This window comes from Parasteatoda tepidariorum, chromosome 12 (assembly GCF_982258835.1).
Source record: "Parasteatoda tepidariorum strain Cologne lab strain chromosome 12, Ptep-v5.0, whole genome shotgun sequence".
NCBI classification, from domain to species: domain Eukaryota; kingdom Metazoa; phylum Arthropoda; class Arachnida; order Araneae; family Theridiidae; genus Parasteatoda; species Parasteatoda tepidariorum.
This window is the reverse complement of record NC_141766.1, coordinates 55,397,149-55,637,051: the sequence shown is the minus strand read 5'-3', so window position 1 is coordinate 55,637,051 and position 239,903 is coordinate 55,397,149. Positions and strand designations below refer to the sequence as shown.

General features: G+C 28.1%; 7 protein-coding genes and 1 long non-coding RNA gene across 10 annotated transcripts in view; 3 read left to right on the top strand and 5 right to left on the bottom strand.

Moving 5' to 3' along the window:
- Nucleotides 1-6,921: 6,921 nt before the first annotated feature.
- Nucleotides 6,922-23,549, bottom strand: LOC107443369 (uncharacterized). Its single transcript, XM_016057217.4, has 7 exons — nt 23,338-23,549; nt 21,278-21,319; nt 19,021-19,208; nt 16,614-16,794; nt 11,575-11,602; nt 10,468-10,608; nt 6,922-8,257 (listed from the first exon to the last, which is right to left on the bottom strand). The coding sequence occupies exons 1-7, from the start codon at nt 23,383-23,385 to the stop codon at nt 8,187-8,189; spliced, it is 699 nt and encodes a 232-aa protein (XP_015912703.1). The 5' UTR covers nt 23,386-23,549; the 3' UTR covers nt 6,922-8,186.
- Nucleotides 23,550-41,976: 18,427 nt separating this feature from the next.
- On the top strand, nt 41,977-58,105 carry LOC107443365 (uncharacterized). The gene is made up of 3 exons (XM_016057214.4): nt 41,977-42,083; nt 48,057-50,295; nt 53,942-58,105. The coding sequence occupies exons 1-2, from the start codon at nt 42,060-42,062 to the stop codon at nt 50,292-50,294; spliced, it is 2,262 nt and encodes a 753-aa protein (XP_015912700.3). The 5' UTR covers nt 41,977-42,059; the 3' UTR covers nt 50,295; nt 53,942-58,105.
- A 27,225-nt stretch (nt 58,106-85,330) lies between these two features.
- On the top strand, nt 85,331-124,858 carry LOC139427192 (uncharacterized). The gene is made up of 3 exons (XR_011638328.2): nt 85,331-85,611; nt 113,465-113,582; nt 124,640-124,858. It is a non-coding gene; the product is annotated as an uncharacterized LOC139427192 (long non-coding RNA).
- On the bottom strand, nt 89,225-97,933 carry LOC107455412 (uncharacterized). Its single transcript, XM_043042179.3, has 2 exons — nt 97,828-97,933; nt 89,225-90,780 (listed from the first exon to the last, which is right to left on the bottom strand). Exons 1-2 carry the CDS (start codon nt 97,837-97,839, stop codon nt 89,344-89,346), a joined length of 1,449 nt encoding a protein of 482 aa, XP_042898113.1. The 5' UTR covers nt 97,840-97,933; the 3' UTR covers nt 89,225-89,343.
- Nucleotides 102,613-110,195, bottom strand: LOC107455411 (uncharacterized). Its single transcript, XM_016072966.4, has 3 exons — nt 110,119-110,195; nt 104,886-106,276; nt 102,613-102,932 (listed from the first exon to the last, which is right to left on the bottom strand). The coding sequence occupies exons 1-2, from the start codon at nt 110,128-110,130 to the stop codon at nt 104,933-104,935; spliced, it is 1,356 nt and encodes a 451-aa protein (XP_015928452.1). The 5' UTR covers nt 110,131-110,195; the 3' UTR covers nt 102,613-102,932; nt 104,886-104,932.
- Nucleotides 124,859-132,484: 7,626 nt separating the features above from the next.
- LOC122269384 (uncharacterized) lies at nt 132,485-136,919 on the bottom strand. The gene is made up of 3 exons (XM_043042191.3): nt 136,551-136,919; nt 134,191-134,742; nt 132,485-132,729 (listed from the first exon to the last, which is right to left on the bottom strand). The coding sequence occupies exons 1-2, from the start codon at nt 136,560-136,562 to the stop codon at nt 134,197-134,199; spliced, it is 558 nt and encodes a 185-aa protein (XP_042898125.1). The 5' UTR covers nt 136,563-136,919; the 3' UTR covers nt 132,485-132,729; nt 134,191-134,196.
- A 6,949-nt stretch (nt 136,920-143,868) lies between these two features.
- On the bottom strand, nt 143,869-219,877 carry LOC107455416 (uncharacterized). 2 transcript variants are annotated; one of them, XM_043042178.3, is made up of 49 exons: nt 219,522-219,877; nt 211,650-211,835; nt 207,593-207,633; nt 196,096-196,176; nt 195,796-195,840; nt 192,827-192,901; nt 188,262-188,348; nt 186,850-186,894; nt 186,412-186,465; nt 185,247-185,300; nt 184,322-184,375; nt 182,430-182,483; nt 180,497-180,550; nt 180,334-180,378; nt 179,643-179,696; nt 179,110-179,154; nt 177,890-177,943; nt 175,634-175,732; nt 174,242-174,286; nt 174,064-174,162; nt 172,944-173,051; nt 170,845-170,898; nt 170,598-170,705; nt 170,473-170,517; nt 169,264-169,317; nt 168,754-168,798; nt 167,978-168,031; nt 166,983-167,144; nt 166,591-166,788; nt 165,899-165,952; nt 165,644-165,805; nt 165,389-165,496; nt 165,238-165,291; nt 165,098-165,151; nt 164,574-164,627; nt 163,136-163,189; nt 161,793-161,846; nt 161,605-161,712; nt 156,670-156,777; nt 155,771-155,878; nt 154,195-154,302; nt 152,213-152,428; nt 152,018-152,071; nt 149,174-149,389; nt 148,170-148,362; nt 147,990-148,093; nt 146,255-146,326; nt 145,891-146,112; nt 143,869-144,320 (listed from the first exon to the last, which is right to left on the bottom strand). In XM_043042178.3, exons 1-49 carry the CDS (start codon nt 219,619-219,621, stop codon nt 144,174-144,176), a joined length of 4,449 nt encoding a protein of 1,482 aa, XP_042898112.2. In that variant the 5' UTR covers nt 219,622-219,877; the 3' UTR covers nt 143,869-144,173. The 2 variants fall into 2 exon arrangements, with proteins under 2 accessions (XP_042898112.2, XP_071044093.2); XM_071187992.2 differs by lacking the exons at nt 207,593-207,633; nt 211,650-211,835; nt 219,522-219,877 and adding an exon at nt 205,105-205,184.
- A 7,865-nt stretch (nt 219,878-227,742) lies between these two features.
- The window catches only part of LOC139427251 (uncharacterized), a 148,162-nt gene continuing 136,001 nt past the window's right edge, over nt 227,743-239,903 (top strand). For both annotated transcript variants that reach the window (XR_015430772.1, XR_011638390.2), the window contains exon 1: nt 227,743-228,291. The gene's annotated coding sequence lies outside the window, so the exon portion shown is untranslated. The remainder of the gene's footprint in view (nt 228,292-239,903) is intronic.

Below are 239,903 nucleotides of genomic sequence, written 5' to 3'. Positions count from 1 at the left end.
TTTTTTGCAAAATGTTGTCCTGATTTTTATTTTGAAACACTACAAAGCCTGTACAATTTCCTTTTTAATTGAATATAACAATGTAAATTGTAATGTGTGTCCTTCAAAAAACTAGATTTTCTTATTCTACTTCATTTTCATATTTTATTAACAATCTCGCCCAACTTGTAGCATGAGAATTTCTACAATAGAAATAGACTCCATAAGGATCCTTGATGTTCAGCATCTTTTGTGAATCTTGATTCACTCTTTCAAGGTATCCTTAGACATTAAATAAAAACACCTTGTTAAAATTTGCATATTTGTAAATTTTTACCATGACTCTATGAGTTATCTTTAACTTTAAAGTGAGACTCTTTGAACCACTAGTTTATACACAAAGGGAAACCATATTATCTATTTTATGTTATGCTACAAATGTGAGCCCTATGGAAAAGATCAAAGTATCTTAGAAAGCTGTGCATCAATTTTGAGAAGTCTATTAAATTTAATATAAAAAAGTTATTTCAATGGGATACTTTAGAAATTCTGTTTAAAGATAATACAATTAAAAAGGTATTTTTTTCATTAAAAAGAGCGAATATAATGTAATTTTAGTGAGCTATGCCAAATTTGACTCAACATTTTGCTAGAAATTCATGCTTTTGTTGAGTATCTTCAGAAACAAATTGGGCTTGAACTAATGCTATCTTTATAACATGCAATTTTTAAAATGCGGAGAAATTGTCAAAAAGTTTTTTTTTTAAATAACAAGATAAATCTTATTTTAGTTATAATGAGATTTAAATGAATTTCAAAATTTAAAATTTCAGTGAAGAAAAAATCTGAACTGAATAATGATTTATTACCAAAGATAGACTTTTATTCAACCAAATAATCAATTAGTAAAATATAAAATATTTGTTTAACAGAATACATATAAAAATACATATTTTAATCACAGTTGTAAATATACAAGATAACAAAGTTTTTAAAGATAAAAATTTAAAAAAGCTGAATATTCTAGAGTCCTATAATGTTTATATAATAAATACAATAAATCAAAAACAAACTTTGGGAAAGCACATGTAACCTAAGGAAAATTTGCAAGAGAAATAATTTAACACAAATGGGTAAATAAATAGAAACTGCACAATAAAATAATTTTTAAAACCAGTATATCATTCTAAACACTGAAAAAAATCAAGCACATTAAAATAAAAAATAAATACTGATAAAACTAATTTTATAAAGGAAATGAAATTAATTTTAAGGAAATATCTATTTGAATGTATTAAATTTAAAAAGCCTGCTACAAATGATGTTAAATATTTTTTTAAAAAGTTATGGCCTTAAACTTAATTTAGAAAAAGTTAATTTTCAAAAAAATTACTTTTGACATTTTTTTTCTTCAAATTTTTTAAATTTGGGTTACAAAGACCATGATTAAGTGGTCATTTCCATTGGAGTGATTAATTTGGAAAGAAAAAAATATTAATCGTAAAAACATTTCTAATATGTATGGAGATACATTTTGTCACCAAAATAAAGACTTCATGTAAAATAACAGATACATTGAGGCATTTTTAATTTGATTTTAACTTTTATAATTTAAAAAAAAAATGTAAAATCTTTTAAACCTGGAAATTTCTGGACTCTCTGAAATTAAATTCTTGCAAAGTGCAAGACTGATAAATCAAAATGTAATGAAAGACATTCTGCAATACCTTTACAAATAATGGTTGTTGCAATTGAAGTTACAAAAAATAAATAGCAATGGAAGTCAATATGTTGAAAGATTAAAATATTAAATTTATATCTATTTTTAAAATATCAAAACAATTCAATGTGTAAATGAATCTTAGGTAAAAACCCTTTGTTCCATAAAAATATTTATCAAGTGTAATATAATCAATAGATTATAATACCAATAAAGTATAACAATAAAAAACCATCATAGATAACAGCTAACCAAATTTCTTTGAAATATTTTAGATTTTAATACCAATTCAACAAATGTTGAAAAATATACAAATTCTTAGATTTTTAAGTAATTGTGTACAAATATACAATCAACAGAAGATAGTTTGCCAACATTCTTGTAAAAAACTAATTTTCAAAATGTTAGCAATTCGTGTTTAGAGAAAAATACACTTTGAAACTCTTTTTAAAAATATTGTAAATTGTTTTATGTTACTTGAAAAAATGTTTCTGATAATTTTTGAATTTTTTTTCATGTTCACAAAATTTTTGAATTTTTTTAAAAATCTCATGAGCAAAACTATACTATAGTAGTAGCGTCAATAATTTATTTTATTTTTGTTGTGAATTCATAAAGGTATCAATCCACAGCACATTAATTGCAGTTAAAAAATAAGTTTCCAAACTTCAGGCATCATACAAAAGTTCTATAAGTAGGTTGTAATAATTGAAATGAAATTCAGCAAACTTATTTATAATATAACTTTACATTAATACTCAAAATTTAATTCTTTTTCCTCAATACACAAGGAAAAAGTTGACCGGTGATTTAACCAAGCAGTTTTTTTTAAAGATATTTGTTAGCAACGGAGATTTCACAATCATTTTCATGAAATTTTAAAAATATTTGGAGTAATAGTAAGGTAATTGTTTCAAAATTGAAATTCAATGGAACACTTGCACTACTAAACTCTGTAGCTAACTTTAAAATATGACATACACTCATATAATGCTTCTTAATTTTTGTTTTTAAATATTGGCAGTTAGCTTTAGTGTTAGATATTAAAATATTTTATAAGCTGAGCAAAATAAACAGCTGAAAAAATCTGTTCAAAGAATAAAGGAAAATTATGTAGTATAGGATTCATTAACAATCTTTTTATGTTTTTATTTTTATGCAGCATAAACAAACAAAAAAAAATGCACACAAATTATAACATTAAATGATTTGTCCCTATTTCAGAATTAAGGTCAGCTAACTGAAATTAACTTAACTGATAAAGTAAAACAAGTTTACATATAAAATATAAGGTTAAACAAGTTAAGCATTAATCAAAAGTATCCTATTATTTTGCTATCTAAGAATAAGACTTAACTTATTTATTATCACATGAGACTTTCATAATGGTCCACAAGCATTATTAAATGCTGTTAGATAAACTTATAGGCAGAAAAACATCTAGAAAGATCGCTTAGACATGCCTTATTTGTTGCAAAGCAAACCTAATAATTCCCCAACAAATAATGAGTGAATTATCTTGTGAAAGAATAAATGTTAACTTTACATTTAATTGTTATTCTATTGGTTATTATGGCCCATTTTTGATTAAATATAAGGGGCAAAGTATAGGTTAAACAAGTTATATCTTTATATTTTTAAAACCCATATAGTTTTTATGAAAATTGAACAAAACTTAAAAAAAATTCTATCTTTTCACATATGTTGGGTTTTGTATTCAAAAATTATTTGTTTCAATAGCAATATTTTTAGAAAAAAAGTCAACAAAAACTCAAGGTAGAAATGGAAAAGTAATTTAAGTATGATGCACTTATGATTCATTAATTATGTAAACGAAATATTAATGGTGAAACAAATTCATTTTAAGAGAAAAACTTGTACATTTCTTTAATACAGAATGGTGTATAGTATTTGAACATAAAAAACGAATAATATTAAGATAAAATAATAAACAACTTATGCACTTTAAAATAAATGAAGCATATCTTTCAGATATAACTCATTAAAATTATTAAAGTAAATTAAACTTCCAAATATTAAATCAAAAAATGAATTTCAAAAATTTGTTCCAATTATTTTTAAATACAATGATTGTAGTTATATGACCAAAAATATTTTCTAAAATCTCTTAATGGTGATTATGAGACTAGAAATAAAAAAATCACCGGAAAATGAACTCTTTTTGTTACATTAATATAATCATATGTTATGATAATTTACTTCAAAATAAAATTCAAAAAGTTCTGAAACCTCGGAGGCTCAAAAATAGAAATCATTGAAATTTCCGGCTTTTTGAAAACTTAATCACTCCTGTATAATACTTATTAACCACCACATATAAAATTACATAATTTGGAAATAGAACACTCAAAATACTGAGATATATCAGAAAACAATTTTGTTACATGCATTTGTTTAGGTGGTGTAGACACATTTTAATTAACCACTGGGCTATTTATGAATATTGTCACCTTGAATGGCATATACATACAATTTGTAAATAATACTGTTCAGGTTAAACTGAACATATATACAAAAAACTTTTAAACTAACCACTCTGTGACAAAGAAAAATACTCTACATTGAAATATCTACATTTTAACAATACAAGGCAGGATAAAAGGATAGGTCTACAAAAAAGTATAAAAGTTTGTTAAAAAGGAAAAAAAAAATATGCACTAAATTTTTAAATTTATAAAAATTAATTGTGAATGTTTTTAGTAAATGATTGTATGGAAAATTATGCTCAATTTTTTCCAGAGTGCCTATCGTTCAACAATTACAATATATAAATACGTCAGTATTTCTAAATAAAAAAATTGGACAATTAATAGCTCAAAATGTCAATCACCATTGAATAAAAATGAACAAAACCATATCGTAAATACTATGATAATGTTATTTATTAAAAATTATTTATTTTAAGCTATAGTTGAGATTCCAAGTAAAAGCATAATATAGGAAATAAATTTAACACATTCTTTTTTCAAAATCACGTTTAAAATAATAGTACAATTAATTTTATAAAAAAAATTGGCTACAATTCTTCTTTAATCAAGTACCTTGCTATGTGGTAAAAGACTTTCGATACTCGTTGTTCATGATTTTGCAGATGCCTTAGAAAAAGCATCTGGAAAGAAAAAGCTGCAATTTACCTACAGACGTTTACAAAATAATCAATCTTTATAATAATCAACCATCTAATCAATAGATAAGTCTTTCAGCCAGCTTTTATGCAGCAAGTCATGTATGGCACCAATCAAGATTATAACCATACTTAGATTTGAACTATTAGTGCATTTACTCCTTTCAAAACAAAATTCGTGAAACAATTTATTCAGGCTAAGAAACTCAAATTTGATCACACAAGCTCTGGTTAGATTCAACCATTGCGTTAACTTGGATAAATACTTCACCTCATCTTTTAAAAACCTTTGTGAGTAATTGAGTCTCACAAATTCAACAACTTTCTACAAACTACAACTGGAGATATGTGTATTCAGAATTTAACCCTGCAGATATCATTTCCAGAAATGTTAAAACTCTGGGATCTAATGGACAGGTCTTAATTTTCTAAATGGGGGCAGTAAAAAAAGGTTTAACTAGATTAGGAGGTAGAAAAAAAAAACTTAAGCATTAATCAAAAACATCCTATTATTTTGCTATCTAAGAATAAGATAACTAAACTTATTTATTATCACATAAAAGAATTTCATAATGGTTCACAAGCATTATTAAATGATGTTAGACAAGTTTACAGGCAGAACAATATCTAGAAAGATTATTTACAAATGCATTATTTGTTGCAAAGCAAATTCAATTATTTTCCAACAAATAATGGATGAATTATCAAGTGAAAGAATAAATGTTAACTTCACATTTCATTGTTATTTTAATTGATTATTTAGGCCCATTTTTTATTAAATATAAGGGGCCAGGTAAAGGTAACTATCAAAAATATATGATTGCATATTTGTTTGTTCAGAAATAAAGGCAATTAACCAAGAGATTGTTAACGGCTAAATCGCAAATGCATATATTGCTTGTTTAAAAAGGATTTTCGCCCGGCGAGGTAAACACAAATTTGTTATTAACCATAATGTAAAAAAATATGTAAATTCAAATTCTGAAACTAAACATACAGTTTCGAAACTATAAAAATTTATACTCCTGAGAGCACCAAATTTTAATGGTCTATTAGAAGGAGTAAAACCCTTAAAACTTCACTTCAAGTAAAAGATAGAAAAAGAAAATTCGATACTAACATATGAAGAATTTTTTACCATTATTATTCAAGTAGAGGAAATTTGGAATATTTGCCCTCATAGACCATTAACTTCCAATAATGAGGACTTATATGTGTTAACACTCAGTCACTTTCACACAGGCCGACCAATTGATGCAATTGTTGAACCTAACTTAACAGAATTACATAATAATAAGTTTAATTTGTGACAAAAACTACTCAAATGATTCAGAATATAAGGATAAATTGGACTAATAATTATTTGAGAACATTGATTCATAGAACCAAATGAATGTTTGTGAATGAAAATTTAAAAATTGTTGACATGGTTGTAATCAAAGAAGAAGTAGTACTTTATTTATGTCCCACTAGAGCTGCTAAATGGGCTATTGGCGATGGTCTGGGAAAAATTTCTGAGGATGATCAGAAGCCATCATGCCATCACATTTTCTGCAGAGGGGATGGCTCCCCTGCTTTTGTAACCCAGCGACCGATGCGCAAAGTTAAGCACTTTACGGTAGAAGAGTTTAATAAGGACCGATACCATGCACTAACGGTCCCTATGCAGGCTTTTAAAGTGCTAATTCACTCACTGACTGCATTTAGTCATGCTTGACTTTAGTGTTCTACAGGGAACTGTGTCTTCACTTCATGATCGGTTCACTGTAATCAAGGAAAAAAATCTTTCTACCTGCAAGTGATTGTTAGGCAGAATTACTGCTGTGTTTCATGGAACAGATAACTATGAATAAGTTTTGTCAGTAAAACAAAAAATGGTGTGTTCTAAAGAACAATTTCAAAAATTGCTGTCTAACCAATTGAGAATTAATCAATGTTGAATGAATTAATGTTTGAAAAATTTAAACTATTATTTGTTCATTGGATGCAATTTTATTACAAATTTGGAAGATTTTTAAAGATATTTTCATTGCATAATTTTAATTGTACGAAAACTACTTAGAATTTTAAAAATTGCTTTTTTCTGTCTCTATTTGATTAACATTAATTGAAATTAATATTTCAAACCCGGCGGTTATGTTTGGTAAGAATTTATTTTATGGTGATATTATTTAGCGCTAAGCACCTTTTCATTTAATGCAACTCTTTTAATTATTATTCTGATTGAATCATAATTAGCATATGGTCCCACTCTCTTGTCAGTGTGTGAGTGCATTAAGCCTCTAAAATTATTTTTGCTACGGAAATAACTTTTTGTTAAAATTGTTAATGTAGTCCACAACTCTTCTTCTAAAAATTACTGATGTATAACAGGGCTCATACAACTTTTTCATATCAAATTTGCAAAAAAGGGATCAATATTAAAGTACTTTAATAAAATAAAATCATCACCTCCTGTTTTTAAAATCAAATTTTTGTGGATGATTTGCTTGATTAATGAAAAGAATAGATTTTCCTTATTTCATTGTACCTTACATATTTTGTTTAATGATAAAGAAAATATAAAAAGTGTTTTTTGAGAGGTGAATGTTATTTGTAAATGGATATATTTTTGGTTTGAAAAGCCACCAATTTGTATTAAAATTTTAAAAATTGGTACTTATACACCAAAAACATTCTCACAGACATTAAAGTTCTAGCAAAAAAACTTAGTTTATAAAAGTACTAATAAAATACTTAAATCTAACAAAAGTAGTATTAGTAAAAATTTACCATAAAGAAAAAATAATAATGTTCGCATATTAGATTTTATGCTTCTGTTATGAAGCTACATCACTAATATAATCGAAATAGATTATTTTAATGGTTTTCAATCATTAAAATGTAGTCTTAGTGTCTGAGCATATGGCATGAAAATTCTTGCCATTTAACTTAGCTGCCGTACTGAAAAAACAAATTGGTTCTTCCTATATTAAAATGGTGTATATAAAGAAAACTTTCATACAAACTTGTCCAGTTGCTTATTTTTCAGAAGGTTCAAGTTATTAAACATTGATCTAAATGTGTTAGCAAAATATACCATTTTATCATTTAAGATATACAAATGCAACTGGCATTTCATATGTTTATGTAACGTTTTATAAATAATTAAATCCAAACAAAATTTGCTCAAATGAGTAAATAATACTCATCAATAAATTTGTGGTGTAAAACAGTAATGTAAACAGAGAGACTAGAACAATTTCATATTTTTTCTATCACCTAGAAATAGTCCTTCACATTGTATATATAACCATCTTAACAATATTTGAGAGGGGAATATCATACTAAAGTTAATTCCTGTTAGTTTTCAATTGCAGGAGTAATTGCTGATCTAGCTTTGTTTAGTTTAAAGCATCTGCAACAACGAAAACCTAGAAAAAAAATATTCTTGTATGTTTGTATAAAACACAAAATCTATAAAATAAATCATGTATAGAAAGAAATTCTTGAAACAAATCACATTATAAATGGCTGCAAAAGAGAATATTAATATTTAAATCAAAAACCTGAAGTATGAAAATAAATTTAATTATCTATCTTATAAATAACCAATGAGCTCAACCAAGCGGAGAATTTTTTATATAAATTTATGAAGCGATAGATAATTTGTAGCAACCCAAGGCAAGCTGAAATGTGATTTTGCATACACCAAACAAGATAGCATTCCCATAAAAACTTAGACCTTCTTTAAGACTAAATTTGTGATTGCTAATAAACATTAATTTTGTTATTGGCTTAGATTAAAAATGATATACATGCCTACCACTTTTGCATGTTTCAAAAAAGCCTTTTCCCAGTAGAAGTGAAATAACTAAAGAAGTTATATAGTAGGCAAATATTTAATCCACCTTTTGCCATCACTTAAAATAGATTAAGATAAAAAGCTGGCCCACTTTATGTATGTTTAAACAATTGAAATGTATTGGTAGCTAAAAATATATTAAATTGATATTGAAAACAAGAATCAAGCAGGAAATCAAAATTTTTGCTATTACACTGAATACAAAAATAAAATCTTCTGGAAAATTCAGATGAGTTGGCAGGTATGAATATAATTCTGTTAGATTCTGATCTAACAAAATTATATTCATTGAGATGAGAAATTTATCCATCAAAATAAGTTGTGCAGTATCACTTTGTGTAATATTTTTCTCTTAATGGAATTTTAATCTTAAAAGATTCGAAAATGAGAGGCATTAAAATAACAGTATGTGCTCCACAATTTATTTTTGAGTGTATGAAAATATGTATTCTTCAAAGATCATTTGGCCGTCATTTCACAGCAACAATGAGGAATAAATAAAACTGCCCAATGCTGATGTAAACAGAAAAGTTAGTAATTATGTCTTTCAAACTTTTCTATTCTCAACTTATTTTAGAGTGCTCTATTTTAAGATTTAGTTTTCTCTATTGCCAGCTAATATTTTCTTTAGTTATACAGATTGATTTAACAGCTATTTTTCACAACGATAGATCTTGTTTATTTTAACAGTCAAAATGTATATTTATAATTTTGTATCAAATTATTTTTTTCCATAGTATTGTTAGAAGTATATTTTTAAATATTTGTTTATGGTAGTTTCTAGACGTAAATATTTAAAAATCTTTAAAAATGTGTGCTTTTTCATCCAGAAAACTTTTAATTTGTTTGACCATATTGTAAGACATTGACATTCCATTTCAAAATGCTTTCAGGCCAATTCTTAGCATAGGCTTAGATATTTATAATCGTAATACCTGAATGAAAAACTTATTTTTAAATTTAAATAAATTTAATTTTATTTGTTAAGCCTAAGATGGTAGATCCTAGATGATTCACAATGTGTATGCACCTTTTTTGTCTCCTAGCCATCCACGATTAGATTTAGGTAGTCGTCCATCAGACATCTGGTGGATTTCCATTGGAATTTCCATGCATTATAAATGACTGTCTAATGGACATCCTTATGGCAACCACATGGATCATGGTGGATGTTAAAATTGATGGCTATTAGACATCCAGTGGATGATTTTACGCTATATGAGACGGTTCATCCTTCAGTACGACTTATCTTTGCAGACTAATAACTCTTGGAGGGAACTATTTGTCAAAAGTTAGTAATCCTCAAAATGCAACAGCTGCCAATCCAATTGTCATTTTTTGTGAAAAAATGCATATAAACAGTTATTTCCATTCATCTTTAATTAGTAGTTGAAACATAAAAACTGATATCATAAACTTAAAGTGATTTACAAACTTCTAGAGAAGGTTCTATCTGTATAAGTGGTAGTTTATTAAATGAGCCTCTTAAAATCAAAATTATACTCGTAATAATAAAGCTTTATACAGGTTTTATTTTAACATTAAAGCAACAATTTATGATAAAATTTCCCTGTTTAACCTAATATCTTGTTAAATCAAGGTACATAATAAACAAATTCTACTCTACTCATTACGGCAATGCTACTAGCAAAATTCATTTAAGTAATGTAAAGCCTAGTTGTGAAACAAGATGAAAGAACTTAATATGCAATACAGTATAATGAATAGAATGATATCTTAGACAAAGACCTATCTATATTTATTATAACAATAACTTACTTGTACATTCATAATCTTCTTCCAATGCTAATCCATTGTGGCAATTACAGAATTGGCAAATAAGAGCAGTATCTTTTTCTTCATTAAGAACATACTTAACCACAGTATCAAGAGAAGATTCTCGTCTTTTATAATAATTTTCTGAAATGAAATTTTTTATTTGATATATATTTTTTTAATCTAAAATGATTTACTATAGAGATTTTACAAATTATTTTAAAAAAGGTTTATATAACTGATTAATCAAAAACAAATAGTTTTAATATAGTGGTTTGAGCTCAATAAGAAATTTTATTAGTATTATGGAAGTAAAATATTATCAAGATCTTCAGTATGAAAAAAAATTATGTTGTAGTGAATAACTTAAATATAACAAACATAAATATTAAATATTTGTATACTTCAAAATAAAAAATATAATTAAAATAATGAGTAAAAAAAGCACAAATAATGTCATATATTTATTTTCGCATTATGATGAAGCACTTTCTTTATTGTTGAAACACAAATTTTGATTTAACAAATTTTTTTACTTTTGATAAAACACTTACAGACATTAGGCTCGTCTTTTTGATATTACGGAATATACTTTGTATTTATCTCATATAGTTTCTTTTTAATTTTAGTTTTTTTCTAAGAAAATGGTATTTATGTTTACAAATTTATGTTGCAAACTTGAAACACAGCAAAGGTGTCAAACATCAGTATTATTAAAGCTTACAAATGTTGAAGAGTCCAATGTTGCACACATGGTGGCAAAAATTATTTTATTTTTTATTACATTTATCGTTGTCATATTTGCATTTAATTTTGTTATAATCAATAAGAATTAACTATTATAGTTTATAATTAAAATGTATCATTATAACTATGTGGAAAGTTATCTTGAAAGACTTTCAGACTATTAAGGGTTAATACCTATTAAAAAACAACAAATTTTGAAAGATAATAGGAATTCTTTATCTATATATACTAAGGCTTTAAATAGTTCAGCTATGACACTCAGCATTATTATTTTTCAAAATTATTTTTTAAGTTAGAATAATATTGCAAGAAAAAACATTCAAATTATACATAATATTTAATTTAGATACAATATATATTTACCTATATGAGTGTTTTGAATTTCAAATTTCTGCAACAAAAAGAAAGTTTTAATTTTTTTTTATATTAAGACATTATAAAATTAAGCAGTCATATAAAATTATAGAAAACAAATACATCAAATTTATTTACATTCTTTCATTTTTTAAATGTTAATTGTCAATAATACAGTGCAACCCATTTCTAGTACAGTTGGCAAACTATTACTTTATGGTTTTGCACGCATTTATTACAAAATGAACAGTTGTCACTTCCCATATTTTTATTGATTATTATTTAAATTTAAGTAGTAGTAAGATCTTTTGCTTTTATTCTCAAGAAAGTCATATGTTATTTTAAAGAGTCATCTGTTAAATTAACATCATTAACAAAAGTATAAGAATTTATTATCAAAAATATGCAGTAATTATTCATCTTATGATGTTTTTTCAAACAAGCAAATTTCGGAAAATATTTATCCTTTTAAAACTATTTTCCTTTCACAAAAGAGTGTAAAAACTAGTCTGCGATCTTGGAAAGCATGAAGGTTAAAAGAAAATTTCTTACCTGCAAGATCCCCAAATAAAAAACTAGTAATTTAAAAATTGTAAAAGCAAACTGATTTTTCTTGGTATCTTTAATTAAAAAATAATATAATGAAGTAAAAAATGCTAGTAAAAATTGAACTAGCAAAAAAATAAGAACATAGATCAACTAAAATGAATTTGCAAATTTCCATAAAAGAAATTTTCGCTCATGCATGCTTAAATTAGCCATTTTCTGAAACTATATTTGTTATATTGGAACTTATTTATTTATATCTGAAAAAAAAAAATCACATTTGTAACTCTTTTGCAACCTTCTCTCAGTTTTCTCTAGATCTAATAACTTTCTATAAATTTTTTTTCAATTTCAGATTTTTTCCCATAGAGTCTCCTCTTTAAAAGATAGGAATTGTAATAAATAGGAATTTATTGGAGTTTTTTTTTGTATCAATACTTTTTAAAGAAGGGTTATTTTTCAATAGATGGCACCACTATGATAAAATTTAAATGCAATCAAAATTATGATATTTCATGAGAAATTTTTATTTATTCTTTTAAAATTGTATTTTTGGGGTAGATTGTGGATATAAATTGTATTAATATTTAAGGAGCTTTAGATTATCACTTTTATGGCGTATTAGTGGGTTTGTAGCTGGTTTTTCTTGTGGATCTTTTTTTTTGTTCTGACGTCCACTGGATGCGGGATGACTTTTGAGCGAGTAAACAGGTCAGTATGAATTATTCCGCCTTGCTGAGAAAAGTATAAGAGGCGTGAAGAGTGCCTGAAAAAGTAGTAAGACGGGAGTGCCTGAAAAAGTAGTACGACGGGAGTGCGGATCGTGCCCGATGGAATGTTGAGTTGAAACATCACCGCTGACAGGTCTATCATGGCTGTTAGAAGTATGTTCTGAGCCGGTATCATCGAGAATGAGTTTAGATTTAGCTGGAATCTCGGAATGAGTTGATCTAGGCGGAAATGCTGAAAGGTTGATATTTGGAAAGAGTCCCTGGATACCGCGACTAAGTAAGCCACATTGATCGGATGAGCTGTTGCCTGGAAAAAAGTTGATCTGAAGCCTCAGAATAAAACGGGATATGATAGACGGAGTGTCGCTAGATTCAAGACGGGTGACAAGAAGTGAGCGTTCCTCGGCAGAAAATCAAGTGTTTCTAAAGAGCTGAATGGTGGTCGGAAGGTCGAGGTTCTCCTAGTCCACAAGTCTAGCTGCAGGCCCGGTGGGCGTTCCAGAAGGTGATCTGCAAGTTCCTTTGTATTTATAAACTCTAATTTCTTGCCTTTTTAGTAACTTTTTAGAAGAGCATTTTATTCCGTATTTTAAATTATTTCTATCCAGTGTTAAGATACCTATTTTAAGATAAGCCTTGGATATTTAATTTTAATTATCTGCTGTAGGAATACAAGGACTTAGAGTTTAAATGTTTTTGTAAATTTAGAATGAGCTAGTATTTTTATTTCGTAAATGTCTCTTTTAGTGTGAATTAATTTAATGTTATGCATATGAAATTTAAAGGTGCTTTTTATCGAAAAGTTTTATCTTGAGAATAACCATTTGGAAATTTAAAAGTGTATAAATTGAAATTTTGAGTGCACATGAAGGCATCTGGAAATGATCGGGATTGTGTTTGTTGTTAATTTATAGTTATAATAAAATTTACTTTTTATTGTTAAAAGTTTCATGTACTTCATTAGTCAAGTGTCTATTTTTGAACCTGGGTAACCGTTACCAAAATTCAGTTAATAAATCACAGCCTTGCCAAAGTATGAAGGGTAACGGTACAGAGTCTCCTCTTTAAAAGATAGGAAGAATACACTTTTCTTTTTATTGCTTAAGGGGGAACAACTCAGTAAAATTTTCATAAAATAAAACAAAAATTATTACATTTTTTGATAGTTTATCTTTTCAAGATTATCGTCCCAAAATATTGAACTGATTTTCATAAAAATGAAAAAGATACAGTATACTATGTTGAGCGTAATGCATGGTACATTGAAATGATTTGTTTATATTATAAATTTAAATGATTTAAAAATTAATGGTACTTTCAATATAAATAATTGTAATTGCAACTTATTTAGTTGTAATAATTTTTAATAAAGTAGGAAGCAAGATTGAATGGGCTTTGAGAAAAGAGCTCAATATTTGCAGTGTAATGAGGTGTTTTTGTGAAGAGCTACACAATCTGTAAATTTATAGTTTTCTTAAATCAGCACTTTGTCTACAGCATATAGATTTGATTTATACAATGCATAAAAATTTATAAAGAAATAAGGAAAGAATTTGAAGAAAATATCCAAGTTACAATAAAGCCAACTATTTTTATTTATTAAACCTCTTTTGAAACTGATTATTTCAAGGGTTATTGATAGTTTTGAAATAATTAGAAATAAATATAGAGTCAGCAGCCAAATAATATTCACAAAATAAAGATTACCACAGGATTTAGATTGCTAACTCTAAAAAGTACGAGGCATCACATGAGGTTAGATTGACAAGAAAATGGGCTTAACTAGCATTTATGGAGTATTGATGCATTATAGTTAGTAGCAAAATTTCATATACAGTAGGAAACCGATTATCCGGAACGATCGGGACCATCGCTATTCCGGATAACTGATTTTTCCGGTTTTCTGAATCGCTACAAAAAGTCGTTTTTTTAATTGTTAAACCCAACTAAAAAAAAAAATATTTGGAAATAATCTTGAAAAAACGAAGTAATACGCTAATGATTATTTCCAAAATGATGCTAGGGTAAACATCTTTCAAAAAAGAAAGAAAAATCCTAAAATCTTATGAGGAAAAAAAAAATTTTTTTTTCAAAAAAATCGCGGGAAAATTTATTAAATTTCGTTCCGGTTTTTTGGTTTTCCGGTTTTCTGATTTCCGGATAACGGGTTCTGTACTGTATTTATATGGGTTATTTATCATAAGAATTTAAACACAATTTTCTTAAAACTATGTTTCTCTTACTTGCTATATCTCAAACTAATACAATTTTTAACCAATTTATTTCAAATTTTGGACACAATGCTCACAATAAATATAGTTTTCATTGTAGGTAAGCATTTTTTAATTGGGTTGATTGGCTTTGCACTTTTTCTAGAGCATTTCCAGAGCATCCATGAAAAACTAACTTATTTTATGTCATTTTTTAATAATTTTTTCACAACATCACCATTTTGTAAAAAAAAAAATATTTTAAAAACCTTTAGCGTAATAAAAACTACAATTATGAAGTCTAAAAAAATCAAAACGGAATAAAATTTGGATGATTTCTTTTTTCAACTTATGAGTACAGTAAGTTAAGGATAATTTAAAAAATAAGTTATTGTATTATAAATTACCATATTGTATATTATTGTATTATGTCATTGTATTATAAAAGCACTAATTTTTTATCTGTAACAAGATAAAGTAAAGATTAAAATGAATTTAATAAGATAATGTATTAAGTTAAGTTTATCACAATCATTGGAAAACTTATTAAAAAGTCCTTTTTTAGTGTTAAATTTTTACTTTTTCTAATGTGTTGTTCCCCCTCAAAATATTAATTTGTGAACATTAAAAAACAGTTTTGTTTTATTTTTTACAAGTTTCTACAAATATATTTTAAGAGAACTCCTTACAGAAAACTTCGCATACACTTCAAAATTAATTTTAAAAACTATTGAAAGCCATAAACAAGGTTCCCACTCAAATTTAGAACAAAAAATTTCCCAACTTTTCCAGGAAAATATCACCAAAATTCCACACTACATTTTTGTAGTACAAAGCAATATTTTATCAGGAATACATTTTGTTTAATTAATAAGCAATAAAACAAATTTTTTGATAGAAAGTATTCAAAATATAAAGTTTTTTTTTTAAGGAAACAAAATTTCATTTATGAAGTTTTAACCAATAGGTTTTGTAATACAAAAATATTTGTAGCAATATTTGTGTAAAAAAAAGCAAAAAAAAAAAAAAAAAAAAAAAAAAAAAAAATTTACAATCTCAATGTAGCACAGTTTATTAAAAGAGTCACATTCATTTAGTCAGATGGTATGTACCTTGTTGTGATTAAGAAGCAAAATTAATTTATACGAAAGCTGAATTATTAAAAACACAATATAAAAAATATTGTACACAAATTAATGTTAGAATTTTAATGAACCTAAAAACATTTAACTATGTTGCAGCAGAGTTTTTACAAGAAATAATAAAAATAGGTGTTAGACTTATTTACTTATTATGGCCACAGAATTGGTAATTTGTTAATAATCACTGAATTGGTTAAAAATTTTGAAATTGGTTATGTTCCAGGTTCTGACTAAAAATTGCCCTGTTCCCAAATAATTCTCAAGACTTTTTTATAAAATCAAATTCCCTGAAAACTTCAGGCTTTCCAGAATCTAGGGGAACCTTGTATTAACTTTCAAATGACCTAAACCTGTTTTAAATTTAAAAAACAAAATTCTGTCAAGCTAAATAAGAAGTTGAATAAACACTTTATACTTACATTTTTATCTTTTGATATACTATATTCTTCAATGATGGCTTTTGCATCACTAAATTTAATCTTTTCCTTAACTTCCTTCAAAAGCTTCTTTTTACGAGACTGTAACTCGAGAAGTTTTTGAACAATTCTTTTAATTTCATGTTCATAATACCATTTTAGAGAGAGCTTTAAGCTGCAAACTCTATAAAAAAGCATAAAGATCATAACTCTCACAAAAAAATGTTAATTTATTATTGCATAACACTTATAAATTAATGTAAGAATGTAACACAAAATGTTTAGATTAAAAATGATATCAAAAGCACATTCAAATAAATATAAGCAAAATTCTCATTTACATATGAAATATTAAAAGAAAGTTAAAACCAAAGCAAATTGCAGTAAAAATCAAGCCGTATTTAACATTTGTTCTTTAAAATTAAAACAATAAAATCAATATTTTACAAAATTGAGAAATTGTTATTTTTCTCATTTCTTGCCAATCTCACGCCTGTACACGATAGTCACTAGAATAGTATCCCCTGCTGGTGTGAATGTGTTTTATAAAAACCTTTGCTTTAATTACATGAATGAATGATACATACTACTTTACACATATTTTAGAAATGAAACAATTCCTTAAGCAATGTTAAAAAAAAAACACGAAAATTCATGTGAATAATGGATTGCAAAAATACCAAGGTAAGATATTAAAATCAATCTTCATTCTTTTAATTGATTGATTAAAGGTATTTCATAACCATTGATCTTAATATTTATTTATTTAATCCTCATCAGCTCAAAATCTGAATTATTAACATGGAAGACAAGAATAAAAACATCAAAAACTGTTTGACTATTGAAAGGAAATTGAGAAGAAGCACTTACTAAAAATACCTTCCAGTTTTATCTGGGAAATCAAATAAGCACATTAACAATAACTTACGATCTTTAATATGAGTACATTTTTTAATTTATCAAATTTCATCATCAAATCACAATCAACATCATCAAATTTGGTGATTGACAGAAGTATGATTGAATATTTAAAAAAAAATGTACAATACTTAACTATTTTGGTAAATAAATAAAGATTCTTCTTACTGCATTTGACACACTTTTTGACATAGGTTACTGATTTGCATGTGACTCATTAATTAAACAGCATTAAAGCAACTTCTTAGCATTTACATGCTATAATTTCTTTTTGAAACAAAAATTTTGAAAATCCCAATTTCCAACTTTCAGCCATGTCAAATTCTCATGACCACTGATACAACTACCAAAAATAATGTTTTATTTACCTGAGAAGAAATTTTCAATAAATAAAGTCACATGAATATTCACCAATTTAGCTATGAACATGTATGTGGTATTTTATCAACCATTAAGTTTGAGGTCACTCTATACACCTCATTTCTCTTTAATTTAATAAATGTATTACACTATTAATTATGCCATATTAGGACAAAACTTATGGAACATATAATAACTACAGGGTATCTCCTACATTTTAGATTTTCAAATTCATGATTTTCCATGATTAATTCCAAGAATTTTTCATGACTTAATGAAGCTACTTCGATAAAAAACAACAATAAATTTAAAGGAAGCAACATTAATTCATATGACAGGTATTACCAAAACTGTTATACTCTGCATCTTCATATTTATAGATTTTAAATTTAAAAAACAGAGTAAAGAAAGAGTTGAATCAATAAAATAAGTGAAAAAATAAAAAAGTAAAATTTTTTTTTCTTCTTTTTTCGGCAGAATTATATTCTAAAGATACATTTCTTGCTCATTGGAAAGGAATTATATACTCCTGATATTTCTGTTCTCATTTCGGAATAAAAAAAATTTGCCAATGACTGGCTTGCTCCAGCTAGAATTTTAAATTGATAAAATAAAAAAAATAAATAATAACAAAAATTATGAAATCACAGAAGTTTAAAAGATAATTCGCTTTAGAAATGATGTTTTTTCTCTGATGTTTTTTGTTTTTCTGAAAGAACAGCATAATTTTTAAAGAACAAGAAAAAAAACATTTTATATTTAATAAAATATGACTGTGAGTGGGGATTTTATTACCAATTCAGATATTTGAAATACAATTAAATTGTGGGGGAGGTAAATTCCACTTTAAAAATTAGATTTTTCGTCAACCAAAATCCATGACTTTCCATGATTTCATTTTTAAAAACAATAAAAATCATGACATTTCATGACAAATTTTGTTCAATACTGAAATTCATGACTTTCAGGTGCACAGATACCCTGTAACTATAAAATTTGTATGATTTCTAATGACTAAGAATTACCTTCAAGGAGCACATCTAAAATAGAAATGAGCTTCAAAAACTTTTTAATCAAATTGCAAATAGCAATAAAGAAAAAAAATTTAAAACAATTTTCTCTAGATACTTACAAAAGATATATCACTAATAATGGTCCACAAAATAAAATATACTCAAGAAATGTAGATGGCATTGTCGAGAAGAAAAATATTAGGGACATCAATACAAATAGCAATCTAGAATAAGATAGAATAACTTGTTTTATCAAGTTATACTGGTACTCAAGGGCCCTTTTTTGTTGCTCATTTGCAAAGATTTCCTGTAATAAAAAATAACATAGAATAAGGGAATATAATTTTAAGGTTAAATTTGGATCTAAAGTAAAGAAATATAAAATGTACTGCAAGTATTATAAAAACAATAATTTTTTAAAATACTATCTATTTATAAGCAACATGTAGAAAAACTCAGTAATAGGTACTCAATGATCTTTGCACCAACTGAATTTAAGGTGTACCATACTGATCATCTTCAATATATATTTTAGAAAATAGAATTTTAAAAAAGTATGTGCATTCAAAGGTTACAAATCAATATTTAAGCAAGGAAAAAAAAAAGAGAAAACAAAAAGAATTTTATAAAAATCTGATCAATTACATCTAGTCTAGCACTTAAATATCAGTTTTAAGTGCTAAATGAAATTTGAAGATTTTTCTAACAATTCTTTATCACACTCTTTCAGTTTTGAGTGGCAATAAAATAAGTTGTAATGTTTCTAATAGCTCTATCCTTACTAATGAATTTTTAGGTTATGATGAAATTTTTGTTTTTTCCTCATGTCAACACTAGGTAATTTGTAACCTTCAATTAATGTGAGTACATATATATATATATATATATATATATATCACAAAAAAGGATAAAAAGAAAAGAGAATGAAGAAAAATAATAATAAGTTTTATTAACTATGCATAAGCTGTAAGTATATAGAACTCATAAAATAAGTTAAAAATATGGAGAAAGCAAGTAAAAAATGTAATAAAGATTAATGTAAAGAAAAGAAGAAAAAATTATTAAAATAAAATATTAAAATATTTAAAAAACATTTTATTAAAAAAAAGTTGAAAAATGAAATAATGCAAAGATATAATCTTGTCATCAGCTTACAGGATTATATCCGCAAAAATAGTGCTTTCCAATATTGTATTATTATACCCAAAGCAAAATTCATAAATACAATAGTGTGAGGAGAACCTTAAAAATTGAAATGAAAATAGAACATATTAAATAAAAAATACACGAAATAAAACAATTCAAGCAATAACAGAAAATAAAATGCAAGAAAATACAGAATAAAATACAAAATATAATCTATAAAGCGAGTAGCCAAATAAAATGAAATAGTATTTAAATGTCTTAAGAAACATTAGAATTCCAAGTAATTAGTTTATTTATATAAAAATCATTTATTTTATCGCATAAATCAACAATGCAGTTATCTTTTTAAATACCTAAATCCAAAAAAAAAAAAAATTTAAATTAATATTATCATCATGATTATGAAGCAAGATTAATTACTCGGGTTATTATAATAAATATTGTTTAACAAAATTGTATAATCTTGAAAATTAAAGATAATCATCCATAAATCTAAAAACAAATTTCATAATTAGAGTATAATTTTTTCATAGCAATGTAAAAATAAGTTAGCTAAGAGAGATGAAAAATTAGATCCTTGTGATATTCTATGAATTTGAAAAAAAAAATATTTTCCATTGTAAAGATAATTATTGAAAAGACAAATATTATTTAGAATTTCTCAATAATCAAAATCGTACTTAAGGTTATATTTATAATTATAGTAATAACTCATAATATTTAATTTTAAAATGATTTTTGTTCTTCTCCTTTTATTAATCTTTATTATAATTTATTTCCCTGTTTTCTCCATATTTTTAACTTATATATTCCTGTTTTCTCCATATCTTAAGTTATATATATTTATACACACTATAATTTTGATTCGACAAGGATTCTAAAAATATACATTAAAGAATAAAAGATAATGATTATGGAGAGCCCCGGATATAGAATAAAAATTTCCCTCCATATACTTTTCATTAATTCAGAACAGAAAAATTTCATTTCCTAAATTTTTGCATTAACTAGAAAAAATTTTGTTTGGCGTCAGCTTATCTGGGAAGTAAGGGCGGCTTGTGCGTAATGCTGATCACATAGCTACAATCATGCTGTTGGTCATGAAATTGGGGAGCGTTAATCTCCATTAACGGACCATCAATGCAATAATGCATGTAAAAAATTACATGAAATTTAAATAAAAAAGCTAATAATATTTGAGAATTTAGTAATAATAATTTGTGATCTTACCTTATTGATTTCATCCAGTTCTTTCTTATAGACATCAGGACTCTAAAATTAAAGTTGTAGCAGTTTGAATAAGTTAACCAAAACTAATATCAATCAATTAAATAAAACAGAACACCTAAACAACTTTTGATCTAATGATCAGATTATCACATAAACCAGGGATGGGCAAACTTTTTTGATCGCGGGCCAAAAATTGAGAGAGAAAATTGTTTGGTGGGCCAAGTAAAAACTTCAAAATTTAAAAAAAAAAAAAAAAAAAAAAATGATGTACAAGTTTTAATTTAAATATTTAACGAGATGAATGAAATTGCGATTTCATTTTTAAAAGTTCCTTATATTGAGGATCGATGTGAGATATGCTTATTTTAAGGAACGAGGCTAAATGCTTGTCTGTTAATCTACTTCTGAAATAATTTGTCCTGAAATAATTGTTTCATAATTGAAAACTCTTGTTAACATAAGATTAAGCAAACATAGCACTGATTTTTTAGGCATGAAATATTAAATTTTGGAAACTAGCTTTTGGTAATAATTTGCAAAATTCAAACTTTGACTATTTAGAAACAACTGCTTCAGATGATTGTTAGAATGTCCGCTCGTTGGAGCTTAAAATGCGCAGTCTGCCACATGTGAAGTACAATTCACCTATATTAGATTCCATAAGTCTGCTCCTCGAGAAAGACAAACGCTAGTTGGAGCCCAATCTACGGCTATTCTATAAAGAACTTCCGCTTTCAACATTTTACCAATTGAAGCTGTCTGTGCTAACTATTTCCACCAATTTATGTTTTGTAGAACAAAAATAGAGAAAGTAAAAAGGTCATCAGTACTTAGTTAAAAAAGAAAGAACAGAAATAGCTTTAAACAAAGTCGACAAGAAAATGGATGTATATTGTCAATATTTGCCACGGATCGGCAAGTTAAAATTCTATCCGCGGGCCGGATAAAACCTTCCGGCGGGCCACATTTGGCCCGCGGGCCGTAGTTTCCCCATCCCTGACATAAACTATAAATATAATTTTCATGGTTCCAACATCCAACTTTAAATATGTTATGCAACTAGTACAGATGATATTCACGTAACGAAAACTTTCTTTAAAAGTTAAAATCTTTTTATAAAGATTGAAAGACCAAGCACGATAGAGCTTTCGCAATTGTCCCCATGTAAAATCATGAGTGATATAAACTGTCATAATTTAATGTATATTTTAAGTATTGACGATTGAAATACGCTATAGGTGGTGCGTAACAAAACTCTTTATCTACGACAACACTTTGAATGTTTTAACATTAGAGGGTGAATAGTTATAGGAGTAAGAAGTATGCTTTATGTCATGATGTCTAAACTGATTAAAAGTTATCAAGTTTATAATCAGAGTTCGAAAAGTATTATGAAAGGTAATAACATTTGAGTACATGATCATATTTCTGAACAGAGAAGGAGAGGGAAGATTCCAGACATAGAACCGGAGTTCTCCCTAAATGGCATATTCAAGTATTGTAATCACAAATAAACTTTACAAAATTATTTATTTTCAGAAAAGAATAATTATTACACATTTTTTTCTACAAATCCCAATTATTTTTCATAATGTATCATTACATATCCAGAAAAGAATTATATATTGAAAGCAAATAAAGATCATCATACACAGATAAACTATTAAAATTAAAAAAAAATTCAAACTTTGAAGTTATATATAAATGTATATAAAAAAAAGAGCACGTAAATTTAAACATTCAAAAATTGTGATGGAAATAATAAATGTAATAATAATCACTTAAAAGTTTACAGCGACGAAAAAAACAAAACAAAAACATTTTGTTTTATAGTGTTTACAAATAAAATCCATAATTTTACAAGAATAAAAGATACATCAATAAATATCAGAAAGCGTCATTAAAATTTTTTATTTCCTCACGGAAATTTTTATTTTATTACATGGATAGTCAAAAAATTAATATATTTATCTATTTCAATGGGAAATACGTTATATGTATTATAAGTAATATTTGGAATTTGCTTATAATACATATAACGTATTTTGAATATAAATTACCTTTGAGAAACTAAATATTGAGCGGAGTTTATGGATTACAGAGCCCATATGCTTTTGAAAAGATTCATATTAAATGTTGATATAATTATGAATGTTTTAAAGTAGGAAATTTTACTTTCCTCATCAAAAAGAGGAAACAGTAACAAATAAATTAGTTTATTAGTTTTGTTTTTGTTTTGACAGGTACAGGACCTGTTGCCAAAAGAAGAAGTATAAAAAAAGTTTAGTTGCATGATAAGTTTTCATGATTATATTATAACATATAGAGAGCGCTGCAATAAGAAACGTGCTGACTGAGAGAACATTTACAATGCATGCAAAAAAAATCGCTGATGCAAATTCTACGATAGGCGTTGTGTGAACAGGCTTAATATTCTAAAAAGTTTTATTATTGTGATTTGTGTTTAAATTTACGAATAATTTTACTGTTCACAAGAATTTTCTGAAATTTATAAATTCTAATAGAAAGTGAGATTGAAACAAAATTAAGTAAATTAATATCCCGACATTAAAAAAAGTGTAAGGTTTGCCTTGCTTAGCGTGTTATCTCTTATTCAAGTAATCAATTGGTTATATTTGTTTATAATAACACCGTTTGTTAATTTTGGGATCGTATCATAGCGTGCTTGCGGAATCTTCCTAACTTTAAAGTTCCACTAGATTCTAATCCTTTAAACAAGCTGAAAACTGGTGTACTAACTCTCCGAACTTTATGTTGAAACACAAAATAGAGCGAAGGACACCAAATCTAGCTTTCATACAAAATTTTTAAACTGTGTAAATCTAAAAGGGGAAAACTTTGGGTTGCGGTTCTGTTAAATATGTTCGAAACTTTACATTTCTTTCACAACGCCTTTGCTTGGTTTGCAAGTAATTATATTTAAGGAATTACTATTTATATGGATTCTAACTTTGATGTTTTCACAAATTAGATTGTCTCGTAAAGTAACTTTGTTGAATCTTATGTGCACTTATCTTTCTGTAATTATAAATATTTGTTCTACTGAGTACCAAAAATGGTGGCAGAAACTTTACGCGAATTAGTTCATAGAACACTCTTGGTGTTTCACAATGGTTGGAACTGTCCTTGGTTCTTCAAAACTTGTTTTAAAAAATTAAATCAATTTCAAAAAAGGTTACTGATAGAAACTAGCTAAATTGCCAAAAAAAAAAAAAAAAAAAAAAATTTAAAAGTGCATATGATAATACGAGGAAGAGAGCTTTTGAATCTAATGCTTCGGAATCTTGTATTCAAGAGTCTAGGTCTATCCCTCTCGGAGCAAAGGGCCACTACTGACTCTGCTCTCTTTTTCCGCAAATCAACATTTCAAGTCTTCAAAGCAGCTGATTTCGCATGTAGTTGGTTTTGGGCAGCGACTATTATTGCGCCCCGCAATATAAAATATTTAGTAGTTCTATTGGTGATATAAAAACCTACCACTAAATGAAATTTTATTGAAATTTTAAGTTCTGATGGTTAATGGTAAATTCTTAATTTACACGAGAATACTGCGTGCAAATGAAAAAACAACATTCTGTAGATTTCGTGAAAATTGTCTTGACAACTGTTTTCTAATGCTGTGAATGCTAAAATAGTATTTCAAAAACTGATAAAACAAAATTTTAATCTTGAAGAGAATCTTATGCAATATAAGTTGGTTACCATACCGAAATGCCAAATGTATAAATCTAAATTTTGAATTTTTTATAGCTTACGTTGATTTTTCTTTTTCACGGCAGAAGTCTTATACGCACTACAGTTATTTAATTCGACATGCATACACGCCAAATACTTTAACTTTTACAAAATCTTTATGACTTTTACGCATTGTTCTTACAAATGTGGAATCAGATATCAGTCTTAAATGAAAATATTTCTCTACAAGAGCCTATAGCCTTGTTTTGAAACTTTATTCTCAATAAACAAGGCAATCAATATCTTAAAATACCACCCGCAATATTGTTTTTAATTGAAAAGTTAAAGTACGAAGTTTAGAGTTCAAATACTAATCATAATCCTTATTTTATTGAATTTCGGTTTTTCTATCGTACAACTTTTACATTTTTATAGACGCTATGGTGTGTTAAAAAATCAATATTTTAATGTGCTGTCAACTTTCAAAAACCTTTAAAAGAAACATGATTCCTTATTTGGTTGAGAGTCTTAAAACTTAAATGGATTTTTCTTGTACTTATGGCAAAACTTCCCCATGCTGGTTTTGCATCCCAAACACCAGTTATTTAGCAATCATTTTTAAGTATTAACAAGAGAACTTCAATTAATAAAAATTAAAAGAGCAAAGGCCTTAAATGTATCCGCTGATTTAGTTCCTGATTCTGTTTGGGATAGAACTTAAATCAATTTTTAGCTCGGTTACTATTGCAACAATGCATATTTTTTTAAATTCCTGTTAAATTTTCGGGTAGATTATTTAGTACTCTATGGCTTAATGATAATCCCAAATGACTCACTTTTGTCATTATTTTAACAGCATGTTTTGAAAGTTTTAAGTAACTTACTAAAAAGTAAATAACGTAAATTTCTGTTTAATAATTGTAAAACTGATATTTAAGTATAGTTATAAATATTTATAAAATATTTCGAAGTATGTTAATATAAAATTACTTCATAATAAAGGAACATAACTTTAACAAAGTGTTTAAGCGAACACAATTTCAAAACATTAAGAAAGGATTATGCATATATTGTTACAGAATAAACAAGGAATTTACTGATAATAAATAATTTTTGTAATGACAACTAAAGAAATCTGAATCCTAAGAAACCACAGAAAGTGATTTTCTGGCAAATAGGAATAAGCAGACAATGAGACTTTTTTAAACTATTATGCTATGAAGAGCAACTTATGTGGATTAAAAAAATGGTTAGGTTTCTCTAATTTTAAGGTCTGTTTAATTTATCGTTTAAAAGTTTTGAAAGCTGAAAAATTTCCATGAAACTTTTTAAAAGATTTTCTGTGGTGTTTAAGGAAAACTTTAAATCTTATTCAATGGTAAAGTTTATAAAATTCCTCTCCAATGCTAGGCAATTGAACGAGTTTGATCCCCCTCCTGGTTGCTAAACAACGAAATCTTCAAACGAAAATTCCCTTGCTAGTTTTTTTTCGTGCAATGCAAAATGAATCTTAAATGTAAAAACTGCTTGATAAAACATTCTGTGAACAGCTTAATTTTTCTCTCTATTCCAACGAAAAAAGTTTAATTTAGTGCGCTGGTGGTGGGAAATCCGTATAATGCTTACCATAACATTTCAGACTGAAAATTTCTTTTTTTAAATATCACCATGAATGCATTTATTCACTAATGTAAGTGGTTTGTGGCATAGTAATTATAGTTAATATTTAATAACAGCCTGGTTATTGCTAAACGGAGGACTGAATTTCACAGTATGGAAGGTACTAGCAGCAACATTTTCTTGATTAACAAACGTAACCAGAAATAAATTCTGGCTTCAAGGACATTGCAGAAAGGTGTGTGTTAGCTATATTTCTGTGAAATATTTGTTTAGTAAAGTTCTTTAGGCGCAAACTCTATTTCTGAATTATTGGTCAAGATTACTATTGTCAATTATTGTGAGTCTTTTTTATAGAAGAGCTTTTAAAAGAAATACCTATCCTTTAACTCAGGAAAATGATTAGCCCGATGAACTCTGATAATAATTATTATGAATATTTGATGAACTCTGGCTTAGTTTAGTAATTATACTTTCTTTGAAAAATTAAGATCTGTTAGAGTAATTTAAGTATATACGCCCCATAAAACTCATATCTATTGGAAACGCGATATAGTGACATTGCTTTACAACACAGGTAAACGTGTGTGAAATGAAAAATTACAAAACCACTCGATAGGGCCGGGATAGCCTGGTTGGTAGGGCACTGGACCCATGTCCAAGAGATCGTGGGTTCGATCCCTGCCTGGCGAAGACTCTCCGTATAGTAAATGGTGACTGATGCACGTTGAATCTGTCAAGTCACAAAGCCCTCCGTGTTCCCATAACAAATCAATACCTCTGGGGGTACTGATAAAGGAGTTTCCTTGTCTTCTGAATTGGTTCAAAATTACAAGGCTACGGAGTTGAACATTGGCAGTTGTAAACCCAAAAATTGAGTCAGCTGTTCAACAACTGTTATAAAAAAAAGAATAAAAAAGCACTTGACAAGCGTAGAGGTCGAATTGGTAGAGGTAGATGGCCGTTCTGCTCCCTCTTCGAGCTCTACACTCGTTTGTGCTATAAAAGTTAATAATAACAAATTTCTACCGTGCTTTTTGAGAAAAAAAAGTCTAAAGTTCGAGAAATTTAACAGTATTTGCATTTAATAGTTTTCTAAATGTTTAATTTTGCGAGGTAGTCTTTCTTATATAAACAAAAGAAAATTTTTTAAACTTAATAAACAAATCTCTTACACGAATCTTCATACGTCCAAATTTAATGTTTTAATGCATGGAAAATTTACCTTCAAAGGCAAATGCGTGTTATAAAGTACAATTTACCAGTATTTTAAAATTTCTTATTAACTTTAAACTGAAATTTAGTATTAAAAGTAACGAAATTGCAGAAATCTTTGCTTACCTAAAGCTAAAATGTTTATTTTAAACATCTTGTATCGACTAGATTAACAAGACTGAAACTAGATTAACAAGACTGAAACTGGATTTTGAAATTGAAGAATACTAACACAGTATGTACTTAATAACAAATGTATCGTATTTCTTTATATTGCAATAGAGCTTGAAATTCAATTTTTAATGTTGATGTCAACGTTATTACATTGATGTATTTGGATTGTAATGACCCTTGAATATTCAATAGTTTAAAGCTTTCTCGTGTACGCAATTCGCCACTAAAAATGAATACAGGCTTATCCTTCTAGTTTATTTAGTAGTAAACCATAGATCGCCGAGCAAGTTTAAAATCTTTTTTTTTTTTTAAATTGTCTAAGGTTCTAAATTTAAATGAGTTGTCGAAATATGAGAATTTAAAATTTTCAAAATTTATTGATCAGCTCTTTGTCTTAAATCTTAAAATGCCCCGCAGTGGACTGATCGCTAAGACACGGTTCCCAGCAGATCACCGAAGTCAAGCATCACTGATTACGGTCAGTGTGCGGGTGGGTGACCACTTGGATCAGTCTGCGTAGGGACCGAGGGTGTGCGGTATTGGTCCTCGTTAAACTGTGCTACCGTAAAGTGCTCGACTTCGCGCGCAGGTCGTCGGGCTACCGAAGCGGGGGTGCCATCCCCTCCGCAGAGGATCAAAATTGTGATGGCATGTCTTCGGATCATCCTCCGGGATGTTTCCCAGACCGTCGCCAATATCCCATTGTGCAGCTCTAGTGCGACGTAAATTAACAACAACAACAACAATCTTAATAAATTTTGTCCCCTGGATTTCTCTATTCTCCGATATATTTTAGTTATAAAGTTTAAATTGCGTATGGCAATGCAGTTTTATTTGTTCTGCAATAACTTTCTATATTTAAAAAACTGCATCTTTTTTAATAGTAATAGGAAAACGCTCTTAAAAATGAGGAAACCAATTTCTCAAAATTATTCCTTCTACTTTGACTTTCAAAAAATGAGGTTAGTTAAAAATTCAGAACTGGGAAATAAAATTGTAAACTTTTCAGCTAAAAACTTAACTGAACAAAATTTCAGATAACAGAAAAATAACTTTTATAAATATTTCAAGTTGCATCTATTAAATATGTTGCAATCGCATGTTTATGCTTAAAAATTTTATTACAATAATATTGGATAAAGTAGCTAAATAAACACTAACGTTTATTTAAATAATTACCCATAAATTAATCTCCATCTGAGTAGAAACAAAATAGTAAAGGTAATATTGGTTTAAATTTTTTTATTAAAGAAATTAAGTGGCGATGTTTTCAGTATTTTGTATTGAATGAACTATTACTTGAGACTTAAAAATGCTAAATTTGTAAAAGTTTGTCCTTTGTCTCGAGCAGAAATAAAACTTATGCTTATTTTAATTTTGTTCCTTTATATAAGAACAAAGTATTGTTGGGTTAGGTTATAAGAATCTCGATAACCAATGATCTTGTACACATAAGCACGAACTCGTATTTCCGTAAGAAACCTAAAATATACCTAAATTTAAAATAAAAAATTACAGAAATTTTCTTCAAATCCAAAACCGTTTTACTCTGCATGTTAGAGAACAAAAGTTTTACGGCACTTTAAATGATTTGGTTTACTAATACATCAGAGTGCAAAACGTTCTTTAAATTGTCAGCGTATGTTTAATCAGTTACCGTCCACTACGTTGTAATAATTTCTAATTTGCTTTTTTATTTTAAAGTTCGTGATACATTCTGTTCATATCGTGCTGTGGAACTTTGCACAAGAGGTTCAGGATCATCTATCAGCAAATTGAAAGTAATGTAATAGTCTATGTTCACTTACAAAATTTCTTGGTCATTTGTGTGTGTGCTTACCCATTTAGAAGGTTTTCAAACACATTCCGATCATAAAGTATTCCTTATACTTTGATTCTATTTTTGAGGGAATTTTTTGTTACAATGACCATTAGGATAGAAATTTAACATTTTTAAAAAAAATTCATTTAGTATATCATTTAGCCTCGTTCACTTTCTTATTTTTTTTACACATCACACTTTTTTATAGAAATTTTTTTAACTCCATACTCATTTCCTATGCTCAGAAGTATAAGAATATTTTAAAACATTTAGTGTTCTTTACAGGCTGGTATAACTTATAATGCTTATATTTTAGATGTTAAATTTGAAATTGATATCATAGCAATGTTAATCTACTTCTGGCGAGATTCTATGCTAGAAACTTAATTACCTCCTTTCAGCAAACAGTACTTACAGGTTGATCTAGATAAAACTGATTTTAAAAATTCCACAGTTATTTGTTTTATTCTCTTTCTTTGAAAATACATGATTAAATTTAAAAAAAAAGCTATTTAAATTCATTTTGCTCTGTTAAGCAAAACTGATAGAGCAAAACTTTTTTTAGTATAATATGTTTCACAACTTAATCAAACTAAACAAAATTAGTTTCTGTGATAAAATGTTTAATTTTGTACTATATATGTCTTTGTCTAAACTACAATGTGTTCTAAAGTAAAGTTTTGTACTATAATGTGTTCTAAAGCACAAATAATGCTTCATAAAAAGACCTGCCATATTTCTCGTTTTATGATTATGAAACTTTCCTCAGCGGGTACCCTCAAACTGAAAGAGAGAAACACAGAGATGCAAGAGAAAGTTATAAGCAAGTTACAAAAGAGGAAAAAAAATTGGTTGGGGTACAAGCTTGAACCGATTAAATAAAAAAAATAAAAGTGTAGCGTTGGTAGGGTGAAAGCCACCTGTATTGCAAGATGTAGAAATTATTTAAAAAAGAGCATTTCCAAATATTTGGAGGGAATGAAATTCTAGAAAAAAAATTTTGATAAATTCTAATTTTTAATTTCTTAACTTTTTTTATAATATTCTATTTTTTCCAAGCATTAGAAAATCAATTTTCTTTAAATTTCTGCATTTTGATATTTCAAGGACACTTGCTGTTCCACTATCACACCTGTTTCTTATGTCCTTTCTTTTGCTTTATTACCTTCTTCAAGTTTGAATATTTTTAGTTTATATGTTTTTATAATTAAAACACAGATTAGTCTATTAAGAAATGGGAACTAGTTAAGACTCATACTTTTTAAATCCTATAAATTATGCTATGATTTCTTTCCTTTTTCAGATATTCTCATTCACTTTCGGATTCTTTTCAATTATTAAAACTTTTCCACACATTTTCTTATCCTTTGATATTGTTTGATAATTAAAAAATTTTTTTTTCTCTAAATTTTATTATAAGATAAAAAGTGATATAAATTTCTGTGTTTTCATATTTCAGTGACTTTTTGCTGACTATCTCATATTTGGGTTGACTTTTGAACTCAGCAATAACTTTTCTGTAACTTTAAAATTTTGAACCTATTTGCTTGTCAATTTAATTACTTGCCAAAAGAGTTTTTTTTTCTGTTGCGGTAATTGATTTAATTAGTTGTGAATATATTTTAAACTTTATCTATTTGAGAAATTGTAAAAATCTCAATTAAATCCTTAGTTTCGTGTATCTATTATCTTGTGAAACTTTTTTGTGAATATAGAAGGTTATAGAGAAACATCTCTACTGATTAGCATTCCTATTTTCTACGTAGTAGTCTGAAAGCTGAACCTAAATTATAAAATTATTCCCGCAGTGGACTGATCGCTAAGACACGGTTCCCAGCAGATCACCGAAGTCAAGCATGACTGTCTGCGATCAGTGAGCGGGTGGGTGACCACTTGGATCAGTCTGCGTAGAGACCGAGGGTCTGCGGTATTGGTCCTCGTTAAACTGTTCTACCGTAAAGTGCTCGACTTCGCGTGTAGATCTTCGGGCTACCGAAGCGGGGTTGCCATCCCTTCTGCAGCGGATCAAAATTGTGATGGAATGTCTTCGGATCATCCTCAGGGATGTTTCTCAGACCGTCGCCAATAGCCCATTATTCAGCTCTAGTGCGACGTAAATAAACTACAACAGCAACAAATTATAAAATTAAGGTAATTTTATTGACGTCTACTTGTAAAATTGTTTTAATATTAGTCTATACGTCTTTATGCTTATTGAATTTTTAATTTATCTGTGGATTTTTTGTCGGAGCAGAATAAATAAATATTTCTAAATATGTGAATCTGTAACTATTTTTGGTAGGAGTAAAGAAATTTTTTTTAAACATAATTTAATTATTTTTTACAGATGCTGGATCCAGTATACAGCTAGTTTGTGAAACACCAGTTCCAGTATGAAATTAGATTTCGTATCATATTGGAGCCAGTATGCGATACTGTTTTATAAAATGCTGACTCTTGTATAATAAATAGATCTGTTATCATACTGGAGCCAATATGACTTGGCCTATTTTTCGGTATGATATCGGGTCCGGACAAATTTCATTCGGTTTATAAAAGTATCATACCGGAATGGATCTGATACCGGCTAATGAAACACCGGTTCCGGTATGATACCGGGTTCTGCATCATACTGGTGTTTCATAAGCTGGTATATTTTTTTTCATGCCGGCAATTTTTTTCCAATAGGGTGAGGTTTTAATGTTTTTAAATCCTCGTATAAATTTTCCATGACCTTGAAAAAATTGCTTTTATTGACGAAGTTCCAATTTAAAACTGATTTGTCACGTATGATTATAGCTCTTTAGAAATTGATTGATAACATCAATACAGCTTTTTATATTAAATTCCATTAAAGAATTTCTACATTTGCGGTTTTAGAATACACCATTACTTTTACTGGGAAATTAAATGTAAACAGTTTGTTGTTTTAATTTTATTAAGACGTATTGCACTACTATTATAAGAAATGTTGATTCAGTTGAATGTGTGCCATTTGAATTGATATTGCACTGAAGCATATTTGTAGCGAACATTGCACTAAAGCTCTCTCCTATTTGAACATCAAGTACCACCAAAGAATTTTTTTCTTCCATAGTAACTGCGCAGGAAAAAGAAATATTTGATTAAAAATAGTGCTTCAGTTTTCTCAGTTGTTAAATCATGAGTAAATAAAATAATGATAAAAAAACTAAAAAAGTTTTGTTTGTTTATAATAATCACATAAAACAAAGCTGATTTATAAATATTCCCGACTTCCAAATTCTCATTCATTTAATCAATTACCACAAGAGGTGGATGCATAACAATTACAATTTATGCCAGTTGCAATTTGGCTGTGGTATAATTGAGTATCAGTTACGAAATCCTATTATCAGATAGATATTAATCTTAATTTATATCTTTATAAATAGAGAAAGTGATAAATTATGAAATAAAACTTTCATCGATTTTATTATATTAAATATTAAAATAATTTTAATATTTAATAAAATAAAATTGTGTTCATTATCGTTACTTAAATGTTATATAAATCGACAAATTCATATAAAATATAACTATCACAAATTTATACATTAATTTTGACAGAAAAAAACTATCCCCTTGCTTTTGATTTAGTATTTCTAAGGTAATCGTATATAATGCAATGTAGCATGGATATTTTGATATCTATGAATCTTTATAAAATGCTTAAAACCATGTAAAAATGTGACATTGTAGATAATGTGATGTAACACGATAAAAACAAAGTAGAAATGGCTTAAATAGATTTTGTTGTATTAATGGGACGAGGTTTAAATGCATCTTTACACCCTTGTTTTAGTGAAAATAAGGACCAGGAAATGCACTTAATGGTTTTATAATCTCGAGTAGGGGGTGACATTGTTAACGTTTGGAGCAGTAGACCTGATTCACTCTTGTGTATCATTTAACTTTTCTCTCAATCCTCAGGATTTTCAAATTAAATCAAACTTCACTTTGATGCGGTCTACTTTTTCCCCTCTAAAAGCTTTTTTTTTCGCTTGCTTGATGAAAAACAAAAGATAAAATATGTTTATTTTCTAAAATGTTAAAATATATCTGAAGTAGCCCTACAAATTGTGTCAGCAACTTTATAGCATTATATATATATATATATATATATATATATATATATATATATATATATATATATATATATATATATATGTTACGGTGAAACACCGAAATCTGGAGAATGTCAACATTCACCGGTGAATGTCAGCATTCACGTAGTCGCTTGGTGTATGTCCGAAATATTTGCTAAATACCCTTATTTCTGACTCTCACCGGTCAATGTCAACAATCACATAGTCGCTTTGGTGAATGTCCGAAATATTTGTTATATCCACTTTTATATTAATTTATTCGTTAATATTATTATATTTATTTGACATATTTATATTTATTCTATATTTTAATACTTACTGACGATAGATTAGAAGAAACATCAGCGTTTGGAGTATCGAGCAAATATATACCGGGCAATGGCACTTGACCTTAAAAAAACATCAGTGTAGGGTATACCGGGCAAATGTATACCGGGCAGTGGCACTTAACCTTAAAAAAACTTCAGTGTAGGGTTAAAATATCGAGTAAATGTAATTATATCCACGAATAAATTCATATCAAATCGAATGTAATAAATATTTCGGACATTCACCAAAGCATATCTGTGATTGTCGACATACACCGGTGAGGGTCCGAATGTACAAGAATGTAATGAAATATTCAATCTTTCACCGACGTATTTGGTGTTTGTCGACATTCACCGGTGAAAGTCAACAGCCACCGATTTTGGTCTTTCGCCGTGACATATATATCTATATATATCTATATATATATATATATATATATATATATATATATATATATATATATATATATATATATATATATATATATATATATATATATATATATATATATATATATATATATATATATATATATATATATATATATATATATATATATATATATATATATATATATATATATATATATATATATATATATATATATATATGTTACGGTGAAACACCGAAATCTGGAGAATGTCAACATTCACCGGTGAATGTCAGCATTCACGTAGTCGCTTGGTGTATGTCCGAAATATTTGCTAAATACCCTTATTTCTGACTCTCACCGGTCAATGTCAACAATCACATAGTCGCTTTGGTGAATGTCCGAAATATTTGTTATATCCACTTTTATATTAATTTATTCGTTAATATTATTATATTTATTTGACATATTTATATTTATTCTATATTTTAATACTTACTGACGATAGATTAGAAGAAACATCAGCGTTTGGAGTATCGAGCAAATATATACCGGGCAATGGCACTTGACCTTAAAAAAACATCAGTGTAGGGTATACCGGGCAAATGTATACCGGGCAGTGGCACTTAACCTTAAAAAAACTTCAGTGTAGGGTTAAAATATCGAGTAAATGTAATTATATCCACGAATAAATTCATATCAAATCGAATGTAATAAATATTTCGGACATTCACCAAAGCATATCTGTGATTGTCGACATACACCGGTGAGGGTCCGAATGTACAAGAATGTAATGAAATATTCAATCTTTCACCGACGTATTTGGTGTTTGTCGACATTCACCGGTGAAAGTCAACAGCCACCGATTTTGGTCTTTCGCCGTGACATATATATCTATATATATCTATATATATATATATATATATATATATATATATATATATATATATATATATATATATATATATATATATATATATATATATATATATATATATATATATATATATATATATATATATATATATATATATATATATATATATATATATATATATATATATATATATATATATATATATATATATATATATACTTCTTCAACTTCTTCCAACTTCTTCTTCTTCAACTTCTATACAACTTCTTTCCAATGAACTTAATAGCAATATTACCTACAAAAAACTTAACACCAACAGTGATATTATTATTAATAAAATTAATGCTATCTATAAAAGACTTAAAATTAAACCAAATAATATTAACAATTTTCCTTTTCTTTTTGCCAATCCAAAATTCCATAAGACTCCAACCAAATTCAGGTTTATTGCAAGTGGCGTTAATAGTAACATGAAAAAAATCGGTATTTACTTTGAGAACATTCTTAAAAAAGTTTATAACAAAATTAATAAACTTGCTAAAAATAATAACTATTTAAATTGGAATATTAAAAATAGCATTCAGGTTTTAAATACACTAAAAACTTTAAAAAATGTAGATTCAATTCACTGTTTTGATTTCGAAAACCTCTATACTTCCCTTCCAACTAATAAAATTCATGATGACCTTCTTCAAATTCATAGCATGTTTAATCTCAGTGATATTATTAATGAAGATAACTGGAACTTTCTAGTACATATTAACCTTAACAACAATTATATTCTTTTCAATGACCACCTTTTTCAACAAATTAATGGTATTCCCATGGGAAATAATTTTAGTACTAACATCTGCAATATTTTTCTTTTTCTACAAGAATATAGATTTGTAAAATCACATGTTAATCTTCCAATTGATTCTCTCTTTCTCAGATTCATTGATGATCTATTAGTTATTAATTTTAATGATTTCGATATTCTAGCAAAACATATTTATCCAAATGAATTAATTCTTAATAAAACAAATAATAGTAATTCTTCAGCAAATTTTTTAGATTTGACTCTTGATATTAATGCAGATAAAAATATTACATTTAAACTTTTTGACAAAAGAAATGAATTTAAATTTCCAGTTAAAAAATGCATAGATTTCAACTCTAACTTAGCCAATAAGGTTTTTTCTAATATTATTGCCAATCAAATTCATAGATTTTACAGGAATAATTCTAACTATAACGAGTTTTTATTAGATACTGATATATATAAAAACGATTTAATTAATAGCCATTTTCCTAGTTCATTTCTTAATTTCTATTTTAAAAAAATCTTAAAAAACTTGGTACATTAATTTTTAATTTTTATTTAATTTTTCTGTTTTAAGAATAAGCTCTGATTTTTTCAAGGTAGGAACTAACTATGATAAACTATTCCTAAAGCCACTGGACGGAATAGTTTGGATGTATGACCTTTTATACTGGATTAGTTAAATATTTTTTAGTTACTTTTTAATATTTGTAGCCTCTTAAAATTAATTTAATTTTAATTGTCCAGTATAATAAACAGTTTATTTATTTATTTATTTATTTATTTATTTAATTATTTTTTATTTTTGTATAAGTGGAATGGGCTCTGGTTCATAAAGAACCACCCCAAATGAATGCAGGTGATACGTGTATACTTTAAAATTATGTAAGGTTGTATGAATGAAGAATAAAACCTATAAACGGTTTTCTATTCCTGTATGCAGGCTCTGATTTTTAAATAAGTCACCCTATGAAAGATGGATATGTGTATTCTGTAAAATTATGAATGATGGATGAGTCTATAAACGGCTTTCTATCCTGACAGACTGACTTTTAAATTAATTTCCCTATTAATGATTTTTTTAATTTTTTTAAATTTTTTATTTTTATTTTTATATTTTTATTTATTTATTTTTTTTTATTTTTTTAAGACTGCTAATTTATTCAATCCGTTAAACATTTTTATTATTATTTCAATTTTATTACCTTTTTACTAATTGTTTCTCATAGATGGCAGCACTAATATTTTACCTAAACATTTTTTCTTCTTCTTCGATCAAATGTTTTTTTAATTTTATTATATTCGATTCAAGCTATAAGCAATATTTTACATCTTCGCGATTTTTGTTAACTGTTTTATTATTGTACTTTTAAACCTAAACCGCGTTTTAATTCACGCCGGTAAGTTTGATTTCCTATTACATTTTTCTTTTATTTCATGATTTTTTTCAAAATAAGGTTTTTTGCGATATCGACACATATAAAGAATAATTTTTATCTTAGGATAATTATTCTTTATTCAGAAATATCGCATTATTTATGGCAATTAGATGTGTCTTGACAACGACTATTTGCTTATACCATTCTTGTTTCTCTACCATTTAGTTTTTTATTTTTATTTTATTCATGTTTTTCATGTTAATTTGTGTATATATATATATATATATATATATATATATGGGTCATTCTCACAAAAACAGTCATTTTCATGTCCCCAGTATATTTTATGTTTGTTTTACAAGTTACTAAATTTTTTTTTCAGGGAAAGTGTTCTTCAGAATGCAGGCTAACAAAAGAATAAAAATAAAATTATCAATTTTTATTTTTTATTTATTTTAGGTAATTAAAATATACCAATATGTCATTCCCTCACTTGTCCCCACAGCTGATTTAAAAAAGGAAAAAAATTGTTTCTGAAATAAATTTTTTTTTTTACCAATTCGTGTTTTTTATTTTAGAATATTGAAATATAGAATTCAGAAAATCAATTTTAAATTTAATTTCTGATAAAAATATTAACGCAGCACTATTTTAAACTTTGTCCCATGAGTTTTGCATCATTCCCTCACAACAATGTTCTTATTACCTGCACTCTTCTTAGAATAAAAATATTTTAATAAAAACTTTAGCAGTTAACAACTGGCATCATATAAAAAAAATTGCAGTATGTTTCCATCTTCAACTTAAAGAAGCTTTGCTGTGGAATAAATTTGAATGAACCAAACCAGGTAAAATTTTTTGCATTTGTCATTCCCTCATGTCATTTTCAGAGTAAAATAAAATACAACTTCATCGAGAAAGTGGATTATTATATGTTGCTTTCTTGTATAAATATAATTGTATGTGATTGACTTCAGAAATTAATTAGGCCTAACTGTTATTTTTAAATTTCATTAAATTTGTCATTCCCTCACTAGTGTATAAAGTGAGGGAATGATGCTGAAGTGAGGGAATGATTCAAGATGAGTATATTATTAAATTTTTTTTGTTCAATCGTGCCAGCCAATTTTATTTCCCAAACCTGTAAAAACTATTAAATATATAAAACTAAATTATAATAAATATTAGATATACTTAGTATGTTATCATTTTCAAACTTTAGGTAGATGTAACTTAGATAAAAACATGTATTAAAATAAAATATCATTCCCTCACTATTAGTGTCATTCACTCACTTTTTAAGTGGTGAAATTAATTAATTTATTTATTAATTAATTAAAAAAATTAATTAATAAATTAATAAATTAATTTATTAAACTAATTAATTTATTTATTAAATTAATTAATTAATTATTATAAGTAAATTAATTATAAATTAATTATTAAAAAAATTAATTAGTTTAAATATTAAGTATAATTTATAGGATATATACTTTCTTTATAATACCATTACATATTTCGATTAATATAAAAAGTTTCAGAGCTTTTTATTCACTTTACTTTTTTGGGATTTTATGAACTGAAAAATCACAGTTTTCGTGAGAATGACTCATATATATATGTTACCGTGAATGATCGAAATCAAGAGAATGTCGAATTTCACCTGATGAATGTCAACAATGACACAGTCTCTTTGGTGAATGTCCGAAACATTTGTTATATCCGATTAGATATTAATTTATTCGTTGATATTATTATATTTATTCGATATTTTAACGCGTTGAGTGCCACGCTAATTTTGCATGTCTTGCCCGTCTAGCCAAAATGATTTTTGTGTGTTCTATATGGCATTAATTGCTTCAAACCATTTTAGCAACGATAATATTATAGAAAAAATTAAATGCATTAAAAATTTACTCGAATTACGTGTTTCTAATAATCTTGTCTTTTCTGGTCACCGGTGACCCCCGTGGCATTCAACGTGCTAATATCTGCTGAGGATAAATTAGGAGAAACATCAGTGTTCGGAGTGCCGGGCAAATATATACCCGGCAGTGGCACTGAACCTTAAAAAAACATTGTGTAGGGTATACCGGACAAATGCATACTGGGCAGTGGTGCTGAACCTTAAAAAAGCATCAGTGTATGGTATACCGGGCAAATGTATATCAGGCAGTGGCACTTAACTGTACCTAGTATATATTTCTGACATTTACCAAAGCAACTATGTGATTATCAACATTCACCGGTGGAAGTCAACAATCACCAATTTCGGTCATTCACAGAAACATATACAGTCGGACCTCTATTTAATGAAGTCGCTAAATCCCTATAAAAAGTTCACTATATGGAAAATTCGATAAATAAAAAATCAATATTTGAAATACTTAAACAACACAAAACAGGTTTCAAATTCATAAACACTAGGCATAATTAAAATAGCAATTGTAAATTATTGTCTACTAATTATTTTAGAAATCTTAACCATTAAGAGAAGTCTACATGGAAATTGAGAATAGAACAAAATATTATGCAGTGTTACACTATCAGCAACATACATTTTCAACTAATAATACATTTTCAATTACATACATTTTCAACTAATAATTTCCTGCATGAAATGCAAACAAAAGGGGAAAGAGATTTTATTGCTTTCTCTAAGAGTTAAGTGGTTGCGAAAATCATTTCAAGGTCATTTCCCCATGAAATGCGTTAACAAGTTTGAAATGTTCTGAAATATTTTGGGAGATAGGGAAAAAGTGGTTCTTAAAGAAAAGTTCGTTAGCACGTTGAATGCCATGGGGTCACCGGTGCCTGGCACTAAATTTGTTCGTAGCACCACGGAGGTCACCGGTGACCGGCGAAGCCAAGATTTTTAGAAGCACGTAATTCGAGTACATTTTTATAATTTTTATATTATTATCGCTACTAAAATGGTTTGAAAAAATTAATGCAATATAGTACAAACAAAAATAATTTTATTTATTTACACAGGGATGCCAACTTGCTCCGGATAGCGAATAAATATTTGCAAGTGGTAGTTTATTAATTGTGATTCTTGGTTTAATAAATTCAATTTAGTGGATTTTTATCCACCATTATTTCTAAACAATTCGTATGCTTTTATAATTTACCACTTTTTTCTTCTTCTTTCAGGTATGTCATCAATTTTTAGTGTAGAGAGCTAGCCGACACGTGTGGTAATAACCAGGACGGTCGTGTTTCTACTTTATCAGAGGTACACTTTTTTGTTAATGAATTTTTTTAATGATCTTGTCGTTTCTCATCTTGAGTTTTGCTAAGTCTTCTCATATTTTGTAAATTGTTTTCTTCTTGTAAATATTGTTTCCCTACTTGTAAAAATATATATTGTATTTTTCTATACATTCAATTATTTGTTTCTTATTACCATGGCTAAGTGCCATTCTTTCTCTACCTTAACATGTGCCATTTAATTGTTGCATTTCATGTAATCTGTCTATTGTTTTTGCTTAAGTTCTCATTGCAGGATGAATGGGAAAAGGGCCATTATTGGCCTCAGGAGCCCAGCTAGACTAAACAGAACAGAACAGAATCAGGTTTGTCATCCTAAACCTTTTAAAAAAACTAACAAAATCTGACAAACTTGCAAATTTAGTTTGTAGTTAATTACCTTTTGGTTAGACGGGCAAACCATGTAAAATTAGCGTGGCATTCAACGTGTAAAACAGAAAAGTCACCTCGCTATTAGTTAGCTATTTTATAAAGAAATTTCCAAAATGTCGTAGGTTCCTTGGAAAAAATCGTAAAATTTAGAAATTCGCAAAATGGAAGTTCGTTAAATAGAAGTCCGACTATTTATACATGAGAGAGAGAGAAATAGATAGATAGATAATTAGATAGATAGAGAGAGAGAGAAGAGAATTGGACTTAATTTCCACAAATGGCTCTCAGTTGATTTAACATAAGTTGTATAGCTTCTTGTCAGACAGACAATAATTTTCCTTAACTCTTAAAAGGACTCCTCCCAAAAAAGAACCTCCGGCAGCCAAGCCTTTCTCTGAGGCTAGAGCACTTTTTATAAGTAATGTGTAACTGAAGAGAAAAAGAAAACACTTTTACTTTCTGGCTATTAATTTACGTTGGTTTGCGTATATTTTGATTTTTACTTAAGGGCAATTTTCTATTGCTCTTATTTTTTGTTCCACTTCTACCATTAGTCATATCGATCTCGTTTCTAATAAAAGATTTGTCCATCGATATCGGACACTGGTGATAATTTATAAATAAAAATAAAAAATTATGGTAATTAAGTTATTCCCCGACCCGCTTTCGGAAGTAGATTTTCTTTCTATAGCAGGAAGTCAATATAAAAGTGAAAGGAGTGGTAGGTCATTGAGAAGTTAAGCTTGGACATGGGACAGATGATGGCTTTAACGGTGAGTTTTCAATATAATGGATATTTTAATTTTTAAATTGATTTCTTTTTGATCAAAAACAAAAACTATTGTTTCTAATCAAAAAACAAAAACTATTGACCCTCATTGTTATTGTGTATTTTTTATTAAAAAGCCTTTTTTTTTAATGTATTTTTTGTTAGAAATCTTAATTATTTATTTTTCAAAAGAAAATTTTTTTATTCTTGGAAAAAAATATTTTATTTTTGAAAACAAGGTTAAATTTTTTTTTTTTTAAAATTCGAAAGCTAACTTTCAGACTAACTTTGATCAAGAACAAAATCTAACATTTATAGGCCTTGATATTGTCGATTTTTTTAAAGTAATTTTTTGATTCATATTCTACACAAATTTCAATTGTTTATTTTTGTTTTGTTTAAAAAAATACCTTTTTTCTTAGAAAATAAATTTTTATTTTTAAGAATAATGCTGGTGTTTCTTTTTTATTTAAGAAGTAACTTTCAAGAACAAAATGTAAATTTAATAGATCTTGTCAGTGTGCATTTCTTTAAAAAAAGCATTTTGATTATAAATTTCAATTGCTCATTTTTAAAAAAAAATTTAACTTTAAGTTTTAGAATTTTTTTTAAAAATTATATTTATATCTTTATTTAAGAATTAACTTACAAAAACAATGATCAAGAACAAAATCTAAAATTTATACTGCCGTGCAAGAAAAAAATCAACTCAAACAACAAAAATCAAATTTGAGATTTTTATATATTTGCCATTTTAGTATGATAAGCTACTTATTACAAATTATAATTTTTTTTTAGAAACAAATTTTGTTTCGTTAATTTTTTGAAAATCTATTTGAGTGTTCTGTTGCGCAGCCGCTGTGACTATGCACAAGATTAAAGTATCCAAAGTTATAATCTAACATACCTTTCATTTTAAATTTATAAATAATCAATAGAAAAAAGTATGTATATAAAACCATAATACTTATTGTCTAAATGAATTAAAATTTCGAAGATGAAACAGACAAAGAAAATGAATTGCAAAATATTTAGTTACAAAATCTTTGAAGATCTTCTTGTAATATTCTCATATTTACTTTCTTTCCATTTGTACCCATCACTTTTATTAATCACTTAACTCTCTAAATGAGAATAAATAAATTATCAACACCCCATTCTCCTTTATTCTCCTGATATCTTTTTTTTTTATCTCCTACAAAAACCCACATGTTAAAATTTAAAGCACAATTATTTTAGGTTAAGAGTAAAAATCAAATCAAAATTAAAATATCGATATTTTTTAACTAATCCTTAATTGAAAAGGGGAACTGAAAGATTCGCTCACATTAAACACTGGTGGTCAAAAATTATCCCAATCCTCTTAATTGGGGCGTTTCTCAAAGTTTGACCGAAAATATAAATATCGTCATCTCAAATAGATATTAATAAAACTGAGTAGTACGGGAAATGCACTTAATCTTAATCCCCTACTTTAAGTAAAGAAAAGGCAATTAAATAAACATTTGAATTGAAATAAATATTAAATTAAGTTAAAGTAAAATATAAATTAAGTTAAGGTACAATTAATGTTATCATATCAGTTTATAGCATTAGCAATAAAAAGAAAAAGTTATGAAGTGATTCAAAATTATAGTGAAAAATTTCGCTGTTTCTATCAATTGCACGGCAGTATAGACCTCGGCATTTAGTTTTTCTTTAAAAAATGTAATTCTTTGAGAGGTTTTTAATTCAAATTTTATTTACTTATTCAAAACACCAATTTTTATCACAGAAATTTTTTTTAATTTTAAAAACAATGTGAATTTTTTAATTATTTAAGAACTGACATTCAAAAACAATGATTGAGAACCAAATCTGAAATTTATAGGCCTCGATATTGTGTATTTCTTTAAAAAAATGTAGTTTTCTGTATGGTTTGCAATTGAATTTTTAATTAGTTATTTTTTCTTAAAAAATAACATCAATTTTTATTTTCAGGAAAAAAATTCATTCTTTATTCATGCATTAACTTTCAATAATAATGAACGAAAGCGAAAATGCGTGGATCTTGATATAGTATATTTAAAAAAAAATTTTTTTTTGAGAAATTCTTTATTTAAAATTTTTATTACTTCTTTGATTTTTCAAAAATGTTAAATTTTTATTTAAAAAATAACTATCAAGAACAAAATAAGGAATTTATATACATACTTTGTTTTTGTGCACTTTTTTTTCATAAAAAAAGTAATTTTGTGCATAGTTTTTAACCGAAATTTTTATCATTTATTTTTAAATTTATGTTTTACTTTTCGAAACCAAATTTTCATTTTAAAAGCAATGGTAGTTTTCTTTTAATTTAAAAAACTTACTTTCAAGAACCCTGTTAAAGAGCAAAATTTTAAAATCCTGTTAAAGAACACCTCGCTATTGTGTATTTCTGTAAATGCTATATTTATTATTTTTTTAAACATTTAATGGAAATTTTAGTTACTTATTTGCTTAAAAAAATTTTATTTTTAGAAAACAAATTTTTATTTGTGATTTTTAAACAAGATATTAAATTCTTCGCTTAACTTTCATTTAAATTTGACGCATATTGGGCCGAATTTGTACATTATAGATAAACAGGAGCAAAAGTGAAATGGGTTCATAATTTTATCTCATTCACAATTGCAATTTTTACTGTTTTTTTAGAGCAATTTATAATAAAATAGACTTATGGTTCAGCTTAGAATGTATATAAAAAATTGAAAATTTTTTTCAAAAAATCGCTGAAATTTTGCGATAAGCGCGATAAAAAATCACGCTTAATATTTATAAAAAATATAATGCAAACGATTTCTAGTTATAGTTCAGCTAATAAAATTTTTTTTAAAAATTGCTTGCAAAATGTAAAATTATGAAGGAATTTTAATTTATTGCTAAAAATAATGGAATTTTTATTTTAATTTTATAATTTAATCTTTTAAAGTTACTCTTTTAAATTGAAGCTAACTAATTTTTTTTCCTTTCGAATTCTTAAAAAAAGCTGAAAAAATGATTTAGTTTAATTTTATTTATATGAACAGAATTTTGGTAGAAAATTTAGGTACAGAATATTGTAAATTGTTAAACTGTTCTCTTTAATGTTTCGTTGTTCATTAAATATTAATTTGGGAGCATTTGTATTTTTTTCGCACTTTAGGGATGCACTGTGTGTATCCATATTAATTTATAATCCAAGAAATAGAAAGAGGATCTTACTTGACAGGATTTGGATTGACTGAATTATTTCATGTCATTTTACCATTGATCTATTCTCCTTAATATTTAATCAATTACACGTTATAAATTTTGTAGCTTCAGAAAAGCACTAATTGTTTTAAAATGTAAGTGAAAAATTAAAAATGCAAAAATCCCACATTTTGAATAATTTTTGTGCAAATCCTAGCATTTAGAAAAATTTGCATAAAATTCGAAACCAAGAAAGCAATGACTTTAAATGTTCAACCAAAGCTGGGCTTTTAATCGACGACTAAGGACCTTAAATCTATTACCATTAGTTCAATTATGAAATTTAAGTTTTGAAGACGCAAATATTTAGCTGAAGGAAGCTATTGCATGGTCATTATAAGACAAATTTAATTAGGATGTTTTAGGATGGTTAAATATAGAGAAATACCATCAACCATCACCATATTTGGTACGACAGCCCAGGGTAGGCCAAAGCAGTCTGCTGAAATTTCCATCAGGAGATCTTATTCTTTGACTTGGACTGCCACATTTAACAAATTTTGTAAAATTATCCAAGACGAACTCGTGGAATTCAATTAATCCAATGGATTCAGCTAAAAAAAAAAGCCATAATCTTGGGAAAAATAAACACGACAAAAAAATGTGTCAGAAATCCAGCTAATGAGGAAACTTTAAAAAAAAAAATATTTTGTTAAGCATATCACAAAATACTTATCATTTTGCTCTGTGAATGTCAGTCAGTTAAGGGGTCACAGTACCCAAAAAATGACAAAAATACCAATTTTTTTTTATTGCTTATAATAAAACTTCAAAGTATTTCATATGTACAAAAAAAAATTCATCTCCCTATCTACATTTTTAAAAAAGTTATGAATGATTTTAAATTGTTCTAATACAGAAACTTGCCCAGCAGTCTGACTTTAAAGTGCTTTTTCGCATAGATGATAATTTTGTGTCTTAATCTTAATTAAATCCCTAAGAATTTTTTTCTATTTAAGATAAAGCTTTGAAGTAAACTTTTTTATCTTGAGTATAATACATTTATTTAAACGGTGCATGGAATAAGCATTTTATGAGGTATTACAATTTTTACGGCTTGTTATATATACCTAACAGGAATTTTTACTCTTTTTTTTCTACTTTTTTACAAAATAATCTATAAAAAATATTCTAATTTATATATCAACAAATGAATGCACAAAATTGTTAAGATAAATATTGCAAGCACTATGAATAAAAAAATTTTTGAAAATATGTTAAAATAAAAAAGCCTTCGGGATTTAAAAATTTAAAATTTTTTCAACTTTTTTTAAAATTTACAAAAAATTAAGCAGTTTAATCATTTTTTGAAGATAAATTATTAATTATAACTTAGATGAGCATGTAAAGCATCCTCAAAATGAATGATTATACCTTTATTTTAAAAAATTGTTGCAAAGGTACTGTGACCCCTTAACTCGGGGAATCACTCACATACATTTATAATTATTATTTTATTAAATTTGTCAATTTAATTGAAAATAGATCTAAGCCAGAGGCCTTGTATGGAGTGCGTTAGAGCCTTGAATCTCACATGACTTTCAGGTTATACTCTTAGAGAAAAATTTGAATACAATTGAAATATTTTTTGTAAAAAAAAAGGAAAAAAGGATGATTTTTTTTAAGGTTTTCTGTTATAATACCAATTTTACAAGGAAGGTATCTAAAGTGCCACTCACGAGGGGAATTTTTAAAAAAAAAAAAAAAAAAAAGATTGTTTTTTTAGGTTTTAAAGTAATATATAAAATTTATTTTGTGTATTTAGAAACAATTATAAAATTATAAATTACAAAAAAAAATTATTTTGAAATATGTCGCCAAGTTTAATTCATTCTGCAGATGAAGAGCTATGAAAGGTCATTTTAAAACAGATATCCTTAACTGGAATTTTAATATTCGAGTTTCAATTAGAAAATTTACCGAAATGTGAGAGTAGCATAGGGTACCACACTTAACAACGGGATTTTTTTATCCTTTGAGTAAAAAAGTGCGTGGAGATGTGGGCAGACGAATATTTGATGAACGAAAAAACATTAACAACAATAATTTGATACTGTGAAATATTTCGTACCAAATTTTTCTTCCAAAATTTTGTTTTTTTGAATAAAATTGAAAGAAAACAATTTTTTTCAGCTTTTTTAAGAATATGAAAGGAAGAAAAAGTTAAGTTAGCATTAAATTGAATCAGAAAATTTTCCAAAATGGGGAAGTAACAAAGGCTTGAATTACTTGGTTATGAAATTTCTTAATCCTTAATGTTAAAAAACACGTTGACTTATGCACAGACGAACATTTGATGAACGACGAAACATTAGCTATCATAATTTCACCGTGAATAATTTAAAAATCGAGCAGGAGGATTTCTGTTATCAGTGCCCCAAAGGGAAATTTGAAAAATGGAATAAATTGCTGTTTCTTAAATAGCTCTGCTCCTTCTCTTAAACTCGTATTTTTTCTTAAACTCATTTTCTTAAACTCACATTTTTCTTTAAACTCGCATTTTAAACACTGTTTTTGCGTGATGGTTTATCAGGATAGCAATGTCCTGATTTATCAGGTTGTCGCTTTCTTGATAAACTAAATCTTTTTTGAATATTTTTTACTACTTTTGATTTTAAAACCGCTATCCTGATTTATTAGGATAAAGTTGCAACCTTTGTTATTTTGAAATCACTTTTCAATGTATGGAAATTTTTTTAACTAATCAGACAATCTTTTATAGGTTTTGCTTATGCTAATAAGCATTAAATATGCTGTAGTTGAAGGAACATTCGGACTATATTCACAACCCCTGAATGCTTATCATTCAAGCCAGTTAAAGTCACCTTTTTCATGGCTTGGATTAAGCACAATAAACAGTTTTCCGAGTTCTTATAGTAGCGTTTATGATACATTAAACTCTGAATACAGTCATGCATTGTATCCCTTTCCTTCAGATTACGTTGCCAGAATACCAGTAAAAGGTGGTCTTCATGTCGTACCAGCACCAAAAAATTTACACTTATTGAAAGGTATACATTCTTATGATCACCATTCACTTTATCAAAATATACATACGCCAAAAAGACTATCATTAACAAGCTTAATTGGAAATGATTATCAAGATAATTTTAAAGGTTCGTCATCACCATTATTACCACACAACTATAAAAATTCTATTTCTGGTTTAATAAATCTAGGTGGGCTTGATTTAGCTGACATTTCTCTAGGAAGAACTGCAAATGGATATAGCTCGGGGAAAAATTTACACAGTGCTTTCCATAGTGCTAAGGAAGTTTCTCATAATTTCAAGCCTTTTCTGGATTCCTATCATAAACATACGAGTTCAGCAATTCCTGAAAATCTAGCTCCTGCTTACCATGATGAAGGGTTTCGGAGTCAATTTAAATCAGAAACTGCTTTGAGGGGTCATAATTTACCTCATAATATTGATTATTCAAAATCTAAAGTTCAACAGGAAAGAGATCCAAGCATTTACTCTAACCAAAACATTGGAGTTCAACTTCACCAGAGTAATAAAGTACATAATTCACTAGAAACAGTGCATCCAGCGATTCATACAGGCAATATTCATCATATTCAAGAATTACAGCAGAAGAAAGTTGGTCATGCTGACGAATTACAACAGACGCACATCTCACAATTGCCTGAAACTGATAAAGCTGTAACTCATGAGCATCCCAAAACGTCTCATAATAATGGTTATTTAGCTCAAAAACCCATTCTAGATAACTCCCATCACTTCAAAAACGACAACTATGATAAAAAGGTGATAACCGTTTCAAGAGTTCAGGGAGAATACAAACGATTTCCAAACCCTCCAAATTACATTCATAGAAGGAAACCACAGAGTAAAACTCATTTTCATAAAGAAACGAACAATGCTTTCCAAACAAAAAAGTATGAGAACCCATTTCCTCAAAATAAAGAATATCAAAAACCATTGGAGCAAACCCATACTACTTTTCAGTCAAAAGAGCATGAGAGTTCATTTCATCAAAATAAAGAATATGAGAAACCAGTAGGGCAATATCATAATACTTTTCAAACTAAACAGTATGAGAACCCATTTCATCAAAATAAAGAATACGTGAAACCATTAGAACACCACAGTAACGCTTATCATGCTAAAAGGTTTGAGAATCCATTACATCAAAATAAAGAAAGTAAGAAACCATTAGAACAGCATCATCATGCTTTTCAGGCTAAAGTATATGAGAACCCATTTCATCAAAGTAAGGAATATGAGAAACCATTAGAGCAGCACCACGAAGAATATCCCATAAAAGAAGTTTCACAGTATCCCGAATTTCCAAAACAAACAAAGTCTTCTGATACAACAAAGGAAATTAATTATTCTGGAGGAAGATACCCAATTCGCACACCTCAGCAGCACCACGACCAAAATTCTTATACCTCAGAAAGACCCTTAGTGGATAGAAACCATGGTTTAAAAATCCCTTTTAATAGTAGAAAAGTCTACGAACATACAGAACAAGCTAAATTAAATGAAGAAGACACTTTATATGATTTGAAAAATAAAAAATCGGGTTATGAGAACTCAGCTAGCCACCAAGTTAGTCATGTTCCAAATTATGGAGTAGCTAGAAGACCAAATGGCGATCTCGGTTACAAATCAAAGTCAGTTCCACCTCGAGGAAGAAGTAAACAGTACAGAAATTATGAAGAACCTCGATCTAGTAGTTACGAAATAGAAATTTTACATTCAGAAAACAGCGATCAGACCAAACAGATATCGGATGATGGACGCCTCGAAGTTGCTGATTCTGTGGAAACTGTAGATACACAGGAACCGTTTGATGACGAACCAGAGGAATTTGATGATGACACTGATAATTTTGAGACTCAAGAAAGTCGAGAAAATATTTTCGAGGAAGCGAAGGATTCTGGAGAAAAGCCTGAAAGTGAAGTTGAGTTGGTTTCAGAAGAGGACCTTTAAGGTAAAGTAATTTTTTTTAATTATACTCTGAGAGACAGCATCACATGATGCCAATCATTTGAATACTTTTTATATTTCGTAATAAACTTTGATATTATATTAACTGTAAAATAAAATAAAATAAAACAATTGACGTTGGTTTGCCGGTATAATCAATCAATTTTTAATGAGAGTTAAAAGCAAAAGTTTAAAAACTTAGCTAACAGAGGGTGCATCATGCGCACATTAGTTCCAGCCAATCGAATTCGAAACTAATCTTAAAAAAAACTTCTTTAATCATTGTGACAAATAAATATTTTATGAAATGTTCTGTTCATGAGTGACATAATATCACTGAAAATTTATGTTTAAAGTTTGCACAAATTTAGGGATTATTTGACTCAAACATATATATGTGTTGCACATAATGCAAAAGAATAAACACTGGTTTCATTTTTTCCTTCATCGTTTTATTAGAATTCACTTTCTTTGATGATGTGATATTTCAGGTAAGATTCTTTTTTTCCTTTACATCGGTAGTTTTTTGGCTTATTTAAATACTCATATCATGAAGGTAAGTACGATACAATTATTGTAAGTGCTGTACAATTACATGTTTGGAATTTTAATTACAGGTTTGAGTTTTATTCTGTATTATGTTCTGACGTTGACTTCCAAGAATAATTCCGCTCTTTGAAAAATTCTGATTAATTTAGTTAGTGATATTTTAAGTGTCCTATCATTTTTGTTAAGTTTGAATATCTATTTTTTTTTTAATTCCTACATCTTGCGCACTCGGATTCCCTGCCAAGCCCCTCACACCTGTTTCTCGTCATTTTTTTTTAAAAAACTTTTTCTAGTCTGCTCCTGTATTCCTTATGGCTAAACCACTTTTCCTTATTGCTACGTGTTTGTCTCGTACTTTCTTCGGTCACTATGTGCTTTGACATTCACACATTATTTGGGAAACTATTGGGTATCAAATAAACCATAACATAATTTTTTTATTAAATAAAATAAATCGGTGGTGAGTTATTAATTTCGCAAACATCTCGAATTGCGTGTATAAGAAAATGGACATAACTCTAAATGAGCTTTTTTAATCTTAAAACCGAATTTTACTACTGAACAAGGACTTTTGTACATAATTTTCCTTACTTTTTTAAACTCTAAGCATTATCATTAAAGGTTAAAGTCTTAGACTTTAGGTTCGGGGTGGCTTGGTAACTGTTGTAACTTTTCAGTTATCTCTCCGAATTCAGATCACTAAACTATAAAGTAGTCCTAAAAAAATCTAAATTCGTATACAGCAATTAAATACTATTATTATAAAATTATAGGACTCGTGACAATCTTGTAAAAAGAACTTTTGAATTTTTAATATATTATCAAAAAATGAAAAAAATTAAAAAAAGTGTACCAAGTAATTTAGGCAAATCGACGTCACCACGTTATGAATTAATGATTATTTAGAATAGCCAGCTAACTCATCAGATTGCAACTAATCAGAAATTTATGGGGTTGTTTAGCTAAAAAATTCAAATATTTACGCCAGTGTCGTCTGACAAAAGCAAAAAAAGAAAAAATATTATGTACTTTCTTTGGAATAAATGCAACATAAATGAGCAAAAAGTTTTACTTCAAAGTTTCTTAAACAGAGTATTTGAAACCATTATAAAATTGAGACTTTTCTCTTAATTCATTGTGCACAATTTTCTATATTTTATTAAAAAAATTCTCTTAAATTTTGTGCAGTTGAAAGCACATGTATAGTGAAGAATATTGATTAAATAATATATTTTTGATATAATATGTTATAAATTAATATTAAGTGTCGTAATTTTTTGCTTCATATAATACAAGCTCCATCTGTTAAGTTTAAATTTGTAAAATATAAGGAATAGTAGAAATTAACTGCAGGTGTTTTTTTCTAGTTCACCGTTAGGGTTAGCGAGAATTTTTTTTTAACTAAATGGAAATGATTCGATAAAAAACCCATTAAAAATGTCGGTTTATGAAAAATTTATAAAAAACTAAAATCATTAAAATTCAAGTTAATTAAATAGCTAAAAAATAAAAATTTATAATAAAATTTAAAATTATGAAACTAAATATTTATAGAAAAGAGAAGTTAATTGTTTTAACTATAAGCTAACTTTACAGACAAAATGAACTAAAAAATTGTTTTTTTGAAAAGTTAATTAAAGCATTAAAATCTCTGAAATTGAAATTCATAAGCTGAAATTAGAAAATTTCAAATAAGTGAAATTAATATTAATAAAATAAAAATTATTAAAGTTAATAAAATAAAATAAGTACTTAAATTATCAAAATTAATTTTAATTATTAATAAAACTAATGGGAATGAAATGAAATCTCTTTCCTTCAAGACTTTATTTCGAAAACTTGTTTGTTTAAAAGACTTGTTTCAGACTGTTAAAAAATGTTAAGTACATTTTTTTTAAATGAATAGGCTTAAAAACGTTTTAAATAATTTAATTGAAATTGATGAGATCACAAAATGGAAATATTTTAAGAGCAGAAACTTTAATTTAGATGTTACATAAAGCATTCTACACCATCTGTGAATAAGTATTTGGTCATTCGCAATAGAAAAAGAAAGAAACATTTATTTAAATTCAATAGTTGGTGGAGCCTACATGACAGGCAATAACAGTATCAGATCTCCGGCATATTTTTCACACTAGTCCTTGTCAGACGGTTTATAGCATTTACTTACTCTCGTTTTTGAAAAGACACGGACTTTCTATCTTCTCTAAGATTTTTTCATCTACCTACAGTATATAGGTCAGCCAGTAGCCATGGAAAAGTAATAGACCAAATATAAATAAAAAGAGAACACATACCTTCCCTGTTTCAAACTCCAGGAAAGGTTGGGGGTTAGGGTGGATACAAACTTGTTTCAAGAAGATCCTATGCTGTCGTGCCCCTACCCTATGCTGTCGAAGATCTTATGCTGTCGATTTGATGACTGTTTACATGAAGTCTATGGAAGTTAACCTTTTGCTTCCATGTATATTCTTTGTTTTACCATAGTCACCGATAGTGTTCTAGACAGGTGGTGAGAAGAGTTCTTAGTTAGACAGAGAGTAAATTCCATGGACGGTTGTTGCACACTTTAATTCGGTGATCAAACTCGTTCTAGAGATTCCTTGAAAGGATTAAGGTTTAGGGTCGGGGCAGCGCAATTCATTCTGTTAATCCCATTGTTATCATACCAACCCAGAGAGAACCTCACTACATAATAGCTTGAGTTTGCTCATTTGGTGAAACAATGACGTAACTGATAATTCGAGTAATTATCAGTTACGTCATTGTTTCTCCAAATGAGCGAGTTGTCGTCCTGGGAGTAAACAGACGTCCAGCCCGTAGAACTACCACAACATAAGAAGCACATTGCTATCTAAAATAGTGCAGAAAGTGTCAGCATTGAATTTAGACCAATGGTTCCATTCAATACCAGAAGAAACAGCTCCAGACTGTAATTCCACCTCCTCTGATAGGCATGGGTGTCTAAATTCTTATTGGTAGATAATATTTATTATCTACCAATTATTAAAATAAACATTACAGCGTGATATTTCAATTAATTGAGCACATGACAATGCTTTTCAATTTCTAATTTAGTATTTTTTTTTATATTTCAGGAATTTTCAAGAGGAAATAAGAAAGAAAGTAATAATAAGAATTACTTAAGTTTTCTTCATGCAGTAACATAACTGAGCATCTCTCATTAGGTGTCTAGCATCTTAAGAATTGAGACTGCGATAATATTATGAACGTTATGAGTGATAACTTCAAGAAGATGAAAGCTGAAATTTTTAATACGAGGATTACCTTCTAATCTTCATATTATCTGTAATTTATTTTATGATTATTCAAAGATAATAAGATCATTCTAAGATCCTTCATGGATATGTTTATAGAATATTGATATCATTTTCTAAGGATATTCATAGAATTATCCTTCCCGGAAAGTAGAAATGGGCTTACGAACAAATGCTATTCCATGAAATTATAATTGTAATATATTATGTCTGTCTTTAAATTGAATTGATTTCAGGCATTTTGTTGGTTATTTGTAAAGTGCTCAATGTCTTAAGGTTTGGGTGAAGAATTCGAGGATTTAAAAATATTGTCGAATTCAACTAACTAATGATGGTTTTAGAATAATATTTCTAAGCAAAAAAAAAGTGTTCAATAAAAATTATACGCCAATCATTACAATTCCTTTTTCATATATTATAAAGTTTGAAATTGTTCTGATGAGCATGAACCTTTTATACTCTTTGTGAAAGGAAATAAGCATCTCAAGGTTACGTGACTTCCCCTCTCTCTTTACTTTTCCCCTCTCATTTACCATGGTTACAGCAAATCTTACTTTTTTTTCAAACTCAGTATATTCCAACTTTTTACTGAAATAAACTGTGGTGGGGAAAAAGCAAGACACGAAACCATGGTAACGGAAAGAAAGAAAGTGTAGAGAAGGGAAAAATCGCGTAACCTTGCGACACGTATTCTATTTGCGAAGAGTTTTTGTCTAATATAATGTTGCAGGGTAGCGCAAAAACTGAATTTGTCCCCTGGTGCTGAATACTTAGCTGCGCTTCTGATTACATTGCATCATTTTGAACGAAAGAAAGCATGTCTTAAAATAGAATGAATGTTAGTTTTAAGAAGGCTCAAAGTTATTGATTACTTTAATCATACAAATGATATTTTCATGGAAAACTTAAGTCATATGTTTAATATTTTATAATTTTTTTACAATAAAAATATCACCTAAGTTTGCATAAATTTAGCATTTATATTTTTAAAATTGCTTTTTTTCTATTTTGCTATAGTATGATTATAGGCTATGATTTTCTATTTTGCTATAGTATGCTATATAGTATGATTACAGCGTTTATAGAAGTGGTATTTTTCAATAGTATAATTTTTTGATTTCAATAGTATCTAACATTGGACTACATAATGGTGCGTCGTCCAATGTTTGTTAAATGCTGAGATATTTTCGAATTTTGAATTACAGTAAATATATCATTTCCAAAATATTTTACTAAACATTGTTTTCGAATATCAAGCTTAAATAAAAGTACTTTTATCAAACATTTTACCAGAAATCATTTTAGGGATTCATTTTAAAAACTTTCAAATTCTATTAATACTTTTTTTGAAATGTATTTCTAATTCCTCCACAAATAAATAAAAGAATAGTTTAATTATTAAATTTTTTCACCTGCTTCGTTATTTTCTAAGCGGCTAAACTTTCTTATAAAATTACACTAAATAATTCAATTTTTGAACAGTTTAAGACACAAAAAAAACCGAACTATTTTCAGTTCAAATTTTTTTAATAAATATATTTTAAAGGGACATACATTTAGAAATAGTTTAATTAATCAAAGTTTAATAGTTTGTCAACATTTAAAAACAGTTTTATTAATTTTATGATGTTTATATTATTACGATACAAATTTTGAATTATAGTTTATTGCTATTTTCCTAATCTTATTGTAACACTTAAGGTAACCTGCAACAAAATTTAGCTTAGGACAGTTTAAAACAGTTAGCCACGGGTTTTAACAGTGCGTCTTGAAATTTTGCCAGTCTTAGATATAAAAACGAAAAAGGGGCAAAAAATTGCTTGCCGAGATTTCCCGAAATTTTAGGTTTTTACTGAAATTACCATTTTTAACTTCTATTATACTAATGCTTTACAACTAGTTTATATGCTTACAAATGTACTCTGAGAAAAAATATGGTTAAAACCACCGGAATATGGTAAAATTTACAGTTTTTCTGGCTGTATAGGCACACCAAAAAGTTAGGTAATTTTTACCGAAGCGTTTTCGTGATTTTTATGAAATTAACAATAAAATATCGATTTATAATCTGCGATTAAATTTGGTAACTGTACTAAAATTTCGTAATTTTAACATGATACATTAGAACAGAAAAACAGTTTATTTGGTTAAATTCACTTTTACGTTTTTTATTTTTATTAAATTTTGGGTTTTATTAAATGTTAGGTTTGCGTTTAAAAACCGTAAATTTTGATAGATCCAGAATTATGGATTTTATTACCGGAATTAAGTTTTTCCCCCTGAAATGTCATTATATTAATTTTTTTAGTGTTAAATTCCGTTAAAGTTCAAATTTTATTAAACAAACCGTCATTATGTCTGTGCATGTTTGTAAAGACTGTATATGCTTTATTTTCTAAGCTTAAAATTTAAAAAAAAATAGTGGATTTTTGGACAACGTTTGTAGTATGACAGTTTTATTTGTGATTTATAAACCATTATAACTAAATACAGAGTTGAAAATAGGAAATAGTTTATTTTAATCAAATCCCGCCTTTTTTAAGGACTTAGGGAATAAATGAATTTTTTAAAATTACAGACCTCCATATCCACTTACCCCGATAAGCCTCAATGTTACCGTTTGAGGATAATGTTATTTTTTTCAGAAAGATAAAAAATATTAATTAAATTATTACCTTCTTAGAATTTATTTTTTTAAAAAGAAAATTAGACATTTGTGTCTATCATTGCGTAATATAAATATTTTTATGTCAATTTCATAACACTTGATTGTGATTTTTCCAAATTAAAGGTAATAATAATAGAAAAATAAAATTTAAAAATAAATAGATAAAATAAAATAAATAGATCAAAAATTAAAAAGTAAATAATAAAAAATAAAAATAAATAAATAAATGAATGAATGAAAGAATGAATGAATGAATGAATGAATGAATAAATAAAATAAAATAAATAAATAAATAAATAAATAAATAAATAAATAAATAAATAAATAAAAAAATAAATAAATAAATAAATAAATAAATAAATAAATAAATAAAAATAAATAAATAAATAAAAATACATATTAATTATAATAACAGAGGTGAATTAAAAGTGCTTAGGGCTTTTCTATGTTTTCTTTTTCAAAACTTTACTGTGCAGTAAGTTGCTTTTAATTTCATTGTAAATTCTCATCTTATTTTCATTATTTCATAAATCATCGATATCTCCAGTTTCTTCAAGCTTAATTTTTCTAAAATTTACCATAAGGGGGACGACTTAGCCCATTTGAGCTATGAATTTAATAACTTAAAAATAAGCTCACAAACAATAGAGGAGACACTGATAATGTCAATAGATTCATATATTTCATATAGTATTTTCGTTTTAATTTGTAAATATATTAATGTCACATTTTTTTTATAAAAAAAATTATGTGGAGTTTTTAATGACTACTTAAATCTATTCCATTTCGCTTTTTTATCGTTAGCCACATTTCCATGCTACTCTATAGAATGCAGAAAGAGGCGAAAGGAAAAGAAGCTATCGCGAATATAGAATATAACTAGTGGAAGTGAGACATATAATATTAGAATATGGTTTTATTACTGTGTATATTGTATTACAATGCTGATTGTATTAGTATGTAAATTGTATGATTGTATTTACATTATTTATGTCTAACATGTTTCGTTATGGGAAGTACAATGTGGTAAGTCATTTAGAAAGATTTTTACAATTTCGTAATAAAGCAGCTTAGCAACAATATTATTTTATAATAAATAAATGTAAATAAATGTAAATTGTAATACTAAATAAATGTAAATTGTATGCTCCGTATGTAATTGTATGCTAGTATGTAAATTGTATGCTCCTAAAGAAATTAGAAAAATTTAAATGTCTGTTAAATGATATTTTTAGAACTTTTTATGCATATTTTACGTCTACTATTTTCATACTAAAGTGTATTGTAGTTTTGGATTATTAAAGTTTATGATTGTCTTTGAATGTTATATCACTGTACTCTGTTCTTTTGAAATATTTAAAAACTTCCTGAAGAATGTATTTACATTTTTCTTCTTTAAAAGATCAATTGCTTTTTATTCGCTTTTTTCATTATTTTTTTTTACATTTTGAAAATAAGTTCTTTGAAAAAAGGTTAACTTAGTTTTTGCAGTTTTCTAAATGCTCATACTGAGAAAAATAATGTTATAAAGAGATTCTTTGGAAATAATTAATTTTGGCGGAGTTAAATGAGCAACAATGAGCAATCCCCAGAAAAAAAAAATAAATTAAGTCAGTAATTTATGCGATTAATTTTTGCTTATCATCGTTTTTGTCATAGATTGATGCATTTTTATACAAATTTCGTTTAGTTAGGTTTACTCCGGCGAAGATATATTTTTTCTCAAGGTTTTGGTCAGGAGCTAATTCAAGAAAAACTCAAGGAATAAAATTAGAAGAAAGAAACCCTGTGCATAGCTAAAAAAGTATTAGAAAAATCGTTACAATATTCCTTGAGAGTATGTACAATGCATACGTACTTGAGTGTATATATATATATATATATATATATATATATATATATATATATATATATATATATATATATATATATATATATATATATATATATATATATATATATATATATATATATATATATATATATATATATATACATATATATATATATATATATATATATATATATATATATATATATATATATATTTATATACATAAATAAAAAGTAAATAAACGGACCACCCTAACTAATTTTTGATCTAGTGGCCGGATTTTCATGTTTTAGAACTCAATCTTAATGGTTCGAAGAGCTAATCTCAAATAGGCTAATTAATTATTGCAGACGTTATTTTAAATTACGGAATTAGGCACAAAAAATACCCTTTTTTGCGACGGATTCGGATTTCTGACAGCCAAAATCTAGGGGGTAGCCGCTGGGAAATATGGTTCCCATAATTTGGTCAGGAGAGCGTTCCAAAGTTTTGCCCCCTTAATGCTAATTTTACCTTTTGTGTATTTCTCTGTATCGAGAACTTTTTGAGCAAATTGAAAAATTTTTGCACACAATTATAAAATTCACCCATTCAATGACAATTACATGCAAAATAGAATTTTTAGTTAAGATTTTTAATTTTTATTATTTTATTTAATATTGTCAAAAGAATTTTGAATTGTGAAAGGTATGCAACTTTTTACATCATTTTTGAGAATGTAATTTTAAATGGCAAAATAAAAAATTTAAGCAAAATCAGTGGAATAATCTCTGAAAAATTGAACTTTAAATATATGATTTTTTCAAAACTCGATTGCCCTTTGAAACTGCATTCCTTAAAATGATAAAAAAATTATATATTTTATAATTTTAATTTTTTTCGACTATTATTAATTAAAATAATAAATATTAATTAAAGCTTATATTTTGCAAGAAATTATCTTTGGACAAATGAATTTTATAATTGTATGTAAAAATTTTTCTATTTTTGTAAAATGATGGCGAGGTGTGGTGAAAAAAGCAAAAATTAAAATTTGTATTAGGGGGCCAACTTTGGAACTCTCTTCTGACCAAATTATAGGGACCATATTTCCCAGATTGCAGCTGCCCTTTTTATTTGGGGGGTCAGAAATCTGAATCCGTCAAAAAAAAAAGGGAAGTTTATTCAGAAAAAGTACGCTTTTGTGTTTGATTTCATAACTTAAAATATCGTCTGCACTAATTATTTAGCCTATTTGGAGTCACCCCTTTGAGTCCTTTAAATTGAGTCCAAGAACGTTAAGATCCGATCATTAGACAAAAAGTTATTCAAGTTACTCCATTTTTATTTTGCGCACTGTACATCAAAGTTGGACATTTTCTTAAATGCAATGAAGTTTTGAACGATAACTTTAATTTTAAATAGCTGAAATTTAAATTAACTGAATAGAAATGAAATATTCATCAAACAGATATGTAAATAACTTTTATTCAACATACATAAAAATAGAAACTAGAATTTCTTTAGAAAATAGTGAATCGAAATTATTACAATTCAATTGAAATTTTTATTTTCTTATAAAATACTTTCTTAATTTTTTCACAATTTCATACAACAAAATACGTTTAAAATTTTAAAATATCTGTTCCATATAATAACTATAATAAGCTTCTGCAGCAAAATGGAATTAAATTAGCTGCCGATGATCTAATAAATATGTGCATGTTTGAATGTGCATGTTTGAAGGAAAGTTCAGCAAGTCAGGTTTCTTCTTTGTGAAGATGAATCACGCCACATATAGTACTTTAAAGTACTTTGCTTTTAAAGTACTGGTATGACATTTTATGGAAACTGATTCTAAATTTTACTTGGAAAATTATTAAATAAAGTAAAGAACATAGAAGGAAAGCTCAATAAGTCATGTTTCTAGTTTGTGATGTTGAATCACGTGACAGGTATTATTGATTGCTTTTAAAATACTGGTGTGACTCTCTATGGGAACTGATTCTGAATTTTACTTCGAAAATTATAGAATAAAGTACATAGAACATATAGAATAAAGTATAATGCATAGAACATATAGAATAAAGTATAATGCATAGAACATATAGAATTAAGTATAATGCATAGAGCACATGAAATAAAGTATAATGCATAGAATATAAAGGACACCCATACGTTAACATACTCAAAGACGAAGTAATAATAATGTTATTAGAGGTAGCGATAAATTTTTGAATAGCAAGTAATGGAATACTCTCAAATCGACAAGAAGAAGGACCGCTGATACACAACAACACAACCATCTGACTGAAAACCTCAACCAAGCTGGTTGTTTATAAACAAGATGGCGTGTTAAAGTTACAGCTGGTAGATTATCAGCTTCTTTTCGTTACTAAAGGACAGTGTTAGTTTCTTTTGTTTTGCTAAGCATTAATTACATATACCATTAATTTACAAGACTTCATAAGTTACGAGATTATAACGTGATACGATAATCAATTACTTGATCGCATATCATATCGAATTCAAATTTAACGGGCTAGGCTTACAACAGTGGAACGAACTGTTATAACAAAAATACCACGTTTCAACAGCCTATAAGGATCGATATTCACGATGACGTCACTTGCAGGCATTAAATTGGCAGAGTACGAATTTTTGATGGGGCAGTCAATTGGCTTACAAGGAGAAGTGTTTCACACGTATCGAGTTGAATTCTTTTTAATGAAATTTCTTTTAAAAATTTTCTAAAATCATGTATAAAATTTATTTTGTCTATTTTGAAGATATTATGAAGTCGTAAATTATCAAAAATTATAATTTTTACCTTGAGTGCGTTTTCAAGTTAAATTCATTTCGTAGAAGAAGAGCATTATTTGCTATAAAAGGCTTCTTTATTTTAAGACTTTTTCTTCAATCAGAAACTTTGTTCAAAAGTGATTACGGTGTTGGTTTTTCTATTTTGCGTACTAAACATAAACAGGGTGTTCCTTAATAGTCACACTTAAAGTACATTTTTTGAATTCATACGAAAAATAAACTCATTATTTTACTCTATAAGGATTTCAAATTAATAGTTAGGGAGGAAAATGTTTTCAAACTATTCTTTCCGTAATCTTGTAACTCTGACCAACTATTATTGAAAAAGGTAAAAGCAAATGAATTAAAATCAGCAAATCTGTTTATTTGTTTAGTTAGATTGGAATGCGCTAGCTATTCAATAGGGACTGCCTTAAAACCTCGTTCTTTTTTCAAAAAAACTAGTTTTTTACGATTTTAATCCCAGTTATTATAGACCTCAATAATAGTTGACCTGAAATTTGAAATTTTTTTTTCTCTCTCATTCAGAAGTTAAGTTACGACCACTAATGTGTGTAGTATTTTTTCTTAACTTTTTTTAGTAGGATTTTAAAATATGTATTAAGGGTGATCCTTAAAGAACATTATTGCATCGTCCTTCAGTTTATTGATAATCAACTGTAAAATGTTGTATTACGGGCACATTCTTGATAACCTGAATATGTTTTACAACTTTTTCCTCCATGAAATTTTACATCATAAGTATCATTTCTACAACGAAAATTGCAACTTTTAAGTTTTTGATCAAAGATTTTTGCTGGTATTTTCGTGACTGATCTAGTTCTACATTTTTAAATTAAAATATATTCAGTTAAGGTTCCGTTTGTTAGGAAGCTTAGGGGAAATGAAAGAAAAAGCGAAAATTTCCTTAATCCACGAAATACGAAAATTGAATATATATTTCTTCTTGGGGACTACATGCAAGCTTTCTACGGTGTTACAACTTAATTCTGCCCGGGTATTTTTTAATTTTTTTACAACTAGGAAGTACTCTTTAGTGTTTAGAAGAAAATTTGTCAAATAATGCCCTGTACAGAGAAGTTTTTATCAAATACCGCTTTGGTGTAAAGCACCGGAGAAAGATTTTACAAAATTCGTTGATTTCCACTGTCTATACTAGATTCTTTACTGAAATCTGATTAGTCTTTGAAGAAATGTTTCTCTAAATACTGTCGAATATTAATTTAGATAAATATTTCTTAGTCTATAATCAAGTTAAGGTTTCGTTTTGAAAGTTATGTTCAAACTTATACTCTCATTCAATGAATTTGAAAAAAAAACTGTTGAAAGGTGCCAAGCTTTTACCTACCCACCTTCGCATTGCTTTAAAATAAACCTATGTCGAAACGTCTTCAATACTTTTATAAATTGCTTAAATTTTAATTCCGAAACCAGCGTATAAATTTAAGCCACAATGACACCAATATAAACTTCTATGTTTTTACCACCATTCAGCATGGTTATCACTATGTCCTCCTAGACTTATATGGCTTTCCCCATGTCCTCCAATTCCTCCATGGTCTCCAATTCCTCCATGTCCTCCAACTCCCCCGTGACCTCCAAAACTACCTCCACCACTTCCTCCTGAAGTAACAACTGTAAGATGTTGCACCACGGGCACATGCTTGACTACTGGAACATGTCTTACAACTTTGACATTTTTTACCACACGAACGTGTTTTACGACTGGCACATGTTTGACAATTGGCACTGTAATTACATCTCCCCCTCCACCACCACCTCCACTGTGTCCTCCTCCGAAACCTCCATGTATTCCTAATCCATCATGACCACCTCCTATTCCATGATGACCACCTCCTATTCCATGATGGCCACCTCCTATTCCATGATGGCCATCTCCTATTCCATGATGGTCACCTAAGATAACGTGTCCTCCTCCATGTCCATTTCCTGCCAGTTCACCAACTTCATGGGCAATAAGTACTTTCCCTCCTCCGCCATATCTAGCATGATTACTTCCTCCATATTTTGAGATAAGCCCTCCTCCGTGTCCTCCACTAAATTTTGTACTGAAGCCTCCAAAATGTCCCCCTCCAAATCCACCGTATTTAGAACTAAGGCTTCCTAAGTGTCCTCCTCCAAAACTTTCTCCATGACCACCATGTTCTCCTAATTCATCATCATGAAGAATTATGCGATGTCCGCCCCCATGTCCTCCATGAATTCCTCCATAAATGAGACAAATTTGCTGAAGAAAAATAAATCCAATAATCTGAAAGAGAAAAAGAAATTATCTAAATTATTTTCCCAACAATAGAACTTTTTCCAGCCTTAATATTTTGAGTTGTAAATAAAATAATAACAGATGTAGTTGTAGATAAAATGTTAGCAGTATCGAGTTGTAGATAAAATGTTAACAGTATCGAGTTGTAGATAAAATATTATATGCAAATTCTACAACTCCAGAAAAAAGCTAGATAATCAGATAAACTGAATTCTGTAGCATTAGGAGATATATTTTGCTATGAAATATGTGCTGAAGTGATGTTTAACACTAGAAAGACTGAAACTTAGTATATACCTATATTGCCCAAAAGCAGTCAAAATGACTGCACTGTGAAGGAATAACTAATGTTTAAAGAAATTTTTGATATTTTTTTAATAGTACTTACAGTTATACAACAAGTTATTAGTAAATATTAACAATAAAAAATTTACTTCACTTGGAAAAAATAAAAATTTATGCATTATTGTTTGTACATTTTTTGCACATGAAAATCAGTTAAAAAGCAGTCAAAATGACTTCCTTGGGCAATTTAGTATCAGCAAGTAAAATTCCAGAAAAATGATTTTGCTTTATTTAAATTTTTCCGTTAGTCTTCATAGGTGGAGAAAAAGTATGGAAAATGAAATGTAGAACAGTGTCTTATAAAATTTTGAAGTTTTATGAAATTGAATAAAAATCTAGAACTTCAATCAATTTTAAGGTTTTTTAAAATCAACTATGTAAATTTATGGTAAACCTGATTCATTATATAAAGTTGCAGGAGGTGAAAAGTTTATATATCTAAAAATAGTTTAATTTTGTTATATAACCGTCGTTGAACAGCCGACCCAATTTTGGGTTTAAGACTTCAAATGCTCAACTCCGTAGCCTTGCGATTTTGAACCCAATAAAGAAGACAAGGGAGCTCCTGGATCGAGTACAGGGAGAAATTTGCCTTCATGGAGGACATTTTTTTGAAACTAACCCACATTTGCGTTACATGTAGGGGAAAACCACAAAAACCTCCCATGGTTAGCCTGACGGCAAGAGGACTCTAACCCATGATCCATCTACCACCGAGGATATTTTACGTAAGCACGTGGCATTTCCCTCATGGTGTTGTTAAACGATAGAACACTGAAAGAATGGGTCTTAGTTCTTAGCCGTGGCATGGTGGTGTGAAGTGAGCAAATTATCTAAAGCAATAAATGTATGGAAAATAAAGTATTGACGCTTCCTACGTTACATGATCAGGACAATCCTATACTTCTCGTGTAAGAAAATGGCATTTTGTTACAGAAATATTTCATAAAAACATAAGAGAATTCTTAAATATTTAAAAGAAAATATTTTAAAGAATTTAATTCAACCTATTTTTGTTAAATTAATAGCACGGTTTCTCCCTCTACAATTTTGGATATGCATCAAAACATTAAATTGTTTCTTTTTTCTTCCAAAAATCTTATGCATAGCTGTAATATTTATCTATTGATGCCATATTTTTGGGGTATTATCAAGTTACTGTCATATATAAACTTTACACTCTTATTTTTGTTTATTAACATCTCTCACACTATTTTGTTGTTGTTGTAATTCAATTTACGTCGCACTAGAGCTTCACAATGGGCTATTGGCGACGGTCTGGGAAACATCCCTGAGGATGATCCGAAGACATGCCATCACAATTTTGATCCTCTGCAGAGGGGATGGCACCCCAGCTTCGGTAGCCCGACGACCTGCATGCGAAGCCGAGCACTTTACAGTAGAACAATTTAACGAGGATCAATACCGCACACCCTCGGTCCCTACGCAGACTGATCCAAATGGTCACCCACCCGCACACTGACTGCAGCCAGTGATGCTTGACTTCGGTGATCTGCTGGGAACCGTGTCTTAACGATCAGTCCACTGCGGGACCACACTATTTTAAAAAGATGCACATTTTTTGGTAATATGTTGTTGGCTCAATTAACGCCATGAAAGCCTGAAATTGGTTTTTGTGGTAAATAGAAATTTAAAAAAATTTTTTTTTTTTGAAAATATTTTGGAATAGTTTATATTAATTTTGTCTCTGGACAGAATTGCAAATTTATTCTTCAATTGTTACTTTGAAATATATTCAACCTTATCTGTTTCCAGGGCTTCAAGAGTAGATCTGTGTCATGATCCCACCTCTTAAAAACAGCCTGTGTACAAAAATATTTTTCTATGTTTACGATAAATTCAATATATGAATTGTTTCAATATTTAAGAAACCTTTAAAGAAGAAGAATTTGGATGAAAAAGTACACTCTCAAAGAGTACAAAATATTGGGCTTAAAGGCCTGCCATGGGCAGCTGTAGGTTTAAAATCTAATTATTTTTAATTTAAAAGCATTGATTATATTTTTCAATGCACTAATTATATTTTTAAATTCACTAAACTGTCTCTTAGAGCCGATCGCACTGAAGCACCAATTTCCTTAATACTCATATTAAGTAAGCAGATCTTCTTTCCTATTCTTTTTAAATTCACTAAAATATCACCCTTCGTTTTTATAGTTCTAAATTCACTAAAAGGTAACTCAGAACCATTAGGTTTTTGAAATGTGAATGATAAAATAAAAATGATTAGTTTAATAGTTCTAAAAAGGGATTCAACTTTCAGTTGTTTAAAAAGCATCGAGTTCCTTAAAACTCAATACACGCAGTAAGTAAGCAGATCTTCTTTCTTATCCTTTCTAAATTTACCAAACTGTCTCTTAGAATCTTCTTCCATTACACTTTTCAAATGAGAACGATAAAGTAAAGATGATCAATTTAATAATTGAAATAAGAAGACGAACTTTTAATTGTTTAAAAAGCATCGAGTTCCTTAATACTAGTATTAAGTAAGCAGATCTTCTTCCTTATCTTTTTTAAATTTACTAAAATGTCCCTCAGAGCCTTCTTCCATTGCGATTTTCAAATGAAAATGAAAATAATGAAGATGATCAATTTAATAACTGAGATACAAATAAGTTTTAGTTATTTAAAAAGCATCGAGTTCCTTAAAACGGGTATAAAATTAGAAGATCTTTTATCTTATCCTTCGTAAATTCATACAAATGTCTCTTAGAACTTTCTTTCATTGCGCTTTTCAACTGAGAAAGATAAAATGAAGAAGGTTAATTTAATAATTCTAATAAGAGGAGCAACTTTTTTTCTCCAACTTTTATGAAGAAAATCACTTAATTCTTTAATACTTGTATTAAGATAACATGTCGTTGTTATCTTTTTTAAATTCACTTATATGCTATCTGCCGTTCTTATTGTTCTAAATTTATTAAAATGTTACTAAAGTCACTTAGGACTTTTTTCCAGCTCATTTTTATTAACTGAGAATAAAGCAGAGAAGGGGATTATTTTATTAATTCATATAAGGTTACTAGCTTTTAGAGAGAAAGAATTTTTCAGTTATACTCATATGATGTAAGAATATCACCGTTGTTATCCTCATTGCAAATACGAATTGGAAACTTTTAAAATTAAACGAGACTGAAATCGATTGTTATTGTATCTAAGAAATCAAAAGTACAAGAATAAGCAAGAAAAACATAAGCAACTTTTTTTCCTGTATAAGGGAAATTTGTTTTCAAGAAGAAAAAAATAAACAAAAAAAAAGTTTTTTTTGAATTTTTAACTAAAAGAAAATTATTATATTTCGTCATTTAATTTTAAATAATTTTGAGGGCGTACAAATGTTATACTTCATGATTAAAAATTGGCTCAAGTGTTTGATTAACCAATTTTTCATTGACTTCCTTTATTGCGCTTTTCAAATGAGAATGATAAAATGAAGATGTTAATTTAATAATTCTAACAAGTGGATCAACTTTCCGAAACCAACTTTTTTTCCAACTTTTGAGCTGAAAAAGCATTTAATACTTTAAGTTTTTATTTAATTTCATTTTAACTGAAAATAATGAAAAGAAGATTATCAATTTATAAATTCAAATAAGGATATCAATTTTTAGAGTTGTTTGAAAAGCATCGATTTCAGTTTTAATCAAATCATGTAAGTATATCACCGTCGTTATCCTCATTGCAAGCAGGAATTGAAAATATTTAAAATTAAATGAGACAGAAGTTGGCTGTTATTGTATCTAAGAAATAAAAAATACAAGAATATGCATGAAAAATATCTCTTTTTTTATAAATAAGTCAAATTTGTACCTAAGAAGTAAAATTAAAAAAAAAAAACTCAAAGGAAATATTCGATTTTGTCATTTAATTTTACGCAGTTTCTGGAAGGTGCACAAAAATTTTATACTTTATGATTCAAAATGGACTTCAGCGTTCGACTAGCTCATTGAGTAAACTTTTATTTGAACCATATTTTTCAGATTCTGACTACTCATCATAGTCTGAGTGATTAAATCTGAATCGGTTTTTAAAGAAAATTATATTTACTCAGATTAAGCTTCCATATTTCCAAGTTTAAAAAAATGAAGGACATTTTTTTTCACTTTAAGAAACAATATTTTTTCATTAAAAATGCACCGCAATTTTAGATTTTACACTGCCAAGTTAAATTGACGTGAATTTTTGATAGAAATGAAATTCTTTCACTTGATGTAATTTACGATTCTAGTTTCGACACAGACAAGTTAAGAGTATGCTATACAGTGGGAAAAACTTTTCATGGCAATTTCTATTTCACCGTTATTGGCAATTTAAAATTTACAGAACAATGAGTTCAGGCAAACTTTGAGCAAGCTGTGAAGTTTCAAATTCAGAAAAAAATCTTTTCAAAGCATCAAAATTCAAACAAATTATTGCAGGATTACTTTCCCATTGCGTAATAACAATTAGTCAAGCCATATTTTGTTTGTATTTTGATGATCTGGAACATTTACATTTACATTGTTCTAGTGCATTTCTTCAGCTTCTGAAGATTCAAAGTTTAAAATAGGTTTACCCGATTTCAGTTTTCTCTAAACTTCAAATTTTAAAACGCACGTGGAGGTGAAACAGAATTTGCCAATGAAAAATTCTCCCTCAGTATAGCATCCTCTTTAGTTGACGTGGAGCATAGATTTTTAATGTAAGCGATGAAATACTTTCACTTAAAATATTCCGTATCCTAAGGTAAATTTTTGAAAATAAACAGACACCAAAACGAGTTTGACCGTACATTGCTCTATATTCACGATCGCGGTATCTTCTAAAATAATCTTTTTTTTTATCTAGAGCACGACAACTAGTGAAAGTTTATGGTGATACGTTCTTCCTACATTGCAGAATTGAGCGTCATTTTAGTTTCACTTCATTTCGCTTTCAAATATTCATTAATGGATTATGGTTAAGGGATGATTGTTATAAAGATTTTTAGGGTTCTCACGGTTTGGAACTCCTTTCAAAGTTTTAGAGTGTAATTTTCATCCAGATGTTTTAAGCTATCAATAAATATTTTATTTAATTTATATATGGGTACAAAAAATAACTCGGGAATAATTTTCTAATTCTCAAATGAAAGATAAATTTAAGCATTTTTTTGAAGTCTTGAGATGAGGAGTCTTAAGTTATGTCAATAGTGGTACTTTAATTGTTTCCGTCCAATCTCTCACAAATTCTACGTTTTTCTCATTTTTAAAAAAAATATATTTTGCGTATGGAATGTCTTTAGTCTTGTAAACGACCAACCACAATTTCTTATTCATTTGTTCAAGCAAGACAGATAAGGAATTTCATAATGTTAGTCTTCATTGCTTATCTACATAACTGAACAATGGAGATGAGCAATTTGAACAGAGAGAAGCTTTTAAATGCTTCAGATGGAATAGAATTTTGATGAACAGTCAGAATAATCGAACAATAAATTTTCCAGAAGTCAAGCAAAGAGTTTTCTAGAAGTGTATGCAAATTTTTTTTTTTAAATCTGAGGTATGCCCGCAATCTGGGTTATTCTATTTTTCCAGATATCTACACAAAATTCCGAGTTAAACCTAAGTTATGCTCGTAATCTCAATTATGCTTTTTTTGTTTCAGATTTCTATGCTAAATTCCTTTTTAAATCTGAGTTACGAATCTTTTCCAGATGTCTATGCAAAATACCTAGCTAGATCTGAATTATGCTGATAATTAGAGTTTTGCTTTTTTCCAGACGTCTATGAAAATTCTTCTCTCATAATCTGAGTTGTGAATTTTTCTTAAGCGTCTTTGCGAAATTCTTTGTTAAATCCGAGTTTTGCTCACGATAACAGAATTTCGTGCAAACTTTATAACATGAAACCAATTATTTATTTTACATCTCCCTCGTTTAACCTGGGTTTAACTTAGTTTGGGCTCAAAATAAACGATTTCTACACTTTTTAGAATTCAGAAATTGTTCTATTTTATTTCCTTGAAAACAGTACTTCTTCTCTTTGCATAACTCCTGTTAGATTTTGTTAGATGTTGTCAGTTTTTTATTCGCGAAAAGGTGTAAACAGAAAAATAAAAGGATTGATTTATCTCCGAGTAATAAGAGTAATGGTATGGTGGTGATATTGAATCTCTCTCTCTTTATATATATATATATATATATATATATATATATATATATATATATATATATATATATATATATATATATATATATATATATATATATATATATATATATATATATATATATATATATATATATATATATATATATATATGTATATGTATATGTATATATATATATATATATAATATATATATATATATATATATATTTTTTTTTTTTTAATTTTTTTTTTCTTTTTCTTTTTTTTCAGTGCCGACATGGGCATGGGGAATGACACATTTTGTCAATACAGGCATCTGAGGGACATATTTGTTAGCCACTCTTTCAGGGGCACCTAATATGTGGGCCGCCGTTGCTCCCACAGTAAGGAGAGATAATACAGAGAATGAAAGAACATCCATGTTTTGTCCGGGATTCGAACCCAGAACCTTAACCTTTCTGATACTAGGCCAGTTCCCTGAGCCCTACACAGATCGGTCGGCGATATTTATATACAGGGCCGCGCAAAGAGTTTCAAATTATTAGCTAGTAAATTAGCCATATATCGAAAGTAATCGCCAATTTTCGAAAGCCTTTGCCAAATGCAAATCTTAGCAATTTCTTAGGATTAATTTCTTTCCCATCGAAAACTATTTTACTGTAGTTTGTTTCAGTCTTATATTATTGGGACCAAATTCTAATTGGTTATGCGGCGCATCTACCAAAAATTACTGTAATCGAGTAAAAAAATATTGATTTGTTTAGAAAAATTAATTTTGACGTAATTTTGATTATCGAGTGAAATATATATTTTTATTTTCAGTGGGAAAAATCATTCACCCATACTTTCGTCAAAATATAATTTAATTCGCCAAGTTTAAGATTTTATCGCATTTTGCATTTTGGTGAATGCTTAGTGTGGGACCTGTGTATAGTTTTTTTTTAAATACTATCCATTTAAGCGCGATTCTCTTTTCATAAATTGATATGGTATGTTTCAGTATATGAAAACTGTATATATTAACATAATTAAATTCAGTAATTTACAAAAAATGCTATTTGCGAAAGCTTACTTTATTAACATATAGTCTCTGTAGTAGTAAAATGAATTACAACTTAACTTTACAACTTAACTTTCAGGAAAACGTTTTGGAATTAGCTTATTGATGAATTAATGAAAAAATATAGAGAGCAATATATTGAAAGCTTCATAGTGATATGGTTCTTTACAGTTTTTACTTTATCATTACTAATCATTTAAAATTATTTTGAAAATCACTAAAACATTACTAATTATATCACAATGTGTTAAATACTTAAATGTTAAACATCATTTAGGTGAATAACGACTTATACTTAAGAAGAAACGTTTCCGAATATCCTTACTGAAGAATTGTGTGAAAATATGAAAAGCGGAACAAGGGTTTTTTCTCTAACAATTCTTGCTTTTTTATCTATGAAAATGAGTGCTAAATTATTAAAAATTAATAAAACATTAAAAGTGTTTTAAAAAACTGAGATTTAAGATATCATTTAGATAATTTGAATTTTTTGGATTATGCTTACTAATGAAGGTTTCCGAATATGCTTATGTGAAAATTAAGAGGGCGATATTTTGAAAATTTTACATTGGTATTCCTGTTTGACAATTTTAAAGTTTTTAATTATGCTCTTGGATAAATAATGTAAAAATCAGGAAGATAATATTTTGAGATTTTTACGTTAGTTTTCCAATGAGATAACTCTTACTTTATTATCTGTAAAAATTAGTTTGAAATTATTTAATATCAGCAAGAGATAAATAATTACATTAAAATGTGTTTAAAAAATATCAGATGTACAAAATCACTCAGACGAATTACAGCTCAAACTTTTTGGATAATGTTTCGAATTTTATATTGGTATTCCCCCTTGTTATTACTTTACTATCAGTAAAAAATTGTTTGAAATTGTTTTAAAATTGCCAGAACATATCTAATTGCACTATAAGGTGTTTGAAAAACTGAAACTAAATACAATATCTTTTTGATGAATTACAACTAAAACTTTAATAAAAACGTTTTCTAATATGCTTATTGATGAAAAATATGAATTATGTGAAAAATAATGAAAGCAATATTTTGAAAACTTAATACAAGCTTACAACTTTTATTTCACTATCTGTAAAAACTAGTTTTAAATAATTTTAAAATTCCTTTGAGTATATTTAATCACACAAAAATAAGGTGTTGAAAATAAATTTAGTTTCATTTAGATAGATTAGAGTTTAAATTTTTATGATAATGCTTTCGAATATACTTGCTGATAATTTATGGGAAAAATAATGAAAGTGATATTTTGGAAACTTAACAGTTGAAAATGTACTCCATCTTGATATCTATTCTATATTACTGTTTAAAAAAGAGGCTTTAAAGTTTTGTAAAATCATTAAAACATAACTAAGTTAGTAATACTTAGAAATAATATAATATTTAAGTACGTACATGCACATGGTTTTGAAAATTGAAGTAATCCATTCAGTTTGAAGAGAATAAACAAGCACTCTGAAATAAACAGCACTAAACTTTAATTCAAACTGCCGTTAAAAGTTAACTTACCTTCAAGTTCATTGTGCAGTTAACTTTCCTTATTCCACTTAAACGAATTATCTTTTAAAAATTGAACTACTTTTGATATATTAGAGAAGCTACTGGAAGATTCAGGGATTAAGAACACATTTTATAGAGGCTTTAAGTATGATTCTCTCGAACATTAGCCGAACGAGAAATGATCCATATCGGACCCAACTTTTTCTTCCGCGAGTTCTCTGACTGACACTTAATAATCTTAGTTTCAATTTTGTCTACAAATCTTCTCGATTATAACATAAATAAGAATGAAGAAAACAAATTAAACGGAAAAATCCAACATGGTTCATCTTGTTGAAGAGTGGAAGCGTATATTGAATGGTCATCCTGGCGCTGGAAATTAATTTGAGATACGCTCAATTTAATTTCGTCTGTTAGAAAATGTTGTTAAAATTGTATAATTTGGGGAGATGATAGCTTCCGAGTAGTTAGTTTTTTTTTAATTGGAAGACGTCGGTGCCTAAACTGTTAATAATTACATGAAAATTCAACTTTTAACATGAAACGACTGTTTTACTTATTCTGTCAGAATTTTTGAAGCGTGTTGAACCATTATATCGCTCATAATGGATGCAACAATGAAATTAAATTATGTTACCGTACTTTTCAAACTTGATGCTAGGGTTCAGTTTGTACGGAAGCACAGTGCAGCAATGGATTTGTGTGTTAGGAAACGTAAAAATAGTAAAATTTTAAGCTTAGGCGTTTATAGAGTATAGCTTTGGCGTTTTTAATTTTTTAAAGGGTAACGTCGATGGCTTAACTGTCAATAATTGCATAAAAAAATCAAATTTTAGCATGAAATGACTATTATTTATTATTCTTACTAACTGTGCTAGTAAATTGAAGCGTGTTGAATCATTATATCGCTCAAAATTGATTCAACCATCAAATTGAATCATAATACGATACTTTTTAAACTTGATATTATGGTTCAACTTGAACGGAATCTCAATACAGCAATGGATTTTGTGTGCTGGAAAATTTAAAAATTGGGAAATTTGAAGACATGATAGCTATCGTGTAGTTAGTTTTTGAAACAGGGAAACGTCGATGCCTAGACTGTAAATAATTACATAAAAATTCAGATTTTAGCATGAAACGACTGTTTTACTTACTCTGTTGGAAACTTTGAAGCGTGTTGAACAATTATATCGCTCAATATAGATGCAATCTTGAAATTAAATTATATTACTGTACTTCTTAAGCTTGATACTATGGTTAAACTTGAATGGAAACATGCAGCAATGGATTGCGTGTGTTGGAAAACCTAAAATTTTGAAGAGATGAAGCCTTGACTTGGTAAATTGTTTTAATAGGGTATTATTAGAACATTAAAAAAATATAAAAAATGATAAAAATGTTGTTTTCTGTCGGGCTATGTTGTCTGAGTTTAAGAAAACTTTTCTTAAAACAGAAAATTTTCTAGACTCTGATAGCAGTGATTTTTTGATGAAAAGAGAAAAAAAAGTTTATGAGCTTATGAAAATTATTTAGACGAATATTTATAATAATGAAAATTGAATTGTTCTTTCAATGAATATTATGACAATTACTTAAATCTTAATAACTTCTCAAACTTAACTATCTAAAACTTAGTAAATCACATTTGAACGTTTTTGAGCCTATATTTAATCGAACTATTTAAAAAAAAACACAGAAATATCCTTGAAACTATTGAAAAGTCTAGCTTAATAAATGAATTATTCTAAATTTGTCTTTTCAATTTTAAATTACAAATCAAATTTATTTAGATAATTTACTAAGTTAACAAAAAATAGGTGAATAAGTTTAATGAATCATTTGTAATAGTTTATGGGTGTTTTCTGATAAATTTTTTTATCATGAAACATCTATTGTAGATAATGAAATGTAGTTGCTTCCTTATAAAAGTTTTGCCCAATTTTCAAAAAATCCTTTTTTTAAAATTTATTTCCTCAATGCTCTGATACAAACTCTAATTTTAATTATAATATATAAAAATATAACTTGGAGATAGCAATCACTTAATGATAGTATTAGTACTTTCCTGGAATTTGGTGAAAATTTTAATTGAGTTTAAGTGATAGTTGGGAATTTCAACCCCGTATTTCACAGTTATGATTCTGCATAATTCAATCAAACTCTTCTCAATCGCTACTGAAACAGAACAGAACAGAACAAGAAAGCCTAAAAAAAAAATTAAAAAAAACATAGCAGAACTACTTACTTAAACAAGAAGGGATCCAAATTTTATTGAATTTTGGAGATTTGTACTAACCAGCAATTTTTCAAATTTACATGATTTAGCTGTCAAATATTGCAGTAGATTTGAATCAACATACGTTTTTGATCAATTTTTTAATTTTTTTTTATTAACATAATAAAATCAAAATATCATAAAAAGATTTACTGACATGCGTCCTTGAAACCTAACCATCATTAAATCCTATTTGAGTTTGTAATAAAAATAATAAAAAAAAAACTTTCTCATGTAAAGCTTTTTCTTAAAAAAGTATAAAAAGAACTTACAAAATTGTTAAAAAAAATTTTAAAAATATGCAAATCAGACTTTTTTCTTAATTAATTACTAAATACGATTCATTACAAAATTATGAATTTTTTTCAATTTTCCTTGAGAATGCGTGGTATGCTCGATGCTTAATGCTTAAATGCTTTTTAACGAATTTTTTTCCTAATGAAAAAATGATAATTTTGTTATTAATTAAAAATTGCTCCAAAAACTTATAATTCTGATGAATATTTTTGAAGTTACATCAAAAATAAAAATAAACTTCAGACAAAAATTAGCTTTTTACTTATTTTTAAATTTTTATAAAAATGTCGATACATCTTTTAAGCAAAATTTAAGAAATTTTATGCAATTATTGCAAGGGACAATCAAAGTAATCGATTCCAATTAAAAGGTTGTGGCTTTATTTTCCCCTGTAGAAAAGTGTGTAAGAATACCAGTTTTCGTGAGAAATTTATTTTTTGTCCTAAACACCTCTATAATTATAAAATATCAATGTTTCTTGAGAAATTTAAAAAAAATGTCAAAAACTGAAACTGTCTACCATTATTGTTGAGTAGTGAATATAAAAGGGAGCGATTGCTGAATTTCTTGAATACAGAAGTCTGTGTTTTGTATTGATCGAAAAATGCGAAGTAATGTTACATTGGGAAATATTAGTAATCATTATGATAGAAGTTTTTTCGGAAAAAAAGCTGAATGAGATAAACTACTAACCGCAGAGTTTTATTACTTTAAATTTCGTAGAAAAAATTGAGAGAAAAATTAAATTTTTTTAGTGTTTTTTCTGAAAACGTAAGAAATATTTTCCCTCTTTTCTTTAAATGTATTGCTATTGAGTGATACGCTATCATCCAAATTTTTTTTATACAGGAAACAAAAATTAAAAATTCCATCTAAAATCCAAAATGGCGAGAAAAAAGGCTTCTTAAGGACTAATTTGTTAAAAATTAATAATGTTATTATTTTATAAATTTCAAGTATTTGGCATTTCCCTTTCATCTCTTTCCATAAAACTAAGATGATGTAAAAAATACTTTCAAATCATTGAGGAAATTGTGTTAAAAGAAAGAAAGAGTGAAATATGTTCTGCTTGAAGAAAGACTAATCTTAAAATCCACAAATAAATTTAAGGAAAATGTGTTTGGAATCTAAATTTACTAAACTGAGCCTCCTTTTTCAGTTCGATGAAAAATTAATGAACCTATTTTCTTAAACATTTATAATTAAGTTGAATTTTTAATTGAAGATTATTTTTTTATGAAATTTAAAAGTAAGTAAGCGAGATTCTAAGAATATATTTAACTACGTTCTAAAAAAATCGGTCGAATATTGAAGCAGTACTTTAGTAACTTCATTCATCGTACACGGAGAAAAAATTTCTTGAAAATTTTTAGCACATGGTAAAAGCATTTCTGATTTAAAAAAAACTCATTAATTCTGGTTAATAGAACCAAAATATACGATATTTAAACCATTCATATGGTAATTTTTCCATTGATACGGTAACAGTAACTCTGATTTGGATAACTCTGATTTTAAAAGGAGATAAAACTTTTGCTGAAAATAAAAATAGTTCACGTTATCTGTGCCGGAGAAATATTAAATATATTTGTTTTGATTATTAATTTTTAAATATTTTATTTATTTATTTATTTTTTTTGAAACTGAAAGCAAGTGACCGCAACTAGGATGAAATCTAAAACTATCAACGATGATTTTTATCAGCACCCATCAAACCATCTGAAATTATCTGAAGTTTTTTTTGCTTAAATTACGTTTTCTTATTCATATTTTATTGTAACCTGTACAGTTTTTTTTCACTATTTATTAAAAACAGTTTTTATTAGCAAATTTATTTTTTTCTTAATAACCAATTTACTATGTATGATAAATTTATAGATGAGTTATTTATTAATAAAACATTGAGCTGCTTTAAACAATTTTATACAATTTCCATACATACATATAATTTTTTTAAATTTTTTTTCTAAAACAGAAGCTTTTGAAAAAGAGAAAAGATTAAAAAAAAAAAGGAATCACACGCTCTAAACGATGTTTCAGGCGCGAATGCTCATTTCTCTTAACTCTAGGGCTAATACAATAGATCGAAGAAAGAAGTCTCCTTTTCTCCCACCGAAACCAGTCTTAAAGAGGGACCCCGCACCCCTACTTGAAATACCATAGTCCCCGCCACCCCTCCAGACGAATGGCGGACAGAGTACCTATCGTAGACAAACAGTAGCCCATTGTGCAGCTCTAGTGCGACGTAAATAAAAAACTACAACTACTACTCTATTTAAATGTTTATTTAATCATTTAGGTTTTAGCCATCATATCAGCGTAATAGTGAAACTTATACTCAGAATGAGGACCCCTTAGGTATTTTGCGGTATTAAGGAGACATTTATCATTATTCGCAAAATTGAAAAAGCTGACCGGAAAACAGGAATTTTCGCAAAAATAATCAATAGCTTCGTATTCTAGGCGTATCATCAAAAAGTCTAAAATCGATGGAAACTAACAGACCAATGTGTAAACAGATCTTATTGTTAGCATTTTTATTCTTACTCGTTTCTCTACAAAAAAAAAGAGAATTAAAAGCAAGGTAGTAAAAAGAAATCATATTTGTTAGGCATGTCAGTATTGCGGCAAATGTGTTTAAAAAAAAGTACGATATTGAATATCATATATAATAATTCTTTATTTAATTAATTTTATACTTATTACTATTTAATTCATAACATTTCTAATTAATTCTTTAATTTTAATTAATAGCATTTTTTAGTTAATTCGTTTTTAATGAATAGTGTTCGTTTTTTAATATATAATATTCTTTAATTTTAATGAATAGTATTTTTTTACTAATCCTTTAACTTTTTTTACTGAACTAATTTATAAACTAAATAATTTTATAAACTACTTTGTTTTCTCATTTTACCATTCTTTACTTGAGTTTTTAATAAATAACATTTTTTAAACAATAAATCGAAGTAAAAATGTATTTATTCTAATAAAATATAATGTCTGCTCAAAATTTGCAGCTGAAAAACCATGCACTCTTTGATGTTTAGCAAACTTTTAACTAAATTGTTCAACTTTTTCAAATAAAACAAAATATTTCAAACATAAAGTATTTCGTTTTTAGTTGTTATTCAGTTTATAATAATGATAATAGAAAATCCGATTTGAGTATTAGTGGGTTAAAGATTTATAAACCGCAAGTTTGTATATTTAGATGTAACCTGTTTCCCATCCCACCTTTAAATGCCCGAGGTAAATTATTTTCACTCGTAATAATCTGGCCAGAAGAATAAATTTAGACTGCTCGAGTTTTTTGACCTTATTAAAAGATCATTTACATCAAATTTGATTGATCATCCATTTATACTCAATAACTCTAGTAAGAGATCGCTTTTGCTAATTATTTCTAATATAAGATTTTCTTTATAATATTGAAACTTAAAAATAACTACAATCTACGCTCTTCAGTACTACCTCCATTGCAGCAATCATTTAATTATAACTAGCGATGCATTAAATTCCATCCGTTCCGCAATATTATTTTAATGTCCATTAAAATCCTGCACTGTATCGTTCATTTCAATGAAGAGATCAAAATTTAGTCATTTGATAAAGAAAACGTTTCAAATAAGTAACTTCAACAATTATGATGTTACCACACAATTGTAAAACACCTTGACTCCTCTTTGAATGCAGGAAAATGACTTAAATTTAAAACAATTTAGCTATATATATATATATATATGTATATATATATATATATATATATATATATATATATATATATATATATATATATATATATATATATATATATATATATATATATATATATATATATATATATATATATATATATATATATATATATATATATATATATATATATATATATATTTCTTTTTGATAATTAAATTTTTTAATATATATCAGTAATTCCCAAAATAGGCAGCGAAATTTTATGATTTTTCATGACATATTAATTTCTATTTAAATGTTTATTTAATCATTTAGGTTTTGATGATGCTACCATACAATTTACAAAAAATCAATCAGGCATAATTTAAATAACTTTATTATTCCCTCACTAATATATAAAATATAAAATGGTGGGAAGGATGCTAAAATGAAGGGTGAGGAGTTTAATTCTAAAGCATTAACTGTTCTAACATGAATCTTAATTGCTTGAAATGTAATTTTGTTTTTTCTTCTTAACTTAATGTAATTAGAAATTTTGAATTTAGTTTTAGTTTATACTTCCTTTATTTCTTCGTATATAATTTGTTAATAATATGTTGAGAAACCAATGAGCGGAATATATAATTAGTAAAATATATACTATGAAGTAATAATTGAAAATACATAAGTAATTATAAAACTTTTTGTTTTATTTAGAAAGAGCTTATAAAATCTGTAAACTTCATGGATCATTTTGAAATTAAGTGTTATTTGGAATTAAAAAAAGAAAATAAATGTTAAATGCATTAGTTAACTTTAAAAAAAAAAGTAAATGCATACAAGGTGTGTAAATAAAATAATGAGACTGGTTACACAACGTTTGACACCACACCCTAAACCCACTTAGCTTGGATAGGTGGTAAATGACCCTCTCGGTAGATTATTGTGAACGTCCGAAGTCATTTTCTAGTGACATCAGTTTTTGTGATGGGTTTATAGGAGGATTCTTGCGAAAACGGTCATTTTAAATTCCTAAAATCCAAAAAATTAAAATGATGTGTAATTTCTAAAATAATTATGGTTTCTAATATTATTGTAACTTCTAATTAAGTCAAGGAAAAAAAAACAAAATTACATTTTTGGCATTAGAGTTAGAAAATTATGTTAGAAAAGTTCAGCATTGTGTTAGGAAAGTTAATGCTTTAGAATTAAACCCTCGCCCTTCTTTTAGTCAGCATCCCTTCATTTTATATATCTATTAGTGAGGGAATGAAAAATTTATTAAAGTTAGGCCTTATTGATTTTCTTAAATAAATTATTTGTAAATATACAAGAAAATAACTAACAATAAATATTTTAGGTACTTTTTATTTTTTATTTTATTTAAAGAAGTTAGGCACGAGGGAAAGATAAATGTAAGAAAATTTTACCTGATTTAATGCATTTAAATGAATTCCAGAAGGAAAGCTACAGTAAGTCATAAAAAAATTTCTGGTATATTGTTATAAGATTTTAATTGTAAATTATTAAAGGTTAAGTTAAAATATTTTCTTATGTTGAGATTTAGAAGAGTCAGTACATTGCTTCAAAGCAACTATGCAATACTCTAAAAACAATCTTTAAAATAATGCTGTAACTATTTTTTTTAATGAGAAATTGAATTTAAAATAGATTTTCTGAATTCTATTTTTAAATCTTCTAAAATGGAAAATGCAAGCGTGTGAATTTACTGCTTATTTTCTGCGTAAATTTTTTTTATTATTTCAGTTTAACAGTGGGTAAAAATGAGGGAAAGAAAAATAGGTAACTCTCAGCTACAAAAATAAATGAAAATTTTAAATAATTATCTTGTTTCATTATTCTGCTGAAAAAAACATTCTAAGAAGCACTTTCCAAACCCTGAAAATATGAATATAAATAATAATAATCCTAAAATAAGCATGATGTAAGCTCGGTTTTTCTTATTGTGAATATCTAGTCAAGAGAGCAACTGGAAAAAATCTAGTCTTGTATCTAGTCAAGAGAGCAACTGGAAAAAATCTAGTCTTGTATCTAGTCAAGAGAGCAACTGGAAAAAGTAAGTTTTTTTTTTTAGTGTCATCAAATGTAAAAGAAACTATTTCAGAATAGCTCAAATTCTCCCCTTTTTAAAAACCCATGTTCTAACATTTTATTATAAACAAATGGTTTAAAAGTATCAATTAAGAGCAGTATTTTTATTTGCGTTCAGCTTATTTTATCTAAAAATTATTTCTAATGTGTGAAAAATGCAAAAATTAAAAATGTTTTGATGGAGACATTTCTCTGGTACATTGTAAATGTACTGGTACATTTTTTGTTCTCTAGTTTGAAAATCACAAAATGTTGTTCTAAGATTCAACTATACAGGACGTTCCATAATCAACTCACTAAATATGTATGTTTTTAGAAAAATTTACAATAAAAATAGCGAATTAATATTGGAATAACAAAAAACGTGCTCTAAATTTTTCAAAGCTTTTTCGCCAAGTAAATTTAAAAAAAAGCACGAGTTTAAGTGTTTTTCATTTGTGGCAAGGCTATAAATTCAAACTATATTCATACCATTTTCTATAAATAATTATCTTAGAAAGGAAAATTAACTTAAATACTTTAAAAGTTATTAAACTTTTTTGAAATTTTTTTAATTTGGCCTTAATTCCACCTTAATCAGGGGCCGCCAAAGTGTTTGACATCAACAACCGGGGGTCGGTGTAATATAATTAGGGGTAAATCCGATTTAGGGGGCGATAAATGAATACCAATGCTATTCAATCGCAAATATTTTAGAAATGAAATTAAAATTTTAAATTACGCTTTGGAGATATTGAAAATATGGATATCCTAGAATGAATTGTCGTGAAACTTTCTGCTCAAGTTAAAAATATAGACAGTCATTTGAAAGATGAAGTCATTGAATAATTAGTGGGATAAGTGGAAAGATGTTTTTAAATAGTTTAACTGTGAGTAAATTTTGAACGAATATAAATATTACTCAGGGATATCCAAAACTTTGTAATGTGGCATTTCTCTATTTAATTGCATTCATATATTGTTGAATTTAGCTAAAATTCTGTTAATTCTATTTTAAAAAAGTAGAAAAAAAATTGAATGTGGAGCTCCAAGGAGATTTAAAACTAAAACTAACAAATTTCGAGCCAAACATTGTTAATTTATTCAAGCACATCCCTCTCATTGATTTATGTAATACTTTGTTTTCGTCAAAATAAAATAAATCATTTAAGAAACAGGTAAGTTTTTCTTCTTTTTTTTAATCATTTTTTAATATGTCGGTAATAGAATTATAAAATGCTTGGGGTTCATGATTAAAAAAGTCTGGTAGTCTCAGACCTAAGTGAAAGCTATCAAAATCAAATAATAATTCTCCGTTTTCACAAATTTTAAAAAGAATTTTTTAAATATTAAAAAAATTAATCACAAACGCTTTTCATTCTCAGAAAACTGTTGCTTTTCTTCAAAGTGACGCTCTTGTAATTTTCAAAATTAGCATAAAAGGAGCTGGTTAAAGATAGACTAAACTTAACCCAAATAGCTATGAATGACTATTGCAAACTTGTAGCAGTTATGAAAATTGCACATTATTAGTAAGAAAGTGTTATTTCATTGGCAAATGTGTATTATTTCTTTTCATTAGCAAAAAGTGTTATTACAAAATCTTCGTAAACAGCCTTAATCAAAATCAAGGTTTGATAAACGAACGAAGAAGCTTAAAACTAGCTTGATTGTCAGATGCTGCTAAAAAGCGCGTACAATAATAGTTTTTAACCACTTCGTAATATATTCCTAAAATCTGGAGTGTGTGTGTTGATGATCTTAGGTTCCCCGTTTATTGACCTCGATAGTGATTCACCAGATTTTGATAGTGATTTTCGATTCGTATTCAAGCATAACTTGATAATTTTACAGCGTATATTTTTCAAACTTAATTTTTAACAAGATCTCAAAGTATTTTAGTATGAAGGCTAAGTAATAACGAAGGGAATAAGGAAAACCTTGTAGATATATTTATTATAAATGGATATTAATAAAAAATGGAGAAAAAAGATTTCTTGAAAAGTGGCGAAAACTAATGCTGCACATCCATCTTCTTTTAAAATATATGTAGGTAGGTACGTTATTTAGTAGAGCTGTATAATGAGCTATGGGCGACTGTCTGGGAAACATCCTTGAGAATGATCCAAAGACATGACATCAAAAATGTGATCCTCTGGGATGGTTCTCATGCTTTGTGAGTTCAATGACCTGAGAGTGAAGTTGAGCATTTTACGATAGAACAGTTATAACGAGGACCGATACCATGCATCCTCGGCCCTACTCAGACTGATAAAAATGGTCACCCACCCTCTATCTGACCCCAGCCAGTGATGCTTGACTTCGGTGTTCGACTGAGAACCGAGTCCTTACGATCAGTCTACTTCGGGACTCTTTGTGAATATAACTGCAAAAAATTTATTTTATTTTTGTGTTTTTACACTCTATTAATATTTTTTAAAGTATCAGACACTTTTTTCTCATGATCTGTTGAATTGTCTTTATTTACATTTTAAGTCTTCATTTTTTCAATGTATATATATATATATATATATATATATATATATATATATATATATATATATATATATATATATATATATATATATATATATATATATATATATATATATATATATATATATATATATATATATATATATATATATATATATATATATAAACTGCTGTTTGTAGAAAATGCAACACCATGAAAGAATCATCAGAATCAAATGAAATTTAATGCAGAAACGACTTGTACTGATACAAATAAATGATGAAATTTTCAAAACAAAAGAAACAAATTAAGCGTCCGAAATCAGTATTTGGTGCAGCCACCACGCGCTGCAATAAGTGCTGCTATACGACGTGGCATGGAGTCAAACAGATGTTGAATATCTGCTTGAGGAAGAGAATTCCATATCGCTTGTATGCGCAACCAAAGTTCGTCTTTGGAAACTGCAGGACGCGGATCACGAGTGAGACGCCGACCAACCATATCCCACACGTGCTCAATAGGCGACATATCCGGCGAATAAGCAGGCCAAGGAAGAAGTTGCATGCGTTGTGCTGAACAGAAGTCTCTAACAGTCCGCGCAACATGTGGGCGTGCATTATCCTGCTGAAAGATAGCTCCAGGGATGCCTTGAAGGAAAGGAACGACTTCGGGCTGTTGCACTTCACGGACGTATCTGTTGCTATTGAGATTACCCTCAATTCGTATCAAATTGGATCGTCCATGATACGAAATCGCACCCCAGACCATAACTCCGGGTGTTCGACCACTATGTCGTTCAATAATACACTCAGGAAGGCAGCGTTGACCGGCATAACGTCTAACACGAACACGGCCATCATGGGTCCACAAATTGAAGCGTGATTCATCTGAAAAGACAACTTGGTGCCAATCAGCTCGCCAGTCTCTGTGCTCAAGAGCCCACTGCCGACTCAGCCGTCGATGATCCGCCGTGAGGGGAATCCTGTATAATGGCACCCTTGCACGCAATCCACGGCGCAGCAGACGACGACGAATTGACGAAGCCGACAATTGTACACCTGTAGCAGTAGACCAATGTGCTGCCAGCTGCCTGGAGGAAGCTGTGCGATCATTCACCGCCATGCGGAGCAGGTGTCGATCATCGCGCTCTGACGTCACCTTCTGTCGTCCAGTGCCTGTTTTTCGAGTTGTTCGGTGCTCGTCGGTCCACTGCTTCCAAACTCGCATCACTGTGGAACTGTTCCGCTGCATACGAGCTGCTATTGCGCGATAGGAAAATCCTCCTTCTCGAAGGCCGATTATCCTCCCTCGTTCAAACTCCGTAAGTTGCTTGAATTTCTTATTCTTCCGTCGTGGAGGCATACTCAGGTCTCACTAAACGTTTGCCACTAACAAATAATCATAGACTATTTTCAACGTCCCGCTACAGCACTTTATTTATACGCTTTCAGCATCAATTCAGAGGGCGCTGCGCGCGCCACGCACGCGCGATGGCTCTGAAACTTTATTAATTTGCATAATATCCTATAATTGACATTTGCTGCGAATTTCATTTGATTCTGATGATTCCTTCATGGTGTTGCATTTTCTACAAACAGCAGTTTATATATATATATATATATATATATATATATATATATGCACACATAAAATTAATTTAAAAGAACAGCAACAACACAACAATAATTCTAAAAATATTCTTTAATTTTGTTATTTTGGAGGAAAAGGCCTCATAAACCAAAAGAAAATCAAGTGAAATTTAATGTCAAGAGTTTTCCCTTTCAACATCATGTTCAATTCATAAACGCTTTAGAAGAGAAAAAAAAATGATGTAGTCGGCTGACATTAGCTGTTAACTGATTGATAAACGTAATTTGTTTTTCAACCCTGCAATTATGAAACATTTTGTAAAAGCTCACTGTTATTTTTCTTCGCACAAATGGGAGAGAATTTACGAGTTTAACGATGCGTGTTCTGAGTAAATGGATGAACTGTTTATTTTTTTCTATTATATTTTCGGTAAGAATTTCTCAATGAAGCATTAATTTACCATGGATTGTTGAATTTCGTTGATAATTTGTATAGGGTCAATTCCATGGTTAACTGACTAATATTCACAAAGTAAAACAATAAGTTCATTGTAATATACTAGATGTAATTCTTTTTTAAGATTTTTGTCCATTGTTTATTGTTCTTTTTTTTAGCTAATTTAGAGGTATAATTGAATTTCAAAAATACTTTATGGATAATTTAAAAAGTAGTTAAAAGCATAGTAACTAATTAACGTAGTTATTGTCGTCTCATTATTGACAATCAGTTTCTTACTATTATCTTCAAACGTCCAAACATTATTTTAGAAATTTCCTTATACCTTTGAATTCATCTTTAAGAAAAGACAATAAATAAAAAAATTAAATAAATAATAAATAAGTAAAAAATAAATAAATAAAAAAAATTTAAATAAATAATAAATAAGTAAAAAATAAATAAGTAAAAAAATAAATAATAAATAAGTAAATAATGAATAAATAAATAAAAATAAATCTATGAAATCATACTCCATCAGATAACTGGCATAAGTTCAATGCCATGGTTCAACGCCAGTCAGTCCCTAGTTTTATTTTTAATTATCTAATCAACAATTCGGAATTTCATTATTCCTTTGAATTCAACTTAAAAAAGAAAATAAGCAAAAGCAAAAATATAGATAAAAATATAACAAATAATTAAGAATATGATTACTGATAGATGTAAGATTCATTAATGTCAGTCAGTTTCTAATAACAATTTTTTAAATTATCAAAATAGTATTTTGAAAATTTGGAAATTAAATTATACCTTTAAGTACAGTTTAAAATAAAGACAATAAGCCAGTGAAAGAACAATTACTTTAAAAGTATGTTTATTTTATATTTCAATACCATTATATTGTTTTATTTTCTGAATGTCAGTCTACCAGCCGTGGAACTAACCATATGCTTAATTTTAATAACGTTAATTAACTAATGGTCGAAAAAGTATTGAATTGTAAGGAATACAAATTTTTACCTTACTTGAAACTTCATAATTTTGAGAGAAGAAATAAAAATTAATAAGAAATCGTACGAATAGTTAAAACCAATAAAAAATAAAATAACCTTTTTTTTTAAAAAAAATGCATTATTGATAAATTACTCTACTCTACTGATTTCGTTTAAATTTTAGATTTTGATTTCGTTTAAATTTTGGATATTGTATTGTCTAACATGATGTAAAAAGCTATATATCTTACAATTACAATTCAAGACTTTTTCCATTAGGAAATTAAAGAATAAAATTTTTTAATTAATTATAAAGACTAGTTTTCACATGAAATCATTTTTGGATAAATAAGTTTGCCAAATTTTGGCAAGATTCTTTGATTGAAATGAATAATTTCGGAACTATGGTGAAATACGCAAAAAGTGAACCTGCTATTACTTCATGTTAGCTTTGCTTTCTGACTTGCTATTACCTTCGTTACTGGGAACATATTTACCATGCTATTGGAACTTTATTATTGGAACCGCATTTTTTGTTCGATTGGAACCAATATTTTTTAGTTTGCAGATATATCCCATATTTTAACCGTTAAATATTCAAATCCGTTCAAGAAAAAGTGCGTATACATTGAAAAATGTAAAAAGTGAACCAGCTATTGAATTATAATATCGTTGCTTTCTGACTTGCTATTGCTCTTGTTACTGAGATCATATTTACTATTAGAACCATATTATTGGAACCGAATTTTTCATGCTATTGGAACTTTATTTTCAAGTTTTTGGCAATATCTCATATATTAGCGGGCATAAATTCAAATCCATACATGAAGAGGTATGTTTGTTTAAAAATATTAAGAGTTTTATACTCCATCGCTGAACTTACTAAACTTTGGAGATCATGTAACCATATTTTGAAGATTGTGTCTACCTTTCATATTTGAGGGTTAACAATCTAAATGTCAAGATTTTTTTTGCAATCCGACCATTAGATCAAAAGTTATTAATGTTTATCATGTTTCTGTGCTCTGTAATATACGTATATACCAAGCACCTGAACTTGTGCTATAAAATATATGTCTGCCTATATTTTTAACTTTCTGTTCAAAACATCTACAGATTTCTCTTGGATGCTCGCTGTAATTTCTAAATGCCCTTAGGCAGTCATTGAAATATTTCTTATTTCGAGAATTTTAAGCAATTTTGTGTAACACAGTAAAAATATTAATGTGAATGAAAAAGCAGAAAATTTATTTACTCATTTATTTTTCGAAGAATACTTTATTGATACTATTTGGGAAAAAAATTAGAGAATATTTAACGTGCCTTTTAAAAAGGAATTAAATCAACTTACCCCTACTAGAAAGCTATAACTGACTCCATGAAAAGATAATAACTACTTACTTTTGCATTTCATCCTTTTCTACGACATAATGTTCACGCACCAAAACGAAATTCTTGTTTTATATACATTGTTTAAAAATTTGTTTTTGCTTAAATTGATAGATTAATGATAGACTATTTCAGATTTATTGAACAAATTCAAGCAAGTTCATTCATGTCTTTAGTTTCATTTAGCTTCTAAGATTTAATTTGGTTTTGAAAGATTAATTTTTTTCCAAAATTTTCGCAATTTTTTATAAAAGTTATAGTTTGAAATGAAACACCGTATTTTTTAATGATGTTATTATTTCGTAATTTTTTTCCTTATATTTAGCCCTTGTCTTCCTAATAAATAATAACTGAGAAATTTTATTAAAATACCTCCATAGTTTTAAAATCAAATTCTAAAAAACTTAGTTTGTATTTACGAGGGAGAATATTTATAACCATTAAATGCCAATGCTTCGTTTTCGGAAGGATACATTAAAAATGAATTTAAAAAAAATGAAAATCTAAATATTTTATTCTTAGAATTTATCGGAAAAAAACAAATCGCTTTGAAATCATAATATATAATCATATCTAGTTATAGCAATATATTCGGTTTTTCGTTTTTTTTAATTGAAAAGGAATCTAAGACTAAATGTGTACCACCTTTTTTTTTTACTTGAAGTCAGTTTTTTATAATTTCAATAAGGTGGATTTTTTTTTCTACAGTAATTATGGATTAAAACAGTTTTTTAGAATTTTATCAATAGTTATAGTAGTTAAATTTCTAAGTTTGTTTGCTTAACTTAATATAAAATTTTAAAAGCGTGTTTAATTATCCATTAAGTTTTCTGCTGTTTTATCATTGAGTTTCAAAGAATTATTTTATGTTCATTAGTAAAAAACTATATATCAAGAACACTTTTAAATATTTTTTGTATATTAACTTTTAATGGTAAAAAATACGATCTTCAATAGTTTAGTTTCTAATATCTCAGTAACGATTACCCCTCTTCCAGATTTCAGATGTTAAATAACGTGTTTTTTATTATCTTATCTCAAAAAATGTGTTTCGTGCTCTTTTTATGTGTTTTAGGCTTATTTAGTTAGAACTATTCACATGAAATTTAAACGTTTTTTCCCCGTGAAGGTTTTAACAAATGTAAAAATCTAAATGAGTCATAAAAAGATTTGTTTACCTTTTATAGAATGCTGAGCTCCAATAAAACAATTTCATAAAATTAACATGTTTATTCATGTATTGGTATGAAAGATTTGTATGTACAAAAATAAATAAATAATTTAATTTGTATCAAAGTTAATATGACGCTGTGACCCTTTCGAAAAAATGAAACTTTCATCATCAATGTTCGTAGCTGTCTTCTTCGCTCTTATTATATTCATCTGCGTAGCCATCGTTACTTCCAAAACCACCATAACTTTCTTCTGGAACTGGTATCTTGACAAATTGTGTAAGAGGAATATCACCTAGAAGGGGAAAGTTTTTCACAATTGGTACAGTGAGAACTTTTTCTTCTTGGTCACTGTCATATCCAAAGCTTCCTTCTCGTCCATAAGAAGACTCATCTGGATTATGTTCAAAAGAGTCAATTTCGTGAGCACCATAACCACCTTCTAGCTCATGGCCATCATACTCAGTAGAAAGCCCTGTTCCTTCATTGTATCCTTCAAAGTGTGCACCATATCCTTCAGCAAATCCTTTTCCAGCACCAAAACCGTTTCCATATCCGTGGCCAGATCCTTTTCCTACGCCACTTCCTAGTCCTTTGCCAATTCCACTACCAATTCCTTTTCCAACTCCACTTCCTAGTCCTTTTCCAATTCCACTTCCAATGCCCTTTCCGACACCACTGCCGAAACCTTTTCCCACACCACTACCTAAACCTTTCCCTACACCACTTCCGATGCCCTTGCCAACACCACTTCCTATTCCTTTACCTACCCCGCTTCCAATTCCACTTCCTATACCTTTGCCTACTCCACTTCCTACTCCACTACCCACACCACTTCCAATTCCACTACCTAGACCTTTACCAACCCCACTTCCAATTCCACTTCCTAAACCTTTACCAACACCACTTCCAATTCCACTACCTAGACCTTTACCAACCCCACTTCCAATACCACTTCCTAGTCCTTTACCCACTCCACTACCTAAACCTTTACCAACACCACTTCCAATTCCACTTCCTAGACCTGTTCCCACACCACTTCCAATTCCACTACCTAAACCTTTACCCACCCCGCTTCCTATTCCGCTACCTAGACCTTTGCCCACTCCACTACCTACTCCTTTACCAATTCCAGATCCGATACCACTTCCGAGTCCTTTTCCTAATCCACTCCCAAATCCATGACCATGACCATGACCATGGCCGAGTCCATGACCATGTCCATGCCCAATTCCACTACCAAAGCCATGTCCCAGGCCTTTGCCGGCACCATGTCCTAATCCACTTCCCAACCCGTGCCCACTTCCAATTCCTGAACCAAGTCCTTTGCCTCCTCCAATTCCAGAACCTAAGCCTTTTCCACTTCCTATTCCTGAACCTAGGCCTTTTCCTCCTCCAAAGCCTGATCCTAAACCTTTACCAGCACCAAATCCTCCTCCGGAGCCAAGTCCTTTTCCGCCTCCTAATCCACTTCCTCCACCGTATCCTCCACCGTAACCGCCACCATGAGCACTTCCTATTCCATAACCAGCTGCTTCATCTTCTACTTCATCAGAATAATATCCATGACTTAGTGCTAAGAGCAGAGACAAAGTGCATAGGGACAGCTGAAAGCATTAAAAAAATATATGTTAACATAACCCTACCAGAAATACCAATTCAAATTTACAAATAATTTTTGGAGATTAAAAACTTTTTTGCAGTATTTGAAAAATTCAAATGTTAAACCTATACACCCAGCAACAAGGAATATTTATTTCTATTTTTTGAACAATTACTTATGCTCCAGAAAAATTTGTTAATAAGCTTCTTTAAATATAATTTAGTTTATTATATTCATAATTTGTTATACGAAATAATTTAATTGTATTTATCAACGTAATCTATCAATTTAATTCTGTTCTTGGGATTCCAGTGCTAGATATTCAAATAGACTGTCACAATGACTAAATTTACACTTATTTGCAGTTATTAAAATGCAAGAGAAACAGTTACTCATCTTTGAAATTTCTCTAATTTACAAAATTAATTATTGATTAATGGTTGAATATGGATGAAAAAAATGTCAAACTACTTTTTATTAGAATTTATATTTAATATATATATACTAGAGGGCTCCGCCCCCTGCTCACTACCGCTCGCCAACCCCCGATAATTGCTTCGCAATTACATTTTCGTTCGCTTCGCGAGCAAACTTAAAGTCGTTTTCCTGGAGATTAGCTGGCAATTTTTCTGCACCAACATCAGATAGAGAGAATATGATAGGATTGTAAAATGTTAGAGGAACTTATTATCAGCATTATAAACTTATATATATAGCAATTTTAATACAAACAATATTATAAACTTATATAAAGCGATATTTTAACACATTACTATAGGGCATTAGCCGGAGATTAATTTCCGTATCCGAAGCACGCGTGGTAGAGCCTAACTGAAATCATTATTAATCTTATAGGATGACGGACGCACCCTATATGGTGCTTTATCCCCCCCCCAGTAATTTAAATTTTAAAATGAAAACAATTAAAACCTGATGAAAAAAAATTTACAAAAATTACAAACAAATCAAAACATGTAATATTAATAAGTTGATTTTAAGTAATATTTCAAAAGCAAATACCACAGCAAGTAATTGCTCAATTAACTTCAATACTATCAACTGACAAAATATTTTAGTTTCCATCAGAAGTATTCGTAAGTATACCAAGGTATTCGTTTTCATTTAAACGTCTTGACTTTTCAACGTTTCTTCGCCGCGCATTTCGCCGTCGCGTATTGATAGCACTACGATTATTTTCCAGTTAATTTTGCGCTGCTAAATCATGTTCAGCTATATGCCGCTGTTGATATCGGCTAAGATATTCACGGCGATCCATTTTTTATTAAAGATATAAGTATTTTCAAGTAAGCTCTGTTCAATATATTTTGATAATTTGGAATGAAAATAGTTTTTTGAGAGAGTGTTGATTCGTGCATCCAATAACTCTACCCGATTTTTCAAAGCTATTAAAATATATTGGAATTCTAAAATAAATAACTGCGTTCTATCAAAACAAACATTTTATTATAAAACTTTAGAACAACTATCTTTTTACACTGACACTCAAAATTATTAATAAACACTGGATAATATTGCGTTAATGACACTTTTATCTAATGACGTCATAAACAATCGTTTGCATAAAGTTTAGTTCATAATAATCATATATAATCGTTTGCATAAATAATCGTTCGGTCTTTTTATAGCTTTACGTAACAAATGTGAGATTTTTTTTTTCTTTTTTGGAATGGCGATGTTATAATTTTGTTGTTGAGTTAATAAATCTTCCTTTTTATAAACGTAATAGTAGTTTTCTTAATTATTTGATTCGAAGTCTTCTGAGTTTTATTTGAGGTCAGTTTATATTTTGTATTTTTTGACAGCATTATTAAAAATTATTACCTTTTCACATACATGCGTTCTCAATTTTGATTGGCTATGTGTTATCATTCCATTCTCTTTTTATATATAAAGATATATAAAGATATATATATATATATATATATATATATATATATATATATATATATATATATATATATATATATATATATATATATATATATATATATATATATATATATATATATATATATATTTTTTTTTTTGCCTGTAATTAGAGCATCAGAAAAGTAAATCAATAGAAGTAACACCCGCGTTTCATCTACGCCGGAATTTTAATTAATTATGCGAACAATGCTTTTATTTAAAAAGTAGTTTTATGTTTATGTTTAACACTTTAGGGTTAAGAAATAAGAAGGTTCGCATAATTTTACACACATATAAAAAATTTTATCACAAATATTTTATGGTAAACACAAATAATTTGCTTTGCCAATAATAATAATATGAATAATGAAATCCTGTATATGCCACTTCTTACCTTTTGAAATAAAAATTCCGAGAAATTTTTTTTTCAGTCTTCCTGAAAGGAAGACTGGGCAATAACGAGTAAATGAAAAATCTAAAAATAATCCTTTCCGTATGTAAAAATTTTCATTAAAGCCTAATTTTTATAATCTAATGATGTAGAAAGTGCTATTATGAAAGGAATGATAGTAAACTCAAGAGTAAATTAAGTGAACATTTATTATGCAAACAAAACTAAATAAAAAAATTATAATTTGTTGGTTACAGATTTAAATTAGTGGCTTAAATTTACTTATCTATAGTGGTAGTTACTCGCATTTTGTTTTGATGAAATAAAATCAAATCCTGAAACAACTGGGGTACCAGTTTTCCTCTCTTTTTCCCTTTATTTATTTATTTTTTGAATTAAAGAGCTTAATTGTATCTACTCCTAGACGGACACAAAGGCAATCGTCTTAAATTTAATTTCTGTCTTTAAATGCATATTTCTATCAAGGCATTTTTTATACGTATGAGATAAATAAAGAGAAGAAAAACATATGAATTGAAGAAAACATATGAAGAAAAACATATGAATTTTGATTTGGCAAGACTAGCCAGATAAAGAGAAAAAAAAACATCTTTTTCTAGTTTTTATTTGAAGAAAGAAATTATTACTACCACTTTCCATTTAGTTTATTAGTTTGGAATCAGATTCACATCACCGTGCCGATTGATAGGTTGACATGGATAACTTAAATTTGTTACCACTTATTATTTATTGCATTAATATTGGATAAACTTAAAAAAAATTCATTTAGATGAGTTGCTAAGGTAATTAAAAAGATAATACAAATGAATTTAATATATTATTTGCAATAGTTTCGTAGTTCATGAATAAGCACTAATATGCTTTCTTATCATAAGGCAATCTTTAATAAATTATCTTTTGATTTATAAATTTAAAGGCGGAATTTATCTAGATAAGTTGCAAAAATAATTAAAAAGTTGATGCAAATGAATAGTTTCGTTTTCATGTACATTCACTAATTTACCATTTTATCATAAGATGTTTGTTCATAAGCGAATATGCATGGGGGATATTCATACATGCCAATTTCTCCCATTTTTATGGGATTTTTTTTTTGAATATTTAAATTGGTAGTAAATTTTTGTTTTATTTTTGATGTAATAAATTAAATATAAGACACTATATGTGAACAATTATACAAATTTAAAAGACCGAACGAACTCGCACTGAAATCCATCAGTGTCGTCAAAATTAAACATTCAAAACTTAATTTATTTTTTAGTTCGCTACCACTTTAAATATTATAAATATAATATATACTAGAAATTCTGGGTTCCATGGATATTATTTATAGATATATTATTGGACATTATTTATCTATGGATATTATTTCCAGTGCAAAATTAGGAAATTTTGCTTATGACCAGTGACATTTTTAACAGTGGCTGTTTTTTCAAAACTTGAAAATTTTAAACGATAAAAGAAACTGATATACTCCTTCGGATCTGGCATCCGGTATACCGGACATCAATATCAACCCATACTAAATTAGTAATCATCAGAACCTCCGAATTTTTGTTTTATTTGATGATGAAGACACTTTCTAAAGTGAATATCTTGAAACAAAAGGACATATTCTAACTGACGAAGATTTTTTGAAGCTATATACATATTCCGACTGAAGAAGATTTCTTAAAGCAGTAGGATGCACTGTTAGAATTTTTATCTTAAAATTATGGTAAAATAACAGGCAGCAGTCTGTCCATTCAACTAATCGTGAAGTTTACGGTAAAGAACATTTTTTACTTTAACGATTTTGATATTGTTTACAACTAGTATGGTTATAAGACCGTGATTACAAAACTATATGGTATTTTAACCATTTACAGTTAGCATGGCTTCAGAACCGTAGAAATGAAATTTAACTGGACATTGGAGCTAGGCTTTTCGTTAAATAAAGAGCATTTAAGAAGGGATGACTCTGGAGACTCTTCATGTGTTGAAGAAAACGGAGGATGTATAATGGTGTCAACGTTGGGATTCGAACCCACGTTGTCTTGGCCAGGAGACTGACAGATTTATCCTCTCAGATATGATGTGTACTCATCTAAAGGAACTAAGTGGCCTCAGTAGGTGGGCTTAGTTGCCGCGATAAAAAATTAGTTGATTAACCATATTAGTTAAAAGTAGTTAATAAACAGGTTTTATCACATTTTGAATACCATCCTATTAATGGTAATTTGGCTGTTTTGCTTGAATATGCTAAAATAACAATCAAATAAATAGTTATTTAACCATTTTTTCTGAAGAATGAAAGAATGTCTTGATCGAATGAAGGGAATATCTTGAAACTATAAAATTTTTCTGATTGAAAGGGTTAATAATTTAAGACATTTTTTGGAGTATTTTTCAAAATATGGTAAACATTTCAGGGTTTATTTCAAAAAGTACGAAGTTTAGAAACAAGCATGAAGTACCAAAATTTTTATAGCTCAGAAAATTCAATATTTATTTTTAGAAAAATGAAATAAAATAAAATGTACATTAAATGCCCTTTCGACCAAAAAGGTGGGGACTAGCAGAATTTTTTTTCTTGTCATGCATTATATTTAGTCTCCCAATAGTCAGTGACGATAGTTAGTTTTGCTCCATAATATTGATATCAAATTAGTTCCTAATAATGAAATACAATTTGAGCATTTTGCATTAACTTATTTATTAAAATTGATTTCATCAACTTTCAAGCTTTGACATAAAATTTATTTTTAAATAAAATATGGCTATTTCGAATCGTACTTAAAAAAAATAAAAATATATAGTTTCAAGTTAAAATTTACTTAATTATAATAATATCGATGTTTTAGTAGGATTCAGTGAATTCAAGCCTGGTTTTTGCACCCAGAAAAATTCGTAATTCATAATTCCAGAGTCGTAATCTCCATAGTTCTAGCTTTAATTTTAAATGCTTTTTTCCCCATTAGTTTGCCTTTTTTTTCCAACTTAAAAATAAATATTGTCAAATAATATAAAAGAGCAATGTAAGACATTTCGATTGAACATATTTTGGGTACATAAATTGATACATAAATTTGGGTAAATAACTTACTTAATTATAGTAATATAAAATTTACTTAAATATAGTAATATTGATGTTATAGTAGAATTTGAATTCGGTGAAAGTTAAACACAAGTCAGTTATTTCTCTCAGAAAAATCAGAGTCATTATCTCCACAGTCCTTGCTGTAATTTTAAATGCTTTTTCCCCTTTAGTTTTGCTTTTTTTTCATCTATATAATAATAATTGTCAAATATAAACGAGTAATGTAAGACATTTTGACTGTATATTTTATTAATCAAATTTTTTTTCAGGAAAATTGAAAATATATTTTGGGCACATAAATTTTGAAATAAGTAATTCGAGAAATTTTTAAGCCTTTTTAAAAAGCCAATGGAATGTGTCGTATGTAATAATTCGTTTAAAAAACACTAAACAAAAAATATAATTAATGCTTTGGTGCTGTTTTTTTTAAAATAAATAATAAAATATTCAAATATTCAATTTTACCTATAGAAATTTTTAAATATTAGAAAAGGTAATGGAATTTTTTTAGGTAGTATTAATTAAGAGATTATTTTCTTAAATAAAAATTTTTCATTTCAAAGTATAATAATTCAAATTTCCTCAAAAATTAAAAGTATCATTTTTTAATCCATGAATACCCATGACATTAAAAGTAGCTGACATATGAAATCATATGAAAAGTGGGAGCTACATGAAATGAGGAAGTTTTAACAAATTTGTTTATATCTAATTCGACATTCTTTTCTGTTACCTACTTTTTCAGCTTCAATAACCCTCTGTGTTAATTTCAAATCCAAATATTAAGACCTATATTTTTTATGTATCATGGTAGATAAAACCATCTTTTTTCAATATTAAATAAATGCTAATAAAGAAATACTTGTTTACTACTTTTTTAAAAAATATAAATAAATAAACTATCTTTTTAAATGAAAGAAGCTGTGAAAAAATTAGTTAAAATATAGTAAAAGCTGAATATAACATGAAGCAATATAACGAGAATACCACTATTACAAGTTTTCAAATAACTGCGAAAATGATATCTTTAAAGATACAAAAATTGTATTTTTATAACAAATTAAAAAGTACTAATTTTCTGCTATAACAAGGAAAAGAAATGTTTTAAGGGAATGCATTTTTCTGACGTTTAAATGAGCAGAATTATACGAAAAGGGGCAAAAGGAAAGACGTTTTTAATATCTTGTATCAATACAGAAATATGAGAAACGAACATAATTTCACCTTATTTCCTTCTTCAATTTCATAATTCCTTTATCTTAGTAAACAAAATATACATGGGCAAACTCTGGCCAAGTTATATCCTTTCTCACAATTGAAATGAAATATTTTGCTATTTTCAGGATTCTGTAGCACAATTCAAATGGCTATGCCTTTTTTTGTCTACTCGGCTACCCTTATTTCCCTTCTTAACTGCTAACTATTGAAATCAAAATTAGTTGTTATAAATGACGTAAAAACTATTTTAAACTATTCAATTCCACTCTTTTTATAGCTGTTTTAATAATACATATGTGAATGGCTTATTGCGAGAAATTCGCTATAAAGAGAATTCCATCGTTATAACGAACTTTCAATGTAACTGAAAGAATATTTCTTAAAAATATGAATAAGTTAGAAAAGTAGCTTACCATTCGCTTCATTGTTTAGTAAGAGTAGTAATCCAAGGAAGTGGTAACGAAATGTCTTTGTTTTAGATTTAAAAAAGTTTTCTCCTTTTATATATTTCATTTTAAAATTCTGAAAATCACTGAACCGTGATACCGACAACGCCCCTCAGTTCTTCCAGATAACGAGGGGAGAGAATTGTCAAACAAAAACAAATGTTAACCCGGAAATAGAGAATGTCCATAATCATAATGATACACCAATTTCACTAGCTATTGCACTGAATAACTTTAGTATTCACTTACAACCACGTGTTAATGCCTGAACTCCCACGATACAACTCGTATCTAAAGATTGAAAATAAAAAACAAACTAATTTTTTGAATTACAAGGAGTTTTATTATTTATTTTTGAATGCATTCAAGCATAGTAACTAGTAATAGGATTTCAGTATGTATTGTTCAACCATGATTAAAATTGAAACATCATAAATAATCTAAAGAAAATGTATTAAGAGTGTCACCCATTTTGTATTTAAAGATCAACTAATAAACTTTTGAAAAAATAAATTTTATTTTTGATCAAAATTTCAAGACAACTTAAAATTTCTCCATTTTTTGAAAATTTAAAGTATTTTGGTATTCTTAATTTTAACTGTGCATAAGTACTCTGGTAATTTTGCATAATTATATTTCGATGCATTTAAGCATAGTAACTTGCAGTAAGATTTCAATAAAATACTGTTCAACTTAAGAGCATGATTAAAATCAAAACATCATAAATAATCTAAAGAAAATGAATTAATAGTGTCACCCATTTTGTTTTTAAAAATCAACTAATAAACTTTTAGAAATCAATTTTATTTTTAATAAAAATTTTAAGGCGAATTAAAACTTCTCCATTTTTTTTGAAAATTTAAAGAATTTTGGTATTCTTAATTTTAACTGTGCATAAGTATTCTGGTAATTTTGCGTAATTATATTTCGATACATTTAAGCATAGTAACTTGCAGTAAGATTTCAATAAAATTCTGTTCAACTTAAGAGCATGATTAAGATCAAAACATCATAAATAATCTAAAGAAAATGAATTAATAGTGACACCCATTTTGTTTTTAAAAATCAACTAATAAACTTTTAAAAATCAATTTTATTTTTGATCGAAATTTTAAGGTAACGTAAAAGTTTCGCATTTTGTAAACTTTGAAAGAATTTTAGCATCCTTAACTGTAACTGTGTATAACTATTCCTATAATTTTGCATTATTTTTTTCGATGCATTCTAGCGTAGTAACTTATAGTAGGATTTCATGATTAAAATTAAAATATAAATAATCTAATGAAAATGTAATGAGTGAAACATATCTGCCACCCATTTTGCTTTACATTTATATTTCTTAATTTTAACTGTGTGTAATTATTTTTATAATTTTGAAAAGTTATTTTTGATGCATTCATGTGCAATAAGATTTCTGTAATTACTGTGAACTTTTATAAGCTTGATTAAAAGTAGGAACATCGTAACTAATATGATTTACTTCAGCTTAAAAACTTGTAATATGCAGTAAAAACCTGTATCATTATTTTCAATTAATTTTATTTTAGTTCAAAAATTTAAAATAACGTTAAGCATACCCAATTTATGAATATTCAGAGAATTTTGGCATCCTTAATTTTAACTGTGCATAATTGTTTTTAATATAATTTTGCTTAGCTATTTTTCTATGGCATAGAGGCTTGAAAAAAATTTCAATTAGCATTGAACTTGGTGAGAGATTAAAAATGAAATTCATAAATAATGAGATTAATGAGAAGTAAGAAAGTTGACCGAAATGTGCACTTTTCATATGTTTCTATAATTTTATTAGGGAAATTCTAAAAATCACATTTAATTTTGTCTAAAACTTAAAAGTGAAGCAATATTAACCTATTTTGACAATTTTAATAGAGAATTTATGCAAAGATTTTAATATTCGTGATTTTAACTGTGCATAATTATTTTCAGCACAATTTTGCATGGTGCATTTAAGCATAATAATTTGCAATAATAATTCAATAAGAATTTACTTATTAAGATTTCAATAAGTATTATTATAAGCACTGAGGAAAGTGATTCCTATTGGTATGAATTGACAATTGCATTGGTAACTATAAACAAAAATATTTAAAAATTTCGTCATCATCTAAAATTTGAATAAAATGATTAACACATCTTCTCAATATATGTTTAAATGTTTAAATCATGTATAATGGGGGTCAAAAGCATTATAAATTATACACTATCTAATGAAAAGTATTGAATAAAGAATTAAAATGATTAAATATTTTATTTACTTAAAAAAAAGGAAACTTTTTTTTAAATATAAAGTCGATAATCTGATGAGGTTTCTCCTACTAAATTAGTGAGTGGCACGCTTGCTACTAGCTGGCCCATGACTGGTGTTTCTAAAGCACATGGTAAGAAGATATTTAACTACTTTTATTTAGTTACATTTAGGGTGGTAGCACCCCAGTGGTTAGCGAATCGGCCTCTGGAGTATCGGACTCGAGTATCGAACTCCGCTAAAACCCACCGAGTACATGCGATGTACGCGCTCGTAAAATTTGGGGAATCAAAAGTCTTGTGGTCAGTCGCTGAGCAGTACCATGGTACAGGTATCTGGAAAAAAAATTCTTTCCCCTTCAGAACTATGTCTAAATTGAGGAAGTGGCTTCACAAATGAGATCCCCTCTGCAGAGGATCAAAAATGTGATGGCATGTCTTCGGTTCACCCTTAGGAATATTTCCCAGACTGTTGCTAATAGCCCAATGTGCAGCTCTAGTGCAACATTAATAAAGTACCAGTCACTCACATTTACTGAAACAACGTTTAAAAAAAATTCTAAACTTAGAGGTCATTATAGGTGGATTAAGAAACAATTGCGGTTTTTTTACGAGTCATTAAGACATGAATATATTAAAACATTTTCTAGGACGTAATGTGTCTCCTCGACTATACAAGTTGGTTATGTATATATATATATATATATATATATATATATATATATATATATATATATATATATATATATATATATATATATATATATATATATATATATATATATATATATATATATATATATATATATATATATATATATATATATATATATATATATATATATATATATATATATATATATATATATATATATTTATGTATTGACTCACTCTAAAGTGCTCAAAATTAAAGGGAATAACTTTCTTGATCAAAGAATAACACCCTGAATAACTTTCAATGAAAAGACTGGATTTTTATGTCATAATCAATTGATAAACTAAAACTATATATATATTATTTCTAATTTCAGCTTATTTTAATACATTAAAAAATGGTGACAAAACTTCTTAGAATGTGTATAGCAGCGTGAGAAGCATCGACATGGAGTACAGATATTTCGAACTCGATTGTAAACAATCTGCAGACGATATACAAAGCATTTTGAAATTGATGCTTTCGGAAGGGAAATTAATTCACAAATGGTGTGAATGAGCATGAGTTTGGTGAAAACAGTTTCTATTATTGGTGTTCAGATTTACCAACTCCTTTTAAAGTGCATATGAACGCTCTATTTGATGTTAACTTGAAATAATGTGTTCCTTCATACAATTTTTTGGATAATTTAATAATTTGGAGAGATAATTGGCCACATTATTACACCACGGTTGTTAAAGCGTATGTCTAGTTTTTGGTGTAGTGAAATACGAAAAACCAAAAGTTATTTTGGGTATTTCTTTACACCACTTTGGTGTTAAAAGCCACTATTTTTGTGTGAGGATACAATATTTTTTTTCACAGTCTATATTACAAGTGTACATTCTTACTTGTATTATTGCTAGAATTTTACCAAATATGCTTTAAATATTATAAATTCTTCATCTTTTAAAAGCAAGGAAGAATTTCACATTTCGGAATAGTAAACAAAATTAAATAATTAAATAACATTGAATGGAAAAACGATGAAGTTGTACGATGCTCAATAGACTTGAATTAAATTCAATGCTTCTTAACAAATATTCTGTTAATTTACTTTTAATTAATTTAATGCTTTTCTTAGAAAAATCTGAATAAAAATTACAGGAATTAACAAGACTATATTTATAAGCTAACCCCCCAAAAACATTAATATATGTACTAAATAAAAAATAAAAAAAATTTTTCTCAAGCATTAATCGAAAATGAAAACTTTCTGTTTTGTCTGTTGTTTTTGTCACCATCTGTTATCCTTTAGAGAATTGGGCAAGGTATATCTTGGGAATATATTTTGGCTTATATTTTGGCTTATATTTATGACTTATTTTGAAGCTTCAATAACGTTTTCTAGAAACCATCTTTAATAACTCTTTATGAACTCAGATACTATTTAACAGATATTCATCTTGTGTTTATGAAAGCATAGAAAACTTTTTTTTGTAATGTATCTGGAATTTCCTTGATATCTTGATTTTATAATTTTTACAAGATCCGGAAGTTTTTTCAAGCTTCAAAAATAATTTTTTCTTAAATTTTCTGTCAAAATGTCGGAAGATAGCTTAAAGGAGAAGGAAGTTTAATATTTCTTGAAATTGTAATAAAACATTACTTTCTACGATACTCTTTCGATGTATTCTTAAAAACTGCACTTTTCGATGCAATGATGTAGAAAACTATTTTAGAAAGGAAACTTGAAAATGAAATTCAAGTTAACTATGTAGAGAAATAATGAAATGCATGTGTAGAGAAATAAAAACATTTTATTTATTATTTTTACACAATGAAAATTCACAAAAGTTGCTGATTTTCAGAATGCTCATAGTGTTGTTTTTCTTTAATAGAGAAAAGCACTATAAATAAATATTTATCATTATAATGATACTTGTTTGGTAACAATATAAAGAACTGAAGTCAAACTGAATAATAATCAAAGGAAAAATGATAAATTCTACCAAACTTTTTAAATGTAAAATGTTTAAGAAACTTACTAAATAAATACGAACTAATTACAAGAATATATATACAATGGAATAAAATAAACTGTTTTCCGAAACAATTGCAATTTCCAATACAATTCTGATACGATTGATGACTTTACAAGAAGTTGTGACATCTGGAAATAAATAAAAAACAATTTACATACTTCACATAATTTTTTTGCATGTTTTTAACATGAATATTAAACTAATTTGCATACATTTTTTAAAAAAGTTAAGTATGGTGATTAAATATTAATCAAATTAATAACACATGTATGGAACTTTCTTTTTAAAAAAATACACGTCTTATTTTAAATCTTTCGCGTTATCGCACCATTTAATAACTATACAAAGTTGTTCATAATTCTATGGTAAGACATTTCAATCTTTTTGAATTTTTTAAAACTTAATAACATTTAAGTTTCTAATTTTTATATAACTAAAACAAATATGATGTTTAAAATAAGCAATTTTAAATTTATATAAGTTTGCAAGTTAAGTAAGTGTAGAGAAGTGAAAAAAAGTAGTAAAGCCATTGCATCCTTAGCTTGTTATTATCGAGAAAAGGCCCGAATATTCCAGTTCAAAAAAAAAAATAAAAAAAAAATTTAATGAAACGGTACGAAGTTTACTTTTATGACATAAATGGCTTCTATTTGAATTTCTCTTTCAAAAAATACCTACCACACCTTCCAATTATTACAATTAAATCAATGGAGATAACACGGAAGTTGGGGTGAAAATGCAAAATTTTAGTACTTTCCGAGAAAAGACATCGTTTTTGCCCGACTCCATTCAACATGGTATTGAGTTTTTGTCATCACCTGTGGTCCGTTATCGTGTGACTTTTACGTAAACATGTGACTTTCCTATCCTCTTTACTGAGTGATTTAGCAGAAAAGTGTGAAGGAATAAGATGTAATAAATTGGTAGAGTCGCGGTAGCTCAGGGGATAGAGCATTCACCTCCCAATGAGGAGATCCATGTTAGAATCTCAGAAATGGCAGGTCAATACAAAATCTGCTCAAGATTCTCACCACAATGCTGACGCAAAAATATCCTCAGTTGTAGACGATACATGAGTTAGAATCCCCTTGTCGTTGGGCTAACTATGGAAGGTTTTCGTGGTTTTCCTCTCCAAGTAATGTAAATGCGGATCAGTCCCGACAAAAAGTTCTGTACGAAGAATAGTTTGCCCTTGCGTTTGAATCAGGAGTCCTCTTTCTTTCTAGATTGAGTTCGAAATTACAAAGCTGCAAATTGGATCATTGATAGTCGTAACCTCAAAATTGGATCGGCAATTCAACGCCAGTTATAATATAAAAAAAGTACATAGTACTATACTGAGTAGAGTGGGCAGGGACTAAACTTTCGTATCGATTTGTACCGTATCACTAGTTACTCACTAAGGGTTCACTCTTGTAAATTAAACTTGAAGTATTTTTGTACTTAGTGCAAAGCTCGCTCGTTTTTTTCTGTATTTGTCATCTTTTTTACAATAGCTATTTGAAAATAAGGAAGAAGTTATAAATAATCCTGTATTAATATAACCAATAATTTTGGGGTGTTGCCTCATGGATTAATCTAAAACATATAACAAAATAAATATACTTTTTTTCCATAAAGACTTCATATGTATTTTTAAGAACCTTATCAAAAATGGAAACAAAAAATATGCTTATATCTAGAATATCGCAAGCTAATATCTAGCCGGGAAGAAACAAAAATGTTATCGAAATCAGGTAAATCACAGTGCAGGAAAGCGAATGTAATAAGTAATGAAACTGGTTTTGATTGTGGTAGAAAACGAAGAGGACTTGAAAGAAGAATAATAGAAACCCCTTCAAGTTTTAACTTTTAATTAAACCTGTTTTGATGTTTACAAGTTTCGTCTTACGCTATTGTAATTTGACAGGTTTTGATAGCATTTTTGTTTTTTTCCCCTAACTTAAATATTTATTTGTAAACGCATGTGAACACTTTTTTATTTTCATTTTTGATAGAGATTTTAAGAATGCATATAAAAGGTAGTATTTACAGAGAGTCTATATATATCAAAATTTTCTAATTAAAAATTTAAAACTTACAATTATTCATGGTTTCCTTTCCCATCATTTCATTCCATAACTTTTTCTCACATATTATATTTTAGGGATTTTCCATCTGATTTGGACCATGCTCCTTGATTGTTATTCATACTTTCTTTAGTCATCCAAATGTGACTATTGTCTCCTCTCCTCATATAGCCTTGAGACGAGAAATCTTGATTTTTATTTTTTCCGTTGCTGTATCCTTGGGAGCCATTACTTTTCTGTTTCTTTCCTTCATTGTTATCTTTTTTCACTACTTTTATGTATTCTACAACTGGAACATGTTTTATTACAGGTACATGCTTGATAATTGGTACAATAATAATGTTGCCTTCCTTTTGGTTTCCATTTTTATTTTCTTCGAAGCTAGTGTATCCACCATTCATGTTCTGATTGTAATCATTGCTGGATTCTTTTTCATAGTTTTTAGGATAGCTGACGAATGATTGCATTTCCATATACTTCTGCATTGAACCTTTTTCATTTCCCTTGGAATATGAGTTTTCACTACCATAACCATTCATATTTTTGCCATTTCCTCCATTACCCATACCAGCTCCATATCCGTTACCATTGCCAGTTCCACTTCCTAAGCCAGCTCCCATACCATATCCCTTTCCACTGCCAGATCCGCTTCCTAAACCAGCACCATAGCCACTTCCACTGCCTAAACCAGCACCATAGCCACTTCCACTACCTGAACCAGCACCCATACCATATCCGCTACCACTCCCAGTTCCACTGCCTAAACCAGCTCCCATACCATATCCGTTTCCATTGCCAGTTCCGCTTCCTAATCCAGCACCATAGCCACTTCCACTACCTAAACCAGCACCCATACCATATCCACTACCACTCCCAGTTCCACTGCCTGAACCAGCTCCCATACCATATCCTTTTCCATTGCCAGTTCCGCTTCCTAATCCAGCACCATAGCCCATTCCGCTACCTAGACCAGTACCCATACCATATCCGTTGCCACTCCCAGTTCCGCTACCTAAGCCAGCTCCCATACCATATCCATTGCTAGTTCCGCTGCTCATACCAGCACCAGAGCCATATCCATTGCTATTTCCCATTTCAGTACCATAACTAATGCCAGTTTTGTCACCCCCATTGCCATAACTTGTATCTTGGTTTTCATTGGTTTGTGTCTTCGAGTATCCATTGGACATAGCTTGTTCGTCTTTCATATAACTGTTTTCTAAACCTTCATCATACATTCCTAAGATCTGATATTCTTTTCCTTCATTACTTTTATCGTTTTCTGCACCGTAACTTTCTTCATTTCCATAACTTTCAGATTCTTCATTATTATTACTTCCATATTTCTTAACTATGGTGGGGTGTGCAAGTGCTTCACCAATCAGAAGAAGAGTCAGAAAAGCCTAAATTAAATATATAAAAAAATAAAGTTACAATATTTATAACATTGAACTAACTATTGACTTACCATCTGGAGAAAAACTCCTACAAGGAACCGTACTTGGAAGCGAGAAAAAAAAGTCAGGTATAAAATTCATTTAATTTCCAGTTTGCTGATAGTAGGAATAAGATGTTTTACCAGTCAATAACCAATCTTTTTTACATTAAGAACCAAGCATTTTACATTAAGAAGTCATGGTAGTCACAAAACTTTTAATTCTTCCGAAAACAAGCATGAATTGAAATAATTTTATTACCACCTTTTCCTTATTTCTGGGTCAAGCTCTTTTCCGGAGTTTTTCTTGTGATGGTAAATCAATACAAAAGTTTTCCTTATGACCACCCTTGTTACATATTTTTAGAATCCTTACAGTTCTATATGCACAATAAGCGGCTTTCAAATTAGTATCTAAGCGAAAAAGAACGAAAATATTATTAAATTCTGACTAATCATTATTGAGATCAATAAGATCAAAGAAAGTATTAAAAAATTCATTTTATTTATGATAGAATACTGAAAGTAGGCGGCAGTCTTTCTTTACAAATAAACTGGTTTTGATGATTATTATTATGCCCTTAATATGCTCTTTCCTGTCTCAATAATGATTGACTAGTATATGAAAACGTGTTTTATTTTTTTCTCACTTAAATATTGATTGGTAAGCATTGATGTAGACAGATTATTTTACTTCATTCTAGATGAAGATTCTAAACATTTAAGCAAAGAGAGGTTATTACGGAACATCCTGTATAATAAAATAAAGTTACAAGACATAAGATAAGAGGATGTTAAATCAAATTTTTAAGAAGAGAAACGAAAGTTGCTTTTAATAGGAGTCTAAAAATTAATAATGAAATATTATATTTTCAGCCTAAATTATGGAAACTGAAAATTTTTACGTTTGTATAAACTGTTGTAAATCTTTTTACAAATTATAATATAAAAAGTTAAAACGTTTAAAATTTCTCTAATGCATAATACTTAAATTTTAGAAAAGAAACTAATGTTTTTATCATTTAACGAGCTTTTAAAAAAATAAATACGCATGTGCACATTCACATTCATTTTATGAAAGTTTATTAATGTTTGGTTTTGTGATCCGACTTTGATGTATTAGGACTCAAAGTCAATGGATGAAAGGAAATATCCTTAATTACAAGCTAATCAGTGCAATTTATATTTTACTTTGCTAAATCGGACACTAAAACGTGCTTTCTTTGAATAAGCATGCTTTTTTTTAACGGATTTGAATGTTTGATCCTCAAAAATGCGGCTATTGCAATCTGGAAAATATGGTCTCAATAGCTGGGTCAGAAGAGCTTTCAAAAGTTTGATCCAATTAATATTAATTTCACCTTTTACGACTTTCGTTATATTTCGAGAACATTTTAAGTGGTTTTAAAATTTTTTGCACGCAATATGAAATTTATTTATTCATAGATAATTTCACACATTTTTTTCAAAAATATTTTCTTAAAATTATTTTATATAATAATAGATGAAAAAAATTGAACAGTAAGGTATGCAAATATTTACATAATCTTAAAGTAAGTGACAAAATAGAAATCTTCAATGAAACCGGATGAATTGTTAAAGAATTATGAAATTTTAATTATCGTATATTTAAAAACTTGATTTCTTGAGAACTATTTGACTGATTACTTACAATTTTCGATCTCTAACTGACCAATTTAACTGTACTAACTAGTTTAATGTAAACTAACAAATTTGTTTAAAGAGTATTAGAAGTCTGTAGAAGAACTGCGAATTATTTTCGAGAACTACAGTATTTGGGTAATGTTGAATGATGCGTTTAAAAAAAAATCTCATTTCGTATCTTAGCTATTCGTCTACGCAATTCGTTCTCATTTTTCAAGTGTGTCCCTAAAACCATGAAATTTTTATCTTCTTACGAGAAAACATAATCAAAAGTTGCTCAAAGTATGTTTTAGTATATTCTACAGAAAATAACTATTGAGTGGGATAGTTCACTGAATAAAGCACTGACTTATTCTAATGAGGGGACACAGGCTCGAATCTCAACGGTGGCTAGTCGGTATATATACTGCTCCTGAATGGCGTCTGACGTTATATTGGCATGTACTGATTACACTGATGCTAATCATTTCCAGCTGTAGATATGTAATAGGTTGAAATTCCTCTGATTTTGGGCTAACCATGGGATTTTTCACGATTTTCTTTTCCGTGCAACTCAAACGTGGGGTAATGTAAACTAAGAAGTCATTCACAAAGGAGAGTTCATCCCAATGCTAAGCCAGATGTCTCCTTGTCTTTTTGGTAGGGTTGAATGTAAACTAAACTATGGAGCTGAACATTTAATACTGCATTAATTTTTTAAAGTAAATTTAATGTATTTGCATAAAAAATTGAAGATGAGCATTACGCTTTTCCATATTGTAGAAGATAACTTTTTTTAATGGAACATCTCTGTGACATTTTTAAAATATCTATTTTTTTAAGCATCATTGATTGTATGCGCTTCCGAGAACGTCTTCTCAAAGGCAAAGCACATAGTGCATCTTTGCGTGCGTATATGGAATAAAAAGTTTGAAGGAATCGTCAAGACCACGCGTCTAATGTATTCCTTGGTCCTGAGACTAAGCGTCTAATAAATAAGACAACATTTAGCACAATTTCATCTCTTAAATAATAATATTTTAAGGTATTTTTTTTTGTTTGCATGCTTTTAGAAGGCGAAGCTTTTATGCAAGAATATAATAGGATTTATCTTCGTTGTTCAGAGTTTTCAGATACGATGATAAATTATAAGGAAGGTAAAAATTTGAGTCAAGTTATCTGTTAGATAATTTTCTAGTGGGTTTCAATCAAGTAGATCAATTAAATTTAATGACCAACTTGACATGCATACTGAGAGAATTTAAGATGTAATTTTCATTGAATTTTAAAGTTAGTATTAATTGCAGAAATACCGAAATTTCTGAATTAAATTGAATTATTAAATGCTTTTTGAAACTTTCAAATGTGAAAGAACTTCTTTTATCTATCAGAATTAAATTTAAATCTTAAACGATTTTTGATATTTTCAAATGTAAAAGAGCTTCTTTTTTTCCATCAGAATTGAAGTTAACTACTCAATGTTTTGAGACATTTTGAAACCAAAGAGCTTCTTTTATCTAACTGTAAATTTTTATTCCTGAAAAAGTTTCTTTAAACTTCTATAAGTAATATTAAAGCCTATTTTAAGAAAACTGAACTTTAGAGAGCATGTTTGTCTAACTGTTAATTTTTATACCTGAGAAAGCTGCTTTCAACTTCCATAAATGATATTAAAGCATATATGAAGAAAACTGTACTTTAAAGAGCGTTTTATGTCTAAATGCAAATTTTTATACCTGAAAAAGTTTCCTTCAACTTCTATAAACGAATATTAAAGCATATATGAAGGAAACTGAACTTTAAGAGCGTCTTTTGTCTAACTGCAAATTTTTATACCTGAAAAATCCTCTTTCAAATTCTATAAACGATATTAAAGCATATTTGAAGAAAACTGAACTTTAACGAAAAATAGTATAACTTAGTATAAATGTGAAAAATAATTTTGCCTAAGCTGATTAGTCTAACTAATAAATAAAAATGAGCTAGTATTTAAGAAAAATGTCTTAAAACTGAATTATACAAATATTTAAAAAAAATGACAAATTATATCCACGAATCTTAAAAAACTTTCCCGAAAAGCATAAGAATTCGTAAGGGAAATTATCATCAAAATCCAAGACTTCATAATAATTGAAAGATTTAATACACGAGTTGAAAATGACTTACCAAAAACTTCATTGTACAGTTCTGTAGTTATCCAATTGATGTATGATAAGTTATTCAATACCCTTTTGCTTTTATACTACCAAAAAAATGATTTACCATTTATCTCAGTGAGCGTCCACCCTCTGATGTAATTTGCTTGACATGTTTGTCACCTTTGCAATGAAGAATGCTTCAGTATCTTCAAATTAATTTCTTAGCACCAATTAAAGAAACTACGGGAGCGTTAAAAAACGGTTTTAGACCAATAAAGAAATTAAACAATATTTTTGAACGCTTGGTATGTAGAGGAAAAAGAATTACCAAAATAACATGAAGGGGCTGTTCATAAATGATGTCACACAGTTTTTAAACATTTGTGATCCTCCCTCTTTTTCTTTGTTGCAATATGTGACACTTCAACATGTACTTTATGATTGCAGTTCAGAGATACGTTTTTCATGTTTCAAATTTTATATTTTATTTTTATGTGTTTTAATGACATTGAGCATAACAATAAAAATAATCAGGAATCAGCAAATAACCATAGTGTTTAAAATAACATAGCTAGCGCGTAACTTCGAAATTTTGTAGAAACCTGATAATTAGAACCTGTATTTTGATTACCTAAAAACTCACTTAAAAAGCAAAAATTGGCCAAATAAATATTTATTTGCACATTTAAAATGAAAAAAAATCTTTTAATCAAACAAGGAATTCAGTCTGAACCATCATTTCCTTCTTAAAACTTATTTAACATACAATTGTATTAAAACCTTCTTATTAAGAGAAAATAAGATGTAATTTTCATTAAATTTTGAAATCAATTTTCAACTCAAGAATAACGAAGAAAATAATGCTGTTTTGGTGCACGAATACTCTCAAACCGAACTCATGAATAAACTTGATTTAGATGGTCTAGATTGGCATTTTTTAAACACACTGTACATCTGTACCTACTGTATAAGTTCGTCAAGTTGTTTGCGACTAGAACGGCCTGCAGGACTTGAATTGTGTGAAAATTGTAAAAATCGACTAGTACGATTTTCAAAAATGTAGTGAAATGAAAAAAAAGGGAACAAAAACTAAAAAAATGTCCTAAAAATTTAAAAATAAAAAATCTTTAACCAGTAAAAGTGACCATATATGCAAATGTCATCAAAGCCGAGCTTTGCTGATACTGATTACATGTGTATTTGTTATGTGTATGAAATAAGATTAAGGATTACAACAAATATATTATTAATATCATAATTGTATTTTTCAGACTTTAAAATTATACTCAGTCTTTAAATGTGATTTATTTGAGTTTATAATAAATATTGACAATAAAACCTAAATTCATAAACATTCGTCATACAGGCGGCGCAAAATACGTAAACGTATGTAACTTTTAAAGTGACAGAGTTAGAAAAAAGTTTTTCTAAGTAATTTCCTAGAATGTTTATGTAAAATGTATCTCCCATGCATCTTATGAATTTAGGGTAAATCAATATTTATCACTTTAATGAAGAAATGCAACAACTTTCTTCCCTGCTTTCATCTAAGTAAAATTTTCGTAATAAAACGTTCATGTTTTAGTTTTGTTTCTTCCTTTGTTTCACTAAAAATATATGCATAAAGCATTAGTTTTTCTTTGTCCAATCCTATACTGCATTTTATGTACGTTTGTTATTTTAGTAAATTACTTTTAAGGTTAATTTATAGTATATATATTTTTTTTAATCTGTTACTGTTTACTTGATAAAATATTATTTTATATAATTTATCTATCACTCTGGCAGAATACTCTTTTTGGGGATAAATGTGTTTTCTAGATGTTTATCTTTTAATTTATTTAATAAAGTTGTGTTTGTTAAAAATATATGTATGCAATACTAATAAATTTCAATATATATTAATATAAAAGAACAATTGAGCATGCTATTTTGAAATTTGGCGTAGTTTGATTAAGTGCTATTTTTACTTTATGCACAAAACAGTTCAGATTGAATTGTAAAACTCAATGTAAATTTTTGACTCAATATTAATTTCCCTTATCTCATTTCTTATATTGCATTTATTTTAATGCAAAATTTGCAAATATTAATAAAAGTTCTTTATTATGACAAAATAAAAGTGTAAATGCCCAAGAATATTTTCTCTTCGATTTCAACTAGGACTTAACTTAAATTTTATTCAGCAGTGATGTTTTTCGAAATGAAATAAAATCAAAAACTACAAAACAAAATGACAGAAAAAGTAAAATGTTTATTTTTTTTAAATAAACATAGATGAAAAGAACAAACAAACAAGAACATGAAAATAAATAGTATGAAAATGATTATTTTGCTGATTTCAAATGCATTTATTAAAACAAAAATGAGTGATGTCACATTTCGTGTCACCCTTTCCTTTTGTTCACAATTTCATTCACAGTCATGCGTGACGTAATATGTAGATGGTCCCCAATAGAATATTTGACATTTATAAGGGTGAACGATGGGCGAGAGCAAAATTTAGGAATCCGTCATTAAATTGACATAAAATTAAAATTCGAGTTGATTTGTTTCCGCAAGCGTATTTTGACAAGGTTTTTAATGAAAGAAAAATTAAATTTTGTTGAAATCTATTCAAGCGTTTAAAGAAAGTGAAGTTAATTCTGATAATTGGTTTTGAAAGAAAAAACAAAAATTAGATTTTTAGGATTGTCGAGAAAAGACAAGTGTTAACTGGGAATTATCTCGTAATCCTTTTGTCTTGTCAATACTTAAGATTTTCTCACTAATGCCCTAAATTCTTTTTGAATGAAAAATAAAGAAGAAACTGACATGGTATCAATACGAACTACCTGACACGTTTATAAGGAATTTATAGAAGACAACGAAATTTCAAGTTTCCTAGGAAATGCATTAAAAAGTTAATTAACCCATTTGTGTCTTTATATCTTTTAGATTTATATCCTCATAATAAGGATTTATATCTTTATATTTAGGGTTTATATCGTTATATTTGTCGTTTATATCTCTTTATATTTAGGATTCATATTTTCATATTTAGGGTTCATATCTTTATATTTAGGATTTATATCTCTTTATATTTTTAGGATTAATATCATTACATTTATAAATATTAGACTTACATCTTTTAGAGTGAAAAACAAAGAAAAAACTGACATTGAATCTACCAACTAACACGCTTATAAGGAATTTATAGAAGAGCACGAAATCTAACTTCAAATTTCCTAGGAAATGCATAAAGAAATTTAATTAACTCATGTGTATTTTTATATCTTTTTGATTTATCTCTTTATATTTAGGATTTATATCACTTTATAGCTAGGATTTATACCTTTATAATTATAAATATTAGATTTATATATGTCTTTTAGAGTGAAAAATAATGAAGAAGCTGTCATGGAACCAATGCGAACAAATTGTCACACCTATAAGGAATTTATCGAACACCACGAAGTTTAATTTCAAGATTCCTAAGAAATGCAAAGAAAAGTAAATTAATCGATATTCAACCTATTTTCTTATAGTTTTCATAGAGAGAAGGCCAGTTTCTTTTTTTTCTAAAAAGAAGAAAGTGGTAGTGCAAGTATTTTGTTCTTAGATTTTCTTTGTATAAGCATGATTGTTCTGTCTACAATTATATTAATAATATAAATATTAAGATTCGTTTCTAAAGTAAAAACACAGTTATGTTTAAAGCTGAAGTGGTAGCTAGCGAAAGTTAATTTCTACTTGGTTTAAACATGTATGTTCTACCACTTTTTTATTTAGGTATTTCGCACATTAGGTTAGCAACTAAGTTCCTGCCGTTTTTGGAAACTTTAACATTTCGCATTAGATTAAATTTTCTTGGCATAATGCGTTAGTTCACTCGAAGGAGAGTGTCTTGTTCTACCAGAATGCATTTGTTTTGAGCAATTAATTTATACTAATACTCAGATCATTAAAATGAAAAGTCAAATTGATAAAAATGAGCATTTTCTACACTTCTTTCTTTTTTTGCTTTCAATCATAGTTCTAAGTCCACTAGAGTTGCTCGTGATATCTGTGCTGTGTTTTGAGAGGGTGATATTTCTGAAAAAACCGCTTATGATTGGAATGCCTTTTTTGAAAAGTGGAAGTTTTAACATCTTGTTCCGTCCGTCGAATTGAGTTGGATAGAGCTGTTATAGTTATAGCACGTTTGGTGAAATTTGGTTTCTTGCAATTGTTTTTGACAATTCTTTGCATTTTCAATAATTTATATCTTTGCAACCAATTTGAAAATAATATTATATATATATATATATATATATATATATATATATATATATATATATATATATATATATATATATATATATATATATATATATATATATATATTATATATATATATATATATATATATATATATATATATATATATATATATATATATATATATATATATATATATATATATATATATATATATATATATATATATATATATATATATATATATATATATATATATATATATATATATATATATATATATATATATATATATATATATATATATATATATATATATATATATATATATATATATATATATATATATATATATATATATATATATATATATATATATATATATATATATATATATATATATATATATATATATATATAATATTATATATATATATTATATATATATATATTATATATATATATAATATATATATATATAATATTATATATATATATTATATATATATATATATTATATATATATATAATATATATATAATATATATATTATAATATATATATATAATATATATTATAATATATATATATTATATATATATATATATATATATATATATATATATATATATATATATATATATATATATATATATATATATATATATATATATATATATATATATATATATATATATATATATATATATATATATATATATATATATATATATATATATATATATATATATTATGTCGTAACCAAAGAAGAAAAAAACAGTAGAACAATATTTAGCTTAATTTACATAGGCCACTTCAGGTATCTTTCTTGTAAGTAAAACCAATGTTCAAAACACCATCAATATAACACAAATCTAATATACCTAGCTGGGTAATAGTGCAAAATGGTGCTCCTGCTGATGAAGGTGCACAAGTACACAATCTTACATTGAAACACGTCTAGGATTCAACAAATATATTATTAGTGATTTTAACGTCATTTTTACTAAATTATATTAGTAGCTGCATGCATAAAATAAAACAAGAAAACAAAATGTAACTTTATTAATTCATTAATAAATTGAATGAAAAAATTTAACATAATTACACTATTAAACAAATGCATGATTTGTCAACAATGGAGTAGTTGCTTGAATATTGAATCAAATTATAATCAAATTTCATGAAAATTACTTCCAGTTAGAAGTCTAGACGGTTTGTGTTATCAAAATTTTTGATCTTTTTAGTGGGCAAAAATGCTGAAACCCACTAAAAAATAAATAAATAAATAAAAAATAAACAAATAAATAGAAAATAAATAAATAAATAAATAAATAATTTGATTTAAGCTTTGATTTAGGTTTTTATTACAAAGAAGCCAGTGAAATAGAGACAGCAAGCAAATATCTAAAAAATATGACAATATGAACTAAAAATACAAAATATGATTCAAAAATATAAAAATATTGTTTAAAACTATAAATATAACACGTTAATGACAAGATTTTAAAATAATTAGGTTTACAGAGTTTATTGTTCTGGAAAATAAGCAGATATAAGTGTAAGGTGTCAAAACCTGGAAAATCCATAGCAAAAATAATTAAAAGCAAAAATTTAGTAAAATATTTTTTGTGCTTACATTTTTGAGGGAAGTTAATCTAGCCTTTAATTGAGTTGAATTGTAGATTATCTATTTTTTATTATTATACATGTTTTCATGGTTAATTTAAGACCAAATTTACTTTTATCTGATGGATGTTAGGTCAAAAAAAATTTTAGCGCAAAAAACTGGAATCTTTAAAAATTATAAATGCTTTTAGTGAATAATTGTACCTTTTTTATTAGCATAAAATGATGACCGAATGCATTGTGCCGATTTTTAAAAATTGTATTGCTCCCTTTGTTATGGCAAACGTTATTTTTTTCTTTTTGTTTTTTAAGATTTCTCTTTTTTATAATTTCAAGCTTCATTTTTGACAAGAAAAGTTTCAAAACTTAATTTTTCAATTTCAATTTACAATTTTTTTAAAAAATTTAAAAGCACTCTTGAGTGAAATTCTAAAAGGAAGAAAGACTTGAATAAAAATAAAAGTTTTTTGAAAATTGATATAGTTATTTGCTTGTTTGCTTCCTTTTTTTTTTCAAAAAAAAAAAGCTTCATAATTTCTTAATACGTTTCAAATTTTACAGATTTTGATACCCAACTTTACAAATAAGCATGGTTTCATTTTGAAAAACGTTAAATTCATGCCCAATATATAAAATATAATTATAAAAATGTTAAACATGTTTAAAAAAGGCTGATTAATACAACTGAAACAAATCTACTTAAAAAAAAGGTAACCAATAGATTACTTCTTAATTTAATAAAGCAAAAACTTGAACACAGATTTCACAAGAATAAATATTTGACGAATCTAGAAAATGTGTAGTATGTACAACTGAAATAAATAATCACAAATGAAGAGAATCTTAATAAATCATACAGTTGTGGTCACCAAAAACTTTCCCCGCCGAATCCATTTGGATCAGCTCCATCGACTTCACTATTATTAGATACATTTTTCTTTTCACTTTTGTCACTATTGTTCTTCAGCTCACCATTTTTTTCATTATTATTGTTTTTTATACGCGCATTAATGCTGTTATCGTAATTGAATTTGTTTTTGCCAGTGAATCTTGACAAATTGGATTCACTCTTAGAATTTCCATCCGTGACGCGTTTTTCAGCACCACTGAACTGTTGCAAATCTCTGTCCTTTTGATTATTATCATCAGTTTTACTTGGAATCCAGCCTCCATTGTTGAATCCAGAAAACAGAAGAGCTTCTTCGGTTTGCTTGTTAGTTTTTAGTTCTGGAAACTGTTTTCGAATTCGATCTGATGGTATCTTATAAATTTCTTTAGAATTGTACAATGGATTTAAATCCATGTCGTTGTTGAGGAATTTTATTTGCTGTCCGTTAAACACCGCACTTTTAACATCAAAATATTCTGGGCTTATTCCGTGATTGGGAGGTGAGTTTTGAAAACTTTGTTGATGGAATTGATCGTTGTTTTGTGCGTTAAAAGCAAAAGGTGCCGTTTTAGAAATAGAATCGGGTATAGTTCTTTCTAATTCATAAGAATTGTTATTCTTTTTTATAACCTTCCAACTATTTTCATCCAGTGGAAGTGTTACGAATTGTCCGTTTTCTACTTCGAGCGATTTTCCAGAAAAATTTGTGTTTGTGCTTCCGATATTGTTCATGTAAGTAAAATTGGAATAAAACTTAGGTATTCTGTGCTTAATATTTTGTTCTCGATAAGTAGGAATCGTAGCCATTTTGGCCACGTTAAAATTATTATTACGTTCATGAAACAATGCATTATATCGTTGGTCTGTTGTTGGTCTTATATTGTCTGAATTTTTATTTATTTCCTCCGATCTATGATGAAAATATCTTGGATCGCTGTCGAATCTGACGTTTTCGGGTGTAAAGCTTCTGGATTGTACACCTACGTTATTCTGATTATTTAGATAAATACCAGCTGCTTTGAATGCTTTATCGATATCTGTGTCCTGCGCATTTTGCATGTTACTACTGTATTGTTGGGGTAGTAATCCATATTGAAATTGCTGATAGCTTTTATCAGCGTTTTTAGACTCAAACACATTGGTTCTTTTTCCTAAGTATGATGCGTTATTTTCATTGTTAATTTCATTTTTATTTTCCTCTCTGATTTTATGATATCCACCATTAATATTGTTTTGATTATTGGATTTGAAATTTTGGTTTTGTATTTGATTTATTGGTTCATTTATGTGTGTATTCCCATCGGAAATTTTAGAATACTTTTGTTGAATATGATGATTATAAAGATTGTTAATATTTTTATTATTTATATTCGTGTCCCTTTTTTCGTAGTTGTTATAACTATTTTGCAATCCAGAAATATCCTGTGGGGAATATTTTTGATTTTGATTCAAAGAAAGTAAATTCCCTTCATTATAAAAATCTCGATTGGAATAATTTTCATTATTTTCTTTGGATTCGTAATTGTTTCTTAAAGAGTTGTCTTGTACTATGATGTGCTTAATTACTGGAATAAAATGATGATTATTACCATCGAGCATGTGAGTTTTAATTTGATCATTATTCTGAGATTTCATTTGAAATCCGTGGGATTTAAACTGGTTTTTATTTTTATCAAAATTTTGGGAATTTATTTGAGGTTTATGAGTTTGATATTGCTTTTTATTATTAGTGGTCATCCCATGTCCCATACTTGGGCTATTCAATGATTTGCCTCTCATTCGATTACCTCTCATGCGATTTGGAAATAATGGATTTTCAGGAATAGGTCTATTATTTGGAACATTTAGTTTACTGTTGAAATTCGTATTCATAATGTTATCCATATTCTTTTTTTGGTTTAATTGTACATTTTGTCCAGGTACCAAATTTCTTAAGCCCTTTTTACTCGATTCTTGGTGTCTTGATCCCCAAATAACTTGATCCTTCGCTGTAAGCCCATGTGATGTAGTTATACCATGAGAGTTTGGAGTTACAAGCGAAATCTTCCAACCTTGATCTTCGGAAATTGGTATGTTCCAAGTATTTTTAACATCATTGACTGAATTTCGATGGCCATTATGATTATTGGTAAGTCCTAGAGATGAATGCTGATAACTATTTGGAGAAGGGGTTTGATGTTGTTGAGGAACACTCTTCATCTGGCCATTATGATTATTTCTAAGTCCTGGAGATGAATGCTGATAACTATTTGGAGAAGGGGTTTGATGTTGTTGAGGAACACTCTTCATCTGGCCATTATGATTATTTCTAAGTCCTGGAGATGAATGCTGATAATTATTTGGAGAAGGGGTTTGATGTTGCTGATGAACACTCTTCACATGGCCATTATAATTATTTGTAAGTCCTGGAGATGAATGCTGATAATTATTTGGAGAAGGGGTTTGATGTTGCTGATGAACACTCTTCATGTGGCCATTATGATTATTTGCAAGTCCTAGAGATAAATGCTGATAATTATTTGGAAAAGGGATTTGATGTTGCTGATGAACACTCTTCATATTTTCGGTTGGAGGCATGTGTTTTCCTCCAGATGCACTGTTTTTGTCTTTATTTTTTCCAACAAGAACTACACCAATAAACCCTACTATTTTCTTCCCAATTTCTGCTTTCTTATATTGATTTTCGTTATTTTGCTTGATTTTCTTCTGATTTGGCACACTATTGTAGTTTCCAGGATTTTCTTGTTCATAAACAGGTATGTAAATGACCTTGTCCTGATCTTCTAACGATAGATCTATCACTGCATCACCAAGTTTCTTTACAATATCAGTTGGAATTTTTCCATTTCTATTAACCAATTCCTTCCTTTTTGAATCACTTTCATACGTTTGCAATATCCGGTTACTAGACTCTGATAAAAGTCGATGATACGAAAACAATTCATCGGCGTAATCCAAAGCCTCTGTATTGTTGTTACTCGTGCCATTCTTAATTTTGACACTATTGTGTTTTAATGTGGGAATCTCATTTTGCCCCCAGATTTCATCGACGTTTTTGTGTAAATATTTGTCATTGTTTCGCTTATCATCATTATCTGTTTCATTATTGTGATGAAGAGTTTTGTGTTTGAGATTATTAAAGTCATATTGAGTTTCCTTTTGTATGGAAAACGTGGAGGATAATGCAACTCTTAAAACCACACAATACAGAAAAGTTCTCTGAAAAAGAATGGTTATTGTTAGAATTATGTATTACGTTTTCTTTCAACTTTAACTATTTGTAATTATTTATTAGAGAAATTGCTCTTTTAACATTAATGAACCCCTAATATAAAGTCGAATGTAGAAACTTTTTTTTAAAGTTTATATGCCTATTTTTATTATTACAAGAAATTATTTGAATTGTTGAGCAAATTTTATATATATATAATATAAATATATTTGGAGTTAATAATGAGCTTGAAGTTTTCGTAGTAAAGAATAAAATAATATAATTACATAATTTACTTAAACATGATTATTACGCATGTATAAACTATGCCTTACTATTGTAAAGATACATATTATCTGACAAGAACACGATTTTTAAATCTGTTATTCGAAAAAAAACGTTAATTTACAGTTAATGAAAATTGTAGCTTTCAAAAATTAGAATTAAAATGAAGAATAGAATTTCTGAAAATTTCGATTACGTTTTTGAGTCTAAAACTGTTTAATTGTTGGACATCAAGGAATGCGATGCAAGTGGCATAAAAACTTTTGAAATCTACTGACGTTATTTATGGGCAATTCTTCTGCTTTATCTCTCGCATGACGTATACAAATTAAAAGTATTTTTATCGAAAACAATTTTGTAATTTTGTTCCTGAAATGTCTATGTACAGTGGGATGTAAAGAATGGTATTAACTTGACTAAGTTTTATTCTAAAGATCAGATTTTCACACACTAAATACCAGTCTTAATGGTTAATAGAATTTAATTCAGATTTCAATTATGCTAATTTATTAATGCTTACAGTTAAAAGTTATGAGTTAAGGCGCAAAAGTGTACATTCTTTGTTAATTTCCATATTTCGGATTTCGGTATTTTGCGAAATCTAGGCTACTTTTTAAGCCAATTGAAAACTTTTTACATACAATAATAAAACTCGTTAATCAAATGATATTTCCATGTGAACGAATTATTTATAATTTTTAATGTAATTTTTTTTAATTTTTTTGCAATGGTCGGAAACATTTTGAACACTGAAGGATAATTTTCTTACGTAATTTAAAAGCATGCAGTTTTAAATGACAAAGTACGAAATTTGAACAAAATTGGCCAAATTGTTCTTGAGAAATAAAAAATTAAAAACACAATTATGAATCAATAAGAAGATAGTATTAATTAAAAATTATTATGAATTGGTATTCACTATTAGAATAAAAGTTATTTAGAAGGAAAGTTTCCTCGCTTACTGTACTGAATGCACAAACATAATTTTTTTTTTATTATTCTTTATAAAATATACCAACCAAAATAATTTAAATTTTTGAAGATCTTTAAGGTAGAGTCATCCTTGCATGAAATCTGAAGAAAACGCTAATAACATTAATACTTTTTATGAAGAAATAATTTTTAAAAATTAAACTTGGTTTATTCTCAACATGCTAATAAATTGGTACTAAATGATTAATTTAATTCAAAACTGAATTCATATTTAGACAAAATATTTAATAAGATCTTATTTTATACCTATACAAAATGTTAAAAATTTATCACAATCAATAATATTTTTCGAAAATAAAAGTATAAATGCCTCTCTCTCTCTCTTTAAAAAAATATATAGAAAAATACAGTTTAAGATAATAAGATACATTGTTACAGAAGCTGAAGAGATCAATTTCATAATTATCAATTATTTTGCAGCATTTAAGAGCTTTGAAACTATTAGGTCATCTTATGTTGAAATTTACATTAAATCGTTAAACTGCTGAAGTTAAAATCAAACTCTTAATATTGAAGTTAAACTCAAACTTTTCATAATAAAGTTAAAATTAAATTGGTGAAAAGAAATAATTATCAGTATTATTTTTCAATTTAACATAAATAAAATTAAATGGACTTTATTTGATAAAAAACATTGTATTGAAGGTAATAAAATACATTCTTACCGACGTCAAGGAAATCAAATTCATATTTGACAATTACTTCACAGCATTTAAAAGGTTTTGGACTATTGCATCCTTTTATATTGAAATTAAAACCAAACTATTGCACTTTTGAAGTTGAAATAAAGTTGTTAAATAAGCTGTTAATATTGAAGTCAAAATCAGACTTATGAAAATTGATGGCAACCAGTAATATTCTTCAATTAAATGCAAATAAAAGTAAATGCATGTCTTTAGAAAAACATTGACTTATAGGTAATAGAGTGCTTTCTTACCGAAGCAAAGGTGATCAAATTCATGATTGACAATTACTTTGCTGCATTTAACAGCTTTTGGACTATTAGATCATCTTATATAGACCGAAACTAGCATTGGCGATTTTAATTACTTTATTACATTGCGTGTCGTTCTGGTTATTGAAAACAGCGATTGATGGCAGATATCACTTGTTTTAATGGAATCTGAATATGTTAACATAACGGTAACACTGAGAAAAGTTTCGCGCTTCGTTAGAAAATCAATGTTAACAAAACTAGATTACTGTCTAAAATTGTAATCTTTCTCTGAGCTCCTAAATTTAAAGAAAATGTTCTAAATTGCTTCAACTATCTAAAACTATAATGCTATTAATTGAAATATAATTTTTATGTATTGAAATGATAAATTATAATGTACTACACTACAAAAGCTCTGAGTGTATTTTAACACCGAAAAAGTGGCAACTAACTTTGCACTAAAAGTGATGAAGCGAATCACATTAAATAATTCTTTGTGTTATTACACACGAGTGATAGTTCTTGGTGTAGAGAAACACTAGAAATGTTTCTTTAAGCTACTTTTGGTGCAGAGTAGTTTCCACCGTTTATGGTGTTCAGTAACACTAAAAAAATGTGTAATAGCAGTAAGATATAAAGCACATAAGAGTCAGTAAAGTTGGTTTTTCGTTACAATTTTAGGTAGGAACAAGTATTTTATGATCTACACACGTAAATAAAATTAGTTTGCAAATCAAACATACTCACCGAACAGAGAAAATGTTAAGACGAATTCGAATTAGGAATAGCAGAAAAGAAGCGAATATAAATTAAATGGCATAAAATTATTTAATGCAAAGGAAAAATATAAGCAAATTAAAATATTGCCATCCTTATTACACAACTATAAGCAAGTAGACTTTTCGTTACGACGTAAATTTTGTTTCTGTAAATGTATAGTAATGGATGATGGTCATATAGGAGAGATGACCCGTTTAAATGTCTCCTATATTTTTTAGATATTCCCGCACATGTAGTTTTTAAGTTATTACTTATTTAATTTTTAAGTTTTAGCAGTTTTGCTTGTTTAATTTGAACAAAGCATTGTTTTTCGTGATAAAAAAAAGTATGTAAAATTTTGATGTTTATTTTATTTAGGGGTCAAATATTTCTTGGGAATTTACTAATCTTTTGCTTTTCAAAGCTTTGGCTAAATTTTTTTCCAACTAACTAGACCTTTAGAGCACATATATAGTCCAATCTTTGTTCCTAAGTAAAAAAAAGGCAGGGTAGGATAGCCTGTTCGGAAGGGCGCTGGACTTACGTTTGTGAGAGCAGAAGTTCGAATCCAGCCGAACGAAGACTCCCCGTGTAGTAAATGATGACTGGTGCACGTTAAATCTGTCGGATCACAAAGTCTTTCATGTTACAATAACAAATCAATACCTCTGAGGGTACTGAATTGGAAATTGATCGTTCTCTAGTTCAGGTCAAAATTACGATCTGTGGACGAGTGGATGGATGTATGAATGGGTCCGTCCTATAAACGGGTGTGACGTATAGGTGTGGCTGAAGTCAAATTCTAGGCCATAGATGGCGCCACTTGAAAACAAGAGCAATCGCACCCCTTCTGCCTTAATGGCCGACGGCAACAACAACAGCAAGTAAAAAAGACGGAAGAATATTATAGTGGAGAGACGCTATAAATCCGGTCTCCATCCCATCTTTAATTTTAGGAGAGATGACCACACAATATTGGAGAGAAATGGCCACTTAATACGTAAGGACATATTAATGATAGTAGAGTTGTTAAAAAATTTAAATTTAGATAACAAAATTAAGGAAATTCGATGTTATTTAGTAAATTAATCTTCACACCAGCGCTTCATTTATTCAAATAAATAAATCTAGTTACGAAATCTTTGCGTTTATTAATGGTTTCGTTTCGCAATTTTAAGATGTAAGCTAATAAAAAAATCATTGGCTTTTTTATTAAAATATTGAAACCACTTTTAAACTTTAGAGTACCGTACGAATTCTACATATTACATGTCGATTCTACAGGCCTAACGTATTATCCGATAGAACTCTATAACCTACTTCATAGAACCTTACATATTACCTGATTTTACACACTCAGAATTTGATGAATATAAGCATCAAAGCTGTGAAGAAAAATACAATACCACTACTAAAAACGATGACTGGATGAGATGTGTAAGGTGCAATGCAATGCAATGTTTCCATTAAGCATGTACAAACCTTGCAAATCTTTTCTAAAAATTTAATAAATTTTCTTTCGGAATTGGTCTAGTAAATTTGTACATTAGATTTTATTTGTTGGATTCTTTTTACTGATTTCTTAAAATGAAATACTTCCCTTACAGCTTATTGCGAGTTCATCATGGTTAACTGTATGAAATGTGAGCTTTATCCATATTTTAGCTTCACTTTTCCTTTAATGTATCAGGTGGACATCTCACCTCGACGTTAAGAAGAGAATGACCACTTGTTCAATTAAAAAAAAACAATGTTCATTGTTCTCAATATTCCTTTATTTTTTGCTTAATATATGTTGAGCACGTGTATGAGAATTTGAAATATAAATAAACATTTCATGTATCTTTATGCTTAATACTTTTATTTCGATTCGAAAAAACTATTTCCAATTGTTAAGTCATTATTTATGTTTCACAACTTCTGTACTGTGGTAGAATAACATTTGCACTTTAATAAAATCGAATATATGTGTGTAGAGATACTATTAATTTAAATTTAGGGAAATATTATTTTAACTTCATTTTCTTTAACATTGCTTGATTGCGGAAGTTATTTTATCTAGTTTTAGATGTAATAATTGAGAATCTAAATTTTTAAGAAGTAAAAAAACACGAATTCAACTTATTCACTGAAAGGTTTTACTGCCTTTGTTCAAAACCTTTGCAGAGACAAACAAGTTAAGTGATTGATTGACCTATATATATATATATATATATATATATATATATATATATATATATATATATATATAGGTTGAGACAGAAATTAAATTTCCTCCAAACAGACAAGTGAAGCACTGTTTCTGACTTACTTTTTCACGTTCAAATGAATGAAGCCAATAGATCGAAATGATCGGACTAATAGTATAGAAGTTACATGGGCTTTGTATACGAAAAGTACAAACTTTTATTCGTATTTATCTACGCATCTGACATTGTTATCTAAACAAATGAGACTTGTTTCCTATATAGTTCTTACGATGAATCGTATAAGACTATATAAGAGTCAACAGAAGGTATAGTTAAAAAGTTAAAAGCGCCTATTGTATAAAAAGTACTTCTACTGACATGTACTTATTTGCACCTTTTGCATTGCTATTTATGAGCTGTCTGTACTTTAATTAAAATATTTTGAGAAATTCAACTTTTGAAATATGTTTGTAAAATATGTTCGTGCGGCTTTTGAAACGTAAATCCTTTTGATTTGTGTTTGTTTTCCTACTCATGGGATACTCATAAGACTCATAGGATTCATAAAAATTCACAGGATACCTCACTTATTGGTCTCGCAATATGAAAAGATAAAACACTTCTTTATTTCCTCACGTAATAACGCAACAACGATCCTACATAGCAACATAAAAAGTGTACCATGTCAAAAGAAGTACTTTTTATACAAAAAAAAAAAAACTCTTTTAGATTTTAAACTATTTGTTCTTTTGACTCATGTACAGTCAAAAGACATACAGTTATTCGATTCAACGTGAAAAAGTACAAAAGAAACAATGCCTCGAAAACAATATCAGTTGCGTAAATATGTACAAGTACAAGTTTGCCTTTTTCCTATATAAAACCCTTATAACTTTGAAACTATTAGTCAGATCGTTTTAAGATTGATTTCTTTCCATTTAGTGAAGAAACAAACAAACATCGGAAACAATACCTTACTTATCTTTATAGAAGATCTGCCCTCTCCCTCTAATCACCCCCATTTCTCTAATAAAGGGTTAAAGAGTAGGGGGAGTTTTCAATAATAAATAAAAATTTCTTCCATTTAAACCTTTTTCGTGATAAAGCAGCCGACAAATGTACAGTTTGTCTAAGCTAAGAACTCCTCCCGCTTAATGTCTGAGGCGTTTTGTGCTATGGAAACAAGAATGGCGCATTTTAGGGAGGGTGGGTAGCTTCGCTCTAAGACTAATACAAGAGATCGAAGAAAGAGTTTTCCTTTCTCTCACCCACCCGAGCCGAAACCACTCCAAACAGTGACCCCGCACCCCTATTTGAAATAGGCATACCTCGTTACCATAGTCAACGCCACAGGCCCAGACCAATGTCTGGGAGAGTTCTTATTTTAGACAAACTATATTCGTACAATATTAAACTGCAGACATTTAAAAAGCAAAAAATGTATTTTCTTAATAACAATTCTGTTATAATAGCGGACAGTTAGTAATTATGAATTTGTTACAAGCATACAATTTTTGTATCGTTATTAGGATTTTGACAGTGATATATAATTTGTGAAAACACAAATTTCAAAGGGGGAAATTTTTTTGTTAAGCTTTTAAAAACATTGGTTCTTACTGTCCATTCCTACTCAGAGGAAAAATTATGGTAAAATTATACCACTGTATGGTAAGAAAATTTCTGGTAAAAAAACCATAATTTCATTAAACCGAATAACAAACCCACCATAATAAAACCAAAATATACTGTATTTAAGCCATTCTTTGGTGACTTTTCCGTTCATGTGTTCATGGTTGACCGGAAATACTGGTTCTCAATCACCATACGTTTAGAAAAAATATAAATCTGAAATATGAATTTAAATGTTTTTTATGCCATTTTCATATCATTATAAAACTGTCAAATTTTATCACGTTTACCAAATTTTTGTTACGTACATAATAAAACCTAATAAAACCATATTTTATTGTGAATTTTTCCAAAATTCCCAATTGTCAATCAATTTTTACAAAATTTACCTATTGAATTGATAAAAACTACCGTGCTTAATGACGTTTCCATACAGCCATAAACACTGTAAATTTTACTATATTCTGGTAGTTTTGACCGACCACTTTTTTTAAGTATTGAGAAGGTTCAAAAATGCAACTAAACCTAATGGAAAATACATTATGACAAAATTTGACATAGATTATTTTCATATATCGTTTCTTTTAAATATCATTAACTGCTATATATTTGGTATATAAAATAACCTTTTTGTTCAAATCCATATTAAATTTTCGTAAGTTTAAAAAAAATGGCTAAGTTTGTTAAATTTTCGATTAATTAATTTTTAATAAGTAATTTTTATTCAGCATAATATTGATTCATTTTAGCAAAGAAATTTGTAAAACTATTCTTTCTTGGGAAAACGTAATTATATATTTATAAATGTATTAATATTATAAATATATTAATATTATAAATATATTAATATTATAAATATATTAATATTATAAATATATTAATATTACAAATATATTAATATTATAAATACACAATTGTGTTTACATACAATCGAGTATGTTATATAAACACTACCCTACAATCATGGAAGCGACACTTTCGGTTTTTAACAATTTTTTACGTTTCTCAAGAAATATTTTGAAGATTATTTTGTGGCCTTATAAGTAATTAGTTGTGACTTTTCACACTTAACAATAAAGTTTAAAACTTTTAAGGGTTTCAGGGACATACAATACATTACGAAGGAAGTATTTTTGAACACCCTATGCCAGAAAATCAAGCAATAACCTTGTAATTTGCACCGATTGCTTTGGCAGTTATTTGCAGAAACTACTTGAAATTTCATAAACCAAACTTAAATATTCATGGAGTAATGAACATTTTTCTAAAAATTAATTTTTTTTGTCTTACGTTTTTCTGCTTACTTTAAATACATTTATTGGAATTAAACGAAATTTTTGGAGCAATTAAAAATTAATTACAAAATTATTCTTTCAAAATTTTAAGAAAAAATATTCGCTAAAAACTGCGCAATATATGACTATTTAAAGTTGTTATTTTGAACTGCCCATGCACGGAAAAATAAAAAGAAAAAAATTTCTTCTTCTTAATTTTGAAGTGAATCGTATTTGGCAACTAATGAAAAAAATCTGATTTGAATCTCTTATAACATTTAATGAGTTTCAAGCAATTTTCAAAGTAGTTTTTCCTCTTCTTTAAAAAAAGCTCAAAATGAAAAGGATTTTTCCACAAATTTAATTTTGTACCATAAGACAAAATTTAATAACAAATAATAATACCTTACAAAAATTGTCTGGACACCAAACTGTGATGATATGAGGAAAGAAAACAGGCAAAAGAAAACGTTCTTTCATGGGGAATGATCTCCCACAATGCTGGTGTCATTTTTAATAAATCTTATTTAATTGTACAAAATTAAATTTGCGAAAAACCCTTTATCATGAGCTTTCTTTTAAAAGTGCGAAAACTGCCTATAAAATTGCTTGAAGCACTTTAAATTTATTAGATTGTTCAGATTTTTTTCCTTAGTTGCCAAATACGATTCACAACAAATTTACAGAATAGATTTTTAAATTTTTTTCCGCTCTTGCGCAATATAAAACAACTAATAAATAGTCATATCTTGCGCAATTTTTAGCGAATTTTTTTCAAATTTTAAAACAATAGTTTTGTAGTTATTGTTTAATTGCTCTGAAAATTTTGTTTAATTGTATTGAATATTTCTAAAGTTATGGCAAAAAAACGTAAGACAAAAAAAATTAGTTTTTTATAAAAATGTCATTATCCCCATAAATATTGAAGCAAGGTCTATGAAATTTTATGCAATTGTTAAAAATAACAACCAAAATAATTGGTATAAGTTACAAGCTTATTGCTTTATTTTCTGGCATAGGGTGTTCAAAAATATTTGCTTTCTCTTGTAGTTCATTGTCGATCTCTGAAACCTATGAATGTTTTCAACTTTATTTCCAAGTATGAAAAAATGCATGAACTAATTAACTCTAAAGTTATAAAATAAACCTTTAAGTATTTCTTAAGAAATTTAAAAAAGTTTCATAAACTGTAAGTGTCTCTTCCGTTACTGTAGGGTAGTGTATACATATATTATTTTTGCCTTTTTATTCCCATTTCAAATGAACCAAAAGTTTTTAGGGCAGGCATATCTTAAGAATTTTTCAGATAATTTCAGAGGTATTTAACATAAAAGTATTGAAAAATTGCCACTTAACATTAAAAAGTTACGCTTAAATTATTTTACGTAGAAAATGCCTTTTTTTCCCTTAAATATTCAGTATGTAGGAAGCCTAAAAAACAAGTGATATTTCCATTATGTTTTTACACAGAACTTTCAATGACTTCAAAAGTAAAATTTTATCGCATGCATTTTAATCATAAAATTTCATTCCAAACTCCTAAATAGACGCGTATAACCTAGTTGACATTTTAATAGCAAAACTTACTCGATTGCAATGAAGTTCTTATGAAACTGTATTTTTATTTTGAAAATTTCTCTTGTGTGCTTATTTATAAATTTTATTTGCTACTAACATTTCTTTTTTTTTATCGCTATGAGACTCTTAGAATTAGTTTTAATGGTCGTGGAAAACATGAACCAAATTTCATGAAAATTTTTAAGTGTAGAATAACATGGAATAACCCAAATAAACCATAATTGACATGACATACAACTTTAGATTGATCTTGAAAAGAACAAACGTATTTCATAATAACAATTTCATTATATTCATTCGTAATTTTTTTTTTAATGTATAAACTATTTGTATTGTTCAGCCAAGTAAACAAAGTGATTAGATACTTGATTCAGCAAAATGAATCTATCTCTTTTCTCAATGTCTTCATTTTTTGTTTTTTGCTCTACTTCCTTTGTTACCTATTGAAAGTAAGAGGTAACAGACACGGTTCAGTAATCTAGACGTGTTACTGAAAAGTAATAAGGGAAATAGATCGAGTTTTTGACTCTAGTGGGCAATCGTTGGATATAACAAAATAACTATAAAATACATAAATTGAAAACGTTTATTAAAATGGTTCAAATAAATTTTTATGCGTATTTTTCGACTTTCTATCCGCAAGTTTCAACAATTTGGTTGTAAAGTTATCTAGTCATAAAATTTGAAATCTATAAATATAAATAATCTAATGGAAGAGAATGTTTTCCTAACTCGATATAAAAACACATTGAGTTATCGGAATGTGTTATGAATGTTAAAAAAAATATGTGCCTAACATGAAATTGGAAATAATACATAAAACGGAAAATTTGAAAACATTTTTTAAAATGTTTTAAATAAACTTTTATGCATATTTTTCGACTTTCAATGCGTAAGTTTCAACAATGTTGGATGTAGAGTTATCAAGTCATAAAATTTGAAATCTATAAATATAGATAATCTAATCATAGAAAAGAATGTTTTCCTTACTCAATATCGAAACATATTCAGTCATCGGAATGTATTATGAATATAAAAAAATATATATCAAACTTGAAATTAGAAATATAAAACGGAAAATTTGAAAACATTTATTAGAATGGTTTTAAAAACATTTTATGCGTATTTTTCTACTTTCTACCTGTAAGTTTCAACAATGTTAGTTGTAGAGTTATCAAGTCATAAAATTTGAAATCTGCGGAAATAAATAATCTAAGCATAGAAAAGAACGTTTACCTAACTCGATATTGTAACGTATTGAGTTATCGGAATGTGTTATAAATGTAAAAAAATGTATACCTAACTTGAAGTTAAAAATAGGAAGCGGAAAATTTGAAAATATTTATTGAAATGTTTTAAATAAATTTTTATATCTTACTTCTTCTATAAGCTTTAACTAAGTTTCAATATTTTCAGTTGTAAATTTATCTATTTGTAGCATTTAAATTCGATAAATATCAGGAAAAATTCTAATCAAGAAAAAAAATGTATTCCTTACTCAAAATCGAAACATATTGAGTTGGATTCCGAAGCCGAAAGACTTTATAAGCTGTTTCTGAATCTTCAAGCTAACTAAAAAAGCGTATTGATGCCACTTCGAAACATATTAAAAGGATATATAATATATTTCATTTAATATTTTCAGGAGTAATTACATCAGTCTTGAAAATAAATAGCCGTTCTTTGTACGCGATGAATAATTAAAGTCACAATTTCATGAAGAAAAAAAAAATCATATTTTAAGCAAATGCATGAATGCGTGTAAAATTATGAATCACGCAATTTAAACGATGATTTCTTTTCTCACGTAGATTTCATCTGAAGGAATTTGCTGAGTTTCTTATTAACTTAATCGGATATCATTAAGGTTATAGATGGTATCTTTTTTAGTTTTTTTTCCCGTTCTGTTCGCGTTAATAATGTCATATTACTTAAGAAATCAAAGATTAATAAATTTCAATCAAATGAAAGGTATCTTGTAATTATTATGAAATTTTTTTATAATAGCAATTACAATCTGTCAGCATATTTCAGGTATTGCCCTCCAAACATCTTGCTAATTAAATTAATTTTTTTTTGGAAATCAATTGTACTATTTTGCAAATCAAATTCGATCATTACAGAGAATTTGAACTTGCAAATTACTGTATATATATATATATATATATATATATATATATATATATATATATATATATATATATATATATATATATATATTGAGTGCTCCTCACACTATTGTATTAATACATTTTGCTTTGGCTGTATTGATACAGTATCAGAAAGCACTCTTTTTTGCTGATATAATCGTGTGGGCTGATGAAAAGATTATATCTCTTATTTTCCGGATTTTGTTAAAAAATTTTTGTCCTTTTTTTCCCCTGTTGTTTGTTATTTTTTTATTAATATTTTTCCTCCCCCCCTTTTTTTTTCATATGTCTGTAATTTTTCTTTGTTTTATCTTCATTTTGAACTTATCTAATGAGTTCTGTTTACTTGCAGATTATGCGCAATAAATGAAACTTATTGTTTTTCTTAATTTTCTTCGTGTTTTTTTGTATTCATTTATCTTGTTGTATATATATATATATATATATATATATATATATATATATATATATATATATATATATATATATATATATATATATATATATATATATATATATATATATATATAAATAATATATATAAAAATATATATATAAAAAAATAATATACATATGAAACAAAATAAATGCTAACATATTTTCATAAAAATAACACTGCTTGTTAGATTTGATTTTATTGTTTCTTAAGACTAGTTCCTTGCACAAAAATATATATGTATATAAACAGGAGACATTCTCTAAGAAAAGTAAAATGAACGTTTAAAGTAGATTTTTAACTTAACAGATCACAAGGAAACAATTTTTTGTTAAAAAAATAATAATTTCTTGAGTCAGTCGATCTTCGAATCTTGTCATTTTAAACGTCATAAATAATAGCTGCTAATTTATGAGATTTTTTAGAATGTTTAATTTGACACTGAAAGAAAAAAAAATATATGTAGTTACATTACAAACAAATCAATTATAAGCACATATATATAATAAAAAATATGTTAAGAATTATTGCAATATCATATTGCAACAGAAGTATTTATAGAATGCTATCTGCAAGAAAAATATCGTAAAACTTATCTAAAGCCAACTGGAAACCCAAACAAATTCACCTTTCTATCGCCTATCTCTGAACTGACATGTTCCCCTAGCTAAGTTTTCTAAGAGTAAAGTGTTCTTTTTTATCCTTTAAAAGTAATTTTTCTTAAGGTTTAATCTATAATTTGCGTTTTAATAAAATATTGCAACAGAAGTATTTATAAAACACCATCAGCAATAAAAAAGATTAAAAAAAACTTAGCAGAAGCAATCTGGAAACCCGAACAATGTCACCATATCTCCTGTCTCTGAACTGTTATGTTCCTCTAGCTAAGTTTTCTAAAAGTTAAGTGTTCTTTTTCATCCTTAAAAGTAATTTTTATAAAGTTTTAATGTAATATTTGTGTGCCTGTCCTATGCTTAATTCATTTTTTGTTTTATTAAATTATTTAAAATTAGTTACCGTTTTTTTTTGTAACAAAACAGTTATAATAAGTGTAATCCATGTTGTAGCTATTTGACATAATAATTGTGCTGTTTCTATTTAATATAATAAGAAATTATGTCTCAAGTAATTATATAATAAAAAATATAATAATTTAGTACAGTCAAAGATAAATAATAAATCAGTAAAGGCCACACTTAAAGTTTTTAAAATTTCATCAATCTTCAAATCTTTTAAGCATTTGGCTTTTTGTTAAGATTCGTAACTAAAAATTTTTTAAAAGTTTGACAATTTATAATTTTTTAAAAAAATAACCTACATATTGCTTTAAGTTATTTATATTGTTTCAAAATAAAACATTTCTGTAAGCATTTAAATGGAATTACTTTTGAGGAATTTTTTTAAGACATTCAAAATTTAAAACTAAAGAGAAGTTAACGCTCTTACTTTTTGATAGACTATGTTGATTGGCTTGTACTTTATATAAACCACTTATTCCAGAGTTTTAATTTTTTTTACTTACTTTGTGGTATCATAGAAATACTTTGTCAAGATTTGTTTATGTTTTATAGCAAATTGATGTACCGGAAAATGGGATGATTCGTAACATAGAGAATAAACTGAACGAAATTTTATGTAAGTTAAAAAATATTCTTCTGACACGAACTAAAAAAAATTGCTTCAAAACTTTTTTTAGCTTTGTAACATGGCAATAGAAAATAGTTTAGGAATTGTGTCTTTTAGAAATTTGAACATAGTAGATTTCCTTGTAAGAGTAGAAACAGCGAAAAAATTTTCTTTTAAATTTTCTTTTACAAGAACAAACCTTCTAACATATGGACTCTGAATATTTATTGAAAATTATCATAATTTTTAAAATAAGAGAGAATGATCTGAACTTACATATTTCTATCTCCATGCACTCCCTTTATTATTTCCAAAACCTGGCCTCAGTTGAAATCCTCCACCAAATCCTCCTCCAAAACCACCTTTACCGCCAAAATTTCCAAATCCACCTTTTCCACCGAGGTTTCCAAAGCCTCCACCATGGTTTCCAAATCCACCAAAGCCTCCTTTTCCTCCAGTACCTCCACCAATATTTTGAATGTGACCTTTGATCCTGTATCCTCCTAACCCACCTCCAGTATTCCAACCACCTCCTCCACCACCAATATTCCAGCCACCAATATTCCAACCATCAAATCCTCCAAAGTCTCCTTTACCACCTCCTATTCCTCCATTCCCTAGCACTTTTACACTTTCTACAGGAACAACAATTGCTAATCCTCCACCATGTCCTCCTCCACCATGTCCTCCTCCACCAAATCCACCACCATGGCCACCTCCACCAAAGCCTCCTTGTAATCCATCAAATAGTCCTCCCCCATCATTTCCTCCTCCAATGAAACCACAAAAGGCTAAATCCATCAATGTAAGGATAGTTACTGTAACTACCTACAAATAAAAAAAAACAAAAAATGTTCTGTATTTTAAGAAATTAATTGGGTGATCATAAAATTTAAAGGGTGAGTGAGAAAAGTTGTAAATTGTGAAAAAGAGCAATTTTTTCTCCCTAAAAGGATTTTTAGTCTTCAGAAACGTGAAAATTTTTTCTTATTTTTAATCCAAGACCAAGTATAGTAGATAATGAGAAAGTAATTCTTACAAGCGTAAGAAACTATCTGCTCTATCATAGTAAAACATAACTGCATATATTTAAGTTGAACTTAGCTTAGGCAAAAAATAACTGTTAACGAAAAAGTAATCTTAATGATTGGATGAAACTAACTATTTTATTACTTAGAGACAAACTGCATTATCACTATGATGAAAAATTGAAATACAGTATGGAAGTTTAAAAACGTATACAAAATGAAACTTCCACACAAACAAACAAAACTGTTTTCTTTCACAAGTTTTGTTATTAATATATTTGTGAATGATAAACTTATTTCATTAGTTTTTAAAGATAGAAAAAGATTCAACATTAATTTCAATAATACTATAGCGTTCATAATAATAAGTATAGTTTTTAATTTGGAGTAAGAAATTTTTACAACATTCAACCTTCTTGTATATCGTCCTGATATTCCTCATACCAATCTATGACGGTCTTTGTTTAGTAATAAAGTTTAGTTTTTTAAAAATTTACTATAGTTTAGTATGTTTAGTGCGATGATCTTACTATGCAATAAGGCCGTTTTTTTCTTCTTTTTTGTTTTCCACTTTACCATAATAGTCTTAAAAAAAAGATTGAATTCTTTGGTAAGGAATAATTTTTAAACGTAAATGAGACTGTTTCTCACATGACAAGATGCTCATTTAGTTGCCAATTATAATATTTTGAGCTAAAACAGAAAGAAAGAGGTACTTAAATTTCATTATCTTTAAATCAAAACTTAATTACCCAATAATTAATTACACACAATTTGTGTTCCAGAGTATAAAAAATAACACATATCGCAATATTAAATATTCAAAAGTTATAAGTTTGAAAAATAATTTAATACATTTTGTCTTTGAGGGAAATAAAACACATTTCAACAGCAAAATAAATAAATAAATAAATAAAAGCAAAGAATAAAAAAATTTTCCTCAAGAAAATGTTTTTTTTTTTCACAAGTAAACTATATTTCAATATTACATTTATAAGAAGTATATATTAGAGTTATTCAATGAATGTCAAATTATATTTCAAATGTTAAGGGGTTATCTTTTTAAGAATATTTTAAAATATCAATACTTGTGTACAGCATTCAATACACTCATATAAAATTCGATTTATTTAAAAATTCAAAGTTTGTTTTTTGGTATATACATTTTATACGTTTTTATAAACTAATTAAAGTCTGTGTAAAAAATTATGAATTTTCTTAAACTTTTCAGAAATGTCCTACTTATTTTATCTTTATCCAATATATTATTTATACATCCTGAAGCAAAATACTTTTCTTGATTTCAAACATATAATTATGTTGATTTCTCTTTGTCCAAAAATATTCTTAAGCAAATATAATAAGATATTTAATTCAGATAAACATTACATTTCAAAGCATTCATAAAAATAAATGTATAACATTTGAAATAAGACTAAAAGGAAAATTTATGTACGTTTTATAAGAACAATATTGAAAATATTTTAATATAAGTTTACTAGTAAAAAGAAACACAATTTCTTGTGGTAAAAAATATTCGCTCTCACGTATGTTTTAGTTTCCCTTAACAAAAATTTTCATACATAGATTATCATAAAATATACATACTTTTAAATCCATTTAGACTATTTAAATATCCAAGTGAAAAATGTACGCAATTTTCTGACGACGCCAACTGATGTTTTTTCGTGAGTTTCTAAGCTGTTTTTATAGATGCGTTTGCATCATATACTAAGCAACTAAAAAAAAACTTTTTTTAAAACTAGGATAACAATAATATGTCACCAATAATGTAAAGAAGTGAAATCATGCAAAGATTTTATGAAAAGACAGAAAACTATAGCGAATCCGTATATTGAGGAATCAAGTTCAAAGTAGTTATAAATAGCTTTGAGTCGGGGTTCTATGAAAAAATTGGTGTCACACGCTTGTCAGCAGATAAACTGCTCTACCATGTAAAACATTTTTGATGCTATTGTAGAACTCCCGTTGAAAGATGTTTTAAAATCTATAAAGGTTTAAGATGTCTAAAAACAAAGTAAATCTTGCAAAAAAAATGAAACATATTTAAACACAATCACTTTAAACTTTTCATACAATCGTTTTATTTTAAATAGTGTAAGAAATGTTATAGGCTAATTGTAAAATACGCATCTTTACAAATGACCCGTTATTTTTGAAAGTGGAATAAGCCCATTTGGAGATAAAAAGTAATTTATTTATTTATTTTACGATTTCAATATTCATTATTGCATTTAGATATTTCATCAAATTCAAATATATAATATATATTGGATATTTTCATCAAATGTTCAAAACACACTAATTGCAACCTTTGCCAATATTTTTAAATTTATTCAGACGCTAAACCTTAAAAGCCTCGGAGCCAGTACTTTCCAAATGGGCATTTTCTACTCTCAAAAATAACGGCCCAAAAGTTACAGTAATATTGTAAAGTGCCTGGCCAATTAGAAAAGTCTTTTGTATTTTCTATAGCCTAGTAGTTTTTAGGTTCGTTATAATAAGCTCATATACCTTTAGGCTAATTAAAGAATGTATAATTGTTCATTCATTTAGCCTGATTTTTCTCTGGCTGTTCGCTGAACTTACAGAGCTACAATAAGGCAAAACAAATTTATGCTGATTGAGTAATTTTATGATCTTTTTCTAATTTGTTTAGGCTTAGTGCAATGAGCTGTGTTAGTTTATTACAAATTGTTCTAATGTAGACGTTTGAATCATTTATATTTCTGGTAGACAAAGTAGTTATAAATTCAATTCTGCTTCACCTTTAAAAAAAAAAAAATCCGAAAATGCAAAGCAACTATGTAGTATGAAAAGTTAGTATGCTATCACTAAGTGCAAAAGTAATTATTCGAGTGGATCATTTTAAAAATGATCTACTAAAACTATGAGAGAGTGAGAGAGTAGCGTAAATTTTGAAATATAACATATTAAGAAACTAATGGAATATAAATGATTTTGCAGAAAACATACTAAATGAAAATTAATACATTTTTATTTTTTAAAAAATATTACACCTGCCAAGAGTTAGTTACCGCTAAAGCACTTCATACGTAAAACATTTTATCTTGATTTTAAATTATGTAATAAGATTTAACAGTTTAAGTTTTATGTTACGAAAACATTTGGCAACCACTGTAGCTTAAAGAAATTTTATACCCAAACTCCAAAAATGTATTTATTTATTTTTATTATCTAATTATTTTTTTTTATTAATTAATTATTTATTTATAATAGTTAATTATTTTATTTTAATTAATTAATTTATTTTAATTAATTTATTTATTTTAATTAATTTATTTAAATTAATTAATTTATTTAAATTAATTAATTTATTTAAATTAATTAATTTATTTAAATTAATTAATTTATTTAAATTAATTAAGTTATTTATTTTCAAAATCTGTACTCATTCGGAAAAGAGAATTCAGATTACTTTGACAAAACTTTTGTTTTTAGTTTTATTAAGTAGCAAAAACTTTTAAATATGAAAGGCTTGGAGCAATATAAGCCACATTTTCAATACATATTTCATATACTATATTTCTTCCATCACATATTGGGTATATAAGTCCATCACATAATGGGTGAAAAGACAATAAACAGCAGGTTCGTAATAGATAGCTGAAATATTTCTCTTTCCCATTTGAAAAATATAATGAGTCTGGAAAAAACACGTTCATCCTCCTCAGATCTGAGCTTTTAATAATAGCAAAAAAAGTGATTTTTACTTTGAAATAATAAAGCTTAGGATAAAGAAAGTAATAAATGCAATAAATTTAAAAAAAAATCAAATTATTTATCTTAATTAACTTTTTAGTTATTTTTCATTATTACATAAAAAAGATACATTTTCATTTTCAGCATTTTTCGTGTGTTGGAGAATATAACGCGAGTTTCTACATATTAGTATTTCTTCCACTTAGTTCAAATAAGATAAACATGTCATAAGTCTCTCCAAAAAGTTATTTCAGTTGAATTTCTTACCTTTTTCATTGTAATTGAGAACTCCGATTGACGATGGTAAGACCTATTATATTTTTACCTAGACAATTGCTTTGTGAAATCATATAAGTAGAAAAACGAATCTTAATCTATTTGTGCTTTGTGTCCTTTCAAAAGAAGGGTTAATTTTTTTTCAAATAAGAAAAAAAGTTGTAGCGCAAGTGTTTAATTATTAGAATTTCTTTTGTTCAAAATTTTTTTAAGCTAAAGTGGTAGGTAACTGAAAGAAATATCTCTTTGGTATGAACAAATGCACTCAACCACTTTTTTTCATACAGTTGTTCTTCATATATACTTTATTTTATAACCGGAGTTAAATAAGCTACCCGATTTGAATTTACGACTATCAATGTTTAACTCCGTAGTCTTGTCATTTTGAACCCAACCCAGAAGACAAGGTAGTTCCTAGATCAAGCATTGGGACGAACTAACTTTCGCGGAGGATTTTTGATGGAACCAACCCACATTTGCGTTAAATGGAAAGAAGAACCACGAAAGCCTCCCACGGTTAGTCTGAGGGCAAGGGGGTTCAAGCCCATGATTCCTCTACCTCTGAAGATATTTTACGTCAGCACTGTGATCAGTGAGAGGCAGAAGCAGAATTCGTATCAACAAGACACCGCCGGGATTCGAATCTGGTTCGTCTTCACGCTCTATCTCCTTAACCACTGCAACTCTATTCTCCACATATTTATATTTATAACCGACTTTGAACAGCCGACCTGATTTTGAATTTACCTAATTATTTTGAACTCAGCGTAGAAGACAAGAGAACTTCTGGATCAAATATTGGAAGAAATGTATCCTCCTGGAGGACTTTTAGATGAAACTAACCCGAATTTGTGTTATACGGAGAGGAATAACAACAAAAACCTCCAATGATAAGCCTGACGGCAAAAGGACTGTAACCAATGATTCGTCTACAAAAGATAATATTTTATGTCAACATTTCGCTCAGTGCAAGCAGGGTGCGGAATTCGTATTGACCTGCCATCTCTGGGATTCGAACCCGGATCAACTCAGTGTGAGACGAGAGCTCTATCTCCTGAGCCCCCATGGCCCTTCCACATATATAGACCACTTTTGTAGGCAGGGCATTAATGGGTTGAAAAATTATTTCTAAAGTGATAACATTATATAAAACATTAAATACCTTTGACATTGAGTCTCAGGAGGTGAAAGTTTAGGAATAAAGTTATGTTTTATATATTTGACTTATTGCGTAGTTACACAACTAATAATTCAAATTTTTTCATATCTCAATACAATACAATATTTCAATTATTATGATCATAATGTACAGTGCGCAAAATAAAAGACGGACCACTCTTAATAACTTTTGATCTAATGGTTAGATCTTTACGTTTTAGTTAGTACTCAATCATAATGGTTTGAGGGGGTGACCTCAAATATGCTAATTTCGTAGCGCAGACGATCTTTTAAGTTACGAAATCAGAGACAAAAACGTACTTTCTCTAAATAAACATGCCCTTTTTTCGATGGATCCGGATTTCTGAACCCCTAAACATAGGGGGTAGACGCAATCTGAGAAGAGCGGACCCCTTACTGTTAATTTTGCGTTTTAGATGTTTCGCCATATGTCGAGAAATTCTTAAGCAAATTAAAAAATTTCTGCGCACAGTTATAAAATTCGTTTCTCCAGGAATAATTCTATACAAAATACAACTTTCAGCATATATTTATAATTTTTTTTTGTTGTTTTGTTTAATAATATGCGAAAAAAATTTGAATCATAAGGTATAAAATTTTTCACATCATTTTAAATAATGTAATTTTAAATGGTGAAATGCAAAATATGAGAGAAATCGGTCGAATTTTGAAAAAGGCTGATTCGACTGATTTTGTTAAAATTTTGTATTTTATAATGTATAACTACATTCTTCAAAATTATATAAAACTTGTATACTTTAAAGTTCAAAATTTTTTCGACTATTATAAAATAAACTAATAAAAAATACTCACTAAAAGTTGTTCTTGTATGGAATAATATTTGGCTGAATGAATTTTATAATTGTATGAGAAGATTTTTTAATTAAAAAACTTTCGAGATATGGCGAAATATGCAAAAAGCGAAATTTACATTAAGAGGACAAATTTTTTTAAACTGCTTTACATAATACATAATTTAAAGCTAGCGCCTCAGGAGATTAATCTTCTTCTGTATTTATAACATCTATAATACAGGTTGTCTCAAAAACATTGCAACAAATTTTTAGGGGAGGCTCGGTACATTATAACAATTGCATAGCAACTCATGACAGAAAAAGTTCCGAGTAGTGACAGCAAAGGTATAGGGTCTAAAGTGGCACAAGAGAGTAATTAATAGAAAAACACTTTTGAGCATCTTGAGAGCAGACAGCGAACTAGATGAATATAGATGATGATGATAAAGGACACAAAATTGGTGTTGAAAAGCATGAACATTTATTAATACCTCTTAACACTCCATATATTTTTCTTACGTTGTTTTCAAATTTTGATGCTTCACCCTAAGCCTGCTCAAGTCTCTGCACACTACTTCATAACATAACTAGGAGAAGTTAAGACTTGAAGAATTAAGTGAGTGCAGGAATCTCTAGGTAAAAGAATGAAGAGGACCACCTTGAGGTGAACAGCAACATTTACGGTTATGCTTTTCAATTCTCAATCCTTACAGATCTGCCAACAACTACACTTTTTGTAAAACACTAGATAGAGTAGTGACAATTAATCAAAAGACTATCAAGACTATGAATATAAAATATCAAAAGACAAAGGGGAAAAATATTTTTAGTAGTATTGATACATAGCTTCAAAAATAAGCATAATATAAATTATTGTGCTTTACATTTCCAATGATAACTTACATTGGATATCTGACTATAAGGGTTTGGACACGGTGCAAAGGTAAAATTTTACATATTCAAATTGAGTTTTTCTCATAATACCTATGATATAATTAATTTATATTTTTTAACTGGAAGGCCTTGATAGTTTTTTTAAGAAACAAATCATTGAAAGTAAAATAAATAAAGGCAGGGAACCCAAATGTCACACTTACCGGAAAATGACACATACACGTTTTTCCCCCAATTCTATTGATACTGATATTTTTTATTATTACTTTTATTCAAAGCCGTCAATTTTCTATTCTTCTTGTAAAAATTTCTTTTATTGTACCAAAGTTAATGTTTTTATGTATGTCCTACTGTATTATAAATTTATCTTTTAGTTTTTTTCCACACCACTTCATTCAAATGATTAAAAAATCATATGAAAAGCCTCTTCTTTCAGTTATCTCATAATTAAGTATTTCAATTGGTAGCAAAATTTCCAAAAGGTTTATTTTTAATTATCTACCACTCTATAAAATTTTTTTTGCATAAGGTTTAGCAGTTGGCAGCGCTATATATAAATTTTTTTTATTCTTAGAATTTTTAGTATTTTTTATCTGATATGAATTTAAAATAGTGAACTACATTATATTTGACAGTTATGCAACATATTTAATGAACTTGAATCATTAAAAAATGTTTTGCTAATAGTTAACTTCTTTTAAGGACTTTTAACATACTAAAGCTCGTGAGTCTGATCCATCTGTCATGCCAGCATGAACAAAATATTAAATAAATATTTTTAAAAAAAATACATATTTATGAGCTATTAAATTTATATATTTCTAGCATATTAATATTTTGAAAAATATTTTTAGTATAATTTAAATTCTACAATCAAAAATTTTTTTAAAAACTAAAGAAATTCCATGAAAAAATAAGATTGAAGCTTAATCCTTTTGAATATGGTGTGTAGCATGCAAAAGCCTGTTATTCTAGCCTACTTGCACTAGTTAAAATTATCGACGCAAAGTTTTAAGAGCCTGAAAAAATTTAAATATATTTTTAAATATAAGCATCCTTTTTTAAAAATTGGCATGAAAAAAAGCATTGTCCTTCTACAGCTATCAGCAAATACTTCTGTAGCAATCAATTGATAACGCAGTTTTACATTCTAAATAAAATTTTCTATGCAAAGTTAGTTCGGCAATTTATAAAAACTTAATTAAAAAAAAAAGCTGCTAGCTGATTGAATGTAGGGTTTAATGGTACAAAAACCAAATAAGGACATGCTGCGCCAAACAGTACAGTATAACAGTTTAAAGGCGCAGCATAGCTGCAATTTTACTTCATGCTGCTTTAGAATAAACCATTTTTACAACTCTTTCACTTATTTCAAGATTTTGATTTGTTCCCTTTATTTGCTGAAAAAAAATTCCCAAAATATTTTTATATTTCTTTAAAACTACAGTGGCATAAAAACTAAGATATTTTATACTTAATTTTTGCTTTTTTTGTTGCAGTAAAAATTGGCTTATCAAAATATTTATTAACAAATCAATACATGGAGTAAAAATATCATGCAATAGTATTCATTTGCATAACTCTTAAAGGGTGAAAATTGTATTTGGTGGAAAATGCACTCTACTTTGTACAAATTCTGCAAAACTCAGAATTATTAATTCAACAAGGAATTAACTTTACAAAAACTTTCCATTCAGTTAAATATCTATAATTAAAAATGACTTAATCCACTTTAAGAGAAATACGTATAATGTTTTCTCTTGTCTTAAGCCTTTATTTTAATCTCTTTATGTAATGCATATAAAGGGCAATTTAGTTCTTCATGAATATGATATATTTACCAATGCCTTCATGTAGTGTGCTTGTTTCTCTAATAAAACTTACGAAAATAAATAAAGCTAATATCAAAACTTATTATCTCAACTCAATGATTTCATTTAATTAAACTAATATATTACTTTTCAATTATATTACAAATTTTTACAAATGAGTTGTAAGTAAATAAAATAAGAATTAAATGTAAAAGAATGACAACCACATAAAAAGGAAAACTTTTAATAAACCAGAAATATCTCTAAAAACAAAATGGCAGTGAAACATTATTTTGTAAAATTCAAAAATATAAACTTTTACAAAGACGTTTTTATAATGGGCTGTTAAGTTAATGAATGATGTAAAATACAACAGTGATTAGTAAGTCTGCAGAATGTAAATAACAAGTTTTGTTATGTTTCATCAAAACACATGTCGCTTATCATAGTTCATGTAAAATGCAGCAGCTGAAAATCTTTTTCTTTTATCACATTTTAAATATTCCAAAATGCTAAACCAAAACTTTTATAAATTAAACAAAACAGGCTTGACCAATTGTAATGCCAAATTCTTGATTTTTTAAGCCTACATCTCTAGGTGCTATGTCAACAATTGGCAGTCTTTGAGGTTTATCCGTTGAATATGTTAGAGTTGTATAGGACCATTCATTACCACGTATCTAGAATAAAGAACCATATTATTAATAAAATGTATACAAATGTATGATAGTCAATAATTTTTAATTCTATTCATTCTTATACATCAATTACATTCTGATACATCAATAACTTTTAATTTAGTATTTATTTGCCTTTAATAGGAATATTTCTTTTTAAAACTCAACTTATCTTTTAAGTGTTGTTCTAAATATGTAGAAGTATACATTTTGAGCAATAAAATAATCAAAATTAGAAGAAAATTTAAAAATTAAAGATGAGTGAGATTATGGAAAAAATAATAATATAAGTGAAAAAATTTGTATTACACATATAACAATACTATCGAAGCTTAACTATGCTAATGTAATGAAGTAGGATATGAAGATGGGAAGAAAATTAAAGTTTATCATCTAGCTAACTTCGCTAATTTATAATGTTATTTTTTCAACTAATGCTTCCAGTATGTCAATGCTCTCAGGTGAATCTGATATAGAAAATAAGAAGGTACTTCATTAAATCCACATCATTATATAAGGTTAGGTTATTGAATAATGGGACAGTAATTAAAAAGAACTAACAAATTTTAAAGTTGTCTATTATGTACCATTTCCTACTCCTTCTGAATCTTCTATTGCCAAAAACAAATGCATGGAGTATTATAAGTTATACTTTTCTGTTTAAGAGCTTTCAATCAGAAAGTTCTGTTAAATGGTATCAGAAGGATTTGGTATTCTTTTTAACTCAGACTTAATTTGCATAATACAGAAAAATCAGGTGAAACACAGTCAAGTGAATATGGCAAATAATCCAACAAGATTATGTTTTGTTGAACCAAGAAACATGTTTTATGATCAACAAAATTTTTTGATAGTCAAATCGTTGCTTAGAAGGATCCATGAAATTCGCTTATAAAGATTCTAATTCTATGATTACTTTATTTGGATTCCATTTTCTAAGCTTGTTATTGAATATTATAGTTTTCATGTAATGAATAGTTTGTTTTAATTCTATAAATCTCTCATGCTTCCCTATTATTAACCATTCAATTGAATGAGAAGATTCCTTACTAATTCTATTAACCATCTAACCAATATTTCTATTAATTCTTTATCACCATTAGATTAACTATTCAAGGTTTTATTTAATTGTTTTGATGAAACACTTCTAATCTATTTGCAGAAATAAAAATTTTATTTAATGGCTGGCATAAATCTGATATTCTCATGTATGTCAGTTTACATTTGCAGTTTATGTTTAATTTCATAACCTTGAAATTCTGCACTCAACTCAAAAGACAAGAGAAATACTGAATCTAGCATTGATACAAATCTCTTTCGTAAATTAAACTAATCAGCATCTGAACTATAAGGAAAAGAAAAAGCACAGAAATCTCCCCTAGTATACAAATTGATCAGAATTCTAGTTAAAGTTAATAATTAAGTCATAAAAGATAAATAAGTTGATTATGACAGAGTAACTAAGCATGCTTCATATCAGGTGAACATTGCTGCTGAACTATTCATCTCAAAGATTTGAAATGAAAAATGAATATTTATGAAAAAAAAAAAGAAAAAATATTCATTTAATTACCTGGCATCCATCAAATAAAGCATTGTAGACAAATCTTGGATTCCCATCTGCAGTAAGTTCTACATCATTGTAGGCCATCAGCTTCACAGCTCTTTTTAGGAATTTTTGTTTAGCATCATAATAGGCAATTGAGTTTCGGCAATGATAGGTAACATTTTGTGATGCACTTTCACTCAGAAGTTGAAGGAATGTTAATTGTGCATGATCAATTTTATAATGAAACTAGAAGAAATGAAAAAAATAATTAGTTGAAATATAGCCTGAAGCTGAAAAAATTATTACAGTAACATCATCGATATTTCTATTTAAAATAATTGAAATTGAAACTAAATAAATTGAAATGGGAAACTGATGCAAAACTTACCAGAGAACCTGATTCCATTTCACTAAACCAAGTTTTCTGCCCTCGACCTTTAATATGCACACCTTTCGGAATCTGTAACATTTATAGTGTTGTATATTATGTAATAACAACTTTATGAAAAAAATGCTTAATAACTTGCATTCATAATATATAACTGTACTAAAGAAAAAGGGAGAATTATTTTAAGAAAGTAAAGAAATTACTTTAAATGCAACCAAGTGGTCAATCATTTTATTTGAATAATTTATTCCTTTTAGCTGTTTTTTTGAATTAAATAATCATATTCAGCAAAAGAAATGCATAAATGAAAATAAAATATTAATTTTACATTAAAATATTAAAGTAAAAATTATTTGAAAAGTGTTTGTTTCAGTAAACTTCTCTTTTAAATAGTTCCAATACTGTTTGATGACAACAACTGTATTGACTTTATAATTTACTGAATAAATTATTTCAAAACTTGGATAATTTTATAATTAAATAAAGAATAATAATAGAATGAACAAAAAGAAAACTTATTTTGGGAGTAATAATTAATAGAGAAACTAGGATGAAACAAATGCAATTATTTACCTAAAGAACATGCAGTATTAATGCAGTTTATTTTTCAAATTTTATATAATAGCTATTATCGTTAAGAAGAAACAGTTCTCTTCAATATCCATAAGTCCACACTTTTTCAGATAATTTTAAATGGTTAATAACATCAAATATCTTTAACTCATCCCTAACAATTTCCATTATAAAAAATTGACAAATTTAAATATTTAAATAGAGAGCAATTATGGTATTTGCAGGCAAACTTTTTGAACTGTCATTCAATTTTTTTCCAGGCTCTAGTTCTAGAAAATTGGACAGAAAAGGGTAAATTAAATATAAAATAATATACATTTTTAAATAGTGCAAAACAAACAAAAATGAAAATATTTTTGTTATTTTCCTAAGTTAATTTAACTCATAAACTTTTAGCTGCCTTCAATTTCAATAGCAGAGGAGTTTTTAAATTTACCATTATTTTTTCAATTTTACCATTATCAACCAGTAACCCTTAAATCAGTGCCTTCCTTGGCAGCAACAAGATTGTCTTGTATGAACTTCATCACAACATGCCATTCAACCTTTTTATTTCACTGATCAACAGGTGTATCTTAAAATATTCACTTTTAAAACACAGTAAGAATGTGAACGTTAATGTTTGTGAAAGTAAGCATAGAAAATTAATGAAGCTCAATGGTGATGGTGTTTCTTAGAGTAAACTTACATTTGCTCAAAGCACTTAGTGGTTAGTTTGAATTTGTGTAGCTCTTATTTGAGTCAGAGTGATTTAAATTCTGTTCTCGGTACTACCATTTTTTAAGAACAGCATGTATATAATTAATAGTATGTCCTTAAATTGGAACAATTGAATTTTGCAAACTCTACTAGCATTATTAATGAAAACAAAAAGAATTTGGATCAGAAATCCGAAAATTTCGATTTTTAAATATTTTTTAAAAGTCTGCAGTATTAGTAGAAAAGATGCTCTAAACATACAAAGATTAGGAATATTAGAACAATTACAAACCCTGTAATATAGCAGTCATCATTTATAAGGATAAAGGTTTTCAATATTATACAATATACAATACAAAAACAAAATAAAATTGTATGAAAATCATTTTACTTCTGAAAATTTTATAAGCAATTGCTCAGCAAAGAAAATGTAACTTTTATAAAGAAAATTAAGTTTACTTACTTCTTCAGGATTAGGGATTATGCATGTTTCTTTTGTATTCATGTTACAAAATACTTCAATGGAATCTTTGATAGTACCTTCATTTGGATCAATCCAATACATACCTAAAAAAAAAATATTTTGAGAAACAAAGTAAAATTACACACTACACTTTTAGATATTCCAAGATGTACATCATACCACTAGAAAGATTTGGTTGAGCCTCTGATAAATGTTTACAGGATTTAGCAGGTGAGTCTTTAGTTCCTGTTGGCTTTCTAGAATCTGCATAGTCTCTTACCAATTTTTCATAGAACTGGAATATTAAACGTTTCTTTTCTTCTGGAGCAGCAGACAGTAGGTTTGGTTCATCACCCAGTATTGGATCTGGTCCCTTAATTTATTGAATTAAAATGAATTATGAAAAATAAAAGGATACGCTGCAACAATATATAAAATATTGATGGAAGTTTTTAGAATTTAATAAAGTGGTTATTCAATACAACTAACTTAAAATTGGGTTAATTCAGAACAACAGTTTTGAACACATATTTTTTTTCTACAGATATAGTTCCGACTATGGAAAAGTTCTAGAACAGAATTTTAAAAATTGCAAGATAAAGAACATATTACGTTCATTAGTATTAGAATTCTGTTTACATAATATTTTGAACAGGTTTGTAGATAATAAAATAGTACGCAAAAAATCTAACTTACAAACCAATTTTTGCACTTTACAGGTAGATTGGGTAACAACTTATAAATTTATTTTCAGAACAAAAAGTAGTAAGTTAGAAAAAAATTCATGGTTCCTTTTTAACAACAAATTGAAGGTATTATACTATTTGCAGTGTCACTACACTACATTATTAGGAGAGCCCTAAATGGAATATAATCATAATAAAATTTTTAAAAGTTGAAATTCAATCATTAACAAAAGAAATGTAATAAGTGCTTAATTTGCAAAGAAATTTTGTAAGAAAATAATACTGATAAGCTATAAATGTTACTAATATCGGCAAGATTTAAATTCAGAATAAAAAATTGATATTAATACAGTTATTAAAGTTGCAAGTAACTATTAGGTTCTTCATATGATATAAGGCAACATAAAAATTATCAAGTAACAGGAATACTTTAAAAAAAATTTTTAACAATGGCAAAACAAATAACACAAAAACAATAATTCTATGACTAAAACTCACCTTTACTTGTCCTTGCCCCATAAGAGCAGCTAATGCTGCCATGTCATATTGAAATCCGGAACCAGGAGGACCAGGTGGCCCTGGAGGCCCAGTTAGACCAGGAGTTCCATCTCTTCCAGATTCACCGGTAGGTCCTCTAGGTCCTGGTATTCCTAACATTCCTGGAGGTCCAGAATTTCCAGGATTACCAATGGGTCCTTTAGGACCAGGAGGACCCTAAAAGAAAAGAGAAATGCATTAACGAAATACAAATGTATAACAATCATCTCACTAAACGTTAGTTCGACCTAATTCTGAAATTAACACTAGTAACCTTCCTGCAAGAAAAATAAGTTAGTATTCAATTTAATGAGAGAATTATTATTTAATTTAAGAACAATTTTTTACCAGAATCATAATTTTAATAGATTAGTAACAAATAAACTCCAATTTTAAAAGTATTATCAATAGACCAATTGATTGTTTTATATTTATATGTAATTACACGAATAACAATTAAAACACATTTGAGCAGCAGACAATTAAGATACCTTAAATTGAAATCAAACAGGGGAATCATTCTTGTGCAAATGCAAATGGTAGGAAACTACTTGTAAAAGGAACTTTGTTCACATGCAAATCTATGCACAAATTAGATGTGGCAAGAATGGCCCTTAATAGGGGTGCAAACAGAGTGGAAAAATGTATGCTTTTAATCATCTTTATTTAGTTTTTAAAAATAAACTAATGGTTGAAATTTAAGTGTCCTTCACACATGATCTGCTTACAGCAAGCTCTGGACATGCAAGGTAGCTATAATGTCATCTTTGATGCCAAAAGCTAGTTATGCAATAGACTACCACCAATTTTTTGGTTGGAGACTAAACTTTTCTGCCAAATGCAAGAGTGGGACCAATAAAAGTTTGCCTTTTAAGCAGATACAATCATAGCTTATGTGTTTTCTAATTTTTAGATTTACTTATTTGCTATTACTTGGTGTTACAATGTATTGTCAAATTTTCTTTCCTTGTTAAAGGAGTACTCTCTAGAAAAATTTGATAATTTTTATAATTCATTACTTATACATATATACAAGTTAATGTCATTATTTATTTTATTTTCTAAACCTTTTCTATTTGGAAAAGTGTTAAAAGAATACTATGTACAGTTCAAATTTAAGGGCAAATTTAACATAAAAAAATTAAAATGTAACAGATTTGAAATGTTCTAATATCCTCACACTGTTACATTTATTTGTCACATGTTCTAGCATTTATGTACATTTGTTGCATTATTGCAAATACAAAAACCTTTTTTTATCATATCACCTTTTTCCACTCAATGTTCCTATTAATTTGATGATTTCAAAAGATGCATTGTTAAAAACACACACACATAACATTGACATATTTCTCGTGCTACGGTGGCTGATAATTGAAATTGAAAATTTTATCACCTCTTATATAAAAACAATCTTCTACCATACTTATGATTCTTTTATTTGGTTGGAAGCCTACTGTTTTATTTGATTGGAAGCCTACTGTCTAAGATAAATTCAATTGAAGATACACTTGCTTTTAAGTTACACTTATTTAAAATAAAATTACAAACCTGAAATTCTCATGCATGAGACAGCATTAATTTGATATACAAATAAATTTATAATTTTTTTTTCAAAGCTTTATTGCAGTTTTTTATTGGAAGTAATTATAATTTTGAATTAAATAGTTTGCAACATTAAGTGGCTAAACTTACTGATATTCTGCCATTATGAACTCTAGACAATTAGTTTTTTATTAAAAATTGTGTTCCAGCATTAAGTTGGAGAAAATAAAATAATATGGAAGGAAATTAAATATTCAAATTTTGACAGCAATTAAGAAAAAATGTTACAGAGTTCTTTAAGTTATGAATGTAATCACTTATCTTTTTGCCTAGAGAAGGACATAAAGTTACAGCTTTAAAAGTATTTGCGTAACTAATTGCTCACTACTATTTTCACAAAATATAATTTTTTAAAATGTCAACAGAGTAAGTGTAAAAGCATTTTGGTGAACAAAATTATAAAAAAATGCGCAAACTGAAACACTGAAGCATATTTATTTTAAACAAATAACGATATAAACTTAAAATAAGGTTGTCATAAGTTCACCCTCTAACAACAATGGATTTTCTGTAGTTCCAAAAAATGCTTTTCATAATGGTAGCAAAGGTTATATATTACTGTCTTAATAAATTAGCATTATAAGAATTTTTATCTGCAACAATATTAAATATTTAAACATGTATAAAGAGGTCAGATAGAGACCAAAATTTGGTTAAAAGTATTGCAAAAATTATATCTGGGTTAAAAATTTCTGTTTTACTTCACTTCCACTAGAAAAAAATTTCATATAAGCCTCAAATGTTGGAGAACATGCATAAGGTTTTAATGGTTCTAATATCATCAAATTAAAATTCAAAAAAATAAGAAATTGATCCAAAAATCATTACATCAGAAATGCTCTCCTTCTTTTAAATATTCATTTTTGCCCAATGGCTGCTTTTTGGAACTAAAATACCATTTGTCAATTGCAGTACTAGTTACAGACTCGGTTTCCCTTCAATCAACATCTGTTACTCTAGAGTCAAACTTTGTTACTTATTATCGAAAAATATTCAGTTGCTAATGGCATGCTAGCAAATAAAGGTTTAGTGCCAGGTTTAAAGCATAGAGAATTTCTTTGTTTTTAATACTAATGATGTTTGATCATTTTACTGTTGTTTTAAAGCTTCATTTTTGTTTGAAGAAACATTTAAAAAAATGTGATATTCTATGAAAATAAACTACATTTAAATAAAAGCTGAAAATGATAAATTTTTTACCTTCATTCCAGGTGGTCCAGGATCACCAGTCATACCTTTGTCACCAGGTGGGCCCTATTAAAGATATATACTGGCATTTTAAAGAAAGAAATAGAAAAAAAAAATTAAGTGGACATCATACATTTTAGAAAACATACATAAAGGTTTATTATCAAAGAAATTTAATAGTTTAGTATGGAGGAAAAATTAACATACTACAGGTCCAGGAAGCCCCTGTAATCCAAGAATTCCTCTGTGTCCTTTCTCTCCAGTATGTCCAATATCACCTTTGGGACCTTTTGGCCCAGATTCTCCCATAGGACCAGGTAACCCTCGAGGACCTTGCTGTCCCATAGGGCCCTGTATACCTCTCTCTCCACGTTCCCCACGATCTCCAGGAGATCCAGATGGCCCGGAAGAACCAGGCATACCCTAAAAAAAGACGAAATTAAGAAAAATTACTATGACTGTATTAGAAACAGTTAATAAATGCAGGTCATTAAAACATAATTAAGGTAATAAAAAAATAGAATTGGGTGTGGTATGTAGTTGTTTGTGTTACAAAAAGGATTTGCTCGTTTTTCACTTGTTAGGAGGCTAAAATTGTCCAATAAAAGATAATAAACAGATGATGACAAAATTAGCTAAAATTCATTTATTCTGTTTCTGAAAGTGGCGCATAGTTGAAAGTAATTGGAAACGCAAAAAGTCACTTTTTGGTTCGCTGGAGCTCTTAACCTAAATTTAAAGCTCAATGGCATTTGGAAACATTAACAAAGTTCAGGAAGGCAAATTGATTAAAATGTTGCAGTAAACTTTTAGTGATGTCCTTCTGTTGCACAACATGTTGGAACATACACAACCAACAGTAATGTCTGCATAAATTCAAATCGAAAGTCTTAATCACCCTTTAGTTCAAATGCGACTTCATCTTTCAAAAAAAAAAAAAAAACACTGCAAGGACATATTAAATCAGGGAGTGTTAATTCAGGTAGCTGAGGGAAAGGAGTGAAGGCACAACTGATTCAAACAGCAGCCAAAGATTCTTCAACTGAACATAGTATTGTGCAACTAGTTTCACAATGGGGCAAGCAATTGTGGACAATACATTTAAGTTTCATTACATAAAGTAAGCAAAATAGCCTCTGCCATAGTATTTATTAGCTGCATATAATAATCATACAACAAATACACATGTAAATCTTTGTGTAAGTAAAAGTTTTACACAGCTTTAGAGTGCATAACTTTCATGAATCATTATTGAACTAAAGAAGGCAGGATTATGGGTAAGACAAAAAATAACAAGAAATGTGAATAAGCAAAAAAAGATAAATAAGAGCAATTTTAAAGTGGTTAAAAAGCAGAATCATTACTTTTTTAATAAAATGCTTTGAGTTAACGTAACAAGTTAACACCTGTTGAAATGCCTATCAATTAATTTAAGATATAAACTGTCTAATAGTCAATTTTAAAAATCACGTAGAAGAAAAATGTACAAAAGTTTTAAAATGATTGCTTCCAAATATACATAAAATTTGGTGAAACTGATACTAAAATTGTAATAGTTAAAATTAAATTAATGAGTTAAAAACAAAAATTAAGGAAAAACTTTTGTCACACAGACCATTTCTATGTTTAATAATGAACATTTTGACAAAAATTCTTTTATTCAGGTAAAAATTTATTGGAATATAGAGGACTTTTAACCCTCTGAGCATGAGGCTCAGCCTTTTTGGATCAAAAAACTGGTTTTCTTTTCAAGGTAGGAGAATAGTTTGTTACAGGAAATTTCTGCACTAAAATGATATTTTCCTGAACTTTAATACATACACAATTACAGAACATAATTTTTTTTTATCATTATTTTCAAAATTGAGTTTTTAAATTAAAAAATAAAATTCCACAATGATAAAAAAGGAACATATCAATAACTTTTAAAATAATTATTGAGTTTTTATATCCTACGATGCAAGCATTTTTCAAGAAACTAATTTAATGGATGAAATCTTGGTGTCTAAATAATCTGAGCAGTTGATATCTTAAGCTATGAAAAGAAGACACAAAACGTACTTTGTGAGAATAAACATATTTTTTTTCATCGACAGCTTTGGAACAACAATTTTACACTTGCAGAGTTAATAAGTATATTTTAGAGGAAATAACATTAAACAATAAATTATATTACATCAATAACTTACTTGAAGACCTGGCAAGCCTGGAGCACCTGTTTGTCCTGGGGGACCAGAAGGCCCCTTGTCACCAGTTCTACCAGGGGCACCTGGAGGCCCGTCTTTGCCTTGAGGTCCCTAAAAATATTGTTTAAAAAATCTACAACCTTTGTAGAGAAATATTTGAAATGAAAACTTTATTATTGCAAACTTTATCTTAGCATATATATTGTCAAGTACAAGGTTTGAAAATTACAACCCTGAAATAATTATATACTACAAAAATGTTTAGAACTAAAAAAAGTTATTTTTAAGAGATAAGTTTAAAAAATGGTCATCTTCATAAAGTCAATATTGCCTTAATTGCTTTGTGCTTTATTTCTCGAATTATATCAAATATGCTAAGACTTTTAATGCTAAACATTAATATACTATTAACTTGTTAATTATTTTTAGTAAATTGCTAATTATAAAAACCATTAAGTATGAGAATTTAATAGATAAAATTTTTATTTTCTTGTAAACTAAACATTTTCTTTGGGGATTAAGTCATATATATTACAATCTAGGCTTATACTTAACTTATAAAAGAAAACTTGTGCAAAGCAACTCTGCCTGTCAATCTTAGAATGTTTTAATTTATTTCGGCTGCACTTAACAATACTATTTGCACTTAACAATACTAAGTAGGCGTTTAGTATAGTGATATCCTAACAATTCATTACAAAACCAAAAAGAAAATTGAGAATTCTAATAAAAAATTTAATTTCAAATTTAAACTAAAGTGTTTTTAAAAATTATTATGTTTTTTAAAATTAATGCTGAATTCAATGATTGCTAAAACAAATGCTGAATCCAAAGTGGAATTAAATGATTTGGCAAGTAAAGGCATTCAATTATTGATGTAATTAAGTTAAGTTTTAAACATTTTTGTTCCCAAATAGATAGATATGACTAGACATGCTCTATCTTATTAATAAGTATCAAGAAAAGTAGATAGTTATAGTAAATACAACTATTTCTTTTTTGTCAAATTATTTTTGCTCATAGGATTTAGTTTAAGTGACTTAATTACTTTTATATTGAACTTATTTCATCACGTAAATTTAGGGTTTTTGAATACTCAAATTTGGATATAAATCATAAAGTAATTACATATGAGCAAGTGTTTCTTTTTCTCAAAAAATGTCTTATAAACAACAAGCTTATTCATCAAATCAATAACTTTCTATTAAACATTAAAAATTATTAAAAATAGAGCAATTCTCAGAAATATAATAATGAATATCTGAAATACAAAGATCCTACTTGCAAAAAAATCTGGCAAGTTTGAGGAATTTTAAATGTTTTAATTGAAATTTATTTTGATAAATAGATATAAAAATGAAAACTTTAGCCTCTGTTTTTATAAACATTCAGTTTTAATGAGAAAACATACAGTATAAGGTTTAACAAAAAAAAAAAAAAAAAAAAGACTAGTGGAGCTAGTTATTAAAATCTAGGTAATCACCTTGGCTTTAGACAAAACTAGATATATTTTTATTGAACTATAAAAATTGTTTAAAAAGTAACAGATTAAAATTTTGGTAAGAAAAATGTAACTTACTTCAGGACCTGTTTCACCAGTAGGACCTTGAGGTCCAGGTAATCCCATTAATCCTTGCAAGCCGGGATTTCCATCAGGACCTGGCTTGCCCTCAGGACCTCTTTCACCCTTAAATTAATAACAAAATAACAATTTTTCAGATTCCATTATTAGAAAATATAAAGCAAAATGTTAAATAAATACATTACTATGAATACTTGAAATAAATTTAGTTTTTAAACACAACTTTTGATTTTATCATTAAAAACTAGGATTTCTTTATTACTACTTGATTTTAGTAAAATCTTTAATTTTAGCATTTAAGCATTAACTATTTCATTTTATTACAGACCAGAATTTTTTATTATCAAGTACTTGTTTTTTATTTTTCACGCATTATAACTCAGGAAATATTTAAGTCTTTGTTGGATCATAGATTGCACGCTATCTCATGCATATGAATATTATGAGTTCCTTTACTTTTAGCAATATCACAAAATTCAATATAAAGATCTCTTTTTATCTATAGATGTCACCCTGAGTATATAAATATTTCTGTCGATTTCAAATCTTTTATTGATAAACTGAATTAATCTATTTTTGCATTTACTAACATTCCTGACAACAGTATTTAGAAAATCATAGACAATTTAATTCTCACAATGGATGAAAAATAAAACTAGTAGGCTCATTTAAGTAATTTGAGATATAACCGTATCATAAAGGGTTATCAAAACTAATATCTTGTTTGAAAAATGACTTGATGTTTAATTTTACTGTTATGCTACATATCTATGTAATTTACTATAATGTTTAATGTACAAAACTCTTGTTTGAAGTTATTTATGGAATGTAAAATAATTTAATTATGAAATGGAATAATCAAGCTAAAAAATTAATTTATTAAATTTATATAAAACCTGTGATCCTTTTGCTCCATGTGGACCATTTCTTCCTTGGAGACCAGGTAAACCAGGTGGACCTTTATCTCCAATTGGGCCAGGTTGTCCAATGGGACCTTGTGGCCCCTAAAAAAATATCATCAATTACATCATCAAAAATAAAACACTATGGTATTTTAGGTACATAATATTTAAGCCAATAAAAATAAAATAAGCCTGCATCTAAACTTAAGATAATAAAACATTTTTGGGGTAAATAGAAACTAGGAAAGTATGCATCAATGATTTTGATTGAAGAATTGTAAATATTCACATAAATATTGTTAATTGGGATACATTATTATGATATTTGAAAACAAATTACGGAGCACAAGCATAACACTACAAAATTATAAGCCTTCTTATCTAATTTATAAATATGACAGTTTTTATTCTTAATAGTTATAAAAATAATAACAGTTTAAAAATTATTTTGGAACTTCCTTACAGAAGATTATTGTATAAAATAGGCTACATTTGACACAGTAAAAAATATGCATAGGAATTAAAAGTGTTTAATGCATTTTTTAAAAATGTATATCTTTAAACCTTTGAGGCACAAGAATGTTTGGATGAAAATTTTTTTTTCATGAACTAAAATAGCAAATAGATAAAAAAGGCTTTCTAAGTAATAAGATAAACTACAGCTTTACATTATTTTTTAAAGTGATGAAAAAATGTATTTAAGGTTAGGAATTAACAATTTTTGTATGTTCAGGTATTAACAAGAGCCAAAAAAATAAGAGCCCCCCAACTTTTTTTGTTCCTATGATCTAATTTAACTAAGATCTAATCTAAACAGCTCGAAAGTTGGCATCCAATATGCTAATTAAATAGCGCACATCATATTATGGAATCAGATACAAAAATGCACTTTCTCTAAATAAACATGATTTCTCTTCTACAGACTTAGATTTTTAATCATCAAAATATAAAGGGTAGTGGCAATCTGGAAAATATGGTTCAAATAGTACAGAAAAGAAAGTGTTTGAGAGAAAGTCACATTTTGCAAAAAAAATCATAGAATTTGTTTCTCCGAAGAAAATTCCAATTATAAAATTTGCTTCTAATAATTATTTAAAATTTTTCTTAACAATGGTCGAAAACTTTTTAATAATGTATGGTATAAAAATTATTTTAAACTGTTTCATTTCAAATAAGAAAATTTAGCACAGTAGATCAAGTTATATAATAGGTTATAAAATTTCGCATAAAATATGTTTTCAAATTTCTTTTCACGAGAACTATTCAATCAATTTTGTTTAATTTGTTCTTTTGTCATTAAAAACTACATAGTTTAGAAATGTATAACATACAATTTAAATTTTTTTACTATCAATAAGAAAAATAAATAATAATTCAAAATAATAGATAATTAAAAATTACCTTTTAAATAATTTATATGTTCAGATAAACAAATATTATATTTTAATGCAAAAGGTATTTTAATTAGTTGAAAAAGTTTGTGACATGTGACAAAATAAGCAAAATCGGAAATTAACAATATAGACCCTGAATTTTGATAGCACTCTGGACTAAACTATTGGGCATATGATTTGATAGCTAAAAATATAAATCCATCAAAAGAAAGATGTTGATTTAGAGAAAGTATGCTTTTCTTTTAGATTTCATAATGTAATTAATAGTTAGCACTAATTAATTAATGATCAACTCTTAAACCTTTAGGTCAAATTGACTTTTTGTTTGTGAAAATCTAATCATTAGAACAAAAGCTATTCAAAGTGATATACTTTTTTGCTTATTGTAGTATTGTTAATAATAATTACTGCATTAGAAAGAAATAATGTTTGGTAATAGTTTCCTTAAAATCAAGGCAGACACATTCAGGAAAACAAAGAATATAGCCATGGAAGAAAGAATATTAAATCAATCAGTTGACTTAGTAGGAAAACAAATTTCAGTTAATGTTTATAATATCAACTTAAATTAAAATAGCGTTTACAACTCATTTTTTCTTCCAAACTAAAATAGTAAATATTGTCATAACAGTAATTTTAATACAATTATACAAAAGTAACTTATATCACTTTGATACAAGAAACGAATGAAATAAAAATAAAAATATGACCACCAAAGCCGAAGTCTTCAGGGGGTACCGGCCTCGGTAGCCATTAAAAACAAAACCATTTCTAAACTGCTGTTTGTAGAAAATGCAACACCATGAAGGAATCATCAGAATCAAATGAAATTCGCAGCAAATGTCAATTATAGGATATTATGCAAATTAATAAAGTTTCAGAGCCATAGCGCGTGCGTGGCGCGCGCAGCGCCCTCTGAATTGATGCTGAAAGCGTATAAATAAAGTGCTGTAGCGGGACGTTGAAAATAGTCTATGATTATTTGTTAGTGGCAAACGTTTAGTGAGACCTGAGTATGCCTCCACGACGGAAGAATAAGAAATTCAAGCAACTTACGGAGTTTGAACGAGGGAGGATAATCGGCCTTCGAGAAGGAGGATTTTCCTATCGCGCAATAGCAGCTCGTATGCAGCGGAACAGTTCCACAGTGATGCGAGTTTGGAAGCAGTGGACCGACGAGCACCGAACAACTCGAAAAACAGGCACTGGACGACAGAAGGTGACGTCAGAGCGCGATGATCGACACCTGCTCTGCATGGCGGTGAATGATCGCACAGCTTCCTCCAGGCAGCTGGCAGCACATTGGTCTACTTCTACAGGTGTACAATTGTCGGCTTCGTCAATTCGTCGTCGTCTGCTGCGCCGTGGATTGCGTGCAAGGGTGTCATTATACAGGATTCCCCTCACGGCGGATCATCAACGGCTGCGTCGGCAGTGGGCTCTTGAGCACAGAGACTGGCGAGCTGATTGGCACCAAGTTGTCTTTTCAGATGAATCACGCTTCAATTTGTGGACCCATGATGGCCGTGTTCGTGTTAGACGTTATGCCGGTCAACGCTGCCTTCCTGAGTGTATTATTGAACGACATAGTGGTCGAACACCCGGAGTTATGGTCTGGGGTGCGATTTCGTATCATGGACGATCCAATTTGATACGAATTGAGGGTAATCTCAATAGCAACAGATACGTCCGTGAAGTGCTACAGCCCGAAGTCGTTCCTTTCCTTCAAGGCATCCCTGGAGCTATCTTTCAGCAGGATAATGCACGCCCACATGTTGCGCGGACTGTTAGAGACTTCTGTTCAGCACAACGCATGCAACTTCTTCCTTGGCCTGCTTATTCGCCGGATATGTCGCCTATTGAGCACGTGTGGGATATGGTTGGTCGGCGTCTCACTCGTGATCCGCGTCCTGCAGTTTCCAAAGACGAACTTTGGTTGCGCATACAAGCGATATGGAATTCTCTTCCTCAAGCAGATATTCAACATCTGTTTGACTCCATGCCACGTCGTATAGCAGCACTTATTGCAGCGCGTGGTGGCTGCACCAAATACTGATTTCGGACGCTTAATTTGTTTCTTTTGTTTTGAAAATTTCATCATTTATTTGTATCAGTACAAGTCGTTTCTGCATTAAATTTCATTTGATTCTGATGATTCTTTCATGGTGTTGCATTTTCTACAAACAGCAGTTTATTTGAGGGAGAAGCAAATGCTTAAAATATCTCCCTCAGTACCCCAATGGTTTTGTATATAGGTCCAGGAAAAACAAGATACATTCAAAATAATTAACAAATTAAGAAAAGAAACTCAATCAAAATCATCAGAAAAATAAAAACTCACTAAGTCACAGGTCAAGCATCAACTTCAAAAGCAAGTAGAAGAAAAGAAAACACTAAAAACTGAAAAACCAACGCTCCCTATTATAATGCGCAGAAGAAGTTTAAAATGAAATGGAAAAGGTCAGGAGAAAGAAATACGTAGACAAATTAATAGAATGCTTAACTGTTAATAACTGCAAAAATATAAATCCATCAAAAGAAAGATGTTGATTTAGAGAAAGTATGCTTTTCTTTTAGATTTCATAATGTAATTAATAGTTAGCACTAATTAATTAATGGTCAACTCTTAAACCTTTAGGTCAAATTGACTTTTTGTTTGTGAAAATCTAATCATTAGAACAAAAGCTATTCAAAGTGATATACTTTTTTGCTTATTGTAGTATTGTTAATAATAATTACTGCATTAGAAAGAAATAATGTTTGGTAATAGTTTCCTTAAAATCAAGGCAGACACATTCAGGAAAACAAAGAATATAGCCATGGAAGAAAGAATATTAAATCAATCAGTTGATTTAGTAAGAAAACAAATTTCAGTTAATGTTTATAATATCAACTTAAATTAAAATAGCATTTACAACTCATTTTTTCTTCCGAACTAAAATAGTAAATATTATCATAACAGTAATTTTAATACAATTATACAAAAGTAACTTATATCACTTTGACAATATTTTTTTTTAAATAGTTCATACTTTTTTTCCTATATACACAAAGCTTTATATGGTTGTAACAAAGGGCTTAATTAGTTTATTACGGGGCAAAATTAAGTTTATAGAGCTCCTACAACATCCTATAATTATTTCAATCAAACATATAATTTGTACAAGTTTATCTAATTGTGTGATTTTCCTTTGGTTTGAAAACCTTTTTATTTTAAACATTTGCTTATGATGCTTAAATATATTTCTTATTTTACTTTAGATAAATTAAATATTGCACATTTTCTAGATAAAATAACCATAAATTATAATATTTTAAGACAAAAAATGTCAAACAGTAGATGAGAGATTGTAGTACGGGACTAACAAGCTTAATTCTCTTAATATTATTTTAACTAATAAAAAAATTTATTCCTTTTAAAATTGAAACAATTTAGATTTTTAGAATAACTATGTTCATATATATGTATCATGAAACCTAAACTTAAAACCATATAGCTATGTAATTAATAAAAGCAAAAAACAACGATTCTTACAGGCCTTCCTTCAGATCCTACATCACCTTTAGCACCAGGAATACCCGGAATTCCAGGATTACCTGCAGGGCCTGGAGCACCATGCCTTCCAGAATCACCTTTGTGACCCTGAATAAGTAAGAAATTTCATTGCAGAAATTGACAAATATTCGTTACATTAAATTAATATCTAAGAAAACAATTCATACCGTCAAACCTGGGGAGCCAACAGAGCCAGAAGGTCCTGGATTGCCTTGCTTACCCTGAAAAAATAAAAAAGTCAAAACTCTTTTAAAGTGACTTTTTCACTTAAATAAAAATATTTCAATATGCACATATACTATGAATATTACAATATGCACATTAGAACACATCGATCAAATTAATTCTAAAATGTGTGCTTCTTTACCTAAAGTGCTAAAATTACTTTTAAAAGCTATAAATTTTTTAAATTCAGATTCAAAATATCTAATAAAGATACTTTTGGACAGCAGATTTGCTATTATTGATTAATTTCTATAATTTAATCAATAATAGCAAATCTGCAGTCCAAAAGTATCCTAGTAAGGAACAGAAATGCCTTATGTTTACTTTTTTAAAAAAGCAACATCTCCATAGAAAAAAATAAAAGCATATATTTGTGAAAGAGTAAGCTCAAATATCAATATATATATGCAATATATACACAATGAGCAAGACATTGTTTTTAGATGTTCTATATATTTTTAATTATTTATTAGCGCAATCCTCATTTTCCAGCTTAATAAATAAAAAAAGAGTAAAAACTGTTATATGTTTTAGGACAGTAATTTATTTGATACTAATACCAGAAATAAAATAGACCAATAATAATAAAATAATTTCAAAAACAATGCAAATAAAAGGTCAAAAGTCTTATAAAAAAGTAGGGAAACACAATCAAATTTGGGTAGTAGGTCATAAAAATTTGAAAATACTATGTTGGGAACCAACATTTACATGAAGCTGTAGTTTTAAAAACATATGGCGCATTTAGATTCTATTTAAAAGTACAATGAATGATTAACACATGGATAATTTAATTTTCAATCTGGGTGCAGATAAATATTAACATTAAAAAAAAATATTTATTGTATAAAAAACCATGCAAATGTACTTAAAAACAAATTAGTATGAGCAATAAAAATTATAAAGTCTTAAATTTTAAAGTTTTTTTAAAGGTAACTTATATACTACCATTTAGAAAACAAAATTTGTTACTATTCTTAATAAAGAATCAGAGTAATGTGATGATTGTGATTGGAACTTTTAAATTATAATAATTTTTTAATTTATGTTTTGTTACTTCTTTTCTTAATTTATCTGCCCAAATTCATAAGAAATAACATTTTTGGCAAATACTGCACTTATTGTCATGAACAAAACTTGCAAAAATAAATAGTTGCAATCTGATATTTTTAAAAAGGCTGAATTAGATATGTAACTTACTATTACAGTTACTGGAACACTCAACACATGTAATCAGCATAAATTTTAAATTTAAGGATATATTACAATATTTAAAAGTTCTTACTGGTGTTCCTGCATTTCCTGGAAGGCCAGGTGTTCCAGGAAATCCAGCATGTCCCTAAAATGAGATATTCACAAATTTAAAAAGAGTATAAATTAAAAACATACAGATATGACAAATATAACATTCCATTTCTACAAATTTGGTAATATTTGTGTTCAAAACTGATATTTTTCTTTGGTATGAGCGATTGAAAAATTGTCTTATAATTCTGCAACCCTATATTTCTGATCTATAGCCATATCACAATATTATTTTTTGAATGGTAAATAAATTTTCTGGAGTGTTCTAAAGAGTTTATAACAAAAGTTATAACTGATTTTCTTACTAATTTTTCACTGTTGAACAGGTATATAGAATATTCATAACAATATATAAATAAAATCAAATATTAATTTTATCTCAAACATGAAATAATATTCTGTTCCATGGCTTTTTGGTCATCCTCATGACTTAAAAATACAAATATGTTTTTTTTTTTAAGTTTAAAATTTTCAAAAGTGGTAACAGTGTTAAAACACAAGTTTAATAACTTATTGTTTTCAAGAAAGTTGCTTCTTGCAGTTTTAGTAAGATTTGCTTTATTTTCAAAACAGTGTATTTAACTTTTGTCATTAACATGGCTTAAAAAAAGAAGTCAAAATATGAAAATATATTAATTTAAATCATGTATAGTGATAACTCCAATAAATCTAAGTTTTTGGCAGTCAACAAGTGTATGTGTCTTTAGATAATCTATCTTGAGAACACAAAAAATTCTCATTTGTCCTTTACCTTTATCTCATGTCAACAACGTGTCTCAAAATGTCAATGATTTGTGAGCCATATGAATAAACATAGATTAGAATAGTGATAATTTTGCCAACTTTACTCAGATATGAAGAGTAAGAGTTAATAAATGTAAATTTCCTCTTGAATCTCATATAATATGACCTTGAACTTTATTAACAAGTCATACTTCCCATTCAAATACATTGAAAAATAAAAATACAAAATCATAATACAAACTTTTAAACTCTGCTTATAATATATTAAAAATATTTACTATTTGAAACATTTTCGAACTATTTTTCAAACAAAATTTTATCTTAGGAAATTGCATGCTTTAAATCATCACTAATTTGTAGAATCCCTCAACAAGATAGTGCAAATATTATAAAACATGTTTTAAAATTAAAAAGCTACTGATAATTAACTATAAATTTAATAAAATAAATTTTGGATTTTGAAAAAATGTAAAAAGAAAAGATAATTAAGTTAATTAAAAAGTACATAAAGGCATTCAGTAAATATAGCAAAGAAATTGACAAAATAAAACATTTTCTAAAATTAAAATCAATAAAAAATTTAAAAAAATAATTTTTGTTTAAAAAATGAATTGAATGCCTTTTAAATTGATAACAATTTTAGAACATTTAAATTGCAATAGAAGGAAAAATACCTTTTTCCCATCATTTCCTTTTGCTCCAGTTAATCCTGTAATTCCTTGCAGACCCTAATGACACAGAGAAAAAAGTTTTCATAAAAGATTAATTTAAAATCAGAACCTAAATGTGAAATAGATGAAATATACAGATTACTTTGATAAAAGATTAGCAGCTTTGTTACATGCTATGCATGCATCACTAGTAAATTTAAGGAAGGAAAAAAATCTGTTTAAAAATAAATAAAACATATATATATATATATATATATATATATATACATACATATATATATATATATATATATATATATATATATATATATATATATATATATATATATATATATATATATATATACATACATATATATATATATATATATATATATATATATATATATATATATATATATATATATATATATATATATATATATATATACACACATTGAAACAATATTGAAAAGTACATTTAATCATTTTAATACAGTTCATTTAAGGTTATAGAAACATGCCATTTAGAAAATGAAATTATTTACCTGTATACCAGAAATTCCAGGGAGACCAGGTAAACCATTATCTCCTGTTTCACCCTGTTAAAACACATAATTGTAATAAATATATAACAAGTAAATAACCATAAATATAGTTAACAAAAAGTTTAAAATATAATAAAAACCTTTGGTCCAATCAATCCTTGGTCACCCTTTATTCCTCGAGCTCCAGGTATACCCTAAAATTAAAAAGCATTGACAATCAATCACCTGAAGAACATTTTTAGTTTTTGTTAGATACAACAAATACAAGTAAAAAAGTACATCAATACTCACAATCGGCCCTGGAAATCCCTGTTGACCCTGCGCACCTTGTTGCCCTTTATCACCCTGAATACCTTGAGGACCTGGATTTCCTTGAGGTCCAACTTGACCAAGTGCACCCTTTTTAAATAAAAAGAGGTTTAAAACTGAATGACTTTCAACAATTAACTTGGAATAATAATTTATAAAAAGTTTAGAAGTAAAGAAGAAGAATGATTTAATTCCATATTTAAATTTCAGATAAAAAGAAATTTTTTTATCTATTACCTTCTCTCCTGTTTCTCCTTGTAAACCAGTGAGACCAACTAATCCCATCGGACCAGGCTCTCCTTGTCTACCCTGTGGGCCATTGAGTCCCATTGGTCCAGAATCACCTCTTTCTCCTTTAGGGCCAGAAGGACCAAAATCACCTCTTTGACCAGGAAGCCCCTTTATAATATTTTTATGTTATCAGGTAATGAGTTGTGTTATCAGGTAATATATAAAAAGAAAGACTAACTAAGGAATAATATTTTAACTCACAACTAAGCCTGATGCTCCTGATATTCCTTTAGGACCTTTTTCTCCCCTGGGTCCCTATAAAAAAGTACTTGCTTTAAAGTTTTAAAAGGTAATATCATAAACAAAAATAAGCACAAATAAATAAATATTTAGGACAAACGTCCTTGTTCTAAATAAAACTGACTTTAAAATGGAAGCAATTTAACAGAAGTAAAGAAACTGCATAAGTAAAAACAATAAATATTAGTCATATATAGTCATGCTAAATATATATAATGTTAAATGATTAAATATTAAGTTCAAATCCACTAATCAATAAATAGAGCCTACAGTAAATGAGTGATAATTTAAAAGTTTTTTCACAAAGAGTGAAATAAAATTGATTAAATAAGCATAGAAAATTTGAGGATACAGCTTTACAAGCATGGAAAATTGATCACTACCATATCTACTTATATCTCCCAGAAAGACACAAAAAAACATTTCCAAGGTGGAAAGTCACTCTTTTCCATATCTAACTGTGGCAAACTTCACATGTCCTAGGGCCTAATTGGCCTTTTGTTATAAATATACTTATGTATATATGGTAGTATTGACATATTTAAAAGGTCAAGAAAGAAAAAAATGCTGAAACTTAAACATGCATAAGTGAATAATATAAAAAAAATTTTAACACATGATTTCAAAAAAGAATAAACAAAACTTGGACTTACAATAGCTCCATCTTTTCCTGCAGGTCCAACTTCACCACGAATTCCTTGAGGTCCAGGAAGACCCATCAGTCCTCTTTCCCCAGGAAACCCTCTTTCTCCTCGACTTCCTTGAGATCCAACTAAACCTGCAACTCCAGGTGTGCCAGGTTCTCCGTTTTTACCTGGCTGACCAATTCCTCCCGCAAGACCAGGTATACCCTTTTATAAGAGAAGAGTAGCACTCGATTAAAGTAAAATATTTATACCCCTTATTGAATAAATTGTCAGATATCTTTGGAAAAATGAATCAAGATATTATCTTTTCTCAGAGGTTTAAATTAGTAAAATATAATTTTACCTAAAAATATAAATTACATTCTTCATATAACTTTAAATAAAATAAATAGTTTCACCTGAAAGCCACGAGACCCTTGAGGACCAGGTTCACCTTTTGCACCTGTATCACCAGATGGACCCCGAGCTCCTTGTAAGCCAGGCAAACCATCTTTTCCAGCATCACCGCGTCTTCCTTGAAGACCTGGTAAACCTGTCAAACCGTCTATACCTCTTTCTCCCTGCAATACGTAATTCAATTTTCAGCTTTAAAAATCACATTTAAGTTCATTATGAGTAATGAATGAAGTCTTTCAAAGTAAACATTAATTTCAATCCTACTTATTTCATGCATAATACAGGCAAAACAAAAGTAGACTAGGACAGAAAGGAAACCAAGAAAATGCAATTCTTTACGATAAAAATAATTTTCTCATTATAAAATTAATTCTTTTAAAAATATTAAAAGCAGTTTTCATCTGAAGTAAATATTGGTTAATCAATTTTAAATATTTTTTTCTAACATTTATAATTTTTTCTGTACATCACATTGGTATCTCCCCTTTTAACTACTCTCTTCAACTCAGAGAAGAACTTTATATACTTAGACCATAACTTAAGACATCTTGCTCCTTAAAATACATGCTGAACTATGGAATTTTTTTAAACCAAACAAATTTGTATTATGCTGCTTCCTACTAGAATTTTCCCAGGTGTACAGCACATGTTATTCTTCTTAGAAAAAGATTTTCTAATTTTCATTCAAATAAGAGATTTTTTCTATAGAATCAATATTGTTTTAAAAACTTATCTACCCGCCTCTTTTTTAATGGTTATATAGAATATTCAGTTGCAAGAGATAATTTTAATAAAAACTTAATCTTTATATAATAGAGTAAACTAATATGAAATAGAAAAGATCCAAAAATTTAACAGAAATTATTGCTTTAGTTCTAATACAAAACTGTACCAAATTCTGCATACCTCCTATTTGACATGAAAGGTCAAGAAAAACTATTTACAAATACAACTTAATTGAAATATTGTAAACAATTGTTTTAAAATACATACATACCCTCTCTCCTTTCATTCCAGGAAGTCCTATTAATCCAGGAACCCCTTGAGTACCCTAAAATAAATTTAAATATTAACAAAATATTAAATTACATAATGAAAAAATTTATTCAACCACTTAGTTATGAAAATTTTACTGACAGTATTTTTAAAGAAAAAACATTCAACAAAACTTAAAATTTGGACTTTCGGAAATAAGCATAAGTATAGTTAATTTATATTTCAAGCACCATTGTTAACTGCATTTATAAATTTTATATTTTTAAGGAATCAAAAAATTAAATAGTAAATAAGAAATTTTTCATTTCCCATAAAAGCTATACAATAATAATTGTTGGCAAATAAAAGTTTCTTCCCAAGTTCAATAGATTATTGAAAGTAAAAAAATTGCTTTATAAAATTTCACAGTGTAAAAACGTAAACACATTTTGCTACTTTTTCAACAAAAAAAGTACATTTTTAAGGTTATATGCTGATAAAAGGAAAAACATGGTAGGCAATTTAAAACAATTGAACAAATTGATCTTCTATCTTAATGCAATTTAATGAGAGAACTTTCGTATAATTTCTTCAGAAAAACAATAAATGGAGGATGGTGAAAGTTTGTCTTTGTGTGTTCCTAATTGTTTATCAAATGTCTAAGACAGGTTTTTTTGCTATTTACCTGCACATAAGAATATAGACAAATAGTAGATGGATCTGAACACAGAACTACTTGATCGCTAAAAAACTAAAATGTATAAGCAAGTAAATAAATATACAGTAGATAAATTCTACCTGAGGGCCTGGTGGTCCTTGTTTTCCATCTAATCCAGGAGCTCCCTAAAAATCAAAATATCTTTCATAAATTATTTTAGTATAAAAATTATTTAATATAGTATAAAATCAAGAAGATACTCTAATTTATTCATCAGTTAAAATAGCACAAAGCAGCAGTAAAAATGATATTGGGTAGCTTAAGTGAATCTAGAGGACTTCTAATCTCAAAAACAAAATAAATTTAATGAATTGAAAAAAAAAAACACTTCACGGTAAACATTTCAGAAAGGCATCAAAAGACTACAAAACCACTACTGTTAACTGAGTTAAAACTGAGTTTCATTATACGCTCTAAGCAGTTACCTTTAATCCAATAAGCATCTTCGTAAGTTAGTATTGGATATCTTAACTGGTCTTCAATGGATCAAAGCAATAAAATGTAATGACAAAAGTTTGAAAAAAGTTTGTGCTACTTTAAATGTTCTTAATAATCTTATTATATGCTTCAAATTTAAAAAAAAAACTCACTCTATCTCCAGGAGATCCATCTTTTCCAGTGATTCCATGTGCTCCTGGAGTTCCCTAAGAAAAAATATAAAAATATGAGACACATAAATATACTTACATAAAAGGACAATACAAACAGCAATTAAAATATTAACAATGTTTAAACAAACAAAAAATTTAATCCCTCCTGATCAATATAAAATTTGACAATCACCTAAAATAAACAGCATGAATTTTAAATGGCATTATTTAATTATCTATAGTTGGAAACACAAAAACTACTCAAAAAATATTTTTTATTCCAAATCTATTAAAATACTAAAAACTGGATGCATAACCTTCTAGGTTACATAATTTAAAATGGATAAGAAACGAGGTTATCTGTTAAACTATTATATACTGAATGCATATTATACACTGAATGATTTTTAAAAGCAATGCAACAGGATCCTATGTACCTGTAACTAAATTAAATGAGTGCATGATTTGGAATTTTCATATTTTAAAAATTTTTGCTTCACACATTTGAAAATCATTATCTCTTTCAAAGAAAGTGGAACATACAGAGAAAAATTCCATATGAAAGTATTAAGATGCAAACGCTCAAAAAGTCAAGGAATTATGTATCATATTGTTGGGTAATAATTCGTTAATAAAATAACAAAAAATAATAAGAAAAATAGATAATGAATAGCAATTGATAAAAAATGAGACTGTAAGTAAAATTATTGGTTCTTATTATAAAAAAGAAACTTAAACATATAATAAAGAAAAAGCAACTTTTGAGGTAAAAAAATATGCAATTAGATACTTTTTATTTTTCTCAAAAAAATCAAGAAAATTTTATTGCAATGTGTTTAGACACCAGATTTTAAAATTGACATAATAAAAGTATTTGGGCTACATAAGGTTTTTTTTAAATATTTTGTAAACAATAAAGAAGACTAATATTTAACAAAATTTATAATGAATTTAAATAGTTTAATAGGTTTACATATTTTATTATAATAAGACATAATTGTTTATCTATTAATAGTGTTACAAACATTTTTCTTAGGCATGCTAGCATAATAGTTGCTTCAATTAACACTTTGTGTGCACATGATCAAGTATTAGAAAATTAGTGATTCTATTACATTCCATTTTTGAGGTACAAAAATAAATAATAATGTTATAGAGTGTGATTGATAAGAAGGAATCAAAGATATGAAAAAAAAATTGAAAACTTACCCGCAATCCTTGAAGACCAGGAGGACCTTGTCGTCCACCTTCACCCTAAAATAAAAATAAATTCATATGAAAACAATATATTTATGTACCAAACACTACTATTAATCAAAATAAAACTAGCCTACCTGAGCACCCTTAGGACCTGATGGGCCTTCTAAACCTCGATCCCCAGTAAGACCTTTCATGCCTGCAGCACCTTCAGGGCCAGGAAGTCCTCTGAGCCCTGATGGTCCCTGGAATATACATGAACTAAAAGGTGATTTATTATAAATAGTGTACATTTAATGACTAATTAAAATTTCAATATAAATACATGCATTTAAGTTTACAAAAAAAGTAATTTTGGAGTATAAAATGTAAAATAATACTTACTCTTTCACCTGGAACACCAGGAGCTCCTACAGGGCCAGGAGGACCAGCTTTTCCCTAAAATTAACAAACAATGAACAAACTTTCTGTATTTTCTAAGAGTGTAAAATAATTATTCGATGATAAGTCAGAAAGATGCATATTTCATGTAAAGAGTCATAATCACTTTAAAAATACAATAAATAAATAAAAGTATAAATAAAATAAAACTATAAAGAATTGCTTAAAAGAGAAAAATCAATTACAGCAAACTTAGACTTTTAATTTTAAGTGTTAGATAAAGTTTTAAAAATTTAAAACAGCCAATGTGTTAAATAATAATTTAAAATGTTAAAAAATATTAGATCACAATTTTTGTTGTTGCTAGTTTTCAACTGTTCACTGTCAGATTAAACATCCTAAAAGTGCATTTTTTTGCTATGCCCACCTGGAGAACAACTTTTAATCATACAGACATCTGAAGGACATAGTTGTTGGATATTAGGTTGGCCAACGTTGCTCCCACAGTAAAGACAGATAGTACATAGAAGGAAATAACATCCATGCTTTGCCCAGGATTCGAACCCCCCCAGAACCTTTCTGATGCAAAGCCAGTTCTCTGACCCCTACACAGGCCGGTCAGCAACATCCTTAAAGTCGAAGAAGTGAAACATTGCAAAAATATCTTTTATTTTCATAAAAGGAGAAAACTCTTTTGTAATAAACTGCATTAAAAATGAACAAAGAGATTGAATTAGATGGAATCATGTAGATCTTCCGCAGTGAGGAGATCAAATTAAGTTGCAAAACAAAACACATTCCTCCTTTTCTGTTTTGGTTAATTTAAATCCTATACATGAATATGCACAGAGCACAAAAAATAATAGTAATAAAAAAATAAATAAACAGACCACCCTGAAAAACATTTCATCTAATGATCAAATTTTCACATTCTAGGACTCAATTTAATGGTTCTCGGATCATAACTTCAAATATGCCAATTAATTAGTAATTAATTAGGTATTTCAACTTATAAAATCAGACAAAAGCATACTTTCTCTGAAAAATCGTACCTTTTTTTACAACACATTCAGATTCCTGATCCTTAAAATGAGGGAAAGAGGGTAGCCACAATTCGGGAAATATTGTTCCATTATTTTGGTTAGAAGTGCAGTCCAAAGTTAGAACCCTTTCGTGCTAATTTCACTTTCAAACAATTATTAAAATTTTTGCACACAATTATAAAATTTGTTTGTGCAAATATAATTCCATGCAAAAAATAGCTTTTAGTTAATAATTACTGATTTTCATTATTTTACTAAAAAAGAAAAGATTTTGAAATGAAGAGTATACAGTTTTACATGATTTTAAAGTAGGTATTTTTACATGACAAAATGAAAAATTTGAGAGAAATCAGTCGCACGCTTTCTGAGAAATTGAACCTTAAACATATGATTTGTTTAGAATTCGATTTCTTAGGAACTATCCACTAAATTTAGAAAATAAATTAGGACCATATTCCCCAGATTGCAGTTATCCCCTATATTTCAGAGGTCAGAGAGCCAAATCTGTTGAAAAAAAATGCATATTTATTCAGAGAAAGTAAATTTTTGGTTCTGATTTTGCATTTTTAAAATATTCACTGCACTAATTAATTAGTATATTTGAGGTCACCACCTTTAAACACTAACACTGAGTCCTAGAACATGAAGATTCAGTTATTAAATAAAAAGTTATTTAGATGGTCCATTTCTTTCCCATTCTGTGCATTAAAATACTCATTATTATATTCATATAAAAAGTCATAATACTCAATATTATATTCATTTTTTGATTACACAATTCATCAAATTTTTATAATTTTTAGAAATAATTACTTTTTTCTAATGATAATTACTGACAAATACAATTCTACACATTTTTATTGCTATTTTTCAAGTGATTAGATATGATTCCAACTACATACATATATTACATGTGTTAGAACTTTATCCCTGTTATTCAACACTTAATATAATGTCATAATATTTTGCTTTAGAATATTACAAATATTTTGTTTAATTTATAAATATATAAAAGCTTTTTTTTAATCATGAAGGTTATAAAATCAAATTCTGACTCACTCTTTTTCCTTGATTTCCTTGCACTCCTGGTAAACCTCTAGGCCCTACAGTTCCAACTTCACCTTTTCTTCCACCTTCTCCTCTAATTCCAGGCTCACCTCTATTACCCTAGTATTATATTTCAAAATGATGAATAAAAAGATACGATTAATATAAGATTAGATATGATCAATATAAAATAAAGATAAAATTTTATTATTATTCTGACTAAAAAAATTTAATAATAAAGTTAATTTTATAAAATGTATGTGAATCACAAAAATTAAAATAAAATGCATTAAAAAAGATTAAGAAAACTATTTCACTTGAAAGAATGGTATAAACTAACAATATTTTTGTTCAAATGCTGATTCATGAGAATTTTTTTTTTTAAATATATTAAAAATATATTAATCATTAGCATAATTTTTAAACTTAAACAAAGAAGTCAATAATTCCCTTATAGAAAAACAGGTCAGAAAGTGTAGAACTCGAAATAAAAATAAAATCATTTAATTAAATATGAAAACCTTGGGTCAAGAAAGTAAACCTCACTTTTATAGGTCAAAGTTAAAACAAAAATAAATTAGTGAATGATTCCACAGTAAGGTGCAACTGAAATTTTGAGTTAATAATATATATTCTTACTCTTTGCCCCTCAATTGAATAAGAAATCTTATTTACTAGTTTTAATACTGTTTTAAAAGGTATGATATAGTTTTGGCAATGAGGAAAATTTCAGAACTTTTAGAAAAGGGAGATCTTAGGACTGGCAAGTGACAATGCACTATTTTTATAGAAGCATTTTATTGAATTTTTTTAAATTTTTTAAATTTTTTTAATGAGGTGAAAAATACCGACAGAAATTTTATGCAAATCACTATATAAATTTAATTGTAAAATACCCAATATGATAATTTTGTAACCGACAAAGTTTTTTAAATTTTTTTCTCTTTTTTTTAAATATTATAAAAATTTTTAGAAGTTTTTAATATATTTCTTAGGATATTTCTTTTAGATTTAAAAACAGATGAACCATATAAAGAATAATTTTTAAGATTAAGAAAATAACATTTTATTTTTTAAATAACTAATAAAATTGAAATAACAAATATAATATGAATACTATAATATGACTGACCTGTGAACCTTTAGGTCCGGGCAAGCCTTGACTTCCAGTAAGACCAGGGGGTCCAGCAGCACCTGGGAATCCAGAAATACCATTTGCTCCTCTATCTCCCTAAGGATGTATTGAATAAAAATATGAAAAAGAGATTCTCTTGAAATGCGCCTTTTAAAAAATAAATTGCTGTACTTACAGGAGCACCTCTTTCACCAGGAAGACCATCGTTCCCGGGAGCACCCTGGAATTCAAAAAAGTGAGATAAAGTGAATATAAATAAACATAAAAAGTGGATAGATATATAAACCTGATTATCTGAAGTCGGACTGCACAACACTTGGGTTATTCAACATTCCTTTTAATCTGAGGTAAAACTGTTCTAATGACTGATTTTCATATTACAACCCTTGGATTAAGAAGCGATTGCTTACGTTAGTAGACTATATTGAGAAACTTTAATTTCAAAGCTGTTATTACAGAAGAATAAATTATTTCTGTAATATTTTGGAACTTAGGAAGGCATTGGTCCACATTAGGCTGTCTGTCCAACTATGATGATGATAAAAGGATTGGAAGTCTCACAAGAGTGTGCAAGACTGATTAAGAGAGTGATTTTCAAATATCTGAAGGCTGAAATTCATAAAAAAAAATAAAAATAAAAAAAACAATTGCAAACTGGTTTGAACAGCTATGGCTGGATAATTCAGAAGGGGAAAAGATGGATAAGCTCTACACATAAAGCTCTGATAAAAAATTTATTTGGGCTCTTATAAATCTGTAATAAATTCATGGTTTATAAAGCCTTATTTTCATGAAAAGCAGATGAAGTTTAGAAAAAAAAGTCTCCAGAAACAAAATATAACTTGTGTTTAACCTTTCTTAACTTCTGAGGAATAAATTCTTTGCCATACAATACATTTTTCAGGATAAAGTAAAGAAATTTCCACGTCAGGGGGAGTTTCATCGGTCTTGATTGCTAACAATCGTCAGTTTTCAAAAATAATAGTAGAATAATGATAAGTTTGTGAAATAATAAGTGCTATTTCCACAATTAAAATATCAGCATTACCCTTTGTTTGCTTTATAGGTATATAAATGGTTCTAAATTTTTCAATGATTAAAAATTAATCTTCTTTTGTTGTTTCTGTTACCGAAGAATTTGTTTTGGTTTAAAGTTGCAGTCACGGTTTCTTCAAAGATAAGATTTGTCAAAACTGCTTTTTGAAGTTGCTTCATGATTTTAAAATGTTTTTATCTTTTGAGCATTAATATAAGCATCAAAAATGATAATAGACCTTAATTGTTTTAGAACATATTTAACACACTTGTTACAAATGAACTCAAAAGAATAATTTAAATGCCTCATCACATGATGGTGGAGAGTTCTTTAGTTTTTGTATTTATTCCAGCAAAAAATTATTAATTTTTTCTTAATTCAGGTAAATAACTTAATTTAAAGAAAAGCAAAAAAGAGAAAATAAAACTTATGCACATTTTCCTTCAAAACATATTTAAATGAAATATTCAAGTAAAAGGCAAGCAGTTGGTCTTCATGCATATGATAGAATACTTATAAAAAAATACATACTTGAGGTCCTCTTTCACCATTTAGTCCTGGAGTACCAGCTTCTCCTCTAACACCTTGGCTACCTTGATTTCCCTTAGCACCTAAAGCTCCTGCTTCACCCTAAAAAATAAATAAAGAATAAAAGTAGAATGTAAAAGTTTTTAAAATCTATTGTCTATTGTGAATTACTGCCAATATAGCAAATAAATTTTTGAAAGTTTCACTAGTATGAGTTTATAAAGCATTTAGTATATTAGGACGAATTTTACATATCAGATAGATAAAAATAAATTATCATTCAAAGTTAGTCTAAAATAAACATAAAAATTTGAATTAAGGTTGACATATCTCAAATAAAAAGGATAGAGATATCATTTGACATGCTAATATGGGTGAGGTTAGATAAATTACAGTTTATGCCTTTCTTTATAAAAAATTTAAAGTAAGTAAAAAGTATGCAATTAATTATGTATGCAAAAATGGTCGAAAGTAATTAATTGGTCTAGATTCATTCATCTTACTTTTCAAACTATTTAAAAAAAATTGATTTTGATAACAAGATTTTGATAAAATTATTTCCATGCAGCATCAGAAATATATATTTCGTAATATATTATAAGTATAAAACTTACTTTTAAAAATTGATATTTTATTCAATAAAAAAATTGGATTACTCTTTGCATGATTTTTTTTAATCAAATGTTTACATTTTTATTAAAATTTTCTCAAATCAATTATACAAAATTGAATAAATTTTGAAATGAAATGCTTGAACTAAAAAAAGAATTCTTTCCTTAAAAAAATCATAAAATTGTAAAAAGGGAAAACTTTTTGTTGAGAAAAAGGATATTTTTAAGCTAAACTTTGTGAAGAGATGAAGAAATTTTAGCAACTGAGCAGCTGGGACTATTTTATTTTTCAAGGACGAAAGTATGTGAAGGGACAGAAAATCTTTGTTGAAAACAAAATATCAGAAGGTAATTTTGGTGGGAAAAAATCCAGCAATGAAGATACTAAAACTAAGAATTTTCCTAAAGATTCATTTTTTAATTTACGCAAAAGAAATCTCTACATTTGTTACAATGTAAGTTTTTTGCATTCTTTAAAAATAACTTGTAGCTTACAAAGCTTTGACTTAAATTCATTTCCTGTGAAATAACTCCATTTTTGTGTCAGACAGAAACATGTTATTTTTTAGCAGTAAGTGATTTTTCAATAAGCATTTGATATAATTAAAATAATTTATGCCAGCAGACACAATTTCACGTTATCACACAATCAAATCTATAATCAGATAAATTTCAGCTGAAAATATGCGTTGGATAATGAAAATCATTAGTCAAAATTTAGAATTAAAAATTAAAAATAAATGATTTTTATTTTATTTCAGAATAACTAATTCAAATAATAAAAAAAAACATTATATTTGTTAGGTGAGAATTTGCAATCATATTAGGCTACAGGCCTACCTATGGCAATACTCCTCATTCTTTCACCATTAGTATATGGATAGTCATAGGGAAGGAAGTACATTAGTTTCTGTCTTGATTTTTAAACAGATTAAAATTTAAGTGAGGAGACAGTATGAAACTCAAAAGTGCATTAAATATAGTTCTGATACTTTTGACAGTTAAATAAGAAAAATATTATGGAAGGGGAAAATATCATAATATATTTGCAGAGGGTAAGAGAAAGGGTCAAGACAAGGAACTGGTCATCTCCCTAGATAGCGTATTCGAGCATTGCAATCGTGAATTACAAACTTTGATCCAAAGCATTATTTCTACAAGCTCTTCCCAGAAAAATAAATAAATTAACCAATTAAATAAATTAACCAATAATATTTTTTTACTAATGACAATACTTAAGAGATCAGGCACTTGTAAGAGAAAGTTAAAATTTATTGGATAATGGAATGATTTTTTACAGTTATCCATCAAAAGATAATAATTTTAATATGATATTGAGAAACCTGTAATTATCACCCTCTAAAAAAAAGACAAAAGTAAACACTGTTGTTTTTTGGTTTAATAGAAAAAGGGTAAGGAAAAACAATAAAAAGGGTTGTATTTCATATTCTTACTCTTTTAAACTTACTTTTATAATTTATTCTTCTTACTATAAATTAGGATTTTTATCTAAAAGCTTGCTGCGGTCCTGAATCTATAGAAACTTTTATAATCAATAAACAGTTAATATTATTTCTTATTTACACATCCAATCCGAATATTTATTTAATTTTAAAATACAAATTAAGGTAAAAGCAAAAATACATACTTTTAATCCAGGAGATCCAGGGAACCCTGGTGGTCCAGATCTTCCAATTGGTCCCTGAAATATGTGTTTTAGATTTGTTTTATAATCATATATTTTATTATTTTTATAGAAACTATTATTTTACATAACATAAGTAAAAATTTTTGATTATAATTACAGGAAAGAAATTTATATTTAATTGTTTGGAAAACAGCTTATAAAAATGTATTTCAAGTATTATAAATCAATATATTTATTTCTATAATTTCTCTCTTTATGCTAAAAAATGTATTTCAAGTATTATAAATCAATATATTTATTTTTATAATTTCTCTCTTTATATTAAAATATGTATTTCAAGTATTGTAAATCAATATATTTATTTTTATAATTTCTCTCTTTATATTAAAAATGTATTTCAAGTATTATAAATCAATGTATTTATTTTTATAATTTCTCTCTTTACATTAAAAGAATGTTACTGCCCTCATCAGCATCTCATTTGATATTTTTGCTGAATGGAGTTCTCATTGTCATAACTCAAAAACTATTAGATAAAACAATAGGAAATTTTTCACAGATCCAGAAATATATTTAAAGAACATTCTGATATCAAAACGCCATTGATGCAGTAAGCAATTCAGCACTAAGCAATTCAGTTTAAAGAAAAACCTTAGCAGGTGCATTATGATTATTTTGTTGCCATGCACCTTATGTGTGTCTGAAAAGAATTAACTCTGCTAATTTTGTATATATTTAGATTTATTTTTGATATAAAAAAAATGCACACACGGCAGAATATATCTGATTTAATCTATTTAGTGAAGTGTTTGAAATAAAAGTATAGAAAAAAATATTACATTCAGTCCATTTAAAGCAAATAAGAATTTAAATAATAAAACTTGAATATTATTAAGTTCCTAAACAATTCTTATCTGATTTCTAAAGATAAAAAAAATGGAAGGAGAATGAAAATATGAGTTGCAAATAAAATGCAAATATAATATTGAGTTGATTTTATAAAAACTTGACATTTATTAGTTAAAATTATAACATACTCATTTAAAATTAAGTTAAATTTAAAGAAAAATATTCACAGATTATTTTTTCACAAAAGAATATTTCATCACAATTTTAAATTATTTTATGAACAAATAGTGTTTAAACATTTTAAGTGAACAATAAATATAAAAATTAATTTGAAAAAATAAATTCTAAAATTAACACAAAATATTACTTACAGTTGGTCCTGTTTGACCGGGTAACCCATCAACTCCTCTTAAGCCCTAGAAAAATGTATATATAGAAACTTATTTGTGAATGATTTGGAAAAATGACTGAGATGTTTTAAATTCCAAGTATTATAAATCAATATTCCAATTATGTACAACTATTAGCGTAAATTATGTCAAATTAACAAACTATTACAATGAAATTATTTCCAAGCAGAAACGTTCCTCAATATATTGTTTTTAACAATAAAAGTTTGAAATTCTAAAAAAAATGAACAAATAAAATAAAAAATATGCATATTTCAGTTTATAAAAACAGATTTTGAAACATAAAATATAAATAGGATTTAAATCGTCTGACAACAAAACAAAAATTATTCATGTACGTTTATTTAAATTGCTTGATAATTTAATGTCTGAGGGAAAAAATGTTTCAAAAAATAAATAAAATATGAATATTTAAAAAGTTTAAGTATATCCCATAAAATTTTATAAAGTTGTAACTACATAAGTGATAAAGATTGTACAAATTTAATACATACAGGTGGTCCTGGTGTGCCTTCTCGTCCTCGTTCTCCCCTTGGACCAGGAGGTCCCTGAAACAAAAATTCTTATTTTAAAAAAATTAAAGCAAACTTATAATCTATAAGCAGTAAACTCTAGAACAGAGTCCAGTTATGCTTAAATGTTGAAAGATGTCTATTTACTACACACATGTAAACAATCGCATCTTATTAAATATTTTACACATACATATTATAATACTATCCATTTCCTTCCGAAGAAATCTACAATAGGAGATTGTTTTATCTTTTTACGAAATGAAGTACGTCAAACAGGGCTAAAAATCACCTCATTGCTATATAACTACTAACAAGATTTGTCTGATTGTTACCCTACTCCTTAATCTGTTTGGATTGAGAAATGAACAGGAAGTCCCTGTTGAAGTGACCATGTATTTTATTCTCTTCTTAGCTTTAAAATGGAAATTCTATTCTAGTTTGTAAAACATTTATTAAAAAAATTCGTCATTTCTTCTCTTTGTTATGCATTTAATAGAGGATTGACACCCTAAATAATGGTTTAAATGAGGACATTTAACATTGGTTTCATATCCAATATTATATTTGTACAAGCAGGTAATTTGATTATCTGGAATACATTTAAGGGAGCATGACTATATCAACTCTACTAATATAATCAAAACGTGAAATAACAAAACTTAAAACATACCATTGGTCCTACAACACCCATCTTTCCAGGAACCCCAACAACTCCCTAAAATGAAAATAATTATCAAGCACTTGACAAGAGTAAACAAATAATATGTACTTTAAATAGAAAAAAATCAGATTTATGAAGTATAATTTCAAAAAACATAATCACAAATAATTACTTTTTCACCTGCAGTCCCCTGTTCTCCTTTAGAACCATCTAATCCTGGGAATCCCTATACAAACAGAAGTAATATTAATATAGTTAACGGCAAAAATTTTACAACAGAACAATTCTAAATTTAAAATTTTTTAATGCTTAGTGAGCAGATAGACTACTGAGAATTAACATAAGAAAGATAAGGTATAAAATTGTAAAAAGAGCAATAAAAAGAAAATGTTAAGGAAGAGGAATGAAAAAAAGACTAATTAGAGTGCAGGCAAATTCATCAATTGACAATATTTTTGTTTAACCAAGTTTTCAAATCCGAGAAATTGGAAGGATTTCTCTGTCCAAGAAATTGGCTGATTCATCGACACTATCCAAGTTCTTGAATGTCACTGATTCATTGAAAGAAAAACTTGCGCATGCGCATTGTTCATATTCAACATTATAAAATAATGCTTACACAAGTTTAAAATTACTAAATATATTCAAATAAAATCATAATAATACAAATAAACCGCAACAGATCAATTTACTTAGACTAAAATATATGAAAACTGACACCAAAATGACATAATTTGCTGCTTGCATGTTGACGTCACAAAACCTAAAATGCTGATTGGCTAAAGGAGGAAAAACTTGGATGGAAAGTAGAATGTGATCTACTATCGTCCAAGAAGTTGGACCAAGTAGTTGGATGTTTGTTTACACGATCCAAGCTCAAAGAAAAACAAGTTTCCATCAATATCAATCAATCTCTTTTCAAGAAATTGGATCATCTAAACAGGCCTTAAAAGTTGCTTTATAAAAAATATAACTTTTGAGTAGTTTACTCAATTATAACTTATTCTGAGAAGGAAGTTTTTCAGTTTCAAAATTTGGTGTAGTATACCAAGTAATATTATATATTTACTTAGTGTGTTTTTACTATGCTAAAACCTTTTATTATAAATATTTAAAATTTGAAGAAATTACAGTTTCAAAATATGTACTGATATTGCTTGTTTAATAATTTTAGAAACATAATAATGAAATGTAGCACCATATAATATTAATCACTAAATTTAACTTCTGAAATTTTTTTAAATATCTTAGCACCATAAAGGTTCGGATAAATAAAACTAATAATTAATTATATTGCATAACAGTTAGTACTTTAAATAAGAAAACCTTAAGTAGCAAAGCTTAAAACAAGAACCAGAGTGAAATTAAAAAAAAATATGTTTATTATTTTATTAAGATAAATTATTGAATTATTATAAAATTAGAAATAACAGTACTCACAATTTCTTTTACAAATTTAAATCAATTTAATAATTTTAGAATCATAGCCAATTGAACATAAAAACTTCAATTAAAGTGACAAACTTTATGACTGTACATAAATAAATTAGTGAATAATCAATAAACTATTTGGAAAAATTTAAACTACCACCTGATCTTAATCATCAATAATTAATTGTTTAAAATTTTATTTAAAAGGTTTTTATGTATTTTAAAATGTGCCTCATGGAAAATGTAAGTAATGTGATATATTTATTTAGTCACTGTGTATACATGAAAAATTCCTTGCAAAGCACAGGATTAAAAAAAACTGTAAAATTGCAAAAGTTAGAAAAAAAGTAAGAAAGACAAAATTGTCTTTTTTTTAACCCTTTTTTGAAACTTTGATAAATTTAACAAATTTTGATTATTTATTAATTAGATACTAACATGACTACCAACTAATGAATCACAATGTAGAGAATTCTTCATCATAAAATTTTTATTTGGATAAATCAAACTTGAAATAGTTTTAATGAAGAAATATCTTCAGTAGAATAAAAAATTGAGTTTTAAAAATAGATGATATTTATCTATGGTAAATATTACATTCACTGAAAATTGCTGAAATAAAAAACAATTGTCTAAAAACCTTTTTAAAACAAATACTAGAGACAATTTCTTACTCTATGTCCTTTGGCTCCTGGTAGTCCTGGAAGTCCAGGTGTACCTCTAGAACCCTAAATATAAAAGAAACTCATTAAAAAAGAGAACTATACACTTGGATAAATAATTAGTTTGGGTTCATTTATATTTCTCAAGATCGTATTACATTTAAAAAGACAAGTGATAGTTTTATTTAAAGAAAAAAAATCCTATACTTCTTTTTATCAATTTAGACATAGTAACATATTTAAAATTTATTTCAAAAAATGAATTTAGAGAGAATATTAGACTAATTATGGTTTTGTTTGAGTATATTGTACTAATCTCTAGCTACTTTAATGCTAAGAGACAAGTTGTACTATATCTGTTGTATATTGATACTAGAACGACCAACATTATTACTTACCTAGATGGAGTTTTGCGACCGCAATAGGAAAATGAGAACAAATATTTGATTTTTATTCAAATATCATTATAAAAAGTTATTCATATTATTAGTAATTATATTATTAGTAATTCATAAGCAAAAAGTTAATATCTCTTTGTTCTAATTAAGCATATAAAATAAAGATAATTAAAATTTGAAATTGGGAAAAAGTGTGATAAGGTGTTTGGGTCACAATACAGGGTGATAATTACTGAGTTATATGATATAAAGTTAGATTTTTTAAAACTACAGAATTTAAAAAGTTTCTGAAAATTTTATAAGTAACTACACATAAACAGTTAATGACACATTCTATATGCTTGTCATAAATGACTATGATGTAGCACAGGCAAAGAGCAAATCACTGCAATACTTGCTATTGAGACATCAATGGTTTGGGATACACTCAAAAACACTGTATTTTAACTTTTCCATAAAAAAATTATTAGTAGTGAGAACGTGTATGCTCAGAAAAAATCCCAGCATTCAACTGTCAAATTTAAACTGAATCGTGCAAGTGATATTAAAGTTAGCAGTTATTTTTTATTTTGCGTAATAATTATTTTCCTGTACTCAAGACAGTATAATAACATACCTCACCCTCATAATCTATACATGAAAATTTTGTGGTCATGAACTTGATTTGAAGAAGGGTAGAATTATATTAAACATTTGTTTCTTTTTCTTCAAGGGATTACAAATGCGAAAAGTTCTAAAACAGACACGCTGTAGCAAGCAGAAAGAGTTTTGGGTTTTTGTTTTTTTAAACTGTAAAAAAAATGTACTAACAGCATTTGTCAACCTAAGAGAAAAGCTTTTTTTTTTTAAATAAATATAAAAAAATTAAATGGAATTTCAAATTGCTTGATATCAGAAACACCTTTTCTACATGAATAATAAAAAAATAAAAACCATGCAAATAAATTTGCAGAATTAAATTTATTTCTGTTTTTAGAAGTGATTACAGTACAGAACCTGTTATCCGGAAATCAGAAAACCGGAAAACCAAAAAACCGGAACGAAATTCGAGAAATTTTCCCGCCAGTTTTTTAAAAAATATTTTTTTTCCTCATAAGATTTTAGGATTTTTCTTTCTTTTTTGAAAGATGTTTACCTTACCATCACTTTGGAAATAATCATTAGTGTATTACTTCATCGTTTTTTCTTCTTTTTAAGATTATTTCCATAATTTTTTTTTTAGTTGGGTTTAACAATAAAAAAAAATGGCTTTTTGTAGTGATTCAGAAAACCGGAAAAATCAGTTATCCGGAATAGCGATGGTCCCGATCGTTCCGGATAATCGGTTCCCTACTATTAAAAAAATAAGTTTAAGAAAAAATATAGATTAGAAATTAACAAAAAAAATTAAATTAAATTTTTAACTAAAACTTTTTCATAATAATGTAGACACGCAAACAAATTTATCAATATGGTTGATGTGTTTTAAAAGCAAAATATCATGGAAAGAAAATAAATTGGTCTTACTGCAGGTCCAGGAGGGCCTGGTGGTCCAGGACGTCCATCTTCTCCTGATTCTCCCTATTTGAAAAAAATATAATCAGATCATTTTCAAACATTAGCAAAATTGATCATTAAATAACTATACAAAAATAAAGTTTGGTAATTAGGACATCTATTATGCTCTAATATTTGCACCAAAGATCAAAATTAATTGTTAAAAGTCATAATCTAAGCTATTCAATTTATAATAGAAAAATAGTCTGAATCTTGAATAGTATATTATATTCATGAATAAACAAGACAAAGGAAAATATATTACTTTTTATTAAATATGTATTAAAATCCAGCAACATGAATACAATAAACATAAAAATTGTGTATCAGTTGTTTAGTGTGTTGAAATCCTATTAAGTATAAAAAAATAATTGTAACATAAAATAATGCGTAATTATATAAAATGAGAACAAATTACCAATATAAAGTAATTTGTTGTTGCTATGATTAGATTTCATTTTCAGTCAAATACTAAATTGTTTGCAAACAATCTTAAACTGTTTTAGTCCAAAACAATCAATTAAAAAAGTTTATTAACATAAGAAACTTTTGTAAATAATTATAAGCATAGATTTGAAATCTTCAAAAGTAAAGACAAATTTGATTACGATTGACATCATAAAAATAAAAATATATACGAATGTCACAAGTAATTATTTACATCTCCTAGAAATTGGAAAACAAAATTTACAAATTTTGATGTTGATGTTTTCCTCAAAAATTCTCCCCAATCAATCCCAATTAAAACTCAATAATCTTCAAGAAGCAGATTGCAATCCAATTGTCATTTTTGTGAGAAAGGGACATAAACTGTTATTCCTTTTGATCTTCAGATGTCATTACATTGAGTATTACATAATGGCAAAAATTAATCAATGAAAAGAAAAATATTTACGTCTTTTCCAGGCAATCCTGGTAGTCCTCTTGGTCCAGGTGTGCCAGGTGAGCCCTAATAATATTTAATTAAAAATTACATAATGTGTAAATAAATTGAAAATAAAGTTAAAAAGAGTTATACATAAATATATAATTAGGGCTAGTTGTAATTTTTATATGGATTAATAGTAGAATATACAATGAAAAGTATAAATAGTACTAGTATCAAAGCAATTTTTTTCCAGAGTTTTACTCTTTCTAGTACACTGCTTTGATCAAAGTGCAAATAACAAACACATTGACAAAATAGTAAATTTATATTTTAATTTAAAAACCAAATAAATCCCTTAAAAATGATAATAAATTCACATAAATATGACAACAAACTGCCCAGTCGAACGGGACAGATTTTAACCAAATCTATTCAACCTTAATGAGATGTTCAGTACTATTAATCAGTGGACCACAAAGGGTAAAAACGGATATAGAAAAGATATATCAAAATCTGTTAAGTTGGCCCTTTCCAAGTTGATTGCTATATTAAGTACCCATATGTAATAATAATTTAATCAGCATGTTATAAATTTAACTTGCTTCTAAGTAGATCATGCAATAGTACTATATTTGGTGCAAAAGTCATAAGGTAGTATTGCCAGTTGTGACTTTTGAATCAAAATCCATAAACTAAGTAGACTGGAAGTTCACAAAATTATTTCAAATTTTGGCACTCTTAAGATAACCAGAAAGTATAGACTATGACACATATATATTTCATATCTCTAGTAAACAAATTTAGCGGATTAAATTCTAAGAATAAGCATAGCACTTACATTTAAAATTCTTTCAAACATTTATCCCAAGTAGTAAATGTTCAATCAATTGTCATGAATTAAAATTGAAACAATAAGGAAATTGAAAGTAAATTTAATTCAAAAAATAGATTTTAAATTCAAAACTTGTAATGATTTAACAAAATTTATATTATAACATAAATTAACAGTATTTTAATATAATAGTATTTCACTCTAATAGATTAATATAAAAGACGAATATTAATTGTCTTGCTTAACTTTTACATATTTTTTTTTAAAAATTTAAAATAAAGAGATAAATTATCAGTCAATTAAATATTTGATAATAACCAAAATAATATAAGAATAAAGTGATGTGATCTAGTTACTTACAGCTTGTCCAGAGTCACCTGATTCCCCACGAATTCCTTGAAAGCCTTGAGGACCCTGAAAGAAATTTATTTTAACATTGCTAAAATAATATGTTATAAGGATTTACACAGAACTTATGGTAAAATGTGAAAGAGGGAGACAGGAGATCTGGGTATTTTTGTACTTATAAACTGATTTTTAAACATCTTCACAGTGCTTTCTTATATAATTATAACATACATTTTTTTGAATTGACAAATTTAATTCAAAAATTTTCTGACAAATTTAATTCAAAAGTGAGTGAAAGTTATTTGTCGCAAAAAAAGATGAATTTTTAAAAAAAATATGAAGTAGTAAGTATTTATAAGAACTTTAAACTTGATCAATAAAAATGTATGCTTAACAAATATGCATGTTTAATAAAAATATACATGAAATGCACGCCTAGCAAATACTTACTGGCTGTCCAGGTGGCCCAGGAGTACCTCGGGGTCCAACAGGTCCCTGGGAAAAGAAAAGTAGTTAAATAGTATATTTTAGGTAATTAAAACATGTAAGAGATACATTTTAAAAATATTCATGAATTAAAAAATCAAGAAAAATATTTCAAAATATCAGACAAAGATATTAAAGAAAATTATTAAACACTACATTTAAATGAATCCAATAAATAGTCATTATTTTGGTTATTGATTTACTTTACAGCAAAGTTACAATGATTATACAGTAATGAATTTCTTTCTAAGTAATTTTGAACTGGCAAAATCAAAACACTATAAACTACAATTTTAATAACTTTTTTCCTATTGAACACTCTATTGAAACATTCTATTGAAAAGAAAGAATTTAATTTCAATACTATCCTCTGTAACTTCTGGTATTATAAAAATTGTTTTTCTTTTCCACTTTCTGTAAACATTTGTAGGTTTGGTGTAAGCATAATACAAAATTATTAAATTATTTTATGTCTTTTGTAATTTTTTAGAGGGCAATACAGTTTGCAGTAAAGAAAGCTGCAGCTATAAGAGAAAATATAGAGAGAGAGCTTTTCGAAGTTTTTATTTAAATTTTTTGCAACAAAAAAATTTTAAGAACAAAAAATAATGACATTTACGAAAAATCTTAGTTAATCAAATTTTGTAGAGTACAATAAATGGGAAAAAAATTATGCATTTTGAAGCAAATGTTGAAAGTTTTGCAAATATTTTTTAACACATTTTTGAAAACTTTCCATTACTTGAAGTTTTTTTGATTAGTTGAATTTTAAATAGTCAGATTTTTACAGTAATAATAATAATAAAAATAATAATAATAAAAACATTATACACGCATCAAAACATCATTCATTGATTCCAGAAGCTCTGTTTTATAAATAAGTTGCAGTAGAATAAGAACAGAAACTTAAATCAATATTAATAAAAAAATAAGTGAATTCTATAAAGAGAGATATTACTTTACACTATAAAGAGAGATGTTATTTTACACTAACATTATAAACTAACAAAAAGAAATACAGAAATATTTTCTTCTAAATAGAGAACTCATTTGCTCTTTTATAATAAATCTTTCAGACATAATTTAAAAACAAGGCTTTTCACAAAAATGTTGCAAAACTAAAGCAAGAATGGATGCTAAAATGTAAGCATGCCAATTTATAACAATTATTATTTACTCATTACCTAATTAAAAATGCTAACTAATAATTATAAACTGGAAAAACTGAGGTAATTATATTTACTTTTCAGATATTTGGTTAAAATATAAAATAAATTACATTTGAAATATGATAATAATTAAAAAAATAATAAATACAATTGATTGATAATTTTTTTTTTTGATGTTCAACTTTATAAAAGAAATAAAATACTTACAACTTGAGCTTGCATGAAATGAAAAGCATCTGGAGCAGGCCCTTTATCACCACTTTGAGCAGACAAATGATTAAACCAATTATTCCACTGAAAAATATAAATTTAAGTTATTTTTTAAAGCAGATTTAGGGTGGGTTATGACAAAAGCGATATAAAAACTTTTATAACATTATTGTTAACATTTTCTTATAATTTAATTATTTAACACAAATATTATTAGTAACACTATATTAATTAGTAAACACTATATTAATTAGTAACACTATATTAATTAGTTACATCCAAAGAGAGCACTTAGCACCTTAAATGTAGAGAACATTTGAAAAATACGAAACAGTGGATAAAAAAATCTACTATCTAGATAAAAAACTACAGTAGATAAAAAATCTACTCAGCATTCAGTGTCTCCATGATAAACACCATTTCAATTTAAATTAGTAATAAAAACTAAATAAATACCTATGCTAATATTCAAGTGGGTTTTTAATACTACAAATCTAACAAAATTATGTTTTAAAATAGCTTGTATGTAACAAAGTGTTTAAAAAGATGTCAATAGAAGAATAAAGGACACATTACAGATTCTTAGGGAAAATGTCTTCTATATTGAGCTGGAAAAACTATACTGAAGTTTTACTGCAACACACTACATTTTCCCATTGAAAAACATAAAAAAAATCTAGTTTTTTGAAGTAGGAGAGCTACTCTTGTAAAGTTAAAAAAAAAACTAATGCTCGAGGAGTTAATGCACTGACAACTTTGTAATCTAAATTGTGTATGAGTTAAAGAAAAATACTAATGAAAAATAAAGATTTTTCCACCTTAAAAATCAACTGTCACCCCTTAAAAATCACTGTATTGAGAGTAAGGTGTTTTTAATTTATTTAATTTTTTCAATAACAATTCATTGATTCAGCAAGAAAAAATAAACTTCTTATTTTGTATAAAATATGATAGTATTAAACATTTAAAGATCTTTATTCTTTTTAAAAAAGAAAAACTAAAAAGAATACTACAGAAATGCTTTTAATAGGGAAACATTATAAAAGGTCTTTCTGATTTTCGCAACAATAAATTATGAAGCAAAAATACATTGCATTTCATTTTTTAAATAACTTTTTATTCAGTTTAAGTGCTTTAAATAAAAGTTAAAATGGAATCAGTTAAATAATTTGAATATCTTTACTTTTTTCAAATAATGATCTGTCTCACAAACAACTTAGAAGTTTTTGCATTTTCTAGATAAAAAACACAGTTTTAAAGTTGTTAATTTATAGAATAAAAGTGTTTTTTTAAAAATTTATATTTGTGTCTGGTTAAATTGATGAGTTTAAATCTGCTTTATCTAGTTTTAAATTAAACTAGGTATATTAAATCAGTCCTAATCTGTTTTATTTTTCTTTCGATGCAAGTATGGTCTTATAAGAAAATATGCATTTTTTGGGCTCAACAGAATTAAAGAACTGAAGCATTTCTTTAAGTATCTTGTGCATTGTAGAGAGTCTGACTTAATAAGATTGCTGATAATAGGTCAGAATGAATGCACAGCAGTTAAATTTTGCTAAAGGAAGATTGCTGTACACTAAACCAAAAATAAGCAATTCTCATTTCCATGGCACAACTGTGATCAGCTTTCTTTTATTATACTAAATATAGAAGAAAATTCAAATTAAATAAGACAAAAAAAAGTTGCTTGAAAAATGCTGCTATTTTTTTTAAAAAAATTATAAAGTCTTGTTTTCTAATATTTATTTTGCTTTATGAGTGACTCATAGAATTAAATAAATGAAAAACTTAAAATTATTACTTAAACATTAAAACTTGTTCTTAAATTTCATTTGGGGAGCATATTTTATTGAATACTGATTAATATAACCTTCATATATAGAGAGCTTTCTGATCTATTTATTCAGAAAAAAGTGAATTCAAAACATACATGAGAGAGTGAAAACCATATGCCTCATTATTCATACTACTTTTCTGTTTTAAAACAGTTTAAGGGAAAATCACTAATTAATAATAGAGTATGAAATAAATAAAACTGAGGGATATAAAAGTATATATTGATTCAATAATTGTATGACATTTGTACCAATTTGAACAATGTATCACATTTTCAAAAACTTTACTGACAGAAACTATTTTAGAAATCAACCTTATTCAAACAACATTAGATGAAAAATGCCAGGTGTAAAAGACAAAGGTATGTTTTTACTATTATTATATTTTTTACTATGAGAAACTTCCCAAATGCATGGAAACTCTTATATAATTTTTATTGTTGATTTTAAACTTCCCCAAAAGGAAAAAAACCTACAATGCTTAGAAGTAAAAAAAAATTTTTTTTTTTTGGAGCTCTGTTGTGAAGGACAATAAAAAAGTCACAGTTTAAGTGCTTGACACTCAAAGCTAAGAGATAATTTCAAACTATATAAGATATTTTTCCATTCTAAAACCTCTTGCTCTGACTTTAGGATGGACAAATAATTTAAAGTACTTAAAAGTTATTAAATTTTTAAAAATTGCAAATTTTGTAACATTTTCCTACTTGGAAGAAAATTATCAAAAAATTAGGTCACCAATGCTTTTTATTTTTACAAAACTGTGACTTTTCTACAGGTTAACATTTTGTGCTATTTTCAGAATAAACATAGACAGTATTGGCTTTAGATAGGCTAAACTTTTTTTAACAGCAATGACTAACTGTTGCAAACTCACAGTAGTTAAAAAAATAGCATATTATTAAAAAAAAAAACATAATTTCATATGACGACTGAAGCTTCATAAAACAGCCTTAATATTTAAGTAATATTAACTATAAAAAAAAAGGATCAATATAATCAGGGTCAAGTAATATCACAAAAAATTTTCATGACACTTAACTTTTTTCTCCAATGCCCACCTGGAGAATGACCTTTCGTCATACAGGCATTTGAAAGGCAGATTTGTTAGCCACTCTTTCAAGAGCACCATATTAGGTGGATCAACGTTGCTCCCACAGTAAGGAGAGATAGTACAGAGAAGGAAAGAACATCAATGTCTTGCCCGGGATTCGAACCCAGAACCTTTCTGATGCAAGGCCAGTTCCCTAACCCCTACCCTTTTACTTAAGTATTATGCCGGTAGGCGTGATACTTTAAGTAAAACAAAGAATTTAACACATACTTAAAGTTATTGTAAGAAAAAATAGGACATTGAAAGAATTTTAATTTTAGAAATAATCAAAAGTAATAAAAAGTGTAATATATAAACTATTAAAACATTATTAAGAAATAAATTAAAAAAATATATTTAAGAAAAAATTTTCGTATTTTTTTTTATAAATATTTTTTTATGTTCCCTCTGAAATGCATGCTTATTACACAAAACTATAATCAACAACTAAAACTTAAAAACGAACTTAACATAACACTGCAAGTTTTTTTAACCAAACATTAAACAGCAAACACTACATGGCACCAAAAAGTAAAAAAATACCATCAAACTATCCACTTCTTGTAATTTGATTAAAGAGGTTTCATCTTAATTAATAATTTAGATAGATATATTGTTTATAGTAGATTGAAACATTAGTCTAAAGATATTAAATAATTATTCAATCAGTTTGTTCATTCTACAGCAAGTTAAATATGATATTAAGTGCATGAAACTATAAAACATTAAAAACAAATTCAAACAACGAATTAGTCATTGATTTTTTGTTCTGTTTTTTTGCAACAATTTTTTATTTACTATTACGTTATTTATTAGAAAAACTATGAAGTTACTTATTGAAAAAAAAAGTAAGTATTTAAGTTTGTAAGTACCTATGTTTTTTTCACAATATAATTTCTTACAGTGAACAATTTCCACTTCCTGTTATTAGAATAGGGGATTATTTTTAAAAGCAGCCACCAGCTGTTAATTTTTCCTTTCGACCAATCAAAAGTAGTTCCTCTCTTTGTATCTCTCTTCTACTCTAAGCTCTCTAGTGCATTAGCATGTTAGTTTAGACAGTTGAGAAGAGCAACATATCCTAACTCAATTTGGTTATTAGACATTCAATTTTACTCAACTAAACTCAGTCACGCGACAGCCCCTAGAAAGCCAAGGCCTACTGTGCCCATCTCAGTTTTCTCGGCCATAGGCTCTGGCGTGTGGGAGAAGATGTTCCGGTCAGGAGGTCAACCGAATGCGGAACCTCCAGTGTTTAGTTCCCAAGCATGCTTGGTACTCATTTATTGACCCACAGAAGGGATGAAAGGCTGAGTCAACCTTGCCCGGCCCGAGGATCAAACCCAGGACCTGTGGCATGGAAGCCCAAAGCGCTACCACTCAGCCACCGGGCGCCAGATTTTACTTTACTAGGGCTTATTTTAAAAGTCAATGTTAATATCACATCTTTTCTGAAAAAATGAGAGAATTTCGCTAAGTTTGAAGAGGAAAATAGTTTACTTATCAGGTGACTTACCTTTAGGCACTGCATGGAGAACAAGTGAATATCATATATTATTTTAAAATTTTCATTTTTTAAAAAAGAAAAAGAGCATTGAAAATTTTAATAGGGTAAAAATAAGAAAACTTACTCCAGCATTACCAGGTGGCCCAGGAGGCCCTGGTTCACCAGGGGTGCCATGTGAACCAGGTTGGCCGGGGGTTCCCTGTTAATATAAAAGGCAAGTTAATTGAGTTGTTTTTTTTTCAAAGTTAAAAATTTAACAGTACCTTTTTGATAAACTTAAATTGAAAAAATGTACAAATAAACACAACAGAAACAAATATTATTTTCTTTAAAATATAAAATTAATAACAAATGAACATTGAAAATGCTATAAATCATAAAGCATACATTTTATACTATAAATAAAAATGAAAACTAAAATATTTTATAATAAAGCAGTTGTTCTAAATAAGAATTATTTATTATTTAGTAATGCTAATAACTTTTTGCAGTTGATGCTTAATTTGCTAATGCTTAATTTTTAGCCGTTGAACTTTTGAAACTATCAAAAAGATTTTTAAAAAAATATTGTCAGTGTTAAAATTTTTTTAAATGTTTATGAAAAATCTTTGAATGTCTTGCATGTATGACCTTAAATAAAAAATTTAGCTTCAATGAAATTATCTCCATTTTTCAATATGCCTTTAACATGATAAACTATTAATCAACTTAGAAAGATATTTTTCCAGCCTCCTGTTTCCAAATTCACTGAGAAATATATATTTCTTTGAAGTTCTGATGAAATCTTTATAGAGACCTTCACATCTTGTCTTAATGTAACTTACTTTCCACAAAATACTCTAAGAAGTAAAAAGAAAGGATACCGAAATCATTTCAGTCAGCCAGTATTGTCACTTCTACAGGATTTTTGCTGTGTTATCTGCTATAATGTATATTCTTATTGATAATATATTTTGGGGCCTGTCATTTTTAAAATTCTTAACCTTAGTAAGTTTAATGCACGTGAAGTAAAAACCACACTATGACCCAAATAAATGCATGTTTTACCTTCTTTATGTCAATACACTTGTATAAGTGCATCTGATAACAATCATTGACTTTAAAATTTTCATTTTTGCATACATGTGTAATTCGTGAAAGACTTCAGATAAGCAGTTACTTTCATTTATACTAAGCTTTTCTTGCTTCTTACAAAAATAAAAATACATAAATATAAAAGAAGTGAAAAAGAATACTTCTTTTTGTATTATAAATAAGTTTTAGGAAAATATTAAGAAAAGGAATCAGCAAAAAATTAAGCTGATAATTAAGATTATTTCGTTTTTAATAATATATAATATTTACTAATATTTTAAAATAAAATTTACGAAGAAAATGAGATTTTTAGCCTGCTAATATGGGCCTGTAGAAAAGGTAAACATCATTGTTTTTTTTTATTTTTAAATTCACTAAAAACATATTCTTTCATATTTTAGTGTCTTTATACTTCATATTTTTTGTAATTTTAAATATTGTTTCTATGAAATATTCTAGTGAAATATTGATGAATTCTATGAAATACACACATAAAACATTTTATTTATTTCAAAAAGAAATGAGGGTAACAGGTTCTTGGAGAATGTTTAATTATACTAAATATTTAAATATTATGGTATGACTATATAATATTATTTTCCAAGGCTTGTATGATTTATGTATTTTTAAATACTTTCATTAAAACATATTGACTATAATATACATTATTAATTAACAATTTGTTAGTTAAGATTTCTTTATATGGAATAAAAATGTTCTTCTTAAAAAATTTCAGCATCAACAATTTTAAATTTTGTTTTATTAGTTGTACCATAGATTCAACAAAAAAGTAAAGTAAGCGTTTTTGTTAAATAAGAAAAATTATGACTAAAATTAAATGGAATTTTTATTTAGCTAGAATTTTTCTTCAACTTAAATTGTAAGAAACACTTTATTATTAAAAAGAATAACAACATGATTTTTTTTTGATAAGGAGAGTTGAATACATTTTTAATAAAAATTTATTTAGATCAATTTAAATGTCAAAAAAAAAAATATTGTCCTATAAATTTTTATTTACTAATTATTTGTTTCCACAGAGGAGTTTTCTTTGTTTTTCTTTCCTTTTTAATGTAATATAAATTTATTTTCCCATTAGAAAAGTATTTTGTTTCTGTAGCTTTTTATGACAAAAGTTTAAACAATAGAAATCAAATATTAACTCATCAAAGCTGAGAGATGCGTACAATACAGTACAATATGAAATATTAGCATGAAGCATAAAATATGTATTGTGATAAAAATTTTAAAAGATACCAAGTGCTCTAATACCAATGTTTGCAACTGCAACTATCTATAAGTTCAACGTGATTACGGATAATATATTATCACATATAAGGAATTTCAATGTATCAATTTTGATTTTTTTTTATTTAGTCAAACAAACTCTAAACTATAAAAGCAAAAAGAGAATCCTTCCCTTTTTTTTATTGCACATGCAGAAATTGCATGATTGAGTTGTGGCAAGGGGTAATTGGTTGAATGCAAGACAGGTGGGGAAGGTGTAGGCAGAAGTAAAATTACAGAGTTTTCGTTTCATCAATAAGCAAGGGGTTTGGACTGTTGTACACTATAGAATAGTTTATTGCTATCCAGTTGCACTAAAAACTTTATTACAGATGGTCAAGAATTTCAGCAATGAAATAAAGGCAATGCTTTAACAGTCAAGGACAGCACTGAAAATCTCTCAGCCTTTACTCAGTAAAATGATAAAAAATTTTGATGAAATTAAAAACAAAGCTAAGTTGAACACAAATTTGAACTGTAAGCAAAGAGTTTCAGAGAAAAATAGGGAAGTCAAATATACTTTGACATTGTGAATTGCCAGTTACTTAGAACTATGTATATGTTAGTAAAATTATAATTTCATGTTTCCTGATACTTTTTGTTAATTCAAATAGCATATCAAAGTGATATTAAAAAATTGATGTATGTAATAAAAATGATTTAAAGATAATGTAATGAGAATGGATTAAATGGTTAAAGAATAAGGATGAAATAAATAAGAATGATTCTTACTCTATATCCAGGTGATCCAGGGGTTCCTGGTTCTCCATGTTCACCCTGAAATATTTTATTCAGTTACAAAACAATGCAAAAAACTACATCAATAACTAAATTTTCATTCACATTTAAATTAATGAAAATATTTTAAACAAATGAAAGAAAAATAAGCCATAAGGAGATACAATGAGCAAAATTAAAATTTTCCAACTGCACAAATGTTATTCTGAAATAATTTTATTATAATTCCTTTGCATTTAACAAATTATGTATAATGTTTTCAAGTAATTTAAATAAGAATAAAATTATACTAACAGGTGGTCCAACAACTGGAACAACTACATGATCTGGGGATCCGATTGCTGGTACTCCAACAGGAAAGCTAGGTCGAGGTCTCTATTAATATAAAAGAAAATTCATAAATTTTTTTTTAAATGAGTCTTTGGAGTAAATCATTGTAATCATTTGAACACAAATTAAACAATAAATGCAGAACATATGCATTAATCTTTTAAACATGCACAGGGGCGGATCCAGAAATTTTTCCTGGAGGGGGGGGGGTCGTAGACTCAGATCCCCCCCACCCTGCCCTAAATTTTTTTTCATTTAAATTATTTCCTTTAAAATACTTATTTTGAAAAAAAAATGGGGTTTTTAATGCTAGTCTTCTAATTTATTTTTTTCATAATGAACAATAGAACAATACATAAATAATTCAAGTATTCAACATCATTAAATAATAAATGTAATGCATTTTTTAGAAACTTTGCCAAATCAGTCAATGATTTTTTCAACATCCAAATCAATATCTCAGTGAATGCTAATAATGCAAGTCCATTTAATCGTTCTCGATTTTGAGTTGCTCTAAGCCCTAGTTTCGAGACATGGAAGAGTTGAAAAGGAACGTTCTGCTGTTGCTGCACTAACAGGCGCACTTCATTATTATTAATGTTTACAATGAAACTATGACGAATTTCGTTTTAATCTTTTGGATTATGATTCTTAAAACAGCGAAGAACATAATTAGATGGAAAAAAATCGCTTTCTCCGACCTACCTCAGTGTATATGCCCCCTTAAGTAATTTTTAAAATATTTTATTTCTTTCGTAAACTATTAAAAAATTATTATTTGTATCTTTTTTTTCAATTTTGGGGGTCATGACCCTATGACCCCCCCCCCCCCGCTGAATCGGCCACTGAATATGCATTTCATATTTTAAGTACGAATAATTTTTTTTAAGTGATGTAAGTTGCTATAGTATGTTTCGAAAAAAGCGTTGAACAGATATTTTCACTATTTTAAAACTGTTTAATGCAATAGTTTAATAATTTGGTTCTATTTGAAAATTTAGTTTACCTGAACATTATTTTATGAAAAATAAAACAATATAAATTAATTAACAATGCAAACTTAATAACTAAAATTACAAATTTTCCACTTATATATATATATGTATTAGGTTTTGAGGAAATCCAGTGCAATTTCATGAAATTTATGCTTATCTTGCATCAGTTCTGTTAGCTAAATTTGAAAAATGTTTTTTGCTCTTTTTTTAAAAGGGAAAAAAAAAGAAAAGAATTTTGAGTATTGCAGCTAAGGTGAATTAGAGCAGGTTTTGTGCAGGTTGGTGCAGCTAAGGTGAAATGGAAGGTGAAATAGTTCAAGGCAGTAAGATCTTTGTATTCTTTAAGCATAGAATTTTATTTTTGATTCAACTTCATATATTTTTCAGCAGTACAAATTACAAAAAGGAATTTTCAATGCTAAATTTTAGCTCAAAATAAAATTTAATAGTTAGAAGGAAAAAACAAACAGTTTACAAGAAAAAACAACATATTGTGGAATAATGAGTTTTATAATATGTGAAAAGTTTTCATGTATAAAGTTTTAGAAATTAAAGTTTGCTGTTTTATAAGCTTTTTAATGAATCTTGATAATAATAGCTTAAACTTGAACAATTTGTCTCAGTTTATAATGATTAGTGCTTTTTGAAGCCAAAGAAAATTTAAGTTAAGAATAAAATTTAAGGATAGAAGTATATTTCCCTATTTATAAATTTAAAATATAATTGTTAATACAATAAACATTAAATCATCTGTCAAATTTAGTTACATGATATCACCACAAATAAGTAAATTTCATGAGCAAACGATAAATTATTCATTCGTACATTTGATTTACTTTTTTTGTAATAGTCATTTAAAAAAAATTGCTATTGCAAGGAAAAAAAACATATAAAAAAACGCATATATATAACTAAACAAATAAAAGAAAAACAAAAGAACATGTTATATCATGCCTAAACACTGCTTTACAGAGCCTTGCACAAATAAAATAATCTGGGAAAAACAATAAGAGTGAGTTTTGCTCAAAAACCATGCAAAACAGTTAATTTTGCATTGATAATAGAGTATTTATTGTTTACAGTAAAAATAGTCAGTTAAATAAAATCGTTGTACATTATTCTAGGTTTCAGTTATATGGTTAGTTTAAAACTTAAAATCAAAACAAAAAAAATGGTAACAATTAAAAAAGCTCTTATTTTATGAAGAAATTGTTTTAATCCCCTGCACAAGTTATAATGAGATCAACTAAGAATGATTTTAAGTGTCATTTCACAGTTGTTTTTTATGGGTAACACAGCTACTTTTATATCATAATAATTGTAATTGTCAAACGGTGTAAAAAATATTTATCAAACGCAATTACTATAATGACTCGAGTTCTAATATAGTAATAAGAGATACAATATGTCAGGGTAGAAATATGAGGAGACATCTAGTGAAAACAATGCTGTCGGAGCTAATAGAGTCAAATGGACTGTAACGTTTGGTAATTTTTTATTGAATGAGAAAAGAACGCTAGAAAGCTACGCTTGGCGCATTACAATCTCGCCAATGAGGGCGTGGACATCCCGGCCCCCATTGAAATATTCTGACATTTGAATGTTTCAATAATCATAAAAATAACAACAATAATAGAAATAATAATAAAAATACAAATTTAAGCAATATTAATACAATTATTTTTTCACATTTTGAATTCAACATATAAATTTAAGTATTGTTAACAATTGGTAATACAGCAATATTTGAAATGCTTCTTTTGAAAATTCCATGAGGTGTGCGTACGAAAACCACACGGACATTATCATCTTTACCGGTGATAATTTCAGAAATTCGTCCTATAACCCATTTACATATAGGTAAATTGCTTTCTTTTACCAGAACCATCATACCTGGTTTTACATTTTGTTTTTGAAACAACCATTTTGATCTTTGTTGTAAATGACTGAGATAAGAGTTACACCAATTTTTCCAAATTGTTTGAACAATTTTTTGAGTTTTCTGCCATCGGTTAAGCAAATTTTCTTTAAAATCAATCAAATTTTGCTCAGGAAGTGCATTAATTGCTCTTCCAATTAAAAAATGTCCAGGAGTTAAAATTTCATAATTTTCTGGATCAGATGACATAGGAGAAAGAGGACGGGAATTAAGAATACCTTCTATTTGAATAGTTATAGTTAAAAATTCTTCAATTGTTAATTTCGTAGAACCAATGGTTCTTTTAAGGTGATATTTGAATTGTCCGACTCCTCTCTCCCATAATCCACCAAAATTTGGTGAACGAGGGGGTAGAAATTTCCACAGTACTTGCTCCGATGAAAGGAAACCAGATAAATTATCTTTTTTAGCATTTAAAGACTTTAAGAATTTGCTTATCTCCGCCGAAGCGCCAACAAAATTGGACGCATTGTCACAAGATATAGTACAACTTTTACCTCTGCGGGCAAAAAACCGTTTAAGTGTAGCTATCAAAGCACTAGCTGTTAAGTCAGACAATAATTCAAAATGTACAGCTTTAGTGACCATGCATATGAAAATAGCTACATATACTTTGTTATACAACCCCTTTCTCTGGTTACGATATTTAATCCAAAATGGACCACACAGGTCAAGTCCTGCGTTCGAGAAGGGTGGGCTAGGAATCACCCTCTCAGGAGGGAGATCACCCATTATTTGAGAAGAGACTGTTGGCCTTATTTTAAAACACTGCACACAATCGTGCACAACTTGACGAGATAATTTTCTGCCACTGATTGGCCAAAAAATTTGTCGTACTGTATTTAATAGTCCTTGAGGACCAACATACAAATCTCTAAAATGAAAATAAGAAAAAATAATCTTAGAAAGTTTATGACCAGGAGGTAATATTATTTGATGAACAGAATTATAATTCAAATTAGAATTGGTCAACCGACCACCAACTCTAAGCAAACCATCCTGATCTAAAAAGGGATTCAAAAATTTCAATTTACTATTTACAGGAACAGGCTTACCTTTTTTTAAGGCTGAGATATCTGCAACAAAGTACTCACCTTGCACCTGTTTTATAATAACATTTCTGGCTTTATCTAATTCTTTTACATTGAAAGGACCCCTAAATTTATTCACATTTCTACAATTTAAAAGAAACCTAAAAATAAAAGCTAAAATTCTTATTAGTTTCATGTAATTATTTGAAAGATTTAAAAAGTCATCAATAAAGTCATTGTTGGTGATTGAAGTCAGTAGCAGAACTGGTTTCAGTTCTTTCTGAAAAGGTTCACAATCAGGAATTAAATCTAGTTCAGGTTCATTGTTTTTAATTATGTTCGCACTCAGGAACACAGGGCCTTTCCACCAAAGTTTATTGGTAGAAAAAACAAAGGCATCTTGACCTCTGGACAAGGCATCTGCCGGGTTAAATTCTGATGCAATGTGTTTCCAGAGAAAGTCTTTGGACAGTTCTTGTATCTGTACCACTCGATTGCTGACGAAAGTCTTAAGAAGATGGGGTGAGGTCTTGATCCAAGCTAATGCGATCGTGGAATCGGAGTACAAGATGACTTGATCGAATTTAAATTTTAGAGATGAAATAACTCGATGCACGAGTTGACACAATAGTAAGCAAGCTGAAAGTTCAAGTCTGGGGATACTTATGGTCTTAATAGGAGCCACTCTGCTTTTGCTGCAAATTAGCTGACTGGAAGGCACATTGGAATTAGAAACAGTTTGTATGTAGATGCAGGCACCGTAGGCCTTTTCACTGGCGTCTGCAAAGCCATGAAGTCGAATAATCGTTAGTTCCAGGATCATAATGCATCTTGGGATATGCAAAGTTTCTATGTAAGAAAGAGATCGTAAAAATTTGTCCCATTTATGGTAGACGTGAGGTGGAATCATTTCGTTCCATTCACATTTTAAAAGCCACAATTGCTGCATGAATATTTTAGCACTGCAGATAACAGGACCAAGTAGGCCCAATGGGTCGAAGATTTTAGCAATTTGGCTTAGCACTTCACGCTTAGTGTAATTCGAGCTTAAAACCGTTGTGACATTGAAGTGAAAAGTATCCTTTCTACTATTCCACAGTATTCCCAGAGTTTTTATGGTAGTATCTGCACAATCTTGTTTGAAGGGAAACGATTGAGATGATTCCGTTGAAGTATCAATGGCATTACAACGCCATTTATGTAATTTCATTTGTCCCTTTTGAAGGAGCTTAGTTAGTTGTTGTCTTAGTTCATTAAATTCCTCAATACTGCTTGACCCCGAAAGGCAGTCATCCATATAGAAATCCTCCATTAGAACCTTAGAGGCAATAGGAAAATTCTTTTCTTCATCGGTTGCAATTTGATGTAGAACTCTTGTAGCAAGATAGGGACTGGATGTACAACCATAGGTAACGGTTTTCCAATTGTACACCTTGAGAGGTTCCTCCCTCCCCTCTTTCCACAAAATTTTTTGATATTTAGTTTGCAACGGATTTATTTCGATTTGCCGAAACATTTTATTTATATCGGCCGTAAATGCGAAAATATGCTTTCGAAAACGAACCATAATTGTAAAAAGATCGTCCTGTAGGATTCCGCCTTTACATAAAAAATCATTTAAGGACATTCCATTCGTAGTTTTACAACTCCCATCAAAAACAACCCTTAATTTAGTTGAAGTGCTGGACGGTCGCAATACACCATGATGGGGTAAAAAATATCCTTCATCCGGAATTGAATCATCGCAAATTTCTTCCATGTGACCTAAAGATTCGTACTCGCGAATAAAACTAATGTACAATTCTTTTAATTTAGGATCACGATCTAAGCGATTCCATAATTGTTTTAATCTCTTAGACGCAATTTGTTTTGAATCACCGAATGAAATATTAGCTGAATATTGTTGTTTAATCGGCAATTCAACCACGTATCTACCATCTGTTTTTCGGTAGTGAGTATTTAAAAAATGCTCATTACAATAGTTTAATTCGTCATCAACCATTGGTTTATTTTCGCTTACGTGTTCTATTTCCCAAAAGGAAGTTAACGCCTTATCAAGATTTTCGGTTTCAGCAAGTAAAAAACACGAATCGTTAATTTTCTCTAAATTAGAATTAAAGTTGTTCGCAACTCCCGATACAACATGACCAAAAAACGTTTCAATTAATATTAATTGGGAATCTTTAATTTTAATTTTATTCGTACCCAATAGTTCGAAGAATAATTCTGCTCCTAAAAGAGCATCAATTCGTTTTGGTTTATTCCAATTATTATCGGCAAGTTTTATTCTTTCAGATAAACTTAAATTCGATATGTTTACAAATGTGGGTGGAAGAACCGCAATTTTTGGAACTATTAACAAGTCTAAATAATAAGATTTATTATTTTCTTCATTTGTTAACTCGGTACGAACAAATGATTTAGCTGTAATGCACGAGTCATTAACACCAGAAATCGGAACATTTGTTTTTTGTTTCTTTAAACCCAATAAATTAGCAGCTCTACTGCTTATTAAATTCGAACTTGAACAGCTATCTAAAGTGGCTATTAATGGTCTAAATATGCCCTGCCCATCTTTAATATAAACAACCGCCGTATTTAAAATCACGCAATTAGCATTTTCGTTTTTATTCGTAAACAAAGTGTTCAAAGGAATGAAAGGAGGGGAGAGGGGTGACAAGATGTCTGTCTCCTTTTTCTCTTCTACTGCTGTTTCAAATGTAAATGACTCATTTCTCATATTTTCATGAAGTAAAGAATGATGATCTTTGCTTTTACAAAAGCAAGTGTATTTAGACATGCAAGGATTAGGAAAGTGCTTATTTAAGCATGAAAAACACAAATTATGAGTTTTTACTATTTCAATTCGCTGATTTACACTCATTCGTTTGAATTTATCGCATTTATAAAGTTTATGACTTTCCCTACAACCTAATAAACATGGGTTATTCACTTTCGATTTAATTAAATACATTTTCTCTGTATTTGGCCTTGAACTAAAATGGGGCTTCTTTCTTTCCTCTTTAATATTAAGACCTTGCATAATTCTAGAACGTTCTTCCAAAAAACTTAGAAAATTGTCTAGTTTGGGTATTTCGTTTTTCGACAATTTCATTTCAAAACTTTTTCTAACTTCTGGATCGAGTTTTTGGAATAAAATGTGCATTATCAATGTATCTGATAGCTCATTTGATTTAAATTCAAGCAAGTTTAATGCTCGTAAATTACATTTAGTGTTATCGATTAATTGCATGAGCTGATTAGGAGCGTCAGGGACTCTTGAAAAATTTAATAATTTATTAACATGGCAATCGATAACTGCTCGTTTGTTTTCGTATCTATCTTCAAGGGAAGACCATAAAGATTCAAATGTATCTTGGGCTGACTCAAGGCGTTTTGCTTCGCCTTTGAGGCAGCTTTTAAGATAGCACAGTCGTTGTGTGTCGCTCAACTCTTTATTATTTCCAATAATAGAATTAAATTGAATTTTAAAATTTTGAAATTCTTCATATTTTCCGGAAAAGAAAGGTAGGGGTAAATCCGGAATTTTATATATGTTGGTACATAAAGCATTTGATTCCGTTTCATTAGGTTTATTATTATCAATTTTAGAGAGTAAAATATTAATCTTTACCTCTATTTCTTCGATTTCATCTTCTATATCTTGAGCAACATCTAGATTATCTTTCAGATCAATTTCTTCCGGAAGTAGCGTATATCCTTTTATCAGTTCTGATATCGATGCTTGTAGTTCCATTGCTACTTTCAGTTTCTTTTTGAGAATGATGGCAGCGGCGCTTGCATCCTGCTGCGTTGAATGTTCTTCCAAAAATTTTTGGATTTTGTTTATTTTTGTTTTAATTGCCCCACGTTGGCGATTAAGATTTGTTATTGAGTTAATTGTGCTCATATTGAGGCTAGTTCTGCTCCAGGTCGCTAGGACCAAAGATGTCGGAGCTAATAGAGTCAAATGGACTGTAACGTTTGGTAATTTTTTATTGAATGAGAAAAGAACGCTAGAAAGCTACGCTTGGCGCATTACAATCTCGCCAATGAGGGCGTGGACAAATGCATAGTTTTGTAACGCGATCCAAATATTGAATTTATCGGTTATAATTAAAAAACAAATTAAATAGTAATTTTTGCATGAAAACTCCATGCTCTTAATTCCGGGTAAATAATGCTCACATTATAGATGGTCAGTGTGCGGGTGGTTGACCACTTGGATCAATCTGCGTAAGGACCGAGGGTGTGCGGTATGGGTCCTCATTAAACTGTTCTACCGTAAAGTGTTCGACTTCGTATGCAGGTCGTCGGGCTACCGAAACGGGGGTGCCATCCCCTCTGCACAGGATCAAAATTGTGATGGCATGTCTTCGGATCATCCTCAGTGATGTTTCCCAGACCGTCGACAATAGCCCATTGTGCAGCTCTAGTGCGACGTAAATGAACAACAACAACAACACATTATAGATAGTGTCATAGCTGGAGGGGAGGGGGAAGAGGGGCCGTAGGTCCCCAGTTGCAGCTTTAAGGAGAATCTAAATTCATTAAAAATAGTTTAAAGTAAATTCCTGAACAAAATATTTTTCTCCTTTAAATATTACCAGTGTCATTTACTATTTATGAGCCCCACAACTTCTCTGAATTTTCATTACATTTAGCTAAAAATTGAATAGGATACTTGTTACTTATAGGATACTTAGCTACGCCTCTGATTGTAAAACAGAAATTCGCAAAACAAATTTATAGAAATATAAATCGATTCTATATTAATCACTAACGCCAGAGAACTATTACAATTGTTATTTTTTTCCAACCCATTACTTTGAAAAGGAATAAATATGTGTCAAAATATTTAAAATAAGGAAAAATATGTAAAAAGATGAGTACTTAATTCTTTAATAACATATGCTTATAAAATAAGGTTACACATTAACAAAAATTTAAATCAGAGCAGTAGTAATGAAAATGAAAAGGTTGCTTTCAACGAATTTTAAATACGCACCTATCTGAAATAGTCACGACAAGTATGTTTGACGACTCTGATGTAAACAAACAAACCGAAACCAAAATACTTTAAAGCTGCCAACAAAAGTTCTTAATTATGGTATATTGAACTTCTAAAGATGGCGCTAGAGGCAAAAAATATGGATGATGTTTTTGTAGCTAGGAGGCGCTGCAGGCTCTTTACAGTTATACTTCCTGGTTACAGTATCCGGCGTATTTTGAGGCAATTTGGCTCACAACGTGTTCATTGTACTTTGTGACTTTCTTGAGTAGCGTTTTTTGTATGCATAGTATTTGTTACCTGATTTACTTTTTATGTCAATAATGAGTTCTAAGTCTAAAAATCGAAGTAGTTCTTGCTGTGTACCTTAGATTCTAGTTCAAATCCGAAAGAGTCATATATGAACGGAACGTAGGCACCAAAAATTCATCATGGATGGTTGATTAAATGTAAATTATAACAAGCTTCCTAAGGCGAAAGTAATTTAGAAAACTTTCGGTGTATCCAGCGTTTTATGTTATGTTTACGAGGCGATGTGTAAACAGGCTTAATATTCTAGTTTTATTATTGTGTTTTACTTTAAATTTACGAATAATTTTAGCATTCCTAAGAGTTTTCAGTAATTTTTAAATTCTAAAAGGTTGTGCACCTAAAATAAATTTAAGAAAATTAACATCAGAACATAAATAAAGTGTAAGGTTTACCCTGTTTTGAGTGTTATCCCTTATAGGCTATATTAGTGTACATTATCACTGTTTGTTATTTTTTGGACAGCATCATAGAATGCTTGTGGAGTTTTTCAAATCCATTTGTTGTTTGTTTCGTTGAAATTTAAATTGAAAGAACGCTTAAATGTATAATAATGTTGGATGGTTGGTTTGTTTTTTCAAGTTCAGGCTTAAAAATAAATCGAAAGTAGTAACCTGGAACCCTTACGGTAAATTTTAACCCCTAGCACCATTTGTGCTTAGCTATACACAGTCAATTTTGCATATGGATAATTTTCATACATACGGATTAAAAGTCTGATTACACGAAGTAAAATCCATATAGGTATTGCTCCATATAGATAGTTTTATTTCAATATTTTATAACAGTCGTTGAACAGCCGACCCAATTTTAGGGTTTACAATTACCAATGTTCAACTCCGTAGCCTTGTGATTTTGAACCCGATCCAGAAGTCAAGGGAACTCCTGGATAAAGTAGTGGGAGAAATGTGGCTTTGTAGAGGACTTTTCTAAGTAACTAACCCGCATTTGCGTTACATGGAGAGGAAAACCTCGAACACCTTCCATTGTTAGCCTGACGGCAAGGGGACTCAAACCCATGATCCGTCTACAACTGAGGGTATTTACGTCAGCACTATGGTCGGTGCGAGCCAGGTGCAGAATTCAAATCGACCAGCTATCGCTGGGATCGAACCCGGGTCACCTCATTGGGAGAATTATATTTCCCCATTTATTAATGTAAAATATTATTGTTAATACAATAAACTTTAAATCATGTAGCACAATAAACTTTAAATCTTTCCAGCACATCCCGGAGAATTTCTTGGTGTTATTTTGCAGTAATAGGTTAAATTCGAATTAAAATAGTAAAAAAAATGAGTTACCACCAACGTTTATATGATGGAATGAGGGGGCGAATTGTGAGAAGGCTAGAAGAAAGCCAATCTCAGGTCCAGACTTGTGGAGCGTTCTATTTAATGATCAGCGTCGCGTTTAACTTATGGAAACAGTTCCAGGATACCGGCTCTCCCAGAGAAAGCATTATAAAATACGGGTCTATAAGGCCGCGGGTGAGATTTGGTAGTTTAACGTATAAGCTAGGTTTTTCGGTTAATATTTCCGATTTACTTTTAAGCTCAAAGCATAGATTTGATACCATCGTAGTAATTTACAAAAAAATTGTCTACATTTTTCTGAGGGATTATTTTTTATAGACTATTGTTTTCTTGAATTTTTCTATGTTTTGAGTGATATAGAGAGAAAAACAATGTTGCCAAAAACAATGGCTTTAGATTCAAACCGATATAAAATAGCCACATTTGGTGAATTCAAAAGGTGGTACGTCATTCAGTGTATTTAATAATTGTTTCTAATATCCTTATTTCATTTTATGTCTCATGACTTGATTAAATACATAAAACTTGGAAAAGTCATATAAATAGTTATATTAAAAGACATGTAACTTATTCTCTATAAACTTTCCAAAATATTATGCCTGGTCACACTTTGCCTAGCGAGCGCAAGATGAGTGGATGGATTAAAACGGGCTTTGCTAGATTTCTTCCGGTTTTAGGAAATTTGTTATTGTTATACTCGGTTAACCAAGATTTCCCGACTTATTTTCAAAACTAGGCATCCCTGTTTTATTAACCATTTTTCTATGAATTCAGTTCACGATTCAAATTTTAGCTTTTACGAAATACTTACTATATTTTAGAAGTTTAAAAAAAGTTTTTAATATTAAGATAATACTCACTTGGATTACAGTTTCATCTGGACCAAATGCAGCCTCATCATCTGAAAAATAAATGTAGTCTTATACATTGGCGTAAGTAAGAGAGAAGTTCAGGAGGTTTCAAGCACTTCTATTGTAAATGACCATTTTTAATTATAATTAATTTCTCTAACTACTCATTTTTTTAAAAGAAAAAATATTCTTAAACATTTCTCCTGCTTCTTTTAAAATTTTTAAAACCTTTATTGAGCATATAACAATATTTGAAAATGATTTTACCTCATCGATATGAGCCTTTCAATATTTGTTCAAAGAAAGGAAATGAGTCTTTTCCCCTTACTTACCAAACAAAGGATCAATATTCAGGGGTAAGTAAAGTTACTAAGGCATACCTTTCTGTCATTTAAGCAAGGCAAACTAATTTATTTTTACTATTGAAAAATGTTCATTGTTTCAAATTGTCCTGCTTTATCTATGCAGACTATAGGTAATCACTTATAAGGGACAATGTGACACTGCATGTTACAAGACCTATATGTTAAAGGATGTTGAGAAATATTTTTGGCTCTCCTATTGTTTTTAGGGGAGGAGGAGGGAAGATTGAAATAATAGATTTAATCAGTGAATGGAGAGTGCGCCCAGAGAAAGCATAGCTACAAACTTTGACGCATTTTGAGTAAGATTTTATTTTTATATTTAAAATTGAAATAAAATTTATGATTTTTATTTATTTTTTGAATTTATAAATTTATTTTAAAATTATTTTAATCACCACTTCATGTAAACAAATTAATCATATACGTATACAGGGCCCGTGCTGAGGATTTCAAATTATTAGGCAGTAAATTAGTCAAATTCCTTGGCACTGTTGTTAACAATCAAAACATACTTAGAGCAGAAATCGACAACAGAGTCAAAATCGCTAATAAGTGTTTGTTTGGACTGAGGAGACAGGTAAGATCGAACCTTCTCAGCCGAAAAACAAAACTAAACTCTATAAGACACTCACACTTCCTGTACTGCTGTATGGAAGCGAAATTTTGTTCTTAAATTCAGATATACAGCTGCCACTGCAGACTTTCGAAAAAAAGATCCTCAGATCCATCTTTAGCGCGATTAAAAAAAGAGGATGCTGTCGAACCAGATACAATTTAGAGCTCCACCGTCTCTATAAGCAGCCCCAAATTACACAAATAATTTACAGTGATAGACTGAGATGGCTGGGCCATCTATGGAGAAGCCTTGAAAATAGCACCATGAGAATCGTCTCCTTTAGGAACCCCGAGGGGTCGCGTCCCAGAGGTAGATCCCCTTTCAGATGCCTGCAAGGACATGAACCTGAAAACCTCAAATATTTGAAATTGGAAGGGAGTTGCCATGGATAGTAGGCACTGGCGTTTGTCAGCTGTTGAGGCAGCCAAAGCCTGCAAGGGGCAGTTGCACTGATAAAGAGGAAGAAGAAGAAATTAGCCAAATATCAAAAGTATTCCCCAATTTTCGAAAATTTTCGCCAAATGCAAATTCTAGCAATTTTTTATGAAAATTTTTTAATTCCTAGAAATTTTTTTTACTATTGTTTGTTTCAGGCTTATATTATTTGGACCCAATTCTCATTGGTTATGCAGAGAATATACCGAAAATTTCTGAAAGCGAATAAAAAATATGGATTTGTTAAGAAAAATTCATTTTGACGTAACTTTGAGAATCGAGTTAAATATATTTTTTCTTTCCAGTGGAAAAAATCCTTCGCCAATGTTTTCGCCAAAGCACAATTTTACGATTAGCTAATTAACTATTTAACGATTAACAAATTAACGATTTTTTTCGCATTTGGTGAGGTGGTGAATGCTTATCACGGGCGCTGTATATATAAACGCATGATTACCATATTATGGTGTCTTACACAGTCGGAATCAAATGATAAACACAAATACATTCTTTTCTTTCCCCCACCTCATCGAAATACCACAAGTTAAGGACACAAGTTAACACAGTGCAAGTTAAAGATGAATGGGAAAAGGCCTCAAACGGCTTCAGGTGCCCATATATTTCATACAGTTCAGTTTTGCTAAAATTACGGTGTGTAGTTAAGCTCACACAAAATACAAAGCATACAATTTTCCTTTTCCTGTACCACTGAGAAAACTTTCTTCTGAAGTTGGTAGGTATAGGAATGGTTGTAGTTTATAGGAATTATGGTGTAAAAAGGGGGTGACTTTCAAACTGAAACCATTTCTTTTTCTCGGCATTTTGTCATAAAACTTTTCCCAGATGATGGTCTCGGATTTTGCTCATATTTTCTAGTTTTCTTCAGAATCTCCATTACATTATTGAGGTATATTTTTATTTAAATTCTGTAAAATATTTCCTGTTTTACACATAATTATTATTTTCATAAGTTATTTAAAGTAGTTTTCTTTTTTTTTTTAAATATTTATTCAATTTTTATTAATTCCTTTATTACTTTGAATAGCGGCATTTAAAGTTATGAAACATATTTATACACAAAAGTGAAAAATATTTATTTACAAAAAAAGAAAAGAAAAAAAATGAAGCCGATTTTTTTATCGGAATCAAAAACACTCTCAAAGAATTTCACTCATGTGGAGGTAAATATATATTTAAGTCAATTAAATATGTAAATGTTAAAAAAAGTTATAAATGTTGAGATAAAAGAAACAAATTTGTTTCATTTCTGATAATGATTAATAGGTAAATAAAAAAATTAATCAACCAATCTGCAGAACGGCAATTGAGAATCTACCCTGATTCATATTGCTTTAATATTAAAAATATAAAATTAAAATAGTTAATATTTGTTTAAAAAATCAAAATAAAGCTCTTTTAAATAAATTATTTTAGAACCAGTATTATCTTCATTGAAACTGGCTTGTTTTTATACCTCTCACAGTTAAAGTTTTAAGTGGCTATAACTACTAACAAAATTAAAAAGCCTTTTTTAGTTAAAGTTTTCATTAAAAATGTTGTAAGCTATTTGACTACTGTTGAATTCGCATTCATACTTAGTTCATGAATGAAGAGTTCATTAATATAAATAATTCATCTAGCATAGAGATTGTCTTAGATCAGGGGATTAAGCTTTAATTAAAACAATTCGAAATAAAAACATTAATGACGGGGAAAATACATATTGATTTTGATATTTTGCACGTCAAAGAGCTTCCAACTTTGGCAGCTTGCAAAACTATTGTAACCATTTAAATTTTTGAACACAAATAATGCTAACATTTTATTTTTGAATAAAGTTAATTCCTTTTCGTCATCTACAAGAGGCTTGACATCAAGTGCCTAATCTCACAAGGGGAACAAAAACCCGATTTTTCGCGTCTGATTCTTCTAGCCTTCTTTCAGGCAAGTGTTGTTTAGTGGACACAATGGACAACTAGTCGAATGTTAATTTTGTGGCGCAGTTAAGTTGAATGTTAACCGATCTTAAAGCCAAAATCATGATGAGTCCTCATAAAGTTATAATTTTTTTTGTCTGAATATAAATAAAAACCGGTTCTGAAGCGCGAAGAGGTATTTCCTTTCTCAAACATTTACAAAATAGAGCTTGTTGCGTAATAAAACAGTTTAAACCTATTCTCTTGCTTCGGAGAACCTCTTTATGAGGGATACATAAGCATTCAAACGTAAACAAGTTTAAAGGCTCCAGTCTGTTCACGTTGTGTATTCCGAGTCAGGCTTGTGATGATTTGCTTTTTGCTTCATGTGGATATTTTTCGATTATCCTTACAAGGTTTGAAACTTCAGGAATGGTGTAAGAGACCATTCTCATTGTCTGCAATTTCTGCGCATGAGAAGAAACTCGCATTCGAATGAGAACTGGATTGGTGGAAAATATTCTTCAACGGAAAAACTCGCCAATCAGGTTCTCATTCGCAAGAGAAAAAATTCGCATCCAGTGTGACTGATCCTTCAATTCGACAAGCTCTTTTTTTAGCTTTTTGATGTCAGAAAACTGCTTTCTAGCATTGTTCTCAATCTTCGAGTAAATTTGGTGTTTCGGACTATCATAAAAGTACTAAAATAAAGCACGAAATATTTTTGCTCTTACCTGCACAGACAGGACAGCACTTTCCTAGTGGAATAAACTTTTGAGTTCGACATTCTAAATCAGGACATTCTTCTGTATCACATACAGTATTTCCTAAATAACATCTACAAGACGTGCAAGCATCTGGTTTCCATTCTTCTTGATCAGCATATCTTACACCGTCAAATAAACAAGTTGTTGCATCATCTGTAATAATCAAAATAGTTTTAATACAGAAAAAGTGATGATTTTAATTATGAATACATTACATCAAAGAGCAAAAAACAAAATATAAAAAATCATATTTAAGTGGTTATTCCGTTCTAACCCACTTGTGCATAACGCTCTTTTAACCCACTGACAGTTCTGCACGTAAAAAGTCGCATTTTAACCTGCAGTCTTCTCTGCATAGCAAAACCGGTTTTTCCATGTTAATAGATAGTTGAATAGTGTATAGGGGAGAAACATTCTCCAAAATTTACCCATTTGCTTAACCGCCAGTGGGTTAAAAAGACGGTTAATTGTTCCAAAAAAGAAAAAAAGTGGTTGCACAAGTTTTTAATAATAGGGATATAGTTTGATGAAATAACATAATTCTGTATAGCGTAATATTTGAAGCTTATACTTGAATCAGAAGTTGAAAAACTTTTTTTTTAATAAAGAGATAGAAACAAATAGAAATGTTCTCTTGGTATAAACTAATACGTACTTCCACTTTTTCGCGTAGGCGTTTTTCATATATAGACCACGTCTTATGGCAAAGCATTAATGCAGGGTTCATACGCACCAAGGAAAAATTAATAAGTGGTATCAATTTTGTAATTCATAAGCTGAATATTTCTTATTATTAGTTTTCTCTATTAGGTTAAAATTTCATATTCGCCATCTTCTGATCGATACATATATTTACTTGAAGAAAATAAATGTTTAGCTGTTAGACAATGTATCAATCGAATTACGTCTAATAGATTGGTTTTCTTTATCCCTTATACTATCTGCCTAGAAATAATCAAAACTTTACTTACCAGTTAGGCATCTGATATTGTATGCACTTAACTTAGTCTGATATTCTTTCAAAAAGAGAACAAAAACACTCACCTTGGAGCATGATACCATTGAATCACATGTACTGACAACTGATTTTTTTTTCTGTTCAAAATTAGACCTAATGGATTGGAGAATTTCATGTCTCGCTTGTTAATTCATGTCGCAGTTAAGAACGAGACGCCATTAGACGAAAAATTTGACTTTTATTGTAAATTTCATTGCAGTTTTTGCATCATTAATTACACCTAAAAAATTTTTGTTTTTTCTTATTAAAAAAGGTTAAATAATCAAACGTGATCAGTTTTTTGCCTGGTAAATAACAGTCAACCTAACTATGACATTTACATAAGTAAAAGACAAGTGTCTCAAAACTTTTTCTTCCTATTAGAGATTCTAGTGCAGGGGTGGGCAAACTTTTTTAGTCGAGGGCAAAAGATCGAGAAAAAAAAGTTTGGAGGGCCAGATAAAAATTGCTAAAATAAATAAAATAAAAAAAACGATATACAAGTTTTAATTTAAATATTCAATGAGATGAATGAAATTGTGACTTCATTTTTAAAAGTTCCTTACATTGAGGTTCCAAGTGAGATGTACTTATTTTAAGGAACGAGACTGAATGTTTAGTTATTAGTCTACTTCTGAAATGATTTTTTCTAAGGTTCATCATTGCAAACACTTGTTCACATGTATAAGATGAAGCATATATGGTGCTGATTTTCTGGGCATGATTCATTAAATTTGGGAAAATAGCTTTTGGTAATGATTTATAAAACTCAAACTTTGGCATACTTAGAAACAACTGCTTCAGATGGTGCCAATCTACGGCTATTCTATAAAGAACTTCTTCTTTCAACATTTTACCAAGTGAAGCTGTCTGTGTTAGCTATTTCCATCAATTTATGTTTTGTAGGACAAAAATAGCGAAATTAAAAATGTCATCAGTAATTTTGTTAGAAAAAAAAGAATGAAAATAGCTTTAAACAAAGTAGACAAGAAAATGGATGTATATTGTTTATATTCTCCTCGAATTAGAAAGTTCAAATTCTGTCCACGGGCCGGACAAAACTTTCCGGCGGGCCACTGTTGGCCCGCGGGCCGTAGTTTGCCCATCCCTGTTCTAGTGGATACTTTATTCTAATGGATTTAGTTTTATGACCGAAATGCAAAGAAATGCACTGTAAAATATTTGAAAATATATTAAAAGTGCCAAAAATTTAAAAGTATTATTTTTAAGCATTAATTAAAAATAATTAAAAAATTTTAATCAAGTAAAATTTATTAAAATTTTTTTAAAATTATTTTATTGCAATTAGGCACTATTATAATTATTATTTAATTACTATTTACTATTATTTGATTTGTTGTTATTTTAGTTATTTATATTATATTTAATTTTTATCAAAATACTTCGCCTCATTATTATCAAATTATTTCATCCCATTAATCTGCATATTTCTAAGTAAAAATCACATTTTGAGCGGTTATTTAAAATTTATATCTCAACAGAAATCAATATCAAAATAATAATTAAATTCAGTGTTATTTAAACCATTATGGCATGCAAAAAAGAACCTTCATTTTACGAGGATGGGATGAAGGTCGTGGTGGGATTGATATCATGCAGATGTGGTTTTCGTCAACAATAAAAAAGAGAAGCTGTTTTTTTAAAGAACGAAAGAGTCAAGATAAGAATTAGATGAAAGGGATAAATATCTTGGAGTTAGCTTTTTTACTTTGTTTAAAATTTTTTCTGGCTTTTTTTCCTTAAGAATATTTTAATTTAGCTTAAGTTTTTGTTTAAAAAATAAAAAATTAGTTTATTAGTTAGAAAATTTATTTGATTTCCTCTAAGTGAAGATGAAAGCTCTACTCTTATTTACAGTTTAAACGCAGTTAAAAATAGAGAATTTTAATCGTACAGTTACTTTACAAGGAAATAATTTCACAAAATTATATTCCTATTAGCTAGTTATATTCTTATTAGCTTCTAGTTACATTCTTACATAGTTCTAGTTATATTACATAGTTCTAGTTATATTAGTTATATTCTTATTATTGGATTATATTCTTTTCGATTTGTAAAATTTTAAAAATAAGTTCAAATTGGGTAATCCCAAAAAAATTACAGGTTGTCCAAAAAACATGTGTAGAAGTGACAGAGCTGTTAGTGATTTGCATTTGGTCATCAAAATTTTTTATCTAGTTATATTCCTCTAATATGTTAAAAATAAGTGTTTAAATCCCCTTTAAAATTACAAGTTATTCAAGAAACTTATCGAGAAAAGTTGTGTTTTGAATTTTTCCAAAAAAAAAAAGGGAGAAAAAACCTGCATGGAGGAATTAAAAAAATAGGATGCAAAATTATTCCAATTTACAAAAATTTTACCTTAAATTACTAGTGCATAAACAAGCGTTTTTCTTATTGGCAAAAAGGATTTATACTATATGATAAAATAAAAAGTGGAATGATTTAGATTCGTATTTAGTTGAATGAAACGAGGCGATTCTTTCTCCACTAGATGAAATTTATAGTACCTGTTTAGGCTTTTCTTTTATCCAAATTTCATGCGTCTTTCTAAATCTTTAGACTATCACCAGCAAATAAAGCAATATTTTAAATCATGTTTAAATATTTTATATGATTTAGACAAAATACTTTAACAAGATAATGACACACATTTTCTTATTAAAATATTTAATAATCAAATTTAAATTTCGTTCAAAATGATCGTTTGGCAAAACAGTACATTTTACCAAAGAATATTACTGTTATTGTCCGACAATCGTAGAAGTCGCTGGTTTCTATAATTTTAGGTACCATGGGGTGTGAAAAATGTATTTAAAAAAGTTTTAAGATACTTAAAAAAGTTTAAAGAGACAAGAGTGGAATGTGACTTAAATACAAAATTTAGAATATCAGAAAGTCGGACATTGCTCAAAAGTGTAGGTGGATATCATAGTTTATCTACTATTTTATCGAATATTGTTGTTATAATCTAGCAGTCACGTAGAAGCTACGGGAGTCGATAATTGTAGGTACTGTGCGGTAAGAACTTGCTTGAAAAAGTTTAACTATATGCTCTTAAAAAGGTTTAAAGAGACAAGAGTGATGAGATGTGACTTAAATACGAAGTTTAAAATACGTAAAAGCTTGACATTTTTCATAAATCTTGGTGGATTCTATAGTTTACATTCATTAAAATATTATTGTTAATAAACAAACTTTTGGATTATGTAATTTCTGAATTTAATTTATAAAATGCAGTATTTGTGTTATAGCAAATTTGAGAGTTTATTTGAACTTAGGGGGATGTGTTGGTGCCCCGACTAGAAAACATTCATATTTCGCATTTATGGACATTATTCATTGTTTGTAGATTCAATCATGAATTTTAAAGTTCTCATGAAGGGTCATGAAGGGCAACATTTGACTTATTTGTATTATTTTTTCATGAAGGGCAACATTTGACTTATTGCAAATTCGAGTTATAAACTTTTCTCTTTATGGTATATAGCTGTCAATTATAGTAAACAACGATAAACAACGATCATTTCGATTACCTTCATAGACGCAATTATTATTATTCATAGATAAAAAAGCATAATAAAAGATTCATCTTCGTTTAATTTATAGATTGAGTTATCATACCTTGCAACTACTGCGAAATTTCCATGATTTCAAAAAATATTTTTACTTAGTACTTGCAAAAGTCATTTATAAATATTTAAATAACAAATTAGAATTTAGCCACTTTCACCAATCATCCTTTTAAAAAGATTGTCTTTCTCAAAAAAGAATTGGCTCAAATTGCTGTTTTTTTTAAAAGAAAGAATGAGTGGTATTACCTAGAGAGCCTAGAGTAAAAGAGAGTGGACAAGGGAGAAACGATTCCTGATTGGTGGACAGAAAAACTTTACCGCCGGAGGCGAGAGTGGAAAATTCGCCATTGGAATTACATGGAGTGAAAATTATCTGACTCAAAAAAATTATGTTCTGTATTAATAAATGCATGTAATAAGTTCATTACTTACTTTTTTTCAATAAGAAACTTCACAGTTACAGTAAATGTTAAAATTATGGCTGAAAATTTGGATAGTTGTTAGTTATTAGAATTTATTCTTATTATCACTTACTTGCGTGCATATAAAGTTATGTTTATCTCATTGTAAAGAGAACAAGGTGATGAAATAACTAATGGTTAGATAAGAATAAATGTATTTACTTTTAATGCACATAATTTCTATCTAAATTACTTATAAATTTTAAGATTTGAGCATCTTTTTATCAAAACTTCAGAAGTGCAGAGTTTGGCGATATTACTTTGACATGTTGGCGCGTTACAATGTTACAATGCGCGTTACAAAGTAGCATTTGTTTACTTTTCGTTACCAACTGTATAAAATGCTAGTTTGTTTTAAATTTCAACTAATTATGGAAATTTTTGTTTACAATTTGTTGAAATAAACAATACCTTTTCAGGTGAATATGCGATAATTTTTTCCTGAAAAAGTAATAAATAATAATAAATTATATAATTTGTATTATTAATTATTATTTCTGAAATAAATGGCATAATCAATATTAATTTTTATATTTTATTTAAGGCATTTATTAAAAGCTGAAGTCTTTTCATTAGTCTTTTTTTTTTCATTGACGTTAATTTTTTAACAATTTCAGATGCTAGACAATGTTTCTTGAAAAATCTGTAATATCATGTGCTTTCCAATCTTAAAGTTTATATTATTGATACTTTAGTATATACTCTTAGAATAACAGAACCTTCAGAATAACACCAAATGAGCGAGTGGCGCCAATTTCGGTGTATCATCTGGCAACCCCCTTGGACAAAAATCTGACGGCAGCGCATGCGCTCTTGGATATTGTCATCACTCTTTTCAATACAGGCACTCTAGTATTACCAAGTACAAAAAAAGAAAAGAAAAAAAAAATGGATCACCCTGAATAACTTTTGATCTAATGATCGAACTTTCACGTTCTCAATCTTAATGTTTCAAGGGGGTGATCTCAAATATGCTAATTGTTTAGTGCTAACTATTAAATAAGTAACGAAATCGGGCACAAAAACGTACTTTCTCTGAATACACATATATTTTTTCTTGCATATTCGGATTTTTAATCTTCAAATTGTAGGGGGTTAGCCTTAATCTGGGAAATATGGTCCCCATAGTTTGATCAGGAGAGTGATCCAAAGTTTGGACCCTTTAATATTAATTTCACTTTTTGCAAATTTCGTCATACTTCGAGAACTTTTTAAGCGAGTTGAGAAATTTTTGGATACAATTATAACATTCGCTTGTTCAAAGATAATTCTATACAAAAAATAAATTTTAATAAATATGCATTATTTTTTATTATTTTTTTTAAAATAATAATCGAAAAAAATTTGGAATTGTAAGGTACACAATTTTTACATCATTTTAAAGTATGTAATTTTACTGGAAAAAATACAAAATTTGATCGAAATCATTTGAATAGTTCCGGAGAAATCAAATTTTAAAATTACGCCTTTTTTAAAATTCGATTTCTCAGGAACTATTCGACCGATTTTGCTCAAATTTTGTGTTTTGTCACGTAAAATTACATACTTTAAAATGATATAAAAATTGTATATTTTACAATTCAAAATTCTTTCGACGGTTATTATATGAAATAATAAAAAATAATAAATATTTATTAAAATTTATTTTTATTTAGGGTGATTCGGTTTTTTTTTCACTAACTACAAGTGTTCCCTTGTAAGGATTTATTTAGAAGAAATTGATAGTTCTAACAACCACAATATTCTGTCTACCTTAATATTGCTTTAGTATTTAAATTTATTCGTTTAATTTAAATTTATTCGTTTATTGCATTCTACCATACGATGCTCTCTTAAAGCTGAAATTACAGATAATAGAAAGAAATATCAGCTTAGTATAAACAAATATGTATTACCACATTTTTGTAATCGAGTATCTTTTATGTAGAATATTACTTGTTACTGAGTATTAATAGGTTAACCAGTTTCCGCTAATGTTGTGTTTGCACAATAGTAAGTAGTGATTACCTGATTAAAACCTTCAATCGGTTCAATAATATATAAATTGGAAATAACAGTCAACATGCTTATGCGCTACACTATGTCCACATTCACGTCGGGCAAGTCTGGAAAACGAGCGTCTGTTTTTGAGCGCTTGAAACATGTCGACTGTTATTTCCTATTTATATATTTTTTATGCGAATGAAGTTTTTAAGGTTATGCCGCTTAGTTTCTTGGGATTATTTAATATGTAGTAAGTAGTAATGCAGAAAGTATTTTTGCTTTGAAAAAAAATTTTAGGAATTAGAGTTTATGTTAAGAAGATAATTTCTAAGTAGACTACCGATTTAGTCTTAAGAAATATTGCAAGTGCTTAAGTTCCGATGAAAATATAACTATTATTATTTTTATCGGTTTATTATAAATATATTTTGATCCACACAAATGCCTTTATTCATCGGAATTTTCTTAAAAAATGAACTACTTGATTCATCAGTATTTACCGTTTTAAAAAAAGTAAAAAACTGAGTACAAAGATTTTGGTCGTTTATGGGTAAAAATAATTTTGTCTTTCACAATTTATTAATAGTCTAAACAGATGTATAAAATGTCAGATTGGCACATGATCCCGTTGTTAAGTATTGGCAAAAGTTCTGTAAAATTTCTAATTAATTTAAAACTTTCCTCATTTGTTCACTACCTCTAAAAATTTTTTTTTTACAAAAACCTCAATTTTTAAACGGTAAATATTATGAATATTTACAAATAAAGTTTTGAGCGTTATAAATTTAATTTTTGTACTCACCGATATCATCTATTTCATCGTAATATTGTGCATTGTTTCCAATAATCAGAATAGTCCATAAAACACATAGCAAAAAAGTTTGTTCTTTAATTGCACCCATTTAAATGATAATAAAGGGCTTATCCAAATCAAGATAAACCCATGAAAGTCAACAATGTGATCTTTGCATGCTTTTTGGATGGTTTATCTTAGTACTGCAGAAGAGCGTGTGTTTAAAAGAGAGTTTACGAACGCGTTGGGGAAAAGGGTGCACCCACGCAATGTGTCTTCTTTTGAAATTTGATGCGTCCAATGCTTGGTGAGGGAGGTCATTTGATGTTGTGAAGGATGATTTCTGTCGTCCGTCAGCATCTTCCAGTTTCTTTCTTTTTTACCCCTTCACCCTCTTTACACTCACAACTACTTCAAGATGTCTAACCCACCAATAGTGTACTATAGGGCATTGTCCTGTCCAATGGGAACACTATGTTCTCATGCATCCATTTTGCTTTTGTATGGTAATAAAAATGAATAATTAATTTATAAATTATTAAAATATTTAATTTCTTAAAATCGAAATAAATAGAATTTTTTAAAATTATTTTCGTTACCTTATACTTGTGTTGCAAAAAACCAACACTTTATTATAAATGATGCAGAATTTTGGGTAATATTGGAAATTGTAAATGATGCGGAAAACACTTTATTATAAATGATGCGGAAAAGTATGTACCTTTTTGGGAAAAGACCCACAATTTTGGGTAATATTGGAAATTTTGGAGAATACAAAACCAACCTGTTTACTACGTGACTTGAGAGATTAAAAATTTGAAAGACAAAGCTGTAATAATTTCTAAAAAATGCGGCTTTTACATTTGAGCGATTGATTTACTGTAATTTAGTTGCAATAATTTTGAATGCATTTTTTTCTAAATTCCTCATTTAAATAATTTTGCAATGCTTAATTAAAAGTCACTTTTAAATTTAGAAATTTTAAATTCAGCATTTTTAACTTTACAAAAGTATTAAAAATGACTGAATATGATTATTTTGAAATTAAACATCTTTCGAAAATAACAGATAAAAATGTATATTACTCGTATGATAATAAAGAAGAAGAAAATTTTGAATTCTTATAAATTGCTTACAAAAGATATTATGCTCGCAAAAAACATTACGAACGCAAGATATTAGTTATAAGAAAATATGATACAAAGCGGAATGTTATTTTTCAAAATTTACTATGAAGGATAAAACAGAGTTAAAAAGTCAACAAAAAGTTTATAAACTTATTAGTCAAAATGCTTTTTGTGATTAATAGCAAATTTTGTTCCAAGATTTTACATGGCTAAGCTCTTGTCACCATTTGAAGTAGTAGTAGTTCATTTACGTCGCACTAGAGCTGCACATTGGGCTATTGGCGAGGGTCTGGGAAACTTCCCTGAGGATGATCCGGAGACATGCCATCACGATTTTGATCCTCTGCAGAGGGGATGGCACCCCCGCTTCGGTAGCCCGACAACCTGCACTCGAAGTCGAGCACTTTACGGTAGAACAGTTTAACGAGGACCAATACCGCACACCCTCGGTCCCTACGCAACCCGATCCAAGTGGTCACCCACCCGCACACTGACCGCAGCCAGTGATGCTTGACTTCGGTGATCTGCTGGAAACAGTGTCTTAACGATCAGTCTACTGCGGGACCCACCATTTGAACGATCGCGCTTGATGCTTTTAGAAATGATGTCATGACCAATGCAAAATTCGGATCGGCTAAAATGAGGAGCGAATACTGGACGTCTTACGTCTTAATAGACTGGACGTCTTAATAGACGTCTTACTGACTTTAATGCAAGCAGCCTTGAAAACATTCTCTAGGACTGCAATGTTTATATATATTAAAATGTGATTTTTATTTATTATGAAATTGAGAAAGAAAAAGCTTCCTCGAAGAAAATTTAAACCCGGGTAAAAAGGACCCCATTTATAAAAGCTTCAAGCATTATCTTTCAAACTGGGTCAGTTTTTCCAAGCAAAATCGAGACTAAAATATCAAAGCATAAAATTTGCTGCGACATAAAGTATAAAAATCTAATTTTTTCAGACGAAAACCGAAGAAGTTTGCTGGTATAGCGTTATGACATAGCAATAACTTTTTTTAAATTTCAGAAACATGATATTTGTGATGTGGTAGTAAATTTGTGATTAGGAAGTGGTAACATATTCATGAAATAAATTTATGAAATTATGAAGAAAATTTGTAAAATTATTAAGTATGGTAGTAAGTAACAGTAAATTTAAGAAGTGGTAGTCAATTTATATTTATGATTAGTGAATTTCTCAATTTGGCTATCACTCCAGTTACAAAAACATCAGCTAAAAATTAATAACAAACGAAGAAAATTTTTCACTATTGTTTTTCATTTTTCAATACTCACGAATATTTTGATATAAATTTTATATTTATAAAATACTGGAAGACAGATATAACAAAACTAATTTCCTAACGATTGCAGGGTTTATTGCAAAGCAAAATGTTAAACCATAAAAAATTACTTCAATAAATTTTAACTTATTTAAATTCCCATTTTACCTTCGATTTTTTTTTTCAAATGTGTCTGTTATATTTCAAGTTTATTAATAAAACAATTTTCTTTTTATAGGAACCTTATTTCCGCATTCTAAAGAACTGACAATACAAAATTGTTTGTATCATATGGTGGTCGTTTCATAGATATTATTTCTTCACTTTTTTTTCTTGGACTTCTGTCTTGGAGACGTCCTTCGTTCGTCCCTTTACCATATGGAAGACATTGGGTTTTGAATGACAGGATTAGATTTTTTCGTCACCTCCCTCTTAAATATCCTGCTTTTTTCTAATGTAAATTTCACGAACTAGTTTTATTTTAACTTTTTATTAATTTAAATAGATTGTAATAAAATATTCTTTAAGGCTGTTCTTTTTAAGATACATTTTTAGCTAATAATTATAACTACTAATGATCTGACTTATGAATGAATCTAACTTACTAATGAATAGTTTTAGCGATCTAATTTTTTTTATGTTTGAAAAATGGATTTGTCTGAATTTTAAAAATATGCATAAATTGAGAACTATTTATTGATTTCAAAAATTTTTATTTAGGGGGGTGGGGCCTTACCATAATTGCAATTTTTTAAAAATATTAATAATTTCTTAAATATTTAAGAATTTTATTAGTATCAAGTTCAATTCTTTTTAGTTTGATAGTTAATATAGCTTATCCTATTTTTTTTACCTTTACATATTTCGCGAGCTAGTTTTACTTTAGCTTATCTTTAATTTAAATGAATTTTATTTAAATATTATTTAAGACTGCTTATTTTAAGGAACATTTTCAGTGAATAAGTATTATCACTTTTTACTTACTAATGAATAGTTTTAGCGATCTAATGGTTTTTATGTTTGAAAAATGGATTTGTCTGAATCTTAAAAATATGCATAAATTGAGAACTATTTATTGGTTTCAAAAAGTTTTATTTAGGGGGGGGGACCTTACCATAATTGCAATTTTTTAAAAATATTTATAATTTCTTAAATATTTAAGAATTTTATTAGTATAAGGTTCAATTCTTTTTAGTTTGATAGTTAAAATAGTTTATCCTATTTTTTTTACCTTTACATATTTCGCGAGCCAGTTTTACTTTAGCTTATCTTTAATTTAAATTAATTTTATTTAAATATTATTTAAGACTGCTTATTTTAAGGAACATTTTCAGTGAATAAGTATTATCACTTTTTACTTACTAATGAATAGTTTTGGCGATCTAATGGTTTTTATGTTTGAAAAATGGATTTGTCTGAATCTTAAAAATATGCATAAATTGAGAACTATTTATTGGTTTCAAAAAGTTTTATTTAGGGGGGGGGACCTTACCATAATTGCAATTTTTTAAAAATATTTATAATTTCTTAAATATTTAAGAATTTTATTAGTATAAGGTTCAATTCTTTTTAGTTTGATAGTTAAAATAGTTTATCCTATTTTTTTTTACCTCTACATATTTCGCGAGCCAGTTTTACTTTAGCTTATCTTTAATTTAAATTAATTTTATTTAAATATTATTTAAGACTGCTTATTTTAAGGAACATTTTCAGTGAATAAGTATTATCACTTTTTACTTACTAATGAATAGTTTTAGCGATCTAATGGTTTTTATGTTAGAAAAATGGATTTGTCTGAATCTTAAAAATATGCATAAATTGAGAACTATTTATTGGTTTCAAAAAGTTTTATTTAGGGGGGAGGGACCTTACCATAATTGCAATTTTTTAAAAATATTAATAATTTCTTAAATATTTAAGAATTTTATTAGTATAAGTTTCAATTCTTTTTAGTTTGATAGTTAAAATAGTTTATCCTATTTTTTTTACCTTTACATATTTCGCGAGCCAATTTTACTTTAGCTTATCTTTAATTTAAATTAATTTTATTTAAATATTATTTAAGACTGCTTATTTTAAGGAACATTTTCAGTGAATAAGTATCATCACTTTTGCGAGTTTGAAACAGTTATTCATGACAGTTGGGTTAGTTTTGCCTATTATTTAATTTAAATATTATTTAAGACTGTTTATTTTAAGGAACATTTTCAGTGAATAAGTATCATCACTTTTGCGAGTTTGAAACAGTTATTCATGACAGTTGGGTTAGTTTTGTCTATTATTTAATTTAAATATTATTTAAGACTGTTTATTTTAAGGAACATTTTCAGTGAATAAGTATCATCACTTTTGCGAGTTTGAAACAGTTATTCTTGACAGTTGGGTTAGTTTTGTCTATTATTTAATTTAAATATTATTTAAGACTGTTTATTTTAAGGAACATTTTCAGTGAATAAGTATCATCACTTTTGCGAGTTTGAAACTGTTATTCATGAGAGTTGGGTTAGTTTTGTCCATTATACCAACCTAATGAGGAGTTTTGGTGATCTAATTCTTTCATGCTCAAAAAATTAATTTATCTGATTTCCCCAAAAAACGCAGAAATCACGAATTATTTATTGAGATTATGACCTTGCCATTACTGCAATTTTTAAAAAAGCTTAGTAATTTCTCAAATAATTAAACTTTTGTTAGTATAAGAGTTCAGACAATTAATTTCAGCTGAATAGTGCACATAGTTTAACACTGAAGCTCTGCTTAGTGTTTAAGGTACCCCAAGTGTGGCTCGTTTGTGGCTTTTTAGTTGTGGGGGAAAAACCTTACCATAATTGCAATGTTTTAAAAAAGATTAATAATTTCTTAAATAATTAAGGTTTTGTTAGCATAAAAGTTCAGACAATTAATTTTAGTTTGATAGTGCATATAGTTAAACATTAAAACTTTGTTCAGAGTTTTAGGTACCCCAATTGTGACTCTTTAGTGAGGCTATTTCTTGTGTGTGACCAATTTTTCTCTCTCATCAATTGTTGGTTTAGTGAAAAGGTTTCGAAGAACACTTTAAAGTCTGTTTTTCGAAGGCTTCTGTCAAAAAAAAAAAAAACTTTAATTTTTGAGTTTTAAACTGAAAGCAAATATTTTATTTTAGATCTACGTCTTGACTATATATTGCTGAAAGTAAGTGGCTGGTCGTAGAAAACAAATGTTTTAAATAGTTAAAAAGTTTTCTTTCTTTTTTTTTTTTTAAATTTGTCAATTTCGTAAATTCTTTTTACTTTTCTTTGATAAAACTTTTTGAAATAAATTAATATTTCCCAATTTCAGCATACTTTTATAAGCTTAAAAATCGCAGTGGTAGGGTATATTTTCAAATATTGAAAAATCGGTTCACTACAGCACTCTATTTCTAAACAAGTTTTCTTGTTATTTAAATTTCGCGCTTCTTTCATTATCATTCATGTTCACAGATACCAAGGGCTCCAATGTTTATAAAGCATTTTATTTTATTTATTTATTTATTTCTTAACGCAGTACTCAACTATAATTGTTTTACTTTCTACAGTACGAAAAAAAAAAGACTTTTCCTGTTTTTCTTTCAGATGTTCGAACTCAATCACTATGGCTCGAGGGGGGTGACCTCAAATATGCTAATTAATTAGTGCAAGTGATATTTTAAGTTGGGAAATCAGACATAAAAGCGTACTTTTTCTGAACACACATCCACTTCTTTTGAAGGTTTCGGATTTCTGTCCCTCAAAATATAAGAGGTAGCAGCAATCTAGGAAATATGGACCCGATTGTTTCATCAGGAAAGAGGGCTAAAGATTGGTATTTTTAATGTTATTTTTACTTTTTACGTATTTCATCATACCTCGGGAATTTTGAAGGAAAAAATTTTGCAAACAATTATAAAATTCGTTTATTCAAAGATTCAAAAAATAATTTTCAGCATTAAAATTCGATTTATCTGGAACAATTCAACTAAATTCGCTCAAATTTCGTATTTTGACATATAAAATTATACTTTTCAAAATTATGTAAAAATTTGCAAACCCTATGATTCTATATTTTTTAGCTATTATTAAATAAACTAATTAAAAAATTATTAAAAATTATTTTTTGAATGGAATTATCTTTTTATAAACGAGTTTTATAATAGTGTAAAAAATTTTTTCGATTTGCTTAAAAAATTCTCAAAATATGTCTAAGTGCGCTATTAGTAAAATGAACATTAAGGGCTCCAAACTTAGGACCACTTTTCTGACCAGACTGTTGCCCCCATTATTTCAAGATTGCGGATACCTGTTATATTTTGAGCATCTGAAATCCAAATCCGTCGAAAAAAAGGCATGTTTATTCAGGAATAGTACGGTTTTGTGAATGATCTCGTAACTTAAAAAGCAAATTTGAAGTCACTCCCTTGAACTATTATGATTGAATCTTAGTACGCGAAAATCCGATTATTAGATTAGAAGTTATTCAGGATGATTTTATTTTATTTTTATTTATTATTTGTCTTTATTTTTTGCGCATTTTATTGTTGTTGTTGTTAATTTACGTCGCACTAGAGCTGCACAATGGGCTATTGGCGACGATCTGGGAAACATCCCGGAGGATGATCCGAAGACTTGCCATCACAGTTTTGATTCTCTGCGGAGGGGATGGCTCGGTAGCCCGACGACCTGCGCGCGAAATCGAGCACTTTACTGTAGCACAGTTTAACGAGAACCAATACCGCACATCCTCGGTCCCTGCGCAGACTGATCCAAGTGGTCACCCACCCGCACACTGACCGTAGCCAGTGATGCTTGACTTCGGTGATCTGCTAGAAACCGTGTCTTGACGATCAGTCCACTGCGGGACTTGCGCACTTTATAGTCCATAAAATAAAAAAAAACGAAACATATTAATTTTCCATCTAATGACGGAACTTTACTTAGAAGTTTACTGTTGCAAAAGTCTTGCATTATAGTTGTTTAATAAGGATAACTTTATTTTTAAAAAAACTTGCATGCATTTGTCGATTATATTAAATAATCATTAAAACTCTACTTATGTACTAAACCTAATATTAATTTGTTTTGTTGCGAGAATGATTGACTTATTAACTAGTTTTATTTCAAGAATTCAGTGATAGCATTTTAAATAAATTGTTCTTCGCCTAAATTGCGTCATAAAAGTAGGCTCTTATGTGTCTTATGATTTTACTGGCTCTTATGTATCTCAAAAGAAGTATAAAAAAGCAAAAGAAGTATCTGAAAATAAGTATGTCTCTCAAAAGAAGTATAAATGAGCATATCTTATTATCATTGTGAATACCGGAAATTGTAGCAATTACTTTACGGCAAAAAAAAAAGTATAATTGAGCATTCCTGGTGTTTTATCAAAGTCAGAACTCAATGATATTTGATTATGTTTTACATTTAAAAATTTTTGAGCATAGTAGTTGCCATCATTTTTGCCGTTTAACTAAACTCAGTGGCTCGACAGCTCATAGAGGGCCAAGGCCTATTGTGCCCATCTCAGTTTTCTAAACTTTGGGCTCTGGGGCGCAGGAGCAGATGTTCCAGTTGAGTGCTGAGCCAAAAGTGAAACCCCAATATTTAGCCCCTTAAAATGACTACCAAGCATGCTTGGTTCTAATTTTATCGACCCACAGAGGTAATGAAGGGCTGAGTCAACATTGCCGGGCCCGAGGATCGAACCCAGGACCTATGGCAAGGAAGCGTGAATCGCTACCACTCAACCACTGAGTGCCATTATCGTTGAGGTAGATTTAAATTTTTACAATGTAGAGGTTCATTCTGCAGAGTTTAAAACTTTCTACACTTTGATTATAAAAGAATGGATATTCCTATGTATGAAATATGTTTTTATTCTTTAATGTTTCGATTAAAACAATAACCACACTGTAAATGCTAAGGTGTAATACCTATCCGAATTGGGTGTTGTAAAAATCAAAAAATTGAATGAATGATTAGTTTATTTCAAGTTAATACAAAATCGAGGGTTCTTACGCACTTCAAAGGGTTTAGTTAAATCTTAACGCCAATAATTGATAAAGCTTACACCAATCTGCTGCTCGTTGGCGAAGAATGTTGCGTGTTTCGGATCTCCGTAAATTTGGCGAATAATAAAAGTATATTTAACTAAATTCTTGTGTGAAATGATGGTAGGACATGTTTTAAACGTATAAAAATCGCTTCTAAACCATCGTTAGAAGTTTTAAGGTGAATAAATGCGCAATTCAAGTGAAATGAGCTATTTCAAGAAATTGACTATATGACAGCCAAGATGGCGTTTGTTTACAAGACGTGTACTTCTTGTCGGATTTAATTGGCAACCTCGTCATAGTCTATTGAATACAAAGTAAGTTTCAATGCTCTTTCCTGATTCTTAAAAATATTGATTATGGTCGATTATTTTCCAATTTCAATGTTTTTGTCGGACTGATATGACAAACTATTCATGTAAACAGTTATAAAATGCATGTATGTTTTTAGTTTTAGTCTCATAAGATTTAAGTCTGTCAATTGTATAAAATAATTTTATGGTACTTAACTTCGATTCACTTTGTTTTCATTCAAATTCATATTAATATTCTGTCTGTCTGGCTAAGTGTATATTTGATTAACAAACTAATTTTATTTTAAGAAATATTGCATATATTCTTCCTAAATTTATGATTATTGCTTTAAATTGTACCGTAAAAGTAACTTTACTGATTCTCTTGTGCATCACATCTTACTATAATTATAAGTTTCAGTGTTACTGACTAACAAATTGTGACGGTTACATCATCACCCTTCAGTTCATGAGGAACTATCCTTGGTTTTGATGAAGTGAAACATCACTTTGGTGTCAAGCAGTTGCCACCATTTTTGGTATTCGGATACACGAAAATTTTTTGCAGTTCATCAGGAACTATCTTTGGTTTTGGTGTAGGGAAACATCACTTTGGTGTCAAGTAGTTGCCACCATTTTGGTGTTCACATACACGAAATTTTTTTGCCATGCATCTTTATCAGATACATTGGAAAACAGTGCGTAATATAAATTACGTTATAAGAGCGTTATAAAACTAAAACCAATTAATCTTTTTAATCAAGATTCTCATTTTATCGTAACATCGTGCGTTATTTTAATGAACTCTTTCACCCAAAGTTAAAGTAAAATTCCGAGTATCGCGATGCAAAATCAACACGAAGAAATATAACATTAAAGGGACATTTTTTGGAAGTAGATAACCTGAGTTCGATAAATGATTATGTATGCAACATTTTTTATGGATTAATAAGTTCGAAGAACTTATCAGTTTCAACTAGATAAAATTAAATACTGACACAAAACAAACAAATAGATAAATAAGTTAACAATATAAGAAGCAATTTACTTATTTTGTATTTATTTATATTTTTGAAAAAGAGAAAAAAAATGGATCTAGATACTTATTTTTTAAAATGTATGTTAAGAGACACTTTTTTATTAATTACATTATGCAATAATAATGCATTATTATGAACGCGTTTTGAAATTACTATTTTATAACTATGTAACTTAAAAAATCTGCAACTGAACATTTAAATGAAATTAGATATGCATTGTCTCTCTTACACATCTAGGATATAAATTATGTTTTTTTTGACCAATATAATATTTTTGTTTTGAGAATTTTTCTTGAAATATTAAAGCTTAAGAAACCCATTTATATATAGAAATAAAAATTTACACAATATTTATCAATACTCTTGTTTTTGTTTTTATTCATTATCAATTTTTATTTTTTAACTAACTTATGGTGGCAAAAAATTAGAATAGGAATTTCTACGCTAACTCAATCTGTATATTTTCAAACGACATCACTATTTTGAAAATCAAAATTCCGAATTCGCCGAAAAATATATGTTTATTCAGAGAAATCACATTTTTGTTCTTGATATCGAAACTTACAAGATCTTCTGCTCTAATTCATTAGATTATTTGAGATTACCGTTTTGAATTATTAAGATTGACACTTGTTTCTTTCTTTTTTTTTCTTGAGCCCAGTACAATGCTCTCTCAGCCTGCAAAACACCACACCGAAATTCGGGATTTGTAAAGGTTATATCATAAAGCAATCCATGAAAAAAATCCATAGGAACAACACGAAAATTGTGAGCATATTTATGGTAGATAGCAGAACTATTAGAGGCTTTAGCATTTCTTGAAAATATTATTTAATACGAATTACAAAACGTGACAGTATTTCTGATACATGAAAACTTAAAGTAGAATTTGCAGAAAATATGCATTACATATTTTTTTTCTTCGCTTTTTGTAAAGAAAAATAAATATCCTGCTTTCTTAGCATAATATTTTTGAGATCATTGTTTTGAAAAAAAAAATTTGAAATGTTCACGGAGAATAATTTTTATCTATTAGAAAAATTTCAATAACAAAGAAAATTCAAGAATATTTTATTTGAAAAATAAAATAATAGATAGCAGCACTATAAAAACGTATTCAACTGTCAAAAATAATAGCTAAAACTTAAGAAAATAGATGGCAGCAGCATAAAATCCTAGTGAATTGTACAATATCATAATTTGAAATAATAGATGGCAGCACGAAAGAATTGGCTTTATTCTTTTCTACACTCCATATTAATTATACCATACATCCATATTAATTTTATTATGTTTTTATGTGATTTCAATAAACGATTGAATTATTATTTATTTTATAAGCTCCTCTTTTCTTTCTAAGCAGATAAAACTACAACTTAAACGAATTTTAAGAAGGGTTTATTAGATTTTAAAAACTAATAATTGATCAATTGAGTCATTTGTTTGTATATAATATGTATTTGAAATCATATCTATTTGCTTTCCTAAATATGCTAGTTTCAAGCGATTAATCTGTATAGTGTGTATCTGTATAGTTACGATCAAAATTTAGTGTATCGCTTATTTCGTTATAAACGTTATTTAAGCTGCAATGTTTTTTTCCCCGCACTACAACAACTTTTTACTGTATATCGCTACCATCAAGTTTTAAAGAAAAATTGCTTAGTTTCCCCTTTTTGTAAATCTTTACCGATTTTTACTACATTATCATTAAAGTTGCTTTAAGGAGGTGTATGTAAATGTATAAATTTGATAAGAAAGAATAAATAGACATAGATATTATCAAAGCGGAATTTAAAAGGGGACAGGGTTGTTTTCTTTAATCTTTTTTTGACTCTGAGTTGAGTTTTTTAAAATATTAAAAAATAAAAAATTAAAAAAAATTCCTTCCGTAAAAAATTCCTCTAAAAAACAAAGCATATTCGGCAAGAAAAAATTTAGGTGATACCCTTAGGGTTTATAAATTGAAGGTTTGTTTAAAATATCACAAAAAATTCTGTTTTAATAGCAAAGTATATTTGGCGGGATGGTTAGAAGATTATTTGAAAGTTTTCTTGATATGTTGCAAATAATTACGTTCATAACCGAAGAATATTCGGTTAGAACATTGAGAGGACATTCTAATGGGTGGTTAATTGGTTTTCTTCTCGTAATGCTGCAAATGATTATGTCAATAACCGAAGCGTATTCGGTTAGATCATTGAGAGGACACTCTAATGGGTGATTAATTGGTTTTCTCGAAATGCTTTTTAAGTATGTCAATAGCCGAAGCATATTCGGTTAGAACATTGAGAGGAAGCTCTAATTATTTTTTTGTTTAAAACTATTGAAAACCTCTCATGCATCACAAAGTATAGCAAGAGGCTTGCAGAAGTAAGAAGAAAACAAACAAGAAAATTTAATTGGTTTTCTCGAAAAGCTGCAAATGATTATGTCAATAACCGAAGCATATTCGGCTAGAACATTGAGAGGACACGCTAATGCGTAATTAATTGGTTTTCTCAAAATGCTGCAAATGATTATGTCTGTAACAAAAGAATATTCGGTTAGAACATTAGATAATACTCCAAAGAGTTAGCTGGTTGGTAAGATGGTTAATTAAAGTAAGTGGAAGTTGATCAAAATTCAGCAAATTCTGCAATCATTAAATGCAACTTTTAAAAATACTTTACATGTGTAAAAGTAAACTTTCAATCTGATATGTATTTCTCGAAATACATGATCGTATCAGTGCTTTTTGGATCCTCAGTATTATATGTTCGAAAGATATTCAGAAACATATTGTATTACATGATTAGCATACTCAACTGAATTTTCTCTTAAATGTTCTCTTAATTAGAATAACCTCTTATAGCAATTATCATTTCACACAATCGGGGCATTTTTTAAAAAAAATTTAATTTGTCCAAAATTTTGGATCCAATGCTATTCCACTCGAATCAAATCTATTGCCAAATTGGTTTTAGGTATCTAGTATTCATATTTATGATGTTCCCGTCCCAATGATTCATTTTAGGAGTAGCTTGAGTTATTATGATACACTTCTCTTAATGATTCACCTAACTTAATGGGGAATTTGCATAATTTTGATGCACTTGTCCAAATGATTCACCTAACTTAATACGTAGTTTTCATAATTATGATACACTTGTCTAAATGATTTATCTTACTTAATGCATTGTTTGCACAATTATGTATGCTGTAATCAAAACTCTATTCTAAAATTTCGGACTTTTGAACAACTTGTTGAAAAGTTACTTTTACATTTCTATTAGAATCAATGTTTCTATCAGAAATTAATAAAAGTACTTTTCCCAGCAGCAGATACATGGATATTTCACTGAATATTTTGCATACTATCGTAAAAATCAAGTTTAAAAGAAGCATGAATAAAAATTAATCAGCCGATTGAGTATATAATAATTGTTCAAAAAGTTATTAATTTTGAAGATCCCAATCATTAATATTCAATCTTAGACTTTAAGATTAGAAAGAGTTATTCTTCGACTATAATAAGAATTTTGTAATTAAACAGCAACCGACTCAAAGATCAGTTAATATGAATAAATTTTAAATGAGAACAATGGCTTTGCAACTTCTCAATCAAAATCTAATTACCAGTACAAACAATTTTAAGAGCACTCCATAAAACAACTAAATCATTTTTTATGTGAACACGTATGAAGGAAAACATTACATTTTTAAGGAATAAAAAAATTTATGACTGAGTATAAAATAAAACAATTATGAATAACCATACCTAAACGTTGTATTTTTTATCGAACAAAACTCTTTGAATATTTTTCGAATTGACAAAAAAAGATCAACAAATGCTTTTTTTTTGGTAACTTTTTTGAATTCTAAAAGAACAGCTAAAAATTATTCTTCCAGCTTTTATCTCGGTAGACAGACTAAAGACCTTAGTGTACCCCCTTAACTGTGTCGTCGCTATGAAAAGTGATAGATTTCATCAGTTATGACTCTCTAAAAGAATACAAAACAGCATTTAAGTATTTCCATTTCATTTTCATAAAACATTTTTCTTAAATATTCACAAAAAACCAGTTAACTGGAAGGTTTTATGAGAATTTTATGTTAAATAGTTGTTTGGCACCAACTTTTGCTCAATATGCAATCGAAATGCTCTTTATTTGCATTTTTCCGTATAATACAAGCATAAACTTCTTTTTAACGCCTTATCTTTTCGACTTATCTTCTTAATTTACAAATTATTTTTAGATAAGCTTTAAGGAAACAGTGTGAGCTGTAAAACCAATTTATTTTTAGCTTTTTCATCTTGCAAATCGGTGTTAGGGTATCAATGAAAATAAAAAGAATTATTTCGCATTGTTTGCGGGGGCGTATTTATCATGACATTAAATGATATTTCGTGATGACTCAAAATAAAAGAATTCAGATATAAGCCTCATGCTCATTACTAATGGATGTATGATTGATGGAGTGGCTTGAATTGGGTTTTTAAAATTTAAAAATATAAATGCAATCGAAGCTTTAATATCGTTTCTTCAAACATTTTTGAAAAAAAAAAACAAAAAACAAACATGAACGCCAGGTAAACTGCTGATATTAAACAAATGGTGCTTAATACCAATGCTTTTCTTATCAGGTTTAAAAAATGGTACAAGCGGAAAAATTTTATTTAAAAAAAATAGTATCGTATGGTTTGTTGTTTTTTTAGTGATGACTTTTAGAAAAATAATAACGAAATGCAAATTGTTTTATTTCATTTCTTTTAAATAAAATAGTTTTCGACTTTTTTACTTTACATTATTCATCATGCAAGTTTTTTTTCAGATCAGGCGATAAGTTACAAAGGTTATTTTTTGTTTAATGCATTTTCAAATTTTATATTTTCTTTTCTTGCTATACCGGGTATTTCAAGAAGTTCTTGATTTGATGTTTCGTAAATCAAATTTCGCATCTTGTTTTTAACGAACATATGAAGAAGTAGTATTAGATTCGATATTTAAAAAAGTACCCATTTCACAACTCCTTAAAGTATCTGCATTATTCCTTAATTATTCAATCACTTTCTGATCACAATTTTTAACGTTTGTAGCTATAAGATACAAATGTAATTTTTTGATTTAGGCATTTTCAAATTTCTTTTTTCTTGTTATATCGGGTATTTCAAGAAGTTTTTGATTTTATTTCTCGAAAATAAAATCTCGTATTTTGTTCTTAACAAGCTTTTGAAGAAGTATTATTAGATTCGATACTTAAAAAGTACCCATTTCACAACTCCTTAAAGTATTTGTATTGTTCATTGATTATCCAATCACTTTTTGTTCTCGATAGCTATAAGATACATATGTTATTTTTTGTTTAAAGAATTTTCAAACTTTAAGATTTTTCTTCCTTGTTCCATCGGGTATTTCAATAAATTTTTGATTTTATAACTCAAAAATCAAATCTTTCTATTCGTTCTCAACAAACCTTTGAGAGAGTATCATTCGATAAACGTTACCAAAAATTAACCATTTAAAGTTCTTTCATTATTCATTGATTAGCCTATAACTTTTTGAGTCAGGCTCTGTGCCAAAAGTGCTATTTTTTGATTAATGCATTTTTAAATTTTAAGATTTTTCCCTCCTGCATAGGGTATTTCTAGAAGTTTTTGATTTTATTACTCAAAGATAAAATCTCGTATTATGTTCTTAACAAATTTTTGAAGAAGCATTATTCGATAAACCTTTTAACAAAAATTAAACCTTTCACAACTCTTTAATGTTTCTGCATTATTCATCAGTTAGCCAATCACTTTTTGATCACAATTTTTTACATTTGTAGCTAGAAGATACAAATATTATTTTTTAATTAAGGCATTTTCAGATTTTCTTTTCTTGTACATTATACGATATATCGTACATTACATATACGACATATCGTATATCACACGATATATCGTGTATTTCAAGAAGTTTTTGATTTTATAACTCGAAAATAAAATCTCGAATTTCGTTCTTAACAAACTTTTGAAGAAGCATTATTCGATAAATCTTTTAACAAAAATTAAACCTTTCACAACTCTTTAATGTTTCTGCATTATTCATTGATTAGCCAATTACTTTTTAATCTCAATTTTTAACATTTGTTGCTATACGATACAAATGTAATTTTTTGATTAAGGCATTTTCAAATTCTCTTTTCTTGTTATATCGGGTATTTCAAGAAGTTTTCGATTTTATTACTCAAAAATAAAATCTCATATTTTGTTCTTAACAAACTTTTTATGAAGCATCATTCGATTGAACTTTTAACAAAAATTAACCATTTTACAACTCTTTAATGTTTCAGAATTATTCATTAATAAGCCAATCACTTTTTAAGTCAAAGCTGCAAATGTTATTTCTTGTTTAATGCATTTTCAAATTTCAACTCTCTTTTATATTAAAGTTATAAATTTTTTTTTTGAGTTTGTGCCTCTCATTATATTTTTAAAAAAAAGTTCGACACATTTCCAAAAATGTGTAAGCCTTTGTAAAACTATTAGTATCTCTATTTCTGCCATATGTGTGTCTCAAAAGACATAGTTGCTGGGATAAATTTTTCTTGAAGCACTTTCCCAATGAGCTTATATGTTAAATCCTGTTTTGGCGAGAAATCTAATTTAAAAGCTCAGTCTACAAAATACGAATTATTTGTTTCGGAATGAGTGAGTTGTTCACTTTACAGATTGACAGAAATATTTCCTGTTGGGGAAATGTTCACCCTTTTCAAAAGCCTATGAATGGGTAACAAACGAACCATAGAACTAGCCAACCGAACATATTCTAAGCTCTGATTATAAATGGAATTGAATCTTAACTTTTCCTTTAGTAGTACTTTTAAATCTTAACTTATAGATAATTCCTTGAGACTTTATCAACTTTGATTCATTAATTATATTTTCTCTATTCGTCATTTCTTCTTTAGTTATACTGAATTTTTTTAAAAATAATCTAAATAATTATTTTATAACGAATAATTTTAAATAATTAACGTTTATAATTATAAATAATTAATGTTTATAATTATTCGCATTAAAAATAATCTAAATAATTATTTTTAATACGAATTTCTAAAATTATTTATTGTATTTTGGACACAATATTTAGAGTACTCTAAAAACAACGTAAATGGAATATATAAACTAAGTTTATTTTTATAACTAATCATATTTTTATTATAATCTGACCTTATAAAATAAGTTATATGCACTAAGCATATTTATGAAATTTCATAAACTTTGCTTTTGTATTGCATAAAAGCAATCGAACCTGAATAATTTATAGTACGGAAAAAATTTTTATTTAAAAAAATATTGTTATTCGAAAGAGTACCAAACCTTTAAATTGAACTTCAAAATATAGATTGTAAAATATTTTGCAAAGCTAATAAATCATGTCATTTCAGAAAGATCACGACTTTTTATTATATTGTAACCATTTTGAAGTTCACGTGAATTTAGAGTTCCTATAGGAATACAGCGTAGAAGCATATTAAGCATATGGAATTTCAAGGAATTAAAATATTGTTTCCTTAGAAATACTATGAGGAGGCATTATGAACTTGAGAAACTTTAAGGAATAAAAATACTGTTCACATATAAATACATTACAGAGGCATAATAAACATTAGGAAATTTAAGAAATGAAAACACTTTTCCATAGAAATACAATGCAGAAGCATTATAAACATGTGAAATTTTCAGGAATTACAATACTTTTCTCATAGAAATACAATGGAAAGGCATAATAAACATATGAAATTTTGAAGAATGAAAATACTGTTTCCGTAGAAATACAATAGAGAAGTATGTAATGCAGAAGGATGGTAAACTATTTTATCTGAATAAAAAATTATTCAGGTACATGAAATTTTAAAATTTCAATTGAAAAAAAAAATGGCATACGTATCATCCATTTAATTATTACATTATTATGAACTATTTTATTTAGAAAACTTGACAATTAGCATTTCCTAAGTTTGGGTCTTGATCCTAGAGAATGGCTTGGTCAATTATTGATATATGATGAAGTATAGATATTTTTTTAATATTGCAATGGTGATAGGTTAATAATATTTTTGTGATACATCGGGAATACCATGTCTCATGAAAACTACTTTATTTTATTACCGGTGCTGAACAGCCGACTTATTCTTGAATTTACGACTAATGAACATCTCCGTAGTCTTGTAGTTTTGAACCCAACCAAAAAGACAAGGGAAATCCTGAATCAACTACATATTGCGAGTGTGAAATTGTGAGTGTTGTTGGACAAATTAGCCTTCATTGGAGTTTTCTTTTTGATGAAACTAACACACATTTTCTTTATTTGGAGAAGAAAAGCACAAAAACTTCCGACGGTTAGCCTAACGGCTAGAAGATTTACTATAAATATTGATATTATTCGCAACGATAGCACTGCGATCATTATCGACAACCATAAATATCGATTTCAACAATGTTTTAAGTATTATCGATACTAATTGGAAACCACGAGAATTATCATTAAAGCAATTCATCGAATACGCTAATATTGTGAGTTTTGAGAAATATTCTTTTTGTAATAAAAATATTTTATTTTATACCCGTCGTTGAACAGCCGACCCAATTTCATGGGTTTACGACTACTTACGTTCAACTCCGTAGCCTTGTAATTTTGAACCAATCCAGAAGACAAGGAAACTCCTGGATCAGTACCCCCAGAGGTATTGATTTGTTGTGGGAACATGGAGGTCTTTGAGACTCTACAGATTTAACGTGCATCAGTCACCATTTACTAAACGGGGAGTCTTCGGCCGGCGAGGATCGAACCCACGACCTCTTGGATATGGGCCCAGCGCCCTACCGACCAGGATATCCCGGCCTTAATAAAAATATTGACCAAAATGAAAGGAACGTTAATTAGTTAGTTGGAGAAACATAGCGATATATAATGCAATATCGATATCTTCTGCTAATATATCCTGAAATAAAAATTTCCATATCATACAGTGATTTCCTTTAGAAAGTACTTGAGTACATTGATTGTTATTCATATATTTTAGTTAGCTTTTGTAATTATGATTTGAAATAACGAAAACATCTCCACAGTTTTTTCTCTTAATACTGCTTTGATTCTGAGTTTAAGTATTTTGTCCGTCGACTTCAAATAATGCATTAGAGTATTTGTGATCTTTGACGCATTACATAATGCTTTTTTTTAACATTATAACATATTTTTTAATGAACCGCATTAAGTCATGATGAAAAAATGATTAATTTTACTGCTGTGTATACACGCTTAAAATAATGAACTAAAACTGTAATTAAAGAATTCGTGCTTTAAAAAATAAAGGAACAAATGGAATAAGAACTAAGCACTCTCTCCTTTAATTTTATATGCCAAAAAAAGGACAATTAATAAAACTCGTCGTACTCTTGGTAATGGGCATAAGTGGAATAATCCTAAATTTCAAAATAGCAGCTCTTTACTTTCTACTCTCTTTTTACTGTTAAACTTTTTGCCGTGGCGGCTCAGGAGATAGAGCACCCGGTTCTTAATGAGCTAACCCAGGTTTGAACCCAGGAAATCATGTTAGATAAAAATTCCTTGCAAGGCTCGCACTCACTGACGCAAAATATGCTTAGTGGTAGACGGATCACGGTAAGAGTAATCTTGCCGTTAGTCTAATCTTTGAGGCTTTCGTGGTTTTCCTCTCCATGTAACACAAATGCGGGTTAGTTGCATCAAAAAGTCCTTCACAAAGTCATCATTTTCCCCAATACTTGATTCAGAAGATCCCTTGTCTACTGGATGGAGTGCAAAATTACAAGGCTACGGAGTTGAACATTGATAGTCGTAAACTCAGAATTAGGTCGGCTGTTTAACGACTGTTATAAAGTAAAATAGAAATTCATGAGTGGCTTGAAATGTAAATTATGATGTCAAAATGATGTAACGGCGGAATACATTAAGTTTTTGCTAAAAATGTTGGGGATTCTATAATAGCACAAAACAAAAATTTTCTGAAGTGTTCCTTTTTTTGCTGTACTTCTTTCCAGAAATTTTTTTGAATATTTTTAGATTTATATATATCTTTCATTGTTCAGTTGACGTTCTATATAGCGATTATCGGGGTCCGGCTGAAAACGGACTTCATAACGTCAGGTCGTAATAGCGTGAGTGCACAAAAACACCGTAAATGGTAACTCATAGGCTAAAATAATTCATGACTAATTTTAAAAAGAACATTGCTTTGCCTTGATCAATATTGCTTTGCCTTGATAAACCTTTTCTTCATTAATATATACGTAAAAGTACCTTTTAAAGGTATATTTCATAGGCATATGTAAAAAATGGATAAATGCATGCGGTTTCGGGGTTGCATTTTTCGATTCAGACGTATGTCTAGATAGCAACGAAGACCAATTTTCAAAAATCAACCATACGTGGGGTTGGGAACTGACTGTCCCATAAAGAGTGAATATAATTTTCAAACAAGAAAAGCATGATCCTTAAATTCATTGTGTCCTTTGACAAGAAAGTTATACAATTATAAATGACCCAAAGTTACGACCTCTTACAACTTAGGATAAGAATTTAAGAG

What these genes read in the sequence shown, in the direction of transcription:
- LOC107443369 (XM_016057217.4), bottom strand. Translation starts at nt 23,385, where the DNA reads ATGGGCTCTGTAATCCATAAACTCCGCTCAATATTTAGTTTCTCAAAG. An exon ending in GTATATCAAAAGATAAAAAT is followed by an intron (nt 11,603 to 16,613) that starts GTAAGTATAAAG and finishes TTTTTGTTGCAG; the next exon opens with AAATTTGAAATTCAAAACAC. An exon ending in AATTCAAAACACTCATATAG is followed by an intron (nt 10,609 to 11,574) that starts GTAAATATATAT and finishes ATTTCATTTCAG; the next exon opens with AAAATTATTATAAAAGACGA.
- LOC107443365 (XM_016057214.4), top strand. Translation starts at nt 42,060, where the DNA reads ATGGGACAGATGATGGCTTTAACG. An exon ending in GACAGATGATGGCTTTAACG is followed by an intron (nt 42,084 to 48,056) that starts GTGAGTTTTCAA and finishes AATCTTTTATAG; the next exon opens with GTTTTGCTTATGCTAATAAG.
- LOC107455416 (XM_043042178.3), bottom strand. Translation starts at nt 219,621, where the DNA reads ATGGGTGCAATTAAAGAACAAACTTTTTTGCTATGTGTTTTATGGACT. An exon ending in GTGCTGTCCTGTCTGTGCAG is followed by an intron (nt 207,634 to 211,649) that starts GTAAGAGCAAAA and finishes TTTATTTTTCAG; the next exon opens with ATGATGAGGCTGCATTTGGT. An exon ending in TGGGGCAAGGACAAGTAAAG is followed by an intron (nt 148,363 to 149,173) that starts GTGAGTTTTAGT and finishes CAATAAATTAAG; the next exon opens with GGACCAGATCCAATACTGGG.